Raw genomic sequence first — 288,358 nt, forward strand, 5'->3', positions numbered from 1 at the left:
TATATAGATTTTGGAAAGTATAGAGGAAAATAGCCCCAAAGTAGCTAAATTGAATAATTTGTACAGAAAGTGTAAAGTGCATGCTAAGATTTGTTTATATGGGTAGATCTTATTACTACTGCTCTTATTTTTTCACCTCAGTTATCAGTATTGTCAATATTACTTTTATGTTTAAAGTTATATATGAGAAGAATATGAAGAAATGTTTGTCGGTTTCTTATATTAGTTTCTTATGTGAAAGTATTGCATTATATAGGAGTGTTAAAGTGGACATGCGCAAAAAATGTTTTTGGCCCATTTCGTTCCCTGCCCATTCGGTTCCGCTGAAAATTCGAGGGCCTTTTTAATTCATGAATGAAGTTCGTTGCCCGGTGCCTACATTTACTCTTACAGTCTCATTCTTGTTCACTCTCTCACGCATGCTAAATGTTTCCCTACCTTCTTTGCTGACCACTTCCGCGTCTTCATCTTTTCTTTTTCTATCTTCGTATGCATCTCTGTGGACATAACAAGGCGGGAACTGGAAGTGACGGCGCTTCCGGTGACTTCCTCTCCCCGATCCTTTAGATTGGAGTATAGAGGAGAAGACGTCACTGGAAGCCCGTCATTTTGAGGAAGCTCCCACCGGTTTATGTGGCAATGCAGGTTGAAGATAGCTTAGAGAGGAGATGGGAGAAGATAAAAGATGAAGATGCAGAAGTGGTTGGCAGAGAAGGTAGGAAAACATTTAGAGAGTGTGAGAGAGAGAGAGAGAGAGCGAGATTGAACAAAAATGAGAGTGTGAGTGAGTGTAGGCCCACGTATTTCAGACAAAAATTTAGTTCTTTTTGCTTTGTTTTTGTCTGATTCCTGGCCTCATTTTTGTGGCTTTGTACGAATCCTGAATTTTCTAAAATTGGTAAATATGCAATTCATACAAATCCAAATGCATAAGTCTACTATTTTGTGAGTTTTTAAAACTCTCACAAGAAGACAGTTAATTATGCAACTGGAGGTCAAGAAGCTAAGTTTTGGCCTTCCAGAATTGTAAGTAATGTGTTTAATATCCTATTCAAACCTCTGGATTGTAGGTTCAGTTCCCAGCAGGGTCTACTCAGCCCTTCATCCTTCTGAGGTTGATAAATGGGTAATGTTACAGGGTCACCGTAGCCAGGTTTGAGGGCTGATGAATCACCAGTATGGTCACTCATATGGATAGCTCCTGTTATCCACGGATCAGTCAGACCACCACTCGTGCAGTAAAACCAAAACTACTTTTATTAAAACCACATAGAACATATATAGAACCTTAATTCTATTAACATTCTTGTTCTTAATCTACACAGAACCCAACCCCAAATCCCATCAGCTCGAGGAGTACACAGGCAATGGATAAAGTGAGGGGATTAAGTGATACAATGGGTTTCCCCCACCTGTGTAGTGAGTGAGGCTGCCGTCTGGGCAACCAGGGCTGTGCTGGCCAATTAAGAGCTCCAGCCAGGTTACCTGATTGTCCCTTCTGAAATGCCGGAGCTGCAGCCACAGTCAGTCTCTGGGGCCTTTTTATAATAAAACGCCTTATAAAATCTTACCGGGTCATAGTATTAGAAACTGGACACCAAAGTACTCCATGACCCGGCTAAAAGTTCCACGAAAATATTAGCTAGTTAGCCTGGCCCTGTGACACTGGCCCTGTCACAGGTAATAATAACAACTGTTATTCAGCTGCCAATTTGGCGCTTTGAGTCCCATTGGTGTTTATAAATACTAGTTACTGTTATGTGTCGAGCACTATAAAGAGCTATCTCCGTCTCTACTGTATAATCCTAATGATTATCTTAGTATGAAAGCTGGTGTGCTGTATCCTTTGAGCACAGCTGCTAACTATGTAGATGATCAATACCAGTTTGTGCTAAATCTGCAGGCTACGTAGATGACATTAAAATACTGGTCACCTGGTGATGTTGGAATGAGGGTTATTAATAAATAAGGTGTGAAATAAGAAAGGGAGGAAAAGAGGAAAAAAATGTTTATTCTTTTGCCCAGGACCATGTTGATCTTAATATTACTTTTTATTACTAAGGTGGTATACATAAGGTCAATACTTAAATTTCTTCAGTTTTCATAAATATTGATCATATTCATCCCTTAAACCTACAAAACACAACTTAATGGGCTATAACATTTTTTAAATAAAAAATAAAATGTGCAGGGTATAATGCCGAAATACAGCATATCCAAGCAAGAAAAATATTGTTTATATCATCTATAACAAGTATCTGTCATGTTTAAAGGCATCACAAAAATCCAGTAGGCGTTTGTATATACAAACAAAACCTCAAAAAATGAATCCCTCTTCTGCCATCATGTTTGTCGACCACAATAAACCTAAGGAAACTGTTTGCATCTTTCATTCACCTAAGAGAAAAGAGAAAAAAGCTTGGCTTGATGTGTTTTCAATCAGCTGTTTCTTTTCAAGGTAATTTACAATCTATTTTAGAAGATACCACAATAAAAATATAGTTTTTTCGTCTAAACATGTTCCAATAAACCTCATACAGATATATAGCCCTGGTATTTAAAAAATAATGGTGGCCACGCAAAATATTGACGCTTTGGGCCCAATTTGGACATTTGCACTTAGGGGTGTACTCACTTTTGTTGCCAAGGTTTAGACATTAATGGCTGTGTGTTGAGTTATTTTGAGGGGACAGCAAATATACACAAATAAACAGGCTGTACACTAATTTGTAGCAGAATGTCATTTCTTCAGTATTGTCACATGAAAAGATATAATAAAATATTTACAAAAATGTGAAGGGTGTACTCACTGTGTGTGTGTGTGTGTGTGTGTATATATATATTGTTATATATACAATATATAGTTAAACCAAGGCTGGTGAGAAGAGAGATAAGTATAAATAAGCCATAAAGTGTAATAACTCTTGACCAAGATTTCCCCATGTATAAGATGCACCTTTTTTCAAAAAAATTTGGCGTTTAAAAACTGGGTGTGTTTTATACAGTGGTTGTAGATTGTAGATTGCAGTTACTACTTCCCAGTACCTCCCTGCAGTCACACTGCCGATTGGCCACGCCCCTTTTCTTATAGCGTCCTCACTGCTCAGCAACTCATCTAACAGTAAGTATAAAATTAATAATTTGGGCTGCTGAAAGTTAGGGGAGGTGGGGGTTAATTTAGGGGCTGTTATGGTTAATGGGGTGTTTAGGGTTAATTTAGGGGCAGTTATGGTTAATGGGGTGTTTAGGGTTAATTTAGGGGCAGTTATGGTTGATGGGGTCTTTAGGGTTAATTTAGGGGCAGTTATGGTTGATGGTCTTTAGGGTTAATTTAGGGACAGTTAATGGATGGGAGTCATGAGGATGATGAGTATGAATTTTATAATGAATAAAACTTGAGTTCAATAACTTTATGTAATACACTTTTTTTCAAATTTTGGGCCCCAAAATTAAGGAGTGTCTTATACATGGGGAAATACGGTAAATTAAGAATATCAATGTATATTGAAATTGCACTGATTTTTATGCTGTTCACGTAGTTGAAACTAAGAAGAAACTAGAAAGCCAGTAATAAATTTTGCTCTGTCTGTGTTAATAAATTCCCCCCCCCCCGATATCACAGTCTGTCTTAATAAATGAACCGATGAGTACAAAATAGAGTTTTAGCATAAAGATGATTTAACAAGTTCTCATGAAACTGATTACCTTGTAACATTCTTTAAATTAACTTTTATGCTCCGGAAGCTTTTTGTTGGCAATGTTGTAAATAAACTGCTCCACTGTCCTGCTGTTGAGGTAATGGTATGTTATACAAACTAGAGAATGCTAATGTCTGCTTATGGTTTATGTTGCATTTAATTGGTGGAATGATCTGCATAATGTTGATTGGAAGTGATTTGGTATAAGATGCAAATTGCATTAAGCAATCATTCCATCAGTGTACACAAAGATGTTTTACTTCGTATAAAGCGTATGTGGGAGGTAAAAAGGCAGACTGGTTCAGGTATTTTAATGTCAAGGATGCTGTGCACAGTTTGTGACGTGTGAAGTGTTAGAGCTAGCCTGTCAGGGACATGTTCTCTTTATTGTATACACCATATTTTTCGGGAAAATGTTCTTAAGACTCTGTGTACAAAGTCCATTCAGTTATAAAATGACCACATTTGCACTGCATTTGTGAGGTGTTAGTACTTTGCATGTACTTGGAAGAGAGAACAACTGTGTATGACATCTGCAATTTTTGTTAAAGCTTTGTTGTGCATGTTTTTGTTCACTGTCACTTTTGACAATGGGAACTAACTAGATACTTTAAGTCCAATTCTTCTGATAATTTAGCTCTTTTTATACCCCTTTTTTGAAGGGCAAGCGATGGTACTGTGGTAAACAAACATTTCAATGTGTCAAAAGAACGTTGTGCTTCTGGAGTCAATGTGAAGAGACTGCATGTGGAGGATTTAACTCTCCTGTCCTCTGTTTTCCTCCATTGCCTGGCTACCCTCTCTGTTGTCCTTGGTCTGTCTGTTGCCTAGTGTTCCCTCAGTAGCACTCTGCTTTATTCTACCCCTCTGCTCCACGCCGCACCTCCCTCCACTCCAAGTCTGTGCAGCTGATGGGGGGGGGGGAGACGAGAGGAAGATAAAAAAAGGGAGAGAGGGAAAGGAGAAAAAGATGAATTTAAAAAAAAAATGGAGAAAGAAAGAAAAAGAAAAGGCGAGGTGTGAAATAAGAAAGGGAGGAAAAGAGGAAAAAAAGAGAAAGCTATAAACAAAAAAAGTGAGAGGAAAAGATGTAAGGGATAGAAAAAGACAGGATGGGATAGAAAGACAAAGAATGTAAAAGAGCTGCGCTCAAATGAACAACAAATATAAAAGATGAAACATATATTACAGCATTTTATTAATAATAAATATATAATGCACTTGATCAAAAAGAGCAAAAATCTGAGACTGTCTGACAATAAATGTAATGGATAGTATGAGAAAATGGAAGGGATCCAAAAAGAGAGAGCGAGGAAAGGATAAAAAGAAAGTAGAAGTGATACCAAGAGTAAAACAGCAACGGACAAGAGAGGAGAAAAAATGGAATTGGAAAAGAAAGAGGCTAAAAAAAGGGGGATAAATTAGGCAGACTGGGAGAGGAAGGGAAGGGGAAAAATGGCTAGATTAAAAGATTAAAAAGTAAGGAGAGAAGGCAGAAAATGCATTAGTGTGTACGTGTGTGTGTATGTATGTATATGTGTGTGTGTGTGTGTGTATGTATATATATATGTGTGTATGTATATATATATGTGTGTATGTATATATATATATGTGTGTGTATATATATATATATATATATACAGGCCCGGACTGGCCATCGGGCACGCCGGGCCGCGGCAGGGCCGGATTGATTTAGGGGCTGATGGAGCTGCAGCTCCAAGCCCCTACCTTAAAATAGGCCCAGTCAGGACCGGACTGACTGGGCCTCTACGGCCGTCTATAACGCAGGGCAAAAGGGGCACCTGCCCCTTAACCCTGCAGCAGCTGCGACCGGGCCCGCCACTCTAGGGGGCCCGTGCAACCCCCACGATTAATTCCGCGGGAGCCCGCTACTTACTGGCTAGCCGAGGATGCCGGGGACGCAGGAATCCAAAAGAATCACGTGACGTACGTCACATGACCCTGCTGCGCATCTGCTTCCTCCTGTGCAGAAGAACAGGTTGGTCTGCGAGCGCCGAGCGGCACGTACTCTTTAAATCTTCAGTTGTTCAGGTAAGGGGAGGCTGCATGAAGGAGTGTTTGAGATTGAGTGAGTGAATTAATGAGTATCTGTGAAGGAGTGAGTGAATGAATGTTTGTGAATGAGTATATGTACATGAGTGTCTGAATGAGGGAATTAATGAGTATCAATGTATGAATATCTGAATGAGTGAATGGATTATCTGTGAATTAGTGAGTAAATATTTGTGAATTAATATGTGTGTGTGTGATAGCATGGATGTGTAAGGAGGGCAAAGATATCACAGGCAGGCTGTTTTGGTGGCAAAGATGCCACAGGCAGGCTGTTTTGGGGCCAAAGATGCCGCAGGCAGGCTGTTTTTGGGCCAAAGATGCCACAGGCGGGCTGTTTTGGGGCCAAAGATGCCACAGGCGGGCTGTTTTGGGGCCAAAGATGCCACAGGCGGGCTGTTATGGGGCCAAAGATGCCACAGGCGGGCTGTTATGGGGCCAAAGATGCCACAGGCGGGCTGTTTTGGGGCCAAAGACGCCACAGGCGGGCTGTTTTGGGGCCAAAGACGCCACAGGCGGGCTGTTTTTGGGCCAAAGATGCCACAGGCGGGCTGTTTTGGGGCCAAAGATGCCACAGGCGGGCTGTTATGGGGCCAAAGATGCCACAGGCGGGCTGTTTTGGGGCCAAAGACGCCACAGGCGGGCTGTTTTGGGGCCAAAGACGCCACAGGCGGGCTGTTTTGGGGCCAAAGACGCCACAGGCGGGCTGTTTTGGGGCCAAAGATGCCACAGGCGGGCTGTTTTGGGGCCAAAGATGCCACAGGCGGGCTGTTTTGGGGTCAAAGATGGCAAGTCCTATTCTTCCAATCTGGGTCCTAGGCAGGTCTGGGTGCCAGGTCTGATTTGATACTAAGGGGGGTGGCTGGCATAAATACACAATGTAGGGCTGGCTGACGGGGCAATACGCAAGGGTGTGGGGGCATTAATTCACAAGCGAGTGCTGGCTGGGGCATCAGTGCATCACATAAATCAATACTAAAGTGGGGCTGCTCTCTTGAGTGCATAAATACACGTGGGGGCTGGCAGCATCAATACACAAGAGAGCCAGCTGCGGCCATCACCTAAATCAAAGGGAAAGCGTCCGTGGAAACCCTCCGGATGCGGGTGTCAGTGTGGCAGAGCCTGTCCTGGTGTTTGTGTTTAGGTGTTGGTGTGGCAGAGCCTGTCCTTGTGTGTGTGTGTGTGTGACTGACTGGGTGGCAGAGCCTGTCCTGATGTGTATTTAGTCATCTGTTTTCTGGCTCTTTACTTTCTGTAGGATTAAATTGAACTATTTAATTTTTACTTATCCAGAGATAAAACGCCCTCCTGAATTTGTCACTTCAGAGGTCAAAACATTCTAGGCCCAGCAAAAGTAAAGGTATTGTGTTATTTACTCTTATTTCAACCTGCGTATCTTATTAAAAAGGATTTGTGGCACTAGATTGTGGCTTCAGGGGTCCCGTGTATGATGACTTTTTTTAGTCACATTGCTCAGCCTAGAGGATTGGCTGAGCGCCGCAATTCAGTTGGCGTGGTCTGAGTTTCTTAGTTTGTGACTGGCTGCGAGAGAGGATCCAGGTCCCCTGCAGTGCTGCGGGGAATTTGAAATTTTAGTGTGCAACTTCCACTACTTCACTTCCATCTGCCCCAACAGGGGTTAATATATCAACAGAAGAAAAACAGGGCAAATAAGCACCACTGGGTAAGCTTAGCCTGGAGTATTATCTTTCTTCTGTTGATATATTAACCCCTGGTGGGCAGATATAATTTTTTCGGGATCTATTAATTATGTGCATTCTTGAATTTTTTTTTATTTTTTTTTGATTGCTGTAATATTTGATTTATTGCTTGTATTGTCCATATATTTTGATATTGTATTATGTATTATCTATTTTTTTTGTCTATTTATTAAAGCATATATTTTCATACCTATTTTAGCGCTGTCAGTTTTTCTATCACGGGACAGAGTGTCATATAGGAGGTATAAGGGATATCAGGGGGCTTTTAAATAAATAAAAATGGGCTGCTCAGTCTCAAATGCCCGGGCCTATTTTTTGTCCCAGTCCGGGCCTGTATGTATATGTGTGTATATATATATATATATATATATATATATATATATTGAGAAGTAGTCTAGCTGCAGTGTTTTGGGTGGATTTAGAGTAGTAAAACATGGTAGTAAAAAGGCTATAGTAAACCATTGCAATGCCAGAGATTTCTATACTGAAAAATCCCACCTCGGATTACTCCAAAACTAAATGTATTAATAATATCTTAAAAAATTTCAACCAAAACACCAATTTATAATAGAGAGGTGCAAGGATGAGCATTAGGAAAAAATCTCAGGGGTTCTGTGAACCTCAAGCTACTTCTGCTTGGAGACTGTTTCGCATATCAGCCACCATGTAAATCTTCGTTACATTTAGTAAGACTTTATTATATTAAAAGTATGAAGCTTAGGGGTTCTGTGACCTCAAGCTTCTTCTGCTTAGAGGCTTTTCCAGATATCCACCACCACTTCAGTAAGAATTGGATAAATCAGCAACTTAAGTCTCCTTGTTTGCCTTATCAAAGGACTCAAATTTGGGAATAAATTGTCTGGAAGGTGATTTATTAGGAGATTCCAACTAACATAACTAGGGCTGCAACTAACGATTATTTTAATAATCGATTAGTTGGCCGATTATTTTTTCGATTAATTGATTAATCGGATAAAAAAAACCAATATGCAAATTTTTTGTTTATTTAAAATAATTTAATGAACTGGATGTTAAAAAACAACTTAAAATTTACATTAACATTCTTATTTTGTTATGATGTAATAAAAAAACAATATTTTCAAAGTACAAAAACCCAAACACAATATTTATGAAACAAAATAACCCCAAACATTCTGAAAAGAGGTGGACTATTACTATTCAAGAAACTTTGCCCCAGCCCTGGTACTTTGCACCCAGCACTTTGCACCCAGCACTTTGCACCCAGCCCTGGCACTTTGCACCCAGCACTTTGCCCCACCCCTGGCACTTTGCACCCAGCACTTTGCACCCGGCACTTTGCACCCAGCACTCAGCACTTTGCACCCAGCCCTGGCACTTTGCACCCAGAACTTTGCACCCAGCCCTGGCACTTTGCACCCAGCCCTGGCACTTTGCACCCAGCCCTGGCACTTTGCACCCAGCCCTGGCACTTTGCACCCAGCCCTGGCACTTTACACCCAGCACTTTGCACTGTGCCCCTGCACCCAGTCTCCAACTCTGCCCTGCACCCAGCCCTGCCCCCACACTCACACCCTGCCCCCACACTCACACCCTGCACCCACACTCACACCCTGCACCCACTCTGCCCTGCACCCACACTCACACCCTGCCCTGCATCCCCACCCCCACTCTGCCCTGCACCCAGTCTCCCACTCTGCCCTGCACCCAGTCTCCTGCCCTGCCCCCACACTCACACCCTGCCCTGCACCCCCACCCCCACTCTGCCCTGCATCCACACCCCCACTCTGCCCTGCACCCAGTCTCCTACCCTGGCCTGCCCCCCCACCCCCACTCTGCCCTGCATCCCCTGAAACCCCACCCCCACCCCCGCGAACCGCTCTGTGCGAACGGAGCCACTCGCACAGAGCGAACCGCTCTGTGCGAACGGAGCCACTCGCACAGAGCGAACCGCTCTGTGCGAACGGAGCCACTCGCACAGAGCGATTCGCACAGACATGAAGAATACTTACCTCCGGAACGCGTCACATCCGTCACGCAGTGCAGAGCGTGTAGCGGAAGCAGGGAACGCTTGCGGAGGTAAGTAAAAGGAGCCAACAACGAATCGATCACTCGATTAATCAATAACGGAAATGGTCGACAACGATTTCCGTTATCGATTATTATCGATTTTATCGATTCGTTGTTTCAGCCCTAAACATAACGTGCTTTTTGCACCGCTGTATGGACAAAAGTATTTTGAAATAATTATTTAAATCGGGGTTTGGGCTAGGCCCCTTCCTTCCAGTGAAAAACAATCCTTAATGCTTCAGCATGCCAAGACAATTTGGACAATGCTGTGCTTCCAACTTCGTGGGAACAGTTTTGGGAAGGCCCTTTTCTATTCCAGCATAATTGTGCCACAGTGCACAAAGCAAGGTCCGCAAAGATATGGTTGGATGGCCCATACAGTGCCCTAACCTCAACCCCATCGAAGACCTTTGGGATGAACTGGAACGAAGATGGCAAGCCAGGCCTTCTCATCTAACATTTTACAAATGTTCTCCTTAATGAGTGGGCAAAATTTCCCACAGAAAATCTTGTGGAAAGCCTTCCCAGAAGAGTTGAAGCTGTTATTGCTGCAAAGGGGTACCAGCTTTATATTAATGTCTGTATATCTAGCGTTCAATGTTATCAAAGTCCCTGTTGGTGTAATGGTCATGCATGTAATGTATTTTGGCAACCACTTGTTCTTCTTTATGCTATCTCAAGGTAGCCATATTTAGTCATCTGAAACATCTTGGTACAAAGGCGCACTCCTTATTAGCACATTAGAACAACAGCTCTAGAACAACCACTGTGTAATTTTGCATCTCCCCGATGCTGAATTCTCATACAGTCTACTTCTAAGTACCTTAGAAGATAAGATTGCTGATTTCAATGTCAATACTTCCTTTGTTCACTGCACTCTGCTCACTGATATTCATGTATTTACAATTATTCCTAATGTTTGAGTGTTTACAGTGTATAATACTGTTCATCCTACCTTGAGTTTGAAACACAATTGTGAATAGTTGATTTGTCCAGAGGCTTTTAATTGTATTCAGCGTTCAGTATTCTGTCCTTGAAGAATTGTGTCCAACTTCATTTGAAGAGGCTGTGTTTTTGCATGATACACTGCACACTGAACAGGCAAACTGAATATATTAAACTTTTTTATAGTTTCATAAATATGGAGCATCTAATGAAAATGTGTGCTCACATTTCCCTACCTCTTATTATGGGAACAAGTGCTTTCTCGCTGATATAACTTTAATGTATATTTTATCTTAGTTTTTTAAAGTTTGTAAGTGATATTAAGTAATGAATTGAATATCTATTTAATAAAATATGGATTCTAATCTTAGATCTGGAAAAGAATTTAAGAATGTTTTAAACTAGTGTATTTTAGAATATATTATAATACTAGTAATGCTAATTACAGTTTCAAGGATCACGACTCTCTACAGCCGATAAGTCTTCATCTTCAGGGATTTCATCCAGGAATGCAGTCTGGGATTCTGCAAAACATATCCCTGATGCAACATGGTGGCAAGGTCTCTGCACAACACAACCTCTGACACATCTTGCATCCGCTTACTGCAGATTCCTGCATCTTCTGCTGCATCTGAAAGAATCTGGTCTATGGTTGGTAATGCTAATACCACATGAAGAAACAAACTGACCAGTGAAAGAATAGAAAAGCTTGTTTCAATCGGTGCAAACCTTAGGCTTTTTAGAAGTCCCTGAGAAAAATGACAAATATGAAGATGAAGAATAAACTGAAAATGATAGTAGAAGTTCAGAAAATGAGACACATTAAATTCCATGTATATTTTGTGTCTTTGTTTCCTTTTCTCAATGTATTTTTTTCTTAAGGATCACTCCAATGTTAACCTTGCTATGAAGCATAAATATTGAGTTGGTCCATACACCCAATGCAATGTGTCCACATCCAACTGGCAGAAACAATTTCAGTTACTTAACTTTTTTTATTTGCAATTGGTGCTAAGGTGCAAAACTGATTGGGAGTGTGATCGCTCTCAGTCCAATTCATGTTGGAGGATTAGAGTAGATCTTTTGTGTTTTTGTTCCCAAAAATAGTTTGAAAAAGAAAATTTTGTTTATTTACTGAATAAGCTCTGTTTTTATTTTAAGCATGATATTTCTAAATACACTACATTTCATGTTCCCAGTGTAACTACTCCACTCCTTTTTTTCCCAGATAATTTATTTATTTATTTTTTAATGGCTTCAACATTTCCAGAGATGTTAATATATAATATACACACATGTATTTAAACCATGCATCTATTTCCTGACTGACGTTTGAGAATGTAGAAATTGTTAAATGTATGAACAGAGGGCTAACAGAACATGCATTAAACTACAACCTGTAACATGAGGGAATGTCAACTTTGGTATAAAGTTTTCTTTAACACATAAAGGACCACTCTACTTTCTACTATAGAGAAGTTTTATCCTCAATGAAGAAAGATGCTTGACCTTGATTTTGCAGTATTTTCCATCTATATTAATGTTATGTAACATTTCAGCACATAACAATGCTTCTATTATCCCATAAACAGATTAGCAACAATTGAAACTTTTCTAGTGAAGCATAGGCATAGCTATGACGCTCTTTGGTTTTCTCCTGTTCATTGATTTTTTATTGTCTTATTTTGTCTTCTCACTTTATTTTCATTTCCTGTTTGCACAACTGGTATCCAGTGGAGGATTAGACTTAAGTACTATCCGTTTAATTAAAAATATTTATTTTTATACTTAGGAGATTTTATGATAAATGAGAAAATGCCAAGATCTCCCTGATTCTCTTAAAAGTCTCTAATCTATTTTCCAATGTTTGTTTTTCTCAATATGTTTTTGTTCTATAATCCATCCCCTACTAGCTTTGTCGCATGCTAAAAAGCATTATTTTTACGTTTAAATGTGAAATTCCTAAATGCACTTAGTAAAAGCTAGGTATGTAAACTAGTAATACATTTTAAATGGCATCTAACTTATAACATGTTTAAAAGTCAGAGGGCTATCTCCAACTTTTACGCTTTTATGACAAGCTTTTTTTTAATGCATAGACTCAAAGAATAACATAGGAACTGATATCCTAGTGCATATTGTGGGGTTTGCTAAAGTGGGAGTGTGGGGTAGAGTTTTGGTTTCACCTCTCTCACATCATTATTCATAAATTAGGGCTAATACTAGTAAATGTCTCTAGCAAAAAAGACTAGGCTGCCCATATATAATCATATCTTCAAACTCTCTGGATGTGACCCAGAGTCTCTGTGAAACACCCTGCTTTCACATCTCTCCCGGTCAGTATCCTATTCCATCAGACAGGGCAGTGGTGTTTGACCCTGCCTACTTTCCTGCCAGTCCTTTCCCACATAAGGCTTTCTGTGTTAGCTCAGCTCCTATGTGTGCCTGCCCATGCCACCATTCACAGTTAGCCATGTGCCCTCACAAAGACGCTCCCCCAGAAGTGGAAGAGCTCCAGGTAGCCTACACAAAGAAGTTTCTCATCTGTGTCACCTTGTTACATAGTTATATAGGCTGAAAAAAGACATGCGTCCATCAAGTTCAGGCTTTCCCATATATGTTAATTGCTGTTGATCCAAAGGTAGTTGATCCAATTTTGCAACAAACTAGGGAAATAAATCATTCTTGACCCCAGAATGGCAGTCAGATCTCTCCTTGGATCAAGAAGCTGTTTCTCCATAATTTAAAAAATACCGTATTTTCGATTATAAGACGACCCCCCAAAATCTAAATATTAATTTAGGAAAAAAAGAAAAAGCCTGAATATAAGACGACCCTATAGGAAAAAAGTTTTACCAGTAAATGTTAATTCATGTAAACTATGTGCAGGAAGTTGTCTACGCGAATCGCGTAGAGCTCTAGACGCTGCCCGGACTACGCACCGGGGACTCAGAAGCACCGGTAAGTTGGGGGGGGGCATAACACAGGAGGATCCAGGTCCCCTGCATCGCTGCAGGGGATCTGGATCTTAGTCTCATAGTCAGACCTATTTGAGGTCTGATTATAAGATGACCCCGATTATAAGACGAGGGGTATTTTTCAGCATTTGCTCTGGAAAAAATAATCGAGCAAATAAGGTAGTTAACTTTTCTTCATAAGTAAAGTGTTCCTTTTATTAATTTTGTAGCTCGCCTCTGCACCATTTCCAGTGCTATAATATCCTTCTTTAGAATAGGTGCCCAAAATTGCACATTGATTTATAAATGAGCAAAATTATATTTTTATCCTGCGAATTGATGCCCCTTTTTATACATGACAATACCTTACTGGCTGACTGACATTGCAAATTGTTGCCTAGTTTGTTGTCTATAACAATACCCAAATCCTTCTCATTTGTTGTTATCCCTAATTCACTACCATTTAGGATGTAAGTTGCTTGTGCATTCCTTACCCCAATTCCTCACCTCTGCATATATCCACAGTCAATTTCATCTGCCATTTGTGTGCCCAGTCCCCCAGTCTAAATCCCTCTGTAGCAAAATAATATCCTGCTCACATTGTATTACTTTACATCTGCAAACATGGAAACATGATTTTTTAATGCCTATTGTAAGATCATTTATAAATATGTTGAATAAAATTGGTCCCAGAACAGAACCCTGAGGGACACTACTTACCACTTTTGTCCAGCTTGAAAAATTACCGTTTATGACAACTCTCTGTCGTTATGGTCTAGCTGCCTTTTTGCTGCATTGCTGGAAGCTATTACAGCCTGGCTGGGTTGCCATGGCTACACTCCTGTCGTTCCTGTGACTCAGCCCATTGTCCAGCCCACAGCCAGCCCCTTTTGGCTATTTAAGCAGCTACACTTCACTTCCTCCTTGTCCTTGTGTTGTTTCTGGCTGCAAGTGCTATCTCTGTGTTCCTGAATTCCTGTGCATGACCTGGCTTTCTCTGACGTCCCTCCCGGCTCCTGATTCCTGGCTTGATCCTGACTTCACTGATCTCCATATTCCTGACCCCGGCTTGTCTGAGTACCCGTCTTGGTTCCTGACCCCGGCTTGTCTTTTGGTATATGCTCTTGGATCACGATTTGGCTTTGTTCGCTATTGTTATTACAATAAAGGTAATTGCATTTTACGTTTCGTGTCTGTCTGGTTCCTGGTCCCTAACATTACACAAGGGCCATGAACCCAGAGGGCGCAGGCAATCCACCAAATGTTTTTACCAGGCTGGACCAGGTAGACCAGCGCATGGACCAATTTGCGTTAGCTCTCCAGACCTTGTTGCTCCGTACTGCGCATTTGGCTCCTCCATCTCAGGTCACTACGGCACAGGCTGCCTCTATACATGCTGCTGCTTCAGCTTTGTCTGCCACTGGTGATTTTAATGCTTCTAGAGGCTTGACAGGGTCCGCCCCGCTATCAGTATCTATCTGGAGATGGTACCTCAGGCTTTTCAGTCTGACAGGAGTAAGGTAGGCTTTGTGATTTCTTTACTCTCAGACAGGGCCTTGGCATGGGCGAATCCCCTTTGGGAGTCACAGAAACCTGTAGTACGCAATTACCCTGAGTTTGTTGCGTCTCTTAAAAGGGTATTTGCACCGGCCCGCTCCACTTCGGCTGCCAAACGACTAATGTCCACAAGGACAGTTTCAGACTATGCTATTGAGTTTCGTACCCTGGCCGCTGAGGTTGGTTGGAATATCGAGGCTCTCGTGGCTGCTTTCTCTAATGGGCTCTCTGATATACTTAAGGATGAGATCGCGGCCCTGGACCTTCCCATTGATTTGGAGGAATTGGTCTCTTTTTGCATCCTTATTGACTGACGAATACATGAGACCATCCTTCCAGGAGCGCCTGCGGAGGCCTCCTATACGTTTAGCCCCAAGCTTTTCATCCCCACCCGTGCCTCCCTCTTCTCCCATGCCTCCTGGTCTCGACTCTTCGGGCGATGTGGAACCCATGCAGCTTGGATTTACCCGTGTTTTAGTTGAGGAGAGAGCCTTTATGAGGAGGGAGGGTCTCTGTCTTTATTGTGGTAAAGCAGGGCACCTGTTGCGAACTTGCCCTACACGTCCGGCGTCCCCAGATATCCAGAAGGATAAACCTCTAGTCTCGGTGGGTCTCACTTGAGGCAAGATTTCCGTCATTTCAGAGGCACTCATTGACTCGGGGGCAGCAGGTCTTTTTATTGACAGTACCTTTGCCCAGAAGCACTCTATCCCATTGCAGCTTCGGACTGCTCCACTTGCCATTGAGGCGATCGATGGCAGACCGTTACAGCCACCACAGGTCACCCATAAAACCGCTCATTTATCTATGGCTGTTGGGGCTCTCCATCATGAAATTATACAATTCCAGGTGATACACTCTCCTCATTATCCTGTAGTCTTAGGATATCCGTGGTTGTGCAAACATAATCCCGTGTTTGATTGGGTAAGGGCTGAAGTCTTGGCATGGTCACCTAATTGTTCCAAGACCACTTCTCCAGTCTCTTTGTTGCCTGAGGAGTATCAAGAGTTTCAAGATGTATTCGATAAGGGCCGGGCTGGTGACCTTCCACCTCCTGTGACTCAGCCCATTGTCCAGCCCACAGCCAGCCCCTTTTGGCTATTTAACAGCTACACTTCACTTCCTCCTTGCCCTTGTGTTGTTTCCGGCTGGAAATGCTATCTCTGTGTTCCTGAATTCCTGTGCATGACCTGGCTTTCTCTGACGTCCATCCCGGCTCCAGATTCCTGGCTTGATCCTGACTTCGCTGATCTCCATATTCCTGACCCCGGCTTGTCTGAGTACCCGTCTTGGTTCCTGACCCCGGCTTGTCTTTTGGTATATGCTCTTGGATCACGATTTGGCTTTGTTCGCTATTGTTATTACAATAAAGGTGATTGCATTTTACGTTTCGTGTCTGTGTGGTTCCTGGTCCCTAACATCTGTACTCTATCTCTAAGCCAATGTTCTACCAAGAACAAGAATGTGCATCTAGACCAATTTATTTCAGTTTGAATACTAACCTATTGTGTGGAACCGTGTCAAATGCCTTGGCAAAATCCAAGTAGATTACATCCACTGCAACACCTTGATCTACACTTCTACTTATTCATAGAATGCAATTAAATTAGTTTGACAGGACCTGTGTTTCATAAAACCATGCTGATTTTTGCTAATAACACTGTTCTTCCCAATTCCTGAATATTATCCCTTAATAACCTTTCAAATACTTTCCCAGCCACAGAAGTTAAGCTCACAGGTCTATAATTTCCAGGCAGAGTTTGAACCCTTTTTGAATATAGGAACCACATCTGCCTTCCTCCAATCCTCTGGTACAATTCCTGAAAGAAAAGAATCCCAGAAGATTAAAAATAGAGGTTCACTCATTTCCAGACTCAGCTCCTTAAGTACTCGTGGGTGAATACCGTCAGGCCCATGAGCTTTCTTGACATTAACTTTATTTAGCTGCTGCAGCACCTTGTCCTGAGTCATCCAATCACAATTTGTCTGCAAGTTTTTTGCAGTAGTTATGTGTTTAAAATTAGTTTAAAAAGTGGTAGGGCACTGGGCCTGGGCAGGCAGGCACTGGCAGATTATAGCCAGTCACAGGCAGCCCCCTGGAGCAAGACTGAGTTAACAAAAAAAAAATATTCCTCAGAGTAAGGAAGGAGACAGGGCAGCAGCACTAGATCTCACTAGTTTCAATATTGAGTGCTGAGTAGCCTAATTTGGAAAGATTATCTTTCAAGAAAGACATCTGCTCCACCAGTCCTGGGAATAGCTGTGCTCTCCGTGGGCTGAGTATGTTGCATGTTACAAAGAAAACAGTTTCGCTTTGAACACTGGAGGGTAGACATTAAAACATCTGCTGGGCCAGTAAAAAGAGGCCTGGCCAGAAAACTGACCCAGGAGGGTCAGTACCAAAAGGTAGTGGCAGTTCCTCAAGATAGGCTTTCACCATTTCAGAGGTATTACTCTTACTTTGGGGAGTTTGGGTGGTTCTAGTACCCACCATAGTATCAAGGGCTGATGCCCAAATGGATGATGCTCTGATGGTTCTAGTGCAGCTGCTCTGCATGCGTGCAAGGGATTGGGAATTGGACATGTGGCTGGCGCTACAGCCACTGCTGCTGGAAATTTCTATTTCCAACTTCTGCATCTCTCCTTCGCTTAGCATGCCTCTTTTGTCCTGCATCTCGTGCACCCTACGGACAAGCATGTCTCTGTGACTTCAAATTATTTTTAAGAGCCAACTTTCCCCTAACCCTTGGTTCACAGAGGATGGCACGCATGTATTCTGTGGCATCCATGATGGCTTGCATGCAAGCCTTCAGCCTACTGGTTAGCTTTACCACCCACGCTTGTAATTTTATGCCTGGAAAGACCTCATTTTGTTCCAGCAAAAATTCCCCTAGAAGGATGGAAGTTGTTATAACTGCAAAGGGGGAAGCAACTACATATTAATGCCTATGTATTTAGAATGCAATATCATAAAAGTCTCTGTTGGTGCGATGGTCAGGTTTCCCAATACTGTTGTACATATGTATTTACTATTATTACTTCATTTTTACCTCATCTTTTTGATGATTGTCATTTACAGCTAATCATAAGGCATCACTCTCAACAAAAATATATATTTAGACAATTCTACTTATTCAGCGATGATGGTCCTTTTTTGTTCACTGCAGGTTTTTCTTGATGTAAAGCAGAAACAGATGTTCAGTTCTGATATTTAAAAGCATTAAGTATACTCCAGTTTGAAGATGCTAAATGGAGTTTTTATAAAATTGCAGCCAAGTAACTTTTAAAACATAAAACCACCAAAGACAACCTTAAGTACCATAATAAACCAGAATATATAATCAAAATTATTTCACGACAAGAGCTGTTTGGTGTGTGAAAAGTTATATGACCACTTGTAGACCTTGGTTTTATATCAAAAGCCCAAATTAAGCTTCAGTGAGAGATATTGGTTCTTTAAAAAGAAATGTTTGCTGAAACACCCGAGTTACTTTTGCCAAATGTAGATTTATAGTGCTGAAATACTTATTCACTATAATTCTTAATTAAGCCTGACAGTTTTAGTGGAAAGACAGTGTGAATGCAAGACCAATTCCTTATAGTCCTATAGCTTGTCTTTATTTACAGGCTCTGCCGTATTTCTTGGGGATAAGGGAGCAGTAGCAGACACTGTATTAATTAACGCATCATGTAATGCATTTTTCTTCTCAGCTTATAAATAGAGATATATGATGCACACGCATTGTATGTACTTTTTCTAACTCAATTGTTGAAACATCCCAGGCACTAAGGTATGAGAAAAATGAATAACTTATAAAGGTGTATATACCCAAAAATGCATTAGATGTATTTTGAAAAATAATCATAGTTTGTAACATTTTACATGTAACAAAACAAAATAGATTGCCACATTGCGAAAATAACCATATAAATTGTTGCAGTCCATTAAAAAAATACATTTATGCTTAGCTGGAAGAGGTGTTCAGTTGAGTATACATAGAAACCTAAGATGGTTTTTAATGTTTATTAAATAACATTAATATATTATTATGAATTTATTAATATATTAATATAGCCCAATGATTAGGCAGGAACCCTGTCTTTAAACTGGACTACCATTTATGTTGTACACATCTTAGAAACTACTTACTATGGGTGAATTAATGGAAGGTGTTAAAGAGCCTGAGTGGTCACTTTATTGGTCAAATACATAACCCGATGTATGAATTTGGCTTGGGCTCAAATAAATCATATTTGAGCAATAAAGTAACTTTTATGTTAAAAGTATAGTGGTTAAACTAATGCAATACCATGAATGCATAGTATGGCATCAGCTAGTAATTCTAGTTGTGTGTGTTGGATCATAAAAATAAGCAATCTTTTTGTATCCAAAGAAATATTTATTGAAGAGTCTTCGATGAAACATGCCTTAAATAATTCAGTATGTGGGATTATAAATATAAACAGTCATTTAATACATAAGGTAGGCAAGTCGCTTAAAAGCAGCCATTGCAGAAAAGCCCTTTTAAAGGTAAAAAACCTCATGTAATAAGTTGTTCAGTATTGGCCTAAATACGTAATGCATATATTATGATATAAGGACTGGATGGTAAAATGTGTTGATTTAGTAAGTGTGATCATATTAATCTATAAATGTATACATAATACTGAAGTGGCACTTAAAACATACCGTATTAGCTTGATTATGAGATAAGGTTTTTTCAGCGCAAATAATCAAGGTCATCTTATAATCAGACCTCAAATAGAGGTCTGACTGTGAGGCTAAGATCCAGATCCCTCGCAGCGCTGCAGGGGACATGGATCCTCCTGTCTGGTAAACAAATATGGCCCTGACACTCCAGGGATCCAGGCATTATTGGAGTGCCATGGTCATGTTTGTTTGTGGATGTTTTTCATGACCTTTTGAGTAGATACAATACATCTTTAAAGTAGTATCCTTCTTGTGGAGACCTGCTGTTGTATATACCCTTTTTTGACGATTACATATTATTTTGTAAAGGGATTTCCAGAAATCTAACGATATTATCTACATACAGATCCAGGGACACATGTGAATATGCTCCATTTGAGTGGAGAGAATAATTAAATAGTCTGAACAGTTCAGACTTGTCTTGGATAGGCGGTGTTCAAAATGTTATTTCATCACCGATTTATTTTTTTTATTATTATTATTTATTTTTTTATTTTTTTATTTTTTTTATTAATACCCACAGGCATATCACTTTTAACATTTTCAAACATTGTTAAATCATGGCATCATAGTTTGCAAATTAGCATTACAGTGTATTGTACCATTTCAGTTTAGGGCCTTTATAAAGGGTTTATAGTGGGTTTATAGTATACACTGTGTGCACAATTATTAGGCAAATGAGTATTTTGACCGTATCATCATTTGTTTTGGATTTAAGCATATCAGGTGATGTGTATTTGTATAACAAGGGAGGGTGTGGCCTAAGGCGATGAACACCCTATGTCAAGGTGTGCAAAATTATTAGGCAGCGTCATTTTGTCAGGCAAAATGGGCAGAAAAATTGATTTAGCTAACTCTGAAAGGTTGAAAATTGTAAAAAGTCTTTCAGAGGGATGCAGCACTCTTGAAATTGCTAAGATATTGGGGCGTGATCATATGACCATCAAATGGTCGTAGAAACAGTTTTTCTACCTGTGAAATGTTAACTCTTCTGGATGTTAGCGGTTAAATTATTGTCCAGAGTTTCTTTCAGCTTTACCTTCCTTTAACCCCTTCGTGACAAAGGCTGATTTTACTTTTTGTACCCTTCGTGACAATGGCCGTTTTAACATTTCTGCGCTGCTCGTGTTTAGTTGTAATTTTCTTCTTTCCCGTTAACTGAACCCACACACACATTCGATATTGTTTTTTTCAGGACAAGAAGGGCTTTCTTTAGATGACATTGTTTTGATTGTATCATATTATTTACTATTAAAAAAAGTATAAAATATGGTGACAAATTTTGAAAAAAATGACTGTTTCTAACTTTTAGTTGAAAAATCTTTTACTCATCTATAAAAGGTAATGAAAAAACCTGCTAAATAGATTCTACTATTTGTCCTGAATTTAGAAATACCCAATGTTTTTATGTTTTTTTGCTTTTTTCTACACATTATGGGGCAAAAAGTACAGGTAGCGTTTTGCTATTTCAAAGCCATTTTTTCCAAATCTGGTAATTCTTCCCCCCCATGTGCCATTTCGGGTATCTTTGAAGCCGGCCAGTACAATTTACCCCATCAAGTCATATATTTTTTGAAAACTAGACAGCCCAGGGTATTCCAAATGCTAGTATTTTTTTTTTTTTTTGCAGTTTCTATATTATTTATTATTGTTTTTTAAAACACACAACAAAAAACTTTAAACAATATTACATTAATTGGCACGTATATTACCATATAAAAGAAAAAGACAAAAAAAGGACTTTACATATACAAAACAAGACATATATTGGATCCGGAACTTATGTATCTAGATAATTGAGATATAATACTAGAATAAATAGAATAAATATCATTACATATATTGAGACAATTATGTAGCAATTGAGATATTACAAAGTATTTCTGGCTAAAAACTATACTATATCAAGGACTGAACATATTGTCAATCTAATTTTCCCTCTTGGAGTATTTTGATCCATTTTTCCCAATGTTTTTGGTATACATAAGTTCTTCTTTCTTGGGAAAGGATCAGTTTCTCCATGTGGCATTGATATAAAAGCTGGGTTTTAATTTTTTCCCAAAGAATTGGTTCTGACGTTCTCCAATTTCTGGCTATTGTTATTTTAATAGCAGTCAGCAGGTGTAATAGAAATTTCCTTTCTTGAGTGGACACTTTAGGAAGATTTAGGTGCAATAAAGCTCTGTCTGGAGTCAGATTCCAATGGGTGCCAAATAAATCTATAAGTTTGGATGAAACTTTCATCCAAACTTTCTTTAATGGAAAGCAATTCCACCATATATGAAAAAAATCACCTTTAGTACATCCACATCTCCAACAGTTAGATATATTCTTAGAAGAAATTTTCATTAATATTGTCGGCACAAGGTACCAACGGTTCATTACTTTGTATTGCAACTCGTTCAGGTTTAAACAATGGATATCTTTATAAGTTAAATTCAGTGCTTTATTCCATTCCTCTTCAATTATTAGTCTTCCTAAATCATTCTCCCATTTTTTTAATGCCGGAGGACCATAATCTTTTTTAAGTAGGGTAATCAGTTTTAATGCTTTTGCAAGTAATTTTTTTTGAGAGTTTCCTGTAATTATATAAAAAAATAATTCTTGTGTTTTTGGGATCTGATTCCAATTTACTGAATCCATTAAGAAGCTTTTAACTCTTAGATAGTTAAAAAGTTCCTTAGTTGGAAGGTTAAACTCAATTTGAATTTGCGAAAAAGATTTGATGGTAGTTCCCACCAGCAGATGTTCTATCCTGAGTATACCTTTTTGTCTCCAAAGATTTAAGTTCAAATTTCCAATAGTTCTTTCTATAAGACAGAGAGGAAGCGTATTTATAATTTTATCCTTTAACCCTGCACGCTTTTTAATTCGATTCCAAAAAATAAGAAGATGTCTTAATGTTAAACTGATTAAAATTTTTTTAGTCGGGATCCAGAAGAGAGTTAGTAAGTCTTTATGTGGATATCCCATTGGAATCTCCCCTTTATACCAGGCTTCTGAGGATGCTTCCTGTCTCTGAGTTAAACAAGCATGAAGTAATAAGGCTGCTTGAGAATAATCCTGTATCAGTGGGACACTAAGGCCCCCTTGCAGTTTATTCTTAGATATCAGATGGAGATTTATTCTTGGTTTTTTAGGACCCCATATAAATTTATTAAAGGAGCATTGAATTAGCTCTAACCAACTAGAAGGAACACTCAAAGGGATCATCCTAAATAAATATAAGAACTTAGGTAAAATATATGCTTTGATTATATTTATCCTCCCCCACCAGGAGATAAATAAACCTCGCCATTTTTTAAGGGAGAGGTTTATTTCTTTTATCAAAGGCATAAGATTGATTTCCATCCAATTTCTTGGAGTATTTGAGATTTTAACTCCCAGGAAACAAAGAGATTCATTGGCCCAGCTCAGACCCATTTTCTCTATTTCATGCTTTTGTTCTGCGTCTAAATGTAGTGGGAGTGCAATAGATTTATTTATGTTTAGTTTATAATTAGAAACAAAACTATATTTATGTATTAAATCCAAAACATATTTTAATGAATTTAGAGGGTCTTTAATTGTGATTAATATATCATCAGCATAAAGTTTTATTTTCTGGAGATCTCCCACTCCACAGCCGACTATATTCGGACAGGCTCTAATATCTCTCGCCAGAGGTTCTAGTGAGAGAATATAGAGCAAAGGGGAGAGGGGACAACCCTGCCTTGTTCCATTGGTAAGGGGAAACCAGTTGGAATTTATACCCGAGCCAAACACTCTGCCTTTGGGGTTACTATACATGGCCATAACCGCCTGATGAAACTTCCCTTGTATTCCAAAGGCATTCAGAGTTTCAGCCATAAATTTCCAGCTGACCCTGTCGAAAGCCTTCTCGGCATCCAATGACAGGGTCAGCTGGGGAACTGCTTCTTGTAAAGTATGTTCCATTTGGCCCACTAGTGCCCTTATATGATTTGTCGCTAGCCTACCTTTTATAAACCCAACCTGATCACTGTATATCAACTGAGGCAGTACGGGATTAAGTCTCTGGGCCAGAACTCCTGCATATATTTTTATATCAGTGTTTAATAGAGAGATGGGTCTATAGCTAGTTATATTTTCTGGGTTTTTACCTTCTTTTAATATCGGAATAATATTTCCTCGCAGAAGTTCTTCTGGAATAAACCCTTTGTCCATAATCTCATTAAAAACAAAAACTAGTTGTGGAGCCAGATCTTCTATAAAAACCTTATAAAATGTGGCATCAAAGCCATCTGGTCCAGGGGATTTCCTCTCCTTAAGTCTACGAATTTCTCTTTGTACTTCTTCTAGAGAAATTTCCCCATTTAATCTATCTGTAGACTGATTGGAAAGTTTTATAAACGTTCTTTCCAGAAAATACTGCTTTATGTCTGTTTCAGTAGCTTTGGTAGATAAATTATATAACTCTTCATAAAAATGATTGAAGGCCTGACCTATATCTTTAGGCGCTAGCAAGGTTTTATCTTCATATATAATTTTAGAAATAATCCTATCTTCTCTTCTCTTATTGAGTTGATTAGATAGCATTTTATCAGCTTTATTTCCTTTATAGTAGCGTTTGGAGTTTAAAGTCATTAAAGCTTTATTAGTATTTTCTAGGAGTTGAAGATTTATTTTATCTTTTAATTCTGTAATTCTATCAGAGTTGTATTTTGTAGGATTATTTTTATTAAGCTTAGTTATTTGTGAAAGTTTTATATATAAATCAGACAATTTAGCTTCTGTCTTTTTTTTTGCATTAGCACCTAATTTGATAAAATGACCTCTGATTACGGCCTTATAGGCACACCATAAATTTAAAGGGGATATACCCTCTTTATCATTTTCGATGAAGAAATACTTTGTTATCATCTTTATATGCTCAATGTCTGTCTCTTTTTTCATCAAATTTGGGTTTAATCTCCATTCAAATCTGCATCTCCCTACACTTTCATCAATATTCATTGAGAGCAGATTATGGTCCGACCAGGTTACTTCGTGTATACTTATATCTTTAACCTTAGAAATCAAATTACTGTCTCCCACTATTAAGTCAATACGCGAGTATGCACAATGCGTTTTTGAAAAACAAGTATAGTCTCTATCCGTCGGATGGAAAGTCCGCCATATATCATAAAGTACATGCCTTTTAAGTAATAATTGAAATCTATGGGCCTGTAATATTAGGCCTCGTCCTTTTATAGTACCTTTAGAGGATAGTTTATCTAGTTGAGGATCTAAGACGCAATTAAAGTCACCCATCCACACTAAAAGACCTTGTTTGATTTTTAGTACTTTATCTAATAACTTAGTCAGATATTTGACTGGTGCATGGTTGGGTGCATACACGTTAACTAATGTAAAAAGCATGTTATTGATAGTTACTATGGCTACTATATATCTACCTTCCGGATCAGTTTCTACATGTTTAAAATTAAAATTTAAACCTTTAGAAAAAAGAATGGCCACACCTCGTTTTTTGTTTGTTTTTAAAGATGCTGTAATAGTAAAAGGAAATCTATAATTACTAATATCTAATTTATCTACAGACCGCCAATGTGTTTCCTGCAAGAAACATATGTTTAATCTTTCTTGCCATAATCTTTGTAACACTATGGCCTTTTTTTTTTTCGAGTTCAAACCTTGAGTATTTATCGTGCCGAATTTTATCATATCTGTTTCTTTAGGAAATTATTAGTACTCCGCTTAGTTGCCAGACCAAAAATATTTTGTAATACGAAAGTATAGGATCCACATAAAAAAACAATTGACATATAACATAAAACAGACATTAAGTGGGGCATACCCTGAACACACCACTTACATCCGCAGAACATCCCTTCATTATTACTACGAATAAATATTGCCATCTTTACGATGGCATTTGAGTCTAGGCCTATATTACGATTTAATCTTGTTAATTAATGAGTCTAAGACGAAGAAAGAAAAAAAAAATAAAAAAATAAAAATATATAAACGGATATGCGAATATGTAAGTATACGTATAATATATGTGAATATATAGTGTCTTGTCATATCTTTCCCTTCTCCTTCTCCTCCCTACTCTTTTCTTTTTCTACCTTCTAACGTATTAGTAAAAACTAACTCCTATCATGTGAAATCAATATGTCAACAATTAAAAATTAAATATGTGATCACGTGATAATTGCATAAATTATATAAGGTAAATATTTATATAGAAAATATCTATTATTGGTAGCCCCTCGTGTAAAAGAGAAGAAAAAAAAAAAAATAAATTAAAAAAAAAATAAATAAATAAAAAATTAAAAGATATATATGTGTAGTGTGAATATATAATGTCTTATCATGTCCAGACAATCGTGTCTATCCCTACTCCTTCTTCTCTCTCCTCTTATTCTTTGCCTCTCGTTCCTTCTTACGTGTTTGTAGTGAGTAAATCCTGTGAAATCAGTGTATCACCATTAAAGGTAAAATGTGTGACCAAGTAAGTGAATCTGAACTTAAATAATGTAAATATATATATGTGAAGAATAACCCCTCATGGGAGTGAGAAGAAAAAAAAAAAAAAAAAAAGTCCAAGATCCATAAATGTTCTTTCTTGATGTTTCCTGGTATTCTTGAGATTACTGAATTTTTTTCTGTTGGAGCCACTTCTCAAGATCTTCTACATTGTCAAAAGTCCGCACTTTGTGCTCATAGGTTAGAGTAATTTTAACAGGATATAACCATTTATAGCGGATTTGGTTTCTCCTCAAGATCTCCGTAAGATGAGCATATTGCCGTCTTCTTGATCTTGTGAAGTATGACAGGTCTGGAAATATATTTATTTTTTGATATGGTTCTCCCAGAGAGCCTTCTCTAGATGCTTTTATGATCTTCTCCCGAATTTGTAAATTGGCGCAGCGTAATAAAATATCTCGAGGTATGTCTACTGGAATTCCAGAACCTTTTATAAGCCTGTAATGACGTTCCCATAGTGGAATATGTCCATCTTGTACAACTCCCAATTTTTGGAAAAAATCCTTTAGAAAAGAATCTAGGTTTTCATTTATGAGGTTTTCTGGTACTCCTCTTATCCTTAAGTTCTCACGTCGGGCGCGGTCTTCATAATCCGCTAGCTTTTGTTCCAGAGCCTCTATTTTAGTGTTATTATGTTTAATGTTATCCTGCTGTATCAAATCCTGTGAGAATAAGGACTCAATTTTTTCCTCATTTGATTTCACTCGGGTTGCCACTGATAAGAGATCATTTCTCAGGTCTTGTATCTGGATTTGAATCTCGTGTTTTATTCTCTCGAATTGGAAATCTAATGCAGATCTTAGCTGATCCTGAATTAAAGGTGTTATATCTGATATAGATGTTATAGTTTTATGTTGTTCTTCCTCTCCGGAGCTTGATCTGTTCATCGTATGTTCCAACTCTGATCTTTCACTGTCCAGTTTTGAAATTTGTGGAGAAAAGAAAGACAGCCTTTTCTCTGGTTTATCTTTTTTATCATCTCTTTTTTCTCTTCTAGAGGATTTATCAGTAGGTTTTTTTTGCCGCCATATTAAATTTTAGGGGGGGATATTTCTTCAGGAATCAATTTGAAACCTAAATTATAGTTCCCCTTTATAATATTTAATAAAGTTAATGGAGGAGAAAAGAGAAAAAAAAAAAAAAAAAAAAAAAAGTGCAATTCAAAGACGAGAAAATAGTAAAATTATGAGAAGATCTACTTATCTAAGTGGCAATTGAGGAAAAATCGCTCCAATTCAAGTCATCAAGGGAGTTCCTCAGAAATAACGATCCTCAGGAAGTAACATTAAGCTTGCCGAAATTGGGTGGAATAGGAATAGATTATATTGCCGGTAGGTAATTAAGGCTTTTCCCCTCGGCACAAAAAAACATCCATCCACATTCTTCCTGTGGTAAAAACTTTAAACACGCGGCGGAAAGAAGCATACTACTTCATCCGCCGCAAGCCCCGAACTCAAAGCACTCCACACCAAACGCCGAGCACTTCACACCTTCCCTCCTCCAGCCAACCTCAGCAATCGCGTCGCATCAGCAGCGTCCGTGTCCGTGTTCGGATCAGCAGCGTATCGAAGCAGCACCATATATGCATCCGTGCCCATCCGTGTGTGCTCGCATCGGCAGCGTTCACATTCGCAACGACGAAGCTCCACAGCGGGTCCGGTCTACCGGCTCTCCAGGAATCTCGGACGGGATCTCGGACAGTAAGTCGTCAGAGACCATTAGACATGCCGCGGCCTAGGCTCAGTTCGCCACGCACGGCGCGTATTCGCGTCTTACGTCATGGCTCCACCCCCCCCAAATGCTAGTATTTTAACCCTTTCCAAGCACTAATTCTACCATCAGCCTTTGTCAAACTTTATGGTAGTCATTTTTTTTGCATTTGTTTTTTCACACACATTTTACTTTAGGTATGAATAAACAGGTTCTGGTATATGTCACTATCACAAAACACCCCAATATGTGTTCAGCAACATCTCATGAGCGCAGTGATACCCCACATGAATGATTTTGCCTGGCTGTTTGGGGGCAAAAGGGCCATATTTGGAGCATGCACATTTTTCAATGTTGAACTTTGGCATTTGGGGATCCACTGCCCATGCCGTATTTGGTACATCTTTGAGCCGGGCCATTTCAGTATGCCCAATAAAGCCATATATTTTTGAAAACTAGACACCATAGGGTATTTTAAATGCTGGTATTTTAACTCTTTGCATGCACACATTTTACCACCAGCATTTTTTCAAAGTTTGCAGTAGTATTTTTGTGTGTGTATTTTTCCCACACACACCTACTTTATGTATGAATTTACAGCTCCTGGTATATGCCGCTGTCACACGACACCCCAATATGTGTTCAGCAACATCTCCTGAGTACAGTGATACCCCACATGCATGGGTTTGTCATTTTTGGGGGGAACTAAAAGGCCACATTTGGTACGTGTGCATTTTTTAAATTGGAAATTAGATGTGTGGCCATCCTTCCCCCCCCCCCCCCCCGTGTTAATTGGGACATTGTTGAATCCGGCCAATTCAATTTACCCCATCAAATCATACATTTTTTAAAAGTAGACACCCCATGGGCATTTAATATGCCAGTATTTTAACTCTTTCCATGCGAGAATTGTTTTAAGCTAATGTGCTAATTTTAGGACTTGCTCACAAAAATATATTTTTTATATATATATATATTTTAATATTTTTTTGCCTTTTTTAAAACATTTTTAACATTTTTTTTCAACTTGAAGGTTCCCCTGATAGTGACATCAGAGGGAAATTATTTTTACATTTTACTGGTTTTTTACTATTTTTTTTTCTAATTGTTGTTAATTTTATTTTATTTTTCGTTTATTTTTTCTAATCACACTGTGATTAGAAAGCTGGGCTCCATTGACTTGCATGGTTGAATGCAGTACCTGTATTCAACCTGCAAGTGGAGCCAGAGTTCTCTAGAGGGTCTGGAGACCGTCTAGCGAACCTTTTCATCTTTATTATTTTTTCCGGAGCGGTCACAGTCCATCAAGAGGTAAGTGTTTGGTGTCGCTGGATGCCTCCTGATCGAGGCATTCCAGCGACACCATTTAAGTTTAGGAGGTGATCGTTGATCGCCTCCTAAACGCTTTTAAAACGGGTGTTGACACCCCGGGGAGGGGCCAGACATGGCCCCTGATTCCGATAATGGCGTTGCTGAATGCCTCCGAATTAATTATTCGGAAATAATAACCTGAGTTTTATGACCCTGTATGGCCTGTTATTGCTTTTCTGCTAAAGGGGAAATAGCAAGACGCTTTGGACAATGCAATGCTTCCAACTTTGTGGGAACAGTTTTGGGAAAGCCCTTTTCTATTCCAGCATGACTGTTCCCCAATGCACAAAGCAAAGTCCCGAAAGACATGGTTGGATGATGTTATAAATAAGAAAAACGTGTCTGTATTTTATGAATCTTACTGTAATTATTGAATAACATTTACTGAATTAATTTATATATTTACACTGTTATGCTATCAATAACCACTAACTATCGAGTGTAAAGTCAGAGTCCACACTCCTTGTTTTCTGCAATTAACAATATTTATTAAGAGAGGCTAAACAAACTAACAATACATATACAAATTTCTATAAGTTAGTATATGCTGTTACCAAACTATCTATTCATTGATTGAATGGAAATAACAAAGAAACAGCAGGATAAGCCTGTAAACATGTGATACAATTAGCACTCCCTTGTGATCATCTCCACGCAGACTCAGAGAGAGAGAGAGAGAGAGAGAGAGAGTGTAATGCACCTACCTTAATCAGCTCCCGGCCATCTTCTTCTCTTCCCCGGCTGAAACGCCGGCACCGCACGCTGGAACTTGAAGCAGCCGCTCGCGCACGCATGAATATTTATGAAGCTGACCGCCGGCTGGATTCCGCTGCGTCTCTATGGCGACGCAGGACGCGATCATGTCCCGGACGTCGGGGAACGCCCCCCCGGGCTATTTAAACCTCGAGCACAGTATCCTCAGTGCTCAGTTATACTGGTCCTGTCCGTATTTCGTGAGCTCCTCCCGTATTCCATATATATTTACCTTTTCTTGTTCTCCCGGTATCCGACCCTGGTCTGCTAAACGGCTTCCTGTGTTTCTCTGGTTTCCTGACCCTGGCTCTCCCTGCTACTACGTGTACCTCTGGCATCCTGACCCCGGCTATCCATACCGACTACGTGTACCTCTGGCTTCCTGACCCCGGCTATATTAACGGTTCCCGTGTACCTCTGGCGTCCCGACCCTGGTCTGCTAAACGGCTTCCCTCTGACCACTCGTGCTTACAGTTACACTACCAAGTGCCCTGTTACCCTCACCAGGCCCCTTGCGTGTGTTCTGTTTCTGAGCAAGTGTGTTCCAGTCCTGCACATCGGATTCCTTCTGGTAAGACGAACCTCACAGAGAGTTTGCAGGACTTTATAAACACAATAAGTCCTCCTTCTGCTGGACACTCCCGAGTGACCCTTAGAGACCAAGGTGATAGAAAAGGGAAAGGACATTGCACTGGGGGAGGGAGTGGAAGGTGACCTGCTCTGCAGAGAAGAATCTCCATTAATGTTTGAGACCATTTTAAGGTCTTGTATAGAGAGGCTTTGCCCATTGGATCTCCACATCATAACACCATTTCACTTAATTGGCATACAGTTGGTTGTCAATCATGCCTTCCTTTTTACAGATGAGTTGTGAGGTGTGGAAGAATGTGACTCGCCTGCACAGAGCCCTGACCTCAGTCCAATTGAACACCATTTGGATAACCTTTAATGGATATTGAGAGCCAGTCCTTTTTGTCCAACTTCAGTGCCTGGCCTCACTAATGCTGTACTGGATGAATGGGCAGATATTCTCACAGAACTTGAAAATTGAAGGCCGTTTTCAATGTGGGCACGAAATTTGTTGTCCGATGCCCACATTTACTCTCACACACACTCGATTCTGTTCACACTTTCTATCGCTACCTTCTCTGCAGAACACTTCTGTGTCTTACATCTTCTTGTTCTCCATTCTCCTTGCTTCAATCTTTACTTTTCTCTCTTCTCTCTTCTTTCGTCGTTCACATCTCCACGAACATAACCTCCTGGTGAACTTCCGCCAATCTCCAATGAAGGAGAGGATGTCACCAGCAGCGGAGGTTGTCTACGCTCATCGCACAAACGTTTACTGGCTGCCAGAGAGGAGGATCCCCCTGCAGGGCTGCAGGAGACCTGGATCCTCCTCTCTAGCAGCCGGTGGACGTCTGCGCAATGCGCGCAGACAACCTCCGCTGCTACCCGCCACTTTCGCAGCAGGGCTTCTATTACGGAGCACCGGCGTGATGTGACCTTCCAGTGCTCGGTCATTGAAGCCCCGGCAAAAGTCCTGGGTAGCAGCGGAGGTTGTCTCTGCGCATCGCACAGACATCCACTGGCTGCCCCAATTGACACCAGGGAGTCTGAAGCACAGGGGACAAGTCTAGGGATGCATCTGTAAGTCGGGGGGCATATAGGGGGTATAAGGTATATCAGAGGGGCCAATTGGCAAATAAGGAGGAATAAGGCATATTGGGGGGGCAGAGTGGCATATAGGGGGTATAAGGCATATCAGGGGGCAGAGTAGCAAGCCATGGAGCAGATGTGCATAACTGGGGGGCAGGTTGGCAAATAAAAGAAAATGAAAAACAAAAAATACATTTTTCCTCTCCTCCTTTTTTATTAAATATGAAAAAAATGTTTACATGTGAATTAATGTTTAATGGTAAAACTTTTTTCTTAAAGGGTAGTCTCATATTCAGGCTTTTTCTTTTTTTTCTAAATTAATATTCAAATTTTGGGGAGTAGTCTTATAATCAGGGTCATCTTATAATCAAGCAAATACGGTAATACATTTCAGATTTATTTACGAATCATTTGCATTTTTTTATACTATACTGCAGCCTATTTATCTACTTTCCTCAAAATAACCTCTGTAAAAATATAGTGGCGGGGGGGCAAAATTTTCTGTTCTTGCCTTGGAGGCAAAAGGATCATGTGTGAAACACACTGCGGAATACCTTGATTGACATCCTGTTAAGGATAGGTGGCACCTAGATTCAATAAATACATTGGGGGCTCACTGGATGGTGCCCAGATGTCAGTTTCATTTTTATCACAGGAGAAAATAAAATATGCATTTGACATGTGCATTGTGAATTTCAAATGTAACAAAATTTGCTGATTTTGTCAATTCATACGATTCTTCAAAAACAAAGCCAGACACCCCCAAAATAGACGAAATGAAGCAAAAACACTGCGCATTTGCATTCGAAATCTGCGGGCTCCTTCACTCCCACTCTCTCACACTCTTTGAATGTCCCCCTACTTGACACGGCAGCAGAGCTGCAAGACACGGAAGTGGTTGGTAGAGAAAGTAGGGAGACATTCAGAGAGTATTCGAGTAAACGAAAATGACAGAGTGAGAATATATGTGGTCGTCAGACAACAAAGTTAATTCTCAAAAATGAAAATGGGCCCCGATTTTTGGACAAAATGAACTGGCAGGAAACTGCATTTAATGTCAGATAATGAATGGGTCAAAAACTAACTCAAAAATTTATCCAAATCGTTTTTGACTCATTTGAACATGTCTAATAAATAATAGACTGCTGATGTCCAGTGTAATATTGGTGGTCTGTGGATTAATCTAGTAAGCATGTTATAGAAGTGTGACCTACTAGAGGGAACAATAAACACAATCTAACTTGGCACTTGTCAAAGTCATCATCTAATGTTTATAGCTGGTATTAAATCATTTAAATCATAGAAACAAGTCACTGTTTAGCTGCAGCAAAAGTGTTGGAATATGAAACTGCTTGACTAGCGTAAGAAAACAAATTACTTGAAAATGCTGATTAATGGTTACGAATTACAATAAAACAACAAATAAATATGTTTACACGTTGAGAAATAAATATATTTCCTTGAACATATTTTACTTTGATAAAGTATCTGGTGAGCCTCTTGCGCGAAAAAATGTACTTCAGTAATTTGTTACAACCAGAAACCTTTTTCCCCCGCTTGGAACAGTTCCATTTTCCTGGAATATAATAAGACAACAAGAGTTTTAATGTAATTGTCTGCATTATTAATGCACCAATTAAAATACTTCACTGTAGCAAAAAGTATGTATGTTGAATGAGGTAAAATAGTTCCAATTAATCATTAAACAGAGCTTTTATAAATGTATATGTTGTGTGTGTGTGTGTGTGTGTATATATATATATGTGTGTGTATATATATATATATATATATATATATATATAATATATATTTATCTGATTTTGCGTGACTTGATGGCATTGAGAAAGGTCAGCTATCCTTTAATTACGTTTTGTTTTTTTAGGTTTCCCAAAGTGATATAATGATAGAATTTTGTGTTATTAGAAGGATCAAGGTAGCCAGAGCTCTTAAAATGGTACCTAGTAGATAACCATTTTTTTGTCTTTTGGCAACTAGAAATATGGTCTTATTTTGGCCTCCAAAGTCGAATAGCTCTTGAATTCTATGTGTGACAAATAGACAAAAGGTGGTTGAAAATAAGACATCAAGGTTTATTCACTAAAGGTAGATCACAGGAGAGTTGCAGTTTCAACTTGCTCACATCACTATTTATTACAAAGGGACAACATGGGCAAATAATTTAGTAGGTGAGGAGACCTTGACGAAATCTTCTATCTGATATAACTATATATTTTAGGGGGTTCAGTCAAACTCTTTCTGCAGCAGAAGCTTTCTGGGCTGGCCCTACAGAATATGTAGCTGTCGCTTCAGGAATTAGACCCCTTAGTCAGTATAACATAACATCTTCCATATTTTGGAGGAAGATAAAACTCACACTAAAGAGTTGAATAACTGTCTCAAATGAGCATCAGCGAGATCATTTGAGTACTTGGAACTTAGACTAGATTGGTTATCTACTGCATTGTGTGGTTATGATTACGTATCGTTTCTTATGGATTTGTAATATGATTTTAATAACTATCTTTTTGCTCAAAGTATCATAAATATTTTTTTTCTTCAAATATTAATTTATCTGGGCAGTAGTTAAATGTTTAATATGTTTCTTTTCTCCAGGAAAATTGAAGTGTGGTCTAATAATTTTGAATCAACCACTGGACAGATATTGGTTAGACCAACTGTGGAGTAAAGGTAATTCATTCTTTATTTTCTCTATTAGGTTCAGTTTCATCATATGGGTTGAAGACAATCTTTCTGTCTGCATAACACAAAAAGCTTCTACAAATGAAAAATCACATACTCACACTTACATGCATACACATGCACGCATGCATGCACACACTTCCAAACATGACACAGTTGGGAGATACATTTTGGCAAGATATATATTGGGGAATAAATTTGATTGATCCTTCTTTCCTCATATCTTATAGAAGAAAAGGTCAGTCACAGCAGCCACATGGGTTCCATCTAGGAAGCCACCAAACACCTTGCACCTCTACTGTTTACATGCATATATATATACATTCACTGGCCACTTTATTAGGTACACCTGTTCAATTGCTTGTTAACATAAATAGCTAATCAGCTGATTGCATGGTAGCAATGCAATGCATTGCATTTAGGCATGTAGACGTTCTCAAGACGATTTGCTGAAGTTCAAATCAAGCATCAGAATGGGGAAGAAAGGGGATTTAAGTGACTTTGGCATGGTTGTTGGTTCCAGACGGGTTGGTCTGAGTATTTCAGAAACTGCTGATCTACTAGGATTTTCACGCACAACCATCTCTAAAGTTTAAAGAAAATGGCCCGAGAACATATCTGTAAGGACTTATCTGCCTCTCCGGTCCCGCGCCGTGGCCGGTCCCGTGACGCTTCCTCCTCAGACGGCTTCCCGGGCAGCGAGTACCACCGCTACCCGGTCGGCATCTTCACTGCGTGGCCGGCGCGGCCACGTGTGGTCAAAACATAATATTACACGTTACATCTGTAACGTGTTCTTATAACCTCGGGTGACCTCCTTAATGCAGGACACACCTCCACCTTTCCTTATTTAAACCTGGACTTCCTCTTCTGGGTCACCCTTGGTTGATGTATTTTGCTGTTTCCCTGTGCGAGTTGCTGTGACTATTTCTTTGTTTGACCCGGCTTGCTGACTTCGCTCCTGTTTTCTGATTTGGCTCCTGTTCTCTGATCGTTGGTATTGACTCAGCTTGTTTGACTACTCTTCTGGATTTGATTCGGCTTCCTACTTTACTGGTTACCAGCTCCTGGCTACTCCTGGTTCCTGTTTGCCTGGCTCACTCCGCCATCCGGGGTCCTCGTCATCCAATCGTTACAATATCCAGTTGTGTGGATGAAATGACCAATGTATGCAGAATACCATTTCTGAATGCACAACACGTCGAACCTTAAAGCAGATGGGTTACAGCAGAAGAAGACCACACCGGGTGCCACTCCTGTTAGCTAAGAACAGGAAGCTGAGGCTACAATTCACACAGGCTCACCTCAATCCAATAGAGTACCTGTGGGATGTGGTGAAACTGGACATTAGCATCATGGATGTGCAGTTGACAAATCTGCAGCAACTGTGTGATGCCATCATGTCCATATGGACCAAAATCTCTGAAGAATGTTTCCAGCACCTTGTAGAAAATATGCCACGAAGAATGAAGGCAGTTCTGGCAAAGGGGAGTCCAATCCAGTACTAGTGAGTGTGTGGGGGGCTCACAATAACCTGGTTGCATAGGTGTGCATACCCTCTTATAACTGGGGCTGTGTTCAGAATTAACCAATCACATTCAAACTCATGTTAAATAGAAGTCATTACTCATCTGCCATCATTTAACCCCTTAATGACAATTGCCGGTCCTGGCACGGCACGGAAAAGCATGTGCTTTACGACAATTGACGTGCCAGGACCGGCACGTCTTTAAACGGGTGCAGAAAGCGATCTACTATCGCTTTCTGCACCCAAAAAGCGTTGCTGAATGCCTCGACCTCGAAGGGGCCATCTCTGGCCCCTCCACGGGGCGTCAACATCCGCCATACTTTGTATGGCGGCGGACGCCCGTTTTAAAAGCGTTTAGGAGGCGATCGACGATCGCCTCCTAAACTTAAATGGTGTCGCTGGAATGCCTCGATCAGGAGGCATCCAGCGACACCAAACACTAACCTTTTGATGGGCTGTGACCGCTCCGGAGAGCGGTCACAGCCGCAGCTGCCGGCAATCTTCGCCATCAAGGAAGATGGCCGCCGTCCTGTAACAGGAACCACAAATTTTAAAAGTTCGCTAGATGGTCCAGACCATCTAGAGAACTTTGGCTCCACTTGCAGGTTGAATACAGGTACTGCATTCACCATGCAAGTCAATGGAGCCCAGCTTTCTAATCACAGTGTGATTAGTAAAAATAAATTAAAAAATAAAATAAAATTAATAATAATTAGAAAAAAATAGTAAAAAAACAGTAAAATGTAAAAATCATTTCCCACTGATGTCACTATCAGGGGAACCTCCAAGTTGAAAAAAAATGTAAAATTTTTTTTTAAAAAAAATAATAAAAAAAAAAAATATATATATATAAAAAATATATTTTTGTGAGCAAGTCCTAAAATTAGCATATTAGCTTAAAACAATTCTCGCATGGAAAGAGTTAAAATACTGGCATATTAAATGCCCGTGGGGTGTCTACTTTTAAAAAATGTATGATTTGATGGGGTAAATTGAATGGGCCAGGTTCAACAACGTCCCAATTAACACGGGGGGAAGGATGGCCACACATCTAATTTCCAATTAGAAAAATGCACACGTACCAAATGTGGCCTTTTAGTTCCCCCCAAAAATGACACACCCATGCATGTGGGGTATCACTGCACTCAGGAGATGTTGCTGAACACATTATGGGGTGTCGTGTGACAGCGGCATATACCAGGAGCTGTAAATTCATACATAAAGTAGGTGTGTGTGGGAAAAATACACACACAAAAATATTACTGCAAACTTTGAAAAAATGCTGGTGGTAAAATATGTGCATGCAAAGAGTTAAAATACCAGCATTTAAAATACCCTGTGGTGTCTAGTTTTGAAAAATATATGGTTTTGTTGGGCACACTGAAATGGCCTGGCTCAAAGATGTACCAAATAGGGCATGGGCAGTGGATCCCAAATGCCAAAGTTCAACATTGAAAAAAGCGCATGCCCCAAATGTGGCCCTTTTGCCCCAAAACAGCCAGGCAAAATCATTCATGTGAGGTATCGCTGTACTCAGGAGATGTTGCTGAACACATATTGGGGTGTTTTGTGATAGTGACATATACGAGAACATTTTAATTCATACCTGAATTAAAATGTGTGTGGAAAACCAAATGCAAAAAAATGACTACCACAAAGTTTGACAAAGACTGGTGGTAGATATGGTGCATGGAAAGAGTTAAAATACTAGCATTTGAAATACCCTGGGGTGTCTAGTTTTCAAAAATATATGGGTTTATTGGGCACACTGAAATGGCCCGGCTCAAAGATGTACCAAATAGGGCATGGGCAGTGGATCCCCAAATGCCAAAGTTCAACATTGAAAAATGCGCATGCCCCAAATGTGGCCCTTTTGCCCCCAAACAGCCAGGCAAAATCATTCATGTGGGGTATCGCTGCGCTCAGGAGATGTTGCTGAACACATATTGGGGTGTTTTGTGATAGTGACATAAACTAGAACATTTTAATTCATACCTGAAGTAAAATGTGTATGACAAAACAAATGCAAAAAAATGACTACCATAAAGTTTGACAAAGACTGGTGGTAGATATGGTGCATGGAAAGAGTTAAAATACTAGCATTTGGAATACCCTGGGCTGTCTAGTTTTCAAAAATATATGACTTGATGGGGTAAATTGCATTGGCCGGGTTCAAAGATACCCGAAATGGCACATGGGGGGAAGAATTACCAGATTTGGAAAAAATGGCTTTGAAATAGCAAAACGCTACCTGTACTTATTGCCCCATAATGGGTAGAAAAAAGCAAAAAAACATAAAAACATTGGGTATTTCTAAACTCAGGACAAATAGTAGAATCTATTTAGCAGGTTTTTTCATTACCTTTTATAGATGAGTAAAAGATTTTTCAACTAAAAGTTAGAAACAGTCATTTTTTTCTAAATTTTTCACCATATTTTATAATTTTTTTAATAGTAAATAATATGATACAATCAAAACAATGTCATCTAAAGAAAGCCCTTCTTGTCCTGAAAAAAACAATATCTAATGTGTGTGGGTTCAGTAAACGGGAAAGAAGAAAATTACAGCTAAACACAAGCAGCGCAGAAATGTTAAAAAGGCCATTGTCACAAAGGGTACAAAAAGTAAAATCAGCCTTTGTCTCGAAGGGGTTAAAGTGACTCTGATTAATCACAAATAAAGGTCAGCTGTTCTAGTAGGATATACTTAACATTTGCTAAGTTGCATATCAGAGCAAAGGCCATGGTCCGCAAGAGGCCTACTGCAACATTAAAGGAACTGAAGGAATGTCTGGCAAGTACTGGCTGTTAACTACATGTAACAACAACCTCCCATATTCTTCATATGAATGGGCTATGGGGTGGGGTGGCAAGAAGCCTGAATCCAATTGAACATCTGTGGGGTGATCTGAAGAGGACTGTGCACAGGAGATGTCCTCACAATCTGACAGATTTGGAGTGCTTTTGCAAAGAAGAGTGAGCATCAAGATGTCCCATGCTAATAGACTCCTACCCAAAAAGACTGATTGCTGTAATAAAATGCTTCAACAAACTAATAGTTTCAGGGTCTGCACACTTATGCAACCAGGTTATTGTTTTTTTGTTTTTTCCCCCTCAAAGATTTCAGTTTGTTTTGCAAGTGAATTGTTCACGTTATAGGTCACATTAAAGGTGGAAAAAGTTCTTGTTTGGCATTTCAGATAGAACCCATGTGCTGCTGCTGCCGCCATTATCTTCCCTTTCTCCCTATCTCTCCCTTTTCTCATTATATCCCTCTTTTCTCTATCTCTCCCCTTGCTCTCTCTTCATTGACTCTCCTCTTTCTTTCTCTTCATTATCTCTCCTCTATATCTTAATATCTTTCAATTTTCTTACTATCTCTTTCCTTTCTCCCCATCTATTACCTTTCTTACTTCCTGTGGTGGGAGTGCAAGGTCTGTTCTTACAGACCTCTGTTTCAGTGCTGAGTGCGTGAATATGTCATCATGTCCCAGCTGTCAGCATCAATGAAAGAGCAGTGAAACAGAGGTCTGTATGAACAGGCTTGTCTGGTATCTGTAGATCAGTGTTTAATAATGCTTTTACTACTCCCTTATATATATTTGGGTTTGTGGATACCAATGCTAGAGCCGAAAGATTATTATTTTAATAACAAAAAGACAAATGTTACACAGTGCCACAATTACAAAAAATAAGCCATACAAAATAAAAATAAAATGGGCAAACAGTTCTTAAAAACAATGGGACTTAAACACAGGATCCTCACTCACAAGTTTCATCAATGAGCATGCCTGTGGAAACTCCTTAAGTCCAAATCGTTCCTTTCAATGTTGTTCCAATGAGAGTTAATCTTGGAGTTCTCTTTTGAGGTGGCTGCATTGCCGCTAAATCTGAGTCTTTTGCAAAGAAAACACTCCCCTGTCCACATGATCATGTTTTATCTAGGAATGGAATTCCTATAGCTCAGAATTCTTATCAGTTAGGCCATGTATCACCATAGGGGTCCTAGTACTTAGTACTTAGACCTTGAATCTGCAGAAAGGGTCTGTCACGGAGCTGGCTAGTCCGACCGACTACCTCCGCTGTCTTGTGCTCCCTTAGCCTGGGACAACACACTTTCCCCGGTTCCCCAGTCACTCACCGAGACTCAGTGTAGGGTAAAACCAAACCAAGACTGATTTATTTTGGACACACAGGGCTGGATATATCCAGCAAAACACACATTAACATAAAACAAGATATTGGGACACAAACCGCCCCCTTAATCTGCCTCTCAGAGACAACAGGGGCAGTAACGGGATTAACAATACAATAGGGGGAGACTGATTTATACAACATTAAACATCAAAGAATGGTGGTCACTCCCTGGTGGCAGATCCTGGCTGTCTGCCGGAGATAATCCCCTCAGCCAGTGATGAGATGATACTGCTGGGGGTAGCCACAGAAGTCTTTACAAACCCAGGGCCCATAGTCAATAGGGAGGAGGCTGGCAGTCAGGCTTCTCCAGTGGCCCCAGTGATGGAGGCTTCCGTCACAGGGTCAATAATACATCTTAAAGGTGATTAGAAGTCGAAATGTGTCACCTCAAGATAATGGCATTGTGTACACAGAAAATGTTCCTTATAAAGTAATAAACATAATTTTTGATTTTCCAGTACACCAATTTCACCGTTTCCTACAGTGAAGGCCTGGTCTTGCCTACACTTTAAGAACGAACAAGGAATAATGCATGGGTATTCTTAAAAAGTTGCAAGTAAGGCAGAAATAGACTAGGTTTCCTCATTCCAGCCCTGAGGACAGTGAGACATCTAATCAATGGTTACTGGAACATATATTACATAGATTATAATTGGTAACGGGTAGAAATACAAACAGCATAAGAGCTACGGTAACCAATATGCTCTCTAGAGAAAGGAGGAAACAAGCTTATGAAAAATATTTAGAGATGAACATCTGATTTAATTGCCATGACAGAGTTGTAATTTACAGTAGTCGGAGTATTTGTAATTTCTCTTTTGTGATAATACATATGAATTGCTACATCTGATTTTCTAGGACTGTGATTACAGACAAAATGTTTTATTTTTTAACTTCTTTGTAGAAACTTTTCAAAGCAAAATACTTTGAAACAAAAAGTATTTCTGCATATACAAAGAAACATATCTCTGTCCCCTGTTGAACATTGCAAAACACCATCAGGAGACTAATGATAAAGTGCTGACTTTTTCTTGGTCATTTATGTACATTCTTTAAATCTAAAACTTCATTCCTTAATCCCATTTCTCCATGGTCACATATTCACCAGAACGTCGAAATAATGTAATTTTTCAGGTGAAAGATTAATTTGCATCTATTTAACAAACTAAATTAGAGTTGGGATTATTTTGTCTTCCTTCCAGATATCTTAAAAACCCATCCCAAGAGAAATGAAAATGTGTCTTAAGAAAAACCCATTCTATGAAAGAGTAACAAATTAATTTCACTTAATTAACTGGAATGGAAATAGCCATTTTATTTTGCGGCAGCCACAAGCTATTAACTTTGTGGACCAATATGCGTTATTGGGTTTATAGGATTTTAAAGTGATGTCTTTCTCCAATGTACACTGTATCTACTTTTAATTATGTTTATTTGGCATCTTACTTTAGGCATAGATTTTGTTTACAGCCTACACATTCATTGACTTTTGGTGTTTTACCCAATTGGAATTTGTTTGCAACACCAAGCAAAAACATTTAAATCCTCAAGATTGTAAGCTTGGGAGCAGGGCTCTCTCCACCTAATATATCGGTTTGTCTTAGTCTGTCAATTCTCGTGTTGTCATACCCCTTAAACATATGTATTGTATTAAGTGCTGCGTAAATTGTGGGCGCTATATAAATAATAGCTAATAATAATACGTACTGTATAATTTGTACAGTTAATATATGAAATGTCTAACTATCTAGACATATCAGGTTGTCAGTATTATACTATACCAGTATGATAATGGGGGAAAAATACGCCTTTTGGTTGTAGAGTTCTCAGTTTGGTTGATATGTGTTCTGGAACCAGACCCTGACAGGCAAACGGTCTTGGTTTGTAAAACCAGAAGTTTGATGGAATAAAGTTAAGAGCGAAAAGATGTGAAATATTTTTTTTAAAAATGTTTGATTTTAAATGCATTTTGTAGGGGGAGGTCACTGAAGTCAGTTGTTATTAATAATGGAAATATAATGGCATGGCAAAATGTCATTTTTGTCAAAACAATCACAATTCTCTGTGCTTTTACAGACATTACCTGACCTTTTTCTTCCCTTTAAATCCCATTGTTCTTTCAAACAATAATTTAATTGTGAACATTTAAACAGGTTATAAGCCATGTCTGGTATACTGCAAAGCACAATGAACTATTTAGATAAAATAAGTAATATTTCGTTTTGAACTCCTCTGTCTTTTGGCTTGCTATCCCGTACTGCTGCAAGTTATGTTCTCTGTTATAAGCATACCTGGGAACTTCCAGGCTGTGGCTCCCTGGACTATGATGTCAATGTCATCAGCAAGTGACCATGCCAAAAACCGCTCTCACAACTGGGGACATTTCAGCCTGTGACCTGGAGAAGCAGCGCTTGAACAGGAGTCTCCTAGGTATGGTTATAAGGAACATTTGGTCTTTAACATTTTATCAAAGTGAAAAATATATTTATTGGTTCTAATCACTAGATTTTATTGCCAACTGGACAATTTAGGGGATCTCCTACCCAGAAACCCAATTAAACAATATTGTGACATTTTCACTGATGGTTTCCATAGTGTCAAATAACTATTTATATCACTTAATATATTGTTATAAGAAATTACTTAGAGTTTTCCTATCATATTTTCTCTTGATAATACACTGTACAGTGGGAACATAACTGATATAAAAGTGCACATTTACTACAATTTCCCATTTTAATTAATCAACCACAATGTATTTTTAGTTGGTAGGTTGAATATGCAGGTGCCCCGTTTATGGTACTCTAGGTTTTTGTTAGAAATTCTCTATTTGTAGGCATATTCACTAAACCCATGAGTTTATCACTGTTATTTAGCATGCATTAAATATTCAGTTTCAGTTAAATATCTAGAAGGAAGAGTAATCTGGAGACTCGGATCACTCTGTTTGCAGAGCTGCCCTCTGGATTTGCGAAGCTAATTTGCCCACAGGATTGAGCAAGTAGGGCTCCTGATAGAGACCAAAGGCTTGAACCAGAGTCTTGAGCAGTGTCAGTATACAGGGCCCTCTTAGGAGCTTGGCTCAAGGAGGGATCCCCATTTGCTCCAGCCAGAGAGGTATAAGTGTGGTGTGTGCATGTTTGAGCCTCATTTGTTTGAGAATACTATGTGCATTAGTTTGGTAAACTAATGCACATATTAGTAGTATGTGTGTTTGAGCCTGGCGGTGTGTTTAGTCCACCAGAAAAAAAAGTGTCAGGATCCAAAGTGCCCTAGGTTTTTTAGGGTGTGCAACAATCAGCTAGCAAACACCCCTCTGAAGTAAGATGCGGTGGTTGCCGCAAAAGGCAAAACAATGCTTTGTCACAATATGATAAATAACAAAAAATGAAAACAAATCATATGGCTTTGTTTTTGTTGAATGTATTACTGTAATATGTCATCTGAGGTTGTATTTACCTATTTTTTAGACCTGCTGAGGAACAGATGATTGTTATTATGCCCTGATATATAAAGCCATAGACTTCAAGTAGGGTGTACATGACTATATCACACACACACACACACACACACACACACACACACACACACACACACACACAGACATATATTCCAAGTTGATACCACTGTTTTAGAAATAGAAGATTTCAGTGTTTTTACACATTGTAATAAAATAAACTGTGAAACCTTTTGTCATGCTCTATCACAAACCAAGTATATGATAAAAAAATAGTGGAGCTGAGCAGCACGGGGACACAGAAGCAGTAGGTACGCATTCCGAGAAAGCATGAGAGAGAGTGAAAAATAGTGTGGTGTGACTAACAGAGTGGGTAGAGTGAAAGAACCAACAACATTTAACCAAAATTTGGAGCTCTTCGCGTTCATTTGTTTTTTGGGGGATCCCTACTCATTTTTGGGGATTTGTACAAATTTCTGAAATTGGCAAAATATATTATTATTTATTGTTTTGTATAGCGCCATCAAATTCCGTAGCGCTGTACAATAGGTAGACAGGGTGTGACAAGTAGTATTTAACATGACAATTTGACTCACAGAAACAAATCTGAATGCACGAGTCTAATATAAATAAATAATAATAAAAAAAAAAAATAATAAAAAAAAAATATATATATATATATATATACACACACACACACTCTGGAAGTCACTTTTAGTCTGATTTTGTCTTACTTGAGAGACCAGCAAGTTCTGCTGAAAATTAGCATATACCACATTTTCATGCCAGGATAAATCTCTACTTTTAATATTAAATACCAATTAACCTAGAAAGCTGCCTTAACTCTCTGAAAATATTATTGTGGTTTGTGATGATTGCATTTTGATCATAAAATCAGTTAACAGTATAAAACTTCCTACAATAAAATAATATTAGTGCAGGTCATTAAGTTTTGAAAGTTGTATGTATGTACTGGCGCCTGTGCACACATATTGATATAGTTAACCCATTTTACATAATGTCAGGATGAATGGGCAGTTTCTTAGTGTCCCACAGTTACGATTTCTTGACAGCATTTAAGCAACAAAGGACCATGGTCCTTCAAAAGTTTTGGGTTCAATAAATATAACTTTGCATCTGTGCTGGTCCTTCTGTATCTGTAGCCAATCAAGCTCGACCTGTATGGATTTTGCAACCCAAATCAGGGGATCTGACTTGGCTTCTGCTCAGGTGGTGGAAAATCAAGCTACTTTTTCTTTTAACTATAGAAATTCAGAAGTGACTGGAAAAGAAGATATGTTATACATCATATTCATTGATTCACGTATCCTACATTACCTTGCCAGACTTTAAAGATAGCATTGTATTTAAGCTTCTAAAAATTTAAATAAGATGTCTGAACAAGTAACAGTGCACTTGTTGTTTAAGTGGATATGAAAAAATAATACTCAAGAAATTTTTGCAAAAAAAAGGATAAAACTGAATTAATGATAAATAAATAAGAAAAAACACTAGTAAAAGGTCTTTAACAACCAGTTTTGTAATTTTGTTAAAATTCTTCATCAAGTAAATAATCGGTTATACATGTACTAAGCTTATACCATTTTCTAAATACATCCCAACAGTAGGTCTTGCTCTACTTGAGATAGAAAATTACTAATACTTTTTTTTTAAATAATGTAAATTATTTGACTGTAACTGACAAAGGCTTATTTAGAGAAGGTTTTAATGTATCAGGAACGTGATGTATTTGTGGCAAATTTGAGCATGCCCATACCACTTCCACTTCCAAAAGCTTAACCCCTTCAGTCGCAAAATGGTGGTGCCCATTAAAAAATAAAAAAAGTTTCAACCATGCAAGTCACAATTTGATTAGTAAAATATAAAATAAAAAATTAGACATAGTTAAAAAAAAAAAAAGGTATAACATTTTTTAAATTATGCAGTCAAAAAAAAAAAGTGTATTTTTATGAGCAAGTGCTAACATTAGTGCTGTATCTATCCCAAAAACCTGATATGGAAAGAGTTAAAATACCTTGTGTCTAGTTTTAACAAATATGTAGTTTGATGGAGGTACAGTATCTCACAAAACTGAGTACACCCATCATATTTTTGTAAAGAGTTTATCATATCTTTTCATGTGACAACACTGAAGAAATGACACTCTGCTACAAGGTAAAGTAGTAAGTGTACAGCCTGTATAACAGTGTAAATTTGCTGTCCCCTCTGAATAACTCAACACACAGCCATTAATGTCTAAACCTTGGCAACAAAAGTGAGTACACCCTTAAGTGGAAGTTGTTACAGCGTCACCGTACCCAAGGCTGGGTACCCCTGTTTGAGGGCTGAGGAATCACCAGTCAGTCCCTCATGCGGATCGCACTCAGCTATCCACGGATCATCCAGACCACCATTCGTAGTAAACCAAGAAGAACTCTCTTTATTACAAACACACAGAATTTATATACAATCTCAATGCAATGTGTACCGAACCCAACCCCCAATCCCATCAGCCACATCCCATCACAAATCCCATCAGTATACAGGGGATGTATCAGGTGAGGGGATTACAGAATACAATGGGTTCCCCCACGTGTGTTATCCCCCCTGTAGTGCGGGTGCCGTCTGGGCAGACAGGGCTGTGTTGGCTGATTAAGAGCCCCAGCCAGATTATAGGATCGTCTCTTTGAAGGCTGGGGCTGAATCCACATCAGTCTCTGGGCCGGTTACACAATAAACACAATATAATATATTACCGGGTCACAGTATACAGAACCGGACACAAAAGTGCTCCGTGACCCGGCTAAACTTCATATGACATATGAGCCAGCTAGCCTGGCTCTGTCACAGATCTCCCCCTTGACCAACGGTCCGGCAGACCAGGCAGATCCACACGGGTCTGCTGCAGGCTGTCCGAGTGGACAAAGTTCACAGGTGCAGGCCTTAGTTCATGGCCCCCTTTGTCAGAATCATCCATTGAAGGTGGGCCAGGGCCCTGGTTGCCCAAAAGGATAGTCAGTAGTCCTCTGTGAATTGGAGGGCGGTCCAAGCTCAGCCGGGGGCACATGGCTATCCCCCTTCACCGGGGTAACAGGGGCACGTGGAGACTCTTGCTCCCTAGTCTTCGGAACTGAGTCTGGGGCAGCTGCCAGGCCAGGGTGGTTGCATGGAAGGAAAACCCTGCTGATCGGGCCGGGGGCACTCGGGGAACCAGGGAAACACGTAGAGGTAGTAAGAGGAGCCTCTACCGGGACACTGGAGTGACCTAGGGGACACTCTGGGACAGGAACAGGTGCCCTTACAGGGTTATTGGGCGAGCTAAGCAGCTCTGCGGGGTACTCAGGGGACCCAGGGGAATACTCCGGGGCAGGGACAGGTGCCAATACTGGACCACCGGGAGGGTTAAGCAGACCCTCGATCTTCCTCTCTGGGACAGGTGCCTCTGCCTGGGCACGGGGAGAGTCAGAGGAACACTCTGGGACAGTGACTTGGGCTTCTACCAGGACACTTGGGGAACCAGGGATCACTTCGGAGAACACAGGGACAGGAACCAGGGCCTGCGCCAGGCTACTGAGAGGACCCAGGGAACTCGGCAGCCCCTCTGGCGTCCTCACTAGGTCGGGGAACGGTGCCTCTACCGGGTCACCGGGGACTTCAGTGGGAACCTCTGGGGCAGTGACCCGGACTTCTCCCAGGACACTCGGGAAATCAGGGGGACAATCTGGGGCCCTGGCTTCTACGAGCATAGATAAGGGTTTGGTGAGGGGGATTGTGCCACTTACTCGGGCGGTGGGGACAGTCATCTCTTCTGCCGGGGTAGAGCAGCCCGGGTTGTTGGTGAGGACTTGGGTCGGAGCTTTTGGCTTCCTCCTCCGCTTCTTTTTGCTGGCGAGGACCTCGGTTCTTCTCGCCAGGGCAGGGGCTGCGGAGTAGGTGAAGAGGACCTCGGTCCCACTCCCGCAAGTTGTAGTACCATGCTCCCAGTCTCCTTGTAACTCCTGGAGCTCCACTCTCCGCAGCAATTCTTTATAGTCCCTCTCGAGCTGCCATTCCTCTTGGACCAGGCAATCCATAACAGCCTCCAGCTCGGTGGGAATAGCATAAACCAGGACTCCTGCACGGTTGTCCCAGATTGTATCCCTGCGGTACTGGCAGGGGCTTCCGAAGGACGAGTCAAATTGGAAGGCATCGTATATCAGTCCTGGGTCGACGGGGCTATACAGCATCAGAGGGTCGCTGTGGTCTTCACCTGCTAACTGCTGGGAGAATCCCTGGTAGCGGCTCTGGAGGTCGAGCTCTGCATATATGAGACCCCTCAATTCTTCTTCCCACTCCGGCAACGGGTTCTCCCCCAGGAGTGGAACTCGTATATCCCACATTGTCCAGTATTGTGCCCAGTATGATTCGAAGTGGGGATGGGAGAAATCATCCCTCCAGTCTGCAGGCGCAGACTCTAACTGCCATTGCTGGTGTTCCAGCTCACATACCTCGGCTGTAACCTGGTCTGTCTCAGCCTCTGGTTCTCGGAAGGGTTGGATATCCTGGTATGATATTTTGGTGGTCTGTTCCCCTAGTCTGGGAGATACAGACCCACTCTGGCTCAGTTCCTGGTGACACATTTTAATCACCGCCGTCGCTTGCTCCGATGTAGCCCCTCCTGGGTACAGGGATAGGTGCCATAGAATGTTCTTTTGTAGAGCACTCAGTCCGAGGCTCTCCTCTGGGGCATCCTGGTGCCGGTCCATCTCTCTGCAGTCCGCAATCAGAGTAGCCTTTCCTTTGCTACAAGCCTCCAGGAGCTCTCTCGGTGTCTCTCGTCTGCAATCCCAGTTGGTGGTTTGGATTTCACCCAAGTCGTGGGATTCTTCCCACCGCTGCCAACCAATGTTACAGGGTCACCGTACCCAAGGCTGGGTACCCCTGTTTGAGGGCTGAGGAATCACCAGTCAGTCCCTCATACGGATCGCACTCAGCTATCCACGGATCATCCAGACCACCATTCGTAGTAAACCAAGAAGAACTCTCTTTATTACAAACACGCAGAACTTATATACAATCTCAATGCAATGTGTACCGAACCCAACCCCCAATCCCATCAGCCACATCCCATCACAAATCCCATCAGTATACAGGGGATGTATCAGGTGAGGGGATTATAGAATACAATGGGTTCCCCCACCTGTGTTATCCCCCCTGTAGTGCGGGTGCCGTCTGGGCAGACAGGGCTGTGTTGGCTGATTAAGAGCCCCAGCCAGATTATAGGATCGTCTCTTTGAAGGCTGGGGCTGAATCCACATCAGTCTCTGGGCCGGTTACACAATAAACACAACATAATATATTACCGGGTCACAGTATACAGAACCGGACACAAAAGTGCTCCGTGACCCGGCTAAACTTCATATGACATATGAGCCAGCTAGCCTGGCCCTGTCACAGAAGTGTCCAAATTGGGCCCAAAGTGTCAATATTTTGTGTGGCCACCATTATTTTCCAGCACTGCCTTAACCCTCTTGGGCATGGAGTTCACCAGAGCGTCACAGGTTACCACTGGAGTCCTCTTACACTACTCCATGACAACATCACGGAGCTGGTGGATGTTAGAGACCTTGCGCTCCCCCACCTTCCGTTTGAGGATGCCCCACAGATGCTCAACAGGGTTTAGGTCTGGAGAAATGCTTGGCCAGTCCATCCCCTGTACCCTCACTAAATGGGGGGGTAGTGTTTTTGTTTTATTTTTTATTTATTCAATTTCTGTTAAATTTTTCACCCTCTCCTAGATCTGTTTGTGCTGATCTCAATATGATCAGCAAGCGGGTCTTCTTAGCCCTGTATTGCAGATTACAATATTTGTAAGCAGCCAGCAGGGAAGCAAAGGGAAAGTCCAGCCGGGTCTGGAAACACCTTGCTGAAGCTCTCCTGTCCTAAAGTGAACTTCTGGTGGGTGTACCGGTGCTTGTGTTGAGAGCCGATGGGAAATCTCCCATGTACACATATATGTGTGTGTAAGTGTATAGATAGTATACACCAATCGGCCATAACATTATGACTACCTGCCTAATATTGTGTAGGTCCCCACTAGACCTCTGAAGGTGTGCTGTGATATCTGGCACCAAGACGTTGGCAGAAGATTCTTTTAGTGCTGTAATTTGCGAGGCAACGCACATGCACCTAGCCATCCATGTGATATAAAAGAAAACATGATTCCATTGATCCATGGTCCAGTTATGCTCACACGCCCATTGTAGGAGCTTTTGGCTGTGGACGAGGGTCAGCATGTGCACCCTGACTGATCTGTGGCTACACAGCCCCATACATAATAAACTGCACTGTGTGTCCTGACACCTTTCTATCAGAACCACCATTAACGTTTAAAGCAATTTGAGCTACAGTTGCTTGTCTGTTGGATTTGACCACAAGGGCCAGCCTTCGCCCCCCCAACTCGCATCAAAGAGCCTTGTCCGCCCATGACCCTGTCGCTGCTTCATCTCTTTTTCCTTATTTGGACCTCTTTGGATAGATACTGAGCCCTGCAGACCGGGAACACCCCACAAGAGCTGCTATTTTGGAGATGCCCTGACCCAGTCTTCTAGTCATCACAATTTGGCCCTTGTTAAAGTCGCTCGAATCCTGCTTCTAACACATCACCTTGAAGATGAAATGTTCACTTGCTGCCTAAAATATCCCACAGACGGACATGATAGATTAGATTGATGAAAGATTATCAGTGTTATTCACTTCACCTGTAAGTGCAATGTTATATCTATGTGTGTATATATATATATATATATATATATATATATATATATATATATATATATATATATATCAATGTTATATATCTGTATATATTTATAGTAGTGCAGAGGTGGCTACAACTTTAAAGCTACAGGACCATGAAGTACCAGAAATAGTAATAACATGTACAATAAAATAGCCATTTACTTATGCAAGAAAAAAGAAAATACACTGTTCTGTCTTAAAGAAAGAAAAAAAAAAAAATTGTATTTTGTTTATGCAGCCTCACACCACCTACATAATTACCAAAGAACCATCTGTCTGCATTATGTTCATAATATTTCGATTTTTCTTTCCATAATGCCAAAATCAATTGTGATATTGTCTGTATTTCCCAAGGGTTCTTTTACCTCATTTACTTCTTAACAGTATTTCTTAAAATGTGATCTAAAGTAGCCTTATACAAAATAGATTCTGAAATCTGACTATTATTAAAATCCCATATCTTAAAATGTTTAGGAATAATTTGAATGCCTCAAAATTATTTCAATACTTTCCATAATAACTCCAAACAATATCACACAAAACATATTTAAAGTTTTGTTATAAAATTGTAGAGCCAATTATCTGTCAAAGTTTATGCAATGTTTCAAGCTGTTGTAAGACTTCATAGTAATGTGTTTTTGCACAGATGCCAATAGGTTGGAATTTACCTGGGCAGTTTTCATAAGTGTATTAATGTTCTGCCATCCGCTGTCCCAACAAACCGCCCATTTAATGGTACTTGCAGCATGGTAGCATGAACAGTGCCAAAATTGAGACAATATGGGGGTTACATGGTTGGAACACCTTTTGATATCACTACTCTGCTTGTCTCAGCTTGTTGTGATGCCCATGTATTACATGTGACATTATGTGCGATCCTAGAAAGTGATTTTTTTGTCTTCAATTCTCATAGCCTTCTTTGTCGTGTTCTCTGAATTTTGTATAACTCATTTTTTCAAAGCACACTTTAAAACACTTGTGTATGTCAGCATTATTTGTGTAGTGATACAATAAAAATAGCGCAGCACACTAGGACATGGGCCCAACATCACATCGGGGCAGTCGTATCTGGAATGTTTGGACCGTATGCTCCATGAGACTAGCGTAGATAACGTACCCTCCAGGAAGGGCATTCCCAGCCTTTACTAACATTATTTATATATCTTATATAGGATGGGTTATAAATAAATCAGTGAGTATAAGTTTAGAAAACCTCAATGGGTATCGGTACTTTTAATGGTTGTGATGTTACCTCTAGATTGTAAGCCCATTTTGGCAGGGCCCTCCGTACCTGTTAATTCGATAACTTTAATTGTTATGTTATATAATACTAGCTGTGTCCTGTTTATCCATTTTACAATATGGTGGAGGCTATATAAAAAAAAAATAACTGATGTGACATAAATCAAGATTGAGAATGAATTATATTTAGGAAGTGCAGGAGCATCATTGTTTTTTTTATAGTATAATACATGCAGTATCGTAAGGTTGTTTTTCAGCTTTCTACAGTGGGTAGAACATTATTTTTAGTTATATTTTGACATTTGTAGACAAAGGTTCTGATGGTTTGAAATGTATGTGCAAAGATGTAACCTTTTAAGTCTTTCTAAAAGCCTATATATAAGAGGGAGGGAGAAAGATCATCATGGTTGAAGACATCTATGTCTTCAGGCTTTAGGGTAGAGTACATTTTATTCATGAAGGGTTTGAAATATAAAGTATTTTATACAAAATACAACAATAAGATCAGAACTTCGTTATTCATAGAGAAATGTGTTTGTAGCAAATGGTGTTTACAATTTATTGGAAAGTTAAATGTGAAAAATGAAAGTATTTACATGTGTTTTTCCGTTATTGGTTAAGATATTATCTTGCAAGGAAACAGAGATAATGTCTTAATTTTCTGAGATGTAGGGATTGCACTTGGAATGATAAAGATCTTGTCTCTGGCTGAATAATTGTACTGTATGCAGAAATTTCATAAGTCCTATAAAAAAAACAATGTACTGTGCATCCTGTCAGAGATCAATTGATTAGTCTCCACATTTCGGAGCAGATTAAAATAAGAAAAGGAATGTGTCACAACCTTTTCTGTGACAAGTTTTGTTTATTTTGACAGATTTATTAAAGTTGCATTTCAGATATACTTGAATGAGGAAACACTTTAGATCTAACTGCAAAATCAAATGCAAAAAACTCATGGCAGTGTTATCAATGTTCTTTCACTTGAAGTTTAATATATAAATCACAGCGTGTGATTCATAAATTGAAGACATCAGGCAAAACCTTAGACCGACAAATAGATAAAAGTTTTTCTTCGTGTGTATATAGTTTGAAGCAAATCAATGAAAGCTCGCTAAGCCATCAAAAGGTCCCTACTGGAAAAGCATTTTACACTTGCACTATATAACAAACAAAACAAAATGTAGGCTTACAAGAAAATAGATGCGTCTTCCATATTCCTTGTATCTGAAGTCTACCACACCCAACTTTAATTCTTCTTGCCTCTTGCTAAAGCCTTTGCCCCTTTTTCATTGTCTTCTTTTATCGTAACCCCCTGAAATGTTTATTTTCTTTTAGTTTTTGTAAATTATTTCTTCATATATTCTCCTTAGCAATGGTATTTCCCGGCTTCTTTAACCCTCTGCTTCCCTGTGATAGGATAGACATATTAATACCTGGGAACTTCTGGGCTCTGGCTACCTGGAGCCTTCCCTTGTGGGACGCGGCCAGGACTGCGCACTGACGTCGGTGGGCAGTCCCGCTTACGTCGGCGGCACTCCCACTGACATCGGGGAAGTTCTCGCTGACTGCAGCGGGAAACACCTCCATAAAATGGTCGGGGAGCGGGCACCCGGAGAGTTCCCAGGTATGGACATAATACATGGCCAAGGTTTAAGGGTATATGACAGCTGGACTGCTTGGAAATGTAGCTGCAATGGCCTCATGCCAAGTGGACTCTTCATAAGTAGACAGATAGGCATTACACTGTGTTATCCATTCATCCACCCTTCCCTGGTCTTCATGCTTTCCTCAAATTACTCATCTAGTAATACTTAATTTCAGCCGTATCTTCCTCACTTGCAGGTATGCTTATTTGAACACTTCATCTGGTACACCATGAACCCCTCCTTTCTTAACCCTTTGTTTTCCCCTGGTATACTTATTTGAATACTTCATCTGGTACAGTTTGAACCCCTCATCTCCTGCTTAATCCTTTGTTTTCCTCTGGTACGTCTCTATCCTGCCTGTCTCCATACCCTGCGGATTTCAAAAGGATAACTCGGGTGCCCTCTTGTCTAGCTTAATTACAATTGTTAAGATAAGGTGTGAATGAAACACTTGCATTCTATATGCAATCACCTTATTTCACCCCGACACAGCTTTTTCCTGGCTCAAATCCTACCTCTCTCTGACTGCACCTTTAGTGTCTCCTTAACTGGTACTTGTTCCTCTCCCCTACTGCTATCTGTTGGGGTTCCTCAGGGCTGTTGGACCTCAACTATTCTCCGTCTGTACCTCTCTACTTGGGCAACTCATATCTTCCTTTTCCTTCCAATATATACGCAGATGACACCCTGATCTATATCTCCTCTTCCCCCTACATTTCTTCTAACCCGCTTCACTTACTGTCTTTCTGGAATTGCATCATGGATGGCATTTTATTACCTAAAGTTTAACATCTCAAACAGTGAGCTTATGGTTATCCCGCATTCCCCTCCGTCCACAACTACTGACATCTCTATTACTGTTGACAACGGCACCATCCAACCAACTGACCAAGTTCACTGCCTTGGTGTCACACTTGACTCTGCCCTCTCCTTTATCCCGAACATCTTCTACCGCCACTACCTCATCCTACGCCTCCATCTAGGATTTCACGTGTGCTGTTCTCTAGAATTCCCTTCCTTGTTCTATCAAGACTTTTCTCCCTCATAATCTCCCAAAACCCTATTTTTTTCGAGAAGCGTACAACCTTTCTGTCTAACGCTCTCAGCCAACCTCCTAATCAAGCCATCTGAATGACCGACAACCTCTACAGGCCATCCTAACTCGATCAACTCATTCCCATCCAAGCCTTCCGTTCCTACTGTTTCACCTGCTTTTAACCACAGACTAGATTGTAAGCTCGCAAGAGCAGGGTCCTCTTCTCTTTTTTTACCAATTTGTTAATGTGTGTGATTATTAGTTATTTTACTGACTCTATTGTAACAGCCCTACAGAATCTAATGGCACCATATGAATAAATATAATCTATTTGGAGACCAAATGTACCAATTAGCTGTTTGCTAAGAAATTCATAGATATATTTATCCTATTATACCTCATGCATCTCTTCTGTTTTGTGGAGATCTTCCAAAATCTACCTGTCCATTCTGTTTCCCCTGGAATGTCTCTCAGCTCCACCATTCATTCTTTTTCAATATTAATGTTTCACTATTTTCTAATGAGCCTTGTCTTTATCACTACTCAGTATTTTCCATTGTTCAGCCCAACTGTAAATACCATACTCATCCTATACCATTTACCATCTAATGTTTTATTATTTTATTTTCCCTTTAGCTGTCTTAAAAGCCTGTGCAGATGGAGGTGCAAATCGCCTGTTTGTGAGCACAGTAGGAGAGCAAGACAAGTAAGTATAAACATGTATTTCCCTAGTATTTTTAATTGCAGTGCGTTATAATTTTATTATTTATTCATGTCATATTAATGCTATAAAATGATCTGTATCCTTATACAAAACCTTAATGGTATGCTGCAGCCATCATATGCACTTGATAGCTGAGTTGACTCGTTGACTCGTTGACATAATTGACAGTTATTTTTCTATGCAAATGTCGAAGAGATGCCATAAAATGGGGTGGTTTAGAAACATAAGCTAGAACCAGAAATTGCCAACCACAAAAGACTGTTGGACACAGGTACAGTGATTTACTGATCAATCCAAAATTAACAAGATAATATAAAATTGAAATGTGTGCATGAAATCAAAATAAATAAAAAAAAACATTTATTTCGCAAAAATTTAAGTCAGCCAGTAAATTAGTCCCAATATTTTAAATATATAACACATAAACATATTTCTCCTTTTCTAGATTAATGATTGTGATTTGTATAGTTGTAGAGTACTTTTATATGCTCATAAAATCTAAGATCCTAGAAAACAGAGAGATTGGGGGAGCAGAAATGGACAGAGGCATTTGGTGAGCAGAAGTGATAACTTGCAATAAAAACTTAGCCTTTATTAACTTTTTTTTAATTGGAAATAATAATAATTTTTTGTTTTGTAGATGGAACATATTAAAATTGTTTTAGGGCAAATAATTAATATTACAAAGACAGATACCTATGAATGTTGAAAATTAGCCTTTATGCATAACATTTTATAAGGAAAAAATTATTATAACAAAAATAGAGTCCCTGAGGACAAAAGCTTATTTTAATCATCCTCCTACTATCAGTCTACATTGAGTTCACTTGTGCTTTGAGCAACGCTTAATTAAAATGGCCCCATGCTGCCCAGCTTTTATGTATTATCACACTTTTGTAGCAGCCTGAAAAAGTTTGTCGACGACCATTATGCAATTGTCCATAGCCAGCTACCACAAGGCCATGCAAGGCCAGTTGTTAGATACTTACGTACAATTACTCAGAATCAAAAAGAATAACAAATTTTTATTACTAGCCTCCAACATTTCAACCCATAAGTACATTATTTAAATAATAACAATAATATGTAATAGAGGACTCTTCACAACTCTTTGGTAATTAATTATGTTCTGGGTATTGAATAAACAGAATGAAAAGTAAGGACAGGATTAACCAGAAAATGAAGCTGAAATTGGATAATCATATTTTGTTATTTTAAATAATGTATTTTTTCACTTCTTGTATACTATTGTCACAAAAAATAATTTGTGCGACTGTGAAAATAACAGCTAATTTGTGCTATCCTAAAAATAGGTAGTACATGAACTAAACATATTATTCACAAGCCACTCCTGACTCTTTCTATTATTCCATTATGAACATTAAAAACAAATTGATTCATATGCTTATGTTTGCTGTCGTACAGATGATGTCAACTTCAAAATCTCTTTCAAAAGTATTGACACTTTTTATATTCTGAAAATAACAAACAGATCCTTATTGCTATTTTTTAATAAATATCTCTCATATCTGGTCGCCTGGAAGGGGAGGTATGGCCATTATTTCATTTAGAAGCGTCTACTTAGTTAACATAATGTAGAAACATTGTTGTGCTAGACGAATAGAGGGACAAGAAAATTTATTTTTTAGATATTAAAAATACAGACAAAGCACACTCACAAAAAAGCACACTAAAATCACACACATGTTCGGAAGCAAGAATACTCATACAAGTTTACCACTCAATCATTACAGACAAATTAATGCATTTATGCTGTTGACCTAACAAATGTAGCAGCTTTTTCTAATTTATGTGTAGACCCATATGATGCACGAATCATGACACCAGCACATGCATTCAACATAAGAGCAGAGGGGATGTTGCTCTTGCAGTCTATAGTGGAAAGATGGTCACAACATGCCCAACAATCTGCCCAGTTCCCGCAGTGGTGTGTGGTGCTACATAGGTTGTGCACCCCAAGGGTTCCCCAGACATCATTAATTAAATGCTTGCCTGAACAAAAGGATGTCATGAGCTTTTAGAAATGCATGTTTAGTCCTAGACAATGTAGGTTCATTTGACATTTGACCCAAATAGTTTTAGTGTCTCTGATAGATAATAGTCTAAGGGCAGTGGAGGGGGTCATACACAGATTGGTGGAACATTTAAATAATTAAAATTAGAAATCATTTTTGAAATATAAAACATAAAAACATTCTTCACATTTCAAAGTCGTTACATTAACACACTGGCCATTAGTACTATGTCTTCCTGCCATTCTAGCCTTTAAAGCCATCAACTAATACAACAATGCTGTCACTTAACGGTATGTATGGACTACATCTGTGTTTTTTTAATCTAGTCACTTCCATTTGAAGTGATGAGGCTGGATTTTCCATGAGTAAATGGTTATGAATAATTATATTTGTTAGAAAATTGCAAAATCTAGATTCCTCCTATGTATTTGCAAGGGGGGCACGATTCACATTTAAAGGGATCTCGGCTATAAAATGCATTGAAGTGTCTGGGGTGTCGCTTTAATTTTCTTTTTTTATTTTTCACTTATTGACACATAATTTACTACCAGAGTCTTTGTCAGATAGTGGATTTTATTCAATTTATCATTTATTAATTTGTATAGGAATTTTCTATTTTAATAGGCTTTGAAAAGCATGGTGAAATATTGTATCATAATGTGTGGACTTTATTGATAACAATTTTTAGGCTTTCTACGTTCTTTGTATTTATTTGACATGTGCTAAAAAAGATTTGTTTCCAATTTGAAATGGAACTTCCTGTCCTACTTATAGCTTAAAATGTAAAATATATATAATTTCCTCTACGAGAGGTTTTAGCTGCTAACATTAGGAATTTCTCTGACACTGTATGTATTTTACATTACAAATGGGGAAAAGTAAACCATAATGCATTTTCTGTGTTCAAAGACTCGAGGAAAAACGGTGTGAAAAATGGTTTAGAGTAATTATGCCATTTAAAAGAATGTAAAGAACATTTGCTATGTCAACCTTAACAAACTATACTAGCAAATCAGATAATGTCACTTCGAAAGTGGGTGAGAATGTTTTTAGAAAATGCAGATTTTGTTTTCTGAGATAGATGCACGTGTAAGACTTCTGTGTTAAAGGGATACCATTGCCTTTATCTAAACTGCCTATACATTGTGCTTTTTGCTTTTTAAATTGGGCTTGTTTGGGGGATATACAGTTTTCTCAGGGAGGCTAAGATTCATGGCAAAAAGTGGCAAAATCAACAGCAATCAATTTCTGGTTCTGAGGTTCTCTTCTTGTAGAGACTGCAAATTAACAATATATGAAGCATACCTTAAAGGGGATGAATAATCATGCAGATCATGAGATCAGGAAGTTAAGACGGGAATGACACAACTTATGCCACACACTTATTCCACACTTTTAATCCTTTTTAACACTTTACTGATTGTTCTGACTCTTCAGCATAGTGATAGCTAACCTTATGACTAGATGAGTATAACAATAATTGTAGTCCACATTAGCTGGAGCACCAAGGAATAGCCATCACCACCTTGTATTAAAACTTTTTTACTTTTTTTGACCAATTACAGTATTTACAGAGTTAATAAATTAAAATGGATCATGCCTTCCATTTCAGTACCTGAATACCTTTTTTGACTTCATTAAATATCTATACAAGATGAAGTTTCCTGACAGGCTAATATCATTAGCTCCATCATTGGCGCCCAAGGTCACTAACTTCCTCTGAAAGGTTAATTAAAACAGAAGGAAATGTATTATGATGTAATTAAATAATAATGAATGGGAAGACATGAAGGATATGGCATATGATACAGTACTGTTCAGAAAATCTGGAGCCTTGTGGTTTTTTTTTTCATTTCATCAGCTCTTATAAATTTGACCAGATGGACTTGTAATGAAATGCCTTAACTTGTAATATTACTTCTTACTCAGTGGGTAGCTATATAAAATGGCTGGATGATCCTAAGAAATATTGGGTTTGTGTTTTTTTAGCATTTGATTTGCCACCTCTGTCCTAAGTGAAAGCTTAAACCCACCCCAGGATACACTGTGGCTGCTCCAGAAAGTGCTCACAAGCTCCATTGCGAGAGATTTTGTAAACAAATGGAACAAAATAGTTAAAAAAATAAAAATTTGGCAACATTCAAAAACAATTATGCAGTGGTGTCACAATCAGAGGAACCAACAAAATGTAAAAATTTAATTTAAAAAAAGTAGTTTGTTGGTTTTTTTTTTTTTGCAAGTGCTAAAATTAGCACTGTATATTTCCAAAAATCTATGGAAAGAGTTAAATACCGTATTTGCTCGATTATAAGACGAGGTTTTTTTCAGAGTAAATGCTCTGAAAAATACCCCTCGTCTTCTAATCGGGGTCGTCTTCTAATCAGACCTCAAATACAGGTCTGATTATGAGACTAAGATCCAGATCCCCCGCACCGCTGCAGGGGACCTGGATCCTCCTGTCTCCCCCCCCCCACACACACACACACTTACCGGTGCTTCCTGCTGTATTGCCAGGGCGGCGGGTTGACGTCTACGCGATCCGCGTAGACAACGTCCGCTGCAGCCGGAAGGAGGTGTGGCTAGCAGTGGGGGTTGTCTGAGTCCGTCGCGGATACCTTCCCCGACTGTCAGAGATCAGAGTTCCCCGCACCGGTAAAATTGGAAGCACCGGTAAGTGTGTGTGTGTGTGTGTGTGTGTGTGTGCGCGTGCGTGTGTTAAATGGGGGCATAGGGCATTTCTGGAATGCCTTATACCCCTATATGCCACTCTGGCACTTAGGGGGTTAAAAGGCATATTATGGGGCAGAGTGGCATATAGGGAGGTATAAGGCATTTCAGGAGGCAGAGTGGCGTTAAGGGGGCATTTAATAGAGCACTCTGCCTCCTGAAATGCCTTATACCTCCCTATATGCCACTCTGCCCCATAATATGCCTTTTAACCCCCTAAATGCCAGAGTGGCATATAGGGGTAAAAGGCATTTCTGGAGGCAGAGTGCTCTATACAATCCCTTTTAACTCCCTTTAATGCCACTCTGCCTCCTGGAATGCCTTATATCTCCCTATATGCCACTCTGCCCCATAATATGCATTTTAACCCCTAAATGCCAGAATGGGATATAGGGGTATAAGGCATTTCTGGAGGCAGAGTGGCACATAGGGGGTCAAAAGGCATACCATGGGGCACAGTGGCATATAGAGGGTTGAAAGGCATATCATGGGCCACAGTGCCATATTGGTGTGGCAAGCCTGGGGGCAGATGTGCGTAACTGGGGGACAGGTTGGAAAATACAAGGAAATAAAAACAAAAAAAATATTTTTCTCAATCATAGCTTTTATTTAAAAAAAATAGTTTACATGAATTAACATTTACTGGTAAAACTTTTTTCCTTTAGGGTCGTCTTATATTCAGGCTTTTTTTTTTTCCTAAGTTAATATTCAGATTTTGGGGGGTCGTCTTATAATCAGGGTCATCTTATAATCGAGCAAATACGGTACTAGCATTGCGAATATCCAATGTGTTAGTTTAAAAATATATGGTTTGATGGGGCAAATTGCATTTGCCAGGTTCAAAGATGTCCCTAATAGGGCATAGGTGCAGATTGACCAGATGTCAAAATGAAGTACAAAAAAAGCGCACCTCCCAAATCTGGCCTTTTAGCCCACAAACAACCCAACAAACCTATGCATGGGTGGTATCAGTGTACTCAAGGGATGTTGCTGAATGCATATTAGGTTGTTGTTTTACAGTGACATATACCAAGGGCTGTGAAATACAATGTGTCTGAAAAACACACAAAAATGACTACCACAAACTTTGACAAAGGCCAGCATTTGAAATACCTCGGGGTGTGTAGTTTTTATAAATATAAGGTTTGATGGGATAAATTGAATTGGCTGTCTTCAAGGATGGTCCAATTACGACATGTGGGCAGAATTAACAAATGTCTAAGTTCCAACTTGAAAAATGGACACTTCCCAAATGTGGCGTTTTCCCTCCTAAACAACCAGAAAAACCCATGAATTGGTGCTACCATTGTACTCAAGAGATGTTGCTGAACACATATTGGGGTGCCGTTTGTCAGTAACTTATACCAGGAACTATAAATTCATACCTGTGTGAAAAAAATATAAAAAATATTACCACCTCAAACTTTAGCAAAAGCTAGTGGTAGAATTTGTGCATGGATAGTGTTAAAATGCCAGCATTTGAAATACCTTGGGGTGTCTATTATTCAAAAGTATATGGTTTGACGGGGTAAATTGAAGTGGCCAGCTTCAAACATGTACCAAATAACCAGATTTGGAAATACATGGTTTTGTAAACTCACGACAAATAGTAGAATCTATTTAGCAGTTTTTTCATTAGCTTTTGTAGATGAGTGAAAGGTTTTTCAAATTAAAATGAAAACAAAGTGCTTTTATTTCAAGTTTTCATCATATTTTATTTTTTTATCGTAAATTAGATGGTATAATCGAAAAAATGGAATTTGAAGAAAGCCCTTCTTGTACGGAAAAAAACCCCCAATATATACTTTGTGTGGGTACACTATATGAGAAAGAAGAAACTTTTTTTATTCAGTTTGCATTCAATACATAAACTGACTAAATGTAAAAAAAAAATGCCTGGCCATTCTTAAACTAAAGATTTTCTTCACCATTAAGTATCTACATTGGCACTGACTTGTTTTACATGTCCTTCTCCCACACATGTCATGGGTAATGTGAACATCAATCTTCTACAAACAGTTTTTATGTTTGTTCTCAGATGATTCTATTAACAGTAGTACAAGCAGCTGGATGCAGTGATTAAGTTTATGTCCATTTAAAGTGCTGGGTACTTGTCGGCGTAAATAAACTAGCCAATGTGTAGCTTTTCAACATCTTAACATTTGTCTTCAGTTTAATTAAATGGGGCAATGGTTTGTTTATACACTTAAATACAAGGCTACAAGTGTAAAAATAAGCGCTTACTGCGATTGTCCCTCTTTTCACGCTCTGCATATGGAAGCATTTCATTAAAGTTAACTCATGAAGAGACAAGAGGAGAATAAATATAGGTTCCATAGAAATGTGAAAGGGCGGCAAAATAAATCTAATCCTCAATTTCCAAGTGTAAAACAGAAAATGGTACTCATATAAGTTTTTCCTTCCTGTTTATGTATCATATAAAAAATAAAGCCTTTTCAATTGTTACCTCAAGATTTCAGAAGACTTTTAAAAGAGTACTGAACCTACTCTCATACTGTCTACTGCCCCATATAGCCTCACCAACAATTGGCATAAGAGCCTTCCCATTGACTCCTTGGCAGTCTCCTAAAAGACAGCATTTAACGTTCATGGCCATTATATACCAGTGTTCCTCCCAGCTTCCGTTGCTGGTTCCCTTGATGTACTGTGTTCCTGTACTTTGCAAAGTGAATCCTGAACCTTGTTTTGCATCCCTTGGTACCTTATTTTGGTCTGATTTGGGATATTGACCCAGCTCAGACCTTAACTCTTCTCCTGTTTACCAAGCCAGCACTTGGAATATCCCTTGCCTTATCCTTCTGTACCACGCTCTGGTCTCCACCATGTATGATCTTGTTTACTTCAGCCAGTTGACAATCTCCTGTCTGTCTGCCAGTTTCAGTCACAGTCCTGTGTCTGTAAATGGTGCCCCCAAAAACAAAACTAAAACAGACAACTGTTTACAATCAGGTACCCCTGAATTTCCCATCCCGATGCAAGGACACATGTCTCTACATCTAGTCTCCCTTCTGACACAGTACCTGCAGTCATGCCAATAGTATTTCTTGAGAAACTGTTAAGGACCTGAATTCCCTCTGTACATAGATGGTGGTAGACTGGATGAACAGAGAATGGGGTGACTCTAGGATGGCCAGCTGGTGGACAGCCTATACAATTGAGAGATTTGTTTTTATTTTAGAAATATTGCATTTTTGAAAAATATTTTCATACTGTGTATTAAAAATATGCAGTTTTTGCCTACATCTATTGCCTTGCAATATCGAAAACACTATAATTCTCCGTTACACCAAGGTAACATAAACGGTGTATGTTGATATTTTCATTTCTGTGTATATTGAACTGAGTGGGTTAAAATAGGAATCCTATTTTGCTCCATGGTGTTTAGTATGTATACACATTACTGTTAATAGCTCCCAACTGGAAATGTGAAGAGAGAAAATGAATGCATTCTACAGAATGTTGGTGGTTTGCCATCATGTTCTCTGCAGGTTAATAAGGATTACGTTTTATTTATGTAAACGCTGTAGATTTTGAAATGTTCCACTTTCTAATTAAACGTATGGCTTGTTGTCATTTAATTGAAGCTCCCCAGACAGTATTTTTCCATCCATAGCAATTACCAGTTTCTTCTTAATCCTCCCAGCTTTTGCCTTAATTCTAAAATTATCCCCAATGGTACTTGTGTAGATGTGTTTATTTTTTAAATTTTGTTTATTTGTTTAATTAGTTTTATGGTTATTGTGGCTGATATTATATGCACCAAGGTCTTTTTGCAGTGGTATGTGCATAAGCTTTGTTCATCTATTATAGCGCAATAGAAGACCTTAATTGTAAAACACAAAATGTCATCCAGTAATATTAATAATATGAATGATTTTAAATCCTGTGTTGATAACGCTCTTTGCCGATACTTTAAACTTGATTTTGAAATAATTAACTAGACTCTATTCTTGAAAAGATTACACTTGCCTATTTTATAGAGTTAGAAACTATTTCTAAGAGGCACCTGGAATTTTTCTCTGGCAAGGCCTTGAAAGGCAAAAAACGAATCTTTCTTAAAATGTTAATGGACGTGCAAAAATTATCTCCTGTAAACTAAGCAAAGGTCACTTTTGGAATCCTGTTAAAAGGGTAGGTAAGATTATCACACACTTAAATGGTATATTCTGTATTTATCAAGTTAGCTTTAATTAGTAGGTAGATGTTTTTGAAGTACGCATGGTAAAAATGGTTGAAACTTAAAATTAAACATTTTTATTTTTTTTGCAAGAGTGTACTTTTCCAACACAATATGTGTGATAACAGTTGTGGACCAAAATGATAGAGAGCCTTGGGACCTGCTTCGGAGAAACTCTAGTGCTAGAATATTAGTGGACAATATTATTCAGTTGCAGGGCCGGACTGAGGGTGAGAAGGTGGTCCTGGCACTTTAAAGCCAGCTGCTACCTATTGACATAAGCACAGCCAGTGAATGAATATGACAGATATTATGGCCGGTGGTTGCACCCTCCAGCACCTGATCTGCCGCAAACAGACTGATATTGCTCTGTGCCAGATGGTCAGTATGGTCCTCTTCAGTTGTCTTCCTTCTTTGCTTATTACATGAAATACATGTAAACATCCTCAGTTCCATCTACAACCTGCTGTCAGAAAAGTACAGAAAATTAGATGTATCTTAACAGATAAACCTTGTTTTCAAAAAATGTAAACGAGGATATAAAGACTTTACTGGCTCTCTAATGTAGGCTTTTTAAAGTTTTACTTTTCAACTTGTTTGTTAGAAAATGACGTTTATAAAGTGGTGATGAAATGAAATAGAAGTACACCATTCTCTCCAGACAATATTGATTGTTGCCTAGTTTCCGTGAGTCATTCACGTTTAATTTTTCATATGATGTATAAGAATTTGTCCGGCACAGCATTTCCCAGATTCCGCATCGTCCATACTTTTTTGTACGTTTCTTGATTGCTGTGGTCTTTATGTTATATAAAAGATATCACAATAAGATAAAATTAAGACATTGTTCATTGGATAGAGTAATCAGAGCATTTGGTTTATCTAACAATTCATCCTAATTAGTTAGTGATCATAGTCTATAATTTTCTGCCACTGAAATCAGAGGCTAGTTTAGCACTTCAGTCAGCTGTTTGTGACCAGCAACATATTCCTTTTGAGAAATAATGCTCAGAGCAGCTTGCGCTTTTTGAGAAAAAAAAATAATAATGTCAGCAATTTTAAGTGATTAGTATGTTGAATGCAATGATGATAACCTGGCTTGAGTATTGATTTACTTGGGTAATTGAAGAAAAGGAATCTGCTGTAAGAAAAATATCGAAATAACAGATTAATTGTATTATTATTATTAAATATCATATTGTGTGTCTGCAGCATATGTTAGGAAGAAAACTATCATAAAAGACTTTAACTGAAAATAAATACTAGACTGGTACATTCGGATTTCCCCATGAATCTGCCGATTACAAATGGCAGAATTGAAAATTACATATTCGACTGTGCTGGCACACAGTATGTTCTAGTTGCTTATTAAATACTGCTGCCTATTTATGCTAATATCCAAACCTCTAATTAGGTGACGATCATATATTATTTATCTTCACTGATAGATATTGGTGACAAAACTAGGCATTTTACTGCTTGCGCATAGTGTGACAGTCCGTTTATGCTACCAGCCAAACTTCTAATTTGTAAACAAGTTAATATTTTAAATTATATTTCTATCATATCACATATTCTTTTTTGATAAATACCGATGACAAAACCAAGCATTATAATATATATTTTACTGGGGAAAAGCAGTCCTGCTCCAAGGGGCTGCATGTGCCTATCATCTGCCAGTGTCTGCCTGTCCAGGACCAAGCCCTATTACTACTGCTACTGCAGCTCCTCTCTCACCTTCCTTACTCTGATGTATCAATTCTATTTTTTTCCCCAAATATAGGGGGTCGGTCTTGTGGCTTGATGTGTCCGTCTGCTGGTGCCCTGCCCCTGAGGCTCAATGCCCTTCCTTTCCCAATTCTTGGTTGTTTTGTAATATGGAGGGGGGTCTGGGGCTGTATGTGACTGTCTGCTTGTGGCCTGCCGTGTGCCTCAATCCCCTTCCTTACTCTGGTGGATCAGTTCTTATTTCTAATATGAGGGGCGATTCAGTCTGTTATAGGGATAGTAAGTATAGTGCTGCTGTTGCTTGTTGCTGTCCTGCAGTGCAAAACCAAGTGTGGATCTCTTGCTTAACCTTGAGATGGTGCTGCTGTAGGTGAAAGGTAAGTTCAGAAGGTATCCGGGACCTCCACCTTTGGGAACGCCCCCCCCCCAAACGTAATTTCTGTATCAAAAAATGCCCCTGAATTTTGACCGAGCTGAACGGCCAGGAAACTAAATTTGTTACCCGAAAACAAATTAAAATTGTGTTCAAACTGATTTTGCTTGCTGTGCACAAGTCTACTAAATAATAATTGGGAAGGTGTGCCTTTCTTTTCTCACTGGATGTTTTTCTATTTTGTTTGTCATTTTTATGAGTATATTACTTTTGGCATTTACTTTAGTTTTGGCTTAGTTTTTTCCAAAATTAGTAAGATTTTTGTGGAAGCTGTTCCATGAAGGTTTGTAAAACTTTGGATTATTACAACTAGATTGTCTTCCCCATTTCCATCAGCTATCATGCGAAGCTGAAGGCTTTCAGGGACCACAAACCTTTAAAAACCCAAACAGCAGCTACTGTTCTGTACTTTTTAATGAAATTTTTCCATCTTTTTTTGTTGTTGTTTTTTTTTGTTTTTTTTTTATGCATACTTTTTTTTTTTTTTGCCAATACAAATTGAAATGTCCCTGTGGAATTGATAAAGGGACATTCGAAACGGGTAACTAAAGTTCAATTAATTATCAATTTAAGAAATTTAAAATCCAAAGACTGGAAAAGCATGTAGGAGCAACTGTTTCTGAGGATGCTAGGACAATGTAGCAAGACACCAGGAAGTGCAAACAAGTTGTTGAGTTATAGAGCAGGAGGTATTAGTATCCGAAAGTGTGGGAAACCTTTACTTTTTACATATATATCGTCACCTAGAGTAGTGTGTACAGTTCTGGAGAGCATGTTTCTAGAAGTTTTTATATATATTCTGGTGAGAAGGGCTACTCAAATGGTGAATGCTTTAAAGGATAACAGATGTGTTTTACATTCAACAGCTCATCCTCTTAAGCCACACAGACTGACCAACACCTTGTACATACCAAAGCTCTGCCATAAATTCATTCAGGTTCGGCCTCAGTGAACATTAGTGGTAACTCCCCCATAATATGGAACTTCAAAGCTGGGTTTGGGTCATCTTGAGGACACCTTGGGATATGTTCATCTTAACAGATGCAGTTTGATATGTGGGGCATCTCTCTGTGGACCAAGGGATAAAATTTACTGTTTTTTGGAAAATCCGAGAACCTCTCCTGGAACTTTCTATGGATTTAGAACATCACTGAAACCCCTCAAGCACAACAAGGACATTGAGGTTCCTGCAGATGACCTATAAAAGCTCTGTATAATTAGGTTTTTCTGTGTTTCTGCTTATTTTATTTTTACAAACTGTATACGCTATCTAAGTTGTTTTCACCTTTGTTCATATTATTTTTTTGTACATAAGCACTGTGACATTCGTCAGCTGAAACTATATATTAATCGAGTTTCTGTCTCTGTGCTCTAACCGAACTCTACCTTCCGAGAAAGCCAGAATGAATCACATTACTGAATTGTTTTCACTTAAAGTGGGTTTCATACATCGTTTATTTGTTCAATGTAGTACTGGGCGTTACCGAAGCGTCCATAAACTGTAGTCAGCTTAAAACATAACTTGGTGGTGGCAGCGTATTACTAGTCTGGTGTGTTTGGGGTTAGGTGATTGACCAAAAGGCTGGTATTGTTAACCCTTGTACACCCATACCCTATGTTATGAAATAAGGAATAACTTCTGTCTTTACATCTTAAGTTTACATTTTGACAAAAGCTTTTGTATTTTTTAATTTTAAAGGAATTGTCATATATCATAATTTTTTGTATGTGTACAATGAACCCCATAAATAAATAACAGATCATCAGAGGCAATTATGACAATTTATGCGTAACCATAAGAAAATGAATCTTTTTATTTCTAGATATATTCCTGATTACATCAGCGGAGATTTTGACTCAATACAGCCAATGGTTAAAGAATTTTACAAAGATCAGGTAAAACTTTGTTTTTCTTCTTCTTTTTTTATAGTAAATATGAACATTTGAGAAAAACACTTCCTCTGTGGGCAATATACATTTGCGCACTTTATTTTGTAAATCATATTTCATGTACATAAATATTGAAAAGGAGAGGAACTGTGTATAAATTTATTGAAAACAATTTATGAATCTCGAGACTTGTCAGCACTTTTGCAATGTGGTAGTTAAACTATGTGGATAATTCCAACACCATCATAGCCTGAAGAGATCAAGGAGCAGGAAAAAAACAAAGAGCACGGTGGATTGGAAAAGAAAATAATAAAAATAGAAGACATATATTTTCACTTGGATGACAGCTGTAAATGATTATCTCAGCAGCAATAGTCTCTAGGTACAAGGTATCTGATGTGTATCTGTGCTGATGATTTGAGGTCATTAAACATAAATTTGATTCCTGTATCTCATATGCCGAATGTCCCCTAGAAGGGGTCGTAGACAACATCTAAATTTACGGTTCCATGTTAAACAGAAATTTTCAAATGTCTGTATTACATGAGTTTTGTGTATTACATAAATTATTCACTAAATAATTGAAAGCTTAAGGCACGTACAAAGTATATGTTATTCAAAGTATTATTTATTCTTGCTGTACATTGTTTCTGATTTTAGTTTTGTGACCAAAATTCACTAGCCATGCAGTGTTACTATATAGAACACATACCACATTTAGCACAAGATCCACAACACAGATTTGCTGAACTGAATTAAATATGTAGGTTTCCTTTTATTCAGTTTTATTTGATGATAGTGGAGGTTATTAAATAAGGCCCGATTAATCTGCATTGATGAGTCACTTTTCAAGGGTTCGAATGTGGTTGGGGTATAGGGTAAAGTTCTATAAACTGTGTAAGAGCAGTCCCGGATATGCAGTGTCCTTAGTACTAGTGGCAAAGTAGTATATGACCTCTTTTCTTCCTTTGAGAATAAACGCTCCCACCTATGGGTAGATTATTATACCAGCTCAGAGTTATTTATGTTTTTATATTTATTTGACACCCCAGACTGTGGCATGGGCAAGAAAAAAATGAAAAGGTTTTCTATAGCAATTGGTATAGTCTAAACAAAAGCACAGCACAGCAAGTGCTTTCAAGAAATTCTGACCCCTAGGTATATCGATAAAAAGGACATGTATGATCTGTCCACCATATACAATGAAGGAGTCATTTGCTCTGTGCAAAACCAATAGATGGTATAAAAAAGCCCTGGTTCCTGGAGTGCCCTCCAGTAAAATTGGCACCCTTGGTAAATATGAGCAACACAGGCTGTGAAAAAATTTCTTTATTGTTTAACCTTTTGATCTTTTCTTCAAAAATTACACACAGATACTCACACTAGACAAAGATTCCTAAGTGCTTACTACACTATTTACTGTCTGATTTTAGACCCGAGTCTGCTTTGAGAGTGACTCTTTGTTTACAAAGAATCAGACATATTCTTAGATGGTATTTTCCTATTTTGTTCAACAATCCAAGTTTACAAGAAGCTTTCAGATATAGCTGCATCACTGCAGCATTGAAAGCTCACATCCTAGGTGACTCTATTGACTTGTAAGTTGTTTTTTTATGTTTATTTTAACAGTACATAATTGATTATAGTCCACTTATATGTGGAGGAGACTTCCAGACCAGTCCCATGGCAGCTAGCTTGCTGGGAAAGCACAGCCCTGTGCTAGAGTGATAAGCAGACTGAATAGAAATGCATGCAAGGTGTGTGTGTGGGACATTTATTAAGGGGACAGAACAATAATAACTTTATGGGCTAATACCCTCATATATATACTGTACAATATTAGCTTTATCTTTCATGGGGTATTTTTATTCCGTATCTGGCTGTGAAAGCTATGCTTCCCTGCTATACTGAGACAGGTCAGGCTATGGAATCTCCTTGTCCCTAAGCACAAAGAATCTTCCTTTTCAATAATTCTGTGCCTTCAGGGAGAGGAACGCGTATTTCTGGCATATGTTGCTTTCTGTACAACAGGGACTGCCAGTGGTCATTCCACACTGAAGTGGCTTGACATATCATATTCTTTAAATGCTCAATTCCTCCAAATCATAACCAAACTCCAGTTCATGTTTATTATGTATGCATTATTACATAAAGATCCAAATGTCATGATTCTATTATTTCCAGTGATATGTACTCTTTCCAACCACCCTTGTTTTTATTTTATGTAAATATGGAGTACATTATTGCGTAAACTGCTAATTTCGTCACTTTCTAGCCAAGAGAATGTCATTTTACTGTAGATAATCTTCAATGCAGAAAATAATCTTTGAATTATCCCCTGGTAAACGCATTTTATATAAGACTACTCCTAGATGTAGAGAGTTCACATCTGATGTGGTCTCTCTAAAGGAAAGTGAACTCTGGTTTCTGAAGTCTCCATGATGTATCTTATATGTTCAGATCACTAAAAATTAGTAGAATAAGGGACACCTGCTCTGCCCTGTGGACATTAGCAGTAATATCCTTTTGTTATATAGTTATTTTAGACTGCCACCCTTAATCTAATTCTGGCATTCCCATAGGTTATAACAATTGAGATGTTTACCTGATAGTTGTTGTGGAAGATAGCCCATATCTTGACTGTCACATCCTGTTTTGATTAAGTATGAAACTAGATTTTGTAATCCCCAAAAGGGAGTCCTTTTGTTCCATACATATGATCAGATGTTATTGCAGCTCATATTGTCTCTTTTAGGTACATACCGTATTTGCTCGATTATAAGACGACCCTGATTATAAGACGACCCCCCAAAATCTGAATATTAACTTAGGAAAAAAAGAAAAAGCCTGAATATAAGACGACCCTAAAGGAAAAAAGTTTTACCAGTAAATGTTAATTCATGTAAACTATTTTTTTAAATAAAAGCTATGATTGAGAAAAATATTTTTTTTGTTTTTATTTCCTTGTATTTTCCAACCTGTCCCCCAGTTACGCACATCTGCCCCCAGGCTTGCCACACCAATATGGCACTGTGGCCCATGATATGCCTTTTAACCCTCTATATGCCACTGTGCCCCATGGTATGCCTTTTGACCCCCTATGTGCCACTCTGCCTCCAGAAATGCCTTATACCCCTATATCCCATTCTGGCATTTAGGGGGTTAAAATGCATATTATGGGGCAGAGTGGCATATAGGGAGGTATAAGGCATTCCAGGAGGCAGTGGCATTAAGGGAGTTAAAAGGCATTGTATAGAGCACTCTATAAGGCATTTCAGGAGGCAGAGTGCTCTATTAAATGCCCCCTTAACGCCACTCTGCTTCCTGAAATGCCTTATAACTCCCTATATGCCACTCTGCCCCATAATATGCCTTTTAACCCCCTAAGTGCCAGAGTGGCATATAGGGGTATAAGGCATTCCAGAAATGCCCTATGTCCCCCATTTAACACACACACGCACACACACTTACCGGTGCTTCCAAATTCCTGCTGTATTGCCGGGGCAGCGGGTTGACGTCTCCTTCCGCTGCAGCCGGAAGGAGGTGGAGTTGGCAGCGGGGGGTTGTCTGCGTCCGTCGCGGATACCTTTCCCGGCTGTCAGAGATCAGAGTTCCGGCACCTGTGCGGGGAACTCTGATTTCTGACAGTCGGGGAAGGTATCCGCGACGGACGCAGACAACCCCCGCTGCTAGCCACACCTCCTTCCGGCTGCAGCGGACGTTGTCTACGCGGATCGCGTAGACGTCAACCCGCTGCCCCGGCAATACAGCAGGAAGCACCGGTAAGTAAGTGTGGGGGGGGGGAGACAGGAGGATCCAGGTCCCCTGCAGCGGTGCGGGGGATCTGGATCTTAGTCTCATAATCAGACCTCTATTTGAGGTCTGATTAGAAGACGACCCCGATTAGAAGACGAGGGGTATTTTTCAGAGCATTTGCTCTGAAAAAAACCTCGTCTTATAATCGAGCAAATACGGTATTTACACATGTATACAGAATGACCCTTGGTAAATATTAGATATTGGCTCCGTGATCATTTTTCATTTTTGCAACAAATTGGATTTTGTATATATCTACAATTGATTCTTACAGATTTTTTTAGATAGTATCCCAATTTTTCAAGGTCTTCAACTGTTTTTTTTAACATGTTTTCTCAAGGAAGGGTTTATTTAACTAAACACTAAATGGGCATATGCTAATCTTTAATGCAGGGGTACGCAAGGCTCCTGTCCGGTCCCCTCACTTAGATGGGTCCATAAGTGCTTTTGCTTATATCTCTTCATACTGCTTGTAGTCTCTCCAAGTCTGAGTGGAGTGCTAAGATGTGATGTTATATCCCAGTTCTTTAGAAAGTATTTAGAAATTAATCACAGTTCCAAGTGCTTCAGACCGACTCCAGACTGTATAGACAATGTGTACAGAAAACTGTAAATTAAAATTTGTAAATAAAATGCATTTTTCTTATTTTAAATTCATAAAATGTTGGGAGGTATGAAGCTACAGTATGGGATGTTTCCCTACATTAAGAACCTGAGCCCAGTCCCCATGGAAATCAGCTGGCGCTCGAGTTAGGGTCACTTGAGGCGAATAAAGCCATTCCAAACAATTAATTGACATAGAAGTTTTATGTGAGTGAGGTTGTAGAAAACCTGTAAGAGATTCGGTCATCAAACTTGGTAAAACATTTAATTTGCACTAGTATGACAATAATTGAACACATGATAATACATAAGAGGTCATTTAAGGCATCATTTAAGGAAAGTAATATAGTTTTCTAGATTACTTAAGCGTTTAAAATGTTTTAAACCTGCTTAGTTAAATCGATGTATCAATTGTGATTCAGAAGTTAATGATGTGGGAAAAACATGGCAGATTGAGTGATCTCTTTGGAGAAATTAGCGTTTCTAATGCAAACCGTGTGACCTACTAAGGGAACCACTTGTTGACTTGCCTCAAAGTAAGAACATTTTATATAGAAGTAAAACTGCTCAGTTTGCAAAGTAGAATAAAGCATGCTCTAATGATCTAGGTGGATGATTTGGTGAAGTGTATTTGGATGCTACAACTGCCCTCTTGTAAATAATCCAATAAAACAGTATAATATATGTTGTTGGGTGATCACATTTCACCTGGGACCCTTGTGCCTTCTTGTTTGCCCATATGGTGGGACCGGTCCTGCCTCTAGCGCTGTAGATCTGGATGTTGTAAGTACCTGAACTCCTTCTTGGCAGTGGCAAAGAAAGAGCCTAAGCCCTCCTCGCACACAGTGTGAATTACAATCCAACATTATGTATACACCATGAGAGTAGAAGATGTCTACTCTCATGGTGTATACATAATGTTGGATTGTAATTCACACTGTGTGCGAGGAGGGCTTAGGCATGCCGTTCTCAAGATTTGCTTGATTATTTCTTCTGTTATAGTGGGGTAAGAAGAAGGAAGATTACTCCAGAACATGAACCTACCTGTTATTACAGATTTCACAGTTTGTATCATCGATCTTTCCTTCTCTGTACTACTTTTGGCTCTCTGCTAGCCACAGATTAATTGGTTGTAAAATAAATATGTGTCATGGTACAGTAAATGTGTTCCACTTACAGAAAGCAGTAATTGCATTTGTGTAATTTGCATTTTTGATTGTTATTTTCATAGGGATGTGAATTTATAGAAACACCAGATCAAGATTTCACTGACTTCACAAAATGCCTTATGATTTTTCAAGAAAAAATACTCCAAAAAAACCTTCAGGTAAATCTATAAACAATAAGGCTTTACTTTTTTTTATTTAAAAAATCTGGGTGAGTATTTGTATTCACAGACAAAATATTTGTTAAAAATTGTGTAAATTCCAATATAATTTCAGTTAATATAATTCCAAGGTTGAAGGAATTAAAGGGTTTCTAACTGTGTCAATATAGGGCTTCCTGTGCATTCGTACCGTTAAATGTACAGTCGTTGTTTCCAGTTTACTCACGTCATTGAATTGCTTTACTGCGGTAATTTTACTACGATTGTTGCAAATTACACTTTTGTCAGGTCATTGAATCCAAACCCTTTTGTCCGAAGAAGAATTTTAAGTTAAAGAAGATGCTGTGAATATCACTACCTGAAATAATAGACAATAGTTGGTTGTGCACTTTTTAAGGTACTAGTGGTTCTGCTTTGAGGCTATTCTTAGGGTTCTTAGTATCACATTATGGGATATACAGCAACAACATCGCTTTAGAGACATTACCTTAAAACTGCATTTCAGGATAATGTATTATGTAGAGTCGCATCATGTATTCACTTCCTGTAGCAACATGTTAGGACCATCAATATCGTGGAGATTAATGAAGCGATTAGGAAGGCAGTTGTGATAAACCGACTACTCAGTCATAACAAATGGGAAGATATAAATTATTTGCATAATTTCTACATGAATGAACATATATGTTTTTAATGTAAACAGTTTAAAGCTAATTGCCCATGTTTTGGATTTTATGCATGCACTGGATTATTATGTTATATAAATATGACTACATCACATGCTGATATATGGCTGGGTTGAATGGGTTTCTTTTAAATAATTTTACAAAATATGAATTTATTCACCAAGGGAACAATGAGAGGAGAACCCCTTCTATGATAAATTGTCATTCTTTCGGTTATCATCTTACCCATAAGACTATTAACACTACAGATGCTCTAATTAATTAGCCTTTTTAGGAGTTGCAGAGGATGTATACATCATTAAATCAGATGACTGCTATAATCTCATGACTGATTCCCTAGCCAATTTCCAAATTAAAATAGATCTTCTTGCAGAAGACCTCATAAATCTAATTAAAGTGGACTTCATAACCTGACACGCTGTGGTGACATTATACTTCTGAAAAAGTGCATCTCCATACCTAGATCTAAAGGTTGTTGGAAGGAAAAAGATCCTCTATAAATCTTATCCAGGTGAATGGCATGGAAAATTAAATTCACCTACATCATTTTTGGTTAATATATTTTTAATTTAAACACTGAACTAATTTAGAGTGTTTAAATAATTAGCAAAAGAGAAATGTCTCATAAAGGGGATTGTTTAAACTGTTCCAAAAAGTATGACGCTCGGGCAAAGGTTTGCTAGGGTGTCGGAGAGCATTCTAAATTATGGTGGGGCCAGCATGTTGTCCTCCGTGCCATTCTATGTGCTCTCGCTGACTTCCAAGAGGGTGTTTTGGTGTTGGGCGGCGATTTTAACGTGGCCATGTACCCTGAGCTCGACACCTCGACTGGGACTACGCGGACTCCCCGCCACGTCCTGCAGAAGATCACCTCCCTTCTTGCGTCTCACAGGCTGGTTGACTGTTGGAGGGCCATGCACCCCACTGGTAGGGACTATACATTTTATTCCACAGCGCACGGTTCCTATTCCCGCTGTGATCCTGCACCCACACAGGGTACCCAACAGCACGGTCCTCTAGGGTATTAACGCCACATCTCAGTTAGGTAATCACCATCGATTTATTTGTAGTCCACGTATGCAGATATTTACAGGATTACATAGAACACAAATTCGCTACAAACAAAAGCCTAGCTCGTCTGAGCGCTTACTAACATATAACTCCCTCACTACTAAGGGTCTAAACTAACACAAAACATAATCCCACCAACCTCTTTGATGGTCTCTTTTGGGCATAGCAAACTCTGCTGCTTCCAAACAAACTCTCTCTCTCCCTCTGTCCAACAGGTCAGGTTATATTGCAGTCAGTGCAGCTAATTACCTGCAGCTGACCAGTGCATTGGAGTCAGCTTAAACTCCCGGCCTGGAACCCGTGTCAGTCCAGGTGCATGTAAACTGCGGGGTGGAGCACCAGCCTGCCCTATATGTCGTATAAAACCCTGCAAAATCCAGGGGGAATGTATACCCCTTCCACGACAACACCCCGCACCTTGTTACACCGCATAGATTATTTCTTTCTCCCTTGCCGTTTTGCCACGCTCCTGCGTGGTTCTGCCATTGGGTCGGCCACATGGTCGGACCACGCTCCTGTCTCTGTCTCCATGGCCTCCCCAGTGCCTCGCTCCTCGGGGGGATCCTGGCGACTCAATGAATCTTTGTTGTCTGACGAGCCGTCCTGTGCGGAGGCATCCCAGGTTCTCCGATGTTATTTTGAGGACAATCTCAACTCTGAGACACCGCTGTTGACAGTTTGGGAGGCCCACAAGTGTGTAGTTAGGGGCCACTTCATTAGCGTTTGTTCTCAACGTAAGCGGCTCGAGGCCGAACGGGTTGATCGGCTTTATTCTCAGATAGCATTGGCGGAACAGGCGCACAAGACTTCTTTATCGGGGGGTGACCTGCAGCTCCTCCTAGCTCTCCGTGGTGAATTGGCCTCAATTCTTAACAACAAACTACAACGCTCCTTTTTGAAAACCAAGGCCCTGTTTTATGAGCACGGTGACAAGCCCGGCAGGTACTTGGCCAGGGCTCTTCGCGCGGTTAGGAAGCCTACGTATGTCTCCAGGGTGCGCTCCTCCAGGGGCCGCATTCATTCTCACCCCCTTGATGTTTACCGTTGCTTTCAGGACTATTACGAAGCACTGTACAATCTCCATCCGAACCCACACGGCAGCTCCCCCTCCGGTAGGGCAGCTGCTGTCGAGGCATATCTGTCTAAGACAATTCGCCGGTCGCTCAAAGCGGATGAGGCAGCTCTCATTGATTCTCCGATCACTTTACCAGAATTCTTACTGGCCCTGAAGTCCTCCCCTTCTGGAAAATGTCCCGGCCCTGACGGGTTGCCGCTACGTTACTACTCTGCGTTCCGGGATATCTTGGCCCCTCGCTTCGTGGATGCCTTCAATTCTATCTTAGAGGGCGGTCGTATCCATTCCCATACCTTATCGGCCTCCATCACTCTGATCCCTAAGGAGGGCAAGGATCCCGAGCAATGCGGTAGCTACCGTCCTATATCCTTACTGAACTCTGATTTAAAACTATTTGCCAAGATACTTGCTAATAGAATAAAACCTTTCCTGCCCTTTTTGGTACACCCTGACCAGACGGGCTTCGTCCCGGGTCGTGAGGCCAGGGACAGCACTATTAGGGCTCTTTCCCTTATGCACTTTGCAAAACACACGTCTACCCCGACAGTGCTCCTCTCTACTGATGCCGAAAAGGCTTTTGACAGGGTGAATTGGTCTTTTATGCTTTCCACCCTGAATCACATGGGATTTGGTCCGGGTTTACTCACCTGGATCAGATCTTTATACTCTACTCCCACGGCACGAGTTCGGATCAATGGCTCCTTTTCTGACCCTTTCCCTATACGGAATGGGACTAGGCAGGGCTGTCCCTTATCTCCACTGCTCTTTGTGCTCTCCCTAGAGCCCCTCCTTCAGGCCGTCAGGATGAACCCTGATATCTGTGGACTCCAAGTGGGTTCCACGCACCATAAAATCCTGGGCCACGCCGACGACCTCTTATTCGCTGTCACCCGCCCGGGGATTTCCCTCCCTAATATTCTTAAAGAGCTTTCCCTGTACGGTGCCCTTACCAATTTTAAAATTAATTCATCTAAGTCGGAGATTCTCAATGTGAATTTGCCCCAGGCGGCTGCTCTCCCGCTTCAGACCTCCTTTCCCTTTGCTTGGAGTTGCCCCAAAATCCGATACCTTGGGATTTGGCTGTTTCCTGACTTTTCCCAACTTTTCCACTATAATTTTGCGCCCCTTCTGGCCGCTCTTCAGGCTGATTTGGCTACATGGAAGAAACTGGCGCTCTCCTGGGTTGGTCGCATTAATACGATTAAGATGAATATTATGCCCCGTGTTCTTTATTTGTTCCAGGCTCTCCCTATCTCCGTCCCTCCCTCCTTTTTTGACTCGCTCCGGTCCACCTTCTTGCGATTTGCGTGGGGCACTCGTGCACCTCGAATTCGCTTCACCACGTTGATACTCCCCAAGTCTAAAGGTGGTCTTGCTTTGCCCTGCCCCCGCTCTTATTATAGGGCGTGCCACCTGCTCCGTGTTCTGGAGTGGGCACATAGTCCGCTCCATAAGCAATGGGTGGGTGTCGAGGCGGCCTTGCTGGATCTACCCATGAAGGTCTTACCTTGGTTGTCGATTCCGACGGCTCGCGTGATCACTTCGCCTCACCCTTTTATCCGGGCCACTTATATGACTTGGCTTCAGATCCTTCGGAAGACGCAACTTTCTTCTATCCCCTCCCCATTGACCTCGGTCAGGGATAATCCTGACTTTCCTGCCGGGATGGGCCGCAACCTTTTCCCGGCTTCTCCTGCTGTGATGGGACAGGGGATTGGTTCCTTTCTGACCTCTGAAGGCCTTAAGCCCTTGGCCGTACTGTCCTCCCGCTCGCCCCCCTCTTTCTTCGATTCCTTCCGTTACGCACAATTGTGCAGTTTCTTCCGGTCCTTGCCTCGGAAACATGCTGTGTTGCAAGATCGCACACAGTTTGAGGAGCTCTGTGTGGCCTCCACGCTCCCGCCCCATGGCATCTCTAGGCTATACGGCCTTTTACTTGTGTCTTTTTACCCGATATCACTGCCGTTCATGGGGGGCTGGGAATCTGAGCTGCAGGTCATCTTCTCCGAGGCACAATGGGAGAAGATATGTGTCATCACCCACAGCTGCTCTAGGAGTAACAGAGACCGGGAAATGGCATACAAATTGTTGTCCCGCTGGTATCGACCCCCGGCCTTGACTTCCACTTACCGCCCAGATGTGCCTAACAGATGTTGGAGATGTGACGCCTCTCCTGGCTCCCTTCTCCACCTCTGGTGGCACTGCCCACGGCTCGCTCCTTTTTGGACCTCGGTCCATCAGCACTTGCAGCGCTTCACGGACAGGACCATCCCTTTTACGCCAGAATTCCTCCTCCTTCATCATCTGCCCTACCCTGTGCGCTGGTTCCGGAGATCGGTGATCTGTCACCTCTTGACGGCAGCTAAGGCGCTAATTCCTCAACGCTGGGGCAGCCCTGCCCCACCCACCCTTAAAGACTGGGTTCTACGGGTGGAACAGATACGCGTCTTTGATGAGTTGCAACTCCTGTCCGATGAGTCCATTGAGCGATATAGGTCCACTTGGTTCCACTGGCTGGAATTTGTGTCGGGGCCTGATATTCGTCCTTTATTGGACTAGCGGCATAGACATGTTCCCCCTGGGTTGGGCAGCTGGGCTTTCTTCCCTTCTTTCATTCTTCCTCTCTTTCATTCTCTCAGTTTTCTATTTCTTTCATTCTTCATTTTTTTTTTTTTCTCTTTGTTTTCTCCCATTAGTTTTCCTTCCCTCCTCCTCCTCCCACTGAGCTCGCAGCTCGTTTCCTTGAGACGGTTCTGTACTATGCCACGTCTCGCTGTGCTGCCCGCGTGTGCCTGCTCCAGTTCATCTGTGGTCATGATGTTTCTCATTTCGTTATCACACTACTGTCTGGGGCTTTTCGACTAGCGCCCGAGGCTGCTGTCATGACTTCCCCCCCCCCCTCCACTAATTTGGTTGCTTTGTTGTTCCCTGTTTGTTTACCTCCCTCGTCTCTCCGAGTGGGCTCACAGCGAATTTTTCTGAGAGTGATGTGTACTTTACCATGTCTCACTGTGTACCTTGCTCATGATTGCTCATGCTCTCCTGCTCAACTGTCATGATGTTTCTCATTTTGTTACCACAATGCTGTCTGGTGCCTCTTCGCTGGCACCTTGTGTTGCTGTTCTGACTCCCCCTCCCCCCTAATTTTTCCTTCTGTACCCTCCATCCACAAAAACTGATTTAAAATAAAGAAAAACTGATTTACCCTCTAAATTATGGGACATTTTAACTAGCTGGAGAGTTAGCAGGAGAGTTTAACATTTAAATATGAATTCAAAATTCTAGCTACCTCTTCCAGAAAGGGCTGAGTTGGCTGTGCATTATATGTAGTTGCCCCAAGTCAAATTTCCAGCATGGAAATTGGATGAAAGCATTAATTTACTCCTCTCATATACCATATGACCAAAAGTATGTGGACACCCCACCTAATTATCGAGATTAGGTGTATCAGACACATCCATTGCTAACAGGTGCATAAAATCAAGCACATAGGCATGCCATCTCCATAGACAAGTATTTACTGAAAAAAGGGTCATCCTGAAGAGCTCAGTGACTGTAAACATGGCACTGTATAGGAACCCACCTTTGCAAAGTCAGTTTGTGAAATGACTGCCCTGCTAGATCTGCCCTGGTCCATTGACTGTATCCCAGTGGCTGACCTCTCAAATGCTCTTTTGGCAAACAAATTCCCATAGACTCATTCCAAAATCTTGTTGAAATATGTCCCATACATGAAGGCTGTTATAGCTGCAAAGAGGGCCAACTCCATATTGACGCCTATGGTTTTGAAATGACATGTCTAGAATGTTCCCACTTTGTAAAGCACTACAGATGCATTTTCCCGCTCTCCTAATAAAAGGGTGCAGAAAAAAGCTGGTATTTAGTGGTCACAATAGACGAATACCGTATTTGTCCGAATATAGGCCGCACCCCCCCACACTTTAAAGTGGGGGGTGGCGTATATTTTCGGGGTTTAGCGCAGGGATGCGCAATTCGTATCGCCCGGGACACACAGTTTCGGGTGCCGGGCGGGTGTTTTTTTTCTTTCCTTCAGATCTGCTGCGGCAGGGTTAGGATCCAGATCCCCTGCAGCACTGCAGGATACCTGGACCCTTCTCTCTGGCAGCAGCGCTGACATATCGCTGGCTGCAGCGATTCACGTAGACAACCTCTGCTACCGCCACTTCCGCCAGAGCTTCTCCCTCATAGAAGCCCCGGTGCTAGACACGAGGGAGTCTGGGGGTGCATTGGTAAGTCTGGAGGTGGTGGCATTTCTAGGGGGCAGAGTGGCATTTCTAGGGTGCAAAAAGCATATCTAGGGGGCAGAGTGGCATATCAGGGGGCAGAGGGGAATATCTTTAAGTAAGGTGCATTATGAATTATGGGGGGACCTTAAAATGGCTATATATATAAGATATGCTGACTAACCGCATAATAGATACCAAAAATGTTACAATACAATACAATACAATACAATTAGGTAAAATACTGTTTCACCATTCCACTAATGTGTATTTTTTCTTTAAAAATAAATTTTTCTTTAAAATAGCACCAAACTTTGTGCGGCCTATAATTGAGTCAATACGATAATTTGAAGCAATTGATTATACCTTGAAACTGTTTCCTCCTATTTAGCATGCCGTATGTCAATCTCTGCTCTTTTAATTATCTATCATAGTTTTAGCAGGGGCCATTCATTTTTCTTGATATTTCTACACTTCTGACTCTTCCCTTTTTTTGGAGGGGGGGCTTTAGGCACATGTTTTGTCTATATGAACACCTATGTATGTGAAATATGCCTGTGCTTGAGAGGGGATGCTGCTGAACATAAATTCATGTTTTCTGCAGTGGTATCCATCCTATGAAAACTTTTTTTTAGATTTATTCCCAATTAAAATTTTATGTATAAATGTTTTAAAAGAAAAAACTAATTTTGTTGGTCCAGACACCTTTGTAGTCTATATATAACAGCAGAATTTGTTTATAGGTTTCTCAATATAATTAATAGCTCACAAAGATGAGTCTAGAGATGCAATGAGTAATTTCAAGATGTTTGTAGTAAGCAGTGTTTTATGTAGGCACCAGCCATGTGCTGAGCTACAAAAAAAGTTGAATAACTTGAAATAGCCTCTTCCGCCCTCTCTGTGACATTTACAAAATAACAAATTAAGTTTGTTATGTGGAAATTGCAAATGCTGAAATAACTGTTCACTGTATTCCTGTACATTGGATTGCAGCTAATGCTGCTTGGCTATACAAAAAAATATACCGGTATATAAAAGGTGTAACTCTTTTAACTCAAGTACAACCATGAATGGGATATTTGGCTGACCCTCTGGGCCCACTTTATAGGCCACCTTAAATTTTAAATAATAACCATAACTTCATAAATGCAGCCTGAATGGACAGTAAAATGACAGGCAGACATCCCATTAAAGAACTGTAGACAGATAGATTGGGGTGGTGTAGTGCATCTTGGCAGTGATGATGTTGAATATTAATGTTGTAAAACTGATGAAAACAATACACCAACTTGAGCCCTGTTTCCTCTTCTTTAATCTATTGTGTACATCTGCTCTCATCACTTGAGCTAACATTCTCTACAGTTAAGGATAGTGGAGAAACGTCCACTTTCCTCACTTTTTTGGATATGAGTAAAAGTTTTTGCCCTGCTTAATTTAAGGGATTAACATTTTGTAGGCCAGATAAACAATAGATTTTTATCCCTCGTTGACAGTGTAAAAATCCTTTGGCACAAACTTCACCTGCAGATACATAACTACATTAGTTCCTATTGTCAAAATAATGTTAAATTATAGACCCATAATGTCGGGATCAGAACTATCTGAATGATTAAGAAGAACGCTAAGAAATGCAAAGGTACATTTGAACTGTCATTTGGTTTGATCATTCAAAATAGCAGGACAACCTGTTCCTCATCTTTACCCTTTCAGAAATCACAGCCATTATTCCGTCTGTAGTAATGCTGGCTTCCATTTAGATATGATTCATTAGTCATGCATTGAAATTTAATGTGACTTAGCATAGGGAATCCCAACAGGATATTTTACACAGGCTGTCAAAATCCAAGCATACTCTTTGTTTTTTACGCTGCTTGTTATTGCAAGTACGGGATATAAAACTTCAGAGCTGAATTCTCCAATTGCTCGTTATACTTTTCTGCATTCACTGGGGTTATATTTTACAGGCTTATTAAAATGTACTTCTCTATTATTGCTTTTGTCAGATCATTTGTTTTTACTTAGATCTGATATTTTTTCCCTATCCAGCCTGCATGGGGGCCCCCTTTACTTTACATTAAATCATCAAACTGTTAGACCACAGAAATTCATTGTTCCGAGCCAGCCACAAACCTTTTTTTAATCAATCTCTTTATATTCTGTATACTTTCCTTCCCATTGAAGCAAACTGAATAAAACTTGAAATAATTGCTTCATTAATACATGTGAACATTGTGTAGACTTAAGAATTCCTGCTTGACTGGTTTTATAACCAAAAGACAGACAAACACATGGCACATCATTTCTCTAATACCTTTTACTTTGTGCATTGTACTTGCCCACATATGCAAATGTTAAATGAGGACAGAATAACCCTGTGCTTTATGCTAGGAATAATGCGCAACTGCAGCTGATTTTTTTTCTCCTTTATTTGTAATAGGAAAACTGGTGCGCATTTGTAGTGGACAGCGTTCTATTAAACTGGCACCACAAATGCACAATTTAAAGCTGCGTTGTTAAAAGGCATTGTTAAACATCAGGACAATGGTCAAGAGAGATTGGCAGTGGGTCTTAGCTGCCACCATACGATGCTGCTAATATTCTGTTCCCTGACAGCATGCGTTGACACCACTCTCTTGTGGTTCTTTAAGCCCAAACAAATCAATGGTCACTAGGAGAGAATAAAGTTTGTAAAACTCTGTTAACTATATATAAAACTCTGTTGACTATATATAGTTGTGTGAAAAAGAAAGTACACCCTCCTTGAATTCTGTGGTTTTACATATAAAGACATAACAATTATACGTTCCTTAGGTCTAAAAATCAGGTAAATACAAACTCAGATGAACAACAACATATGACATATTACACCGTGTCATGATTTATTCAACAAAAATAAAGCCAAAATGGAGAAGCATTGTGTGAAAAGCCACCCTTACTGCTTCCATAGTAATAAAGATGCTAAGTAGCAGACAGGTGCTGATTGATCATCAGTGAGTGTGTCCACCTCTATAAAAGCCAACATTTTAGCATTTTGCGTGTCTGGAGCATTGAGACGTGTGTTACCAAAATACCAAGGAGGAAAGACATCAGCAGTGATCCTAGAGAAGCAATTGTCGCTGCCCATTGATCTGGGAAGGATTAAAAGGAAATTTCTAAACAATTCCAGTCCATCATTCTACAAGGGGAAAGTTTCCTGTCCTTCCAGGAGTGGATGTCCCAGCAAATTCACCCCAAGGTCAGAATGTGCAATGCTCAGAGAAATTGCAAAAAACCCAAGAGTTATATCTCAGACTCTACAGGTCTCAGTTTGCATGTGAAATGTTAACGTTCATGACAGTACAATTAGAAAAAGAGTGAACAAGTATGGTTTGTGTGGAAGGGTTGCCAGAAGAAAGCTTCTTCTCTTTAAAAAGAAAATGGCAGCACCGCTTAGGTTTGCAAATCTGCATATGAACAAACCACAAGACTTCAGGAACAATGTTCTTTGGACAGACGAGACCAAAGTGGAGATGTTTGACCATAATGCGCAGTGCCCTGTTTGGTGAAAACCATACACGGCATATAAGCACAGACACCTCATACCAACTGTCAAGCATGGTGGTGGAGGGATATGGACTTGTTTTGTAGCCACAGGACCTGTGAACCTTGCAGTCATTGAGTCGACCATGAACTCCTCTGTATACCAAAGTACTCTAAAGTCAAGTGTGAGGTCATCTGTCTGACAGCTAAAGCTTGCCCGAAATTTGGTCATGCAACAGGACAATGGTCCCAAGTACACCAGCAAATCTACAACAGAATGTCTGAAAAAGAAAAGAATCAAGGTTTCAATGGCCCAGTCATTTCCTGCTTTTATGGATTGTGTGCAAAGGATGAAAATCCACTGTGTGTTTAGAGATTATATTCTTATAATTATTATTTTAACAGCTTCAGTTCACATTTAAATATGTTTGTTGTTAGTGAATGCATTTTTATATGCCCCCATAGGTACTCTCTTTTAAAGTCACTCAGTAGAATAATTCTTCTAATGGGGCAGGTTTTTTTTTCTGCTTAGCGGTAACAGAGTCCATTATCAAAATCACCTCCATGCACCTCAAATCCCAAATTGCCACAGTCGATTAACACAAAATCATGCAAATTAACATCCTAGAAATCCAAAAAATAAATGCTGCTTATTTTGAATGCCGAATAGTCATTTTTAGTCTTGGGAAACTTTGAAGAGGAACATATTTTTGAACTGCAGGGTACAGAATATGTTCAATCTGTAGTCTATTTCTTATCCATAATTTAAGATAAATCTAATAGCACTTCAAATCTAGATATGAAAACTTGATTCAGAACAGCATAATAATTTCCATGAAAATATCAATAACTACAGCTTTTCTTAAGGGCGTATTAAGGAGGTATAATTCCAAACAGGCATTGATCATTGCTTTGGTATAATAAACCTGTTCTTTCAAATTCTCAGATGCTCGCAACCTATAGGTAAGTTAAGAAAATCTAAAACTGTTCATTAAAAGTGCTATAACACAACACATATTGACACACATATAGTGCCTCGAAATCCCCACTTAAAGGGAAAGTTGAGTCAAATATGAGCTGTTGGGTGACCTGTGGAAATAACAACTTCAATGACTGCTGCAAGAATATAATTAAACCTGATATTTATGCAAAATAACACTACCTTTGTACTAAACTTTTTTTTTTCTGTTTACAATAGTACTGGCGACTGATAACCTATTTCCTATTTGTATTATAGGTGGACGTGATAGTAGCGTTGGGAGGACTTGGTGGCCGCTTCGACCAGACTATGGCTTCGGTAGAGACACTCTATCATGCTGTTGATATAGTCCCTAGTCCAGTAATCACTATACAGGATTCTTCCCTTATCTACCTCCTGCAGCCAGTAAGTGCAAAATAGTAATACATTTGCATAGTTCATAACTATGTTTCATCTTGTGTCATACAGAAAGTATATGATGTTAAAGGAGGCACCTACCATATTAGTAGTGCCACCATAGCAGTGGTTTAGATGTGTCCATTCTATCTATAAATGATCCCTTACTAAAAATGTGCTATGCCTTCTCCAGATTCCAACTAATGCTAATGTAATAGACTAACTCTAAATAATATTGGTCAGAAGTTATCAACGTAAACTACAGAAAAAAAGACAATGCTTTTTAAAAGTAAGAAAATCTACTAAAGCTTTGTTGTTGGGCACAGCCATAATGTGAACAAAAGTAGTTGTGTATGATAAAAAATGGCCAGTGCTTAGTCGAGAGTGAGCAAAGGGTGGGCGGGGCTACCATTAAGCCACACCCCTTTGACTAGAAAAAGGAAGCTCATGCCTTTTATTTTTTTTTTAATTGCATTTAGGAATTTCTGAATTTTCCCATGTGAGAACAAGTGTTCTAGTAATACATTTGGGGAGAAAATAGAGCTGCAGGTGTCTACTTTAAACAAAAGATGATAATGTGCTGCTTTATCCAATTGCTTACATGGATAGGTTCCAATATTATCTTTTCTCTAATACTCTGTATTGATTCTTTCCATTTATGAATTTCTTGTGTTTGGACCAGCCTTCTAAAATCTGAATCTTCCTTTTTGAAGCTCATCGTTATTTTAAACTCAATCCCTGATGCCCACTTAACATACTCCAGAAAAGTGATAATTAAGCTCTGACAACTAAAAAAGAATAATGTAGGGTTTTCTTTATGAAAAATAAGACGTCATTAGTACCTGCATATATGTATGTGATGATAAGGGAGGCAATTAACCAAGAACACCTGAAGGTTAATAAATAATGAAGCTAGTTAGGAAATGCACAAATTTGGTAAGCCGTATTTCAATTAATAGAATAGCTGCAAATTTTCACAAATGTGTTTATAGAATTTTCGAAAAAGTGAGTCTTAAAGTTGATACCTTTTACTTGACCAAAAGCTGTGTAACTGTCATGTCTCCATTAAACAAGGTTATTCATATAATTAATCTATGCGCCTGAACCGTGTTAGGATGTTAGACAACACTGTCTCACATATGGTTAGTCCACTGACTTGAAAGTCATTGCCATGCTTTGTTGTGAATGCAGACCTAGCACTATTATCTTAATCTGCTTCCAAGTATGATGATGAAAAGAGACTTAAAGAGCAAGCTGTAACTTTCACAAAGACAATTCTGATTGTAAAGGGTTTCCGAAACTTTTAATTGGTTTCGAAGCGACTTGGTAAACTGCCTCATTTTAAACATAGAATTCAATGTTTATATGAATGTAACTTGATTGAAACCTTGAGGGAAGTGTCTACTGGTGCCTGACGAAACCACACAGAGTAGAATTTCTGCGCATTTGGCAAATTTTGCATGACCTAAGTTGTGATGTGAGTCGCTAAGTAGTTTATCTACAATTAATTACATAAGTTTGTTGAAATGTGAAAACTGAATCAGATACTGGCTGCTATGACACTGTCCTAGTGCATGAAATACAAACTCATTGGTTTACGGTGAAAATATGGACATATTCATGTTTATTTCATTTATTTCATGGAAGCTTGGTTTTGTTACCCAACTTTGCAGATAATGTAGGAAATGCAAACATTTTTGTGCAGGCGTTCATCTAGAAGGTATGAAGTTTAAGCTACTGTAAAATGAATTCTGCATTTCCAGTCATACTGTTTGATTTAATTGCCCTCCCCTCTCCTGTCTAAATAGTTTTAAAACAGTGCACCTTGTGCATCATCCATTACAGCGAGGTGAAAATGTTCCAATGGATGTTGTATGTTAATGCATTTCAAATTATTTTGCCAGTGGGTTGTTTGTTTCCATGAATATTAATCTCTTTCCAGTTGTATGACAAGTATGTATTTCCGTTTCAAAATCCTTCACAAAATGCTAAAAAAAGTTCTCTGAAGATACATGGTTTAGATTTTTTTTGCTGCGTAACCAGATTGTATTTTTGGGGCGTTCAGGCAAGTGGAAAGTGGAAAGGCATTTTTGTAGCAGGCAATTTACTAGGTTTGGCTCAGAAGCACATTGAATCACCAATGGTTGCTAGGTCTCCAGGACTGCTTTGAGAAGTTCTGAAATAAGTTTTATGTTACATTTTGTGGAAATAGGATTCTATAATGGGCATCTTGCCCATGTAAAATATAAAATTTATAACTACTACTATCCATACATCAGCCTTGCAAAATGCGAACAATGTAATTTAGATCATGCCACTACTATAAATAATATTTAAGTGGAAGACTTAAGGGCAAGAAAAACAAACTTTACTGTGCCAGTGTGTACATATCCACAATTTCCATGTTCAACCAACTTTTTGTGTGAATTTCGCAATGTGAGAGAGAGAGAGCACCACAACTGAATTAAGCTTTTGTTCTGTACATTTCTTAGTAAATCTTAAGAAACCTAAATAGTTGGAAAATGAAATAAATAATTTATTTGTGAACATAAATATCACTACCATATTAACTCATAGGAAAACATTATCAAATCTGCATACTGATTATAATATGGTCTATAATAATATAGATATTTTCTTAACAGGAAAAAAAGAACTCTTTAAAGGCATGAACGAGTTTAAAACCTGGGACAAATTAGAATTAAGTAACAGAGAGATGGTAATTAAGGACTTTTCCTGAATATCCGTGCACGGTGGCAGGTACACATCTGTAGGATAAGTTAAGAAAATGGTTCGGTGCAACCACATAGCATCTTTAACCCCTTCGTGACAATTGCCGGTCCGGGCACGTCACTGAAAATCGTGACGATTATGACAATTGACGTGCCAGGACCGGCACGTCTTTAAACGGGTGAAAAAATCGATCCGTGATCGATTTTTTCACTCAAACGGTGTTGCTCTAATGCCTCGACATCGAGGCATTGAGCAACACCAAAAAAAACATTCCCGCCCCCCCCCGATCGCTCCTAGGAGCAAAAAAAAACATGTTTGAAAGACTGCACGTCTTTCAAACATGGCGGCGTCCGCCGCCGAAAAACGGGTTTAGGAAGCGATCGTGAGTCGCTTCCTTTGCTTAGCTGGTGTTGCTAAGATGCCTCAGTATCGAGGCATCTTTGCAACACCTGTTTAGCAAAGGAAGCGACTCGCGATCGCTTCCTAAATGCTCAACTTACCTTCCCGGTGCCGGTGTCTTCGAAACACACGCGGTGTTTCAAGATGGCGGCGCCCATCAAGCCGGGGGGCGGAGCCTGCTGACATCATCGGGGGGGTGTTGCTGGATGTCATGGACATCCAGTGAATAACACCCCTAGTGGTCAGATCACTCATAAGAGTGATCATGATTTGATAAATCAAAGGCAATGTTTTCTAAACATTGCCTTTGATCAGTATTGGATCTGCCCCCCTCCTTCACTTGCTTCTAGTGAGGGAGAGAGACAGATCGGTGTGTTCTGGTATTTCAGGTATTCCCTAATAAAAATATATATATATTGATCCAAAGGCTCTTATAAGAGCCACCCATATAATATTAACCCCTTCATTGCCATTGATCACTGCATAAACAGTGATCTTGCATAGTGGCAATTGTTTTTGGGTTTTTGGTTTTTTTTACATGTTTTTTTACTTTTTTTAGTTTTTTTTACTTTTTTTTAGTTTTTTTTTTATTATAGCCATTAACCCTTTCCTTCCCCACTATTTTTGCTGCAATTCTTACCATGCAGCGGTATACGGCTGAGGAGGCGTATGCCTTTTTGGCCACAGATTCTGAGGCCACTGATACAGCGTCAGATTTTGACGTTGGTCAGTTCACAGATACATCTAGTGATGTATCTGTGGCTGTTAGGATGCCTACCACACGTAGTCGTGGCAGTGCACCAGAGGCATGGGTAGCGCCTAATAGGTACAAGCCAGCTATCCTTCCTTTTTCTGGAATTCCTGGCATCAATATTGATGTTACAGGATTCACTCCACTGCAATTTGTGCAGGTTTTTTTGGGAGACGATGTCTTGGGAGACATTGTCACACAAACAAACATTTATGCCCAGCAGCACCGTGCTGCTAGCCCTAATTCTTTTTGGGCAAAACAGCCATGGACTCCCATTGACGTGCCAGAATTTCTTAAATTCTGGGCACTCACAATGTTAATGGGCATTATAAAAAAGCCCTCCATCCGCTCCTACTGGAGCACCAGCCCCATCTTTAGTACCCCCATTTTTGCCCAAACTATAACTAGGCAAAGGTATGAAATGATTCTTCGTTTCATGCATTTTAGCGACAACAGCCTGTGCCCCCCTAAGGAGGACCCCCAGTTTGATAGGCTGTACAAAATCCGCCCCCTGATTACCCATCTCGCTGCCAGGTTTCCAGAGGTTTATACACCTGGAAAGAATATCTGCGTGGATGAATCCCTAATGAAATATAAAGGAAGGTTGGGATTCAAGCAGTATATTCCTTCCAAGCGCTCCAGGTATGGAGTGAAGGTGTATAAGCTCTGCGAGAGCGAGACAGGATATACTCATGCCTTCCGGGTATACGAGGGTAAGGATAGCTACCTTGACCCTCCAGGTTGCCCAGATCATCTGGGCACCAGTGCCAAGATTGTTTGGGACCTAATATTCCCCCTTATGAACAAAGGCTACCACTTGTATGTAGATAACTTCTATACAAGCGTCCCTTTGTTCAAGCTGCTGTATTGTTTCGATACGGTAGCTTGCGGTTCTATAAAAAAGAACCGCTTGGGTTTCCCACAACGCCTGGTACGAACCCGGCTAGGAAAGGGGGAGACCTCAGCTCTACGCCAAGAGGAGCTTTTGGCATTGAAGTTCAAGGACAGAAAAGAGGTGTGCATGCTGAGCACCATCCACGATGAGAGAACCGTGGAGGTTTCTGTCCGTGGCAGAGCTGGGGTCACTACAAAGCCAGTGTGCATCAGGGCCTATAACAAGCACATGGGTGGAGTTGATCTGTCAGATCAACTCCTACAGCCCTACCTCATTATGAGGAAGACAAAGGCCTGGTACAAGAAGGTTGCAATTTATCTAATGCAAATTGCAACCTATAACGCTTTTTTGCTGCACAAAAAAGCAGACACTGGGCTGAAGCTGTCTTTTTTGCAGTTTCAGCTCGAAGTAATTTCAGGTATCTTGTACCGTGATGCACCTGGTCCCCAAGTAGTGATGGGAACCAACAGAATTGGGGCTACCCATTTTATTTTTAAAATGCCCCCTACAGCAAAGAAGCAGAATCCCCAAAAGAGATGCAGGGTATGCTACAGCAGGGGGCAAAGAAAGGACACCACATTTTACTGTCCAGATTGCCCTGGAAAATCTGCACTCTGTGTCGGTGACTGCTTCAAGCTGTATCACACAGTTTCCCATTTTTAATTTTTTTTTTGTTCCTGCTCCATTTTTGTATTTTTTTTTAATTTTTTGTTACATTTACTGTTTTTTAGCTTTTATTTGCTCCACCATTTTTAAGCGTTTTTATTTGCACTGTCAAGTGAACCCTGTGTCCATTCCGTGGCATGAGGGACCACTTAAGGTGCTAGATCAAATCCCTTCTTGGAGATAGGCCAGGCTTTCTTGTAACCTGTCCCTACTGATAGTTGGGTACAAGCATTTTTCTTTACCCAGATGTAAAATTCCTACTGAATTTGAATTGCTCATGTTCCAAATGTGGCCCTTTTGCCCCCAAACAATCTGACAAATCCATGCATGTGGGGTATCAATGTACTCAGGAGATGTTGCTGGACACATATCTGGGTGTTGTGTGACAGCAACATATACCAGGAGCTGTAATTTCACACCTGAAGTACAAAGTATGTGAAAAAAACACCAAAAACAATTACTATCCCAAACTTTGACAAGGGTTGGTGGTAGGATTAGTGCATGGAAAGGGTTAAACTATCAGCATCTAAAATACCCTGGGGTGTCTAGTTTTCAAAAATATATGGTTTGGTGGGGTAAATTTAATTTGCTGGCTTCAAAGATGCCCCAAATACCACATAGAGACAGAATTACCAGATTCAGAGAAAAATGGTTTTGAATTAGCAAAACGCTACTTGTACTTATTGCCCCATAACGTGTAGAAGAAAGCAAAAAAACATAAAAACATTGGGTATTTCTAAACTCGGGACAAATAGTAGAATCTATTTAGCAGGTTTTTTCAGTAGTTTTTTATGATGAATAAAAGATTTTTCAAATAAAAGTGAGAAAATGTGTTTTTTTTTTCAATTTTTCGTCATATTTTATTATTTTTATTATAGGAAATTACATCATATGAAAAAAATTTTGGTGTCTGAAGAAAGCCCTTCTTGTCCTGAAAAAAACAATATATAACTTGTGTGGGTTTAGTAAATGGGTTAAGAGAAAATTACAGCTAAACACAAACACCGCAGAAACGATAAAACAGCCATTGTCACGAAGGGTACAAAAAGTAAAATCAGCCTTTGTCACGATGGGGTTAAACTACAAGTTTCTTCCAAATATGTTTATCATGTTAAACATGGCCTCTATAAATAGCTCCAGGTCTCGCATACATACTTTCTCATTTTCTGGTACTCTGCTTCTCAGGAAGCAGAAACATTAGCTTCTGTACACTGAGCATAAATTATATTTTATCTGTGATTTTTATGGCAGTTTGTAATACAAGGTAATAGGATTTATGACCAAGAAATGAGAAGATGTCCAAGAGGTAATGAGGCATGGATTTTACATTATACAGAATTGAATTTAGCTTTCCCCACACAAGCTCCTAATACAGAGATGTGGGAGTTGACTTGACTCTAGTTGTACTTAAAAGTATAAGCTTTTATAAATTTTGGCTTATGAATGACAGCTACTTTAATTATTTCCCATGTCTGGGGTGTTATTAGGGGAAATATGAGTGGCAAAGAAGTGTATAAAACTGATCATAATATGATATAAAAAGCCATTAACTTTGAATACCACAATTTTTATAGCATGCACATTAAGAGAACAAAGCTGTGATCCAAAGTGATTTCATTGTTAGCCACATCTAACCATTATCATCTTAATAGATAATATAATGTCATGATTATAATATATAATACATACCGTATTTGCTCGATTATAAGACGAGGTTTTTTTCGGAGCAAATGCTCTGAAAAATACCCCTCGTCTTATAATCGAGGTCGTCTTATAATCAGACCTCAAATAGGTCTGACTATGAGACGACTAAGATCCAGATCCCCCGCAGCTGCAGGGGACCTGGATCCTCCTGTCTCCCCCCCCCCCACTTACCGGTACTTCTGAGTCCCCGCAACTCTGATCTCTGACAGTCAGGGAAGGTCTGCGCGATGGACGCAGACAACCCCCGCTGCTAGCCACATCGCCTTCCGGCTGCAGCAGAAGTGCGTGGGATCTACACGCTGCCCCGGCTACATGACAGGGAAGTCAGAAGAACCGGTAAGTTGGGGGGGGGCGGGGGAGTGTTAAATGGGGGGCATAAGGCATTTCTGGAGGCAGAGTGCTCTGTGAAATGCCTTTTAACCCCCTTAATGCATATCATGGGGCACAGTGGCAAATAGTGGGTTAAAAGGCATATCATGGGGCACAGTGGCATATAGGGGGTATAAGGAATTTCTGGGGCAGATGTGCATAACTGGGGAGCAGGTTGGAAAATAGAAGGAAATAAAACCAAAATATTTTACTCAATCACAGCTTTTATTTAAAAAAAAAATAGTTTAGATGAATTAACATTTACTGGTAAAACTTTTTTCCTATAGGGTCGTCTTATATTCAGGCTTTTTCTTTTTTTTCCTAAATTAATATTCAGATTTGGGGGGTCGTCTTATAATCAGGGTCGTCTTATAATCGAGCAAATACAGTATATAGTGCGCATTTTAATTGACTGCAAGATTCAGTTATGTACATAAATCACATTGTCAACAACTGAACAACAGTGATCTAGTTGGAGCCAGGGACATTGCTAGGTCTCCAAAGGATCTGGGGCTAGAGCCCTCGGCAGATTTGATAAAAGTGGAATAAAGAAGCTCACATGCTTGCATGGGCATATAAAGGATATAGTAAATTTGCTGTCCCCTCAAATTAACTCAACACATAGCCATTAACGTCTAATCCTTGGCAACAAAAGTGAGTACACCCCTCAGTGGAAATGTCCAAACTGGGCCCAATTAGCCATTTTCCCAGTGTCATGTGACTTGTTAGTGTTACAAGGTCTCAGGTGTGAATGGGGAGCAGGTGTGTTAAATTTGGTGTTATCACTCTCACACTCTCTCATATTGGTCACTGGAAGTTCAACGTCACCTCATGGTCCGATAGGATCAAGATAAACTTATTTGGTTCAGATGGTGTCAAGTGTGTGTGGCGTCAACCAGATGAGGAGTACAAAGACAAATGTGTCTTGCATACACTCAAGCATGGTGGTGAGAGTGTCATGGTCTGGGCCTGCATTAGTGCTGCCAGCACTGGGGAGCTACAGTTCATTGAGGGAACCATGAATGCCAACATGTACTGTGACGTACTGAAGCAGAGCATGATCCCCCTCCTTTGGAGACTGGGCCGCAGGGCAGTATTCCAACATGATAACTTCCCCAAACACACATCCAAGATGACCACTGCTTTGCCAAAGAAGCTGAGGGTAAAGGTGATGGACTGGCCAAGGATGTCTCCAGACCTAAACCCTATTGAGCATCTGTGGGGGATCCTCAAACAGAAGGTGGGGAGCCCAAGGTCTCTAACATCCACCAGCTCCGTGATGTCGTCATGGAGTGGAAGAGGACTCCAGTGGCAACCTGTGAAGCTCTGGTAAACTCCATGCCCAAGAGGGATAAGGCAGCCACACAAAATATTGACACTTTGGGACCAATTTGGGCTTTAGGGTTGTACTCACTTTTGCTGCCATGGTTTAGACATTAATGGCTGTGTGTTGAGTTATTTTGAGGAGACAGCAAATTTACACTGTTATACAGGCTGTACACTCACTACTTTACATTGTAGCAGAGTGTAATTTCTTCAGTGTTGTCACATGAAAAAATATAATAAAATATTTTCAAAAATGTGAGGGGTTACTCACTTTTGTGAGATACTGTATATAATATAATGAATGAGCAATAAATACATATTAAGGATTTATATGATGCCAAGTAAATGTATATGTTAGGCTTTATAGAAATATCTAAATTATGTAAATTATGCGAAAGAGTGAAATCCATAAATACACTTTGTATATGATCCACTGGGCAGTAAATACATAAGCTTTGTATATGATACCAATGAGCAGTGAACGCATAAACTTTGTATATGATGCCAACGAGCCATCTTTGCCCCCAAACAACATGTCTATGAGAACTTACCACATCTTTGAAGACTTAATAAGCAGCTCCTAAACGTGTGTGTGGGGGGGGTATAAAATATGCAACTTTTGAAGCTCAAGGCTAAATTCTTCTGACTTGGGGCTTTAGCCCAGTTAGTCCATCAATGACTGGAGACCTAATTGTATTATGTGAGTTATTAATATGAATAATATTAATCGAATGAATTCAGTTTACCCAGCAGCCTCGGAATTTACTGTCAAGCCTTCTGCTTATCCACTTTACAAAAGTGTAGTTGGCAGCTTGAATAGCTTTCCATTAAAAGTGATAAGGGCAAGAATGTTTATGGCAGGGGTGTCCAAGTTTTTTCTGCAGTAGGCCACTTCATCAGAATTGTATATGTGTGAGGGCCGCACTCATTTTTCACTGAGAGAAAATATGGCCTTTAATAAGATATCCAGATTAAAATAAAGTAAATGACACAAAACCTTTACTTTTCCTCTCACTGATTTCTGGGATTTCTGGGCCTACAAATTCAGGATTCTGGATAAGTAAAAATAAAATAGTTCTATTTATTTTAGGGATGCACTAAAATGAAAATTCTGGACCAAAACCAAAAATTCAGGGTTTACTTAGCCGAAACTGAAAGTGAACCCCCACACACCAAAATTGTACAAAAAAATTATATATTATGATTAACAGCAATCTCAGGCATACCCAGATTCCAGCATGTACTGGTTGGCTGGGCATTGTATTTTTTGTCCAATTTAAGTGTGTAACCACACTTTTATTAAAAGTAACACAACAATATGACTTGGCATGATAGGAGTGTGATTGCTAACAGCAAACACACTCTTTTTATACCCAGGCAACCAGTGAATGCTGGAACCTAGGCATGATGGGACTGTGATTGCTGTTAGCTGTTAGCAATCACACTCCTATCATCCCAAGTCAGCCAATACGTGCTGGTACAGGGTGGCTGTAAGTGCAGACCCCATACTGCTGGCAGCATCAATACACAAGGGGGGCAGCTAGCCAGGTTTCAGCATGTACTGGCTGACTTGGCATGATAGGAGTGTGATTGCTAACAGCAATCACGGTCCCATCATGCCTAGGTTCCAGCACTTACACATCCATGCTATCACACACACACAAATTAATTCATTCACAGATTCATTCCCTCAATCAGACATACTCATTCACACAACCTCCCCCACCCCCTTACCTGCTCTACAGCTCTCGACGCCGCTCACAGACTTCAGCAGGGGGCGCGGCCTCCCTCGTTCTCCCCACAGAGGAAGCAGGACTGAAGCAGAGAATGGACCCTCCCACAAGTAAGCAGCAGGGCCCTTGTGATCCTGGCTGCCGGTCTCACGCGGGCCGCACCTCAACCATGTTGAACGCCCCTGGTTTATGGTATACACAACTGGTTTAGCATACATCTATCCTGAAAATATGTCTCGGTGGGATAATAGAGAATACAAGTGTTGTAAAGGTGCCAAAATTTCACCAGTTTTCACAATTGGTGATGAGGGCAGGAATGTTCTCTGTAACTTTAACTCTGTATCAAAAGTTGCATAAAGAGATGCTCAAGTTTTTTTTTTTTTATTATAGCTATAACTTCAGTGCATTTGATTGCATTAGAAAATGATACTGTCTCAATTTCCTCCTTCCCAGTATGCGCCTACTTAAGCAGGCAGTGTCATTTAGTGTTCTACCCACACATGCACTGTTCAGTCGGCTTTATTCTCATATATATGAGAAACTGGTGGGAGTTTAAATTGCATACATCCAATAAAAATGAACACCTGCATTAATTTGCCTTTGGTAAAACATGCAAAAAGGACTAAAATGTGCATTATACATGACAGGAGCTAGAGTGTTTCTTTAAATTAAAACATATCAACTAAACTCCTATAAACTTTGGATCAGCTCCAAAGGAAGTGTATTCCAGCTCTATTTAAACTTTTTTTTTTTTTTTAACACTGTTACCTAGATGCTCTTCATAGCTAAGATCTTCCATTCTGTCATCTGAACCATGTTATATGTTACATTAAAGCTGGTTGTGTTGTTTTATTTATCCTTAACGTTATTCTCAATCCGGATCGACACATTTGTTTTTGTTCTTGGAGGCACACATTTTTTTCCATTTATTACCCTGGTCTGCAGATTTCATGACAATAAGCACTATTTTACACCTTGAACACCTGCTAACATCTTTTGCTTGCAAACTCCTTATATTAACACACTCTAACATTCTACACTCATGCTAATACCATACACTAACACACACATATTACACTCTCTGCTGACATACACACTCATGCCATACTCATACCATACTGTAACATACACAACACCATACACACTATCACCACACTCATACACCCGCATACACTATTTACTAACAACATTCACACAAACACACACACACTGGCTAATGCTATACATATATAAAGATACACACTTTAACACTATGCACAAACACTTACTCTGGCACTACAATACAGTAGACATACTGACCCTGGCATTTTCTATTTACACACACACACACATACCGACTCTAGCACTATACATAAACACACATGTACACTGATTGACACTACAGTATACACACAAAGTCACAGACTAGCTGCAGCACAATACATATACAGTACACGCATACACACTGTCGCTGACACTATAGTATACACATGAACTGAACTGGTCATGCATAATGCATAATTCAACCTCCCAGCAGTCCCACTGTCCTGGGTAGAAGCCCCACTGTCCCACTCTTGCTACCAGTGGGGTTCGAGAGCTGTTGGGAAGATCCTCTAATCTCCCAACAGGCCTAGGGAACTGTAAAACCAATTAAAGTCTGCCCTGTTGAAGCAAGACCTCCATTGTAATGACCACCTTGCGACCTTGGGTAAGGTGGGTATGTGGCCATGCCGCTAACCCTAACTACTTCTGGACCTAGACTAACCCCTCCCCATCTCTTGCCAAACACCCCAAAACATATGTTGTACACCCATGCGCTATTGGCTGACCAATAGTACCAGTACGTAAAGGAAAACGTGCATGGTTTTTAACTATTGTATATCAAAACCTATCATTGAAGCAACACCCCCTCAACCCATCCCTCCACACTCAGCCCACTCCTCCATATATTAAACATACAATCTCCTAAGCATCAGTTTTAAACAGACTTATTTTACCCATACCTGTAAGAGTTCAAGTTAAATAAGTTCTTGCCGTGATAGAGAAAAAATCTTTGTCATTTTAAAGTTGGAAAGAAACATAACTCTATTGTTGCTCGTATATTCAGAACACATTGCACATTGTTCCATATTAAAAAGACAGCTGTTCACTAAAGCTTTAAATTACTTTGTGTAAATAGGTAGAAATCTGCATGAAGATGCAAACGTCTGATTAACTTTAGAATAGCGTTACATCTTCACTGACAGGATCCCTCTTATGTTCTGTCATATTCTGTGACACAGAGCAATGCAAGATACAGCTAATGTAGCTTCATTTATAATTCCCTACTGTTCAGCAATTACATTCATTACAAAATGATATGGTGGGTGCCATTTTAATAAGAGCCCTCTCCATTCTCTCCAAACACATTAGCCCGACAGTAAGTCTTCGTGAAATACAAATTTCAAAGGAGAAATCGGAGTTCTGGCAGTGACTAGAACAGACGCATGTATTAAATATTTAACTCTTTATTTAAAAATATATATATATATATAAACTATGCTCTGTCAGAACTTGTTCTTTACTAGAAATATAATAACAGGATTCCCAATGTACCTCAACAAGGGATCAAATCTGTAATACTTTTTTTTTAGTTAGACTATGTTTCACATGCTACCCTCTTCATTTTCTTTTATTTTTAATGAATACTGGCACAGTATTTAAAACAGACTTCTTCTTTTGTATTTTTGCTTCTTTTCTTTTGTCGATTTTGACCAGTTGTACAATAGATGAGGTGAAGAATCCATAGCAACACAATAAACCTTGTAAACCAGCAATACATTTTTCTTCTGGAGCACAAAGTTTAATACCTATGTAACATAGAAGGCCAACACGCAACACAAAAATCTACTAAAATAGGAACATTTTATCAGATAAATGGCAAATATGGTTTCAGAAGTTACTAACAGAAGTTACTTGAAGAGAAACTATTATGTCATTAGTAAGCTTTTAGCATGCCTAAATTGAATTTGTTTAATGTTATTGTTTAGGCAATATATAGTTTAAGCAGTCCCCTCATGTAAGCCAAGGCAGCATTATTTAATGAATTTACTCTCACCCACCCTTACAAAGATTGTCTGAACAGGTCAACAACATCTGCATACTAGCAATATAGGAGAGAGAAAGTGCAATGGTAGGAATAATCATGCAGTATAGAGAAGTAATATGATAAGGGAGCGACAGGTCGCTTTTTAGTGAATAAATCATTGTTTTTTTGTTGCATATAAAGTTCGAAATAATGTTTTCATAAAAGATTTCCTTAAATGGAATATGAGTATCAATATATAGGAGGACATTTCAAACCTTCAGCAAGGGTGGGACATAAGGATAAAATTGGTTTGGGTCCAATGGTCTTTAACCTAAAGATATATTGGGACACCAAATATTTCTATCAACTAGGTTACATTTAGGTTACATTTTAAAGCATCACATGAAGCGTGTTAGCTTTATTCCTTATAAGATAGTCTTGACTGTAGTTTTTAAAATATTATAACAATATATGCAATGGTTAGTATGTTGGATTTCGGAGCGGAGTATGATTAATTTGTTGACTCAGTGAAGACATGATTCCACTTTAAACATAAAGTCTGAGGTGTTTAATGAGTTTAAAAAGACATGATTTGCAATCATTAACTTTAATCCTCTATCACCAGTATGTATTTATACTATATGACCAAAATATGTGGATACGGCTCATGATTATTGAGCTTAGGTTTTTTAGACACACTCATTGCTAAAAAGGTGACAGTAGGATGGACCGCGAAGAAGAGCTTAGTGACTTTAAAGCTGGCATAGAGTGACATCTTTGCCATAAGTCAGTGGACATTCTGCCCTGTTAGATCTGTTCCAGTGGAAGCATCAAAGAGCTCAGTCTTAAAAATGTAGACAACACCCACAAACATAGTACCATCACTCACTACAGAGTTCCAAATAGAACTAGCCCTGGCACTAGTTTATGGGAAAACCCTTTTCTGTTGCAGCATGACTGTCCTGCTGAGCACAAAGTACATGGTTGGTGTAGAGGGGCTCAAGTTGCCTGCGCCTTTACCTGACCTTTATCCCATTGGAGACGTTTGGGATGAATTGGAAAGCAGGTTGTGAGCCGGGCATTCTCGTTTCCTGTTTTTTAAATTATGAATTTTATTGATATACTTTTTTAATTGAGGATTCTTTTGGAGTCTTTAGAGATAACAGGGATCTTATAATCACATGGTCCCCATCATTGTCATCATTGGTGTTGATATAATTATTTACTTTTTATTTTATTATAATGTTTAATTTAAATGTTTTTCTCTCTTCGAGAGATCCCCTTTGTAGTTGATCCCACAGTGGTCAAAGAAGCAGAACTATGCAAGGCTAAGAGTTTAGGCATTCAAGCTGTATAAGTATATCTGGTTCTCGCACCAACCACTGTTACACTTGATCAATCAACTTGTGTAAAAGGGGTTGCTGCATGTGAAAAACACGTGTACAGTCAATATCTGCAGGCAGTTACTATAACATTTTGTGCAGATATGTACTTATTTACTAGGGCAGATGCATATCTATGTTTTAAAATGTATTGGTTGACAGATTTAACTTAGGGATAGCAAGGTCTTAGAGGTCAACCATTTGTCTTGATGCACAAATTGGCTATTTAAAGCTGACACTGGTAATATCAGCTGCTAATGACTTTATTTATTGCCAACAATAAGCAAATCATTGACACTTTTTGCAGACACAGCCTGCTCTTTAATATAACCAAACAGATGTAAATGTTCAAGACAAAAAATCTTTATACAATTAGAATGGATAGTTAACTTCTGATCATGGTTATAAAATGGCATCTCAATGTTGTCAACACCTAGTTCAAATCTGATTTGAAAAAACGTTATCAACTTATCTTTTTTATATCATTCTGTTATGCTGTGCCATGTATACTGTGAATTTATAGCTATGTTTGAGCTATATTTTGCTTTATATGGGCCCTGTCCTCCTTTTGAACAATTCAATATCCATTGATATACAATAAAGAAGTTTTCTAAAAACATTCTCAAATCATGCTGAGGTTTCACTCGTTTAGTGAAAAAGCTCTCGTGGGAACCATTACCTGAAGAGGTACAATGAGTCTTTATTTCTTTTGACCTTCACCAAACCTTGCTGATGTTAGTTGGAACGACAGCCTAAGGTGGTTTCTGCGTCATTCCTGTTCATAGATATGTGAAATATCAAATTCAATTTTAGAGGCTATAAAAATTATGCGTACAATGACCTTTTTTCTCGGTCATGTGTGAGGAAAAAGACTTTTTCTTTGAACACAATCTACTCATTGTCTGCACTGTAGGCAAAAACTATTCAGTTGAAATGAATGCACATTATCTGCGATGCCGTCTGTTGTAAGTGACTGTAATCAGTAAATAGACTGCAAATAGCTCTGCAAACTTTACAGTCTTTTGTGTGTGGACATTTTGGTGTACTTTATATGAATGATAGCTTACAACTGAGTGGTGCATAATGTCTTCTACAGTAAAAGTGTTGAGATATTTCAACTTCAATTGTTACTGTAGTGTTTTTGGAAAAATATATGTAAAAAGATATCATTTGGTCAGAGGCGTTTTTACAATTTAGACCAATGGTTTTTGACAGTTGTTGATGCTAGAGCTTTCGTGAGACAAAACTACCATATTTACCCAAGTATAAGACACTCCCTTGTCTAAGACGCACCTTAATTTTGGGAGCCGAAATTTGAAAAAAAAAATATTACCGTATTTGCTCGATTATAAGACAAGGTTTTTTTCAGAGCAAATGCTCTGAATAATACCCCTCGTCTTATAATCGGGGTCGTCCTATAATCAGACCTCAAATAGGTCTGACTATGAGACCAGGGGAGGGCTGGCAGCCCAAGGCCTGGGGGGCAAGTCTAGTCAACTGGCCCATTGCGCCACCAAAGCGGCTGCGAGCGACATTGAAAGCGGCTGTCGTGTGGCAGTCACTCCACCGGCGCCTAAGGAAATCAAAGCGGCCGGCGTGCACGCACCGAACCGCCCAATGGCTGTGCCTCAGCTCTTCATCCCACCCCTTTTAAGACGTGGGACAAAGAGCTGAGGCACAGCCATTGGGCCTGACTGCCGCATGATGCAGGGGCATACCAAGAGTATTTGGCACCTGTGGCATATACTGTATGTGGCACCCCCCCACACACACTTTAAAACTATTATATACTTATATATATATGCCTATCACTATACATTGAGCCAGACACTGACAATACTGCACTACAACCCCTATCACTATATACTAAGCCAAACATTGATGTGGTGTAGGCCTTCCACGTCAGTGACTGGCTTTGTATATAGTAGCAATTATTAAAAGTAACTCACCAAAATTAGACTAAAAAAAATCAACAACAATATTAATTTATATATATATATATATATATATATATAATTTAACAGCAATCACAATCCTATCATGCCCAGGTTCTAGCATGTGCTGGCTGACTTAGCATGATAGGAGTGTGATTGCTGTTTGCAATATATATATATATATATTAATTATTCTGTCCAATAAAAGTGTTGTTAACACACCAAAGTTGGACCAAAAAAAAAATTTGATAACAGCAATCACACTCCTATCATGCCTAGGCAGCCAGTCTATGCTGGAATCTGGGCATGAAAGGAATGTGATTACAGCCTCCCTATGCCATGCTATCACCCAACACTTACACATCCATGCTATCTGAAACCCTCATTCACAAACATTCAGCATAACACCCATCACTCTCACACACTATCCACTCTCCCTGAATCTTGTCCTACCTTTCTTCTGTCACTGTCACTTTTCCTCCTCTTCGTTCTTCCTCTTCTGTGTCCTGTCCTTCCGGTGCGGAAGACGGTGGGCGTGGCTTCAGTGTTTTTCTCAAATCCCAGCACACAAGTCCTGACACACAACCACAGTTGCCGCGCCGGCTGCCAGGGGCGGCCGGTACGCTACTGGCACGACGGCCGCATTCAATCCAGCCGCAAACTAAGCGGCTGCGTTGAATATCCGTCTGCCGGTAATCCGGCCGGCCCACCGGCCTGGATTCAGGGAGGCCTGGGGGGCAATTGCCCCCCGGCCCAGCCTGCCCCTGTATGAGATGACTAAGATCCGGGCATACATTGGCAGGTGATGCCAGACATATCACTAGCCAGCCTGATCTTGGAGGCACAGGAGAGGAATGACAGACTAAAGTTAGAAACAATATGCAGGTGGTGATTAGAGGGTGCGGGCACTCGTTAACCCCTTTAGTTCTGACCCGGCACTTGAGGGGTCAATGTGCGATTCTCAATAAATGATGTATCTCATTTTTTGTGTGCTGCTGTGTTTGAATTTAGGTGTATTGCTGTGTTTGTGATGAAGTGTGCACAAATCTATTTTATCTCCTTACATAAAATATGTATGTAATGTGCTTGCGATGAGTAATTTTTTACTTTCTTAAAATATGGTTCTATAGCTCCATCCGGGTAACTGCGTTCTGTTTTACATGCACAAGGATGTCGGTGTCGCTGTAGGTGGTCAGCCCGCTGTGAAATAATAACACAGGGGGGAGCTTTGGAGGAGTAGCAGGACTGATAATAGGCAGTAGTAGTGTCAGGGAGCATAGAGGGGAAAAATAAAATGCCAGACAGGCTTCTTTTACGTCTCTTTATATAATGCAGCACTTATCTGGGGGCTATTTTAAGAAACCCCCTAAGCTAGATAGAGGAATCAGGTACTTATCATGGACAAATATCACCTTACAAACAGACCACATGCAATCGCAAGGGATTTTATGAAGGGACTGGCCATTACTGATCAATACAATTAATTATCAATGCCATGTCTCCCTAAATTACATTACAGGTGTACTGTATGAGAGAATATGTATTTATGAAGGGTTTTCTAAAAAAAACTATGGCCTGAAGGATGGACTTAGAATTTTCATATTGACATCTCTTAAAATTACCTACACATTCTATTTTCTGACTTTATTTGTGTTTATTTGATTGTATTATGTTGTTTTTATAGTATAAAGTTTTCCTCATCTGACCTCTGTTATCTCGGGCACAATGCTAAATGTAGTTGTGCCTTGCATGGGCTTATGGTATATGAAAAACATAATATATTTGCTGTTTAAAAGAATATAGCCTGATGCAAGAAAAAGTGCAGTATAGAATAACTCTCATTTTGAGGTGTTGATGATTGGCACATTGAAAACTGTAGTTTCTTTTGTAACAACTTTTTTGCATCAACTATAACACAAAACATCAGCCCTGCCTACCACCTTCCTTTTTCTTTACATGAGTATTCATTAGTAGATTTTAAAGCAAGCACTTACAGAGCTAGTGTGGCCTTCATTTAAGTTCATGTACACTAGCAATAATGTTTCATTTATTCCTATTGAATATTATTCTGTGCTTTAAGTATATTCTGTCAAAATCCAAATGCTATTTGATGGACTAAGTAAATGTGTATTAATTACTGCGCTATATAAATTGTATCAGTTTAAAAAAAATCAGACCCTTTATACACCAAATGCATATCTAAGGAAGAATATTTTAGCTTTCCATGGACAGAATCCATGGAAAAAATATAATCAGTAATCTAGATGAGTGCATGCAGTACTGTCATTAATGAACATCATTCGGTATACATCATAAAAATGTATAGCAATGCCAGTTATTATACGCGTCTAAGGTATTAACATGGGGGAAAGGCGTCCAAAACTATTGTGCAAATATATAAATATTTGACCAGTGTGGCAGTAATGCCAAAAAGTAGATCTGTGAAGAACAAAGTCCATAAAAACCATAATTACTTAGGGTTTTTCTTCCAGCGGACAAGCTCCCAATGACTGCACACATGTTCCTTTAGGATGCGACCTTCTGCTAGGGAGTACCACGCAGAAGCCTGTAACCAGGAAGCAAATGCAGCTACTTGTTTTCTTTGTAGAGATTCTTCTCTGCGACAATGGACACTGCTGTCCAAATGTCCCCAGCTTGGTTTGTCTACTGCAGAGTATATAAAAAAAGCTAAAGATCAGGGTGAAATCTATATAGGCTTTTCATGAAACAGCTGCCAGCTTGATATTATTACACAGATAGATACAATCAACTTCCAAAATGAAATGTAAACCTTTAACGTGTAATGAATTCTGTAGGTAGGAACGCAGGTGCAGAGATGAGGCTAACCAAGGCCAAGGAGAAACTAGGCACTGGGTGCTAGGTGAGTCAGTATCTACAATCAGGTGAAGAAACCTGTGAGGGTCAGGAACAGGAGCCGAACGTCATGTAATCCAAATTGATAGGAGTAGTGAGGTCACAGGACAAGCAGAGTCAAGCCAGAAATCAGTGTAGTCAAGCTGAATCAAATAAGAGACTGGGTAAGGACAAGCCAGGTCAGAACACAAATGCACCAAAGTCACTTGAACACTGCAACAGCAACAAAGGGAATGGTGAGACTGAAGGCCCAACATTTAAGTAGAATAATCCAGGCTGAAATCACATGATCGCCTTCTACAGAGTAGTCCTAGGTGTGGCCTACCATGATGCCGGCTATCCAAATGAGGTAGCTGGTATGTTACACAGCGACCTGCTTCCTCAGAAGATCCATGCAATGGGGGTCGGCACAGTATGCCTCCGGCATTGCAGAAAGAAGCGGCCAGATGGTGGGAAACCCAGTCACCGTGAAGGTAAGTCCCTACAATATGTATTAAAATTAGCTTACAACTACATCCACCTAGATCTAACCAGTCCACAAAAAAAGGTTATAAATAAAAATCATTCTGAGGCAATAAATCTAAATATGAAGCAATTATTGTGCCATTTTGTGCCACAACTCTCCAGAGCGCAGTGTACTTGGGTGTGGAATTAATCTGCATGTCTTAGTGGTACATGCTTTTCACTTTACTTTTAATTAAATTGAAAATGTAGCAGAAGTCATGTAATATATTTGACGTTATGGTGCAATGCTATGAGAAGGGCTCAAATACACTAACATCCAGAAGTCAAATCTAACTATGTGAATTTGATTTACAAGCTGTTAATTTACCCAGTGACCAAGCAAAAAGCATTTTATTCCATCTCCACTCTGGGATGCACAGTTCGAAATTGACAAACGTTCAATTTACAAATGCAGAAAATTACCCAGTCAAAATGCATGCTTTTTGTCATAAAGCTATTCCGCACACTGCGCATATATTGTTTCATAGGTTTACACGTTTTGATAAACTGGTAAATTTATTCAATTTATAGCATATTCAGAAAAATGATATTGCTAACGTCACATCTTCTGTGATGTTATCATTTACATTCTAAGTGTGGCACTGTTCCTAAATCTTAAATAGGACCCTACGGACAGAGGTGGATAAAAGAGACTTTTGTCGCTGTGTGTGTCAAGATCTTTCAGAAATGAATGAGAACATGTCCACAGAAAGTCCTGCTTTCTTTTAAGAAACAAAAAAGCATCCTTTCTTCAAAATTGTTTCCAGTGTTTTTGTAAAAAACCACACAAAGAGCTCTATGTGGATGGACATTTTAAGTTCATAATATGAAAGGCCATCATACTACAGAAAGGCAGTAGCAAGTGGATGTATTTCTGAATGTGTTTTATAGAACAGTGTGTATGGGTTCCATTTTCAATATCTTTTTTTTTTTTCTTTTCTTTTTTTTGTTACATTTTATTCATTAAACCCAAACAAGTTCATTTGACTTAACTGAGTGAAATTTTGGAATGTTCATAAGAACGTTATTCTGTTATCTAATTATAGAAAATATATTTTAGAGCAAATAACCTCTAAAAGAGTACAAATTCCCCAGTATTCAAAAAGTGTCCGTTTATAATCCTTAACTGTTACAAATGTGTATTACCGTGACCGTCTTTACTATTAACTGTAGAAGTTAGGTTTTAGGTGCATACTTACCCATGAATCTCTGCAATTTTAAAACTAGCTCTCACAACCTTTTGGAGATGTCTTGGAAGGCAACTTGGAAGAAATTGCTACAAACAATTTCAATACTTGCTGGACAATTGATGGATATTTCATGAGATAACATCTATAAAAATGTGGACTTACTGTTGATGTTCCACATATATTATATTTTTATTTGACATTATATGAATGGGTTTTGTTTTCTTTTTTTGTTTTTTATGGTTATCATATTTTCTTCTGTTTGCCCTTAGAATTGTGGTCTCCATTAATTCACTATTCATTTTGAAGGACTGTCCCTCGTTGACATGAAGGGCTGAGGTGGCCCTGTATACTGTATAATTCAACGATTAAGGAAACTTTGAGAAAATCACTGATTTAACTCCACATTACAGAGCCATCAAGCCAAAAGTTGACTTGAGTTGTAACATATAGTGAAGTCAAGAAGATTAAACTATGGTTTTCTTGCAAACTCTTTTGATAACTCTCTCTCTTTAGTGAGTAGACCTCACTTGGATCTATCATAGAGCATTAGGATATGCAAGTATATATTCTACATTTGTGCCACACATATTGGAGTGTGCCTTTACCAAATGGCAGAAATCTAATGCCAAAAACAATGGGGAGCTCTCACTGACACCCAGGATTTGTCTCAACTGCCAATACGCTATATAATTATTTAATATAGTGTTTCATATATGTTTTTGCATATGTAAATAAGGTGTGCTGGATTGTTTATTTTGTTTTCATGACCTGTATTATCTTCTGTATTTCATTATATCACCGGTCAAATGGTGACTGGGCATTTCCACAGAAACGTTTCAAAGGAAGCACCAGGATCAACATATCTGTAAAATAGTCTATACATTCCCTAATCGATTTAAACCCTTGATCCCCATGCACTCCCCACTGCTTTCAGGGTGGTAGGCTGGGGTGTCTCTAAATGCTTATGGTGTTTCTGGACCTATGTAACCAATGATCTTACAGCTGTAGCTCTGTAATGCCATAATTTGATTTTTTGTTGTCATAAAGCCTAAAGCATAAACTTTAAATCTAGGTTTTTCTGTTCTGAATTATTTTTAAACAAGTATAAGCATTTGTCTTGAAAAGTTAGTACTTTACATCCTTTTTTTTTTTTTACTGAAGAATTTCAGCTTTTAGAAAAGCTGCACAATGGAATCGTGGCACTAACTTATCTATTAATTACATGTGCTTGCTTGAGTAATTTTGTGACAATTCTCATTCCACCTTGACCTTCATTCATTATTGTATGTACTGTACTACGTGGCACAAGGAAAGCAATTCATACTGAAAGAGTTTACAAAAAAAGCTAAATTAAAAGTTACTGAATATGTATTTTGTAAATCACATTCATGGAAGATGCTCAGTTGTACTAGCTCTTCTCTGTAATGGCATTATATTACAGTGCAGTTACTCGATGTCCATTTGGTGTAAGTTTAGTTGTTATCCTGTTTGAAGGGACAGTCCAGCACCCCATGCATATTAAAGTACTTCCTAAATACTTCAATGTACATGCCTTTAGAAGAAACTGCAACCCCAGAGCTGCAGAGTAACATCCACTCTGTGGTCTGTTTTTTGCACCACTGATTGGCTGCTTGAATAGAAGGAAAGCACTCCCTTGTTTTCTGTGCATGCACATGAAACTCCCCCAGAACCCTTGCTAAGCAAAGAGCGGAGCTGACTGATGGCGACTTTGGTGACATTTCTCCTGAAGTAGCTCGGGGTGGGTAAAGTAAAATATGAATATGAATTCTGTTTGTAAGGGGGACCAAAATTTGAAGTAGTAACTCAAATATCATATGCATTAAAGCTGATGTGGTGCTGGAGCATTCCTTGAATTAGCCTTGAAATACATATTGGGTGTAGCAATTTCTGTTTTAAGTAAACTCAAAATAATATAAATTGTATTGAACAAATAATTGACTTTTAACCCCTTCGCGACCTTTGCCGGTTCAGGACCGTCATAACAAGAAGGTCACTAAATGACCTTTGACGGTCCTGAACCGTCAAAAAATTAAATAAGCTTAGAAAGTGATCAAGGATCACTTTCTTCGCTTAAACGGCCTTGCTGCAATGCCTCGATGTCGAGGCATTCAGCAAGGCCGAGATCGCCCTCCCCGGGGCGTCAACAGCCGCCATACATTGTATGGCGGCGGACGCCCGTTTTAAAAGCGTTTAGGAGGCGATCAACGATCGCCTCCTAAACTTAAATGGTGTCGCTGGAATGCCTCGATCAGGAGGCATCCAGCGACACCAAACACTTACCTCTGGGTGGGCTGTGACCGCTCCGGAGAGCGGTCACAGCCGCCGCTGCCGGTGATCTTCGCCATCAAGCAAGATGGCGGCGGCCCGGGAAATAAAACAATAAAGACGAAAAAGTTCGCTAGAGGGTCTCCAGACCCTCTAGAGAACTGGCTCCACTTGCTGGTTGAATACAGGTACTGCATTCAACCATGCAAGTCAATGGAGCCCAGCTTTCTAATCACTATGTGATTAGTAAAATATTCAAAAAAAATAAAAATAAATAAAAAATGGAAAAAAAAATTAAAAAAAAATGTGCTAACATTTAAAAATAATTATGCAGTGATGTCACTAGATGAACCATCCAGTACCAGCAAAATGTGTAAAAAAAAATATTAAAAAAGTATTAAAAAAATAAAATTAAATTAAAAAATAAAGTTTATTATTTTGAGCAAGTGCTAAAAATTCTCAAAAATCTCAACAAAGAGTTAAAATAAAAGCACTTCAAATACCCAAGGGGTGTCTAATATATAAAAAAAATGGCTGATGGGGTAAATTGGAGTGGCCTAGCTCAAATATAGGGCATAGGTACAGACTGACCAAAATGGAGAAAATAAGCGCACTTCCCAAATGTGGCATTTTAAATCTGAAACAACCCGACAAACCCATGCATGTCGGGTATCACTGCACTCAGGAGATGTTCCTGAACACACATTGGCGTGTTGTTTGACAGTGGCATATACCAGGACCTGTATATCTATAACTAAAGTACAATTTGTGTGAAAAAAAAAATAAAAAAATTACTATTACAAAGTTTGACAAAGTGTAGTTCTATAATTGGTGCATGGAAAGGGTTAAAATAACAGCATTTGGAATACCCTGGGGTGTCTAGTTTTCAAAAATATATGGTTTGAATGGGTTAAATTGAGTTAACCGGCTTCAAAGATATTCCAAAGAGGAGAGGGAGGCACAATGACCAAATGACCACCTGAATTACGCATGCCCCAAAAGTAGCCTTTTACCAGCCAAACAATCTGACAAACCCATGCATGTGGGGTATCGCTGTACTCAGGAGATGTTCCTGAACACATATTGGGGTGTTGTTTGACAGTGACATATACCAGCACCTGTATATCTATAACTAAAGTACAATTTGTGTGGAAAAAAAATTAAAAAAAATTACTATTACAAAGTTTGACAAAGTGTAGTTGTATAATTGGTGCATGGAAAGGGTTAAAATAACAGCATTTGGAATACCCTGGGGTGTCTAGTTTTCAAAAATATATGGTTTGAATGGGTTAAATTGAGTTAACCGGCTTCAAAGATGTTCCAAAGAGGAGATGGAGGCAGACTGACCAGATTTGTTAAAAAAGATTTGGAAATCATAAAACGCTGCTTGTACTTATTGCCCTATAACTTACAAAAAACAGCAAAAAAACATAAAAACATTGGGTATTTCTAAACTCAGGACAAGTAGTAGAATCTATTTAGCTAGTTTTTTTACTTGCTTTTTTAGGTGAGTAAAAGATTTTTCAAATAAAAGTCATAAAATGTTTTTTTTTCAATTTTTCACCATGTTTTTTTTATTTTTTTTATAGTAAATAAGATGATACGATCAAAATAATGGTATCTGAAGAAAGCCCATCTTGTCCTGAAAAAAACAATATATAACTTATGTGGGTACACTAAATGGGTGAGGAGAAAATTACAGCTGAACACAAGCACCACAAAAGTGTCAAAACAGCCTCGGTCCCACAGGGTACAAAACGAAAAATGAGCCCGGTCCTTAAGGGGTTAAACATCCTTCCTCCTTGATGGCACAATCTTATTTCATAAACAAGAAACAGCTATAATGCAGATTTAATATGGTTCTGATTTAACAGTCTGTGATATTGCAATTCAAGGAATGCCATATTAGAGACAGTTGAACAAAAGAACTGTGCTCCTCTACTACTCTTGTATATCATCTGACTGCATTTACTGTAGTTCTAAACTACAGTTATTTCTAAAAAATGTAAAGAAAGTCCTGTCTTCCAAACAGAAACAAGGACACAACTTGCTTAAACATTGCAAATTGTATGTGCAGCTTAAAAATAGCAATATAGATTGCCATCTCTATATATGTATTTCACATTTCTTAGCTTTCTTTGACACATATACGAAAAGCTACAAGCTAAAATCATATGTGATGGGAAACTACTCAGGGAAGAGATAGCTTTGCTATAGAAGGAATTCCTTATCCTATTAAAGTAAAGATATCATTTTGCTATTGTATTTAAAAAGAACACGCACTTCGGCATGAAACGATCAGAAAATAGAAAAAAGAGCCTCATGATTGCATTTGTTTAGCATCCGTCACCTCTTAGTGCCCTATAGGCAAGGTAATAATTTCTAGAATATGTTCTAGGTCAGAGCTTAGATAACTGCTAACAAGGACATTGGAATATGAATACAATTAGCGACCTTAAATATTTATAGTTATTCAAATTGCGGTGTATATAATATTAAATCTGTAGGAATTTTGTGAAAGCATTTCTTGGGTCCATCTTACTGTCTCACGGAACTAACATCCAGTTTAGAGGAGCTGGTGTTCTGATTGGGTCATCTTTGTGAGACCAAAGTAAACTGCCCTGCCCCATAGACAGTAGATCTCGCTTTCATTTCCTCTGCTTTGAACGTCCACCTCCCTTTTACTCCTGAAGTTGCCCTTCTTCACGTTTCCGGACTATGTAATACCCTCATCAGGAAATGTAGCCTACACTTTTTCCTCACGCTGAAATCGTTGATAGCCCGTCACTGGAAGTCGTCCTCTTTACCTTGCATGTTGGGGGTGTTCCGAATTGTAGAACGCGTCCACACTCTCGAGAAGCTCTCTTTTCAAAATGACCAGTGGATGCCTCAATATGAAAAAGTTTGGTCCCATTGGCTTCAACATCGCTCAGATCCTTGTTGGTCCGTTGCTACATGATTTTTCTAACGTTTTTCACGAGAAAGAGAGCCGCGTCCTTCCTTTACTGTATTACCTGATATACCCGTTACTATGTGTATTGATTTTTTGTACCGATACATTGTTGCCAAAAATTTGCTGCGCGAAAGCCCCCCTCGTCAGCTAAATCTAATGTTTTGAAATGTTATCCTTCTGCCAGGACTCGTTCTGGATTACATGCTTAATGCTTCTTTTTTATTTTATTTCATTTTCATACATTGTGTTCCTGGCAACACGCTCTGTGGTTGTCTTTACCCTTACTTGTACTGCTCTACGCGTGTGCAATGTTGTAAATATAAAAAATAAAACAATTTTGAATTTCAAAAAAGGTTTAGATTGGATGTGCCAAATCTCTACATGTGTTATTTGCTCATGTTTTTGTAATTACTACTACTTTTTTTCCTGTAAAAGTGAAGTTCCATGGAAACAATGTTCTCCTTGATCATAAAATATAGTGCTGTACACAGTAATATAGGATAGTATGGACATCAAATATGGTTCTCATTTTGTTCCAATAAACTTCCTTTATTGCAGACCTGGGGGCTTTCATTGTCAGTTGTGATATTTTGAGTGACTTTCCCTGCTCAGACACTACACTCAGCTGATTCTTTGTGGCAATGCGAACTATGCATTTTTTTCTGGCGTTTGCAAGCCATTGTTTAGAAAAAGGGTAACGTCTATGTTTTGGTGTTTTTTATGTTTGGAACATATTGTTTTGTAAACTTCTAACGAGGAAAACAGTGCGGTCACAGAAAAATATGGAAAATAACGATACTACTGTATGTTTCCTAAGAGGCCTCAAAGGAGTCTATTCACTAAAAAAATGAGTGGTTAGTCGATAAAAAAGTTAATTTAACTGCGGCATCACAATTTCCCTCCTCTTTCTCCACCTCCTGCATAGTGATGGGGGGATAATAAAATAAAGCCCAGCATTTGCTTAGGAAAGTTGTGATGTGATTTTTTTTTTTCTAATTGGAACTAAGAACGTGCAAGTTGGCTTTATTCAGTTTAGGAGTCCAAGTCTCGTAAGCTTGTTGTTGCTTGTTTTGGGAGAGTTTTATTATTTCTCTACTATTTTATAACACAAAAGAACCTATGGGTTTTGTGTACAGGTTTTAATTGGATGTGTTGGCTGCTTTTCATGTCTGTATATTTTGCATTTTGTATCACAGGGAAAGCACAAACTACACGTGTCAACGGGAAAAGAGGGGAAATGGTGTGGCCTGATACCAGTGGGATCAGCGTGCAATTCTGTAACTACCACTGGGCTGAAATGGAACCTCAGTAAGTAAGAACGATTGTATATTCCAATGACTGGTCCTTAAGTGAATAATGTTGAAACACATAAAATGAAAATAATGAAAAATTAAATATATATATATATATATATATATATATATGCATAATGACTAGTGCAACGCATGTGTACGCATTGTGACTAATACACATTTGATTATTAGAGGTTTGTTGAATCCACTTTTATGTTATATATTTTAGCAAATATACTGCCTTAAAGGGACAGTTTACTGTTTAATGCTTGAAGCATCCAGTCAGTGGAAGGAAATGAAATGAGAGCACTTTTCAGATATGTGCACATGGGTCTGAGGTTCACCGAGCCAGCACTGGAGCTGACTGCAGGGGGGTTTATCGTATGCAGGGAGTTGTGTTTGGCCAAATTCATCTCCTGCATAGCATTTAGCTGGTAGGTGGGGAAAGGGGCAAATCAATATTTTCTGCTGCATTTGTAAAAGGCACAACATGAAAATTTAAAGGGACCACACAGCTATCATATGCATCAGTGTGCATGTGAGGGGTGGAATGTTCCTTTAATTCCTGTTGCTTTATGTTGGTGTGATAACATAGCTAATTGAGTTGATGATATTTTAGTATGCTTGTCCATCTTATGACCTTTATTAATCTTAAAGATATTACCAAGAATAATTCAGGGGCATAAAATCATATCTATTGGTAATTCGGGTCACGAATCAGAAGTAATGTACTTAGTGTTTTTTATTAACATTAAGACTATGCCATTTATATGGGTGTATTTTATTTCCACTAAGAAAAGTTCCACATGTGTCTTGAGCCGAGTTAATATGCTTCTTTTAACATTTTGTAAATGCTGGTACTAGTGCTAACGATCAGTTAGCTTAGTGGATGGTACGAAGCCATTACATCATACTTCTTTTGTGTCCTGGAACAGTATCAATCAAACCATGTTAAATTATATGATGGTTTGTAAATGTTTTACATAGTAATAGTATATAACAGTATCCCGTTAAGAACAATGGGCGGTCCCTAAACCCATTGAAAACAATGCATTTTGAGCCCGTACATGTATGGGCTTTGTCATTAAGGGGTTAAAAAATAGTTTATTTTGTATGATTAAAAAGTACATACTGGATTACCTTTGAAATAAAACATCGATGTGGCACATAAATGTGAAAGAGGTGCTTGCCAGCCAGTCTTATAACATTAAACATACACTTGTTTAAGCATATACCATTTAAATATTATAATAGAAATATATTTTTTTTAAATGGAAATATTTATTTTAAATGTGATCTTGGATTCTTTTTTACACACATATTGCATATTTCCACCTGTAGAAGCATGTGGGTTATAAAGGCATCTAGACATTTGCCAGCAATGGTCACTCAGCACTCTCTTGGACCTGTTTGGAGGGTGGCGCTATCTATTCACAGAGCAATCTGCTCTGATTTCCAGATATTCTGGATTAAACCCGTAGCGTTCCAAATTTTTATTATATTGGATAATTATATGAGATGACTGAGATGTTACATTTTAGCATAGCAACTCCATTCTGGCAGTTTACTTTAGAAGGTTAATTTGTCGTTAAGAAAACAGAACCACACCAACAGATATCACCTTTTTTTTTCAGTTTTTAATTGCAAATAGGGTGACTAAACTGTGGCAACAGTGCTATACTGTATAGATGTTTACTATACTATAGTACTCAAAGAAAACTTTTCTATCTTTATGGGATTTTGACTTTAAAGACAAAGATTACACATTAAAAGTTAAAAAGGTGAACTTGATTCTTAAATCTGCTGTAGCACCAGAGTATGTGACACTTCATTACATTTTAGGTACGTAAAACTTTATTTCACAGTAAATTCACTTTAAAAACCAAAGCTGTTCTTGTCCTTAAATCACACAATTCCATATTCTCCGTTGCACTGGTAAGTAATGTTGCGAATGTCTGCTGAGTAAGGGAAAACCTCTTGTTAAAATAGAATAGGACGACTGAATAAATATCAGATTTTATGTAATTTCTCTCAATGGAGATAAACCAAGTATATGGTGATGGTGATATATGTCAGACATTCTTTAGGAAAATAGAAAAAATGGATTAAAAAGTTGCAAAAAAACAAATAGGAAATAACATTGTTTATTGACCTTTGAACGTATGGGTAAGTTTTCTCGGTCCTATTGGAGTTCTTGGAAGCTTTTCCTGGATAATAGACAATTATTGCCTGTAATAGGCAGTTGTGTCTAAAACTGCTGTTTTGGTTGAGTCGAAAAAAAAATGCCTTTTGTTCTGTGAAAGAGATATAAGCAAAAAGGTCTGTGTGATAACAAGATGTCAGAGTTGTTTAAAAGTAAAGAAAAAAATACAACGTCCCTATGTATTTTTCCGATGGTCATTCAAGACTTTTAAAGAGCCTTCACTTTAATGGTTTTCTACCTATATTTATTATTACAACAACGTTCCTAGCCCCACATTACCCAGAAATATCTCTGGATATTTCCCCATATCTTTGTTTCAGAGAATGCGAAATGGCACTGATAGATCATAAGTGTTGCCCTATCAACAGAATAGCTTTTTTTCTACATTTACTGTAGGTGTTCTTTTGATTTAACCTTGTGCAGAAAGAAAAAAAAGACATGTTATAAAACAACTGCTTACGTTTTTTTTTTTAATTTGCCATGGTTTGTTTGTAAGAAAAAGCACCTTTGACAGACTAAGCAGAATCATTAAATTTAGTGCCTTATAAATTAAGGTCCCTGAGGATGAATACACTCTGAAAGCCCAACTAACCTCTTGACATTCTCTAAAATGTAGTACCCGTTAGTATAGCTTAAAACAGGTGTCTTTGCCTTTGTAAATCTATTTCCTCACCCTTTTTGTGGTAAACAATTGCCAGTTTCATAAAACAATTAATCGGTTTCTTAATTGTTGGCAGATCGAAGCAAAGATATCTCTGCTCCTCTGCTAGACCACCATAGGACAACTTCTGTTCAGTATAGATTTTCTGTGAATCAAATACAGAATTACTACCTCTTTCATATTTCACCACCTGCCCATATTTTTCACATTAATAGTACTGACCTATTCAAAAAAAGACACCATATTTGTACTCCCAAGCAGCCCCTCACAGTTTTACTCTAGTTTTCAGTAAGACGAATATTAAAGCATGGAATCTCGCATGCATGTGACAGGAAAGATGAATTGGACTGAAATTACATTATGTTCCCAACTTTTTATTAATGGGAACAGATTTGATCATGAGACAGAAGTCCAAAAATATATTTGAGAAAAGTTTGAAGACATTAATCTTGCTTTCACATTTCTTTTGGTATTTTTAACCTCATTCAGACAAATAAAAATTGTGGATGTGTTAGTGAAAAATATATAAGTTACATAATCGCTAAACTCAATATTTGTGGTATTGTTCTTTAGTACTAAGAATGCATAGGGGTATTGACTAATCTGGGGTTTTGACGTTTGAACATTTTAACTCCTTGTCTTCACTGTGAATTATAAAAAAAAAACAGTCCTAGTCCTAATTCAGATGAGACTTGAGTTCAACCTGGATAATGTACAGGAGTTATGTAACAGACAAAGTAGACTCACACATAGCACCACTCTAATGTGTGTAGTGATTGATCACTAAAAGCCAACTACCAGCCTTCTTCTACTTTTGCCAATGGAAGTCTATCTTAAGAGTTGAAAGCAGTGGTCAGCTCCATGTAGCAGGCATGACTACTTGATGATAAGTTCAAGAGACAGTATCACCTCTGGTTAAAAAGGAGATCTCTGATCACCCCAAACATCCCATTGACACTATGGCAGACTGTGTCCAGCCAGCACAACCTTCACAGCACATTAGATTGTGGCGCCTAAAACAAAGCAACAGGATATGGGGTCACATCCCGGCACACAGCTGTAAGGACAATGGCCACGGACAGAGGTGGGTGGAGTGGGCGGTCCAGAACAGCACGCATAGTGAATATGTCACTGGCTATCATGGCAACCAAATGTAATGTTAAAGAGACAGCATGCTGCCAGCAGATCTATTGTGAGAAACCCCTGATCACATCACAGGCTTTTCTCCCACTTTAAAACCCTCCGAGTCTAAATGAAATCAAGGCTGGTGAGCTCCCATTACATGCAGCCACAACACTGATGAGTGATGAGAGTTGTAGCCCACTAAAGCAGGTACACCAGAGGTGGAAAAGGGTGCCATACTTGTGGACGTGGATTTACTAACTAGAGTGGGAACAACTGTGGTGACAGTGAATGGGTGCTCTAGGGCAGTAATTCCAAAAAAAGCATAATACAAAAGGATGAACCAAAAGGCATAGTCAAAATGAAAGCAGAGGTTGGAACTGGCAGCTAAGGTTCTTGGTCAAGGAAACAGGCTGGAGGTCAAAGCGTAAAAATAACGGCAAACAACACCTTCAGGAACAACAGGTACACTGAAGGGAGCTTAATAACTAAACAAGAAAGGAGGTGTGGCTATATGTATAGGCCTCAGGGTAAGTATCTCACAGCTGGAGATGGTCTCTTTAATTAATTTGTTGCTGTCATCTCCATAGCAACCCTAATACCAGGTCTGTATGCAGATAGGAGCCAGGCTATGCCCCTCTACTGAGAAAGCCCTGTGAAAATAGCACGGGGCTGCATGTGGTTGTTGGGGACCATAATTTGTGTAAAGGGTTAAATCACAGGGGTCAGGGAAAGGACAACAAGGATTTCTCCAGAATGCGCTCGCGCCGCTTAGTTTTGCCCGCCTTTTTGGGTTTTTGCGCTCGTGAGCAGCTCGCGCCGCTTAGTTGCCCGCCCCCTTTTGCATTCCAGTTGCGCTCGCGGACAGCTCGCGCTATGTTTTAGGCGGGATTCCAGGCTATATAAGGGATGTCTCTGAGGTGCTTATTTCACTACCCGGGCTAGCGTTAACTGACTGCACTGACCTTTTGAGTCTGGTGAGCGGCGGTTTTCAGCAAAGCTTCGGGGGCAGCATGGAAGAGCTGCTGAATTGTCTCCCGCCCTCCCTCCCTTGATTATTTTATGTTTTTTGTTTTGAAAAAAAAATTAATTAATTAATTAAAAAAAAAAAAGAAAAAAAGAAAATTATTTATGTTTAGTCATGTCGTGGCTTTTATTGGGGTCAAGTTGCTCTCTTAACAGGGAGTGAACATTGGGGGTTTTGTTCAGTGTCAGGCTGATAGGCTGTTGGGGCAGTTGGCCTTGATTAAAATTATTTTATAACTCTGTGGTTTGGACCAAGAGTTGTGGTTTATTCTAGTTTTGATACAAAGTTGTTTTGATTGTTTATGGTTGGAAATTTGTTATAAGCTAAATAAAAGACCACGGCCTTTGTTCATCCAAAATGTTTCGTTGTTTTATTATATATATCATTCATTTGGTTACAGACTTTGCACCATACAACCACAAGTAACCTGAGTAGGGCAACATAGGGGAATGCACTCCTACATACTGGGGGCTCATGTGTTCCTATGATGGCCATCACTCTCAGGAGGTGGGTAAGAGTGAGGTTATGCCCACCAGATGTTGGCGAGTTTGCCCCTTTTTAGGCTTAGGAACCCATCGGAACTTGCTTCTCCTCACCGTTGGTGAGGTAAGGCAGCTAAGGATTTTATATTTTTATGTATGCCTACCTACCTTTCGTATCTTGGGTACTGTGAAATAGCTTAAACAAGATATTTATGAATAGCTTAAAATTGCCATAACCTCCCATCACTCAAAGGGTTAAACAAGAAAAAGAAGGATGAAAATGAGGCAGAATCCTCTTTTTTTAAAAAAAATAAAAAATATATATAATGCGTGCACTGATTTGTATGCAGTAAGATGCATTGTAGTTCTTGCAATGGACCACAATATGGATTAAAAAAATTGGAGACCTTTTAAACATAATTACCCTATACCAAGATTATTTAACCTCACTCACAAATAAAAAATAACCAATTATTTAAAATCATTAACAGTAATTCCTAACTTACCGATGGTATGTTACATACAATAACACTTTCCCCCTATTCTTACCTTCAAGGGTATGGAATGTTCGCAGTAGATCTAAAACTTTCTGTTTTCTTTATTTTGTGGTTAAAGTCATTATACAGTGCTCTGGTTTTTCATCACACTCTGTAAGTAGCACACAGCATGGTGCCAGGAGAATGTCTTGTCACAGCGGGATGCTCAAGAGATGCTCTCTGAGCATCAGTGAGCCCTAATAATAAATAAATGCACTTCTATCTGAGAACTAGAACACACATTCACTTATATTTATTGGTGTTATTTTAATTATCTCTATTTTCATTTTTTGGCCTCAAAGGACATTCTTGCCTCTACGTTGCTTTATTGTCAATAAAGAGTCTGGTCACCTTGGAACATATTGCTCATATGTGACATTGTTTGCTCTACGGTCCATAAAGTCACAAGCAAAGCTGTCTATAGCTTCCTGCTGCACTGGTGTCAAGTCACATAAATACCTTTAACAACTATGTTCTTTAGAAATCATAAACTGTGGTCTTAAAATGCTTCAAATATTTTTGTTTAAATTGCAGATTTGGAGACACAATTTATGATGAACTGTTATTTCATGATTTTTAAAGTAGTACCCAAAGAACACATGTGAGAGCTGAAGATGTCAGAGTTTTTTTTAGATCTATGCTTTTTTAGATCTATGACATCATCTCCCGCATCCTCTAATAGATTATAAGCTTGCAAGAGCAGGGCTCTGTTCTCCTTCTGTACCAGTTTGCCTAAACATGTCTTAATCTTACTGCCAAATTATACATTGTCAATTTTAATGATATTGGTAATTTTCACTGTACCCTATTGTAATAGCTCTACAAAACTTGCTGCCCATGTTTCTGTGGGGTTACAGAGAAGTGTTCCAGTAGGTAGGTAGGCTTCCATGTGTCTTAATTAACAGCACTACATGGTTTTGTATGCAGTGCAACAGATGTAGTATAAAGGAGAAAGATTTAGGGCATTTTCAACAGGGATGCATCATACCTTATACAAGTCTTTTTATCCTTATGTAGCAAAAAAAACATACACTGCATCTCAACTCTGCTTAGCTCTACCAAAGATCTACCTTCATCCATCCTTGAGTCTACCATGTTACACATTGAGAGTAGCAGTTCCACCTAAGATGTTGCTAAAGCAGCTGTTGCTATGAAAATAACATTTTAAATTTGGGTGTAGACAGTGACAGCCAGGAGAACATGAGATAATCAAGTTATGTTATATATTTAGTACATCCTCTGGATTTGTATTTATTGTTCCTTTATAGAACAACTGCTATACATATTGTGTATAACTTTTAATATAATGTCTCTGGCATGCTAAGATTTTGTCTTGAGGATTTATTTCAACCTCCAGTGTTCTGCGTATGAAATCCAATTCTAATATATATAGACGCCACAAAACAGGTTGTGAGATTAAATTTCTGCCAGAAGACAATAAGAATCTCGCCAATTTTGGGATTAATCTTTCAGACAGACCATTCTAAAGTTCTCATTGTGACACATTTAACCATGAATTTTATATATAAATTAGCCGCTAGCCCCAGCATATTGCTAATGGGTTAGTTAAAATAAAATATGAAGCTAAATGTTTTAATGTCTATTACATGAAGCATTTTGCTTACAATTAAATTATATTTATATTATAATAAATGATTATTATTATACTTAGGACGTATATATTGGCTGAAAGCATCTCCTTGTTTAACTGTTTTAGAAGGATATAAGTTACGCCGTATTGTTCACTTCTGTGAAGCCCATAACCCAAGTATTCATGTTCCTTGAAAGATTTTAAATACCGGTACTTTTGCGGGAAAGATCTATTTTGTAATTATAGCTCCCCTAGGCATGGAAACTCTATTAGCATATCTCCTTAGTAATGGCAGCGAGACACAATCTTTGTGTGTATTTGGTAGAACTCTGCACCACCTCAATGTTAGCAGAGTCTGCTTTACAACTTGAGACCTATAAATGAAAGCGGAATTGGGTCCACCTCATCTTCGTGTGCTAGAATATGCAATATTGTATATGGAAGATTTCCAGTATGGCAACTGAATTCCAAGCTTTAGGGGCAACTGATTTCCATTTACGGGGCTCAGAATGGCATTAAGATCTGCTAGCATATACAGTCAACTTTCTGTGCTGAAGTTATATTTGTTTCTCCTCACCCATCCTTTACAAACTTTGCAACATAAGAATAGGGAAGAGGTAACTTAATGGGAGGAGTAGCCATGCAGGAAGTTAAAATGGCTGCTCATGTGGTATACACAAAAGGCAGGGTTCTCAAATATATACCGTATTTGCTCGATTATAAGACGACCCTGATTATAAGACGACCCCCCAAAATCTAAATATTAATTTAGGAAAAAAACAAAAAGCCTGAATATAAGACTACCCTATAGAAAAAAACGTTTTACTAGTAAATATTAATGCATGTAAACTATTTTTTCATATCTAATAAAAGCTATGATTGAGAAAAATATATATTTTTTACATTTCCTTTTATTTGCCAACCTGCCCCCCCAGTTATGCACATCTGCCCCCAGGGTTGCCACTCTGCCCCCAGAAATGCCTTATACCCCCTATTTGACACTCTGCCCCATGATGTGCCTTTTAACCCTCTATATGCCAGAGTGGCATATAGGGGGTTAAAAGGCATATCATGGGGCAGAGTGGCATATAGGGGGTTAAAAGGCATTTCTGGAGGTATATATATAACTGCTAACAGCAATCACACTCCTATCAAGCCAAGGCAGCCAGTACATGCTGGAACCTGGGGATGATATGAGTGTGTGTACAGCCTCCCTATGCCATGCTACCACCACCACCCACCTTACACATCCATGCTATCACACACACACTCATTCACAAACATTTAATTACTCATTCATTCCATTAATCACACATACTTCACACATTAATCACAAAAACCCTCCCCCACCCCCTTACCTGAACTGCAGATCTCTCACTCGAAGACTTCCGCAGGGGCCCGGGTGTGCGAGCAACTTCTCTGGCCCCGCCCCCAGAGGAAGGAGGGGGAGGCAGAGTTATGTGACACTCTACTAGCTTCCTGTTCTCCTGCTGCTAGAAGAAGAGACGCTGCTCGCGACCAAAGCACCGGTAAGCAGCCTGGCAACCTAATCGAGGTCTGATTAGAAGACGACCTCGATTATAAGACGGGGGGGTATTTTTCAGAGCATTTGCTCTGAAAAAAACCTCGTCTTATAATCGAGCAAATACGGTACATTATTTTATATATTTTAGAGTAAACGACATATGTTTAGTTAGTGAACTGTAAAATGTAGGATTTGGGGAAATGATTGATCTGCAGTGACATCGTTTGTACCCAGGGTGTAAGATGATGTAACAAGATACCATCATACAATGCAAAACATAAGCCATTTGTTATGTATCAAATGTAGATTTGCATACAGTACTGCATGGGTATATCACAAAAAATGTCATGGCAATCCATTTAAAATATTTTACAGATTACACAGTTTTTTATAATGGCTGCCCTTGAATGAACGTTCTAACATTTCACTAAAAGAACCTCACATATTAGCTTTCTTTCCAAAGTTTGTCAATGCAAAATTTTTAAATATTCTCAAACTACAATAACTTTATTTTTTTTATTTACAGAATAACAAAAGTAGAATATTTGTTTTTTTTCAAGCTTCTTAAAGCTCTTGCATAAAGTGTGATGCATTAGATGCTTAAGTTTCCTTGACGTTTCTTTATTGGATTCTTCAAAAACATTGGCTTTTTATACCAAGTACTTTTACAAACTTTGATGGGTCTAAGGCAATTAAAATGGCACCATTGTATAGCAAAGCCTCTTGAGTATTTCTTTTTAGCTTTGTTGGCATGAGGAAAAAAAGACAGTGACATCTGTATAGCTGGACAAATAGTCCCTGCTTTACTTGCAATTACAGGAGTAATAACTTTGGAAGATACTGTCCCCTAGGCATAGCATGCAAGTTGAACCTTGATTGACAGTACCAGTAATGTGGTTGTGGACCATAAACTAAATTGCTGCCAGTCACGCTTTAATTTATTTTTAAAGGAATGCAATGTTTTCTTCTTGAGTGGTGATCTAGGGATGTTTTTTTTTATTATTTAAAAAAATTGAGTTCTAGCATGTAGAAAACCCATATTGGAATAATGTTTTTTTTCAATTTCTGTTAGAATTAATTCTACACAGTATATGCCACTGATGAACAATTACCCAGTTTATGTTTGGCAACATCCTCTGATTGCCCCACATACTCCCATGCACTGATCACACTGTGATCAGCAAGAAAAGCTCTATATCCAAAAATCGGAGATCCCAGCAAGGTCTACACAAACCGTGCTGTGTCTCTCCTATCTTCCAGGGGTGTCAGCAGTGATGCCTACTGGAAGGGAATGCCCAATCATGTGATTGGACACTCCTTATATAATGCTATACCAACGATCGTGTTGTTAGGCAAGATTGGTCACACAATGCTGGCTTCTGCTGACAGAAAGAGTCCAATATATAGCCTGATCTCCTGTGCAGTGGCATAGCTATGTCCCTACTGTTGAGAAAAATGCAGGACATACAGATATGTCCTAAAGGTAATGTCCATAGGGTAACAAAAGGGTTAAGTAACCTTATAGACTTTTACTTTTGAGAACTCCAAGGGATAAAAGGTGGGATGGCACAATTCATTATTTTCTGCAAACTGCTTTTGAATTGCCCCCATTATACTCTGATACCTGGAAATACCATCACTTTTCAATTCTTGTCATCTTGAATGAATCAAATCAACCTATAAGCAACTTTCTAGGAGGGACGGAACCCCCAAGTCTACTCTACCACAACTTAGACCTGGCTGTTGCTTAGAGTCCCTTATATATAAGTGTGTGTATATATATATATATATATATATATATATATATATATATATATATATATATATAATATATAGAAAACTGGCATGGATGGTCCTTGCAGAGTTTAATTTTGTACCTTGCAGCTATGGGAGAAACCATGAGAATCACTCACAGCAGAAATTGTGTTTGTGGTAATCTGACATCGCTGGCTGCCAGGTGGTATAGGAGTCTTTCCAATTGTGTTTTATAAATTAAAATCAGATTTATCATATACAACCTGCCCTATTGGGTGTTAGTGATCATACTGCCCATTTTGTTTCGGCCTTTTATAGCAGCTGGTTTTCTCAGGCAGACTTGGTAAGGGTGAGAGGAAGTGGGGAAGTAACACAAGGAGAGTAAATTGGTCACAGAATTCACCTTCCATTCGATAAAATAGTATTTTACACTTAAATGAGATTAAACACCTACACTGATTACTAGACTTGTGCATTAGGTCCAAAATCATTTTGGACACATTTTTCGTTTCATTTTTTTCCTAATTCGTTTTCGGGTAACACATTTTGTTTCAGATGAAATTGGGGGGGCTTTTTTAAATTCAGAAATGAAATTCCAGGCCAAAAACCTCTTTGTCCCCCTGTCTTGTCTGTGCCCCTGCAGAGACCATGCTGACAGGGAGTGGGAGTAAGTATGTGAGACAGTGTCCTGATACATGGAAAAAAACACAGGAGAAAGGGAGGAGCGTGTAGTGCAAACACACAGTGCTTGCATCTCTGGCATTGCAGTGGTTAACTATAGACTTTTTTTTCCCTTTTGCTGTAGGTAACCTTTTGCACCCTGTGCTTGATTGTTTCCTATGGAGTGTGAATTTGCTAATACTTCAGCAGCACCTATTAGGTGTATTGGTCTCTGAATGCTTAACACATGTACCCACTTTGAACATTGTCCAGATGCTAACCATAGCTTTTTTAAGCCTTTATGACCCCATATAAAGCAACCTCTTGTAATTACTTGCAACTGTAGAGAGGGAGAGATAACTGATCTATAGCAGGCAAACGAAAGAACGAGTTTAACAAAATTTTGACGATTTCCCAATTAGTTTCCGTTAGTTCGGTCGGGATTACCCTTGTTTTTCAGAGATTACACATAAAAAGGCCCAAGTTGTTCATAACTTTTAATAAATGAATTAATAGTCTGTATTTTTTAAGGACCGGCAAATTCCACAACACTGTAGTTTTTATTAAATATGTGGGGGTTGACAAATACATAACAAACATACACTTACACATACAGATAGGAGTTGAGGACCCTGCCCGTGAGCTTGCCATCTCTCCATATGACAATTTTATACCAAGTTATTGGCAAGACTGATGGCTTTTATGACGGCCTGGTTCGTGAACTTACATTCTAAAAGAGCATACTCATTGTATCACATTACTTAGAATTGTAGTCATATATCAAACACTAACACACTCTGCCATGCTGCTCCATTTGTCATGCATATATTTCACGACAGTGTGAGTAAAAAAAAAAAAGACCCCATAAGTCAAGAAGGTTAACTTAAGTTCCGTTTCTAATTTAATCTTGAAAAAACCCTCTTACTTCCTGCAAGTTATTTCTTAGCATATGACACCATATATAGAGCTTATAGCAGGCTGGAATTTAGTTGCCCTTGGTGGTTTGTGTTAATTCTAACTGTTCTGTGGGGACTATGAATTTATAGATCTACAAATAACAGAAATGGTGGCCAAAAGCTCTTGAGAAACATAAGCTGAGAACAGATTCAAAGCAGCCCAAGTGCCTCTAAATCTTAAGAACCTGGTGTTGCAATACTTCACTTTTAGAGTTTGTATTACAACACAGCTGAGGGAATGCTGTGAAGTTTCATAGCTACCTTTAGTGGTGTCGTATGTGCTTTCAGACAATTAGAAAATGTAGAATTGCGCAGTAGGGTTCTTTTGCCACTTGAGGGTAATGATTTTTTTTTTCTTCAAAAAGTCTTTTGTTGGTTATAATAACAGTTTTACAGAAGTTAAAATGAGTACCATTATTCACAACATGAAAAAAGCACAATGCATTTGCGATTGATTTATGGATATAAAAGCTAGCTCTTATTACTTAATTCATGAACATCTGTTCTTCACTCATTTCCAGAACGCCACATGCTAAACCACCTTCTTTTCTTGCTATGAAATAAAACTGAGTTCTAGATGTCAGTGGTAGAAGTTTACATGACTCATTTAAATACTCTGCTTTGTGGCCATAGGCCATTCAAGTAAATTTAGTTAGATTTTAGTAGTAATATGTATTTTTACTAGTTGAAGGGACAAATAACTGATTAGTCATCAAATATCTAACTACTGCATATAGATGTTGTGTTGAACTCTTTTGATATACAAAAAGCAAATGTTTTGCCGTGTGAAAAAGAAATATGCCGAGAGCCTATGTAGCTTTATATCTTTTTTTTCTGGTAAAAGGTATCAAATCCAACTAAATTCCATTGAAGATATGAACCTACCTGCCTTATAACTTAATTTCCACATTTTACATAATTGCCTTTTCGGCACCATTTCTAAAACACATTTCAAAGCTGCTAACCTCTTAAAACCTTCATGATGTTCAATGTGTCATGAAAAATTCTGCCCAAAAACCTATATTGACTGCATTCACCCTTCCAGGTCGGAAGTCTTGTGCGATGACCTGATCACACGAGTATTTTTGGTGCAAGGTTATAATCTGGTGGCAAACCCTTTACAAGAAAATAGATACAAGAGTAGTGGATTTTTTTTTTTACATAAAATAGCATATTTGCATACAAATAGGCTGTCCCTATTGCTCTCCAGGCTTCAGGAGCTGCAGACAGATGAGGATATGTAGGTATTTCTAATTGAACATACCAGTATATGTTCTTCATACAAAATAGGTTCTAAAATGTTATTGATTAAATAAAGGGATACTTACAGTGGGGCAAAAATGTAGTTAGTCAGCCACCAATTGTGCACGTTCTCCCACTTAAAAAGATAAGAGAGGCCTGTAATTTTTACCATAGGTACACTTCAACTATGAGAGACAGAATGGGGGGAAAGAATACAGGAAATCACATTGTAGGATTTCTAATGAATTCATTGGTAAATTCCTCGGTAAAATAAGTATTTGGTCACCTACAAACAAGCAAGATATCTGGCTCACACAGACCTGTAACACTGGCTCTCACAGACCTGTAACATCTTCTTTAGGAGTCTCCTCTGTCCTCCACTCATTACCTGTATTAATGGCACCTGTTTGAACTTGTTATCAGTATAAAAGACACCTGTCCACAACCTCAAACACTCACACTCCAAACCCCACTATGGCCAAGACTAAAGAGCTGTCAAAGGACACCAGAAACAAAATTGTAGACCTGCACCAGGCTGGGAAGACTGAATCTGCAATAGGCAAGCAGCTTGGTGTGAAGAAATCAACTGTGGGAACAATTATTCGAAAATGGAAGACATACAGGACCACTGATAATCTCCCTCGATCTGGAGCTCCACGCAAGATCTCACCCCGTAGTGTCAAAATGATCACAAGAATGGTGAGCAAAAATCCCAGAACCACACGCAGGGACCTAGTGAATGACCTGCAGAGAGCTGGGACCAAAGTAACAAAGGCTACCATCAGTAACACACTACGCCGCCAGGTACTCAAATCATGCAGTGCCAGACGTGTCCCCCTGCTTAAGCCAGTACATGTCCGTCTGAAGTTTGCTAGAGAGCATTTGGATGATCCAGAAGAGGATTGGGCGAATGTTGTATGGTCAGATGAAACCAAGGTAGAACTTTTTGGTAGAAACTCAACTCGTGTTTGGAGGAGAAAGAATGCTGAGTTGCATCCAAAGAACACCATACCTACGGTGAAGCATGGGGGTGGAAACATCATGCTTTGGGGCTGTTTTTCTGCAAAGTAACCAGGACGACTGATCCGTGTAAAGGAAAGAATGAATGGGGCCATGTATCGTGAGATTTTGAGTGAAAACCTCCTTCCATCAGCAAGGGCATTGAAGATGAAACGTGGCTGGGTCTTTCAGCATGACAATGATCCCAAACACACCGTCCGGGCAACGAAGAAGTGGCTTCGTAAGAAGCATTTCAAGGTCCTGGAGTGGCCTAGCTAGTCTCCAGATCTCAACCCTATAGAAAACCTTTGGAGAGAGTTGAAAGTCCGTGTTGCCCAGCGACAGCCCCAAAACATCAGTGCTCTAGAGGAGATCTGCATGGAGGAATGGTCCAAAATACCAGCAACAGTGTGTGAAAACCTTGTGAATACTTACAGAAAACATTTGACCGCTGTCATTGCCAACAAAGGGTATATATAACAAACTATTGATATGAACTTTTGTTATTGACCAAATACTTATTTTCCACCATAATTTCCAAATAAATTCTTTAAAAATCAGACAATGTGATTTATGGACTTTGTTGTCTCATTCTGTCTCTCATAGTTGAAGTGTACCTATGGTGAAAATTACAGGCCTCTCTCATCTTTGTAAGTGGGAGAACTTGCACAATTGGTGGCTGACTAAATACTTTTTTGCCCCACTGTAACTCTATAAGAGGCCCAGCTTGCTAAATCTATAGGGTAGACATATTAATGCTAACACTTGTGGAACAGCTCATGCTTGGTCTGCAAACATATTTTGAAAAGGGTGTCTATTGCTTGCGCTCTTTGGAACATCAATACATTTCCAGATTATACTTTGCTCCCACTAAGGAATTTGGTAGAGTTTCTTATGTTACCATAATTGCAAATGGGTTAATTGAGGCTTCAAATCTAAGCCTATTTGTTAGTTGCTTTATGCAAGATAGTTTGACACAGCATAATCCCCTACTTAAAAAAAAAAACACTTCCCAGAATACTTGAAGATTATGCATTTATGATTATTACAGTGTATCAGGATCAGAAATGTAATGCTGGTTTAACCCTTTAGTTTACATCATGTTGATATTGCTGGTTGAAATTCCCTGTGGTCTTAGGTTTCAGTCTCTCGTAAATATAGTCATTAAATGGCTCAGTTTATCTGTGACTGTCAGTAAATATTCCATGGTAGAGTGGTATCTGTCCTTTAGCAGTAATTACTCAATGTACCAGGCCATTAGAGGGTTTGTACACTTAGTCTAAAGACAATGTAGTCGATGACTAGTGATAAAGAGATTAACTTTTTGTACTTGCAGTTATTTTTATTTTATAGTGCTGTCTAAATAAAATGTAATTTAGCCAGTAAGTGTTTGCGATTTACCAGGGTTCTTACCTGAAACTTGCTATTGTACCTGGATTGTTCCTGTTGTAAAATATTTGGTTTGGAACAAGCTCCCAAGATCCATAACATTCAAGTCTGACATAGATATACAGAACCTTTGTTGTTGTCAAATCGGGATTTTCTCCCTCCTCGTTCCTGTCTCTGGTCAGTAGTCACACTTTAATCTTCTTCACACAAACTGGCAACATACATGTGTCAAAACTAGGCCTGGATTGGCCATCTGGCACACTGAGCAAATGGTCACTTAACTTTTTACTGCCACTCGGGCTGCCATCAATTACATGTGTATAAAACCAAAGTAGTGCAGGTGGCATCAGTGCTGTTGAAGACCCTGCACTGATGTCACCAGCATGGCTCTACAAACTGTGTCCACGTCAAGCAAGAAAGGTGGGCACGGAGGGGTAGGGCCTGTGCGCTCCAATGGCAGGTCTGTTATAGCCGTATCGGCTGTATGCAACTGCCAGCTGGATACACATGACCCCACACTGTAAGAGTATAAGAGGTGGCCTGCATCTACTGTACATTGTTTATCAGCCGGTTTTAATCTCCGGTCTGGCCCTGTCAAGAACTTTTTGGAGCAATAGGAGAATTCTGAAAGTAGGAAAGTCAGCTTTCTTTCAATCATAAATGAGTCAGCCCTTACATATGATTTAAAAGATGTAACGTGTGGTATAGAGCAAGACATTTAGTAGGAAAACCTTGATGTACATGTAAAAGTTGTAAAATATGTTTGATTAATCTAAACTGAGATCTTTTCCATGTAGAACCATATGCAAATGCACTACTATGATTTTTAAACTGGCAATCAATGATGAGTCTCGAACCATGGAGTGAAGGAAAAAAATATTTGATCCCCTGCTTTTGGTAGGTTTATTTCAACAGTGAGAGACAGAATAACAACAAAAAAAATCCAGAATAACACATTTCAAATAAGTTATAAATGGATTTGCATTTTACTGTTAAAGAACAGATGATTGTTATTATGTCCTGATATGTAAACCATAGAACTCAAAGAGGGTGCAATTTCTTTTTCACATGACTATATGTGTTTCTATTACAATTCTTTTTTTAAAAAAAACTATTCACAATGAAAAAACAGCATGGCCCATCTTATAGAGGAATTATATATGTGTTTTTACGTGCTTTATCCTTCAAGTTATTTAGATCCATCCTGTAAACTAAAGTGTTTATCAAGTTTTTCTTAATTTTTTTTTTTTACTAATGCTTATTATTTCAACTCTTTAACCTGTTGGTCATGGCGTTCCCTGAAAGAAAAAAATGTTTCTTGTCCGCATTAAAAATGAACCCATTTTACAGACTACAATTAGCAAAAAGTATTGATTCTCAAAGCTACAAAGTTGTTTGTTCCATAGGCATTTTTCACATTAAAAGATTTTTAAAAAATCAAGTATTATATGTGGGATATACAGTTTTAACACATAACTGTTCCCATAGTTTAATATGTTGCTTTCATTTATTATCATAATGAATATTTATGCTGAATGTATCTCTAAATCCATGGCTACTTAACCAGAGTGTAGGCTAAGTCATAGACAGCTGAGGATGCTGCAGTGCAATCTAGGACATCTTTGTTTTTTAAGCTTAAACCAACATTGAGTCTATAGATTCTATCCAGTGAATGCACCATTTGTGTCAGGCATTATGAGGAAAGTGTAAACTTGCTATTTTGCTTAATATGGTTTTAAATTCTGAGATCCATTTAAGTACCTGAATGTTACCAGCAAGGAGCTCATAAAAAAGAGAGTATAATAAATAGACGTGTAGCATTTGTGCAAGGCATAGAGAATGGCGTAATTAAATTGCAAATTAAATGTACTCTCCAGTGCGGTGTTAAAAGATTAGTACTGCAGGGTAAACTCTAATTTAAAAGAAAGCAGATTACTTTAAGTGTGGTGGACACATGTATTTTTACGCATTTCATTGTGAACATCAATTAACTGGAATGTAGCGCCACCTACTGTATTGAATGTAAAACACAGCAAGGTGTATAGATTTCTACTGTTAGTCATAAAAAGAAAAAATGAGCAAACTAAGTAAAGATGATACCTTTATTGGTTATATGAAGTATAATAAATGTAAAACTTCCAAGACTAGCTCTTTTCAGGCATATTAATAATAATAATATCAAAAGCTAGCCAATAAAGTTATTGCTTTTACCAAATTTGCCTTTTTTCTTACACCCAGTCTGTCACTTTCTGCAAATCCTGCGTTTCACTATTTGTGATTTGGCATACAAACCATTTACCCTAACAATCCCTGAAAGAGTTAACTCAGCAGTGCAGGGACTGTAGTACTCACTAAGGCCGCATGTGCTGTTTATGTAGGATATTGGTTGGGTTTACCAACCATGCTGCCTAGCCTAAGATTAAGAAATCGGTGAGGATTTACCAATCACACTATCAGTCAGTCACTCAGTTTGGGAAAAGAAACCAAGCCTACACGAGTGGCCCTTGAGTACTATCTGAACAATGTTATAACTGCTGAAAACTGCAGCAGTAAAAGCAGTGACTGCTTCCATTGGGTCTTAGTACAGTATATACATAGCTTGTTTGACTCTAATATCATGTCATGTGTTTATAGTGTGCTGAAGTAGAAGATGTAGGATACAGTAGAAGTAACAGGTCAGCTTTAAGAACGAACCCTGATTCAAGAAATAACATCATTAAAAGCAAAGCTTAAATGAATCCATGTACTCTTTGATGCATGGAACATGCAGAAAATAAGATTTCAATTGGGAGAAATCCATGAGCAGACAAGCTGTAAAATCCATACTCTAATAAAGCAATAAATGAGCAATGAGATGGAAAATTCAATTAAGTAGGTAATGTCTTCATGCCAACTTCACACAAAATAGCTGCCTCTGTTCAGATAATAAGTGCAGATTAGCCTCTCCACAGGTGCTCAGCCGGCAATAAGAGGTAAACCTCAGCTCCTTCTGAAAACAAACGGCAAACAATACCATTGGTATTCTGAGTATAGGCGTATAACCATTTAACACAGAGATGCATTTGTGATTCGCAACTATATGATTAAGGCTGTCATTATGGCGGTCCACACACTAGCGAGAATCCAAGTTCTGTTTATTACGGTAATTTTTCATTATTTAAAAAAAAAGTGTGTACTTTTCATCATTTTCATATCAATTAGTAATTATATATATATATATAGTATAGTATAAACCATGAAAGCCAATGCCATATTACTATAGTGGAACTTTAATAAATATACTTAGCATGATCCACAGAATGAGGAAGGCATTTAAAGGTTTTAATTGAAATATAATGTCACAGCAGAGACTCTACCAAATAAAAAGATATATCTCAAGTTCCCAAGTTCTTTTCATTTTACATTTTATTACTGATCTAATGCTTTATGTTAGACTCATTTATCCTTTATTAGCTTTTGATGTTTTCCAAAGTGTTTGTTAACCAGGGTACATTTTGCTAGGTTTTCTGGATTATCTTCTTTGCAATCTCATTTCAACCTTTAAGTGTTTTTTTTTAAGAACATTTTATGACAGCTCAAATATGCATGAGACAAATGGATGCTAATTGTGATTGGAACTGATGAACTACTGATGACAGAATCCAGGAGTTTATCATTAAGTACCATCATATAAAGGATTACCCCAACAAGAAATCCATCTTTAGGACAGGTATTACTCCGTAATCTTAGAGGGATACAAATGATGAGAGTGTTTGCTCCTGTTAGCTGACAAATATGTCACATTGTTTATCTTGTTAGTGGAATACAACTTTGACATTGATGTTTATCATGTGCTTTGGAAAGCATACTAAAAGGGAGCAGTTATATAAGAAAGATACATATATATAAACATACTTACATCTAAGGCATTTATAATTTGTCAACCTTTATGAATTATGTGGTTTTTACACACTGTGATAATTTCTAATTGTTTATTCTCTATAGTTTTCTGAAAAGTCAGAATTATTTTTGTGGAGTGAATCTATCTAGTTAAGCATAACTGGTAACAGATTTTGGGGACAGTCCAGTCATTATAGGCATTTTACCCCAAATGGATAACAAATTATTATTATTATTATCCTTTATTTATATAGCGCCAACAGTTTACGCAGCGCTTAATACAATACATAAATTCAAGGGATATGACAAGACAAGAATTGACAGACTAAGACAAACCGATACATTTGGTGGAGAGAGCCCTGCTCGCAAGCTTACAATCTAGAGGGAAATGGGGTGACAAACATAAGGCATAGAGAAAGGGTGAGAGGTATTGTGGGGGTTGTATCGATGACAAGGAAGTTCTAGCAGCTAAGATGGTATGCTTCTCTGAAGAAGTGGGTTTTTAGATGTTTCTTGAAAGTTGGGAGGGAGGGACAATGCTGAAGGTTCCTTGGGAGTAGATTCCAGAGATATGGGGCAGCTCGAGTGAAATCTTGTAGACGGGAAAAGGAAGAGGTGATGAGTGAGGAGGAGAGCCTTAGCCCATGGGAGGAACGTAGGGATCGAGTAGGAGAGTATTTGCTAATGAGGTCAGAAATGTACGGAGGAGCAGTATTATGGATGGCTTTATATGTCAGTACCAGGATCTTAAATTTAATTCTAAAGGTAATTGGGAGCCAGTGGAGGGTTTCACAGAGGGGGGAAGCAGAAGAGGAGCGACGTGCAAGGAAGATGAGCCTAGCAGCGGCATTTAGGATAGACTGTAAAGGAGAGAGTCGAGACAGTGGAGTGCCAACCAGAAGAGTGTTGCAGTAGTCAAGACGGGAAATGATAAGGGAATGAACGAGTGTTTTTGTGGATTCTTGGGTGAGGAATGGGCGGATACGAGAGATGTTTTTTAGGTGCAAGCGGCAGGATTTGGCGAGGGACTGAATGTGAGGGATGAAGGAGAGGTTTGAGTCAAGGATGACCCCAAGGCATCGGGCCTGGTTAGTAGGAGAGATAGTCGTGTTGTTAATGGTGATAGAGAATTCAGGTAGTGGAGTGGAGATGGAGGGAGGGAAGATAATGAGTTCAGTTTTAGAAAGATTAAGTTTCAGGTAGTGTTGTGACATCCATGAAGAAATAACATCCATGAAGAAATAAATAAAATTCATCAGAATCCACCCAATACATCTGCAATGTTTCCCTGTCCCCAGCTTTGTGGTTGCAGGAGATTTGTGTGCATGTGCCCTATACTTTTTACTATATGTTATTATGCATTCTACATTAATGGGACTGTATGGGAATCCAGACTGCGCCATTAAGAAATGCTTTTCTCGAGTATGGTGCATCCCCCAATCGTCAGCTATTCAGGGTATCTGGACATGGCAAAGCCAAATTTTGTACTATATCATTGATTACAATTGGTATTTAATTACTTGTGATATCACAAGCATTTAATCAAGCCCAAAGTGTGTGCACAAGATGTTGCCGTTGTATGGGTCGTTAGAGGCTTTAAAGTTAGACCTGGGTTATAGGTCACAGAGATCTTTAACTTAATTTGAATATAAGATTTTTGTGCTGTAACAATTCTCTCATGTATTCTACTCCTCTATATATCTGTTGCATACATTTTATGACCTCTGTCTGGTTCTAATGATAGCAATCTAGAATAAAAATAAACCAGTCTCGTTATAAAGAAGGAAAATAAATGTGTTGGTGATGTTTATTTGTGAGTGATGACACGGTGCTTGAAGACAATACTTTGTCATTTAACCAGTATGTCGGTAAACATCTGTGTAACTATTCTATTACTTTAATTCCAATACTTTAATGCCATTTACATGGATCCACTCTTATTACCCTTGGCAAATAAACATTTAAAGCAACAACTGGAAACCAGGGTTGTTCAGAGGTTGTTTTTTTTTCTATAAATATATTTACCACCTGAATAACAGATTAAGACATTACTTCATTATTTTTCTAATGATATTAGCAACAGCATGCAAACAGGGAATTTGATGGCAGATAAGAGCCGTTCCGCCCATTACTCAGTCCTTAATCAGTCATTGGACTGAATCTTAGATTCAGGATAGCTTTATGCCTGACCCATGCATCTTTAACCCTTTCAGTCCCAGGGGTTTTTGGTACCTCAAAGCCCGGAGCAATTTTGCCATTTTTGCGGTATGTCAGTTTGTCAGCGACTTTTCTCCTTTCCTGCGAATAGTGTACCCATGTAAACTATATATTGTTTTTTCAAGGAGAGCTAGAGCTTTCTTTTGATACCATAGTTAGATGATTAGCTGAAAATTTAGGACGAGATTTTTGCGGTATGTCAGTTAAGCGACTTTTCTCCTTTCCTGCGAATAGTGTACCCATGTAAACTATATATTGTTTTTTCAAGGAGAGCTAGAGCTTTCTTTTGATACCATAGTTAGATGATTAGCTGAAAATTTAGGACGAGAAATTTAGTAAAAACTAGCGAAAATTAGAAAAAAAACCACATTTATATATTTTCCCTATGAATCCTCACAAAATTAGGTAAAGTGATGGTAAAGCATGTATGAGCAAGTATGTGTGATTAAGGTAATGAGTATATGAATGCTTGTAAATGAGTGTGTGTGTGATAGCATGAATGTGTAAGTGTGGGGGGATATCATGGCATGGGGATCCTGTAATCATACTGCTATCATACCCAGGTTCTAGCATGTACTGGCTGCCTGGGCATTATAGAAGTGTGATTGCTGTTATATACATGATTTTTTTGGTCCAATTTTCGTGTGTTACGTACTTTTAATAAAAGTGTGGTTAACACACCATAATTGGACAGAAAAACCAATAACAATATTAATATATATATGATTAACAGCAATCACAGTCCTATCATGCCAAGTCAGCCAGTACATGCTGGAATCTGGGTATGCCTGGGCATGATAGGAGTGTGATTGCTGTTAATTATATATATATATATATATATATATATATATATATATGTTATGTTATGGATTTTTTGTCTAATTTTGGTGTGTTGCTTACTTTTAATAAAAGTGTGGCTATTTTTTTTTTTTAATATTATATTACCGACATACTGGTTAAATGACAAAGTATTGTCTTCAATACTTAAAAAATACTAAAATTTCGGGTTACATGGTTGAATATACACTAATTAGGAATTATTTGCTGAAGCAGCTATATTCATAAAAGATTCTTTGTTCTCAATTATAGAGAGAAAAAGATATAAAACAAATCATTATATGATTAAGGAAACAAAAATGGTTCTGACTCCATTTTATGTTCATATAAAATACAGAAATATGAAATACTTGTTTTCCAGCCTAAAATATCTGACAGCACGATTGGGCATTTAAAAATGTAACAGTTTTCGCCGGTAGCTGTTACATGAGATCTGGGAGCAGAAAGCCAGTGATGTGTCCACTGTGTCCCTGCCGCTGCAAGAAGGTCAGGACGTAACCAGTACGTCCATAGGGGTTTCTTTCACTACGTCTCTGAGAGTCCTGCGCACACAGTTGCACACAAAGAAAGCCCTCAGCATGTTAGGGATGTCAGGCACGCCTTTGCCTCCCTTGCAAGGTTCCTTGTACATCCCTTCGCGCTTTACTCTGTCCATTTTGGAGCCCCGGATGAAGTGGAAAACTGCTCTGTTGATGGGTGTATGGTGACCAGCAAGTGCCAGGCCTGAGCCATGTACTGCAGCATGGGAAGGATCTTGTTGCGTCTCTGCCGAACCCAGATCTTTAGGAAGTCGGTTTTGATGGGAAAAGGGATCGAGTGGATTCTGTCTGATGCACTCGGTGAAGTGCTCTGTACAACAGACAAAAAGAAGAGGTGACAGAGGGCAGCCTTGTCTGACCCCAGAGAGAACTGGGAAGGGGTCAGTCTTCCAGCCATTCACCAGCACCGAGCTGCAAATATCAAGGTACATCAGGTTAGCATAGGAACAGAACATCTCCCCCAGCCCAAACCTCCGCAGTACCTGACCCATAGAAGCAGCAGAAGATCAATTATTAAAGCAAATAAACAAGGCAGCAAATCACAATGAGGTGGTTATTATGGGGGACTTTAACTATCCCGACATAAACTGGGAAACCGAGACCTGTGAATCACATAAAGGAAACCGGTTTCTGACTATAAGTAAAGATAATTATTTGTCCCAAATGGTACAGGACCCGACCAGAGGGGGCGCCCTATTGGACTTAATATTAACCAACAGACCTGACAGAGTAACTAATGTCCTTCAATAAGGGAACTCTTAGAGGAGCCACAAGAACTATGAACTTTAGGAAGGCAAAGTTTGATCAACTAAGAGAAGCCCTTAACACTGTAAATTGGGAAAATGTCCTCAAAAACAAGAGTACAGACACTAAATGGGAGATTTTTTAAAATATCTTAAATTCTCACTGTGAAAGGTACTTACCATATGGGAATAAAAGAGTCAGGAACAAGAGAAAACCAATGTGGATAAATAAAAATGTAAAGGGGGCAATAAATGGCAAAAAAAGGCATTTAAGCTACTAAAACAGGAAGGCAGTGAGGAAGCACTAAAAAGCTATCGGGGAAAAAATAAAATATGTAAAAATCAGATAAGATTCATTGCCAAAGAGAGTAAAACAAACCCCAAAATGTTCTTTAACTATATAAATAGAAAAAAGGTTAAAAATGAAAGCGTTGGCCCCTTAAAAAGCAATGAGGGAGAAGTTATAGACGGGGATCAGAAAAAAGCTAATCTATTAAATATATTCTTCTCTGCTGTATTCACAGAGGAAAATGAAATGCCAGGTAATATACAGCAGGATGAGATAAATGCCCCAGTACATGTCGCCTGTCTAACCCAGGAAAAAGTGCAGTGCCACCTAAAAAAATCAAAATAGACAAATCACCAGGTCCGGATGGCATTCACCCCCGCGTTCTAAGGGAGTTAAGTAATGTAATAGACAGACCCCTATTTCTAATATTCAAGGACTCTATAGTGACGGGTTCTGTTTCCCAGGACTGGCGCATAGCAAATGTTGTGCCAATATTCAAAAAGGGGACAAAAAGTGACTTGGGGAATTATAGGCCTGTTAGTTTAACTTCTGTTGTATGTAAACTGTTTGAGGGTTTCCTGAGAGATGCTATTTTGGAGTATCTCAATGAAAATAAATGTATGACTCCATATCAGCATGGGTTTACAAGGGATCGGTCCTGTCAAACTAACCTGATCAGCTTTTATGAGGAGGTGAGCTCAAGACTGGATCAGGGTGAATCGCTGGATGTCGTATATCTTGATTTTTCCAAAGCATTTGATACGGTGCCACATAAAAGGCTGGTACATAAAATGAGAATGCTTGGGCTGGGGGAGAATGTGTGTATGTGGGTAAGTAACTGGCTCAGTGATAGGAAACAGAGGGTGGTTATTAATGGTACATACTCTGAGTGGGTGACTGTTACTAGTGGGGTACCACAGGGGTCAGTTTTGGGTCTTATTCTTTTTAATATGTTTATTAATGACCTTGTAGAGTGATTGTATAGTAAAGTATCAATCTTTGCAGACGATACTAAGCTCTGTAACGTAGTTAACACAATAGAGGACAGTGCACAATTACAAATGGATCTGCATAGGTTGGAGGCTTGGGCTGGGATGTGGCAGATGAGGTTCAACACAGATAAATGTAAGGTTATGCACATGGGGAAGAAAAATCCAGGCTGGGAATATGTATTAAATGGGAAAACACTGGGGACGACTGACATGGAAAAGGACTTAGGAGTTTTAGTTAAATTTACCTGTAGCGACCAGTGTCAGGCAGCTGCTGCTAAGGCAAATAAAATCATGGGGTGCATCAAAAGGGGCATAGATGCCCACGAAAAGGAAATAATTCTACCACTGTACAAGTCACTAGTCAGACCATACATGGAATACTGTGTACAGTACTGGGCACCAGTGTACAAGAAAGATATAGTGGAGCTGGAGAGGGTTCAAAGACGGGCAACCAGAGTAATAAGGGGAATGGGAGGACTACAGTACCCAGAAAGATTATCAGAATTAGGGTTATTTAGTTTGGAAAAAGATGGCTTAGGGGGGACTTAATAACTATGTATAAATATATAAGGGGGCAGTACAGAGATCACTCCCAGGACCTATTTATACCCAGGACTGTATCTATAACAAGGGGACATCCTCTACGGTTGGAGGAAAGAAGGTTTCTACACCAGCACAGACGGGGGTTCTTTACAGTAAGAGCGGTGAGATTATGGAACTCTCTGCCAGAGGAAGTGGTAATGGTAAACTCAATTAAAGAGTTCAAAAGGAACCTGGACGTGAAAGCAATAATATTACAAGTTATGGATATTAGATTAATAGGGACAGAACGTTGATCCAGGGATTTATTCTGATTGCCATATTTGGAGTCGGGAAGGAATTTTCCCCCTGGTATGGGGCAATTGGCATCTGCTTCATAAGGGTTTTTTGCCTTCCTCTGGATCAACACAGTAGGGACACAATATGTATATAGGTTGAACTTGATGGACTTTGTTTTTTTTTTTAACCTTATGAACTATGTTACTATGAGACACGTCGGGATTCTGCCTTTGTGGAGGTCTGTGATGCTGGAGCTAAGAGCTGCATTGCAATGTTAAAATTTTTCTGTTTCCAGTGTATGGCAATTCCCCCTCCCCTCGTAAAGTGTCTATATACACTATGCCCCCCCAATAATCTTTTTAAAACAGTTGTCCACCATTATAACTATAACCAACCAAATGAATACACAGTAACCTTCCTACATTATCGGAACAGAATGCGGAAGTGATGTGGTAGGTGGGTTGGGGTTTGCATGCAATGGACAACCAGAGTGTCGGGACATTTGTTGATACAGATTAGAAGTGTAAGTGTTTACATGGGGACTTGATGATTCCCCTATTTTGATCACAACCTTTCTCATGAATGAATAAACCAATTTACTCTATATATTTATATGAAATGAAGTAAATATTTGGACTGTAAAACTACAGAGAAAACAAATTAATATGCAAACGTCCAACAGGTAACCGTGAGATATTTATATCTGAAGTTCAACATTACCTTCTAAAAAATAAATTTTAACAGTAACTGGATGCTATATATTTCGATTTATAGTAAGTGGTACAACTACCTTACGACAAAAATGCAAGATATTGTTAATATGCTTTGCTTCCTAAATGCGATCAATTAGTCGGCTTACAGATAGTTAAAGAAACAGTTAAGTTATATTCCTTGTGTGTTCCTAGCAAGCAAATGAAGTGACAATATTTTTTCTGTCTCTGTATATGCTGAAAATGTGAATTAGAGCACCATAGTAGATGTTACCATTTGGTGTCATTATTATGACATTGTCATAAACGGTCAGATAATTCTGTTGTTCCCCAGACATGGGTGAGAAAAACAAAGTTATAGAAGTAACAAACAAAAATACATTTTGGGGGGTTGGCACATATTAGTGTAACAGCCAAAAGGGCTCTTTACATATTTACTTTAAAAATGTTGGTCTCCAGCATTTTTTAAAACTAGGTAGTTGCCACTAACCTGCTAATTCTTATAGGTTTTATTGCTTTAACTTGTCTCTAGTGTCACTTTGACAGGCAGTTGGCCTTGTGACGCTAATATAATTCACCTCCAAAGAATGGGAGAGTCAGTTTTCTATGGACCTGGTACCTGGACATTGCTGGTGTCATACACAGAGCTGATGAACCACATTCTTCTGAACTTTATATATTATTTTATTAAGCTTCATCTTTAATCATTTGATATAACAAAGCATATTAATCGCTGTCACTGTTCAGAGATGCATATCACTTAGTAAAAGTTTTCCTTCTTATTACTGCTAAAGTATAATTACATAGTTTTGTTACACTTGGTAAATGAGTGACTCAATCCTCTGGTAGACTGTGCCCTGCGAAAACAATCTAACCTCATAATTGTATTCCCATTAGGGTTGATTTAAATGAAGTTTACATCAAATAAACAGTGACAATGTTGATGTATGTTTGGCATTAATATGCTAATGAAAAGCATGATTTTGTATATTACAGGCAAACAAGGAATATTTTTAGCACTTTGTCCATTTAATGAATTGCCAATTTCAATATGCAAAGAACTTTAACTGAATCCTACTACTTACTAATCTTATGTTTAAACATTTCATGACATTTATTGTTAAAAAACCTAATTACTTGGTAATGACTTGCATAATTCTACACCAGTTGCTCTGCAGATGCATATGTTTTAATTGCATTGTTTTGATTTTGATCAAAGCTAAGCTTTGAACTCTATGCTATATCTATGTTCTATGTATGTATATATATATATATATATCTATATATATATATATATATAAAACACTTTCAAAAAGAAGGTCAGCACTCCAGGTCTTTAAATAGACAATTTCATTTTATTCAAAGTCAAGTCGACGTTTCAGTCATTACTATATATATAGTAATACTATATATATATATATATATATATATATATATATATATATATATATATATATATATATATATATAACAAAATTCTTTCAAAAATACTTTTCTGCAGGGACAAATTGTATTCCCAGTGGCACAACCCGGACGTGTGTATTTACTAAAGGGAGAGTTGCTCCTAAACATGACTAAGGGCCAACTCCAGTGAGCTTCTGGTGCAGAAAGGATAAGGATGGCCCTGTATGATGCATAGTTAAAGGAGTAAGATTTCTCCTTACTCATTAAGTTATGCATTATGTAGAGACTGGTCTGCCGCTCATAATGAATAGTGAAGTGAGTTAAAACCACAACTCTCATGACAACTCTCTCTTTATTGAATAAAACACAAAATGCTAGGGGTCCTGCAGGCTGTCTTAAAGGTCCCAACTCTCTGTGTATGTGTCCTGATCCAAATGGCTGTGTCTAAGAAAATCACTGCACGTGTATGATATTGACATACCTGTGTGTGCAGTTATATTATGGAATAAATAAATCAAAGGTGTTCATTTTGCACAAAAGTAACCCCTTAAAGATAATTGGCATGCCAGGCACATCAAGGAAAAACATACAGTTAATGACAAGCGATATGCCTGACACGTCATGGGGATAAAGCAACACCAACCAAATTAGCAGGGGCGCCATGTGATCATTGTCTGGAGCGATCATATTGAAAAAGCAGTACTCCCTCGCTCAGCCGGTGTTGCTGAAACTCCTTCATATTGAGACATTCATCAACACCCCAAAACAGAGGGTGCTGCGCTATCAAAAGTGCGGTATTGGAAGGTTCCTAGAGGTCCTGTCCTTACCTTCCTGAGGTTTCTGGGCTCCCCCTGCTGGCAATCTGCAATGCAGCGCACTGGAGTGCGGTAAATATAAAAAATAAAATGTACAAATAGTTAAAAAATAAACATAATAAATATTCCAGTGATGGGACCAAGAAATATATTTGAAAAAAACTTTCTTGCCCTGAAGTACAAAAATAAGGAAAAATCGTTTAGTGTAGCGTAGGCAGATAGGAGTTTCTGTTGTTTTGAAGTATCACAAAGAATGTTGAGGACAGTAGATGCAGTGGTCGGCCAATGAAACTTCGTGCAGCAGATGAAGGACACATCATGCTTACTTCACTTCGCAAGCAGTGCCATCAGCTCAGCATTGGCACAAAAAAGTGGGACCCTGGTAGACCCATCTACTCTCTGTAGAAGTCTAGTGAGAAGTGGTCTTCATGGAAGACTTTCAGCCAAAAAGCCATATTTCTGATGTGGAAACATGGTCAAGCGACTCAACTATTTAAGGAAATACAGAAACTTGGGTGCAGAGAAATGGCAGCAGATGCTCTGGACTGACTCAATTTTTTATGTATTTGGCTGTACCTGAAGGCAGTTTGTTTCCCGAATGACTGGAAAGTGGTGCAAGTATGTTAAAAGGGTGGTCACCAAATATTGCTTTTTAGATTTTTCTTCTGTTTACTTACCATATATTTTGTTAAATAATACAAATAAACTATTAACATTCTATTTTGTAAGCATTGCTACTTTCACACAGTACTGTACGTGCACAAGAGGAAAGACGCACTAATCTACTCCTAGAAATATTTCCCAACTATATCTCTTTGTTAATATAGACAATAATCCAATTGATAAGGCTGAAAATACGGCAGCCATAGGAAATAAATGCATCATTTGCCTTTGTCACTAATCTATGTATGAGTAATTCACTGTACACATCCTTTATCGTTCAGAGGCTTTACATATGGACATGCATTAATAAATATTCTTGTAGTTGTAGTATAGATATTGTAAGTTAATTCATTTTTTTTTGCTAAGTACAACATTTTCTTTATTATCTGAAAAAGAGGGCTAGTTTTTTGTTCCTCTGGTGCCAAAAGCATCAGCCAAGTTCTGTAGTAGTTCTCTGCAGGTAAATTTGGTATAAATCCATCATCTGTTTTTAGACAGATGGGATAATCAGTAGGTTTTAAGGCAGAAATGTGTTCACTACTGCAGCTTTTCTGAATTCCATAACTTCTCTATAATAATCCTGTTTAGGTATGCATTTTAAAATCTTTATGGCAAACATCAAGCAAGAAAAATGTACTTATACGAGATGTTTAATTATTTAATTATTTCTATTTTAAAGATTTGCCACTTTAAGGACTGTGTCTTTTCTTCTGTTAAAGACCAAAGTGACCACTTAGTTTAATGTAATTTATTTGCACTGGCTTTATAGTTGTGCTACATATAAAGTATTGAATTATTTTATTTTTTCATCTTTGCTTTCCTAAGACTAATTGGCTGTGTCATTTCATATTGCATCTGGCTCTGTAACTCATCCTTCTAGTAATAACCATGTGTTGTATAGTTTTGTAGCCCAGAGGGATAAAAGATATGTGCTTCATCTCCGTTGAAGGTCTATTCCATGGTCTCCTAACACAATCCTCCTTGACATTTTCAATATTGTTGTTGTTTTTTTCTTTACCGGAGAACAAGATTTTCTGAAATGGGTTTATCTGCCGCCTTTACATGTTCAGTACTGTAATGTTACTTCTTGCCCTAGCTGGTGTGTTTTTCAATACAGAAAGTCCAACTGGTTTCTTATAAAACCCAAAAAGGGGTATGCACTGGAACACAACATTATTTGAACAGGTGTCCTTTTGAATACTTACAACTTTATTTAATCCTCATCAAACTGTGAGGGAACTATAAATCAACAATGTTTCATTGTAGTAAAGACTTACTGATACTGGTACAATTTGCTTAAGTGACAGTTGGTATGAGAGTTTGCAGGAGAGTTGTGGTTTACGTTTTTGACTTTACTACAAGTTATGGAGGTCCAACCTTAAATGTTTCTGGTTCAGGAGAGCTTGGATGGCCCTTTATAACGTATAAATGAGTCTTAATTTTTAATGTCTCCTCATTAGCTAAATTATGGATGATACAGACCCAGCTCAGCCCTTCTTGCTGAATAAGCCTGCCAATCGGGAGAGTTGGCCCTTCATAATGAATAGTGAAGTTGGAGAGTTGAAATTCTCCTTCCAATTCCCTCATTAGTGAATAGACCCCACAGAGTTTTAAGTAAGATAATCAGTATGATAAAACAGCAATTTCCCTAATTTTAGGGATTATGTAAAACAGAAAATGCATGTTATTAAAACCACCAAAATGGGATTAGAGATAAACAAGTAAGCGGAGATACGTAACCCCTTGGAAAGCTTATCACAATTACATATATTTTTTATTATGGGCTTTAGAAATATCAGATGATGAATTTGATTATCTCAGAGGGTGTCTGTTACCTCAAGACAGATCATTTTTTAATTCATGTTTGCCGATTTCTCTCCAGTCTTATTGCAATTATTCAGAGATATTTTTTTACCAAGCAGATATTTCAAATGAACTGTATAAGTTCGCAAAAAAAAATTAAAACATATTGTGTAGTTTTGCAAACTTTTCACTTTGGGTAAAAGTAATCAATATATTTTTAAGATGCTGTTTACAACAAAATTGTATTTTTCTTACTATTGTCCCAATGTCACCAGTAAGGAAAAGAGAGAAATTGGCTGTTTTGTAAAGAGAAACAAAATGTCATTCATCAAAATTAGGTTTTTTTCCCATGAAAGACGAAACATATAATACACTTTTTTTTATGGCATTAAATCAGTTTTCTCAATGTTTTACAGTTATTCTGTATTGCAATGCTTTATCTTGCTAAAATATACAGATGGAGGATATGCATGCAATTACAAAAATGTATTATATTATAGTATTATATGTATTTTTGTATCATAAATTCATTAAATCAAATAAAAAACATATAGTAGATGTCACCAAAAATATCATAGGTTTTATTTACTGGTAGACTCACCATGTAAATTAATATTTATCTGTACTGAGAACATTATTGACTTTTTGTAAGCAAATTATTATTAGTAAAAAAGGAGATGATTATCTCCCAGCGCCTCACTAAAAACCCACAATACACACAATAGTGATTGACCGGGCAAATTGTCAGGATGTGAGATGCCACTTGAAATTAATATTCAGCAGTATGGAATAAAATAAAAGCAAATACAACAGTGTAATATTATCACAGATCTTATTATGCACTCATATATTCACCAAGGGTTGCAGTCATATCTGGATTCAATCATATCTGATATTGGTTCCCTTGTGCAAGGTCAGACTGATATGCTGATGGAGAGTTTACTTCTGTTATAGGACAAGTAAGTTAACCCCTTAGAGACCAAGACTGCGTTAACAGTCTTGTGGTGCTCGTGTTTAGGGGTAATTTTCTCCTCTCTCATTTAGTGTACCCACACAAGCTATATTTTTTTTTCAAGACAAGAAGGGCCTTCTTCAGATACCATTTTTGATCATATCCAATTTCCCATAAAAAAATATGATGAAAAATTGAGAAAAGCCCACTTGTTCTCACTTTTATTTGAAAAATATTTTACTGTTAAATAGATTCTACTATTTGTCCTGAGTTTAGAAATACCCAATGTTTTTATGTTTTTTTTTTGCTATTGTGCTATTTCAGGTTTCTTTAAAGCCGGCCTTTGCAATTTACCCCATGAAACCATATACCTTTTTTAACACTAGACACCCCTGGGTATTTCAAATGGTGGTATTTTAACCCTTTCAATGCACTCATTTTACTACCAGTCAAAATTTGCGGTAGCAATTCTTCAGGTGTGAATTTGCAGCTCCTGGCATATGTCAGATAACACTCCACTGACTTGCATGGTTGATCCTCTTGGAAACTTTGGCAATTTGGTAATTTTTTTTTAAAAGATGCGCTGCCATCTCGCAAGTGGCAAAATCTCTCGCAGTGGTGGTCGTGACCGCTCTCTGGAGCGGTGAAAGCGCGTCCTGGGGTGGGTGTTCAGTGTTGCTGAATGCCTTGCTATCGAGGCATTTCAGCTACACCATTGAAGTTGGTCGCCTCCTAAACTCTTTTTAAAACGGGCGTCCACCTCCTTACAGTGTATGGCGGATGTTGATGCCCCGGGGGAGGGGCCAGACATGTTGCTGAATGCCTCAACATTGTGGCATTGCAGCAACACTGTTTAAACAAAGAAAGTGATTCTAAGTTTGTTTTATGCCATGATGTGCTAGGGACCTATGACAGGCCAGGCACGTCATGCAAAAATGGTCATTTAACGACCAATGGCCTGCCTGGCCCGTCATAGGTCAGCTTTGAGAGGTTAAAGCTCACGAATGCAGATGCACCGTAGGGCAGGCTAATAAGTGGCTGTCTTTTCTTAGTAGATTTGTTGTTAAACCCCTTTTTGTGGGTTTAATTAGTGTGCTGAGCGGGAACATTAATATTTGCAAAAAGTGGCGGATCTGCTATAGTAACAGATGCTTATAACTTAACTTAGTTTGCATTTTTGCATTTTTGCACTTTTTGTTCTGTTTTTCTTAATCCATTTTCACTTTGACTTATTGATGTTAAAACAAAGAAATCTGCTTTGCAGACACTTTATTATAGTTCCATTTGTATCCTTATATCACAGTGGTTTTTTTTTCAAAAAAATCAATAAACTAAGATTCACATGAAGCAGCTAGGCTTGTACTTGCTAAAATTGAGCATTAATGTGTTGTTAGCTTTCTGTTATGCTGGTTCTCTTTGTGGAGATAATTCAATATTCTGTCAAGCCCCCACTGACTTTTGCTCTGACTTCACCATAGTAAATTGGCTCCTGCATTGATAAAGTATAATAGACAAAGACATCTGACTTTGGAGAGGTGTTTTGTTATGCAGATCAGATTTTTTCTTTTAATTTAAATGTTTATGAAACGTGACTCCGTATTTAAAAATGTAAAAGTTATAAAATGTATAAGTAGCTATAGAATTCAACATCTTGTATCGGTTTTTGAATATATTTTAGATTATGTTACAATATTTAACCTGTTTGCGAACACCAACATTCTATGCTGTTGGACCAGTGCAACATGCAGCATGGAGTTCACCCTTTCTTCACAATTGTTGCTGCTGGCGCTGGGTCCCGGTGTAGAGGTCCCAATTTGTGGGTGTCAGAGTCATTTGAGTTATTTGATTCCCTAAAACATAACAGTTCTGTAAGCCATAAAATACATTATTTTTTTTGCCTCAAACTTTAGAGGGGATTAGTGGTGAAATGACTTCATAAGACGTGGCAAAATAAGCACAAAATTATATAGGTTGGTTTTAGTTTCTGTGGCTTCTATAGTTAAATTGCTTACATACTAAATGTGACGCATTATCATTTGGAAAAGGTGACACACATATCCAAATCAGGGAAAACAAATGAATATACTTTGGAACAATTGTCTTCAGCTGCTTCAGTTATAAAGAAATTTTAATGTGAAAAACATATTTTCACATTAAAATATTTTTATGCATAACTCCGATGGCACTATTTGTCCTGAACAAAACAATGTGCAATATTTGTGGGTACAATGAATTAGAGGCAAATTATGGTTGAAAAAATACATGGTAAAATGTTAAAAAAGGTCTCTGGGTCCAAAATAGCCCTGGGTACCCCTAGTCATGAGGTGGTTAAATGTGTTTCATTACAACACACATGATCACCTGGTCTTCTGAACTAGGTCTGGAAACAAGCATTGCTTAGTCTAAACGGTAATTTTTACCTTGTTGTCCCATGTTTACTAAGGTCTAGTACATTCTAATGAACACACATACTATGTACTGTATATCTAGCTGGCTTATAGCAAAAGGCACTCAAACTGCCACCCTTGCCATATTGTACCTAAAAAGAACCAGGTCGTTATCATTATCTTTTAGATACCATGGTTGAAAACAACATCTTGTTTTGTGGTTTACAATGTGTTATGAGGAGACAGTTGATTGAATGCCAGTTTTAGTGCATTGGTGCTATTCGATAACAAATATTTCTACGAACTATAGCATAAATCCAGATGATTATATAGGAAAAAAACATCAGCACTGGAATGAGTGGTACTAATGCCATTTAGGCCTTCTCATTTAGAAAATGAGCTGTTACAAGACTTAAAGGCTCAGAGCTTGATCTCTTTCCCAAAAAACCCAAGAGAAAAGGAGGGGTTAATTAACATTTGATTGTATTTTTAATAACAAGTTGTCTGCTAATACCATATAGGATAATTAGCAAGAATTATCCAGCATATACTTGCAGTTTGTGGAAGAGTACAATTTTACAGTTAGTTTGGAAGATGTTTGACTCCTATTGGAAGTTGTAAAGGTTAACATATTCCCAACATTTCAGGTGTGCCAATCCTGGACACTTGTTTAGGGGGTGGATGTAAAGGGGTGGATGTAAAGGGGTGGGGAGGGACAGGGTTAGCACTGAATTTGATAATAGTTGGTGCATACAGCTGTGTTGAAGAACAATTGTTGTTTTTGAGATGGTCAGACTATAACAAGTTTTTTCTGCAGTGGGCCACTTCATCAGAATTGTATACGTGTGAGAAAATATGGCCTTTAATAAAATATGCAGATTAAAATAAAGTAAATGACACAAAACCTTTACTTTTCCTCTCACTGATTTCTGGGCCTAGAAAGTTTTGTGACTACAAATTCAGGATTCTGGATAAGTAAAAATGAAATAGTTCTATTTATTTTAGGGATGCACTAAAATGAAAATTCTGGACCAAAACCGAAAATTCAGGGTTTACTTAGCCGAAACCGAAAATGACCCCCCCCCTCACCTTTAAAAATAATTTTAAAAATCCCACACTTTTAATAAAAGTAAGTTACACACCAAAATTGTACAAAAAAATTATATATTATGATTGTTAACAGCAATCTCAGGCATACCCAGATTCCAGCATGTACTGGTTGGCTGGGCATGATAGGAGTGTGATTGCTGTCAACAATCATATATAAATTAATAGTTATTGTATTTTTTGTCCAATTTTAGTGCGTTAACACATCACAATTGGACAAAAAAAATCAACAATATGACTTGGCATGATAGGAGTGTGATTGCTAACAGCAAACACACTCTTTTTATACCCAGGCAACCAGTAAATGCTGGAACCTAGGCATGATGGGACTGTGACTGCTGTTAGCAGATTGCTGTTAGCAATCACACTCCTATCATCCCAAGTCAGCCAGTACATGCTGGTACAAGGTGCCTGTAAGTGCAGACCCCATACTGCTGGCAGCATCAATACACAAGGGGGCAGCTAGCCAGGTTTCAGCATGTACTGGCTGACTTGGCATGATAGGAGTGTGATTGCTAACAGCAATCAAAGTCCCATCATGCCTAGGTTCCAGCACTTACACATCCATGCTATCACACACACACACACAAATTCATTCACAGATTCATTCCCTCAATCACGCATACTCATTCAAACCCCCTTACCTGCACTACAGCTTTCGATGCCCCTTACAGACTTCAGCAGGGGGCGTGGCCTCTCGCTTCCTCTGTGCAGTACAATAGACCCTCCCACAAGTAAGCAGCAGGGCTCTTTTGATCCTGGCTGCCGATCTCACGTGGGCCGCACCTCGAGGTCCCGTGGGCCGCATTTTGGACGCTCCTGGACTATAACCATGTATTGGTACTTTCAGTATAAGTCTCTATGATTGCAGAACATTATAAACATAAGGTTTTATTACCTTAAAACTTTTGCATATGCTTATCAACCACAAGTTTATTTTTCAGTAACAGTCCAGGTTAAATTAAAGAGCACATCACATTCAATATACACCACTATATTAACACTGAAAAGAACCCAGGAAAAAGACCCATCTGTACCCATTCAGAGGGTAGATGCAGTCAAACGGGGAGTTATACCTCTCAAGACTGTAAGTCAGTATGCCAAGCAAAAAGTGCTTCATGTCAATGTTTACATTCATAACTGTTATTATCTGAGCTAATCGTAAATGGGTATAGTCTGCCTCATATACAAGTTTAGTAGTTGTCTAAGACGAAGAGATATAGGTTTTTTACATAAGGTCCTTGTTAATCTGGAGAGTTTTTTGTAGTGGTACTTGAATTGCTCTGATTTTGTGATTACAATTAAAGGCTTGATGATATTAGGTTAGGTAACTGAATTTTATTACTTGCACTTTAAGATGTGTTGTAAAGTTTAAATTAGTGAATATGGAACTAAATACACTATATGGACAAAGGTATTGGGACACCTGACCATTATGCCAAGATGGACTTTTATGACATTGCATTCTAAATACATTAACCCCTTGAGGACAAGGCTGTGTTTTTTTTCTTTTTTGTGCCCTTCGTGACCGAGGCTGTTTTAACTTTTGTGCTGCTCGTGTTTAGCTGTCATTTTCTTCTCTCTCGTTTAACTTACCCACACAAGTTATATATTTTATTTTTTCACAACAAGAAAGGCTTTATTTAGATACAATTATCTTGATCATATCATTTAATTTCCAATAAAAAAAATTATATATATACATATATATATGGTGAAAATGTAAAAAAGCACTTTTTGTTATACCTACTGTGCCCGCCCGGGTCCCGCGGAGTGCATAGCATTGTCCAAAATGTCTTGGTATGCTGAAGGGGACATGCCAAGAAATTTTGGACAATGCTATGCTTTCAACTTTGTGGAAACAATTTGAAGCTTGACCTCATAACGAGATACCCTTATAGATCTTATAGGAAAGTTATTTTATGCAATTTATTTTAGAGTCTAGCTGCAAGGGCCCTGCAGCTGACCCTATTTTTTGTATTTATTTTTTGTATTTGTTTTAATAAATGTATCTATGTTTCTAAACCACTACACACAGTTTTACTGATTGGATACTTTTAAACATTCTATATCATCACACACACAACACCAGCTGAATTCTAACATACCATTCAGGGACCTTATTAGAGAACAGTAATAGTTTTTATACTCATTTGCTTTAGGTTGTAAAGGGTACACAACCTTATCTCAATACCAGTTCTCATTTGGTCCTACCCTCTATATTGTTGAGCTACCTATTCTATTTACACTTGTGGGGATAGTAACCTTACCTTCAGCATTTTAATCAATTGTCCTCCCTGTTGTTCATTGTTGCTTTGATTTTTATAGTTAACGCTGCAGAAAAATGGAAATCAGTGTCAAACATTCTTTTCCATTTGTCCACTTTCTATTTTTCTCTAAACATTTAGCTGGTAATTTCTCATATTCCAGAGCTAAAACCCACACATTGCAATAGTACAAGGGTCCTACACAATATTCCTTTAGGCTTGATATATTACCTCTTATTACATTTTTATTAGCATGATGAATCATCTTAGATTTGCTTTTACGTATCATTAATTTTATGAAGTAAGCCAACACTGGAGGAACATACAGAAAATGCATTAAATCTCTGTAGTTTCTATGAGTGGCATTTTTGTTCTTCAATTCACCAGGAAATGGTATCCAAAATCTTCTGCAGGTAATGCTAACACTATAATTGGCTGAAGACATAAAGATAATGATATACAAGGCCTCCAACCAGAAGTGTTAGAGACACACTGGCAGGTTATTTTGTGTAGGCATGCAGTTGTTGTAATGTGGCAGAGAGGCCTCAGCTCTGAAGGTCCCTTTGAGATTTTCTAGAGTGAGCCCTATGTAGAAGAGTGTATTACAGTACACAGGGTTGTTTTTAATATTGATTGTACCCTGGGCAAGCATTTGCTTGACACCTGGCATCCTCTCCTTCCGCACTCCCAATCAGTCAATCACTCCCCCTACTCCTCCCAAAAAAACACAAAAAAACCCAAAAGTGCTTGCTACACTGACTCTGCAGATTAGGAGGAGACTGTCAGAGTCAGTGCAGCCTTCCCTTCTCCTGACCGTACCGTGACTATAAATGAGATGTCCTCGCTCCACAGGTGCAGGACCTGGGCTAGCACAATACTATGTCACTTGTATAGCAAATGAATGGTGCGGGTCTGGCAAGTGACACACCCCAAAGGCTAGCCTTGGCACCCAGATTGCACACATAGGACTTGCTTAGCACCGAGATTGTATCCACAGAACCTGCCCAGCATGACATCTTTTCCTCAAACTGCCTGTATGTGCCACCTTTGTCCCCAAAGACCTTGCCTGTGTCATATTTCCCCCAGACATATACCAGGCCTTGACCAACTCCACTACTGTGCTATACTCCTGTATCCCTGGAGAACCCTGACAGGCAGCTACCTCTTATACCCCACTTTAAAGAAAGCCCCAGCAGTACACTTGTACATGGTAGAAGAAAACAGGATTATGTGTGAACACCGGCTACCTTTTGTACGGTCATGAACTTTAACATTTAACATGCTAACTGAAGCCTGTAGAGAATGAGATTTAACTGTTGGGTTTTAGGTCATTTCTCTGAGCATTACACGGTCTGGCCTTGAGGTGAATTTGCTGGGATGTCCACTCCTGGGAAGATTGGCAACTATCTTGAATGTTATCCTAATTCCAGTAAGAGTATTTCAAGTGTGGCTTCTCCATTTTGGCTTTATTTTTGTTGAATAAATCATTACATGGTGTAATATGTCATGTGTTGTTGGTCATTTGAGGTTGTATTTACCAAATTTTTAGACCTGCTAAGGAACAGGTGATTGTTATGTCCTGATATGTAAACCATAGAATTCAAAGAGGGTGTTTATATAGTAAATGAACTCTTTAGAATAACTTGCTTTTCTGCATTAATTGTTCATACAATGTAATATGATATATCTAAGTCACAAGTATAGACAAACACAATATGCCTATATTATTATAATAATAACATGCAAACAATGATAATCCTTCATGTCTTTATTGAACACATACATTAAACATTCACAGTGCTGGTGGGAAAAAATAAGTGAACCCTTAGACATAACAGCTGGGGGTGAATCTCCTTTGGCTGCAGTAACCTCAAACAAGTGCATCCAGTAGCTGCAGACCTGCACAGTGTTCTGGAGGAATGTTGTGGTGCTATTTGTTAGCAACAGAACTGCTTAAGCTCAACCATAGTCTTAAAATGTCTGATGTGAAAGGCTCTCTGAAGGTCATTCCGCAGCATCTGTAATAGTTTAAATTCTGGGCTCTGACTAGGCCACTCCAAAAGCAGATTTTTTTTTTTAAGCCATTCTGTAATAGATTTACTTCAATGTTTAGGGTGATTGTCCTGCTAAGCTTCAGCTGGCAGACAGACATCCTGATATTATCTGGTATGATGCCCGGATTAACCTGGGAATTCATTGTCCCTTTTATGACAAGCTGTCCAGGCCCCAAGGCAACAAAATCAGCCCCAAATCACGAATGACATTGTTATGTTGGTATGCAGTGCCCTTGTTACGCCATATGTATTGCTGCTTGTTCTTCCCCAACAATTCAACCTTAGTTTCATCTGTCTACAAAGCATTTTCCCTGTAGCGTCGTGGAGTCAAGTCGGCTTCCTCCATGGTGTTGTGCCATGAACTTCATGCCTGTTCCAATGTTTTGCGTATGGTAGACTCATGAACAGAGATGTTAACCAGTTCCAATGATTCATGTACGCCTTTAGCTGTGTTCTTTTACCTCTTTGAGCATTCTACCGTGTGCCCTTGGCGTCATCCTGACTAGGCACCCACATTTAGGGAGGAACTACAGCTCTAGATTGTCTCCATTTAGAAACAGCTGTGGACTGATTAATATGTAAACTCTTTGAGATTACTTTATAACCCTTCCCAGTTTTATGCAAATCAACAATTCTTGATTGTAGGTCTTCTGAGATTTCTTTTTTGTGAGGCATGGTACACATCAGCAGATGCTTCTTGAGAATAGCAAACTCAAAATGGTTCAGTGTTTTTTTTTTTATTTCATTGATTGGACTCCAGATTTGCTAACTCCTGACTCTAGTTAGCTTTTGTTGAAATGATTAGCCTATGGGTTCACATACACTTTCCACCCTAAACTCTGAATGTTTGAATAATGTATTCAATATGGACAAGAACAATACAAAAATGTGTGTGTTATTAGTTAAAACAGATTGTGTTTGTTGTAATTATTTTACTAGATGAATATCAAATTTTAATACAAACTTATACATAAATGCTGGTTACTCCAAAGGGTTCGAATGTTCTTGTTTTTGAAATGTTGTACATTAAAATAACATCAAATGTACAATGTTCTAAGTGACAATTGTATCTGGAAACTGATGTTTTTAATGGAATACCTTCATAGGCCTACAGTGGCCCTTTGTCAGCGACTATCATTTCTGTGTTCCAATGGCACATCATGTTCGCTAATTCAAGTTTAAATTTAAAAGCCTAATTGATCTTTAGCAAACCCTTTTGCAAATATGTTACACAGCTAGAAATGTCTTTGTTTTCCATCCGCTAAATGACCATACACTTTTGAACAGAAGTGTATATGTGCTGTATATACTTACAATGAGTGCTAAACTGAATATCAAATCCACATGGTAAATATATAGAATGTCAACTGTCATTATAAAAAATTATAAAAAGGAAAAACAAATGTTGATTGGCAAGTGACAGAAATAAAGATGATGCCTGGTGAACTAGAGGGCAGCATATGACATATGAGATTGGATCTCATTGTGACCAGCAATAAAGTTGTCACAAATTACTCTTCCATCATTACAACAGTATTTATGAAGTTCAGTCTTAGAAAGCCATTCATGTATTTCAACACTCTCAAAACGAGAAGATTTAAAACCGCAGTTCACATTCTGTTTATGGCATCTAGGCCAAGGTCTATAATATTGTTTTTTCTAAGCACATCTGTGTGTTCCATAGGTACAATACAAAATAAGGCAAGCGCTGTTAGATAATATCAGTAAAATCTTAAATCCAGACCTTGTACAGGTTAACCATTCGTCCTCTTTGGCATTGTGAAAAAAAATTCAGCTATTCAGACATATCCAAACAAAACCACAAACTTTTTTTTAAAAAAACTGGCTATTTTTATTTACTTTGAATTAAAAAATAAAGGCCTTGCTGCAGTATTACAATAGAATTTTTTTTTCCCAAAATAACCTTTTTATGCTTGTATGTCAATGTAGAACCTACTGACATATTAAAACATGATATCAGATATATAAAATTCTTTGTAGACTCTTCTCTCTTGGTGTTTTGTAGCTTATTACTTAGCATTAGTAAGCAATTACAGCACATATTCTACAATTACACCATCTATTTTGAGCATGTAAATTCATTGCTTAATTATTAGGTTCAGATTCTTTCGTCAGCATATATGTCGCCTCATGTGCTTAAAGGCACTCTTCTCGTTCTGGCTGAATCATTAAACCTTAACGCCTACATATATACTTTATGACTAGTGAGATCATATAAGATTTTTGGGATTCAGGAACATTTCTTTCTGTGAGAACCATAGCAAACTATGGCTGTCACGCCTTACAACTTCAATTTTAAGTCAAGACACGGAGGCTCATATTGTGCATTAACCCTTTCTTTACTCCCACACAGCAGCAAAGAAAATACAACAGTAAATAAGAAAAAACAGTAGGAGTGTACACATAACAACCCCTCCCACATAACATGCATCCCATAAAAGGGACACACATCCCAAAATCCTCCTCTTTCTTTGCTGCTCCCAGACAGCAGATAAGTATTACCTATATTGCCTTTTGGTATATCATTGTGTTTGTCTGGTGGGGTTTTTCCTGTGGTACCAGAGTTTTCCTGTTATACTTATATATATTCCTGTATTTTATTTCTGTATTTTATTATATATTTTATTCTGTTTTTTTTTGGTTTTTCCTTACCTGGTCTTGGTGTTCCCGTGCTCCCTGTCGGGCCGGGCGCACGGAGGACCTTTATCCCTTTGCCGATCCTTCCCCATACCCCCCCCTTTTTTGTTTCTTGCAGGCTTTTGGTTGCGGCGGTCCGCCGGCGTTTCTTCACTCGGCGGTCCGCCGGCGTTTTGCTTCGGCGGTTCGCCGGCGGTTGGTGGCGGCGGTCCGCCGGCGTGGTTTCTTCGGCGGTCCGCCGGCGTGGTTTCTTCGGCGGTCCGCCGGCGTGGTTTCTTCGGCGGTCCGCCGGCGTGGTTTCTTCGGCGGTCCGCCGGCGTGGTTTCTTCGGCGGTCCGCCGGCGTGGTTTCTTTGGCGGTCCGCCGGCGTTTGTGTTCCGGAGGTCCGCCGGCTTCGGTTGTTTGTGCAGATCCCTTTCGGCGGTCGCGTGTGCTTCCGTCGGTAGGGTTTCTGCCGGGCATTTTTGTTGAGAGTCTGTGTCGTCCAGCGCTCCTATCCCTGGCTCCTCCCTCGTTCTTCACGGGCTTTTCTCACTTTAGTCCTGCGACGTGCGGTGAATAGAGCCTCGGGTCGAACGTTGTGTCCTTCTGGCATCTCTTGTTCCTGCCTTGGCCGTTTTTTCGCTGCAGGTGGTTTTTTCTTTCTGTTCTCTTTGCCATATTTTCTTAAAGGGGCATATCCCTGTTACTTTGTTTTCAACAGTACTTATATACCTTTTATACAGATATGGCTGGTCGCCAATCCCCTTCTAGGGATATCTCTGATGTTGAATCCTCTCCCAGAGAGGATCTTCCAGTTGATTTGCCTTCTAGTGACCCTTTGCAGGAATTAAATAATTCGGTTTCAATGGCTATTGCTTCTGCAATGTCATCTATGACTACGGCCTTGTCAGCTTCTCTGACTCAGGCCATTAAGAAATCCCTGCCTGGGCCTGTGCACAGCACAGATCCCCCCTCTGATTCTTCCCATAAGCCCTCTGGGGGAAAGAAGGTGTCCTTTAAGTCTCACCATATTAATGTGTCTGCCTCCAGAACCTCTAAGAATGATGATGATTTTGCCATCCAAGATAGCGTTCCACCAAAACGCAAAAGAGCCCTTACCCGCCGGGCAGAACAGGCGAGGAAGTGGAAGAGTGCCAGAGCACTTTCCTCTAGCTCTTCTGATTCTGAGCTAGAATCCGTTGAGGAGGCTTGGAATTCATCTGACTCCAGTTTGGGGGATCAGTTCACTAATGATTCGGCTCCACCTTCTGAGGTTGCTGCGCAGGCTAGTTCCTCGCAGTCTGGTTGCCGTTCTAAGTCCCCGGACGCTGCTGTCCTTGATCAATTTGGTGAGCCATATTTTGATCCTGAGGATCTTCACCATCCCCGTTCTGCTGAGTGGGTTCCTTCTGACCATGTGGCCCGCTATTTACAGGCCAGGGTGCGTAAACCCCTAAGCAAAAGCTCGCGCAGCAAGCTTCGCGCGGAATGCCCACGGCCTATTGTCCCAGGCAAGGTCTGTGAAACTCCCATTGTTGACCCTAAGATGGTCCAATACTTGGCAAAGTCTGGTTGGAACCCCCGTAAAGGCCTGGAATCAGCCCTCAGGGCCACGCAGGATAAGCTCCTGGATATCTTTGGTCCCTTGACCAAGATGTTCCAAATGATTGAGGAATGGGTGGCTTCCGGTTCCCCTCCAGACCCTGTAGTTCTCCGTGGCTGGATGCAACGGGCCATATGCATTGCCGGCAACACAAATACCTCCCTCTCTATTGAGCGGCGTAAGGCCATTTTGTTTAAGATCGAGCCGAAGTTGTCAAACCTGGCTCTCACGGAGATGGGCAGTGAGGCACAGGGCCTCTTGTTTGGGGATTCCTTTATTAAGGATCTCGGCCGCTATGTGGGGGCCTTCACGGCTCTGGATAAAGCTCAGTCCTCTATGAGGAAAGTCTTTAACCCTCGGGTTTCTCCCAGGGCCGGCAGAGGTAGGAGCCGTCTGTCCGGCCGTTCCTTCACGGGCTCAGTTCGCTCGAGCCGAGGCTCCTATTCTCCCTTCCTTGCTCAGCGACCTCAGTTCCAGGGCAGCTATTCCGGCAGACAGCCATTCTTCCCGCAGCGCGGACGCCCATGGCGGGCCAGAGGTCATCGTGGATCCCAGTTCACCCGCCGTCCCTCCGGTAAGTCTCTCTCCGTTTCACCCTTTTTTCCGTTATCCTGTCGGGGGCAGACTCACCCATTTTTTACAGGTTTGGCAAACGGTCACTTCCGACGTTTGGGTGCTGCAGACGGTCAGGGGTTATGTTATCGAACTGGTTGGTTCTCCCCAGATGTTTTCTCCCCCGCGCCCGTTCCGTTTCTCCCAACAGGACGCAGGGCTGGTGGATGCCGAGATATCCTCCCTGGCCGAGAAGAACGCCATAGAACGGGTCCCCCCGGGCACCCCAGGTTTCCTCAGCAATATCTTCCTGGTCCACAAAAAAGGAGGTGGCCTCCGGCCGGTGATCAACCTGCGGCACCTCAACGGTTATGTCCGCTACCGCCACTTCAAGATGGAGGGCATCCATCTTCTTCGAGATCTCCTGCTGTCAAACGATTGGATGGTCAAAATCGATCTCAAAGACGCGTACCTCACGGTTCCGGTGGCGGAGGAGTCCAGGAATCTCCTTCATTTTCACTGGCGCAACGTCTCCTGGCGCTTCACTTGTCTCCCTTTTGGACTTTCTTCAGCTCCTTGGTGCTTCACCAAGCTTCTCAAGCCTGTGGTGGCGCTCCTGCGGTCTCGGGGTGTTCGGCTGATTATTTATCTGGACGATATGCTCCTCATGGCTCAGGACAAGGAGGTCTTGCGCATGCACACCCAGTGGACGCTGGACTTGGTCCAGCAGTTGGGTTTCCTCGTCAACGAAGACAAGTCCCACCTTATCCCGTCCAGGAGGCTGGAGTTCCTGGGTTTCATCGTGGATTCCGTGGACAGTGTTCTTCGCCTTCCGACCTCCAAGATCCACTCCATCAAAAAGGAAATCCGAAGGGTTCTACGTTTGCGGGCGGTCTCGATACGCCAGTTAGCCCGCATCATCGGCCTCCTAGCAGCCTCCATTCAGGCGATATTTCCGGCTCCTCTGCATTACAGGGCTCTTCAACGCCTCAAGATTCACCACCTCCGCGCGGGGGCGTCCTATGCGGATCGCATCACCTTGGATGCTGCCACCATAGCGGAGTTACGTTGGTGGTTGGCCAACATGTCCGCTTGGAACGGCAAGGCGATTTTCAGCACTGCACCGGATCTCTCAATAGATTCCGACGCCAGCCTCCACGGCTGGGGCGCGAGATGTGGCGAGATTTCCACGGGCGGTCCTTGGTCCCAGGCGGAGACGGGTTTGCACATCAATTGCCTGGAACTCCTGGCGGGCTCGTTTGCCATTCGGAGTTTCTCCAAGTATCGCATCAACTCTTGCATCCGTCTGCACATGGACAATGTCTCTGCAGTGCGCTATATCAATTGCCTGGGGGGCACCCAGTCAGCCGTTCTGGCAGACCTGGCCAAGGATCTGTGGTCCTTCTGCTTGGAGCGCAACATCACGGTGCAAGCGGAATATATTCCTGGGCTTTCCAACGTGGTGGCGGATTGGAATTCACGCTACCTCACGGACGCCAGCGATTGGACCCTGGAGTGGGGTGTGTTTTCGTCTATTATGGAACTCTGGGGTCCGCTCCGCATCGATCTCTTCGCTTCCCGGTTGAATTCCCGTCTCCCTCTCTTCTACAGCTGGAGGCCGGACCCGGACGCGTTGGCAGTGGACGCCTTCCTGCAAGAGTGGTCCAGAGGACGTCATTACGCTTTCCCTCCGTTCGCTATGATCCCCAGGACGCTCCTTCAAGTCCGCCGGCAGCGAGTCACAGTGGTGCTCGTGGTACCGTTCTGGCCCTCCCAGGCGTGGTTCCCCAGTCTTCTGGATCTTTTGGTGGAGGTTCCTCGGTTGCTCCGTTCTCCCAACCCTCTGCTTCTGGATCCAGCAGGGGCTCCTCATCCTTTGATTCAGGACGGCAGTCTTTCTCTCCTGGCTTGTTTGGTCTCCGGGAGTCCGGACAATCCGCCGGCCTTTCGGTCTCGGCTCAGCAGCTCCTGGCCGGAGCTTGGGCTCCAGGTACCCACAAGTCTTATGGTGCAGCCTGGCAAGCTTGGTCTTCTTGGTGCTTGGAACGGGATTTGGATCCCTTTTCAGCTCCTCTGACCTCTGTCATCCTTTTCCTTACCTCTTTGTTTGATTTAGGGCGTGCTTACAGAACCGTGAATCTGTATCGCTCTGCGATCTCTGCGGCTCATGTTGGTTTTGACAGGGTCCCTCTGGGCAAACACCCGCTGATTTGCCGTCTCCTTAAGGGTATCCGGCTTGCTCGACCGCCTCGTCCCAGGTACTCCTCTACTTGGAATGTCTCTCTGGTTCTGCGCCTTTTTCTCTCTTGGCCCCCTAATTCTGATTTGTCGTTGCGGCAGCTGTCGGCTAAGTTGGTTATGTTGTTCTGCCTCATTTCCTGTAAACGCGTCTCTGACGTTCGGGCTCTCGACTGGGGCGCTCGGTCTTTTATTCCTGAGGGGGTTCGTTTCGACATCTCGCGTCGCACTAAAACCGCCATCAGGTCGGTCACTTACCCGGCTTTCCCGGCTAATGCCGCTCTGTGTCCTGTGGCTTGCCTCCAGGAATATGAGGCTCGCACTTTGGGTTTCCGTTCTGCTCTTTCGCCTCAGTTGTTTCTTTCTTTTCGCTCTCCTTATGCTCCTGTGTCATCGGCGTCTTTATCTCGTTGGATCAAGTGGGTTATGTCCCTTGCTGGCGTGGATATCTCCAAGTTTGGGGCGCATTCTGCTAGGAGCGCTGCTGCGTCCAAATCCCTGGCATTGGGGGGCCGCCTGGAGGATATTCTGCGCGCGGCGGATTGGTCCAGGGAATCCACCTTTCGGGACTTCTATTTTAAACCTATTGATCATGTGTTTTCATCGGTGGTATCCTAGCTTTGAACTTGCACAATATGAGCCTCCGTGTCTTGACTTAAAATTGGTGGATTTTACCAAAATATGACGTAAAGTCATGATTTTATGAAAGACACGGAGGCGAATATTGTTCCCTGCCCATTTGTCTAGCCCCCCCTTGTTCTTGGCTTGGGGTGGTTTTTTTCTTGGCAGGTTGATGGTTCCCGTGGTCTGGTAGGTTTTTGTACCTGGTGATGTATATTTGTTATGTTTTTATCATGGGTTTTTTATACGTACTCTTCATGGCTGTAATATGTTTTGGTCTGCCTCTTTCGATGTTTGGGAACTGACTCACTAATTTGTACCCTCGATTTCTTCCCCCCTTCTGTTTTCTTAGGTTCCTCCTTTTAATCCTCGCCTACATGGTGGAGGTTGAAGTGTGATGCGGTCATCTCCTTGCCTTCAGTGTTCTGTTGGTCGTTTGTACGGCGGTGGCGATTCCTGTTTGGCTCAAGTTGCCGGTTGTTCCTGTTTGGAGAGTTCAGTCTTCGTCGCAGCCTGGAAAGAGGAGGATTTTGGGATGTGTGTCCCTTTTATGGGATGCATGTTATGTGGGAGGGGTTGTTATGTGTACACTCCTACTGTTTTTTCTTATTTACTGTTGTATTTTCTTTGCTGCTGTGTGGGAGTAAAGAAAGGGTTAATGCACAATATTCGCCTCCGTGTCTTTCATAAAATCATGACTTTACGTCATATTTTGGTAAAATCCACCAATTTATTTTGCTTCAAATTGCATGAAGATTTCTATTTTTTTTTTAATATCTATAAGATACTCAAATGCACAGAATAGTACAATATTTCAACAAAAAGAAATCACAAGCATGATATATATATATATATATATATATATATATATATTTATCCATAAGAAACCTATAAATATAAACATTTCCCCTCCACAATTGTGTTTCCGTTTAACCTCATGAGTGGCCAAAAGGTTTTCCAACTTCTTTTAGTGCTGTACCACCCACTTTCTTACACAAAATTGTCCTGCATGGTGGGTTCTCGGTGGTGAATGGAGGAAGCAGGCGATGCACACATGCAGCTGTCCACTCATATCCTACATAGCATGCTAAGTAAGCACTTTGAATGCTGGCTGTGACAATATGACAACATTGTTGTCTTCTGAATTTTGGTCCACACAGCAGCTTTTGTGCTTCCTCCAAAGTGGGTTTTGGTTAGTGGGGTGTCTAAGTATTACTTATTAACAACAGACATTCAGAATTACATAGTCAATGCATAACATAATTTTCAGAAGGTCCACCTTTTACAGTATTTCTCAAACATGCCTATACTGTATCTCCTGTTAACCATATGTTTATTATGTGTAACAATGTTCAACATAGTATTAATCAAGTTTTTTGTAGATACAAAAGCATGCCCTATGTACCGGTATATAAAAACCCTAATCCAATGTATATAAGTTTGTTTCTGCATAGATTGACATTTACCTTTTCGAGACACACTAAAAAAGGTAGACTACCTTTGATGAAGGAACTATCTTAAGTCATTGCCTCTGTACTGTTTCTCTGGTAATAGAAAGTGACAGTTTTCCTTGTACACATCTCCATTGGCTCTCCTGAGTGCTAATGTTTGCTTGTGATTTTGTTTCCTTCTCTACTAAGGAGCTCTTTTATTTTTAAATGATATGTGTTGAAAAACTGTACAAAAATGGGATAACACTATGGTGTCTCGAGCAAAATAGCTTTTACATAGTTATTTATATTCTGAGCACAATAAATATTTGAAAGGTATTTATATGTTCTGGATAAACAGTCCATAAATCAATCGCTCCTTTTAATGTGGTAAAGTGTATACATGAACACTGCAGTGTTATTACTTTGGATGTTGACACATACATGCCAAGCTAATGGAAAATACAGGCTGAAGTTATTGTATCTTATCTTGTTCTTTCCTTGCGCATTTCCAAAGACCTTATCAGCCAAGAATCTTCTTATAATCACACTTCTAAGTACTGTCATCAGCGAGTTAGGAGTTTTTTTTACCCCCCTAGAATAAGACATAATATCCTTCTGATCAACAAATTTTATATATTTAATTTATTTATATTTTAATTTTTTTACTGTGGTTTTATCACCACCCAGCGGCAATAGTATAAAATAGTCTCTAGATGTGAAGAAGAAAATAGAAGAACATTGACGTGTGTTATAATATTATTGATTCAACATTATGGTTTAAAGGTGAGCAACATTCTATGAGCATCCCTTGTAGTGTAGTTGTAAGGTTATCATCAAGTTAAGACAGGATAAGATCAGAGTTTCTGGTTCGACAATCCTATGTTACCTGATACAGCAAGACAATTGTCATTAACCCTAAAAATCATGATTTGCTAAGCATTGTTTCAAAGACAAATGTTGCAAAGTTACTTAACTAGTGATGACCTCCTTTCAGTGAATGAAGACTTTTAGGTGATTTTGGTTACTGTGCATACAAGGGCACTTGCTGAAATGTGAATAGTCCTATGACAGCTAGGGTTAGCACTGCCAAGATCAAAAAGAGGACTTTATGGTATATCAATAAATTTGTGTAGAAACATAATGTTTTCATTACCAATAAAATGTTAAAGAATGACTTGCCCATTAATTTGTATTGTTCTAGTTGGTTTTCCCCCCATTGTGCAAACAATGAAGTCTACTTGAGCAACCGCCCCACAACAAGATTTTGTTTTTATTGGGGTTAAATATTGTCCTTGGCATTCAAGCAAGGTGGGACAGTAATAAATAAAAGTAATTAAAATAGTAATAAAAAGAAAATGAAATACAAAATAAAACAATTATACTGATTCTCCAATGATGGACCTTAGAGATCCATGAGATCTATAATCATTACAAAGGAATCTAAAAAAAATAAAAATGCTAGTAACAGTAATAGCAAAAAATAAATATAGAAAAATAGATGTAAAATACTGCCCAAAAGTGATCGTTTTCCAAAACATTAAAAAGTGACGTTGTTAAACAACTGTTTTTTTTCCTGCCTTATTGAAGTCCTAAGAAAAATTGCATTTGTCTAAATTGTGTGAGTAGTCACACTTCTGTTTCAACATACATATGTTTAAAATTTCAAAAATGATATATTCTAGTTACATGGTTGTTAATTATTGGTTCGGGTACTCTTTGTAAGATAAAGACGTCAGGGCAGGAAACTGATTACCTAATGTCAGCCCTGTCGTATGTAGCCACAGATCTTAGGTAAAGTTTTAAACTTAAATTTCCAAAACAGTTACACTGATAATTTGACAAAGAAAAAATAGCATCAGTATTTTGAATAACTTAAGGAAATCGTCTAGTCTTTCTCTGTTCGTTATGTTTGTCCTCACCCCATTGTAAGCTTGCGAGCAGGGCTCTCTCCACCTAATGTATCGGATGTCTTAGTCTGTCAATTCTAGTCGTGTCATACCCCTTGAATATATGTATTTTAAGGAGCACTGCTTAAATTGTTGGCGCTATATAAATGAAAAATAAGTCTCTAAAATTGTATTTAAGTTTGTGTTCATATGTAAATTTGTTATACATGCTCAGTAGCACTCCCATTCAAGTCACTGAAGCAGCAGCCAGTTGAATGTATGCTAGGAAAACATTCAGTATTCAGACAGCATAAATATGATTGACTGCTGATACTTCCCCATTAACTAGAATGAAATTCTACTGAGTAAGTGTAAAAAGTGTACTGGCGAAAGCTTCCTGATTTCAGTAGAGGCATCCAGTGGAGGAGTTAAATGAGGCAATAGTCTCATTTTCTGACTACAATAACTAAAGAATACCGAACACCTGCACCAGTTAGTATGCTGTAAAATGTACTGGATCCATGCAAATGCACTTCAATATATTTAATGAGTCATTAAAACTTTTATTTCACCCTTAAGGTTTCATATAAGCAAGATTTGCTTAAACTTTATATTAGTATAATATGCATTACTTACCTTACGACGATCATTTTCTGCTGCCTTCTCCCTCCCAAAACGGTGCGGGATACCAGCAGTGTCCATGACGCAATGGTGGATTCTCACTGTCGGAAAGGGGTAAAAAGTGTGGGACCCCGGGGGGGCGTGGTCTGGATGGCGAACTGAACGGACGCAGGGTGCGGGAGCTCCGCGATTAACCAGCCTTACCAGCATTTTATCCGCATCCATCGGTGGCTGTTTTCGCCGTTTTGCCTCATCCCGTCTGCTTTCTGTCTATGTCGGGTCCTCGCACGAAGAAATCTGCGAAAATGCCAAACTTTTTTGAGCCGAAGGGCCGGAAAAAGCATTCATCTCGCACGTCGGGCCTACCACGTGACCAGGAGGAAAACTCTGATGCCTCTACAGGCCCTGCCTTGTCTTCCCGCTCTAGGCCTCCCTCCCCAGCCGACATTCAACGAGATGACCCGGGTCAAGACACGCACGCACTCACCTCACACACTATGAAGTCTCTGTTACGCGAAATGCGGGAACAGCTCCGCCAAGACTTTCAAGATATCGCTAATTCTATCCGTCGCGACCTGGATGGCCTGGGGGACCGCACAGATCATCTCGAGAGGCGCATGGAGGAGTTCGCTGACGCACACAACACCCTCGCGGATGACCATACTGCACTCAAATCTGAGGTGATGCATCTCAGGGAGAAGGTGATGGACCTGGAGGATCGCTCCCGGCGCAACAACATACGTCTGCGGGGCATTCCAGAGGATATGGGCCAGGAGGCCCTGCAAGTTTTCGTGATTGACCTTTTCAAGCACCTCCTGGGAGACGGTCACAACGTTGACATACATCTCGACAGATTGCATCGCACCGCGCGGCCCAAGGCGCTATCCTTAAAATCCCCTAGGGACGTTCTGACTAGGGTGCATTTTTACGACGTCAAAGAAAAAATCATGCAAGCGGCCAGGCGCAAGCCTGATCTCCCTCCTCGTTTCCAGAACATCATGCTTTTAACCGACCTCTCTCAACTTACCCTCCAGCGTCGTCGTTCCTTCGCTCCGGTGACGAGCCTCCTGAGATCGCACAATATCCCCTATAGATGGGGCTACCCCATAAGGCTCATTGTTATCAGGGATGGCTCCGCATCTTCCATCCTCACCCCGGAGGACGGCATGGCTCTCCTGCATAAATGGGGTCTCAACTCGGCTGCTGCTCCTGCGCCGCTGCCTTCTTCCGCCGCGAAAGACAAGGTCTCCCCGCAGAAGAAATTGAAGAGGGACTGGTCCACGAAGACTTGACGGCCTTCATTTGTCTACAGGACGGTAACCAGTACATTATCGCCTGTTGGGCCTTTGGCTGTCGCCTACATTTTGCACGCTACACAGGGATTTTCTATAAAAAAAATTTTTTTTTCATTTTTCTACTTCTGTTTCGCCGCCTTTTTCCGTCGTTTTTATTTACGCATTATTTAAGTTTTATTAGCTTCACACCGAGAGCGCATTACATAATTGCACTCCATTTTCTCCCATGACTCCGGTTACGCCGGCTGCATTTGGGTTAGAGCCCCTCACAAGTTTTGGCTTAGCCCATTCGCGGGCTTCAGATATTTTCCCTCACTAGGGATACGTTGCACTGCACCATACACCTTATTTCATACATTACTTTTTTTATTTATTTTCTTACTTACACGTCGGTTTGTTCACTTATGGTACTTTTTTTATTTTCTTTCTTTACACACACATTTTTCTCAGGCCCTCATCTACGGCCATGTGATGCTGTCACGCAATTTTTTTAGGCTGCGCGGCCTCCCGCCGGATGAGTCCTTCTCACTCACTCTTTCCCGCCCCCCAAGTGCTATTTACATCTTTAGCACGCCCTTTGCGTAGTATGTTTGGGCATTCCGCCCTGGTTCTCCATTATTTGTGTTCCTTGTATGTTCTTTTCTTTTTGTTTGTAATCAGTGATGCTCCTCCGCTACATTTTATTAGGTCTTTTTATTATCATGACCTGCCGGGTCGGGTGTGGTCGTTCATGCGTTGTCTCCACTCACTCCACTTTGGGGACTGGCTCCCCTGCGGGTCCTTCTTACCCTTTTCTTTTCCCCTTTTTTTATTTATTGTTATATAAATGGCTGATCTAGTTCTCCTGTCCATTAATGCCAAGGGCCTTAATACTCCTCAGAAACGCACCTCCTTGTGGTCTGAGGTCAAGTCACACAAAGCCAATATTGTTTGTATTCAAGAAACCCACTTTAAAAAGTCTAGCAAGATTAATTTATTTTCCAAACGCTTTCCATGGCAGTATCACTCCACGGCCACCTCTAAAAGGGCGGGAGTCTCGCTCCTCTTGTCTAATGCCCTTTCATTTTCTTTGATACGTAAATGCCCTGACCCGCAGGGATGCTTCCTCATTTTGGTATGCGACGTTAATTCCGTTCGCTACACTATAGCCTCTTTTTATGCCCCCAACACCTCCCACACTCAATTTTTAGTTTGTTTTTATCTAAATTGGATACTCTACGGCAGGGTCAGGTTATCTTATGTGGTGATTTGAACGCGACTTTATTCCCCGAGCTGGACAGCTCCACTCATAGGCCCTCCACACACACTTCTCGCATACGCACGCTTGGCTCCACGTTGTCCTCTTTGCTACACTCCAATCAATTGTTTGACGCTTGGAGGGTCCTACACCCTTCCGAGCGAGATTACACGTATTTTTCTGCACCACACACTTCATACTCCCGTATAGACTACTTTTTTCTGGACAAATTTACTTTGCAATCGGCCAAATCGTGTTCCATAGGGTCCATCTCTTGGTCCGACCATGCCCCGGTTATACTTACCCTTGCACTCTCCTATCCGGTCTCGGGCAGAGGCAGTTGGCGCCTTAACGATAGTTTGTTATTAACTCCCGCACATAAAGAACAAATTCAAGCGCATCTCACTGATTATTTTCACGACAACTCTTCCCCTGATCTCTCTGCAGAGACAGTGTGGAACGCTCATAAGGCGGTTATACGTGGCAGGCTTATCAGTTTGGCTTCTCACCTTAAGAAGCAACACTTGGCGGATAAATCCTCCCTGCTTCTGCAACTTTACGACTCGGAAACTCTCCACAAGCGCCATCCATCTGACTCCCTGTTGCGCAAAATCAAACACATTAAATCCCAATTAGCGGAAATCAATGCCCGTTCCACAGCATACATGCTGTTGAAGTTAAAACAAAAGTTCTACGCGAAAGGCAACAAAGCCGACTCCCTTCTGGCCAGAAAACTTAAACAAATTGTGTCTCTATCCCGTCCCTCCCACATTATTGATAGTGGGGGTCGTGAGATTCGTAATCCTTCGCAGATGGTAGAGGCTTTCGCTGCTTATTACTCCAAATTATACAACTTGCATCGCGACACCACCGTTTCTCAACCCTCACTCACAGACATTACCACCTATCTGGAGTCTACACACTTACCCACCCTTGCGCCTGAACTTTCTGAATCGCTTGCCGCGCCAATAGAGTTGAGGGAGATTGAGAGGGCCATCTGTCATCTTAAAAAGGGTTCGGCCCCGGGTCCGGATGGATTCACTGCAGCATATTATCGTTCTTTCTTACCTACTTTAGGACCTCATCTGCTTTTTCTTTTCCGCTCCTTTATGTCATCTGGCGTCGTCCCCTCTGAGAATCTTAGAGCGCATGTAGTCACTTTGCCCAAACCCGGTAAGCCGCCCACGGTATGTCCTAACTTTCGTCCCATTTCTCTTCTCAATGTCGACCTGAAAATTTATGCGAAAATATTGGCGAATAGACTTGCCCCGCTCCTACCCTCCCTTCTCCACCCTGATCAGGTAGGCTTTGTTTTGGGCCGTCAGCCCTCCGACAATACCCGCAAGTTTTTGAATTCCCTTTGGGACGCAGCTAAGCGTAAATGCCCCAGCCTTTTTATTTCTTTCGACGCCGAAAAGGCGTTCGACAGGCTTCACTGGGTGTTTTTGTCGAGAGTTCTTCATAAATTTAATTCCCCCCCCTTCATACAGGCGGTCCTGGCGCTCTACACGTCTCCCACCGCTTGCATTTCCATGATGGGTTTTCTTTCCTCCCCGTTTTCCATCACGAATGGTACCCGTCAGGGTTGCCCCCTTTCCCCCTTACTCTATACGCTCGCACTTGAACCCTTAGCGGCTAACATACGCGCGGATCCTATGATTTCTGGGTTTCCCTTACCCAACGGAAATGAGAGCAAGCTTGGGTTATTCGCGGATGACATTCTGGCGTCGGTTACCTCCCCGGAGCGCTCCCTCCCTGCTCTTTTCGCTCAATTCTCTCGCTATTCTGCTGTCTCTTATCATTCTATTAACATCTCTAAAACGCAGGCGATGTGTCTCCATCTGGACCCGGGTTGTAGGGCTCGTCTCTCCTCTATCTATAGATTTGAGTGGAGGACGTCCCATCTCTCCTACTTGGGTATTCGATTGCCCAAGTCACTTCACGATATAAACACCTTAAACATTGTGAGGGTATGGGACTCGGTGAGGCGAGACATCGTTAGGTGGCGGGGCTATGAGCTCTCTTGGTTGGGAAGGGTTAACGCCTTAAAAATGACAGCCCTCCCGAAACTGTTATATGTGCTTCGGACGGTCCCGGTTAAACCCCCGCGGGGGCTCTTAGGTTCTATTCAGAAATTTTTTGTTTCCTTCACGTGCATCAGAAGCAGGTCCAGAGTGGCAAATCGTACCCGGTTTGTGCCTCGGCTGCAGGGGGGTTTGGGTGTTCCCCATATAGAATCTTATCATGAGGCTTGCGTTCTGGCGCAAACTCTCCCTTTTCTTTCGCCCATTCGCCCTCCTATTTGGACGGCTCAAGAAAATAGCGTTATTTCTCCTCTTACTGTTGACCAGCTCCTGTGGCTGCCCCGCTCTACACGCCCGCGCCTTCTGCCTCTGCCCCCGACTACTAGGCACACTATTGACATATGGGATAAGGTGGCCAAACGCTTTCCTGCTCTCCATCGCCTTACCCGTATTGCTCCCTTACGGGTTTTGGAGTTGCTCATTCCTGATTTTTCTATTTCCCATTGGGTTCGCCCAGGTCTCTCCTCACTGGGGGATCTCTTCGAAGACGGGACTTTGCGCCCTTTTTCACACTTCACATCTACACACAATATTCCACGACACGACTTTTTTCGCTACCTCCAGCTCCGTCATCTCCTGGGCTCCCTGCCCTCGTCGGTGTGTCTCTCGACCCCGCTCCTCCGCCAGGTGGCCGCCTTACGCGACTCAGCTCCCAGGTTTCCAGGGGGTATTTCTATTTGGTACTCGGTGTTGCTGGCCCGTTTCTCTGCCCATAAGCTGCCTCATATGCTTGCCTGGGAGAGGGAGCTGGGAAAGGAATTCCCACTAGATACATGGCTGGAGGCGGAGGAGGCGATGCGGGGGGTTACTCATTGCACCAATCACATAGAGCTCCAAAAGAAGCTCAGTTGTCGCTGGTATCTCACCCCGGCTCGTCTTTCTCGTATGTGGCCAACCCAATCCAAACTTTGCTGGAGGGGCTGCGGCCAATCTGGTTCTATGCTTCATATATGGTGGAGCTGTCCAGTTCTGAAGCCGCTTTGGTTGGAGATATTTGCCCTGCTCCGCCGCGTTTTTCACTGCCCTTTTGATTTTCTTCCGGAATTTGCTTTACTACATGTGTTCCCCGATCCTATCCCCTCCTCGACACGCAAGCTTCTCATACACATTCTCCTAGCCACTAAATTATGTATTGCCAGACACTGGAAAGCGCCTCTCCCTCCTACCGTCGATGAAATAGTTTCCATCACTGAGAGGCATAGGGTCTTGGAGAAAATGTCCCATGACTCGTCTTGCACGTCACATATCTACTTGAAAGTCTGGACTCCCTGGCTTGCTAGCCAGGTCCTCTCTGATTATTGTTAATCGCTTGCCCTCGACCACGCCCGGCCGGCACTCTGCTGTTTTGGTAGGATGCCGCGTGTTCGTATTGCGCCCGCTGTTCTGCGGCCTCGGCCGTCTGATGTATCACTGATTCGCTTTTGTTTTGGTTCGTTTATGTTGCATTTATTTTGTTTTCGTGATCACTTGCGCTATACATCTCCACTCATCATACGCCATTTATAACACAATGTATAGCAGGTGGTCTTGTTGCTTCCACGTCATGGTTATTGTATGTTTTGAGTAAAACTGAAAAATTTTCATCGGTATCGTTTTCTGTTACGAGTCCGACTGCTGCGAACTGTTGTTCCTCTGGGCATTCTTTTACTTGCTATTTTATGATCTGTCTTTTTGATTGCCGTGCGGTTAGTCGGACCGTTACTAGTTCCGTCCTACGTGTCGGATGTTATTTGTCTTGGGTCCTGCGCGACTCTATTTGTAACCCGTTTTCCGATGAATAATAAAAACTTTTAATTTCAAAAAAAAAAAAGTGTGGGACCCCAGAGGAACCATTACTAAATCCCATTTCGCCTGTATTATAGTGCCAGCCTGCATTGGGTTTACTCTCATCTATCATAGTTCTTGCGACAAGAAAATAACACACAGATTCTCATGGATGCCGGCAATGTCTGGTGCTGCCTGGGAACAGCACAGCGTGCCATCCTGCTTGCTGGTAGCTGACTGTAAATGCAGTTACATACAATTTTATCTAATAAATGAAGCCTTAATACAGTTTTCAATATAACAAAACCTTGTCCCCACCTGTTTTGAATGGATAGTTAAATATACTTAGACAAGAGCTCATATAATGGACAGTGACATGTATATACACACACACTCATAGGTCTTGTAAATCCAAAAAACGCACTTGATAAAAGTTCCAGTACAGAACAAACGTTAATCTTCTGAATGTGAACCTCGTATTAAGGTATGTTTTTGGATCTGCAAGATCTGTGAGTGCCTATGTTTTTAAGGCTTTATCTGTTTAATCGAGTGGATTGCACTAGGAAGGTGCAAGTGTTTTACATAAGTGCCTAAGGGCGGAAATATATATATTCAAGACCATTTATCTTCATTGCAATAAGTGCTAACCTTAATAATGTTTTAAACATAATTATTAAATACATTCCATTAACAAGAGATCAAACCTGTAAGAAGCCATACAAATTCTTGGCTCAGCTATAACTTTATAAGCTAAGGGGTGAAAAACATTTCATCATTTTCTTAACTTCAAAAGTAATGTTTTCCACTTAATTGAGCTATCAAATTTTAGCTTGACGTTGCGAGAAGAATTCTTAAAAGCTTCAATACCTTTGGCTAAGATTAAAGGCCCTTTGTAATACAATGAAAAGAAACTGTCTAATTCACACTGGCATTATATCCCAAAACCCTACTGCAGATCAATTACGAATTTGAAAAAATATGTCAAATGCATGGAGTACGATTAATGGCTGGGATTTATGTCGTTCATAAAGTACAGGTTTCAGCTCATTCGCTCTGAAGGCATCACACGCAGCTTAGAGATTTAATTAAAAATAAAATGAGAGAGGAAAGAATCTTGAGAAACAGATTTCCAGTGATATGCCTTGCTTTCTCATGGAAAAGAGAAAAAATATTTTTCTGTCTGTCACCTGAAGGGAAATGAAGATATTTGCTCTCAAGACAGTTACAAAGTCATCACTAATGGAGGAAAATATAATACTCTTTTATGAAAACCTACTTTTTTTTCTTTCACTCATTTTTTGTAACAATAATCTTGGTACTTTGGTGAGGGCTAGGCTATCCGTTGTGCACCAGAGTACCAGAGTACCAGATCATGAGCATCACAAAATTTTGGAAACTGCGCAGGTGTACTGTTGCGGAGGTCTATCTGTCTCTATATAGGAGATGGATGTAAATATGGTCAGCCTGGTGGTAGTGGGTGAGACTGACAGGTAGTGAGACTAGCAGGTAAAAGCGGGTAGAGTTTAATCCCACTTCCTCACCTGAGGTTCGATAGGTGGCCCCAGTGGATTGCACTACACTGAGCAACGGCCCAAACTGATGTAATCTTAGAAAGTCCATGTAACATATACACAATGCCTAGCTTCTCATTACATTGTTGGGTGGTGTTGTTTACCACCGCCACTGTTTGCATTTTTTTCATGTATGTATGTACAAAGTAATCAAAATAGAAGTTGCATACTTTATTTTTCTCTCAGAAACAGTCTGAATGCCACTTTCAGTAGCTACGAGTAATGTTGTTTGTGTTAAATATACCACCAAAAGAAATGCATGGAAGCCAATGCAGTATTGTTATTATTATTTCTGGAAGTAATAGCAATTACTCATAATAATTGCTGACATAGCGACTAAAACAAATATAAAGGAACATGATGATCAGGCCTGAAGCCTCATATAACCATATACCATGGATGGATACGGTTAGAACTGTGTAACACTCCGACGAGAGACGGGTCCCGTTTGCAGAATGGTGAGCAATCAGGATGAGTAGTTGTAGGAGGAATAGTGGGACAACAGCAAGAAAAGTTCAAATAGCATAAACAGGTCACAGTCCAAAGTCGAGGCAGGCAGCAAACAGGCAAAGTCCAAAAAGCAATCCAAAGTCAATCCAGGCGGCGAGAGAGTAGTCAGGAACAAAGCAGGAGTCAGGAAACCAGTAAATCAGAATATAACACACTGAGACAGTGATAACGTTTGTACCACACAAGGGCTCAGATTAGAGTGAGCAGGGGGTTTAAATTTGATGCCAAACAGCTGCAGCAAATAATCATCCAATAAGATAAATAGCTAGAGGACCCGCCCCCTAGCGTGACGTATGCTGTTGCCGGGTATGGGATTCCCGGCCGCCATGACAGTGTGCACGTGTGCGCACTTCCAGCTCACCGAGGACGAGCGAAGAACCCCTCCAGGACCCCCGCCGCAGACCCCCGGCAGGAGAGAGCGACGCCACGACGGCCGAGGATGGCGAAGATGGTGATCCCCGGCGGAGAGCAGCGCTGGAGGACCCGACGGAGGACGCCCCCACCCGAGGGAGCGGGACGCGGGACGGACGCGCGGCAGCAGCGGGGCCCCCCAGACAGACTCGCCGGCGAAAGGTGACAAGCTGGATATAACGTATGTTGGTTTGCCTCATGGTTTATGGTTATGGGACTTTTTTGGCGGTACTAATACCAAGACACTTGTATACATAACAAATTAGGCTGATATCCTGGAGCTTTTTTTAAACTTTCCTTCTAGAGAAAATAGGCTATAATAATTTATTCACCAACAACTAATAAATGCAATATTTCTAATGACAAACAACACAAACCTACAGTTCTGTTTTTTATAGCTGTATAACCTTGTTTATACATTAAAGTAAAGAGTTGTGTTCCTCATCTTATTCATGGGGTATAAGCATAAATGACCCTATGTTACTCTCAAACACTCTCAGGATTCCACACCCAGGGATAGGTGCGTTAAGGTCTGCAATCACATAATGATCTTTGAAAGTGAACGCTGCTCTTTAAATAAAATTGCTGTTATTAATTAAAAGTCCTTTTTCACCTAAGTCATTTAATAATAATGATTCCAGGTTTTTCTTTCTTCCCATTAGCAATTAGCGTTTCATAAGTCAGTTGCTAGCAGCTGAGATGATAATCACCAGCAGGCCTTCATCAATTTTCTTTTAATTTCTCCTCAACCTTTCCATCAGTTTTTTAATGACTTTTTCTCTGATGCAGATTTATTTGAAATGAGTATTATAGGCAATATTATGCTAGAAGCTTTGGTATTAAAGTGTGTGATTGTTTGCCTGTGGTTCTGTACAAACTTTAAAAATAGTGCAATAAATCAAATTATTCCATCTTAACTCCTAACAAAAAAAGATTAATTATGATTCTGGGGGGATGAAGGTAATAACAATGTAATAAATACTAGGTATGATTTGAAATTTAAAAAAAAATGCTCCCTGTACACATGTACACATTTTTTGCTTTAATCAAGGGTGATTTTTATGTGTATTCCCTGTTTCTTTTCAATGCTGGACTTTCCGTGCTGGAGTCCAAACTTTTTTTAGTGTGATGGCAAAATATAAACAATATGGTAAATTGATGGGTAGATGTGATGCCCCACTGCTGCGATTCGGGATGTTTGGATGCTGTCACTAAGAGGAAGTCCACTTTTTTCCATTTTGAATTTGTGCAACCATAGGAGTGTATGTTGTGTGTTTTTATTCATTTCCCAGGTTAGAGGAATTATTTGGTCACCATAAATAGAGTTTTGATCCTCACAAATGCCGGCGTTGCTCTTGATCCTTGATTGACACAGAGTTACAGACAAAACTGAGGAAATACTGAAAACCAGAACTGTTGGAGACATTGACATTTGGGAACTGTTGCCATCTATGAGTATGTTTTCCATTTCTACTGAAAACTTAGAAGATTTATAGCAGGGTTTCTCTTCCTGTGTAAGAAATCCAACATAGATACTGCAATAAAGTGGACTCATTATTAAATACAGTATATAGACTGTAGGACACCATTCAGCACCTTTTTGCCCTGCGAATGGTGTGGGGGGGGTTAGCACAAAAGTGACTTGTTAAGAGAATACATTGTCAAAATGCAGACATTTCGTGCAGCTAAAGTTTGGTTTAAAACCTGTTTAATGTAACTGTTTAATAGTGGGTGTTCTTTTTGAAAAATAATTATAGACCTTTTTTCATTACAATATATGGAATCATTAATTAAAAACAATTCTCAAATAAATGAAATAAAATACATAGGAAAAATAAAATTCAAGGTCTATCCATATGAGCAAACAATGACTTTATATAGGGCAAGTAGCAAAATTTCACAAAGGATTTCAATTTATAGACAGATTTGACTTTTTTTCAACTAGAACACCAACAGCCTTCAAGCCAGCATGGTACAACTACTAAAATGGAGTTTGTGACTTGAGTCAGAAGGTCTCTATAAGCATCAGGACTGTGATGTACATTTGAGGTCTATAAAATCATGTAACTTAATTCTGTGTAGTGTTTTACCCATCCTTCTGGTTATTAAAGGGTTACAGCCAAGCTGAAGCTTAACATTTTTGTAAGTTTAAATAACCCTGGGCTTTTAACAGCTCTGCAAATAAGGACTGTAATTTTCTAGAGCACTTTTGCTAAATCATCCAGTGTCACATTATTAAGATGCTGATAACGAGAGCCTTGCAATGTTACTTATAGTAAAGCATTTAAAAAACAAAATGCTTAAGAGGCTCTTCTGCTCAAGACCATTTCTGTACTTGTCACTCAAGTAGTTAGAAGGTAACATTTGGCTGTGGATGGTTTACTTGATTAAACTTAAGAAATGAAGACTTTCAGAGTTATACAGTGTTGGGAATAAGTATTTGTCCCCTTCCTGATTTCTTGTGTTTTTTCTTGTCGCATTTAAATGTTTCAGATCATCCATTTAATTTTAATATAAGACAAAGACAATGTGAGTAACTGTCATGCCCCTCTCACCCTTACCTGCTCTCCCCAGCTGTCCTCCGTCACTGCAGACCTTCCAAAAGCTCTGCGATCGCGCTAGCATGGTAGGCCAAAACTGCAGGCTAAAGTTCCTGCAGGGAGGACTTCCAGGTGTTGCGCAGCATAATGTTGCACACCTGTGGAGGGGAGGTGAAGCCTGTCTCCACCATCAACTATCCAACAATAATGTTCACACGCGTAAACAGTGAACCATGTGCTGTGGAATCACTCCTCTCTGGCGACCAATCCAGTGAGGAGCTTGTTCAACACAAGGGAGGAGTAGATACCTGCAGCACTATAAAACCCCCTCAGACTGTGCCCACTTTACTTCAGTGTTCCAGAACTTTGGTTCATGTATGTCCTTGGACTCCAGATTCCTGTTCTTCTCTGCTCGCCTTGCTACAGACCCTCTGTTATTTGACCTTTGCCTTTCCTATTGGACTACCCCGCTTGTCTGTTTCCTGACCCTAGCTTGGACTGCTGTTTTCTCTGATCTGATCAGTCTCCTGCTGCATAACCTAACTGCACTTGAGCTTTAGGACACAAACTGATGCTGGACATTCTCCTTCAGGAATTTCTAGGGCAGAGCAGACTTCATAGAAAGTGATGGCAGATCTAAAACACTTAAATGTGAAAAATATGTAAAAATAGAAGAAATCGGGAAGGGGCAAATACGTTTTTACAGCACTGGTATTATCCTACCAATACTTTAAAATAGGTCTGTAAATTTTTTCTGTTCGTAACTAGGCATAAAAATGACCGAACCCCTGAGAAGTATAGAATACTATGTGCCAGTTTGATTATTTTCTTCACTAGATTTGAACTGAGTTGCCTTTCAACTGTGGACATCTTGATGTTTTGTTTTTTTTAAATGGATAATCATTGAAGAGGGCAGCAGCCAATTTCAAGAGTTCACTGTTGTCAGATGACAAGGACTCTTCAGCTAAGCACAGTAATTTATGTTGATAAATTACAGCTGTCACTATGTCCAAGTCACTTTATGAAATGAGTTTCCAGGAGCACATGCATGCTGTATTCTGAGACAGACATCATTTCCTGTTTAAAAGTGAATGTTATATAAAATGTAAAATTATACACATGTGGTGCAATGCAATAGCGAAAAAACTTTGATTTATTGTTCATAAAAGTAATTACACTGTGGGATATATATGATCGAAATTCTAAGAAACTTTAGTTCAAGACACTTTTAAATGCAGAAAGAGGCACGTTTATTTAAAGCGAAAATATTTATTGCACTGTCTAATATGTAAGCAGCGTACCTAGAATATTTGGCACCCAGAGCAGATCCTTATGTGGCACCCCTACAACAAAAAATGTATGTTTGCAAGGATATTTATTTCACAAATTTGTCTCTGTCCTGTTGGCTGTCCACAGAGAAGTGGGTGAAGACTTTTTGGAGCAGCAGACAAAGACAGAAGAGAGAAGACAGAAGAACAAGAAGATGCAAGATAAGAAGCAGAGTTGCGCAGCACACAGGCAGGGATGTGGTGGAGAAGGCATGGAGACATTCTCAGGGAGCGTGAAAACAAATTAGGTAGAGAATGTGGGGTGTGAGAGAGTGTGAAAATGTTATTTCTAAATGTAAACAGCCCCCATTTTTAAATGTAAACAGCCCCCAGTCTATGATACACTATTTCTTGTAACATGCAAGTCGGGATGCTGGTGGGAAGTCCTGCTGACATCGGCGAGTTTTCCCACTGAAGCCAGTGGGCGGTCCCGCTGAGTCCCACATGCAGGAAAAGTGGTGTGGCTGGAGGGGAGGCTTCCACAAACCAGAGATGACCCAGAAAAGCAGGGCTTCAGCAGAGTTCCCAGGTATGGCCACAGGTCAGGCTATACTATAAATACTGCTTAATATATTTTATTTAAGACTGGTTTTATCTTTTCATGTTGCAGGATGATGGTTTATACATATTAAAATACTGTATACCTATTTTTTTTCAATTTCAGAAATTCTAGCAAGTCAGTGATTGAACAGAATAGTTATTTCCACTGTACTTTGTCACTAGGGTCAGTGGTTAACTTACCGAGATATTACAAATGAAATGAAGGTCTGTGTGAAGCTATTTATTAACATACCACACCGTTTTTCATTTTGAATTGGTATTCTATAATTTAAGACATTTTCAAGAGTTTTGTAAATGCAGGTCTGAAAATTTATCTTTCAAGAGTGCAGGCACAACTACTGTACCATAAAAGCTATAATGCAATTGGAATATTTTATTGAGGTTTTTTAATAGATTTATACTTGCCTTATGTGAGAAATATTCTGCTCATAATCTTTCGGTCATAGGGAGTTGAATTGCTGTGCATTATGTTGTGGTATAGCATAGACAGATAGTGAGAGGAAGAGAAAGTTGGGCAAATCTGTTAACCTCGGAATACATTTTGGAATAAGAATAGACAGGCATACCCCACATTAACATACACAATGGGGTCCAGAGCATGTATGTGAATGAAAATGGACTTAAAGTGAAACACTACCTTTTTTCACTTATTAATGAATGTACAGCACTGCAATCATCAAATCATTTCCACCACAAAATGCTCAAAAGACGATCAGAAGATGAACTGACGTGCTGGCGACATGGTGTTATGTGTTCGTTCTTGCAAGGCAAATGAACATAAACAGGGGAATGGTTGTGCTGCAACTATGTCCTTACTCGTGAGTGTCCTTAAAGTGAATGATCCATAAAGCTGAGTATGCCTGTAATTTAATAATTACATGATGCCGATTAAGTTGTTCCTATAAATTGTCATACTGATAACTCCCTGCCAAATGGTTGAGCTATGTGTAGATCTCTAGATATATCGCTAACTAACTGGTCATTTCTTGTAGCTGTTGCTTTAGGGTTACTGCCTTGAATGATTAACGGGTTTGTCTCTCAGTTTTTGTGTAAAATTGTATACCTGTACGGGGGTATATGGCATACCAGGGGGCAGATGTGCATAATTGGGGGGGGGGGGGGGGGTTGGCAAATAAAAGGAAATAAAAACAAATATTTTTCTAAATCATAGCTTTTATTAAATATGAAAAAATACTTTACGTGAATTAATATTTACTGGCAAAACTTTTTTCCTATAGGGTCGTCTTATATTCAGGCTTTTTCTTTTTTCCCAAAATTAATATTCAGATTTTGGGGGGTCGTCTTATAATCAGAGTCGTCTTATAATCAAGCATGTACGGTATATAGGCTATGCCATGATATAAGTGATTATCATCTACAGTAAAAGAAATCAATAATTTTATAGATATTTTTAAAAATTTAGATAAACAGAGATGGAAGCTATATAATTTTAAACTAGTGTTAAAACCCTTTATTATAGTAGACTATTTTTAATGTTTCTTAAACGGAAAAGGATTGAAGCAACTTGGCCCTGGAATTATGAACTATATGAGGAAGACTATTGCAACCCCCCAGCATGCCTGTATGAAGCTCATTGGAGTTGTAATGTTTTAGAGGTTGCAACTCTGTATATATTTTTTTCTTTTAGTGAAGAATTTTCTATCTTTGATTTTACCTCTATAAATTGAGTTAATCCTACGGAAGATTCAAGACCTAAATGTTAGATTATACATTCATTCTTTTGTGCATTCTATATTGTTTGCTTTTAAATCTTGAGCCTGTTGGAAATTTTGAAAGTGTCTCATGGCGGATATTTGGAATTGAATTGAAATATCAAATATATAAACGGCTGGAAAAATATTATTCAGTCACTCAAGTGAACTGCATTACTTTCTTTTTTCTGCTACTGTAGTTTTATATTATTATGATGTGTTTATTTAAATTATGTTAAAATAGGATCCTACCCAGTCTACAATGTATCGCAGTGAATCTTGAAATCAGGTAACTTTAAAGCACTGAGTGGGTTAACTGCATTAGATATTGATTGAGATTTTTTTTCCAGCTGAGCTGCAAGGCCCCAAATGATGGTAATTTAGACTTCATTCCCTTTCAGCTGTTGACTTTTCTGAGTGAGAATGACTTGACATTAATAACCTGAGCTGTAGCAGATGATGACCACAAGCTTACATGTCAAGCCAGCAGCTAACAACAGTCATTTTTGGACACAACTTAATTCAAAATGGATTTCTACCAAATACTTTAGAATCTGACCCAAGAACTATTTATAGAGGCAATCCATGCTCCAAAAAAAAAAAAAAGCAACGAGATATTATTTAAGGTTTGTGTTATTTACAGTGCTTATTTGAACGATGGAAGAAATAAATCACATAAAAATCTGTAGATAATTCTTTTTCCACTTGATGTGGCCCAAGGCAAGCTAAGGCAGAACCAGAATCCCAACTCAACTAGGGTACAAATATTGAATGGGAGCTGGTGTGCTTGACTTGCGCTCCTCCCTTTTGAGTTATCAAACTACTAATTGCTTAGTGTTTACTAGCCTTAAAAAAGTTATGTTTTGTGCATGTGTACAAGGAAATGTAAGCTGTCTTGTCTGCTTTGGTATTATCAAAGAGTTGAAATGTTTTTGTGAGCTCAATAGCACTGTTACAAAAGAGAGGGGAGATACAAAATCCCCCAAAACAGTATACATAATTTATCAGTAATATGAACACACAGTAACACACCGGTACAGAAGGAGATGATGGCCTGTCTGTACTGGAACCAGCAAGCATGATAGATTGTGCGCCTTCTGGTTTCGCCACCAGGGGGCTATGTGCTTGCTGAAATTCAGGTCTTGCTTATGTCCAGTTTGTCACTGGTTACTGACACATATGAGGTCCATAAGGCAATTTACCTGTACCTGCACAGAGACACCTACCAGACTTAGTACCCACAGCCCTGACATGGTGCTTCTTACAACCTAATAGGAGGTTGACAGACAGTGAGGCAGAAAGTGAGGGAGTACTTAGATGACGGTAATTGAAGCAAATATCATGAGGTCTGGAGAATTTGAAGGTGGGTTTTTTTAGTTATAATATATAGGGAAATGGTTAATACAATGAAGCAGTTAATTCAAGAAAACAGCTAAGGCACAGATGAAATCTTGGAGCTGTGAGTGGGAAGAAGTGGTGAAGGGTCAGAAGAGTAGAGTGAAAAGGTATTTATAGATAAGAATAGATATCTATTTTATCTTGTTTAAGTCTAAGTAGGCAAGAAGGTATTCTGGAGGGTACTGGGAGCCATTGGGACTTAATAATTTACCAGTGGGTATTTGATGCAGTAAGGTTGTTTTGTGAATATTGTATTTCCACTACAAAATGTATATCATTTGCATACTCTTACTCTCAACATGGCAACAGTATCACAAGACTATAGTGTGCTAGGCTAAAATAAGTCCTGGAAAGTTCTCAAATACAAAATCCCCAAAATAGCACAAAAGGTAAAACAAAGTACAGGTACAATGTTAGTCAAGCACCCTAGCCCCACACAGCCAAACTGTACATATAACAAAGATATTGTAAGCTGCACGCCAAATAATAAGTAAATGATCAAACAAAAAATTTTAATAGTATAGAAGCCCTAAGAAAGATATTAATAGACTATTCCAGCATTGCTGCCTTTGAATCTCAGAGAAATGTGCCACAGAGCGACAGCTCAGTTGAAAGAGCTTCTTTTGCATATTTTGTCCTGAGATTTCTTCTGCATCTTATCTTACAATTGCATTATAAATATAATACTTATTTGCAAAAGTACAAACATTTGCTTTTATAAAACTATGAAATGGATAGCTGCTTGAATCTCAATAAAAATACTCATCAAATCAGATACCTAAAGCTGATTTTACAAATGTTTTGTGACTATGTTTGATAAAAATGATTATCTGTGAAATATAATATAACACAAACTTGAATATTAATTTAGGAAAAAAAGAAAGCCTGAATATAAGACGACCCTATAGGAAAAAAGTTTACCCGGTAAATGTTAATTCATCTAAACAATTTTTTTTTAATAAAAGCTATGATTGAGAAAAATATTTTGGTTTTATTTCCTTCTATTTTTCAACCTGCCCCCCAGTTATGCACATCTGCCCCAGAAATGCCTTATACCCCCTATATGCCACTGTGCCCCATGATATGCCTTTTAACCCTCTAAATGCCACTGTGCCCCATGATATGCCTTTTAACCCTATATGCCACTCTGGCATTTAGAGGGTTAAAAGGCATATTATGGGGAAGAGTGGCATATAGGGAGGTTTAAGGCATTCAGGAGGCAGAAGGCAGAGTGGCGTATAGAGGGTTAAAGGCATTTCTGGAGGCAGAGTGGCATTACGGGGGTTAAAAGGCATTTCACAGAGCACTCTGCCTCAGAAATGCCTTATGCCCCCCATTTAACACTCCCCCGCCCCCCCCCCCCCCCCAAACTTACCAGTGCTTCTGACTTCCCTGTCATGTAGCCGGGGCAGCGTGTAGATCCCACGCACTTACGCTGCAGCCGGAAGGAGGCGTGGCTAGCAGCGGAGGTTGTCTGCGTCCATCGCGCAGACCTTCCCCGACTGTCAGAGATCAGAGTTCCCCGCACCGGTACAGGAGGATCCAGGTCCCCTGCAGCTGCGGGGGATCTGGATCTTAGTCGTCTCATAGTCAGACCTATTTGAGGTCTGATTATAAAACGACCCCGATTATAAGACGAGGGGTATTTTTCAGAGCATTTGCTCTGAAAAAAACCTCGTCTTATAATCGAGCAAATACGGTAACTCAACCTACAAACATCTCCTCAACTCTGCGTTTTTGGATTTAAAATGTAAACGTGCTTTAGCTACATCAGTCCTTGGCGGGTGATTGTACGTGGTGGGTAATTGGGTTCTGTTTGAGTGACACTTTGATTCTATGCAGCAATGAAACACCATTACTGTTCTGTCACTTACATTTCTCCACAGCTTGCCATTCAAAAAACTCTGCTGTTTCTCCTTTGAGCCGTCTGTGATATACTACATGCATAATATTTTCAGAGGCAACGGTGTGATGCAATAGTACAAAGTTATTGTAATTAGGAAGAGTAACAATAGGACAGGAATCACACACACTTTTCATATCATTGAAAATGGTAATGCTACAGCTGCAAAAGTTTAACCCATTGCTTGGCTAACATATCAGGCATTAGTGCAGGATAGGTTAAGAGCTAGATTTTTTAAGTAAATGTTTTTTAAGAAGAAATTCTATGTATGTGTATGTATAAGTGTGTGTGTGCGTGTGTGCGTGCGTGCGTGTTAACAGCAGGGCATAATATGCTCCCTTCTTTCTCTGTTACTTAACCTAGTCAAAACAATAGTCAGCTGAGCTTAAATATGAAAGTTTCCTGAAATTCTCTGCCATTACTTCAGATGTCTCTGCACCTGTAGGAGCCAGAGTAGAACCCACTTTCTGCCATAGACACCATTGTGTGCAGACTTGGACCGGGCACTAATTGTGCAGACTTTGACACACCTGGGTGTAAATACAAGCCTACAAGCATTGTAGTGACATGCCTATGTACAATATATTTATTCATATCATTAAATGTGCCAAAAAAGGTGTTATATGAGTTTTCAGCCAATCACAAAGCACAGTGCAAGGGCTTGAATATGATAATGTGAACACACATTAGTAAGAATTTAGTAGCATAGAGGTTTTAGTGCACTGGCAATTTTTTATGAACACTCTTCCTGAGTTAAAAATGACAGATACTATGCTTAACATTAACATAATAAACATAATATTACAGAATTAGCACATTCGTTTTCACTAGTCACATCTTTTGCACTCTTTTGCACATTTATTGTAATTGCAATTTTGAGAAACTACCAAAGGGGTCCTGTGTTGTCTATGAAGTAAAGTCTCGTACTTTCCTGGCAGATTGTGTCTGAAGTAGAAATATGTCAAGCTCCTACCAGAGAGGAGACAGCAGCACCTGTCACTGTCTACAAATCATTACTGCTGAAAAATGTCTCACACTTAATCATCACTGTTCAATCAAAAAGTTTAACAGAGCCACACTACTGTATGTAGCTGAGTTATTCAGCTTTACTTGAATCATATGGGGCTATGTTGTGCATGGTTTCTTATTTTTTGTGTCTGTACACGCATTGGTTCTTAGGATTGTATGGGGGTCATCCTGAAAAAATACCCTTTCCCCAACCACAAGAGAATTTTTAAAACAAATCTATAATCCAACCATTTTTGTCAAGGTCTCTGGAGATGTCATGCTTACCAAGTCAGACTGGTGGATAGAAAAATATCTCAGGGCAAGTGGGGGTCACTGGCAACAGTTTGAATACTAACCTATTATGTGGAACCGTGTCAAACGCCTTGGCAAAATCCAAATAGATTACATCCACTGCAACACCTTAAGATACTTGAACAACACTGCTATAGAATATTTAAATAAAAGTTCCAAAGACCTTCCATTTTTAAGAATATTTCTTAAATGTTTTTTTGTTGTAGTGTGGAGCCAAAACAAAAAATCAGTTGGACAAATAAAGTATCTTGTTGATTGTATTCATCCTAAATTTAGTCTCTTGTGTGTCCTCTATTAGGACCTTTGTCTATGTGATTCAAAGTTGCTGAAAGCCATAATTACTTTTCTGAAAAGAATGATTGGCATAAGTAAAGATATTCAGGGATGAATCTGATATAAATTAACCTACAGCTGAGCATTGATTCATGGAAAGTTTATTGATTATCTTTTCATCCAAAATAAATTATGTTTGTTTTCAGGCACACAATCATCGATTGTAAAGCTTTTTAAAATATTTCCTTATTAGAATTCATTTCATTAGATTGACTTTCCTTTTGCCTTTTAAAAACAAATCTTGGCAATTGTTCCAGTAAAGAAAGAGCAAAGTATGTAATGTTGTTATTATTGTGATCAAATACAGAAATCACTACATTTTTAACAGTACATTTATTTGGTAGTTCAGCAGGAGTTTACTTCCCCAATACTGTCACATGTACTAAAATCTGGAATCTTCTACCCTATTACATATTACATGGAAGCCAAATCTAAACTTTGGGGAAGACATTACAGTATTTCACTAATCTCAAGATATTGCATATTTCCTTCATCTCTAGTTGTGGTAGATACTTCATCTTCCCATTTGCCTTCATAGGATTTGGAGGGGCAAAATCCGGCAGCCAGACTAAATTCCAAGATTAATTTAATTTAACCTTGGGTAAGGCTGGCACCTTATGACTTGGGGGGGGGCAGGAACAACTGAGTTGCCCCACACACGTCCAAAAATTGTGTGCACAACAGTTTTTCCCAAGAAAAGAAAAAAATAATCATTTTTTTTTAAACTTTATGCGGCGTGGATATTATGCGCACAAAATTTTTGCTCTGTGAACATTTTTGCACAAGAGAAATTTTCTGCGCACGCCAACTAAGAAAAAATAGATGGAACATTGCTTCCAATGTTTTACTATTAAGTTAAATTCACCAAAAAATTTGCTTTTCACCCCTCTTTATAACCCATTTATGAAACACATATCCCTGTCTCCCTCAGTGTATCACAATGTTTGACAGCTTTAAAATAATATTTGCAGAAACAGAAAAACATTTTACATCTTAATTTACCTAAATACAAAATTAGGTTCTTTTTTATATCTAAGTGACACTAATAAAAAATAAATTTTAAATAAGTATCTATAAAACTTCATTTTAAAAAGTGGTTAAAAGTGCTCAAAGTTAGTTAACAGGTCATATTCAGTTTACTAGGCTTGTTTTTGGCTTTATTTTTGTCGAAAAATTAATGACACAGTGTAATATGTAATATGTTGTTCATCTGAGGTTGTATTTACCTAATAGAATTTAAAGAGGGTTTACTTCCTTTTTCTATATATACTCAACGGTTCTAAATTTCTGGAATTTAAGATCCCTCAGCCTCTCAGCGCTGTCAATTGTATAGCAAGCTTGTTACCTATAAACCACATGAAAGATAAAGGTATTGTATTTTCTTCCACTGGAACTCCAACATGGCCTGCAAGAAATACTGCAGTTCCCGTTATCTTATTCAGGAAATAATTTTGAGAGTGCGGTGAAAAATGACTTTTACTTTCAAGACTCACATAATAGAGCTGTTTGTTATGGTGTTGTGTCACCCTTATGTTGTAACGGGTTAACCAAGGGAGCTGTAGTAACTCCCAGAGATCACCAAGATGTATCCTCCTGTTTTCCCCGGAATCACATCCAGCACCTGTCAGCATGCAGACCTTGGAACCCTGCTATGTGTTCCCAATAAGCAGACACAACTACCTTGAATTGAGTACAGCAGGAATGAACAGTTTATTGTTGTAAAACATAGACTCGTATATCCACAGAACTTCATTAACATAAATTAACATTGATAAACAGGTACATGTAGACAACCCAACCTTTAATCCTTTTAAATTGCTGAATCTCACCCTGGCAGTAATCCTGTTAATGGGATTAGTTTACACAATGGAGTTCCTGCCTGTGCAATCTTTATTTGGCAGCCAGGCTGGAGCCATCTCTGACTACCTAGGGGCCTTGTATGACAGGTCATTCTGTCACATATGTAACTTCATGGATTATGCTGCATCCCATATTGGTCAAATTCCCTTAATCCCATTGCAGAGAATGTGGAAATAAGGACCTTTCTTCAATAAATCACATTCCAGTATCGCATGTTCTTCAGAAACACAAAATGTTACATTTAAAAGTTCAGAACAGATCATATGAATATAATTTCTAGCAACATTATTGAGACTTTTTTGATCAAGACTGCATCCCTGGACCCTCACAGTTTGATTATCATGGATTTCAGACTGATCTGTTTGGGGAGGACTTTAAATATACCGTATTGGCTCGAATATAGGCCGCACTTTTTCCCCCCACTTTAAGTCTTTAAAGTGGGGGTGCGGCCTATATTCGGGGTCTAGCGCCCGACAGGGTTAGGATACAGATCCCCCGCAGCGGACCTGCATCCTACTCCCCGATACGCTTAAACAGCCTCCCCTGCCAGCACTTTCCACGGGGGGGATGCCGGCATGGGAGGTTGTCTAAGCGCATCGTGCGGATGGTCACCGGCTGCGGAGGTTATTTACCCGCATCGCCGCAGCCGGTGACCGTCCGCACGATGCGTTTTACCTCTGCCCCAAGACTTACCAGAGGAGACTCCCGGGTGTCTTGCGCGGCCGGCGGAGGACATCTACGCAATACGTATTGCGTAGATGTCCCCCGCCGGTCCCGCAAGACACCCGGGAGTCTCCTCTGGTAAGTCGGGGGGGGCAGAGTGGCAGCATATCTCGGGGGGGGGGAGGAGGAGGACAGTGGCAGCATATCTCGAGGGGGGAGGAGGACAGTGGCAGCATATCTCGGAGGGGGGAGAGACAGAGTGGCAGCATATCTCGGGGGGGGAGACAGAGTGGCAGCATATCTCGGGGGGGGAGACAGAGTGGCAGCATGTTTTTTTGGTGCTTTTTTAAAGAAAAATATTTTTCTTTAAAAAAGCACCAAACTTTTAGGGTGCGGCCTATATACGGGGGCGGCCTATATCCGAGCCAATACGATATTTATCCAGTTAATGTTTCCTAAATGTCCCACTGCCATTAATCATATTTTTGTTCTCTGCCTTCTCAGTGTCATGAACACTGACCTTAGCTGAGGCAAGAGAAACCTGTAAATCCCTAGGTGGCCTCCTAGGGTTGTTTATTACTTTTTGGATGATTTTATGCCTTCTATAATAGATCTTGGCAGGACGACCACCTGTGCTCAGATTCACTGCTGTTACAAACTGTCTCCTTTAATCTAATGATAGATTTTTATTTGGAAACACATTTATTTGACACATCTTGTATGTTTGATTAGCTAACATCTACCATAGCACATCAAACAAATAAAAAAAGCAACAAACTGGTTTTATTGGTGCTTCCACACTAATATCTCACAAGATTTGTCATAGCTTACTCATATTTAGATTGCACAAATTCTGTATTTACATGAAATAAAACTATATCGCCTGAACATTCTTTCTTCTTTCTCCACTCTTCCCTCTAGCTCTCTTCTCTTTCTTGATCCCCTCTGTTTGCTATTATGTTATTGCCCCCCATACACAAAAGAATCCTCAACAAATCCCAAACAAAATCTTTACAGACGTCAAGAGGTAAAATAATGGAAATCAGGAGTAACTGAATTCAAGCTGATACATTGAGTATTTTTATTATTTTATAAACTACAACTTTCCTCGGTGTTTAAGACAAAAGCAAGCCGCCCGAACAGGGACTTGAACCCTGGACCCTCAGATTAAAAGTCTGATGCTCTACCGACTGAGCTATCCGGGCTCTTTGCAAACTACTTCAGATCATGTGACTCGGCTCTACGTAATTGCATAGGAATTCAACTCTGAGAGAAGAATGATTTTATTAGTGTTCAACATACTTGTATATAACTCCTGGGGTATGGACTATAAAGTGTATTAATTGGTTTTCCAAATTTCGGTTTGTATATAATCTATGCTGACTAACTGTGTAATAGATAACAAAAATGTTAAAATACATGTATTCCTGTTTATTAGATAAAATACTGCTTTACCATTCCACTAATGTGTATTTTTTTTATATATATTTTTTTCTTTAAAATAGCACCAAACTTTAAAGGTGCCGCCTATAATCGAGCCAATATCGTTATATTTTATTTATATTTTATAATATATATCTTTTTTCAAATCACATGATTCAACTCCATGGCAAGTCTAAATACCAGACATCCCAGGCTATTCAGTGGGGAGATGGGGAGAACTGATACCCTGGAATAAAGAGATGGTACTCTTACTTTAATCGTGCATGGGACTTGGTTCTTATTAGTCAGCCAATTTACATTGAAGCTAGACTTGGAGGCAACACGTCTGTAACATTTCACACTTTGCAGAGGGCCGTAGTTGGAGTCCCAACTTCAAATGAGGAATTCAAGTTGAAAAACTCTTTGGCACCACATTTCTATACAATCAAGTTAACCCCTCTCATGCTCTATCAGGTAGAAAATGAATGTATGTATTACACAAATAGACGTGACAGATGGGTCCTAGAATTGTGTATTTACTACTCAATACTACTCAAAATCCCAACAGTGAGTGAGGAGTACCAGAGGCATCTGACAGACATTGCTATAAAAATCTAAAAATTACATTGGTGGTGAACCAGTGAGTTATTGTCCCCACACAAAATCCTCAAAAAAATCCTAAACAATATCTTTAGAGGCGTCAAGAGGTAAAATAATTGAAATCAGACTATGTCAGGAGTAACTGAATTCAAGCTGATACATTGAGAGTATTTTTATAATTTTTTTATAAATTACAACTTTGTGTTTGAGACAAAAGCAAGCTGCCCAAAGAGGGACTTGAACCCTGGACCCTCAAATTAAAAGTCTGATGCTCTACTGACTGAGCTATCCAGGCTCTTTACAGGCTGTTCCAGATCATGTGACCCAGCTTTACGTAATTGCAGAGGAATTCAACTCTGAGAGAAGAATGATTGTGTTAGCCTTAAACATATATCACTCCTGGGGAATGGACTACAAAGTGTATTAAGCATTGTTAGTAATTATGTGGTTACATTCAATGTGGTATATAGTTGCACTGAAACTTTTTTTTAACCCCTTAAGGACCAGGCTGTGTTTTACTTTTTGTACCCTTTGGGACCGAGGCTGTTTTAACACGTTTGCGGTGCTCGTGTTTAGATGTAATTTTCTCCTCACTCATTTAGTGTACCCACACAAGTTATATGTTGTTTTTTTGAAGAAAAGAAAGGCTTTCTACAGATACCATTTGTTTGATCATATTATCTAATTTCCCATAAAAACAAAATATGATGAAAAATTGGAAAAAAACAAATTTTCTGACATTTACCCGAAAAATCTTTTTGCCTCCTAAACTTTTAAGTTGTATTAAAGATTGTTAATAATTAGGAGATAATGTTGAATGCAGTGTGGACTTGTGTTTGGTTCAAAAGAGAGCCGCCCGAACAGGGACTTGAACCCTGGACCCTCAGATTAAAAGTCTGATGCTCTACCGACTGAGCTATCCGGGCTCTGTTGCATGTGTTGACACCATCTTTGAACCATGAGTTTGAGTATCTGCCATTGTATAGACATATTGGTGTATTATTACCATTTCTAAATTTGTAGCACTGATGTATGCCTTTAAGTGCTAACCTTCATGAGCATTTTGTTAAATGTAGCTTTGCCCTGCCGTTTTTGCAGCATAAAGAGTGCACCTGGATAATTCTTGACAAAACATCCACAAAGATTGCACCTGCTGACTTTGCAGACCTTAAAATAATAAATTTAACCGTGAGGTGGATTTATCCAAATAGGAAATATGCATCTCTGCTGATTCGGCATATTTAAGCCATTAATCCACTTTGCAGGATTTTAATGAGGCTACTGATTCGGCATTATCTTTTATTACACAGTATGTGTTGAATGCTAGAGGTTATGTCTGTTGTTCTGTACTTCTTATCATTAATAATTATGTTATAGGCTTTGCCTATAATCAACAGTCTAGAGGAAGATCAAACCAAATACAACACTGAAGAAGGATATTATGTCTAATGGGGGATATAGGTTCCTAGGTATTAAATAGATTATCGAAATATATTCTATTGTTTAAATCACAGCATTGCCTAAAGTGTAAATATTTGTTAGATTAATGTAGAAACAGACACATATCTTTTGTTTTGTTCAAGATGCTTATTATTTGAGTGTCTGTATTAGTATTCCCTTACGTCCTAACTGGCAGCACAAGAGGGGTATTACTGCCCCTGTGAACAATTAGGACAGGTGGAAAATTAATGATTTACACAATTAAATAAACAATTAACTCTCTTTACCCCCCCCCCTTATAAAGGGAACTCCACCCCTAACCACAGTGTGCTTTTTTTCTGTCCTTTGGACATATTGGGACAGGTGGTGGTGGTCTCTGTGTGAGACCTTGTGTTAGCTTGCTAACCTTTATTTTACTTTTTTCAGGTGCCCTCCTGTTTGGATTGTGTATCCTAGTTTTATCTGCTGCCCTGCTGTGCTGCAGGACGGCCTCATTTCACCCAGCATTATCTGTGTGTTTGTGCTGGATCTATACCTGACTGGTTTGGATATCTCCTCCCAGCTGCTTATCTTCATGTCTGCTGATCTAGTCTGTGATGTTCTGGAGTTTCTCTATGCCTCCCTGTACTCGTTTTAGCTGCTGAGGGGGAGGAATCCATTTCTTTTCCCTCAGTAGCAGTAGTAATCCCATAGAAAGTTTGTTCTTACTTGGATTCCTGATTTTCTTTTGTAGCGTCTGATGTCACTTCCAGGGGGGGAGCCTTCCTAGAGTCTCCTGTCTATCTTTGGCTTTGTGTGTTATCCTTCACTTGCATTTTCAGGTGGATAGAGGAAGCCATCAGAGAATCCTTCTTAGCTCAAGGCTTGCCTCCTCCCGCCTTTGTCCGCGCTCACTCTACCAGAGCGGTACCTACCTCGGCTGCTGAGAGGGGCCTCATCCCTCTTCAACATATTTGTGCTGCAGCCTCCTGGAGTTCTAATTCCACTTTTATAAGCCATTATAGGCTAAATTTAAGACGTTCGGAAGACCCTGCCTTTGGGCGGTCTGTTCTGAACGTCGTTCAGCCGGAAGACCCTCCCTCATAGGTAATCTAGCTACTTCCCCTCTTGTGCTGCAAGTTAGGACGTAAGGGAATCGTTAATTTCTAACGATAATTTGTTTTCCCTTAGTCCTAATGGCATCACACTAATATCCCTCCCTCTTATATTTTTTTTATTATTCTTGTTATAGCACACTGTGGTTAGGGGTGGAGTTCCCTTTATAGGGGGTAAAGGGGGTTATTTGCTTATTTAATTGTGTAATCATTAATTGTTCACAGGGGCAATAATACCCCTCTTGTGCTGCCGTTAGGACTAAGGGAAAACAAATTATCGTTAGAAATTAATGATTTTTTGTCTGAGTACTTTTTCTGATGCCGGCACCAGAAACTTACAGATTGTTAGTTTGTCCTGTTTACTTGTTACTTTTCTTCTGTTCCATGTATCTCCAACTTGATAGCCTTTATTACTTTAGTGGGCAAAAAACCCATCCTGAGTTGGCTACTCAACAGGGAATTGTGAATTTTGGGGGGTCTCTGCCATAGTATGTCTTGACAGACTAGAAGTAGCCATGCGTTACTTATTTTAAGAAGAACTATATTCCCATTTGGATTTTAGGGATTTGTGTTTACACATGAACATTTAGGTACCCTTAAGTACTTTACAGATAAAAGTTTGGTGCTAGGTATTAACATTTTGTATGTCCTATATGGATATATAGTTTTGAATAAGTATTGTTATGTAACCACAGGAGGAGTATCCTCAGTGCAGGGCTTCAGGTACGGACAACCAGCAAGGAACCAAAAATGAAGAGCCAGGGTCAGACAGGCCAAGTTCAAAAACGGGGGAGTAGTAAAAGCGGAGTCCAAAACAAGCCGAGGTCAATGTAAGGATCAGGCAGAGTAATCAGAGGCAAGCCAGGAGTCAAAATACAGGAGTATGCTAAATAATTACAAAAGCCCATAGAAGCTACAGGGAGACTCTATAAGAAGCAAAAATGAAACCTACTGAACGATTTAAATAGCCTTCATACCAAGATAAAAATGGCGTCTGGAGGTGCTACTAGGATTTCCTCTGTTGAAAGCTGCAGCTCCCCGTGAAGGTAAGTCAAAGGTGACATGTTAAGAAGGATAAACATACTGACATATTTTTAATTATCTTTGAATAAGAATAACCCTAATTTGAGAGTTCAAATAATGTTCATATCCAGAAGCAAACTAATTTTCTTCTTTTACAATTTCTTTTTCATATTGTGTTTTGTTCAGCATTACAGAACTAAGACTTTTATCGTTTTAATGGTTTGATCTGTTGAGTTTTGTCTCTAGAAACTAAATTGAGAATTGTGCACCAGAAGGCAGAATTGGTTTCCTAACGAGAATGCACCTGCCCATTAAATTGGCAACTGTATCTTCACATTTTGTAAATTGCCATCATTTTCCAAAATTGGCAGACATTCTTTTTTTTCTCTCCTTCACATAAATAACAACTTGTGTGAAAAAAACCCATCTCTGAATAAAACATAAGTGCGTTTAATTGTCAGAATGTAGAAAGTCTTACTTTTGGGTTCTGTTTGGTGGTTTTGAATTGTATATTTTTACAGAACACCCTAGTTGAAAAAATGACACATTACCTTTTATTCACATGCTCTGATGGCACCAGATGACACAGGAGGAAAGTGGTGTGGTCTTTCTGGTTTTCGGCATGATCTCAAAAACTAAGATCTGTGCTAAGATGTGACTTAAGTTTAGTTAGAAATCATGGCTTTATTTAAATCATGCTTATTTTATTGTGCTTATTATTTTAAAACACATAACTAAGGTAGGTATGATCACGGTGGAGGACACTGATGTCATAGACAAGAACTAGGAAGGTATTAGCCAATGTAAATTGATTACAGTTGTTTACTAATGTGGATTCAAAAGGTTTTAGGGTAGTTTTTTTTACTGTAATTAGATTTTACAGCCCACTAAATGTAGGTGAAGTCTAGAACACAGAGGCAAAGTAATATTAAGCAAGTATCTGCTTCTGAATGTTGTTTCAGACAGACCGAAGTTACGGTAATCATTATTTCCAATCCATGGTATTTCGAAGGGAGCCCTTCCCCCAAATATGATACATGGCCTCCTTGTGTGACCCCCTAGCCAACTATAAGCTACCACATAGTACTTGCAGTCTTCTGCTTGAATTGGCCTTTCGCCCACCTGCTTACATTCTGCTGCCCAGACATACTAAGAGAGAGGGAGGCTGTATGAAAGTTTCTGATATACTATATATAGCCCATATTGAGCAAAGTGCCGCCCCTTCAAAAGTGCCGCCTGGGGCCACTCGGCTCCATTGTAGGGCCGGCCCTGATATACAGACACGTTACAATGTTCACAATATTGATAAAACATAGTCTGTTATAGAATATTTAACATATTTAACAAGGGACACAATTGATATATTATTAAATATATAGTTGTATTCAAAACTAATATCAGTATGGAAAAAACTGATACATTCAGATAATCTCACTTCTAACAGGAAAAAGGAGACTCTGGTCTGGGATTACTCATCACAGTTTTCTTAGCATAAGGATAAGCCGAGCTACCTTTAAGGTCAGTGTCAGGAAATGTGAGTTCCCATGAGGTACAGTGACTTAGAGTTTCTTTGATAAATCCCCATCATAGTCTTTGTTCTTTTCTATATATCACAGTCTATTTATGTTCATTTTGTTCAGAATGAAGCAATTTTAAAAGATTAACAGTTCCACCTAGTGGTAGAATAAGAAAATACATAGCAGGTAACTGGTGAGACAAAAGGTGAAATAAGCTTTACCGTTTATTGCCAGTTCGTATTTTTATGTAATACCAAAGGTGTTGCCAAGCCTTCTTCTATCACAGTGGACTACACAGAGAGATTTCATATACTGTCTTGTTTAAACGTAGATTCAGTCTGCCCATTCTCCTCTGACCTCTGACATCAACAAGGCATTTTCATCCACACAACTGCCGCTCACTGGATATTTTCTCTTTTACGGACCATTCTCTGTAAACCCTAGAGATGGTTGTGCATGAACATCCCAGTAGATCAGCAGTTTCTGAAATACAACCATGCCATGTTCAAAGTCACTTAAATCCCCCATTCTGATGCTCGGTTTGTCTTGACCACCTCTACATGCCTAAATGCATTGAGTTGCTGCGTTGTGATTGGCAGACTAACTTTTTGTGTTAACAAGCAATTGAACAGGTGTACCTAATAAAGTGGCCAGTGAGTGTATACCTTTAAATTAATTCTTAGCAGAATTGAAAATGGTGTCGAAAAATGCCAAAACAATGTCCCTTGTGAAATAGCTTAGGCCTTCTGCTTTTTAGAAGTATATGATTCTGAACCCATTTGTTATAGCTTCAAAATAAAGCTGCATGTGTCTAGTAAAATAACAGTATAGCTGAAGTGCTGAAAACATTCCCAACCTTAAGCATCAAAAAATCAGCTCCTATCATTTGAAGGAAAGCGCCTCAGAAGCTTGTTTTTAGATTATATTGTTTTTTCCTTGCCATTCCAGGTGGCACATGAGAAGAGAAGGCTCCACCTAGCAGGTAGGACAGGAAATACTATAAAAAAAGGAGACCTCCCCCTTCCTCCCCAGTGTTGTTTCCTGCCCTACCCAGGTAGTGGTTAGGCTGAAGCTTACCTCTACTTCCTTTTTTTTATTTTCTCGGAGCCCCGGGGGGGGCGTCCTTGTTGATACCCGGCAGAGGTCCCGTGTGGATCCAGGGTTCGTGCAGCAGCCTCAGAGGCTGCAACTCCGCGTTTATCGCGGCAACGCACACGAGGCTCATCCCTCGTTCGGCTCTGCCCACAGCCCAGGGGGCTCACTGGGATGTGTATCCTCGGGCTCCGGTTCACTCCGTCCCGGGGAATCCTCAGAGTGTGGCACGGCAGGAGGAGACCTCTAACCGGCTGTGCCGGTTTCTCGGCACTCGTTCATACTCCACTTCCGGTGCAGCGACCCGGGGTCATGAGAGGTCAATTGGCTGGGAATTTCCGGATGTGAGGTTTCCGGTCCTGGGCACCTAAATGCCTCTGTATAAAACGCCAGAATGGGAAAGATCTTTCCTTGCTCTTCGTTTCTGTGCTGTAGTATTGTATCTACTTCTCTGCTATTGTGCCTGCCTGTGCCTGAGGATTATTTACTGCCATTTCAAGTAGGTGTTGCCCTCTTGGCTTGGAAGAAGTTTTACGTTGCCTATGCCATTGTTTTCTGCGGTTACAGCTTATGTTTTTTCTCCTCAGTCATGTCAGATAAAAATCAGGATATCCCTCCTGAAGCCTCCCCACATAGGAAATCTGTGGGAAAGACGAAACACAAAGCCTGCTCATCCTGCAAAAAGACCCTGCATGACCCTTCGGCCAAAACGTGCAACTCCTGCTAAAGAAGTTTCCACGACGGAATTTACCTCCTGGTTGAAGGGGGAACTTCAGTCTACCTTTGACTGTTTTCGAGCCATGGCAAGCTCCTCTCAGGCACCTGTACCCCAGCAACAATCTTACCAGCAGTGTCCACCAAATTATCTCCCAGATAACCCGGAAGATTATTCGGCCCCTTTTTCTGAATATGACTACCAGTCGAATGACCCACAGTCTTCTGATGAGGACGGCGAGATTAAGGAAGAAACCTTTTTCTTTCCAGTCGAAGAAACAGGGAAACTCATCTCTGCAGTCAGATCTACTCTGAATCTACAGGATGACAGACCAGTTGCAAAACCAGATCCTTTTCAGGGTCACTCTAGGAAACCGCAGACCTTTCCAGTCCACGATTCACTTTCTGCCATTATCACGGAGCAGTGGAAATATTCTGACAGGAGATTCTTCACATCCTCCAGAACCAAGAAGCTTTTTCCTTTCGATAATAAGAATTCTGAGGCCTGGGAAGTCCCGAAAGTCGACACCGCAGTAGCAAAGGCCACGAAAAAAACAGCCATTCCGTTGGCGGACGTGTCCCATTTCAAAGACCCCACGAACCGGAGGGCGGAGAATGCCGCCAAAAGGTCTTTTGAAGCAGCAGCGGCGAACTTTCGTCCGGCTATCGCTATGGCGTCAACTTCTAGAGCCATTAAAATCTGGCTCCAACAGGCGGTGGAAGACCTTGCAGCTATTCCAGGGACTGAGCAGGTCGCAAGAAACCTGTCCGACACCTGCTTAGCAGTTGATTTAGTCTCCGATGCCTCCATTGAATCAGTCCGTACGTCTGCTAAAGCCACTGCGCTTTCAGCGGTTTCTAGGCGAGCTCTCTGGCTTAAGTCGTGGTCTGCAGATAATGCCTCTAAACACAAGCTGTGCAGCATTCCGTTCCAGAGCCACCTCTTCGGCAGCGATCTCGACACGATCCTAGAATCCACCACGGGGGACAAGCACTGGTTACCTCAGAGGAAAGGACCACCTCGTTTCAGGTCGAATTATTACAGAGCTCCAAGAGACAGAGAGTCCTACAGGCCCTCAACCTCCAATCAAGACTACCAGTCCTTTCAGGGTAAACCCTACGCAAGAGGAAGATTCCAGAGAGGAAGAGGAAGAGGCAGGGACGGTAAAGCAGGATGGCTAGTAAACAGACTCAAGTCACAGTTGCTTCCAAACAGACGCCGTACCTTTCTGGGAATGATCCTCGATTCACACGTACAGAAGAGGTTTCTCCCTCAGGACAAGATCCTAAGATTGAGGGAATTCACACACGCGGTCCTAACGAACAAGTCAGTGTCCATCAGAGCCATCATGTCTTTGCTCGGTCTAATGACCTCCTCCATCTCGGCAGTTCCCTGGGCACTTGCTCACTCAAGACCTCTTCAACAGTTTCTGCTGGATCACTGAGATCGCTCCAGGATGTCCTTTCGCAAGAAGGTCCGACTTTCTCCGGAGTCACTCCGATGGTGGCTGACTGCCAAGAGAGCCCCTGTGAAAGATTCTTGGCTGACGAGAGACTGGGTGGTAATTTCCACCGATGCCAGTTTGAGAGGCTGGGGTGCTGTTATGGGAAGCAATATTACCCAGGGAACTTGGTCTCCTCGGGAATCAGACCTGCACATCAATTTTCTAGAACTGCTAGCGGTCTGGAGGGCTCTAAGGTTCTGGTCTCCAATCCTGCGGCACAAGTCCATCAGCGGTTCATCTCAAGGGTTCACTGAATCAGGAGGCGGATTATCTCAGCAGGAACTCAGTACTTCCGGGAGAATGGTCCTTAAACAAAAGGGTCTTCGCCTTCATCACAAAGAAATGGGGTACTCCTCAGATAGACCTGATGGCCACACACCTAAACAAACAGGTAAAGGAGTTTTTTTCTCTCTCTCCAGTCGGTCGTCCCCGAGCCCTAGAATCACTCTCACAGACCTGGGACTTCGATCTCGTGTATGTTTTTCCTCCGCTTCCCCTTATCTCCAGAGTGCTCTGGAAGATTTGGGAAAACCCTCAAAGTGTCATCCTGGTTGTTCCTTTCTGGCCTCGAAGAATCTGGTTTTCGGACTTTACCAACCTGGTCGTAGACGAGCCCATTCTTCTTCCTCAGGTAAAGGATATTCTCGTTCAAGGCCCTGTTCTCCACCCAGATCCCTTCCGGCTCAACCTCTCAGCATGGCTTCTGAAAGGGAGATCCTGACCTCAAGGGGATTAACTTCGTCAGTAGTGGAAATGATTCTCTCCAGCCGCAAGAAAACTACGGCTGCTAAATATCAGAAGGTTTGGGAAACGTTCATCACCTGGTGCAATGGGCACGAAGTATCCTCTCCATCCATCCGGTTCTGTGCTTTTTACAAGACGGCTTTGATAAGGGGTTACAACCTGCTACTATCAAGGTCCAGATCTCAGCTCTCAGCAACTTCTTGGATTCCAATCTGGCTTCCCATCCCTGGATCTCCAGATTTTCTAAGGGGATGTGCAGACTTCGCCCTAGGCTCCGTCTGTCGGTTCCACCTTGGGACCTTAACCTCGTGTTGCACCAACTCACCACGTCTCCTTTTGAGCCTCTAGAGGATACCTCTCTAAAGCTGCTCACCTACAAGGTTGTCCTTCTAGTAGCCCTCACTTCCGCTAGGAGGGTGAGTGAGCGCCAGGCTCTCTCCAGAGTGGAACCTTTTTCTCAGGATTCTGCCGGACTGCATTATCCTCCGTTTACCACCAGAGTTTCTCCCTAAAGTTGTCTCACCTTTCCATTCGGATCAGGAGATCATCTTACCTACTTTATGTCCGGATCCCAAGAATCCCATGGAGCTGGAACTCCACTCGCTAGACCTGCGGAGGTGTATCCTGTCTTATCTCTCGCGTATGTCTGCCTGGAAGAAATCCAATGCTCTCTTCCTGTCCTTTGCGGGGACCTGCAAGGGCAGAGCAGTGTCCAGGGCTTCCATAAACTGCTGGCTTAAGGACGCAATCACATTATGTTACATCTCCGCGGGTAGAGTACCTCCCTCCGGCCTGAAGGCACACTCAACCAGATCCGTCTCGACTTCCTGGGCTGAATCCATCTCTCATTTGCAAGGCAGCGACCTGGAGGTCGATTCATACGTTCGTAAGGCACTACAAGCTGAATCTTCATCTCTCTGACGGGTCTCAATTTGGTCGTCGTGTCCTGCAGACTGGAATCCTTCCCTCCCTATCTCGCTAATTCTTCTCATGTGCCACCTGGAATGGCAAGGAAAGTGAGAATTCTTACCTGAGAATTCCTTTTCCTTGTCCATTTCCAAGGTGGCACACTTTTACTCCCACCCATTAAATTTACTTTTGCTTGTCTATTGTCCTTTTTAACCACACTGGGGAGGAAGGGGGAGGTCTCTTTTTTTTTTTTATAGTATTTCCTGCCCTACCTGGTAGGCGGAGCCTTCTCTTCTCATGTGCCACCTTGGAAATGGACAAGGAAAAGGAATTCCCAGGTGAGAATTCTCTCACACATGCTTTTACACTCTGTCTCCCTTCCTTTTCAGCCAACCACTTCCATGTCCCTGTCTTCTTTTCCACAGCTCCTCTTCTTGTTCTTCTGTCTCCTTTCTTCATGCACTTGTCCTCGCTACCTGCTCTGTTAACATGGCCTCCTGGAGTGATTGTGCAAAAAGGGTGAAGCTGCCATCCACACCCTCTACCGGTGCTTTTGGTCCACGTGCCCAAGTCTAATGGGTATGAGGGTTTCAAGCAAGAACGGCGTTTACAAATACTTTAGAGGGATGCATTCTGCTTGTCTCCAGTTGGATATTGATGGTGGATGTATTTTAGTACGGCGAAGGAAATGGTATTTACAATAGTTCTAGAACACAATAGTCCAGTGCTTATGTTTGCTTCTTTTGTATTAACCTAAAAACTGCTTAAATTTAATGTACTCCTATAGGGCCAGAAGAACAGATTTTCAGGATTGCATTAAAACACTTGGCAATGCCATCAAAGACCAATTTAAAAGTTATGAAACATTTTATTACTATTGAACACATGTCCTGTATGCCTAGTCGAAGGTTTAAATCTAGTTCAGTAGGTTGTAGTACAAAAGGCATTCACAAAACAATAACCTGAAGCTGAAAGGTAACCTATTTGTATCCGTCTTTTTTTTTTTTTTTTTAGCTGCCGGTGTGTTGAGGTTTGGAAGTCTGGTCAGCACATCAAATGCATATGATGGTTCAGGCATTGTGACAGTGGAAACAGACAATCCTTTGATTTGGACTATGGGTATTACGACTGAGAAGGAATAAAAAGTGAAAGAAAAAAAATGGACAAACATTTCATGAGTAACTGCATCTAATACCTTTATAGAATAAAAAGGTAATTTAATGTGCCTGTGCCGTTTTGTAGGAAAAACAAAAAAAATGCAGTAATAAACTAGATTATGGCTTCAACATTATGGTACAAATGCATTAAATAATCAGCCTAGTTATGAGTGACTTCTACTGTTGGTGGCCGTCGGGAATGGTAGCACCTACCAATAATAGTCGTATATATGGTGCTCTGGTCCTGTACTACACAAAAATAGAAAAGCAGCTAGCACCAACTATTCCACTTTGTGCCCAATACACTTTCAGCACCCAGAAAGGCATACATTCCAAATGTATTCAATGTAAATAGGTAATACAGATGCAATATATGTCTAACACACACATCTGCTAATAAGGTCCCCATTCAGAGATGGCTTACCAGGCCTTTTATCACCCATTCTTGTTTTGGTAAGTAGAAAAGCAGCAAGGGTAAAAAGTATTTTAAAACTACATAGCACATGAGGTCTGAGAAAACCATGAGTGTTTTCTACCAGTCAGGAGGCTGCCTGTGCCCATTTGCTAGTCATTATTACTGATTCCATAACCTCAAAGCAATACAAAGGCACAGAAAAATATAATTGTTCTATTTGTTAGGTAACCAAACAAGGAAAGTAACCATGATTAAAAAAAAAAATTAGTTGGGGTTAATTGGTCAAACTGCATTATACAGTATCTGGATAACATGTTTAAATGTGAACATGCAAAGTAATGAAAGTCTTGAAATGTCCATAAAGCTATCTAAAGAATAAGTGTGTGTGTGGTGCAATATGCCAACACCATGACCAGTTTGTGACAAAAGCATTTATATAGTCATTGGGGTGCCAATTAAATCTCCCAGATCTAACTATGCATTACACATTTAAGAGTTGGCCCTTGATTTGAACAGTGAAGCTGGTGAATTGAAGCTCTACCTACTCCACAAACCTTACCAAATGAACACTCCTGAAGCTAGGATTTTTGCTCAAGTCTAGCACCCCCTGTATAAATGTGTACATGAACAAATGCAATAGGCACATTTTTTTTATTTTTTTGTTAATATAAATGTGGTCTTTGTAATCTCGGTTTCATTGTTATACCAACACTTCCCTAGAGGCAGAAATGCAGTGTTTTATGTGAACCTGCCCTTGCTTCATGCAATGATTTATTGTAAGAGCATGTACTAAGCTCATACTGCTATACAGTGTGACATTCTAACAGTGCAGGGTAGAATGTGTTAACCAGTTCACACTGTGACCACACAAAACATTTTCAATAACTCACAAAGAGTGTCTTATACCAAGTAGTAACAAAACTACCCAAAGGCAAATCACCATGACCACTAGATAAACTTTTGAGTTTTATTACATGAACCAGGCCAAATAAAAAATATACATTAAACAAAAACTCTTGTCCGTTAACACATTTCCATTGCTTTGCAGTCAAGACCACGGGAACCAAGGTAATTAGCTTCCACTGTAAATAAAACAAAAAAATTGAATTTCTTCAACAGCCAAACTTACAATGATTTAAAGAGATGTGCATGGCTTTGAGCAAATATTAGATTACAATTAACAAAATTTAATAATCTTTGCTGCTAATTTTCTATAGCAATACTTCAATATCACTTGCCTACTTTGCATTTTATTAATTATACAAACTCATGGAATATCTGAGGACACTGCCAGATTCTAAGTATAATGCAAGATGTTGCCTCCATCATCAAGTAAACCATTTCAAAATCTGGTCTTTACTTCAGGACCAGTACCTGTTAACAGCACCAAGTACCTCAATGGTATGAAATGAAAAAATACACGATACAAATCCTCTTGGTGGGATGGAAAGAACTTGTGGTAACTACATTCATGTGTTTCTAGGTTTACTAATAATCGTGCTGGCAAAAGACGTACAAGATTTACCCTTTGGTAATCAGTGCAAAACATTCCATAAATACATTTTGTTGCATCAAAGATATACTATATAGCTTTTTCTTTATAGAGTTAAGGAAGATTGCCTTACACAATGATGTTGTTGATTGGGATATGGATTAACTTTACGAAAAAGCCAATGAATCCCATAATTGCGAACCCAATCGCAGTTGCCATTGCAATCTTCTGAAATTCTGAAAAAAAATAGACACGTTAGAAAATAATGTAAGGGAAGTTTTACTGTACTAAGGGAGTGAAATCCTCCCAGCTGAATTTGCCTTAACAAAAAATTCAAATGGTCATCTACAACGAATAAAAATAGTAAGATTTCCCATTGTGTTTTACTTTACTGTGATATAAGGAGTGAAAAACAAATATTAAAAAGAAATACAAAGTAAAAGCTGAGAGAGGTTCTAGCTAAACTGGACACAGTATATGACAACTCACATCTGGAGGAGACATAGCACCAAAAGGTGGGTGAACAGCCACCGTCCCTGCAGGTAACTGGTCTATCTGGGTAGATTTAGGCCTAAAAGCTATCAAATCCCAGTAGGCTGTAGTACAGCAATAATACATTCTTCTATAGACCATTGTGGGATATTTACAGTTTGTTTCTTATAACCTCAAAGCGAACATACCTTTTCTGTCTGGCTTTGTACACCTCTTTACTAGCCTTATAGAATCCTTCACAAACTGGCGGCTGGGCTCAACAAATTGCATTACTTGGTCCATGATGTCTGGAAGAAATAAAACATGCATAAGGAATTACCCTTACAGGCAATTTTCTTAACACATATTATTTAGAAAAACAAACACATTTAAACATTGTTTTTAAAAAAAACTCTATAAATTTGGTTCTAGAATATAGCCATAATAAACATATACTACAGCAAACGGCCACATTTAGTGACCCGTAACAACTACTGATGCATCATTTACAAAATAAGCACCATAAAAAATGGGATACATGTATAAAAGCTAAAGAAAAACTAAATCCAGGTTAACATATATATATATATGATATATAATTCTAAACCGATTATTGGCAACAAGAACCATACAAACTGTTAATGAAGCAATTACATCAAAATACAGTGTTCCTAATCACAGGGCCTCCCTAATTTACATAATATATAAAAACTAAATTTGATAAGCATTAAAATTATATTCATACAGGGGTAAAAAAAAAACATATTACAGAAATACAGGGCCGCTTATAAAATACACAAAAATACACTTCTAAATAAATGAATAAAGTAGCACAAACGGTGAGCTCTCCTCGTATATATTAATACGCGCTATGAAGTACAACCGGTGAATCCCAGCAGTGTGAAGATATACTCACTCGATGGAGATGGCACAACCGACTGCTGCAAGACTACCCACCACTTCGCACTAGGACACGTAGCACTAACGAGAGCAGCTTTTGCTTCCCGTAAGACTGACGTCAGCGGAAGGCGACGTAGATTTAAAGCCGGAACTCGTAATGTTCCCAAAACAGGAAACCAGCTTTACTTCCGCCTCTCCGCTACAGGCGCCATTTTAGCGAAGCCTAAAGAGCCTGTTGTACCGAAACATGGTCTCCAGAAAAATGGGTCCTCGCGCAATCACTGCAGATATAAAGTTTTGTCAGTTTGAATTGGAACTATAGAATTGTTAAAGAAAAGCCGGATGTAAGCAGACCGCTGGAATGTAGGGAGTGCGTGTTAGGCGACCTAGTGGTAGTTTCTTTTTACTGCATAGGGAGGTTTTAGCTTGTGCTGAGCTGGCGATGCTAAAGATAATGAATAAGTGTGTCATCATAGTAATTCTCGTCAATATTATTAATATATGTATTACTTATTAGGATTTGCGGTATTTATCTAGTTTACAGTGGCAGTCACCACACTTGGAAGGGTTAAACAATACTTGGATGACAACATTTTAATTCTGCCATTCTGGGACACACCATGTATATATATAGATATATATAGATATATATATATATATATATACAGCAACTAAAGTTGATGCACTCAGCGGGCCTTCTTTTTATAAAATGTATTAACTTGGTGAAGGTCCAACGTTTCGGCTCTCAATGAGCCTTTCTCAAGAAGATTTCTCAAGTTAATACATTTTAAAGAAGACATGCTGAGTGCATCAACTTTATTTGCTGTATATATTTTTTGGATTGGTAGCACCCGGCCATATTACAACCGCTTCCAGTCATATATACACATGCATACATACACCGGTATATGCGTTAGACGCTACCGTGTTTGCTCTATTATAAGATGACCCCCCAAAATCTGGATATTAATTTAGGAAACAAAGCCTGAATATAAGACGACCCTATAGGAAAAAAAGTTTTACTAGTAAATGTAAATTTATGTAAACTATTTTTTTAATAAAAGCTATGATTGAGAAAAATATATATATTTTTTTGTTTCCTTTTATTTTCCAACCTGCCCCACAGTTATGCACATCTGCCCCCAGGCTTGCCACTCTGCCCCAGAAATGCTTTATACCCTCTAAATGCCACTGTGCCCCATGGTATGCCTTTTAACCCTCTATATGCCACTGTGCCCCATGATATGCCTTTTGACCCCCTATGTGCCACTCTGCCTCCAGAAATGCCTTATTCCCTCCCTATTTCAGGAGGCAGAATGGCATATAGAGGGTTAAAAGGCATTTCTGGAGGCAGAGTGGCATTAAAGGGGTTAAAACACATTTCATTGAGCACTCTGCCTTCAGAAATGCCTTATGCCCCCCATTTAACACTCCCCCCCCAAGGACTCCGAGTCCTTAGTGTGTAGTCGGAACAGCAGGTAGATGTCTACGCGATTCGCGTAGGCAACTTTCGCTGCAGCCAGAAGGAGGTGCGGTTAGCAGTGGGGGTCGTCTGCGTCCATCGAGCATACATCTTCCGGCTGTCAGAGAGAATTCCCCTCTATTGGCAAATAGCTAATCAGCCAATAACATGTCAGCAACTCAATGCATTTTGGTATGTAGATGTGGTCAAGAAAACTTGCTGAAGTTCAAACCGAGCATCAGAATGTGGGGAAGAAAGGGGATTTAAGTGACTTTGAATGTGGCATGATTGTTTGTGCTGGTCTGAATATTTCATAAACTGCTGATCTACTGGGATTTTCACGCACAACCATCTCTAGGGTTTACACAGAATGGTCCGAAAAAGAGAAAATATCCAGTGAGCGGGAGTTGTGAGGACGAAAATGCCTTGTTGATGTCAGAGGTCAGAGGAGAATGGGCAGACTCGTTTGAGATGACAGAAAAGCTACAGTAGCTCAAAAAAAACACTCCTTACAACCAAGGTATGCAGAATACAAACTCTGAAACACATAGAACCTTGAAGCAGATGGGTTACAGCAGCAGAAGACCACACTGGGTGCCGCTCCTGTCAGCTAAGAACAGGGAACTGAGGCTACAATTCGCACAGGTTCACCAAAATTGGACACTAGAAGACTGGAAGAATGTTGCCTGGTCTGATGAGTCTCAATTGCAGGTGTGACGTTCAGATGGCAGGGCCGGACTTTGGCGTAAACAACATAAAAGCATGGTTCCATACTGCCTTGTATCAGCGGTTCAGGCTGGTTGTGTAATGGTGCAGCGGGCATTTTCTTGGGACACTTTGGGCCCAAATGAGCATCGTTTAAATGCTGACCATGTCCATCCCTTTATGACCACCATGTACCCATCTTCTGATGGCTACTTCCAGCAGGATAATGCACCATATCACAAAGCTACATCATCTCGAATTGGTTTCTTGAACATGACAATGAGTTCGCTGTACTCAAATGGCCAGATTTCAATCCCATAGAGCATGTGCTGGATGTGCTGGAATGAGAAATTTGCATCATGGATGAGCAGTCGACATATCTGCAGCAACTGTGTGATGTCCACTCTTGAGGAATTTTTCCAGAACCTTGTAGAAAGTATGCCAAGAAAAATGAAGGCAAAAGGGGGTCCAACCTCTATTACTTTTCACAAATCCTAAATTTTTCAGGAAACAAAGCAACAAAAACAGGTGTAAAAAAATCAATTTGTATCATATTTTAACTTCCTTTCTGTTAAGTTGACTGGTTTAAGTAGGGTAAGGAAGAGAACTTCAAGACACAAAATTAGTTATACATGATAGCAGGGGTGCACAAAGTCTGGTACGTGGCACATGCCCAGGGAACAGAGGCACCCAGGGGGGCACGCAATGTGTGTTACGTGACCCTGTAGTAGTAGTGGCAGCTCACAGAGAGAGTGCAAACTGCGCTAAACATGGGGGCTCCATGCATAAAGTAAAATGGAGGTGGGGGCAGCTTTGTAAGCTGCACTGTTGATGGGAGAGGAGGTGAGAGGAAGTAGATGAAGGTGTGGAAGAGGAGGAGTGAGAAAGATTATGAGTATGCGCTGTTACGCTGTTAGAGTGTATATGTGTGGGTGTAGGGCAGGGCCGGATTAAAAGCATCATGGGCCTGGTGCTGATGATTTTGGTGTGCCTTTTTATGTAAATAAATAAAATAAAATAGGCATCCATGTGTGCTGGAAAAAGAGAACATCAGTGCTAGGCAGATAATATAAAATAGAATCTTATGTGATGGGATTGGGAGTACATCAGTACACAAAAAAGTCATCATACACAGGACACCTGAAGCCACAATTTAGTGCGATTTATCCTCTTTAATAAAATATGCAGATTGAAATACGGTAAATAACACAAAACCTTTACGTTTCCTCTCACTGATTTCTGGGCCTAGAAAGTTTTGTCGTCTTTTGAAGTCTCTGGATAAGTAAAAACTAGATAGTTCAATTTATTCCTATACTAAGTAAAGTGCCAGAAAACATGACCACACACCAGGACATGCTCTGCAACACCGACACCCAAACACACACACCAGGACAGGCTCTACCACACTTACACCTGCATCTGGACAGGCTAAGCTAACAATATATATTTTTTAAATGTTCCACGCTGCTTATGTCTTTTGTGTTTTTGCCCCCTTATTTATCTCCCTCAGCCAGCCCTATGTGTATTTATGTCCCCAGCCTGCCCCTCCCTTTGGTATTGATTTATGTGATGGCCTCAGCTGCCCCCTTGTGTTTTGATGCTGCCAACCCCCACGTGTATTTGTGCACTCCAGGGAGCACACTCCATTGTGTATTTATGCCCCCAACCAGCCCCACATTGTATATTTATCCCACCAGATAGTCTCACATTGTGTATTTATCTCACCAGACAACCCCCTATAGTTTTGTTTTATGTGATGCCCCACCCACATCCTTGTGTAGTTTGAATGCATAGGACTCCCTGTGGCATCTTTGTCCCCAAAACAGCCTCGCTATGGCATCTTCCCCCCCCAAAACAGCTTGCCTGTGTCATCTTTCCCCCAAAGCAGCCTGCCTCATTCACAAATATGAATTCACTAATTCACAGATACTCATGAATTCACTCATTCCGATATTAATTTGTTCGCTCATTCACAGATATGAATTCCCTCATTCAGATACTCATTTACATATACTCATTGACAAATACTCATTCACTGCTCCACAGATACTCATTCATTCCCCCATTCAGATACTCATTCATTCACTTAATCTTACATACTCATTCATACAAACTCCCCCACCCCTTACCTGAACTGCATATGTCTCTGTGCCCCTCGCAGACTACTGGGGGGGGCGCTACTTCCTTTTGTGTGGCACAGCAGGGTCATGTGACGTACGTGACTTACGTGATGCGACTCCGCTGGGTTCCTGCGTCCTCTTGGCTGTACAAGAGACGTTGCTTGCAGCTGCCCCTTTTCCCTATGTTAAAGACGGCCCTGGCTGGGCCTTGGTCACGTACAGGCCCAGTCAATCCAGCCCTGACTGGGCCTTTTTCAGGTAGGGACCTAGAGCTGCAGCTCCATCAGCCCCTATGTTAATCTGGCCCTGGTGTATGGTATTAGGGTGTGTGTTAGAGTGTGGTGTCAGTGTTGAGCCTAGAACAGCTGGCCCCTGGGAGAGAGTGCATGATATTATGTGTGTGTGTTAGTATATAGTGTTAAGGTCATAATTTTACCAGAGGTAAGCTTTAAACCTAAAATTCTCCTAAAACAATTGCACTACAGAAAAAAGTTTATAAAATAGTTTTGATGAATTAATTTAGTTAAGCTTACATATGTACCACATATACCTAGTGGACAGGGACATTTTCTACATGTGCAGATGTGCAATCAAGCATCCTCAATAGGGGCTGTATTCACCTCTCCCAGACTTTTAGGGGAAGAAAATTATACTTATTAGTTTCTACTATAAAACCATGTTTAGAAAAAAGTACCCTAAAATAATAATGTCATTGTTATTAAAATGATGAAAACCATACAGATAAATCGGTTATATATTTCAGAATTTTTTTGTCTAACTTGATTTTTTTTATTATTTAACCTCACTGTTGTTATTTCTATTTTAATTCCTCTGTGAATGCATACATTCTATTTAAAAAATTTGAAGGAATTTAAAATCTATTTCTGACTTATTGAACTTAAGATGGCCTGGGGTATTCAGATTGTCATGACATCATTACACACGGTTACAATGATTATGCCCTAAGAATGTATTAAAAAACACAAAACTATTTTTCATTTTCCTCAATCATTTAACACATTTAAGTACATTATTTTAAGATGAAACAGAATTTAAGTCATCCCAGAAATGATATCCGTAAATGAAGCTCCATAAAATTTGCACACCTTGTGGATAAATATTTATCAGGTATTTGGTGACCAAAAAAGATGACAAAATTTACAGCTACATTCACAAGTAATATTATTGTACCCACAACATAAGAATGTATAAAGACTGGAAATATTGGCTACATGTAAATTTTTGTTACAAGCATGATTTTATTAAATCATCGAGCACCTGGGATACCTTTATAAATCACCCTTTATGTTTGTACAGTCAAAACTCAACTGCCAAACCACTGGTGAGGAAGTATGTTTTTAAGATTTCATTGTTTAATAAAATTGACATGTATCATATTGGTTAAATGTAGCAAAGTTCTTGTTTTAACAAGGGTTTATGATACATAATGTGATTACGGTTAATATGCAAAATGTTTGTCCATATAAAACATATAACTTTATTGCGCACAGCTTGATTTTTTAGTAGAGTAGCAGAACTTGGAGCCACTTCTTTGAGTGGTGACTGATGTAGGGGCTTTTCACTTCCAGTCGTCCTCAGAAGATTTAGGCCATTAAGTTTTGTTCTCATTTGTAAGAACAGCCTGCTGGCTCAACAACTGATTTTGCTGTACAAGTAGCGTAAGAGCTGCCACTATATTGACTGTTGTAAAATTCTGCTGGTAAGTAATAACCCGCAAATTACTTGACAGAAAATGTATGTTGCTGATCAGTACATCTAGTTTTCTGACAACTTGGTGAAAGGTCACTTCTTCATTCTTAAAACATGTCACATTTGCTTGGGGAGACAATGGCTTTCTGAATTTCATAGCGCTCTTTTCTTTTTGCCTTTGTTAACAAAGCAGAAGGATATACATTTTTAGTTAAGTAATGCTGTAACTTTAGGGTTCATTTATTAAGGGTTAAGCACATTCAGTTTGGTCATAAGAGTCAAGTTTGCGGGGGGGGGGGGACTTTTGATGTAGAATGGTCCAGCTCCTATATATACTGTCTAATCAACTGCTTATTTCTTTATGTCTCATTGGTATGTGTTAAAAAAATGAGCAGCTTGATGATTTAGTTTTTGTCAAAATGGAGTTGAGTTGTATGAGTTGGAATACGTGTTTTAAATGTGTTCCACTCACACAAAACATTAATTGCATTCTGTATTAGCAAACAATTAGCTGTTCTGTCATTTTATTATTTTCATCACATAAACTCAACACAGAAACTATTAGGAAGCCTTTTTAGTTTAAATGATAACAACAGTGCATGGTTAAACGATTCAATAATTATTTCTGAAAAGGACTTGGGCACTCAACAGTAAAAAGGTAACCATGCTGCTCAGTTTCAGTCCACACAAGAAAAAACAATTGAGTAGAGTTAAATGCTACAGGAAGCTTATAGCTCTGAGCATCACTAGTAGTAACATATAATTATTATGGTTCTTAGCAGCCAGGGTGGCACCCAGTTGGATAATAAAAATATTGAAATGGAAACTGGAAGACCCATGCAGGGTTTAGCTCATTTTAATAAGGGCACAATCTATCAGGGAAGAACCCCATGTAAGACCAAATTTCATAGAAGGAGACAGAAGGGTCATATATTAAAGTTGTCCATCAGCAGAGTTCCATTGATTTTGGCCTGAATTGAAGGCCAAGGTGGAACTATCAGTTGTAAGCATACTTTTGCCATAGCTCTGCATGATGCTAGAGCCACTTTCTAAAGTAATTTCTTCTCCAACCAAGTTGCTGAAGTATTTGGCTATAAAAAGTAGCCAGGTGTTATGTTACTACCACATCCCTTGGATCCCTGGGAAGTACCGCCACATATGAATGTAGGTACCTCTTTCCTCAAAACCCTTCCAACAAAATAATTTCCTCATATGGTGCAATTGTACAGGGGTTGAATATAATCACAGAAGTATTTTGAACCTTTGCTGCTTCTGTCACACAAATAAATGACCTACCCGGGGCCGCCAATACGTCCTTGCGGTCCAAAAAAACACCAAGGCTAGCTTTCCACTTAGGGCTATATGTCATCAAAACATAGACAGTCCCCTGCTCACCACACTCCCTTTCAAATTGGGAAATTGATCTAAATGTTACCCCTTGAAGGAAGGATCGTAAGCGAAATTACGCAACTGCATAAAACAAAACAGCAGTGAGGTGAACTACTGGGGGAATGGCTTCTATTCACGTACATTCCCTGAACCTAGCTATGCCCACCTCCTCTAAATTCTTTGCTCAGGTTAATTCTTGGTGAGAAGTTCCTGTTGTATAGCAAAAGGGTCAGTGTAGAGCGAAATGCTACAAATCTGCCTGTTAATGTAAGCTTATCCCATATCTGTATGGATTTGTGGATAGAGGGTCACTCAACCCTTAGGGGCAGTCTTGACATATAGGGACATATTGGGAAATCAGTTGCCATCAGGTCACTTTCTACCCAGCTCTTTTGGCTAACAGGGCAGTGCCACATCTGGACTCGAGCCAACTAGACCGCATCGTTATGGATCTCAAAGCTGTGGAGCCCTAATCCATCACTGGTGGTAGTCCTGTCTCTTGGTGCCTCCGTGTCTTTTCCCACTCCATACAAATGTGTCTAACTGCCTCTACAAGAGTTTGACATCTTTCTAAATCAAAGGGATCTGGGTTGTTTGGTAAATATGGATCATTTTAAGAAGAATGCCAAGTTTTCCCCAAGCTCGTAAACTCAGAGCTATAATATAGAATTGTCTGAAGTTTATAAGCTTGTTGACTTGGTATACACAGTTTTTAGTCAAAGGCCTAAGGGTATGCTCTTATTATGCTAGCCTCTTCTAGGGTACCATCAACTGCTCCATAGAAGAACTGGAAGGACAATATTTATAAATGCAAGCAGTCTTTCTGCATTTGTTGGCACATGGCAAGCTTGGCCACATGTATATTTTTCGTGTAGTCAAATAGTTTTTGTGTAGTTTTTCCAGAACATTCCACCCAGCTAAAGCATTGTTCCGGGGGGTTCTTTATGCTACTTACGGCTTACCGATAACAGAAGCATCTGTTATTAAACTGAAAGCATACTGTTAAGATTTGGCCCTTATTTGTGGACAGTGCCAGGTTAACAAAAGGTTAGCATTTTATTAAGCATACTTTACAATCCGTACCCAAGAAACCTGCAGTTTTCAAATCTTGGTCCTTCACAACTGTAGAAACATAACACAAATTACTTTCCCTTTTGTTGTTGTTATACAAAACAAGTAATGAGAGATTAACAAAGAAGAGGAGGAAATTAAAGCTGGGGTATGCAGCAGTTTTTACTGTTCAAACATAAAATGGAGCAGTATCACTATTGTAGCACTAACTGTTACACTCAATCTATATTCAAGCACTTTTATTAAGATGACTGTTTTTCACTGATTGATAGTGTGTCTTTAATATCTGCCACATTTACCCTAGTAGGCTAGCTATCATAGTAGTGAACACAATAAAATCAACAACCAATAAACATGTAGTGTGCAGATTGCAACTCAATTATTGGAGCGTTGAAGATGTGGGCAGGGGAACTATTCAACAATGGCTTCGGTCTTATATATTAGTACGTGGCTTGGTTTACTTGACAAAGTGTAGCTTGTACAAATTGAAAATGTACATTTAATAGCAGAAATGTTACATTGGTAACTACAGGTTCTATTTATGTACCCCATGGTGCAATCAGGATGGCATAGCTGGCAAACCCCAAATTCATCTGGGTATTTCCAAATTATAGTATCATTTACTCCCGGGAGTCCGTCTGGACATGATTTGACACAGTATGGACCATCTTTGTAGTGAGCACATCTGAAACATTTGTCTGTACCCTAAAAAAACAGAGTAATTAAGAAAAATACTGACTAAAATAATCAATAAAGTTATTGTTTTAATATAATAATTTAAAATAAAATTATTCATCTTGTATAGCATTTTGCTCTCAAAATATTTGCCTGATCCATCTAACTAGAAATTTTTGGTCAGATTCAACAATGGGTCTAGTTTCCATACTAGACCCATTCCATAAAAATTCTTACTTGTTAGAAAGGCGTGATCTAATTTTCAGAGCACACAGTCAAGTAATGTGTGCTTATTCTACAACTACATGTACCATGTTACTTTGTATATTCTCACAACAAACATTCATTTTAATTAACCCCTTCGCGACCTTTGCCGGTTCAGGACCGTCATAACAAGAAGGTCACTAAATGACCTTTGACGGTCCTGAACCGTCAAAAAATTAAATAAGCTTAGAAAGTGATCAAGGATCACTTTCTTCGCTTAAACGGCCTTGCTGCAATGCCTCGATGTCGAGGCATTCAGCAAGGCCGAGATCGGCATCGGGGGCCATGTCTGGCCCCTCCCCGGGGCGTCATCAGCCGCCATACATTGTATGGCGGCGGACGCCCGTTTTAAAAGCGTTTAGGAGGCGATCAACGATCGCCTCCTAAACTTAAATGGTGTCGCTGGAATGCCTCGATCAGGAGGCATCCAGCGACACCAAACACTTACCTCTGGGTGGGCTGTGACCGCTCCGGAGAGCGGTCACAGCCGCCGCTGCCGGTGATCTTCGCCATCAAGCAAGATGGCGGTGGCCTGGGAAATAAAACAATAAAGACGAAAAAGTTCGCTAGAGGGTCTCCAGACCCTCTAGAGAACTGGCTCCACTTGCTGGTTGAATACAGGTACTGCATTCAACCATGCAAGTCAATGGAGCCCAGCTTTCTAATCACTATGTGATTAGTAAAATATTCAAAAAAAATAAAAATAAATAAAAAATGGAAAAAAAATTAAAAAAAAATGTGCTAACATTTAAAAATAATTATGCAGTGATGTCACTAGATGAACCATCCAGTACCAGCAAAATGTGTAAAAAAATATATAAAAAAAGTATTAAAAAAATAAAATAAAATTAAAAAATAAAGTTTATTATTTTGAGCAAGTGCTAAAAATTCTCAAAAATCTCAACAAAGAGTTAAAATAAAAGCACTTCAAATACCCAAGGGGTGTCTAATATATAAAAAAAATGGCTGATGGGGTAAATTGGAGTGGCCTAGCTCAAATATAGGGCATAGGTACAGACTGACCAAAATGGAGAAAAAAAGCGCACTTCCCAAATGTGGCATTTTAAATCTGAAACAACCCGACAAACCCATGCATGTCGGGTATCACTGCACTCAGGAGATGTTCCTGAACACACATTGGCGTGTTGTTTGACAGTGGCATATACCAGGACCTGTATATCTATAACTAAAGTACAATTTGTGTGAAAAAAAAAAATAAAAAATTACTATTACAAAGTTTGACAAAGTGTAGTTCTATAATTGGTGCATGGAAAGGGTTAAAATAACAGCATTTGGAATACCCTGGGGTGTCTAGTTTTCAAAAATATATGGTTTGAATGGGTTAAATTGAGTTAACCGGCTTCAAAGATATTCCAAAGAGGAGAGGGAGGCACAATGACCAAATGACCACCTGAATTACGCATGCCCCAAAAGTAGCCTTTTACCAGCCAAACAATCTGACAAACCCATGCATGTGGGGTATCGCTGTACTCAGAAGATGTTGCTGAACACATATTGGGGTGTTGTTTGACAGTGACATATACCAGCACCTGTATATCTATAACTAAAGTACAATTTGTGTGGAAAAAAAAATAAAAAAAATTACTATTACAAAGTTTGACAAAGTGTAGTTGTATAATTGGTGCATGGAAAGGGTTAAAATAACAGCATTTGGAATACCCTGGGGTGTCTAGTTTTCAAAAATATATGGTTTGAATGGGTTAAATTGAGTTAACCGTCTTCAAAGATGTTCCAAAGAGGAGATGGAGGCAGACTGACCAGATTTGTTAAAAAAGATTTGGAAATCATAAAACGCTGCTTGTACTTATTGCCCTATAACTTACAAAAAACAGCAAAAAAACATAAAAACATTGGGTATTTCTAAACTCAGGACAAGTAGTAGAATCTATTTAGCTAGTTTTTTTACTTGCTTTTTTAGGTGAGTAAAAGATTTTTCAAATAAAAGTCATAAAATGTGTATTTTTTTCAATTTTTCACCATGTTTTTTTTATTTTTTTTATAGTAAATAAGATGATACGATCAAAATAATGGTATCTGAAGAAAGCCCATCTTGTCCTGAAAAAAACAATATATAACTTATGTGGGTACACTAAATGGGTGAGGAGAAAATTACAGCTGAACACAAGCACCACAAAAGTGTCAAAACAGCCTCGGTCCCACAGGGTACAAAACGAAAAATGAGCCCGGTCCTTAAGGGGTTAAGAATCGTTGCTTCTCTAAGCAGACCAAGCTAAATTAGGTAGTCAATAACATGTGTCTAGATATAAAATGAACTACAGCATTAACGTATATATACAGTATCTCACAAACGTGAGTACACCCACACATTTTTGTAAATATTTTATTATTGCTTTTCATGTGACAACACTGAAGTGAGTGTACAGCCTGTATAACAGTGTAAATTTGCTGTCCCCTCAAAATAACTCAACACACAGCCATTAATGTCTAAAACTTGGCAACAAAAGTGAGTACAACCCTAAGTGGAAATGTGTCACGCGCGCCGCCGCGGCACGTACCTCCGGCGCTCGCGTTGCTTCGCCTGCTCCCGGCACCTCCGTCACGCACGCCGCCGCAGCACGTACCTCTGGCGCTCGCGTTGCCTCTCCTGCTCCCGGCACCTCCGTCACGGCGGCCGCCGCCGTGCGCACGCGTCAGTGTCACTTCCGCCACGATCCGATGCTGGCAGGGCAGCCCTGCCTCCTCCACCTCGGCAGGGATCGCGCCTACACGCCGTGGACGCGCGGGCGCGTCTCCTACACTTACCGCCGGGAACGCAGGTATGACGCGGCGAAGGTCTGCGTCGGCCGCTACGACGTCACGCACGCAACGTACGCAACGCACGCCACGTACGCAATGCACGCAACGCCGCGGCCTGTAAGTAGATCTCCTATTTAAGCCCCATTGTTCTCTCCAGTCTTCATCCGTTCATAGTGTTATGCTTTTTGGGTGTGCTGTTTTCCTGTATTATCTCTATTGCCTTGTGTACCGACCTTGCCTGTTTTTTGACCACGATTCTTTGCTGCCTGCCTACGACCTCGGACCTGTCTACTCGTTATTGCTTCTGTTCTGCCTGCCTTGACCTCGGAAACGTTTGACCTCGCTGCCTGCCTTTGCCCTTTGATCGCGGACTGTTTACTGGACTTCTCTAACAGTGTTTATCTGCATAGTTGCATCCTCTTTCGCTGCCCGATCCCGTGACAAAATGTCCAAATTGGGCCCAAAGTGTCAATATTCTGTGTGGCCAATTATTATTTTCCAGCACTGCCTTAACCCTCTTGGGCATAGAGTTCACATCAGGGATGTTCCTGGTCTGCAGTGGTCAATACCTATCAAAAGGAAAAGCGGTGAACCAGCGACAGGGTTCATTAATGCACGTGGGGGGTGAAGGCTGGCCCGTGTGGTCAAATCCAACAGACAACCTACTGTAGCTCAAATTGGTGAGAAAGTTAATGCTGGCTCTCATAGAAAGGTGTCAGAACACACAGTGCAGTTTGTTGCGTATGGGGCTGCGTAACTTCTGACCAGTCAGGGTTCCCACACTGACCCCTGTCCACATGCTAAAAAGGCATGTGAGGATAAGAACTGGACCATGGAGCAATGGAAGAAGGTGACCTGGTCTGATGAATCATGTTTTACTTTTACATCATGTGGATGGTCGGGTGCGACCTGGAGAACACATGGCACCAGGATGCATCCATGGAGACCCCACCTCGCAACTTATAGGACTTAAAGGATCTGCTACTAATGTCTTGGTGCCAGACACCACAGCACACTTGACTGTTTTGGGGGCAAAAGGGGCATCTACACAATATATATATATTTTTTTTTGATAATGAGTGCTATTAGTAATAATCATTATCAATAATAATCATAATAATAATTCCAGCAGTGGGGAAGGTTATTTTAAAACCCATTTTTACTGTTTTATTAATATTTTTAATTATTCCCCTTTTTTACTGTTACCACAGTCTGTGAATCTTGGCTGTTGAGAGCCCTCTTGTAATTTACATAGATATCTTTGTAGGCAAAATAAAGTCTGTAATATGGTTATTATGGAAGGTGGAAATCTAAAAAAAAAAAATAACCTGATACAATAAAGAAAATATGCAATCCTGAGACCTTTTATTTTTTTAAAGAAATTAAATCCAGGCAGTTAATTTAATAATATTGATCATTATTTTCAATATTATCAATAATTAGTAAATTATATTCATATAACCTTGATAACCTACCATATTCTGCACTGCATTCCAATACTGGCACATATTTCATTTCAAGTCCTCCTTACCTTTTGTTTCTGTAAGTAAAAATTCTTACCTTATGTGCTATATTTGACTAACATGTATTATTTAATCACCCAATTTCTTAATATTACTAATTATCTCCATTAAAACCAAATATGTTTCAGGTGGGTCATTCTATCGAGCCCCTAGTGTCTAGACCTAGGCTAGATGACAAGCTCAGGGGCAGGGTTCTCATCAACTTGGTTTGCCTCAGGGGCGTACCTAGAGTATTTGGCACCTGGGGCGTATCCTGTATGTGGCACCCCCCCCCACACACACACTTTAAAACTGCATAGCTTCTACCGTTATATACCGGCGCAGACACTGAAGGTGGTACAGCATAACACTTACTGTTATCATTATATACTGAGGCAGACATTGACAGTGGTACAGCATAACACTTATCACTATATACTGAGGCAGAAATTGACGGTGGTACAGCATAACACCTATCACTATATACTGAGGCAGACATTGACGGTTGTACAGCATAACACCTACCACTATATACTGAGGCAGACCCCTTCTCACTCCCTTCTCCCTATCTACCCCCTATCCCCCCGTCTCACTCCCTTCTCCCTATCTACCCCCTCCTAACTATCTACCCTCTCCCCCTTTAAAGTTCAATTACCTTTCAGGAGTCCTGCGGTGGGGGTGCAAGGCCTCTGTCTCCCAGCTCTGCCACTGTATGGAACAGTATAGAGTGATGGGAGTTATGATGTACTAGAGCATAATTATATAATGAAAAATACATTGGAAATGGTACAGCATAACACCCATCACTCTCACACACTTACCAATCCGCACATATACCAATCCACACACATACCAATCCACACATATACCAATCCACACACACACCAATCCACACACATACCAATCCACACACACACCAATCCACACACACACCAATCCACACACACACCAATCCACACACACACCAATCCACACACACACCAATCCACACACACACACCAATCCACACATATACTAATCCACACATACCAATCCACACATATACTAATCCACACATATACTAATCCACACATACCAATCCACACATATACCAATCCACACATATACCAATCCACACATACTAATCCACACATACCAATCCACACATATACCAATCCACACATATACCAATCAACACATATACCAATCCACACATACTCACTGAATGCTTTCCTACCTTTCCTCTTTTCTCCTTACAGCTTCTTTTCCTCCTCTTCGCTCCTCTTCTTCAGTTCTTCTGTCTTCTTCCGGGTCAGAGGGCACGGACAGCGGTGGGCGCGGCTTCAGTGTTGTGCGCCGGGATCTGACAACAAATCCCGGCGCACAGCAGCTGTTGCCGCGCGGATCGCAAGGGAGCGATATCGGAGGTCTTTAACAGACCTCCGGCTCCCTTGAGTGATTTTAAGCCGGGTTCAAGGGCTGAACCCGGCTTAAAATCACTCAAGGGAGCCGGAGGTCTTTAACAGCTTGTGCTTGTGCTGCTCCGATACCGCTCCCTTGCGAGCCTGCTCCTCCAGCGGCGGACATTACTGTCCGTCTCTGGAGGGGTGCCGGCAGGGCCGGCCGAAGACTTAACGCCGCCTGGGGCGAAGTTTAAAATGCCGACGCCGGGGGGGGGGGCGGCATTATCTACCCCCCCCACCGGTACTTACCCTTAAACAGCCCTGCGGCGAGTCTCCCTGTGCTGCCACGGTGCCGGCTTGTAATGCTGAGCGCCGGAAATTCACGTCACTTCCGGCGCTCTGCATTACAAGCCGGCACCGAGACCGAACAGGGAAACTCGCCGCAGAGGAGAGAGAGAGGGGCGCCGAGCGGGTAAGCGAAAACCACTCGGTGCCCCTCTCTCTCTCCTCCGCTTCAAAAAAAACAAAAAAAAAACCGCTTGGGGCGGCAAAGTGCCGCCCCTTCTGAAGTGCCGCCTGGGGCAATTGCCCCAGTCGGCTCCATTGTAGGGCCGGCCCTGGGTGCCGGGTGCCGGCAAGTTGGCACCCCCCTGATGAGCGGCACCCGGTGCGGACCGCCCCCCCGCCCCCCGCTAGGTACGCTACTGGTTTGCCTGTATGTGTTGTTTAATTGCCCCATTTAAATTGTACACGCTACATAACTTCTTGGCGCTTAATAAATAAATCATAATAATAATATTGATAAAGTTCAATACTGGTAGCTAAATGAATGTATAGGTGAAAAAGAAAGAAAAAAATCTGCATGGTGTCCGAGTATGCAATGGTCCAGAATGCACACCAATCCTATAACATAACATATAAATTACCACTATTACCGTATTTGCTCGATTATAAGACGACCCTGATTATAAGACGACCCCCCAAATCTTAATATTAATTTAGGAAAAAAAGAAAAAGCCTGAATATAAGACGACCCTATAGGAAAAAAGTTTTACCAGTAAATGTTAATTCATTTAAACACTTTTTTTAATAAAAGCTATGCTTGAGAAAAATATTTTGGTTTTATTTCCTTCTATTTTCCAACCTGTCCCCCAGTTATGCACATCTGCCCCAGAAGTGCCTTATACCCCCTATATGCCACTGTGCCCCATGATATGCCTTTTAACCCTCTAAATGCCACAGTGCCCCATAATATGCCTTTTAACCCTATATGCCACTGTGCCCCATGATATGCCTTTTAACCCTATATGCCACTCTGGCACTTAGAGGGTTAAAAGGCATATTATGGGGAAGAGTGGCATATAGGGAGGTTTAAGGCATTTCAGGAGGCAGAGTGGCATTAAAGGGGTTAAAAGGCATTTCACAGAGCACTCTGCCTCCAGAAATGCCTCAAACCCACATTTAACACTCCCCCTCCCTCCTCCAAACTTACCGGTGCTTCTGAGTTGGGGGGGGCGCATAACACAGGAGGGTCCAGGTCCCCTGCATCTGAGCCCCAGGTGCTTAGTCCGGGCAGCATGTAGAGCTCCACGCGAATCGCGTAGAGCTCTAAGCACCGGGGACTCAGAAGCACCGGTACGTTGGAGGGGGCATAACACAGGAGGATGCAGGTCCCCTGCATCCTCCTGTGTTATGCCCCCCCCCTCCAACTTACCGGTGCTTCTGAGTCCCCGGTGCTTAGTCCGGGCAGCGTTTAGAGCTCTACGCGATTGTATCGTGTAGAGCGTAGAGCTCTACACGATACAATCGCGTAGAGCTCTACACGCAGCCCGGACTAAGCACCGGGGACTCAGATGCACCGGTAAGTTGGGTCGGGGGTTAACACAGGAGGATCCAGGTCCCCTGCATCTGGGTCCCCAGTGCTTAGTCCGGGAAGCGTGTAGAGCTCTACGCGATTGTATCGCGTAGAGCTCTACACGCAGCCCGGACTAAGCACCGGGGACTCAGAAGCACCGGTAAGTTGGGGGGGGGGGGGGGGATTAACACAGGAGGATCCAGGTCCTCTGCATCGCTGCGGGGGATCTGGATCTTAGTCTCATAATCAGACCTATTTGAGGTCTGATTATAAGACGACCCTGATTATAAGACGAGGGGTATTTTTCAGAGCATTTGCTCTGGAAAAAACCTCGTCTTATAATCGAGCAAATACGGTACTTCTATTGTAGCTAAATATAGTTCTGAAACTATAACTAGTCATTGTGTGATACATTACATTGTTCCTAATACAAAATAAGAAACAATTAATAAAATGTTAAATAAATAAATATAAGTAGTATTTAAAACCCTCTTAGGTGAAGGTGCTGTTTATGGTATATAAACACCAGAATAAAAAGTAATTTTGTTAAGGTAAATCTTTAAATGGTTAAGAGGTACATACCGGCCCAGTGCAGGTGAGCCAAGTGGGCTGTATCATGCATTCTGGATGGCACGTATAACACTCACCATGGCTTTCTTCTCCATGTGGATATCTGCAAGCAAACATTATATACTGAATTCATGAATGCATTATCTAGTAGTATACACTTGCTGGTCCTAATATTAACAATATATTTAATATTGCAACACTGTTAAGAAATGAACATTGTCATTATACTAACCCTTATGCAGCCTAACAACGAAGATTGCATATTAAAACTTAAGTAGCATTGGCAGAAAAGCACTTTAATTGAAAATTCTATGAGTCCTGGGGCAGATTAAGGTCAGGTGGGGCCCTGGGGCAACCATGACTCCATATTTATACATACACAGTGCATTAGCGTATTACTATATTTCCTACAATTCAGGTACCTTTTTATTTACACAAAGACATTCACAATGGAATGTATTCTGAAATTGGAACATCCAAACAGTTTCATGCCCAGGAATCACTTTTAAGGTGACATGGAGGAACCACTGACAAAGCAAAGCAAGTTTTTTGTTCCCACAAGACTGCATGGAAGTAAGACTACTAAGTAAATGTCAAAACATAACCAAGTACCCATCAGATAACTCAGTGTAAAATATATCTTTACATTTGTCATGGGAGCCGAGATAATTGCCTCTGTCCTTATATTGCTTCACTGATATACACAGACACACATTGTGACTACAAACATAGCTTCTTACTGCTTGATAATGTAACATGATAAGAAGTCGGAAGCTCACTTGGCCTTCACTGCTGCCCATGTGGGCCTCTATCTGGGCTCTTCCATCAGCCAGCACAACAACTAATGTAGTCATGCTGTGCCGTACAAACACATGAACTGCAGCCAAATTGTCAATTCGTCCATCAGTGAGCCAGTGCTGGGGCTTATTGGTGGGGAGTACACCAAATCACCAGGAGACTTGCTTGGCCAAAAACATGCATGCAAGCCAAGAAGCTGGGTGAGGTAAATGCACATGGGATGATTCTGCAGAATCTCTCTATGCATTTGTGAGGGGAGTTACACAACAAAATGAAAGGGACCACACAGCTATCATATGTATTAAGTTGCATTTTATGGTTGGACTATACTTTCAAAGATATGCTTATACACGTTATTTGCACTGCTTTTTTACTATGGTTATTTTATTAGGAAAACTAATTGAATGTTTGTCAATACATATTGAATGTTATTCTCTGTTGTCATTTTAGTGTAACCTTTATACAGTATAATTGGTGTTTGCATCTATCCTTTAGGAATATTAAACTGAATGTTAATAATTCTATGAGCAGTTTAACATAATCTTAAAATCAATCTCCCACTCCATTTTTTGGTGCTAGAGCTAGGTTAAATTGTAGTTCTAAAGCTTGTGCTGTTTTCCTTTTTTTAATAGTTGTACATGGATTATATAATGTTTTCAGATAGCTGCACATTAGCCATTTGTATGTTTTAGCTCTATTAGCCCAATCTACTAGACAAACACTATGAGTCATTATCAAACTCCCTCTGACAGAAGTCTAGGCAGAAATGGAGTTCATAGCATTATCATAAAGAATCAGTGTGGAATCAGGGAAAGTCACCCAAAACCACAAGACTGACAACAATATCAGCCTCCAGATTTGGAGACAAAGTAAGTTTATTGGAACAAAAAGAAGATAAAGCACAGTTATTATAGTGCTACCCTATATTATACACCGTCTGCTAAGCTCATATTGACAAGTATGGCTTTCATGGGAGTTCCCCTTAAATGCTTTATACGCTCTTGTGCATTCATTCAATCGCGACTAACAATCGCCTCCTAAGCTTAAATGGCGTCGCTGAAATGCCTCAATAGCAGCCCTGAGTGCTACAAGTTTCTAAGAGGGTCGTGGTTAGCATGCCCCAAATAACCTGATAAACCCATGTATGGGTGGTATCACTGTACTCAGGAGCTGTTGCTGAACACATATTGGTGTTGTCTGGCAGTGATATATCCCAGGAGCTGTAAAGTAGAATTTGTGTAAACAAATTACTACCACAAAGTTTGACAAAGGCTGGTAGTAGAATTAGTGCATGGAAAGGGTTAACATACCAACATTTAAAATACCCTGGGGTGTCTAGTTTTTAAAAATATATAGGAAATTTAATTGGCTGGCCTCAAAGATGTCCCAAATAGGACATGGGGACATGATTCCCAGAAAAAAATGGTTTTGCAATAGCAAAACACTACTTGTACCTATTGCTCTATAACTTAAAAATTGGGTATTTTTAAGCTCAGGACACATAGTATAATCTATTTAGTAGGTGTTTTCATTAGCTGTTGTAGGTGAGAAAAAGTTTTTTCCAGTTTTTATTTTTTTTCAAGTTTATATAGTTTTTATAGGAAATTAGATCATATGATAAAAAAATGGTATCTGAAGAAAGCCCTTCTCATTCTGAAATAAAACATGTATAATCTGTGTGTGTACACTAAATGAGAGAGAAGAAAATTACAGCTAAACAGAAGCACCACAAAAATGTTAAAACAACCTTGGTCATGAAAGGTAAAAAAATAGCATGGGCCTTAAAATAGGTGGTAAAGTAAATCTCTTATATGTTGTCATGACAAATACCACCTTTAGCCTTCAGGATGTCTAAGGAACCTTTTTTTTACAATCGTGAGGGCTTGAAACATCATGTCATAGCGCCATCATGTTCCATGATTACGTTAGGTTTTTTTTAACATGTTGTATTATAAGAACATGTTAGCCCACTGAAAGGTATTATAACACAACAGCCCCTGTCCTCTTTGGAACCAATTTAGCAGTATCTATTTATTGGGAAATCTCAAGCAAAACATTTGAAAGGAGAGCAGTGCCTGTTTGTCTTTTTCTAAGAACATCTGAAAATATAATAATACGCAGACCCCCAAAAAACTGAAATCTGTATGTTAAAAAAAAAAAGAAACATTAAAAACCCGCCAGAAAATAAATTACCTTTCCAAAATGCTACAGGGCTGCAAACATTCCCCATCAAGACTAAATGTATGACAAGAAAAGCACTGGAAGGGTCCTCGGCCCCAGCAGCCTCCGACAGAGCATAAGGGATCGCACACATCTTATCTGCAGCAGCTAGAAAATTTCAACAAACGTATATATAAATATATTTATATAAATATATATAAATATCAAAATATTTTTTCAAAGATTTCAGAATTCCAACAAATTACTGCTTTTCTTTTTAATATGTGCTTTTGCAAAAACTCAAATGGAATACACCTTTATTCTGGTGGACATAAGGAACCATTTTTTGTGTTGGGCTGTATGTAACCTACAAAATTCATTGTTGTGTTGATTTGAGTTGTCACGTTGCCTCATATATATGGGCACTACAATTTGTGTATGTGTTGAACAATTGGTAGCAATAATTAACATGTACAATTGCTTTCTGTGGCAAAACTGAGAAATTGCATAGGTGATCTTACCACACTCCTCATGACTCTGGTTATTATCGATTTCTTTTTGCTGGTTTGTTTTCAAAATGGTTCTCCAATTGATAGAGTCAACATAACAAAGATTCTTGTTTGCCTTAATCAGTACATTACCATTTTTAATTTCTTTTAGGGAACTTAATCCCAGTGAATGTATGGACAGCCTTGTTATAATCATAGAGTAGCCCTCACTTCAACAGAAGAAAGATATAAGATCATCAATGTTAGATATTTATGAAACTTAATTTGTGGTTGTCAATATTTGTCTTCTGAAGTTACATATTTATTAAGTGCAACATACAGGTATTATTGAATATAATGTACAGGCCTATACTATAATGTCAGTGAATACTTAACACCTACTAGGTTGTCAGTTTGGTTAATCTGTTGATTAATGTAGACTTTGGAGAAGAAGCTAAAATGATTAAACTGGACCATTCTTTGTTGATTTGCCATGAATGAATCAGCACAACGTGACAGCTTCTTGTACAACTGTGCGACTGCAATATTACAGACTATCCAGTCCAAAACACATTGCCATATAATAAAAGCATTAGTAAAGGTGGTCAAAATGTATGCTCCTAACATTGTACAAAAACAAATAAGTGAATCGTGTCCACTGTGTGCAAACACCACCACTCATAACTTATGAAACAGGCTGAGGCATTCTTTGTGGGGTATCTGGTTCTTTCACAGTGGGCCTAAAATGTAGATTGGGAGAATCTACATTTTAGGCCCACTGTGAAAGAACCAGATACCCCACAAAGAATGCCTCAGCCTGTTTCATAAGTTATGAGTGGTGGTGTTTGCACACAGTGGACACGATTCACTTATTGCGCAAATTAAGTTCTTTCTTCTGAACGTGAGTAAAAATGTTTTTGATGTTTTTGAGTGGAGACCAACCCATTCTTACAGTTAGTAGATTACAAAGGAGTGCTAAGGATTGCCGGTTTGCGGCAATGGTAATTTGTATGACTGATCTTGGGTGATTTTCTCGCAATGTTTTTTTTTGATCTAACTAGATGCATGTATTTGACATAATTAGAATTAACATGGCTAACTTTATTTCTAAAAGAATCATACTTACAATTTTGTTGTGCCATGGATTATTTCAAGATTTTCAAAAGGATTCAGATCAGAGTATTGTTTGGGCCACCACATAATTTGTAGGAAACCTGTCATACAGAATACATTTATTAACAAAATAAGATTAATAAACACAGAATTATCATACAAGTGTACATTAACTAAGAAAATATGCACTTACTTGGGGTCTAGTCACTAAATGGAGAGTCGACACAAGGTGTAAGGCACCTACCTTAAGTGGCTCCCGGACATCCTCTCCTCCCTCACGGCAGAAACGCCGGCACCTTTCCCTAGAACATGAAGCAGCCGCTCGCGCGCGCAGCCGCTTCATGAATATTTATGAGGCTGACCGCCGGCTGGATTCCGCCGCGTCGCTATGGCGACGCAGGACGCGATCACGTCCCAGACGTCAGGGAACGCCCCCCCGGGCTATTTAAACCTCACTTACCGTTTCCTCAGTGCTCAGTTATACTGATTCCCTCCGTATATCGTGAGCTCCTCCTGTACCTGAATTATTTCTCTCGTTATCCCGGTATCCGACCCTGGTATGCTAAACGGCTCTCGTGTTTTTCTGGCATCCTGACCCTGGCTATACTCTGACTCCGTGTATCTCTGGCATCCTGACTCTGGCTCTCCCTGCAACGTTGTGTACCTCTGGCATCCTGACCTTGGCTATCCATACCGACTACGTGTACCTCTGGCTTCCCGACCCTGGTCTACTAAACGGCTACCTCTGACCACTCGTGCTTACAGTTACACTGCCAAGTGCCCTGTTATCCTCTCCAGGCCCCTTGTGTGTGTTCTGTTTTTGAGCAAGTGTGTTCCAGTCCTGCATATCGGATTCCTCCTGGTAAGACGAACCTCACACAAGGAGAGGTATCGTTTCCACGCCGTCAATTCACTGTCCATTATGAAGGGCTAAACACACTGAGCTTCTGTTGCAGAAAGAGCTTGTCTGGTCCTGTATAATGCATTATTAAATCTTTGACAATTATGCTTTATGCAGGGCCAGCTAATCCATCCTTGGAAGGAAAATTTGCACGTGGTGGCCCCTCTACTGAACTAAGGTGTTGAAACCACAACTCTCCTGCAACTCCAATTCCAACCTATCTTTAACAGAGATCGTTTTTGCATTGCTGAAGGCACGCCGTCTCCAATAATCATTTATGGTCAAGTGGTAACTACTAGATTTCCTCCTTGTGTTAGGGTGGGAAAAAAAATTTCATACACATCATTATATTAATTCAGTGTCAAATCCAGATTGGTTATATTACTTCAGAGTATTTTGTTAGGTTCAGCTTAACTGAACCTATGAAAAATACAAAAAATAACCTACCAGATTGTATAGAAAAAATACAGATGTAGCCTTGGAAGTTAGTATTGTCCAGCAAAAGTTGTAGAAGGAATATTTGCTAATACAAATATCAACAAAGTTTGATAATAAAATGTTTCTTACGCAGGGTCATACTTGTGCTGATGACCAGCATGGGCACATTTGAACACTTCTTTCTCTTTATACTGCATTAACAGCTACCAATATAAATTTAATCATTTAGCAATTTAACTACATTTGGACCTATTCACCAAGCACTAACTAGTTATTTGTTCTTTTACCCAGGAAATTCAGCAGTCTTTACAATAACCTGTAGTTTAATTCACAATACATTTATCATTAAGTGAATTACATTGAAGAAAGCGGACGATGAAAATGATCCCTATACAATATATTTCACTAACCTGTTATTTCTCGAATAGTTTTAAAGACCCTTAGCTTTTCATAGTCTGATTTGTGAATGTTGAATGAGTCACTAGAAATCAAGGAAAAAGATTTAGTAAGTATGTTCTGAAAATTCCAAATGCAAAAATAATTGGTATTAATTATTAACTGGTATTAATTGGTATTAGCAAACATTAAAGTTTTACCCAGTGAGTCCTCCAAGTAAATTGGGGAAATCAATCAAGAAAATACAAATTGGACATGTGCCACAAGGATAGCAACAACTGTATCACAGAATGTGTACCACCAAACACTTGTAAAAAAAAAGAAAAAGATAGAAATAATATCACTCAATAGCTGTAGCAATAAGAATTGCAAAAATACAGAGCAAATACAAATATAAAGTAAACTAAGTGAATTAGGTTTGTGGAGGAAGATCAAACAAGACTGCCTTATATGTGATTTGATTAAATATGAATAATTGATTTAATATAATTTACTTTGTATGATTATTGATTTAATTAATGTAATTCAATTTATTGGTATTAGCGCCTAACCATTTTCCAACTGGAACATTCGGAACAATTATCTCTAATTTGTAAAATATATGAGGTCCCTGCTAACTCTCCCTGTGCCATATACGCTTGCCAAGTAGGAACCTATCATGTACAGACTATTTTTCTTAAAATCTGCACAAAATGTATAATGTAAGTAAACATGGAAGTTTTAAAGAGTTTTTAAAGTTTTTTGGTTTTTTTTCATATTTGATAGACGTGAAAACAAGTACCAAAGTAACAGATGAACTTTAACTGACAAGAAAAAATACAACAAACAGAGTTTGCCCTCGCATACTGCTCTCACAGAACGAAAATCCCACAATGGAGCTTGGTCCCCCAAGACTCTGCTTTTTGGTTGGAGGGAGTTGGCTGTGCCTTTTGGCTGCCACCCTACCTTACAGACTTCAGTGGGTCCTCTTTTCATGGGTCCCTAGAAGATCCAGCCCTCTTTTGACTTTGGTCTGGGAATGGAAGAGGCTGCATATCCCTCTAATTTTTTAAGGCATATTAATTGTGGTCCGCATATCTTTTCAAATTCAATGTAGAAACATATACATTACTCCAGTAAAAAGTAAATTTTAGTATTATAAGTAGCCTGCCAATTTTTAGAGACAATAGGTATTGGTCATTCAGGATTATGGCAGCTCCAGAAAATAACTGTCACCGGCTATGAGCTATAGCACCAACCATATATCCAGTGATTCCCTATATATTAAAGCTTACTTCTCTATGATAGTATGGATCTGACCATCAGGGCAACTTACATTTCTGTCTCCTCTGCCTCGTGCATATCTCTGCATTGCTTGAGCGTCTCATTTGGTTTAAAATGCAGTTAAATCCCATTGATTCAGCTCCCTGATAAGCAATATAGCCATGTAAAATAATATAGGCCTCTCAGAACTTGGGGAACTTTGACGTTTTGGGGGAATAAGCAATATATGGCCTTATAGTGTCACAGAATCCTCAATATGTATGCCTTAGATGGATGTTTGTTGAATGCCATGCTCTGAATTCTTGGTTTCTTTTGTGATAAAGGTTATAGATCATAGAGACTTAGTAAAAAATGTAAATTATATACTCATACCTTGCAGATGGCAGAATCACCAAATTCCCAAGTACTTTGTTACAATCCTTAAATGAATCAATATTTAAAGAATTAACTGACACAACATCTTTTAAAACTCCAGTACCAATTCCACTGTATACTTTGCCTGTAGAGAAAACAATCTATATGTTATATAAAATACAGAACGTTTGTGTTCGCAATGATTGTATGAAGGTTTTCTATGGTAACATATGTCCTTGCAGACATTTGTATCTGATAATGATTTTGTTGAGAGGAGACCACTAAATAACTAAATATTTCTGTATTTGATTTTTAGTGCAGAGTGTGATACAGGCTTCAAAAAAAAAAGTATGATTTCACCGGTTAATGTATTATGGAAAAACTACTTATTTAACCCCTTACTGACAAAGCCCTTACATGTACGGGCTCAAAATGCATTGTTTTCAATGGGTTTAGGGACCGCCCATTGTCCTTAAGGGGATAATATGGACATTTTCACCTTATAGATCATGCATCAGTAGCCTGCACAAGATCTCCCTTACAGCCAACATTTTGTTGGCTTAGATATCAGTAAAGCTCACAACATCCACATGGGAAAATACAATACAAAGCTGAAGTCAAAAATCATTAAATACATTGACTCTATACTGTAAACTATAAAGTCTTTTCCCATGGATATACGTTTCAAATGAATCAGTTTCAGATGAATATCCAGGGCAGGGTTAGTATTGGTCATTGTGGTCCAAATCATAGCTTGTGTTTGACAGCTTTAATTCTTTTACTAGGTAGGACATAATTTTACTTCATTTGTAACAATTTAGAAAGTTAAAGAAGATATAATCTCACTGTGTGGCTCTTACAGTAGAGTAATACTGTTAATCAATGCCAGTTACAAGTAAGGTCAACGAAGGCATAGTACATTGACATACTGCATTGTAGTGCCTTCACTGAACAGGGATAATTCTGCTATGGAGGTACCAGAAACTGGAATAGGAACAAATATTAAGTCAATGTAAATGAAAAACAAATGAAAATGTAGGGCACTTGCTGCCAGATTAAATCATAATGTTTGAGAAAAGAGCATACCTAAAATAATTACTGTTTATAAAGCAGCAGCAAATTCTGTAGCAAGTTACAATAGGGGACAGTGAAAATATTTAACAAATACAATTTAAAATGGCCATCACAGTTTAAAATATATTGGTGCAGAAAGAAAAGTGTTACAAGTAATTATAAATTGTAATTATAAATTAAATGCATAGGTTGTGAACATTTATTATAAGGGATAAGATATATTTTTTTATGAATGTCTGTAATACCTTTGTGCTTTCTACAAAAAATGACACCATGCTCCTCTACTTCTTCTGAATCAGGGCTGCATGTAAGAACACACCGACCATCTTCTGTATGCTTAAAATGATCTGCAATATAAAAAACATACTGTTTTTGTCAATATTTTACCCACATGTCTTATTGATTTGGTATTGATGTTGCTAGCATATCAAATTTGATCTCTAAACAATAAATAACAAGCAGATGAGTGTGTGAATGAGTAAATAAATGAGTATTTGTGAATGAGTATGTGAATGAATGAGTATGTGTGCGATAGCATGGATGTGTAAGCAGGGGGCATAGATGTCACAGACAGGCTGTTTGGGCCAAGCATGGCACAGGCAGGCTTTTGGGGGCAGAGATGGCACAGTGAGGCTGTTTGGGGGTAAATAGGGGCACAGGCAGGCTGTTTGAGGCAAATATGGCACAGTAAGGCTGTTTGGAGAAAAAGAGTGCACAGGCAAGCTGTTTGGGGCAAAGATGACAAAGGGAGGGTATTTAGGGACAAAAATGGCAAGTCCTATGCGTCCAATATAGGAACTAGGCAGGTATTGTGGATGCAATCTGGGTGCCAGGGCTGGCCTTTGGGGTGCGTGACCTCTGATCTATACCTGCAATTTAGGGTTTTCATGCATTATTTATTAAATGTAAACCTTTGAAGATGAGTTTGCTTGTGATTTTTCAGTAGATTTATACTTGCAAGGCAGGGTTTGTGTGCTATTAGCTGTACCTGCAACGTCATACTCACCATTCCTTCCATGATCCTAGGGCAAAGGGGGTGAGGCCATTCACTCTGCGTGACCCTGCAGCATTGAGGTTTAGGCTACCCCGTAAAGATACTAGGTAGTTTGGGCTCATTTACAAGCATTCAGGTTGTGTGTGTCTTAGACATACATGAATTCATTAATTGTCATACGCATTCACACAATTCATCCACACATTTATTCATTCATTCATTCATTCTCATACGCATTCACACTACCCCCTCTCCCCATCTTATCTGCCCCTTTTCACTATGTACCCCTTTTCACTATGTACCCCCTCTCACTATCTATCCCCTCTCCCCATTTCTCACTATCTAACCCCCCCTCTGCCCCTTCTCACTGCACCCCCCTCCCTCACCCTACTTACCTTGTTGCCGGAGCAAGCAGCAACTGCGGCCAGGCCCGCGGCAGGACCGGACTGACTGGGCCCTATGCGGCCTCTACGGCCGCATTAACGCAGGGCATAAGGGGCACCTGCCCCTTAAGCCCGCCGCAACTGCGACCGGGTCCGCCACTCTAAGGGGCCGGGAAGCCCCCACCAGGGCCGGCCTTAGTGGTCTGCGGCCGCACAAGGCTTACATTAAAACATCGGGTTTTGTTTTTTTTTACTTTATTTAACATCCTCCATGTTAAATAAAGTTAACAAAAACTTTATTTAACATGGGGGATGTTAAATAAAGTAAAAAAAAAAAACCCCGATTTTTTTATTTAAACCCTGTGCGGCCGCACACCCGTAAGGCCGGCCCTGGTGGGGGCTTCCCGACCCATTAGAGTGGCGGACACGGTCGCCTTTTTTTAATTTTTTATTTTTTATTTATTTTTAAACACTACACTACACTACACACACAACACAAAATTTGAAATGGATCCTCCTTTTGGGACTAAGGAGGGACAAGCTCCATCTACCACCACCACCACCACCACCACCAGCACCACCACCAGTTCTAAGATGCAGCCTTTGCGTCAGTCTAGTCGGCCAAGTAGGCCAAGCTCTCGCTTATCATTTGGGGAAGCATTGCTTGAAGGATCATCAAGTAAAGGAAAGGCACCAAAAGCAGACAGTAGTAGTGCGGCTAGGCCCACAAGCTCTATGGTTTTTTACGGAAAGCCTAAAGCACCAGAAGCACGTTCAAAGTTAAAGGGTAGCACAAGTAGTACCAGCCCAGTGACTAAAAAGAAGTGCCTTTTGCCCCAAGCAGCATCTTCCCCACCCACAAGCAGCATGCAAGGTACCAAGCAGAGCCAAATTAGCAGCAAGACTCAGAGGGGTCCCAAACAAAAGCGATCTCATTCCTTTGTAGGGAAAACCACCACCACCACCACCCCCACCGCCTCTACCACCACTAGTGCTGCGCCTACTGTTCCCACTGGTACCGCCACGCCATGTCCTCCTAGTACCTCTAGCAAGCCACCAAGTCCTTACAAAATTTTTGTCTAGACAGTTAGAGAGAGGGCTACACATAGTGGGACTCCACCTAGCGAGGTATCAGAGGAACCTGAGACTGAGAGGCCAAGTGCAGAGTCTATTCTTCCTGCTCGCACTACTACTAGTCACGAGTCTCACGACGATATCAGTCTTAGCTCCAGCCTAGCAGGAATTCCATTCGATCTGGCTAATGAAGAGCTAGACTATGAGCCAGAGGAAGTAGAGGAGATGAGTGGTCAGGAATCAGATTCCTCAGGGAGCAGTGTCCAAATGACTAGTGCACAATTTTCCCCTGAGCCTCCACCTTCTCCACTACGATCATCACCATCACCACCACCACCAGCAGCAGCAGCTGCAAAACCTAGCAAATCTAAAGCATTTAGCAGTCCCACTATGGCCAGTACTGTTACCACCAGTCCCACCACCACTAGTTCTGCCTCTGTTCATCCACCCCGAGCAGTAGGAGCAGCACCCAAGGCACACTCCAAGGCTATGCGCGCCCCAATTTGGGAGCACTTTGAAAATGTTGAAGAAGGGCGCTATGGAAAGTGCAAACATTGTGGGAAGCTAATAAGCAGAGGGAAAGTGTCTGGCCATTTTACCAGTGCTAGCATGAAGCATCACCTCAGCTGTGCTATTGGGGAAAGATGCAGAAGTAAAACTTAGTGCAGGCAGCATAGCTGGTGGCCGTGGAAAAACCCCAACAGCTTCTTCTTCTGAGCCAATAGCAGAAGCAGCAGCAGCAGCAGCTAGTGCTGGCAGCCAGAGACCAAGGCAGGTTGGAGCACTGCATGTCCAGCCCACCCTGGAACAATTTGTGGCATTCCAATCCAAAAGGTCAATGCCCAAACAGCAGGCCAATAAAGTAACGCGACTGATTGGTCAGTTCATTGCTGTTGGAGGGGCATCCTTCTCTATGATCGAAGGGGAGCCTTTCAAACAATTGATGGCGGCTGTGGCTCCACAATATACAGTTCCGTCACGTTCCACTTTCAGCAGGAACATTGTCCCCTCATTGTATCGGTCCTGTGTTGCAGCAGTGAAAGAGGAGCTTTCCAAGGCTGCTGGTCAGTGTGTTCATTTCACTACAGATTTGTGGAGTGCACCTAGCGGCCAGCATGCCTTTCTTTCTTTGACAGCACACTGGTGGCAGCCCGGTGTGTCTAAGGAAGCTGCTGCAGCAGGCTACCGATCTTTCCTTCTCCATGCAGAAGTGATGGAGGAAAATGTTTAGCCTTTGGGTGGGAGCAGAGGCGGGCACCAATGTTGAAGTTGGTTTTGTGGTAACTGACGGAGGTGCCAATATGGTGAAAGCGCTGCGAGATGGTCATATTGTTGGTGTGCGCTGTGCAGCCCACATCATCCATCTTGTAGAGAAGGCAGCAATGTCAGAAGGAACTAATGTGGCAGCAGTAGTTCTGTCCCGCTGCAGAAAGATCGCTGGGCACTTTCACCATAGTGTTAAGGCTAGCCAACTTTTGAGGGAAGAGCAAGAGAGGTCAGGTCTTCCCGTACACTGCTTACGCCAGGATGTCAGTACACGGTGGAACGCCACGTTAGACATGCTGGAGAGGATTTTGGAGCAGCAGAGGGCAATCCATAATCTTGCCTCAGAGCACAATATTGGGATTACCTCTCCATTGAATAGGGAGGATTGGACAGTGATCGCCCAGCTAGTGGCAGTCCTTAAACCATTCAGGGATGCCACAGAAAATTTAAGCTCAAACACTGCCAGTCTGGCCCAGGTTATCCCAGTGTTCTCCCATCTAGGCAGCAAGATGGATGTGTTCCTTGGAAACCGTGAGGCTGTTCAAGGTGGCACTCTACATCCTGACGTAGCAGCCATAGCCAGGAAGCTGAAGGATCTGCTAAAAGTACACCTTCGCAAACGAATGGAAGAGAGTCCCGAAATGATGCTAGCGTGCCTTTGCGATCCAAGAATTAAGGGAAAGCTAGCTTTGAAATTTAATGTTCTCAGTAGCTACCGGGAGCAATTGGTCAACAAGGTGCGTGACTGGCAGCGTAAAATGGGAATGCTGTCCGAGGAGGGAGAGGTGCAGGAGGAGGAAGAGATGATGTGGTCTGCTACTCCTAGCAGCAGCATCAGCAGCAGTGCCACAAGCAGCACAACACAGCTGAGTGGAGCAGCTGCGTTTTGGGAAGAGGCACTTGGGAGTATAGTTGGACCATCTGACAGAGCTAGCAGCAGAAAGGAGAGTAGTGCTGCTGAACTGGTCAAACTTTACCTCTGTGAAGTTCCTTCTCCGCCTAATGTTGATCCTCTTAGCTACTGGGATGAAAAGAAGAGTGTGTGGCCTGCACTCTCATGGGTTGCGCAGCAGCTACTATCATGTCCGCCAACCACTGTTCAAAGTGAGCGCGTGTTTTCTATGACTGGAAACATACTGAGTCCACAGCGTTCACGCATGGCACCTCATCTGATGGAGCAGATTGCCTTTCTTAAATTCAATCTGCCCAAGTTGGGTTACCCAGCTCTTAGCTTGGAAAGTTAATTTTTTTTCTCTGTAATGTTTAAGGTAGTTTCTCCCTCTGGTTGCACGTGTTTGTGGTGTGGCAACGTCTGCTACCTCCGCCGGTGTAGCCAATTTACGCTAGGGCCTAGTGTCTGAGTTCTGGAAGTCCGCTCCCAAACGCCATGGACTGACAGACTTTCATGCTTTGCCCTGGGGTGAAACAGGTGAGCGGGTCGTCAATTGCCCACTCATTCACCTTTTTCCGTTTCCAACGCTGCTGCTGGTGGTGGTGCCAGTATCTTTTTCCAGTTCGCTTCCTGGCTGAAATCATGCCTCAAATGTCCCTAATGGAGAGGGTAGTTTCTCCCCCTGGTTGCACTTGCTGCGGTGTGGCAATGCCTGCTACCTCCGCCGGTGTAGCCAATTTACGCTAGGGCCTAGTGTCTGAGTTCTGGAAGTCTGCTCCTAAACGCCAAGGACTGACAGTCTTTGGATGCTTTGCCCTGGGGTGAAACAGGTGAGCGGGTCGCCAATTGCCCACTCATTCGCCTTTCCCAATGCTGCTGCTGCTGGTGGTGGTGGTGCCAGCGTCTCTTCTCTGCCAGTTCGCTTCCTGGCTGAAATCATGCCTCAAATGTCCCTAATGGAGAGGGTAGTTTCTCCCCCTGGTTGCACTTGCTGCGGTGTGGCAATGCCTGCTACCTCCGCCAGTGTAGCCAGCTTACACTAGGGCCTTGTGTCTGAGTTCTGGAAGTCCGCTCCCAAACGCCAGGGACTAACAGTCTTTGGATGCTTTGCCCTGGGGTGAAACAGGTGAGCGGGTCGCCAATTGCCCACTCATTCGCCTTTCCCAATGCTGCTGCTGCTGGTGGTGGTGGTGCCAGCGTCTCTTCTCTGCCAGTTTGCTTCCTGGCTAGTGTCATGCCTTAAATGTCCCTAATGGAGAGGGTAGTTTCTCCCCCCTGGCTGCGTCTGTTTGCGGTGTGGCAACGCCTGCTACCTCCGCCGGTGTAGCCAGCTTACGCTAGGGCCTTGTGTCTGAGTTCTGGAAGTCCGCTCCCAAACGCCAAGGACTGACAGTCTTTGGATGCTTTGCCCTGGGGTGAAACAGGTGAGCGGGTCGCCAATTGCCCACTCATTCGCCTTTTCCAATACTGCTGATGCTGCTGGTGGTGGTGGTGCCAGCGTCTCTTCTCTGCCAGTTCGCTTCCTGGCTAGTGTCATTCCTTAAATGTCCCTAATGGAGAGGGTAGTTTCTCCCCCCTGGCTGCGTCTGTTTGCGGTGTGGCAACGCCTGCTACCTCCGCCGGTGTAGCCAGCTTACGCTAGGGCCTTGTGTCTGAGTTCTGGAAGTCCGCTCCCAAACGCCAAGGACTGACAGTCTTTGGATGCTTTGCCCTGGGGTGAAACAGGTGAGCGGGTCGCCAATTGCTCACTCATTCGCCTTTTCCAATGCTGCTGATGCTGCTGGTGGTGCCAGCGTCTCTTCTCTGCCAGTTCGCTTCCTGGCTAGTGTCATGCCTTAAATGTCCCTAATGGAGAGGGTAGTTTCTCCCCACTGGCTGCGTCTGTTTGCGGTGTGGCAACGCCTGCTACCTCCGCCGGTGTAGCCAGCTTACGCTAGGGCCTTGTGTCTGAGTTCTGGAAGTCCGCTCCCAAACGCCAAGGACTGACAGTCTTTGGATGCTTTGCCCTGGGGTGAAACAGGTGAGCGGGTCGCCAATTGCCCACTCATTCGCCTTTTCCAATGCTGCTGATGCTGCTGGTGGTGGTGGTGCCAGCGTCTCTTCTCTGCCAGTTCGCTTCCTGGCTAGTGTCATGCCTTAAATGTCCCTAATGGAGAGGGTAGTTTCTCCCCACTGGCTGCGTCTGTTTGCGGTGTGGCAACGCCTGCTACCTCCGCCGGTGTAGCCAGCTTACGCTAGGGCCTTGTGTCTGAGTTCTGGAAGTCCGCTCCCAAACGCCAAGGACTGACAGTGTTTGGATGCTTTGCCCTGGGGTGAAACAGGTGAGTGGGTCGCCAATTGCCCACTCATTCGCCTTTCCCAATTCTGCTGCTGCTGCTGGTGGTGCCAGCGTCTCTTCAATGCCAGTTCGCTTCCTGGCTGGTGTCATGCCTCAAATGTCCCTAATGGTAAGGGCAGTTTCTCACCCCTGGTTGCACTTGCTGCGGTGTGGCAACGCCTGCTACCTCCGCCAGTGTAGCCAGCTTACGCTAGGGCCTAGTGTCTGAGCTCTGGAAGTCTGCTGCCAAACGTCTAGGACTGACAGTGTTTGGGTGCTTTGCCCTGGGGTGAAACAGGTGAGTGGGTCGCCAATTGCCCACTCATTCGCCTTTCCCATTTTTCAATGCTGCTGCTGGTGGTGGTTGTGGTGGTGGTTGTGGTGGTGCCAGCATCTCTTCTGTGCCAGTTCGCTTCCTGGCTAGAGTCATGCCCAAAATGTCCCTAATGGTAAGGGCAGTTTCTCCCCCCTGGCTGCGTCTGTTTGCGGTGTGGCAACGCCTGCTACCTCCGCCGGAGTGGCCAGCTTACGCTAGGGCCTAGTGTCTGAGCTCTGGAAGTCTGCTGCCAAACGTCTAAGACTGACAGTGTTTGGGTGCTTTGCCCTGGGGTGAAACAGGTGAGTGGGTCGCCAATTGCCCACTCATTCGCCTTTCCCATTTTTCAATGCTGCTGCTGGTGGTGGTGGTTGTGGTGGTGCCAGCATCTCTTCTGTGCCAGTTCGCTTCCTGGCTAGAGTCATGCCCAAAATGTCCCTAATGGTAAGGGCAGTTTCTCCCCCCTGGCTGCGTCTGTTTGCGGTGTGGCAACGCCTGCTACCTCCGCCGGAGTGGCCAGCTTACGCTAGGGCCTTGTGTCTGAGCTCTGGAAGTCCGCTGCCAAACGTCTAGGACTGACAGTGTTTGGATGCTTTGCTCTGGGGTGAAACAGGTGAGTGGGTCGCCAATTGCCCACTCATTCGCCTTTTCCATTTCCATTTCATTATTTTCCTTCTGATACACAACCAACCAACCAAACATAACACACAGAATAACACAAATAACACAGTGACATAATACATAACACATATAACACACAGTGACAACACACATAACACACATAACACATACACGTACAATGCACAAATCACAAGGACCTTTCCTCTTGTTATTTGTCCTGGCCTTCACTTCTACACTCACTAGCATTAACGCTATAACTCACACTTCATACTATAACATTTTTCCATCCACATACCTGCCAACAGACCCAACTTTTTCAGGGACAGTCCTGAATCAATTTAAAAATGTAAAATAATCCCTATTCTTTTATTAAACATCTATGGATGTGTGACTGTGTATGATAAACGGAGGCCAAGTTCCTTGGAGCATTTGTCTCTAGGTCATTTTGTGTACAGTACACCTCAGTACGTGTGTGCAACTCTATTGGTCGTTTCGGCAGGGGGCTGGCCTGCCATCAACGAATGAAGTGCGTTCTGCAATTCACTTGTTGATGCCAGACCAGCCCCCTGCCGAAACGACCAATAGAGTTGCACACACGTTCCTTCACGGCAGCTGCTGCTGCTGCTCCGATGTGTTGTTAACCCCGTATTAACCCCTGCTAGGCAACCGGGAAGGAAACGAAGATTAAACGAGCACGAAGAATGTCCGCGAATATTCGCCCGAAGAGAAGACAGGAACGGGCGAATATTCGCGGAATACGAAGGTTTTTTTCCCCCCGAAGACGAGCACGAAGACGAACACGAAGAGCCCCCTGGTGCCCAAGTCTACTTGAGACCCACCTCGATAAATTTAAATCTTGTATATAAAAATTCAATACTTTTACAGGAGTACAAGGAGTGAATTCTGTTGTCCTACCCATTAGTGCCCTGATCTTAAAGCTCGTCTTTATTGCATCAATTATGATCGGATTTGTAATTTTTTGTTGTTTTAAAGTCCGCGAGTTTAACCAGAAAAAATTAAATAACTCATATTGGTTTGATTGAGCGCGTTCACAGTAAAGCCAACCTAGATTTGTATCTTTTTTGATATCCCAATTTAGTACATGCATAAACATTGAAGCTTCATGTACCAATCTCAAGTCTGGAAAACCTAGGCCCATCTTTCTATAGCTCCTATTGATCATCTTTTGGCTCACTCTTGGCTTCCCATTTTTCCAGACAAATGAGAATAACAGTTTTGAGAATCTATCCAAGACCCGACCTGATACACGTAAAGGAATAATTCTAAATAAATATAAAATTTTGGGGATCGTATAGGATTTTATCAGATTGATTCTACCTAGCCAAGAGGCCTCCAAGAGTTTCATCCTTTCTAATTGAGAGGTAAGATCATTTAGTACATTTTCATAATTACTCGAAATTAATTTTTTTAGATCAAACATTAGTCTGACCCCAAGGTAATCTATCCATCCTTTGGAACAGTCGAATCGGTAGCCATTAGTAAGTAACATATTCTGAGTTGATGAAAGGTAAGCAGCCATTACCTGAGTTTTGGGTAGGTTCAACTTATAATTAAAATATAGACTATATTCCTGGATAGCTGATAGAGCTGCAGGAATAGAAAACTCTGGTTCAGTCAAAGTAAGAAGGATATCATCTGCATATAGAGTTATTTTGAAGGACTGTTTGTTTACCTTTACGCCTTCAATTTGGTGTGATGATCTAATCAGGGTAGCAAGTGGCTCAATCGATAAAGTATAAAGAAGGGGGGCTAGAGGGCAGCCCTGTCGAGTACTATTTGCGATGTCAAAAAAAGTAGAATTCAATGCGGGGCCTGTCACTTTAGCGCTGGGATTACTGTACACAGCCACTGTGCTCTTTTTAAAAGACGAATTAATCCCAAGTGCTAGGAAGGCTGAGGGAATAGAAAGTGAGTGTACTTGGGAAATGAAATCAAATAGTTTACGGGTGTTATCTTCGCCGGTTCTACCGCTTATAAATCCAGATTGATCTGAGTGTATCACATCTCCGGTCACCTTGTTTAATCTGTCTGCCAATATTTTGGAGTATATTTTGGCATGTAGGATCTTTCCCAGGCTTTGGGATCGAACAAATTGAAGGCTGCAACATCTCCTTCGGTATAACGCCCTTATCTCTTATGTTATTAACCCCTTCGTGACAAAGGCTGATTTTACTTTTTGTACCCTTCGTGACAATGGCTGTTTTAACATTTCTGCGCTGCTCGTGTTTAGTTGTAATTTTCTTCTTTCCCGTTTACTGAACCCACACACATTAGATATTGTTTTTTTCAGGAAGGGCTTTCTTTAGATGACATTGTTTTGATTGTATCATATTATTTACTATTAAAAAAAAGTATAAAATATGGTGAAAAATTTAGAAAAAAATGACTGTTTCTAACTTTTAGTTGAAAAGTCTTTTACTCATCTATAAAAGGTAATGAAAAAACCTGCTAAATAGATTCTACTATTTGTCCTGAATTTAGAAATACCCAATGTTTTTATGTTTTTTTGCTTTTTTCTACACATTATGGGGCAAAAAGTACAGGTAGCGTTTTGCTATTTCAAAGCCATTTTTTCCAAATCTGGTAATTCTTCCCCCCATGTACCATTTCAGGTATCTTTGAAGCCGGCCAATGCAATTTACCCCATCAAGTCATATATTTTTGAAAACTAGACAGCCCAGGGTATTCCAAATGCTAGTATTTTAACCCTTTCCAAGCACTAATTCTACCATCAGCCTTTGTCAAACTTTATGGTAGTCATTTTTTTTGCATTTGTTTTTTCACACACATTTTACTTTAGGTATGAATAAACAGGTTCTGGTACACCCCAATATGTGTTCGGCAACATCTCCTGAGTACAGCGATACCTCACATGAATGATTTTGGCTGGCTGTTTGGGGGCAAAAGGGCCACATTTGGGGCATGCGCATTTTCAATGTTGAACTTTGGCATTTGGGGATCCACTGCCCATGCCCTATTTGGTACATCTTTGAGCTGGGCCATTTCAGTATGCCCAATAAAGCCATATATTTTTGAAAACTAGACACCCCAGGGTATTTCAAATGCTAGTATTTTAACTCTTTCCATGCACCATATCTACCACCAGTCTTTGTCAAACTTTGTCGTAGTCACTTTTTTGCATTTGTTTTGTCACACACATTTTACTTCAGGTATGAATTAAAAAGTTCTCGTATATGTCACTATCACAAAACACCCCAATATGTGTTCAGCAACATCTCCTGAGCGCGGTGATACCTCACATTAATGATATTGCCTGGCTGTTTGGGGGCAAAAGGGCCACATTTGGGGCATGCGCATTTTCAATGTTGAACTTTGGCATTTGGGGATCCACTGCCCATGCCCTATTTGGTACATCTTTGAGCCGGGCCATTTCAGTATGCCCAATAAAGCCATATATTTTTGAAAACTAGACACCCCAGGGTATTTCAAATGCTAGTATTTTAACTCTTTCTATGCACCATATCTACCACCAGTCTTTGTCAAACTTTGTGGTAGTCATTTTTTTGCATTTGTTTTTTCACACACATTTTACTTCAGGTATGAATTAAAAAGTTCTCATATATGTCACTATCACAAAACACCCCAATATGTGTTCAGCAACATCTCATGAGCGCAGTGATACCCCACATGAATGATTTTGCCTGGCTGTTTGGGGGCAAAAGGGCCACATTTGGGGCATGCACATTTTTCAATGTTGAACTTTGGCATTTGGGGATCCACTGCCCATGCCCTATTTGGTACATCTTTGAGCCGGGCCATTTCAGTGTGCCCAACAAAACCATATATTTTTGAAAACTAGACACCCCAGGGTATTTTAAATGCTGGTATTTTAACTCTTTGCATGCACACATTTTACCACCAGCATTTTTTCAAAGTTTGCAGTAGTATTTTTGTGTGTGTATTTTTCCCATACACTATTTTATGTATGAATTTACAGCTCCTGGTATATGCCGCTGTCACACGACACCCCAATATGTGTTCAGCAACATCTCCTGAGTACAGTGATACCCCACATGCATGGGTTTGTCATTTTTGGGGGGAACTAAAAGGCCACATTTGGTACGTGTGCATTTTTCTAATTGGAAATTAGATGTGTGGCCATCCTTCCCCCCCGTGTTAATTGGGACATTGTTGAATCCAGCCAATTCAATTTACCCCATCAAATCATACATTTTTTAAAAGTAGACACCCCATGGGCATTTAATATGCCAGTATTTTAACTCTTTCCATGCGAGAATTGTTTTAAGCTAATGTGCTAATTTTAGGACTTGCTCACAAAAATATATTTTTTATATATATATTTAAATTTTTTTTTGCCTTTTTTAAAACATTTTTAAGATTTTTTTTCAACTTGAAGGTTCCCCTGATAGTGACATCAGAGGGAAATTATTTTTACATTTTACTGGTTTTGTACTATTTTTTTTCTAATTATTATTAATTTTATTATATTTTTAATTTATTTTTTCTAATCACACTGTGATTAGAAAGCTGGGCTCCATTGACTTGCATGGTTGAATGCAGTACCTGTAATCAACATGCAAGTGGAGCCAGAGTTCTCTAGAGGGTCAGTAGACCGTCTAGCGAACCTTTTCATCTTTATTATTTTTTTTCCCGGGCCGCCGCCATCTTGCTGATGGCGAAGATCACCGGCAGCTGCGGCTGTGACCGCTCTCCAGAGCGGTCACAGTCCATCAAGAGGTAAGTGTTTGGTGTCGCTGGATGCCTCCTGATCGAGGCATTCCAGCGACACCATTTAAGTTTAGGAAGTGATCGTTGATAGCCTCCTAAACGCTTTTAAAACGGGCGTCCGCCGCCATACATTGTATGGCGGATGTTGACGCCCCGGGGAGGGGCCAGACATGGCCCCTGATTCCGATCATGGCGTTTGGGTAAAAAAAAATCGATCACGGATCAGTTTTTTTACCCGTTTTAACAAATGACGGTCCTGGCACGTCATTTGTCGTTAACGACATGTTTTTCCGTGACGTGCCCGGACCGGCAATTGTCATCAAGGGGTTAAACACCCTTAACAGTAATGGAGAAATCAGTGGGTCTAGTACCTAATTTCGCGACAGAATCTTTAACTTCACTCAAGAGTAGGGCTGCAACTAACGATTATTTTAATAATCGATTAGTTGGGCGATTATTTTTTTTATTAATCGGATTAAAAAAATGCAATTTTTTATTTATTTAAAATAATGTAATAAAAAACGTACAATTTACACTTTCATCTCTTTATTGCAATGGCCTCTCTCTCTCTATTTACCTTCTTATTTTACTGACATAATAATAAAAGCTACAAGAACCCAAACACAGTGTTTCTTAAACTAGGTTTTAATACAAAGTTATTAGTAAATATTAATTCATATGTTAACTATTTTTCATATTTAATAAAAACTATGAGAAAAAAGCCTTGTTTATATTTTCTTTTATTTACCAAACTGCCCCCAGTTATGCACATCTGACCCCCACCTTGCCACTCTTCCCCCATATATGCCTTATACCTCCTATATGCCAGAGATTCCACTGTGCCCCCTGATATGCCACTGTGCCCCCGATATGCCTTATACTCCTTATATGCCAGTGATATGCAACTGAGCCTCCTGATATACCTTTTACCCCCAGATATGTCTTATGCCCCCCTGATATGCCCCTACCTCTGACTCCCCCCCCCCCATACACCGTTCTGCCTCTCTCCCGACTCCCTGGTGTCTTGTGAACCTCCGTTGCTGACAGGCACTTACACTGCAGCTTCATAGAAGCCCCAGCGTAAGTGAAGGGCAGTAACGGAGGCTGTCTGTGTGATGCAGACCCCCACTGGCTGACAGAGAGGATGATCCTCTGCAGGAGACCTCGATTCTCTGTCAGCCGGTGGGGGTCTGCACGATGCGCACACGATGCGCACAGACAGCCTCCATTACTGTCCTTCACTTACGCTGAGGCTTCTATGAAGCTGCAGTGAAAGTGCCTGTCAGCAACGGAGGTTCACAAAATACCAGGGAGTCGGGAGAGAGGCAGAGTGGTGTATGGGAGGGGGGAGGAGTCGGAGGGGTGTATGGAAGTGGAGGGGAGAGACGGAAGTTGTCTGTGCGCATCGCACGGACACCCGCCGGCCAACAGTGAGGGGAATCCAGGTCCCCTGCAGCGTTGCGAAGGATCTGGATTCTAGTGTTATAATCCGATCACTGTTTGAGGTCGGATTATATAAGGAGAGGAGTTTTTCAGAGCATTTGCTCTGAAAAAAACTCTTTTTATAATCTTTTTATAATCGATAAAAATCGATTCGACTAATCGTTTTATCGATTAGTTGTTTCAGCGCTACTCAAGAGAAAGGGTTTGTTAAGGAAATCCTGTTTCTCTTTTGTTAATTTGGGAAGGGAGAGGCCCTGTAAAAAATGCTCTATGTGCGATTTCGGAATATCACTCTGTCTCAGGTTATATAATGACATATAGTAGTCTCTGAAAGCTTTAGCAATTTCGGATGGATCCAACAGTACTTTATTACTAAGTATCAGTTTCTTAATTCTATGTCTACTGTTTGTTGCCTTAAGTTTATTAGGAGTAATTTTGTGAGCCCGATTGGTACCATTTTTGCTTTACAAAAAATAAGGTTTGTTCCAGTTTCTCATCTAATTTATTCCTAATCACCTGTTGGATATGCGATAATTCTTTAGTAAAAAATGGATTTGGGTCTAATTTGTTATCATGTTCCAATTTTGCTAATGCAATATATAGGTCAGAAATAGACAGGCCCTTTTGCTTTCTAAGGCTAGGTTTCCACTTGGGTTTTTGTCCTGCGTTTTTTTTCTTGATGGAGTTTTTTCTGGCGTTTTAGCCTTTCTGTGGAAATTGCTTTTTTTGACCTTAGGCAGTTTTTCCAGCCTTTACAAGTTAGAAGTTTCACCCAGCTAAAAGGGATTAGGATAAATGGCAAGTATCTGCCCCCTGATGTCATTTACTTGGTAGAGTTCTACTTAAACGCCCCGGCGGACCCTTTTGTCTCTTTTCTGTGGTTTGTAAGGCATGCTTTATTCCGAATGTCTGCTCCTCTAGGAAGATTGGCCCCAAATGATGGTGCAAATAGTTTGCTGTTGCTTTTGGCACGCAGGATCCAGTTGATGCGTCGCGTATGTTTGTTTGTAATGGCATGTTTGTTCCAAATGGTGTAGAATTCAATATGAACTTTGTTTTGTGTGAAACTGTTTGTTTCCAGCCTATTTCTCGTAGGACACACAGATACTGGGTCCATCCTCTGCATTGTAACTGTGGAAAAAACGCCATAAAAAACGCCAAGGCAATAAACCCACATGGCTTTTTCATGGCGTTTTTTCTCTCCCATAGACTTCTATTGGAGAAAAACGCCAAGATTTCCTTGCAAAAAACGCCAGAGTGTCAACATGCTGCGATTTAGAAAAACTGCCACAGAGCCCAAAAAAGCAGAAAAACGCCAAAGAGGACTGAAAAAACGCCAAACAGAAAAACGCCAAGTGGATATGGCATTCTGCGATTTCCTATTGAAGAACAGCTAACATCTGGCTGCTGCGTTTTTTCACAAAAAAAACGCCAGGTGGCGCTATTGGCGTTTTTATGGGCGTTTTTAGCTAAAAAAAACCAAGTGGAAACCTAGCCTAAGAAAGACATCTTTTTTAATCAGATACCCTCTTAGGGTGCATTTTAATGCACACCACAGAGTCGAATCCTGAACTGAGCCATTATCATTTAACTGAAAAAATTGTTGTGTTTCTTTATATAAACTATGTTTGGCAGAATCAGATTTTAGATTAAATTCATTAAGTTTCCAATCTGGTCTAACATTATAGTTGGAATGGTCACGTAGTGTAAAAAAAAACTGGAGCATGGTCAGACTAAGTTATATTACCTATACCTAAATATATTCTTTTAGAGAAAATATATTGGTATATATAGCATCTATCCTTGAGTAGGAAAAATGTCTATTTGAAAAAAATGTAAAATCCTTTTCAGTAGGATGTTGAATCCTCCAAATATCAAATAAATTGAATTTATCAATGAATCTAGACATTTTTAAAGCTGTATTCTTGGCAGCTGCATCAACTACTCTACCCTTTCTTAGTCTCTTATCGAGATCGATATTGGGGACACAATTCATATCTCCGCCAAATATTAAAGTACCTTTATTAATAAGCTCTATCCTAGCCATGAGTGAATTAAGAAATTTCACAGGGTAATCGTTAGGAGCATATAGATTGACCAAAGTAAAAGTTACATCATTTAATTTGCATATTAAGATAATATATCTTCCAGCTAGATCATATTCATGGTGAACATATTCGAACTTTATTTCTTTAGAGATTATTATCGCAACCCCTCTCTTCTTTTTAATCGGTAAATTTGCCCAATACACAATGGGGTATTTTTTAAATTTCCAAAAGGATGGGCCTTGGCTATTCCAGTGGGTCTCCTGAGCAAAGCAAATAGTTATCTTCTCTTTAGTTAACATTTCATAGAGGTAGGACCTCTTCTGTGGAGTATTTAAGCCCTGGGTATTTATAGTAACAAAATTAATTTTTTTCATTTCCACTTAAAGAACACCCCCATAGCGCTTACCAGAAAACATGCCTGTGGAGCTGAAGGTTCAAGTTGCCAAAATTCATCCTCGAAACCTCAATGACTTTGAGAGGATCTGCAAAGAGGAGTGGGACAAAATCCGTTCCTGACATAAGTGCAAACCTGGTGGCCGGCTACTAGAAGCGTCTAACCCCTGTGATTGCCAACAAGGGTTTTGCCACCAAGTACTAAGTCATGTTTTGCAAAGGGGTCAAAAATGTATTTCACTCCGGGGGCCATCTCGGTTTGTTATACTGCTCTATTGGGTCACGGGTCTGATGACAAACTTCCATTTATGCTACAGTGGGAGAGGGAACTTGGCAGGGAATATGATGTTCAAACTTGGTATCATGCCCTCTCCTCGTTTCAGGGGGTCTCAAAGAATGCTACTCACTTCGAAACCAATAGGAAGGTTCTCTTTCGGTGGTATTATGTTCCTTCCAGGCTAGCTAAAATGTTCCCCTCCTCCTCCCCATTGTGCTGGAGACAGTGCGGGGAAGTGGGCTCCATGCTCCATGTATGGTGGGGCTGTCCTGTGCTTAAACCCTACTGGACGGCTGTTTTTCATCTCATAGTGGAATTGTTGCATATTCCCATAGCGGCCGAGGTGGAGATTGCGTTGTTAGATATGTTTCCCCCGTCATTAGCCTCCCCATTGCGAAAACTACTGGGTCATGTCTTGATCGCAGCCAAGGTTTGCATTGCGCGTAAGTGGAAGGACCCACTCCCCCCCACAATTCAGGACGTCTTGTATGCGCTTACTACAACCCGTACTTATGAACAGATGGCGCATTCCGCCTCTAACACTCCACACATTTTCCATGACACTTGGGCGGCCTGGGATGAGTATTATACTGCTACATTCTGCCCTATGCCTAGTGGTTATATCCTGAAAGATTTGCGGACTGTTTGGTATCGGAAGGCGACTCTGGCATCTTGATTACCTTTGGGCTTCTTCTCTTTCTTCTACTGCTTTCTTCTTCTCGCTCTTTCCTCATTCCTTTTTTTTTTTTTTTTTCTTTTTCTCTTTTTCTCTCCTTCCTCCCCCATCCCCTCCCCATCCCTTCCCCTTCCCTCCCCCGTCCCTTCCCCTTCCCTCCCCCGTCCCTTCCCCTTCCCTGTTCCTAAAAATGTAAAATCCGAGATCTGTGTGACATATTGTATACATGTTATACCCATATGATATTTCTACATTGTTTTTCCGCATTGTATAGCGGTATACTTGTAGTAATGTCCAATTGTAATGCGCATTTTTTTTTCTGTTGTTTTTCTTTATGTATTTACTCCTATGCATTACATGGAGGATACTTGTGTTATTTTTATGTCTGATCTCAATAAAAATTCAGTTTAAAAAAAAAAAAAATGTATTTCACAGAGGCAAATGCAACTTATTTGAAATGCGTTATGCTGGATTTTTTGTTGTTATTCTGTCTCTCACTGTTCAAAAAAACCTACCATTTAAATTATAGACTGATCATGTCTTTGTCAGTGGACAAACATACAAAATCAGCAGGGGATCGAATCATTTTTTCCTTCACTGTATATAACATTTAATATAAATAAAAAAAGAAACTATATAGTGAGTTCAGTGATGTAAATAACATCACTGGCATCAATAAGATATAATAGAGATTCCCCCCAAAGTGCAAAATATAATAAAAAGAAATGTTGAAAATGAAAAAATATATATATATATTTTTTTTTTTACAAAAACAGCTCTGACATTGCCCTAGCACTAACCTAGCACAGTAAAAAAATATGAAAAATATTGTAATGTGGCCCTCTAGAACATAAAAAGTATGTATGTGGGATGTTGCTGTAATCATAAATAAATCATATGCCTATGCATATATTGGGTCATTGTTCAACAGTGGCACCTTCTGTGTGGAAGAACTATTATGCAAAATTGCTAAAAATTGGGAAAATAGGCTTCAGGGAGATTGGTAGGACTATAGGACCTAGAGAGACTTCATAAATGTAATGCTGAAGTCACAGATGTGACAACATTTACAAACATGACAAATTTTATGTTTATAACAAATACTAAGCATGTTCTAATGTGGTTATGTGTATGTTTTGTTTTGCCTGATTATATGTATTTTTAAAATGTGTTCATTAATTCACAGAAGAATATTCACCTTCTTTCAAATTGTTACAAATATATGTGGCATTTTTTGCCACATTTTGTGTGTGTGTATGATTTCAAAAGAAATGCTAATATTTCTTTTGTTTCCGTGGTTTCCAAAGAAAGTTCTACTTGTCCTGCAGGGGAATCTTAATTAAACTAACACATGGTAAAAATGGCAAAAAATATGGCATTTTGGGTACTAAAACCCCTCGGTACTGAAAGGGTTTTAAATCCTCTCTAGTTACTCCCATAGATAATATTCATGTTATATATATTGTATATACTGTAGTTCACGGTACATAATTGTGTAAAGGTATATTAATTTCTATTAAGTGCTTTGTAACATTATGTTCTGTGAAAACAATGTAAAAGGTAAGTTCTGTTATACATGTACTGTATACTGGTTTATTTCAGAAATCTAGTTCAAAGTACTGAATTTCCTTTAATTCATTGGAGACTTGTTAAAACTAATTTCACAGCTACTCTGAAATTGAATTACTAAAATTTTAATTACGCACGGTAGAATAATTAAATATAATAACCTAGCACAGAATCAGGCAAATCTTTTCTCTACTTTATTTGTGTATAGTAAGTAGGCTCACATTTCTGGCAGTTTTCTGGGCCAGGTCCCAGCATTTTCCGCCACATTGGGAATCACAAGGAGGACCTGAAATGTAAAACTGGGTTCATTTCTGTCACTTCTGCTGAATGATTACACTAATACTCCTATATATATTTATATATATTTCATAGTGCTAGATATTACATATAATTTATTATATTTCCTATAATTTATAATGGCAGATAAGTATTTGGACCATCTGCATACTATTTAAAGGCACTGTTCTACATATGGGCATCTTAAAATATCCCCAGATACGTTCTGCATCATGTAGAGAGAAGTAAAAGCTATCTCTCTTTTATTTTCTTTAATGCTCCCTGTCACTTAAAAAAACTGTGTTTAAAAGTTTATTGAAAAACCACTGTTGCTCTGAAGTCCTCTCTTATGTAATACAGGGCAGCGGGTAGACCACCAGCAACCCATTCAGTCTGCCTTTTCATGCTCATGGATGTGAAAGTCGTTTTTCAGATCCACATTTTCACAGTAATGCCCAGTGAGTGTGATTGAGTAAGCTTTTCTGTTTTATAGGTGCAGGGCCGGCCTTAGGGGTGTGCGACCTGCGCGGCCGGGACTTAAATTAAAGCATCGTTTTTTGTTTTTTTTTTAAACTTTATTTAACATCCTCCATATTAAATATTACAAGGTAAGTAAGGATAGGGAGAAGGGGCAGAGGAGGGGAAGAGGGGGTGGCAGTGAGAAGTGGCAGGGGGGGCAGTGAGAAGGGGCAGGGGGGGGCAGTGAGAAGGGGCAGAGGAGGGGGCAGTGAGAAGGGGCAGAGGAGGGGGGCAGTGAGAAGGGGCAGAGTGGGGGGGTGCCAGAGGAGTAGTCCGCACAGGGCGCCAGAACACTTAAGGCCGGCTCTGTATAGGTGTGATGAAAATTATTAGAAGCGCTAAAGGTAATGCCTCTTCTGTGATGTCAGAGACAGGCAGGCTGAGCACTTAAGACAGACAGGATTCAGAAGCCCTGCTGAAATGTTTTCAACAAGAAAGTACAGCAAAATGGCATGTTATTTTAAAAAAGGAATACGCTTAGATAAAAATCTAGAAATGTTAGGAAAAAAATATGTGGAAGTAGTTAACTCTACCTATGTAAAACAATATTTCATGGTGCAATGCATGGCCTCTGATGTAAGTTATGAGTAAGATACTTCTACATGAATGCTCGTTGCAGTACCAATGGAGATTTATTATTATTATTATATTTTATTTATATAGCGCCAACAGTTTATGCAGCGCTTAATACAATACATATATTCAAGGGGTGTGACAAGACAAGAATTGACAGACTAAGATAAACCGATACATTAGTGTCACGCTACCGGCAGAGAGATCCTCCGGGTCCCCCGGCCGGCAACGGCAACCGCCGTGAGGTAGGGGGAGACCCCCCGCTTCGGTCCGGCAGCCACAGCTGCCGCAAAGAAGAGGGAGACCCCCCGCTTCTGAACGGCAGCAGCAGCCGCCGCGAGGTAGGGGAAGACCCCCTGCCCCAGCACGGCAACCTCAGCCACCGTGCAGAATGGGGAGACCCCTGCTTCTGCACAGCAGACGCGGCCGCCGCGGAGAAGGGGGAGACCCCCCGCTTCTGCACAGCAGACGCAGCCGCCGCGGAGAAGGGGGAGACCCCCCGCTTCTGCACAGCAGACGCAGCCGCCGCGGAGAAGGGGGAGACCCCCCGCTTCTGCACAGCGGAGGCAGCCGCTGCAGCTTGAAGGAGGACTTACCTCATCCACGCCGCGTTCCCAGCAGCTTCAGCCGGAGCACAGGTCCAGCTCTGGTGTCCGGACACGTTCTTCTTCACGCCACCTAGTGGCGCCAGCGGAAACTACATCGACTTATATTGGGAGATTACGTGAACGCCATTCACAAGATGGCCGCGCAGGAAGTGACATATCGGCAGTTTGAATATTTGGCGGGAAATCCCTAATTAGTACCATAACTCCTGGGACTATTTAAGAGACGCTCTAACACTCTGACCTTGCCTTCTGATGGTCGTGCCTATCTCGGTAGTGCCTTCCCAGTACGCGTTATTTCCTGCTTGTTCCTGTTATTGTCCTCGGCTTGCTCCTCGACTATCCTGATCTCTGGTATCCTGACCTCGGCTTGCTCCTCGATTATCCTGCTCTCCGGTATCCTGACCTCGGCTCTCTGGACCATCCTTTGCCAGTCCTACCTGACTACGGTGTCTCCTCTGTACGCTGTGTCGTGACAATTAGGTGGAGAAAGCCCGGCTCGCAAGCTTACAATCTTGAGGGATTTATTAGAGTCATACATTGTCGCTTAGCATTTCATGGAAGGGCAGTTTTATGTAAAGTTGTCAGCCTTTGTGATAAACCCATTTATGACTCTTGAGAGGGTGTAATGACCATAGACCTTCAAGTAAAACTGTACCATGAATGCATACATTTGGAAAAGGATATGGCAAAATCAATGGTATTGTTTGCATCATTTGTGTTGACAATTTCATTCCACTTGATGGATTCTAAGAAACAAAGATTTGGTTGCCTTCCAATGTAAACACCTCCCCTAAGAATTTCTGTAGGGGAAAAAAGGACAAATATATTAAAATTAAAGTATTTTGTGGTGCATTATCAAGGTTTGTGTTATAAGTGCTAGTGAGTAACCTCAGAAAAAATAGCTAAAATATCAGGGAAATACTGGATGTATTAGTCAGATAAGTTGGCGCCCATCAATAGTTTATAACTACCATATTTTTATAGGATCTATACTAGACAAAGGAACCACCCACATGTCTGTTGCTGCTCTTGATAAAAGTCTCCTGTAGGAGACTGAAACATTTTTTGTTGTGAATAAACCACACTGAATTTTCTTTATCAAATCTTGATTTGAGTGTTTACTGTTTCGACTGATTATATATATATATATATATATATATATATATATATATATATAGTTAGAGTGACTGTATAGATAGTGTTGGCATATGTTGTGTTAGGGAGTGTGCGTGTATGGTGTGTGGTGTATGTGTGTGTTACTTTATGGGATTAGCGTGAGTGTATGTTGTGTATAGTGTTAGAGTATGTGTGTTCTGTATGGTGTTTACATACATGTGAATGAACATATGGTGTTAGCATGTATGTTACTGTAAGGCGTTAGTGTTTGTAATCATATTGTATGTGTGTTTCTGTTGTAAAGTGTTAGATTGTGTTTGTGTTAGTTTATGTTGTTGGCATGGGTGTTTGTCCCTATAAGTATTTGTTGTTAGCATGAGGGTGGGTGTCAGCATATTGTGTTTTTGTGAGTGTGTGTCAGAGTATGGTGTTGGAGTGTCAAGGGTGAGCATAGGGTGTAGTGGTGCCTGAGAGATGGAGAGGAGAAAGAATGTATGTACATGTATGTCTGTGTACTGTTTTAGTATGTGTGTTAGTCACGGAGCAAAATGAAGCAAAAATGACAAAGATTGTGATAAAACTTTAAGAGGTTGGTTAGGGAATGGCTGCATGAAAAGTGGTTGCCTGGGAAATTTGTATATTCACCTGTTAAATTCCTCATAGGCATCTCCTGATAATTATGATAGGTTCCACTTCCGGTTGAAATATAAAGTGTATAACGACCTTGATATAAAGTGTTTCCCCGAATAACACGAAGATTTTCTAGCGGTATGGAATTTACTTTGTTGCTAAACAAGCTAATATAACCTCCTACTTCTATGCTCTGAAATTAAGAAAACAAAAAAAAATAAGAAATGATAAAGAAGCACTTAGGCAAAGATGCCGATGTAAACCCTTACATCTTCTATGCTCTAAAATGAAAAGGATAGCATGAGAGAGAATAAAGGAGAGAGGAATACAGTGCATATCATTTTTGTGACGCTTGTACACTAGTGTATGTACATAGTATACATATACATCAGTATAGCTATAAGTATTACATATTTGTTTAATTAATTTTAGCAATGCATTAAAATATGTCTGTCATAATTTGAAATATATTATGTAGATTCTGGTTATTGTATGATTCTGCACTCATGGTTGCTATTCCGCTCCCAAGGCATACTGAAACATAATAATCAAAGATTAAAATTCTATACATTTGTACCAGAGCATAGATAATTTTTTCTTGATTCTGTATAATAAATATTAGTTGTCACAAAAATGTTACTTATTTTAACCTTTTTAAGATTGTAAATAGTAAAAGTAAAAGAAAAGCATTCCACTTCAGTGGCGATACTTAATGTGATGAACATTAAAGACAAAGGTAAATAAATACTTACAAAGTGGGTTCCTAATACATGAATGTTATTTTAAACTATACACAATATAAAATTAATACATTTAGTGTACTTAGCTGTAAAATATTGGATATAAGGAAAATGAAAAGACCTGTATTAAAACACACATCGAGGAAAAGAAACTCTTGCTAACTAGGAAGACGTGTTCCCTTTTTAGTAACATTTTAGAATGGCAGATCCAGAAGAGATTAGTTAAAATATATAAAAACACTAACGAATGCGGGAGTGGGAAAAATAAACATTTGGAAATTATACTGTTAACCCCTTGATGACAATTGCCGGTCCGGGCACGTCACGGAAATTCATGTCGATAACGACAAATGACGTGCCAGGACCGGCACGTCATTAAACGGGTGCAGAAAGCGATCTATTTTCGCTTTCTGCACCGAAACGGCTTTGCTGTAATGCCTCGACCTCGAGGCATTCAGCAACGCCATTATCGGCACAAAGGGGCCATCTCTGGCCCCTCCCCGGGGCGTCAACATCCGCCATACTTTGTATGGCGGCGGACGCCCGTTTTAAAAGCGTTTAGGAGGCGATCAACGATCGCCTCCTAAACTTAAATGGTGTCGCTGGAATGCCTCGATCAGGAGGCATCCAGCGACACCAAACACTTACCTTTGGATGGGCTGTGACCGCTCCGGAGAGCGGTCACAGCCGCAGCTGCCGGTGATCTTCGCCATCTGCAAGATGGCGGCGGTCCGGGAAAATTCAATAAAGAAACAATAAAGTCTAAAGAGTTCGCTAGACGGTCTCCAGACCCTCTAGAGAACTCTGGCTCCACTTGCAGGTTGAATATAGGTACTGCATTCAACCATGCAAGTCAATGGAGCTCAGCTTTCTAATCACAGTGTGATTAGAAAAAATAAATTAAAAATAAAATAAAATTAATAATAATTAGAAAAAAAATAGTAAAAAAACAGTAAAATGTAAAAATAATTTCCCACTGATGTCACTATCAGGGGAACCTTCAAGTTGAAAAAAAATGTTAAAAAAATAAAAAAAAAGGCAAAAAAAAAAATATATATATAAAAAAAATATTTTTGTGAGCAAGTCCTAAAATTAGCATATTAGCTTAAAACAATTCTCGCATGGAAAGAGTTAAAATACTGGCATATTAAATGCCCATGGGGTGTCTACTTTTAAAAAATGTATGATTTGATGGGGTAAATTGAATTGGCCGGGTTCAACAAGGTCCCAATTAACACGGGGGGAAGGATGGCCACACATCTAATTTCCAATTAGAAAAATGCACACGTACCAAATGTGGCCTTTTAGTTCCCCCCAAAAATGACAAACCCATGCATGTGGGGTATCACTGTACTCAGGAGATGTTGCTGAACACATATTGGGGTGTCGTGTGACAGCGGCATATACCAGGAGCTGTAAATTCATACATAAAGTAGGTGTGTGTGGGAAAAATACACACACAAAAATACTACTGCAAACTTTAAAAAAATGCTGGTGGTAAAATGTGTGCATGCAAAGAGTTAAAATACCAGCATTTAAAATACCCTGGGGTGTCTAGTTTTCAAAAATATATGGTTTTGTTGGGCATACTGAAATGGCCCGGCTCAAAGATGTACCAAATAGGGCACGGGCAGTGGATCCCCAAATGCCAAAGTTCAACATTGAAAAATGTGCATGCCCCAAATGTGGCTCCGAACAGCCAGGCAAAATCATTCATGTGGGGTATCACTGCGCTCAGGAGATGTTGCTGAACACATATTGGGGTGTTTTGTGATAGTGACATATACGAGAACTTTTTAATTCATACCTGAAGTAAAATGTGTGTGACAAAACAAATGGAAAAAAATGACTATCACAAAGTTTGACAAAGACTGGTGGTAGATATGGTGCATGGAAAGAGTTAAAATACTAGCATTTGAAATACCCTGGGGTGTCTAGTTTTCAAAAATATATAGCTTTATTGGGCACACTGAAATGGCCCGGCTCAAAGATGTACCAAATAGGGCATGGGCAGTGGATCCCCAAATGCCAAAGTGCAACATTGAAAAATGTGCATGCCCCAAATGTGGCCCTTTTGCCCCCAAACAGCCAGGCAAAATCATTCATGTGAGGTATCGCTGTACTCAGGAGATGTTGCTAAACACATATTGGGGTGTTTTTTGATAGTGACATATACCAGAACCTGTTTATTTATACCTAAAGTAAAATGTGTGTGAAAAAACAAATGCAAAAAAATTACTACCATAAAGTTTGACAAAGGCTGATGGTAGAATAAGTGCTTGGAAAGGGTTAAAATACCAGCATTTGGAATACCCTGGGCTGTCTAGTTTTCAAAAATATATGACTTGATGGGGTAAATTGCATTGGCCGGCTTCAAAGATACCCGAAATGGCACATGGGGGGAAGAATTACCAGATTTGGAAAAAATGGCTTTGAAATAGCAAAACGGTACCTGTACTTATTGCTCCATAACGTGCAGAAAAAAGCAAAAAAACATAAAAACATTGGGTATTTCTAAACTCAGGACAAATAGTAGAATCTATTTAGCAGGTTTTTTTATTACCTTTTATAGATGAGTAAAAGATTTTTCAACTAAAAGTTAGAAACAGTCATTTTTTTCTAAATTTTTCACCATATTTTATACTTTTTTTAATAGTAAATAATACGATACAATCAAAACAATGTCATCTAAAGAAAGCCCTTCTTGTCCTGAAAAAAACAATATCTAATGTGTGTGGGTTCAGTAAACGGGAAAGAAGAAAATTACAGCTAAACACGAGCAGCGCAGAAATGTTAAAACGGCCATTGTCACGAAGGGTACAAAAAGTAAAATCAGCCTTTGTCACTAAGGGGTTAAATGAATTAGGAACGAGAAACTTATCACAAACCCGGTCTTCCAAAATTCAGATGCTTATATGTCTATGATATGGATGTTTTAAAAATACCTTTAGAGAAAAACATGACCCTCTTCAGGTCCGAATGAAAGAAACACCTATTGTGTAGGGAATATTGAAGCCCATTGGTATTGGAACCCCATAACTGTCAGAATGCATATGAAATTATATCAGCCTCTGACTTAAAGTAATACTCTCTAATTGGGTGCCAGACCCAATTTTTTTTACCAAGAATATGTTGGAGTTAATCTACCTGGCAAGTGCTCAGCAAGACTACATGGTAAAACACCATGGTAATATGTGATCCTGAGGTCCTGGGTCTCCAGCTCCTTCAAGATGTTCTGCTGCAAAAGTGGACCCTAATAATACCTGATCTTTGTTACTCACCTGTCTTCGGCTCCCACGTTGCCCTCCAACGCACGGCCACCGCCGCAGCAGCCACCACGCAGGAGAGGGAGACCCCCCTCCAACGCACGGCCACCTCCGCAGCAGCTGCCACGCAGGAGAGGGAGACCCCCCTCCAACGCACGGCCACCGCCGCAGCAGCCGCCACGCAGGAGAGCGAGACCCCCCTCCAACGCACGACCACCGCCGCAGCAGCTGCCACGCAGGAGAGGGAGACCCCCCTCCAACGCACGGCCACCGCCGCAGCAGCCGCCACGCAGGAGAGCGAGACCCCCCTCCAACGCACGGCCACCGCCGCAGCAGCCGCCACGCAGGAGAGGGAGACCCCCCTCCAACGCACGGCCACCTCCACAGCAGCCGCCACGAAGAAGAGGGAGACCCCCCTCCAACGCACAGCCACCTCCGCAGCAGCCGCCACGAAGGAGAGGGAGACCCCCCTCCAACGCACTGCCGCTTCCGCCGCCGTCCTCTGAGCTGGCGCGCAGGAGAGGCAGACCTCCTGGGACACGACGTCTTGCTTCGGCGCTCGCGCGCCCTCTAGTGGCGAACTCCCAACCTGCAGGTCTATATGAAGGGAGATTACGTCACACTCATGATGGCCGCGATTCCCGGACACCGGAGGTGACGTCATGACGGTTTGGCGGGAGATTCGAACTTCCCCTGCGGTTTCCTATTTAAACCTCCTCAGTTCTGCCAGACATTGCCTTCTGTTGGTTGTCTATGCCCTGAGCTAGTACCCAGATAGCGTTTCCTATTCTGTTTTCTCGTGTTTGACCCCGGCTTACCTGACTTCGTTGTTTTCCTGAATCCTGACCTTGGCTACGTTATTCGACTATCCTGCTCTCTGGAATCCTGACCTCGGCAACGTTATACGACTATCCTGCTCTCCGGAATCCTGACCTCGGCTTGTTTGACCTTGTTCTGTCCTGGAGTCCTACCAGACTACGGTGTCTCCAAACTACTTGTACGTGACAATCTTAATGACATTTGTAGTTATTTATTACAAGCATAGCCATTAATATGTGTTTTTGGCGTTTTTTTTGTTTGTTTATAACTTTAGCACTTATTTGTTTTGTAATAAAAACACAAATATTATTTACATGTGAACAATTACCTGCTTTGAGACTTAGCAATTTAGCACTGATGGACATTCAAAAAACTTTCAGCCATGTGAAATATTTGGTTTATTAATACTTTATTATTTGCATTGCTCTAAGTACACAATTCTTATTACAGTTAATTTCGGAGCGATAAAGCCGAGGTGGTGCAGATTTTGGACAGATTTTGGAGAGCTATTTCATATCTCCAAGGGCCCTGGAGATGTACCTGAAGATGATGTTATTGATAAAATTTGTGCATATTGTAGGGAGTAATAATTAATGTGAATGCTGGTCTATATCATGCATAGGTATGAAGATCTCATCCCTGTACCATTCCAATATATACACTGCTGTATTTCTGTTTTTTTTGTGATGATTTCATACTGCAAAGGAAAATGCACCAATGAACATTCTTGTAATTAAATAAAACTAATTAAAAAAAACTTTTTGCGGTTAGATATTCCTACTAAATATCTGTAATGGAAAGCAGGTGGATTTATTGTATTTATAGAATTTAAGATGCCCCAAGTTAAAAGGCACATGCATATTATAAAAACCATGCTATGCACTTAATTTACACAGCTGCATATTATACTTGAGGTTTCACTACATATTCAAATTATCTGTACACACATACATTTTAACTAAAAATTTAAGATTCCATCAGAAAAACAGACCTCTGGTATATCAAGAGCTGATGTGATTCTTAAACCACAAATGTCACCTCCAAAAGTATCACTTTTTAAATTCTAAGCATTTTAATTAAGTGTGAAATGGAAATGCTTAGTCTGATCCAGTAGCATTATCACCCCACTGATATAATTAAAAGGTTTGTGTGATCACAACCTTTTTATCTTACCTTTTTTACCCTCTTGAGCAATGCAGCACTGTCTAATGATGAAGATTAATAAGGGTGTTCCGTAAAAAAACAGTTTGAAACTTTTTGCTTTCATCCTGCTTGTCTCTCTGTCACCCTAAAGAATGACAGATGGCTCACAATGTCTTTTTCTTATGGCCTCTATATTTTTCTTATACTCAGCACCGACTGCTTTTATGCAATGGAAAAAGCCAAAGGATTGTACTAACTGCTGATTTAACATTTATATTTTTTTAATATCTATTATCACAGAGTTAGGAAATGGTGATAAGCTCCTACCTCTAGAAATGAAAAGTCAGACGAGTTGATGGGAAAACACTTAACTGTCATCATATTTTTTTAACTAGAGATGCCTTCTTTATTTTTTTTTCATTGTCACTGTGTTCCTGATACTGATTTAAGAGTAATCAGATTAACATTCATTCAAATATTGGTAAACGTTATTTTCATAAGAACGCCAACATAAGATACATTTTTAGTGTGAAATACACCAGCTGCTATAGGGACTAGTCTGCAAATCCCCACAAAACACTTACAAAATACAAATAAATACAAAGATACAATTGTCCAAAAAATTATAGTGTATACTGTGTTAAAAATCAGCGTTAATAATGTGGGGGAAATAAGCTAATCATATAATCATTGGGATCTAAACAGTGTTATAGCATTATAAGGAGCTATTTTTTAACTTGAATGTGTGAGTGCAATCATTAAATATAGCTCAAGCAGTAGCGAACCTAAACGGGGCCGTCTGCCCTGCGTGCCACTCATTAAGTGGGTGCCCAGTGGCCGGTTAATACAGACCCGCTGTGTTTGCCTCCCTGCGCAGGAAAAGAGCTTCCTCACAGAGTGTGCAGGCGTTAGGCGGCAGGCGTTAGATGTCTGCGTAGCCCCAGTGCGCTCGACCGTCCCCGGGACCAGTGAAATCTGCAAGAAAGGTAAGGGAGTGTGAGTAAATGAATTAATGAATTAGTGTTTAAGGGCAAAAATGGGGCAGGCAGGCTGACTAGGGGGGCAGAGTGGGCTGTTTCAGGGACAGAGGTGGCATAAGCAGGCTGTTTCAGGGGCAGCATTGTCTCAGGCAGGCTCCTTCTGAGGCAGCGTTGTATCAGGCAGGCTGATTCAAGGGCAATGGTAGCAGAGGCAGGCTGCCTTTGGGGCATAGGTGGCACAGGCAGGTTGCTTCAGGGGCAGAGGTGGCACAGGCAGGCTGCTTCAGGGGCAGCAGTGGCACAGGCAGGCTGCTTCAGGGGCAGCAGTGGCACAGGCAGGCTGCTTCAGGGGCAGCAGTGGCACAGGCAGGCTGCTTCAGGGGCAGCAGTGGCACAGGCAGGCTGGTCCGGGGGCAGCAGTGACACATGCAGGCTGTTTTAGGGGCAGCAGTGGCACAGGCAGGCTGTTTTAAGGGCAGCGGTGGCACAAGCAAGTTGTTTCAGGGGCTGCTGTGGCACAGACAGGCTGTTTTAGGGGCAGCGGTAACACAGGCAGACTGTTTTAGGGGCAGCGGTGGCACAGGCAGGCTGCTTCAGGGGCAGCAGTGGCACAGGCAGGCTGCTTCAGGGGCAGTAGTGGCACAGGCAGGCTGTTTTAGGGGCAGCAGTGACACAGGCAGACTGTTTTAGGGGCAGCGGTGGCACAGGCAGGCTGCTTCAGGGGCAGCAGTGGCACAGGCAAGTTGTTTCAGGGGCTGCTGTGGCACAGGCAGGCTGTTTTAGATTTTTTTAGATTCTTAGTTTTTTCCAGTTGACATATAATTTACAATTTTGTTAAATATTTTGTGTGGGGGGGGGGGGGGGCTGCCACATGCAGGATCCGCCCTGGGTGCCAAATACTCTAGTTATACCCCTGCCAAAATTGTAACACAACCGCTTATAGACAATCATATAAAAGTATTGGAGTGGCCATCACAAAGCCCTGACCGGAATCTCGTAGAAAATCTGTGGACTGAACTAAAAAAGCATGTCTGACAAGGAGGCCCACAAACCTGACTGAGTTACTCCAGTTCTTTTAGGAGGGATGGGCAAGTATTGTGAGAATGTTGTGGTACTTTTAGGCTCAATTGTATCAAAAAGGTAACACATATGTTTGAAAACGGACATAAACGTTTTGCTGTCGTTTTGGACGGTTAAGATGTGTGTGTTTGGTAAAACTCCTGAACTAAATAAACTCTCTTGGAAAAGGCTTATCAATCTGTTTTTAATAACATTTTTGTAATTTTGCAGCTGCAGTGAATGTTTCCTTATTTAAAATTTCATGACAGCTGCTGAGGAATCCAAACTTATTCATAATTGTTTTGTGGGCAGTAAACCTCATATTTAACTGTTTTGTATCCTTAGGACGTAAGACCTAATATTGCATCATATAGTTTTTGCACAGGAGATCAGATTGCTGTTAAGACAGCCTGGTATCTCCCCTGGCAGCAGGAGCTACCATCCCGATTGGAAGAACGGGGAGTGGACCTCACAGGAAGCTCTGCCATTTTTCCCAAACGTGAACTTCCACCAAAATGGTGTTTTTTTCTGTGATATCACCAGATGTTCCGCCATTTTGAATGAAAATTCAGTGCCTTTTGCTTAGTTTTTGTGAGGGTCTGACCTTGTTGTTGTGGCTTTATACCAAATCACCACATTTGCCAAAATTCTATAAATTTGCAATTCTTCCAAATCCTAATGTATATATGTCTAATTTAAATTCCAGGTGCCCTTAGTTGGCATAAAAGTTGAAAAAACCAATGCAAATGTTTTAAGTGTCACGACATGAACAGTTATTCAGTAGTCTGCTAATTTTTAATGAAAGAAATAACCCCAAACTGAAATCAGCATTTTGAAAAAAAAAAGGATGTATTTTTATCTTAAGACAGACTCAGCATTCTCAAAAAGTAGAATGATAAAAACAACATGTTTACTGCTATAAACCAGAAAGGAAAAGTACTTACATTACATTTATTTATAAAGCGCCGGCAGATTCCGCAGTCCTGTTACAATCAGTAGAACACATTTCACATACAAAAACACATACAGTAACAAGCTGGTACAAAAGGAGAAGAGGGCCCTGCTCTTGCAAGGTTACAATCTAGTCGGTGGTTGAGGGGGAAGTGAGACAATAGGAGAGGACTGCTTGGATGAAGATGTGTTGATCTGGTTCCGATGGTGTTGTAGCCGCTTTCTGCTGTGGTACCTGGTATGTTGTTTCCCTCCTGTTTATCTCCAGTGTAACTCTTAAATAGCCACTTATGAGGAGGCCACTTGGGGAGAGGCCACAGCAGCTACATTTCCAAGTGTTTACTTAAATATTAAATATTAAACTTAAATCTTTCTCTCAGCAGGTTACCCAGAGTGTACCCTGAGAAAATAAGGGTAAATTATTTGTGAATTGTGTGCTACATTAGAGAATAAAATCTGTAAAATGAATGTGGAAAATTTAAATCTATTACAGCACCATAAATTGCCATGGTAAGATGTTCATCTTTGGCATATCAGCCTAGAATTCAGCATGCAAGCATTATAAAGCAGGAGACAGCATCCAAATTTTACAAAAACAACACTCGTACAGTTCCACTAGTTGCTCTTCACACCTGCAGTAGGTTATATTGCCAAAGTGAAACAACAGAAACCAAAACAGCAAGCTTGACAACTGGATAAATATTAAAACGTAATGTTAAATTGCACATTTAAAAAAAAAAAATCATATAACAAGAAGGTGCTCCAATACAATAATGAGTCTAACATGCTTTGGCTATACATAACAAATCATTGGCTTTCCAAAGACACAGTAGATTAATACGCCGGAGATTTAGGATTTTATTAATGACACGGAGGCGACTATTATGCAATCTCTTTCTTTATTACTCCCTCAGCAGCAAAGAATGAGGGCAAAAAACTTTTGACTGAAAGAGTTAACCAAAACCAACCAACAAACATGAATCTGCCTAGAGATAGGCCAACCAATGAACAGGTCTCTTCAGCATCAAAGGGAGTGCAATCCTGCAGAACTTCCTCTTTCTTTGCTGCTCCCTCATCGGACAGTTAAGTATATTTTTTCTCCTTATTATTGGCCTACTCGGTATATATATATATATTTAATATTCTGCTTTGTATGTTATTTCGATTATTTTTTCTGTCGGTTGTTACCTGTTCCTTTGTGTTGAGCTGTTCCTTTAGTCCGTTTTATCGGCATTTACTTTTCATTTTATTTTTTGCTCTCGGATTCTTTCTGTGTTCCCTGCTGCCTTTTCCCGTACCATTCGCGTGTTCTCCGTGCCGCCTTCTTATCCTTATTGCGGTTCCTTTCGGCTGATAGCCGCATTATCGGCTATTTAAGCCGGCAGCTCCGGCCGCCGCGCATGCGCACTTACGCACGCGGCGGCCATCTTGTGTCAGCTACGTTTATTCCGCTCGTGTTCGCGGGCTTTTGGCTATATCCTCGGTCGGTGCGGTGTCTTACTGGTCTTCCTGCCCTCCTCCCTGCGTTCCTTGGCTTAATCAACCCTCGTTTTTGTCTGTCTTTTGTTTTTTCTTTCAGTTTTCTTGTTGTTCCTTGCTGGCCTTATGTCACTATCCGGAAGTGAGCTGGTAAGTGAAAGGTTCCTAATAGCAAAAAACTCCAATACACACAGGACACAAATCCAGGCGAGGTACAATAGGGCACGAGCGGAGGCAGAGTCAAAAAACAAGCAGGGGGTCAGAGGCAGGCAGCAAATAGATAATGGTCAGTAAGCGAGAATAGGGTCTGGTACACAAAGGGTCAAAACACAGAGAACGCTTCGGTATAGGAATCCAACTTCAACTGATACTTCAGCAAAGGATACTGGGACTGAAGCGTCTAAATACGTTCGAATTTGGCGCCAAAATGACGTCAGTATTTGAAACGTGTTGCTATGGCAACGGTGGAGCGTGTCCTGCGTCTCACTGGATTCTGCCGGCAGCTAGAGAGAGACGCGTCTCCCTGGCAACGGAGCGAGCGCCCCCTCCCTCCTGTTAACCTCCGGCTGCAGCTGCGTGGGAGTGTAGCTGGAGAGGCCCTGCTTGCTGCTGTGTCAGTAAGCCGGGAAGGAGCAGAGATGTCAGCGTGGGAACGATGGCTGGGGTAAGTACTTGCTTTATGACAGTACCCCCTCCCGAACGGTAACCTCCGGGAACCGATAGGACCAGGTTTAGAGGGGTAACTCCTGTGAAACCGACGAACCAAGACAGGTGAGTGAACTAAAGAGGCCGGTTCCCAGGAACGGTCAGCAGGTCCGTAACCCTCCCAATCCACTAAATAATACAAACGGCCTCCCCTAAGACGGGAATCCAAAATGTCTTGAACGATATATTCAGGATAACCTTCAACAATGACAGGAGGAGGAGGTAAGGAAGACCGTGTGGCCAGTCTATTGGCAATAACTGGTTTGAGCAGAGAGGTGTGGAAAACCGGATGGATTTTGACAGATGGCGGTAACGCAAGTCGATAAGTGACTGGGTTAATACGGTGAGTGATGGTATATGGACCAATAAATCGGGGTCCCAACTTTAAAGAGGGTATGGCTAGTTTCATATTTCGAGTAGATAACCATACTTTATCCCCGGGTTGATAGTCAGGGCCAGTACGTCTATGTTTATCCGCTTGACCCTTATATCGTTGTTGAGCAATCGTCAGATTTTGTTTTGCCATACGTAATGCTTTATGTATTATTCGCAGTCTTTTCGCCGCCTCTGGCACCATTACTGGGGTTATAGATATAGGTAGGTCAGGAGGATGATAACCGTATAGCAGAAAGAACGGGGTTTCTTGTGTTGATGAGTTCTTAATGTTATTGTGTGCAAATTCTGCCATAGGTAGCAAAGAGGACCAGTCCGATTGGAGGTAAGATGTGAAACAACGAATATATTGTTCTAGACTTTGATTTATTCGCTCCGTCTGACCATTAGTTTGAGGGTGATAACCAGAAGATAGGGCTGGTTCAATCTTCAACCCTTTACAAAATGACCTCCAGAATTTTGAAGTGAACTGAGAACCCCGGTCAGTCAGTATTTGGAGAGGAACTCCATGTAAGCGAACAATCTCTCTTATGAACATGTCAGCTGTCTCAGTTGCTGATGGGAGGTGTTTCAGTGGTATGAAATGCGCCATTTTGGTCAGTCTGTCTACAACAACCATGATGGTATTATATCCGTTAGATAAAGGTAATTCCACTATAAAGTCCATTGATACGGAGGACCATGGCGATTGGGGAGTGGGAATAATTTGTAACAATCCCGGAGGGCATTGGTGTGAGGTCTTGTTCCTTGCACAAACTTGGCATGAGTTCACATAGTCTTTTGCATTCATTGCCATGTTAGGCCACCAGAAGCGACGGCGAAGCAAACTGAGCGTTCCTGAGATCCCTGGATGCCCTGCCAACGGGGCGTCATGGCAGATGCGGAGAGCGTCGGTCACAAAAGGTGGAGGTATTATCAATTTATTTTGATGGTAAAAGAGTCCTCCTTTCCTCTGCAACGGTTGAACTGTAGGACGATGAACTCTGAATTTGAAGTAGTCCCTCAGGGAGCTAATAAAATCTTTCTTGGTGACCAAAAAATGTCTCGGGGGAATTATTGGTTGGGTGGTGTTGGGGTCATCCTGTTCATTGACGTATTGGCGAGATAAAGCGTCAGCCTTGCCATTTTTACTTCCTGGTCTGTAAGTTATGTGAAAATTGAATCTTGTAAAAAAAAGAGACCAGCGCGCCTGACGAGGTCGTAGTCTCTTGGCTCGTTGAAGATATTCCAGATTGCGGTGGTCGGTAAAGATAACAAACGGATGTCGAGACCCCTCGAGATGATGTCTCCATTCCTCTAGTGCACACTTTATTGATAGCAACTCACGATCGCCTATGTCGTAATTCTTCTCAGCCGGTGAGAGTTTGCGAGAGAAAAATGCTATAGGGTGAAGTAGATTTTTAGGTCCTTGTCTTTGAGAAAGGATAGCCCCCACCGCTACTGTAGAGGCGTCTACCTCCAAAATAAAAGGCAGATCAGAATTGGGATGTACCAGTATAGGAGCAGAGGTAAATCTTTGTTTAAGCGTGGCGAAAGCCTCCTCGGCCTTTGTGCTCCATAAAAACTTGGTATTTTTGGATGTTAGGGTTGTGAGAGGAAGGACGACTCTGGAAAAGTTATGAATGAAACGCCTATAGAAATTAGCAAATCCAAGGAATCGTTGCACATCTTTACGTGATTGAGGCTGTGGCCACTGTTCAATGGCCTTCACTTTAGTTTTGTCCATTTCGATGCCTTTGGATGAAATGTGAAATCCCAAGAAGTCTATATTATTAGTTTCAAACTTGCATTTTTCTATTTTGGCGAACAAACGGTGGGCACGAAGACGTGAAAGAACCTGGTGTACATGGCTGCGGTGCTCTTGGAGGGTAGCGGAAAAGATCAATATATCATCAAGATAGACAACCATGAAAGTATCTAATAAATCCCGGAAAATATCGTTGACAAAGTTTTGAAAGGTAGCTGGAGCATTACATAGTCCATAGGGCATCACTAAGTATTCGAAGTGTCCATAACGAGTACGAAATGCAGTCTTCCACTCATGACCGTCTTTAATACGCACAAGGTTATATGCTCCTCGTAGATCTAGTTTAGTGAAAATAGCGGCTTGCTTTAAACGTTCGAATAGTTCCGGGATGAGAGGAAGAGGGTATCGATTTTTTATGGTTATAGCGTTTAGTTCTCTGTAGTCCACGCAGGGCCGTAAACCCCCATCCTTCTTTCCTACAAAGAATATTCCTGCCCCGGCCGGAGAGGTGGATGGACGAATAAAACCCTTGGCTAGGTGTTCGTCGAGGTAATCTCGTAGTACTTTCAGTTCTGATTCCGACAAGGGATATATACGGCCGTAAGGAATTTTAGATCCAGGTATGAGGTCTATAGGACAGTCGTATGAACGGTGTGGCGGAAGACATTCAACTCCCTTCTCATCAAACACGTCCTGGAATTCCATATAGCATGAAGGCAAACCCGGTATGGAGGTTCTGGATACAGTAGGGGACGTTTGAAGAGAAATATGTGCAGTACTGAGACAATGGCGGATGCAGAACGGAGAGGAAAATGTTACTTGTCCTGTAGTCCAATGAATGACGGGATCATGTTGCTTGAGCCAGGGCAGGCCCAAGATTAATGGAAATAAAGGGGAATTGATGACATCAAAGGTTATTCTCTCTGTATGCCTATTCCCTATAGAACAGGTGAGTGGGACAGTTTCTAAATGCACTGGTCCGGAAGACACGGGTGAGCCATCAATGGTCTGGATAAATACCTCATGTTTCTTAGAAGAGGTAGGGATCTTCTGTTTGGCGAGGTATTCTTTATCAATTATATTGCTGCTTGCCCCGGAATCGATGATGGCTTGGAGATGAAGTTGATGAGATCCCCACTGTAAACGCAGAGGAACAGATAGGTGAGTAGCGGTCTCCAGAAGTATGGACGAAATACAATAGGATCTGTTTCTGGACTCACCTCTAGGTGATTTAGGACAGATAGGGCAGGCCGACAGGAGATGGGAATCCGCTCCACAATATAAACATAAATTATTGTCCCTACGTCTGTTCTTTTCCTGAACGGACAGAGAAGATCTGGCTAGCCCGATCTGCATAGGTTCCACCTCCGATAGAGGTGAGGGTGTAGGAGTAGGATCCTGTGAACGAGGCATAGATGTTCTCCATGAGGGAGTCCAGGGACGTTGTTTCTCGGCCCTACGTTCTCGCAATCTCCGATCAATAGAAAGAGCCAAAGCCATCAGAGGTTCAAGTGAATCGGGAACTTGGCCATGAGCCAATTCGTCACGAACAGCATCCGAAAGACCCAGGCGAAATTGGTCAGCAAGGGCGTAATCGTTCCATTTAGTATCTGCAACGAGGCATCGGAACTCGGTAATGTACTCCTCCACTGGACGGCGGCCTTGCGATAAGGTACGGATAGCTGAACATGCCGAGGAGTGGAGGTGTGGGTCATCGTATAATGAGGACAAAGTAGCAATAAAGGAGGTGTAATTATGAATAACAGGATCATTTGAAGATAATAAACGATGTGCCCAACTTGCAGGTTCACCCTCCATTAACAAAATCATTGAACGAATCTTCACGGAGTCAGAATTATAAGTACGTGGTTTAACAGAAAAAATGAGTTCGCAATTAGTAATAAATGCACGGAAAGTCTTTCGGTCTCCGGAGAATTTGGTTGGTAAAGGAACTTGGGGTTCAAACGACGGTCCTAACTCTGGAGCTGCAACGGAGGGAGCAGGTGGTGGAGAAGGGTTAATAGGAGCAGCAACTTGGTTTTTGAGGTCAGCTACTTCATTATGAAGATTTCCATATTGAGCTTGCATGTCCATCATCATTTGGGCCAGCTTCTCCATCTTGTCGTTCATATCTGAAAGTGTGGCTTGGAGTCCTGCAGGAACCATAGTAATGGCTGAAGTATACTGTCACTATCCGGAAGTGAGCTGGTAAGTGAAAGGTTCCTAATAGCAAAAAACTCCAATACACACAGGACACAAATCCAGGCGAGGTACAATAGGGCACGAGCGGAGGCAGAGTCAAAAAACAAGCAGGGGGTCAGAGGCAGGCAGCAAATAGATAATGGTCAGTAAGCGAGAATAGGGTCTGGTACACAAAGGGTCAAAACACAGAGAACGCTTCGGTATAGGAATCCAACTTCAACTGATACTTCAGCAAAGGATACTGGGACTGAAGCGTCTAAATACGTTCGAATTTGGCGCCAAAATGACGTCAGTATTTGAAACGTGTTGCTATGGCAACGGTGGAGCGTGTCCTGCGTCTCACTGGATTCTGCCGGCAGCTAGAGAGAGACGCGTCTCCCTGGCAACGGAGCGAGCGCCCCCTCCCTCCTGTTAACCTCCGGCTGCAGCTGCGTGGGAGTGTAGCTGGAGAGGCCCTGCTTGCTGCTGTGTCAGTAAGCCGGGAAGGAGCAGAGATGTCAGCGTGGGAACGATGGCTGGGGTAAGTACTTGCTTTATGACACCTTACCTGTTTGGCTCAGCATGGATCCTCATAGGGAACATGTGGCTCCTTCAGTGGAGTCTGGTGCAGCCATTATCAATCAGCCTGAGGATTCTCATCCTCTGTCATCTGAGGATTTTCAGTGTATGTTAGATGCCACTATGTCACATTCTATTTCCAAGGCTTTATCTTCAGCTATGGGTGTTATGTCCCATTCCATAAGCCATTCTATACAGCAGGCTTTGCTGCAGGCTCCTTTAGCTGCACCCGCTGTTTCTACTGTGTCAGCTCCAGTGCCTTCAGGCAAGAAGGCCCTGCGTAAATCTAAACATATAACATCACTCCCTAGTGACAGTCATACATCTGTCAAGATGGACAAGGGTTATACTCCTGTCTCAGAGAGCGCTGGTGCACTGCGCAAAAGAGTCACTGGCCGGACAAAAGCGGCCAGAAATTGGAAACGTGCTAAAGCTCAGTTGGATTCGTCAGCATCTGACGAGAGTGATGGAGATTTAGATTCCTATAGAGAATCGGAATCGGATATGTCTGATGGTGAGGACTCTCCTGGGCCCTCTTTTTCCTCTCCTGGGGATGAAGCAGACTCGGCCCCTATGGCCGTTGGGGAGGATTTTGGTGTCAAGGACCCTCAGGGTACTCCCCTCTTTGACCTTGATGATTTACGCCATCCACGGTCAGCTGAATGGGACCCTCCTGCCCATATTGCACGGTACTTGGCACTTCGAGTGCGCAAACCCCTCTCTAAGGAGACTAGGCGCAAACTTAGGGCCAAATGCCCTCGTCCGCTGGTGCCGGATGGAGTCTGCAAAACTCCTGAGGTTGACCCTCAGATTATTCAGTTCCTATCTAAGTCCGGCTGGAAGCCCAGGAAGGGTCTGGAATTTTCCCTGCGTAACTGTCAGGACAAGCTTTTAGATACTCTTGGTCCTGTTACGAAGTTGTTTGAATTATTGGAAGCTGGCAAGGCTTCCCCGGCTGCTTTCAATTTTGACGAGGCCCTGGGTTGGCTTCAGCGCCTGGTCTGCTTGACGGGCAATGCTAATTCGGCTCTCTGTGCCGAACGGCGCAAATCCATCTTAATCAAAATTGAGCCCAAACTGGTGAACATGGCTACTAAAGAACCTGGCCAGGCAGCTAACGGCCTCTTATTTGGTGATTCCTTTGTTAAGGATGTTGGCTCATTTGTTAAAACCTTTACAGCCTTAGACAAGGCTCAATCCTCCATGAAACGGGTTTTTGCCCCTAAGGTTTTCGCAGGGGCTGGACGAAGCAGGGGCCGTTCGTCCGGCCGTGGTACCAGGTTTCACGGAACTTACAGAGGCTCCTTCACACAGCGCCAAGCCTTTGCCGAGCAGCGTCCCACTCCCTTCTTCCCGTCACGGGGGAGACCTGCTTCCTCTCGAGGTTCCCGAGGATTCACCGCTTCTAGACGTCCTTACGGTAAGTACCTTGTTTCCTTCCTATCCTCCTCAAGTGGGTGGTCGTCTAGCTCATTTCTATCAGGCCTGGGCTTATATTACTTCCGACGCATGGGTCTTAAACACTATCAGGGGTTACCAGATAGAACTTACGGCTTTGCCTCTCCAGACTCGCATTCCTCTCACTGCTCCATTTCAATTTCCTCACACTCTCCTGATTTCTCAAGAGATTCAGTCTCTTTCGGAAAAAGGTGCCATTCTCAGCATCCCCAGGGACACTCCAGGTTTTGTCAGTACTCTCTTCCTCGTTCCAAAGAAGGGAGGAGGCGTCCGTCCGGTCATCAATCTGCGACCTCTCAACGCTTTTGTCGTATACCGTCATTTCAAAATGGAGGGTATTCATTGCCTCAGGGACTTGCTGTTGCCGGAGGACTGGATCGTGAAGCTGGACCTTCAGGACGCCTATTTCACCGTTCCTATCGCTCTGGAACATCAGGACCTTTTGCAGTTCCTTTGGGAGGATCGGAAATGGAGATTTACGTGCCTGCCATTCGGCCTCTCGTCAGCCCCGTGGTGCTTCACCAAGGTCATGAAACCGGTGGTGGCGTTTCTTCGTTCCCGAGGTGTTCGTCTGATCATTTACCTGGACGACATGCTCCTCATGGCTCAGTCTCCTCTGGTCCTGCAAACTCACCTCGACTGGACGCTACACCTCCTTCAGTCGCTCGGTTTCTTGATCAATTGGGACAAATCCTGTCTTACTCCTTCTCAATCCATCGAATTTCTGGGTTTCCAGGTGGACTCCATTCATCAGTCTCTTTGCCTTCCTCAGCCGAAGATAGTGGCGATCAAGAAGGAAATCAGGAAATTGCTACGTCTCGAGGTCATAACCATTCGTCAGGTTGCACGGATGATAGGTCTATTATCCTCCTTCATCCAGGCCATATTCCCGGGCCCCCTTCACTACAGAGCTCTTCAAAGGCTAAGAAATTCCGCGCTCTCTTCTACTCGTTCGTACGAAACTTGCATATCTCTCGACGAAGAATCCAGAGACGAACTGACCTGGTGGTTGTCCCACATGGAGGCATGGAACGGCAGGGCCATTTTTGGCACCGTTCCGGAGGTGTCCATAGAATCGGATGCCAGCTTACACGGTTGGGGAGCGCATTGCGGAACCGTATCTACAGGTGGCAGATGGTCCACAGAGGAGTCTTTCCTTCATATCAACTGCCTAGAACTCTTGGCAGGATCTTTTGCCATCCGCAGTCTTGCTCCCACTGGAGCCTCTTGCTCCATTCTACTCAAGATGGACAACATAGCAGCAGTACGTTATATCAATCACCTGGGTGGCACGAAATCCAAGGCGCTAGCTTGTCTTGCCAGGGATTTTTGGAAATACTGCCTTCTTCACGGGATTTCAGTCACTGCTGTTCATATTCCCGGCCTATCCAATTACACAGCGGATTGGAACTCGCGCTTCCTCAGGGACTCCGGGGACTGGCGTCTTCATCCATCCATCTTCCTCAAGCGCCAACGTCTGTGGGGACCGATGGTTCTGGATTTATTCGCGTCTCGTCTCAACACCCAACTGCCGAGGTTTTTCAGCTGGAGGCCGGATCCCGACGCGTTGGCCACAGACGCTTTTCTTCAGCAATGGCCTCAGGCTCTGCTTTATGCGTTCCCTCCTTTCAACATGATCGCCAGGACGATTTTGCAGATGCTTCGTTTTCAGACGTCATTAGTGCTGGTGACGCCACTGTGGAAGTCCCAGCCTTGGTTTCCCAGACTTCTAGAAACGTCGGTGGACTTCCCCAGGATCCTTCCTCTCTTTCAGGATCTCTTGCTCGACCCAGATCTTCGTCCTCACGACCTGATTCTTCAGGGCAAGCTCCAGCTGATAGCATGGCACATTTCAGGGGTCCCTGGTCTGTCGAGGGAGTTTCACAACAGACTCTCCTCCTCCTGGCCGATGCTTGGGCCCCAGGGACTAGACGAGCCTATTCTTCAGCCTGGCGTTCCTGGTCTCGCTGGTGCCTGGACAGATCATTGGATCCCGTTTCTGCCCCTTTAAATTTGGTTTTATCGTTTATCGTACGGTTAATCTATACCGTTCTGCTATTTCGGCGGGGCATGTTCACCTAGACGGGGTTCCGATTGGTCAGCATCCGTTGATCTGTCGTCTCCTTCGGGGTATCCGGTTGTCCAGACCCCCTTTACCCCGCTATTCTTCCACATGGGATGTTGATGTCGTCCTACGTTTCTTGGAGAACTGGTCTCCCAATCGGGCCCTTTCGCTCAAAGAATTGTCCGCTAAGCTCTTGCTCCTGTTCTGTGTTTTATCCTGTAAGCGAGTTTCGGATGTCAGGGCTTTAGACTTCTTTGCTAAAGTTTATAGACCTGATGGAGTCTTATTCGATATTTCTAGGAGAATGAAGACCAACATTAAATCTGTCTTTTACCCTGCTTTTCCTCATAGACCTCTTTTATGCACCCAGTCCTTACGGGATCCCTTATCTCCTCCTTTGTTCATCTCCTTCAAACTTCCGCATCGCCCAGTTTCCACGTCTACTCTTTCCAGATGGCTTAAGTGGATACTTCAGCTGGCAGGCATTGATATGTCCATTTTCTCCCCTCACTCGGTTCGTGGTGCCTCGGCGTCCAAGGCATCTTCTATTGGTTGCCGTATGGAAGATATTCTCAAGGCGGCTGATTGGTCCTCAGATTCCACCTTTAAAGAATTCTATCTTCATCCTGTTCAACATTTCTCTGCACGTCTGGTGGATCAGCTTTGAAATTGCATAATAGGAGCCTCCGGGTCATTAATAAAATTCAAAGATTTTACTATTATCATGACGTAAAGTCATGATTTTATTAATGACACGGAGGCGAGTATTATTCCCTCCCTTTGTTTTTTCCCTCCCATGGGACGTGAGAAATGTTTCCTTTTTGGTTTACGGTAAGGATGGTGAAGTTTGTATTAATTTTGTTATATTTCATGATGTCCCTATCTATATGCGATTTATGCGGTATCTGTGATTTATGACCTCATTTGGCATGCTGCATTACATGGTCGCTACCGTTACCTTTTTTCTTCTTTTCTAGTTTGATCTTCTCTGCATGGTTGGGTTGCCAGTGCTTTCAAATGGATTGGAGTTTGGTGTCCTGTTCTTCTGTTCCTTGATTCGGTTCGCCTGGTTCTGCAAAGAAAGAGGAAGTTCTGCAGGATTGCACTCCCTTTGATGCTGAAGAGACCTGTTCATTGGTTGGCCTATCTCTAGGCAGATTCATGTTTGTTGGTTGGTTTTGGTTAACTCTTTCAGTCAAAAGTTTTTTGCCCTCATTCTTTGCTGCTGAGGGAGTAATAAAGAAAGAGATTGCATAATACTCGCCTCCGTGTCATTAATAAAATCATGACTTTACGTCATGATAATAGTAAAATCTTTGAATTAATACATGCATGCTTAAAGGACAAATAAATGTAAAGGTGCAACAAGTAAACTTTTATAAAATGTGGGGAAGATACCATACTTTTTTGCACCTTAATGTAGAAAAAATAATCTCCTACTGAAGCATTCAAAGTGGAGAAAGTGTACAGGGACACTTAAGATATTGTAAGAAAACTACAGAACAAAAACAGTTAAAAATCACTGAAAACATTAAAACGCTCAAAGAGGTAACAGTATGTAAAGTTACTCCTAAAGGAATACGCTTTATGTAATGCAAGCACCACCATTACAATGAAACAATTTCCTGTTAAAAATATTTGGTAAAGATTGCCAATAATGATAAGTGGCATTAACCTTTCATTGTGTCAATATAGATCCTTGAATACATAGAATCTGCCTACACAGTGCTGACTATTGATTTGAACCAGGGCTGGTGCAAGGATTTTTGTCTGCCCCTTTATAACATAGTCATATGAAAACATCATACACATAACCACTCCCCCTGGGTTCAAGGCACCTACATTGTGTAACAATCCGACAAGGGACGGGTCCCGTATGCAGAGTGGTGAGCTATCCGGACAAGTAGTTGTAGGAGGAATAGTGGGACAGCAGCGGAACAGTACAAATAGCAAAAACAGGTCACAGTCCAAGGTCAAGGCAGGCAGCAAACAGGCAAAGTTCAAAAAGCAATCCGAAGTCAATCCAGGCGGCGATCAAAGAGTAGTCAGGAATAAAGCAGGAGTCAGAAAATCAGAATATCAGATATATAGCACACTGAGACAGTGATAACGAATGTACCACACAAGGGCTCAGATTAGAGTGAGCAGTGGGCTTAAATTTGGTGCCAAACAGCTGCAGGCAATAATCAGCCAATCAGATAAAAAGCAGGAGGACCCGCCCCCTAGCGTGACGTACGCAGTTGCTGGGTAAGGATTCCTGGCCGCCATGACAGCGTGCACGTGTGTGCACTTCCATAGCACCGAGGACGGCAGCAGAGGAGCTCCCTGGACAGACCCGCCGGCGAAAGGTAACACATTGCAGGCATAGATCACAGATTGCACACCCCAAAGGCCAGGCCTGGCACCCATATTGCACACATAGGACTTGCCCGGCACCCCAGATGGCACACAGAGGACTTACCCCAGCAGCCAAGTAGCATGCACATAACTGCCCAGCACCCAGATTATACACATAGGACTGGTCCCAGCACCCAGATCTCCTCCGATCTCTCGTTAGCACTCCATTTTCTCCCTCTCTCTTTCACTTTATTTTGCCTCCTCTTTCTCTTTATCACACCCTTATCCCTATCTCTTACAGTTTATCTCTTCTCTTTTTGTTTATTTCTCCTGCTCATTCTCTTTCTCTCTGCTCCTCTTTCTCTCTCTTGTCCCTTAACCACTCCCTTTCTCTTTTATCTCTCTCTTTTTTCTTTGATCACCTCTCTCTCATTAGCGTGCCTTTTTTATCTGATCTCTCTTATTTCTCTTTATCTCTCTTTTCTGATTCCCCTTCTCCCCATCTCTCATTATCTCATCTTTCCTGTTTCTCTCCTTTTACTTTATCTCTCCCCACATCTCTCCTCCTTCTAATTATCTCTCCACTTATTCATTATCTCTCCCCTTTCTTGTTTTCTCTGTGACATTTCCCATCTCTAATTCTCTTTCTCTCCCTTTCTTCCCAACACTCTTCTTTCTCATTATCCTCCCTTGTCTCCATTTCACACTTTTCTTTCTCCTCGTTATCTCTCCCCTATATCTTTCTCTTCATCTCTCCATTTTCTTACTATCTCTCCCCTTTCTCGCTATATCTCTCCCCTTTTCTCACCATCACTTGCTGAGGTCCTGTGGTGAAAGCTTGAGGATCTTACTGCTCTGTCCCAGTGCGCATGGCTTCACTGCTGAGCCAGGGGCCGATCCAGAGCCTGACCTCGGGAGGGTCACTCATACTAACTCATAACCAGACACACATATCCAGACACTCACACAAACGCACCTACACAGATACTCACACCAACACAACTAGACTCTCAGCACTAACACACACAGACACTAGACACTAACACACATGCAAACAAACTAACATACATACACAGACACCCACACAACTATACCCATATACTCAAACTAAGGCAACCAATCACATATACTAACACACCCAACCAAATACACATGTTCACACACACTAACATCACCAAAGACAAATGTTCACTCACTAATATACCCAAACAGACGCTTTCACTACTATACCCAAAGACACATGTTTAAACACTAACATACCAAGACACCCATTCTAACATACCCAAAGACACACAGCAACATACCAAGGAAGACACTAACATACATATCAAGGCCAACACTAACATACAGCCACACACATACTGTACACTAACATACACACATTAATATACCCAAACACACACATACATACCAAGGCACAAAATGTGCACAAAATGTAACATGGCAAACATTTTTACTTAACTTAAAATTTTAATTGATTCCTATACTACTTGTATGTTTTAATAAGCACAAGCACACTGTGTCCAGGCCTTGTGTGTATCAGCCACTTGCACATAATTCTACATATGCAAAGAAATAATTGCTCATACAGAGGATATTCGTATTCCAACTTTTTCAGGAAGGGAAAACAAAGAGGAAACTGGGGGAGTAAGTGATTGAAACCAGATGCGTGTAATTCAATGAGTTTCAGAGCAGACATTCTGAAAGGAGTTTGTGTTATAGTCTGAGACAGCAGAAGGTGAACTATCAGAAATGCTGACCAGCTAAATGATTTGCTTAATGACAAGTATGTGGGCAGCTTAAAAAAATACATGCACCAAGGATGAGAGAAAAGTGTCAAATTGTGTGCATATACTGTAAATTGTAGACAGATTTGACCAAATGCAAGACAGATGTTATCCATATAAAGATATTAGAAAAGGCACTTTTTGAAACAGCATGTTTCTCTTTCATTTCAATGAAACAGCTAGATAAGGGCTGCACAAATGTAGTCCTTGAGGGCCACACACAATCCTTAGATTCTGTGTATTCCAGCCTGAAAACAATGAGGTTAATGAATATTTTTATCCTGTAAACCATTTACCAGTTTTGTAGCTCTCCTCTGAAATATCTCTAGTATGTCAATATTCTTTTGGATTAGGGTCTCCAGAACGGCACACAATACTCTAGGAGTGGTCTTACCACAGAGCCACCTCTTTCTTTCTGCTACTAATGCCTCTAGCCATACAATCCAGCAAAAAGGAACAAATGAGAGAGGCTACAATCCCATATAAATCCAAATAATAAATCCAAGCGTAGCTGTGTGCTGCAACGCCAGAAGGACCCGGTCCAAGTTCCAAACTGCGACACAAAAACCAATAGTTGTGCCAGCCGACACCAGTATCACACACGGATGAGGCAGCTTATGACTAAACACAGTTTGTGCGAAAAGCGTCAAGCAGTTTAGCCTTTTTTTGTTCGTGTTCATGTACTGTTGTTCCTTTCGATTTTATTGTCCACGGACACTCAATAAATTAATTTTTTTATACATGCATGGCCATCCTTGTGTGATACAGGTGTCGGCTGGCGCAACTATCAGTTTTTGCATACAATCCAGCACCCTGCTTATTTTTCTCATCGCTTACATTGCCTGCATGCCTTTAATTCCTCAGAAATAATTGCTACCAATTCCCTCTCTTCTGTTTTTTCTCCCTATTTAAAGCCCTCAAGGACAGCGGTTGTGCTCCCATGTGACATATATAGGCATTTTATATTCACAGAGCCAAATCATCCCAATACCCATACTGGTCACAAGATGGCAGTATGGCAAACCAAATCAGAAAAGCAACGTTCTATCTTCCTCTGAAATGTTACCATAAGAAAGTTTGCTATCTTACCAAAAGAACATTGGATGCATCTTCAATTAGTAAATTATTCTTTTTAACCCTTAGAGTGTCAGAGGTTATATCAGAAAAGTTACTTTTTTTAGTCTTTTTTTCAAGTTGCCATCATGATTATTAGACTGTAATAGAACAGCTGTGTGACATAGTAACACTAATATACTACTGTACAGTTAAAAAATGATCTTCCTACACAACTAAACTTATTTCTGTTGCAATCAAATTGTTCGCACTGGATAAGCCGTCTGAAGGTAGATTTTGGTTTTATGCCAACAACTAGTATTGTTTAATAACATTGATGTTTTTTACAGGATGAAATTTTCTGGAAAGTCGTATGTTTAAAAGACAACATTAAGGATTATGAAATGTATACTGGTATTTAAATTATACAGAGGGGCCTGTTATTCCTGACAACAGATTTCTAAGACTATTAGGTGAACATTGGAGAATTAGTGATGTCAGTGCTTGTAGTGGAAAAAAAGAGTAACACACAGTTTGTGTGTTTTACATTGGGGTTGTCACCAGCAACCGTGTTTGTACATCATTAAATTTATTAAGACTAGCTATGGATTCTAATCTGTGCTTTTCAAACAGTAATTTTTTGGAGTTATATGTGTTCATAAACACATTAGTGACCCATCTGTGTCAATGGCAAGCTAGTCATGATATATCACTTAGAACTTGGAGTTTTGGTATTCTTTAAAGTGTTTCTCATTAGAAAGCTGGGGAGGGGTAATATTTATATATTAGGAACAGCCACATGAAATAAGAAATTCCATGATCGTCCCTTTAACTCTGACCTCCTTGTTTTAGTTATTTGTTGGCTTATGTACTGTTAAGGGAGCTCCATGTCCATGTTAAAATAGTGTTCTAATCATATTATACTACATCACACATTGTCCACCTTGCCTATTTATCTGAATACTTATAATGAAAAACAGATCTAGCTAAATGTGCTCATATTATGACATGATGATATATAAATTATCTCTGCTTTTGCATTGTATGCCAAATGTCATGTTGAATTTGAATCAACGTGTTACAACTGTACCACAATGGAAACAGACAATAGTGTACAGCGGCAACTTCATCACAGAGTTAAGGGTATTCAATATAAAGTTTATTTCTCGTTCTGCTTCCGCTCGTCAATTAGTAGGACAGGTTCTGCATGACCAGATAACAAGGCAAATGTTAGCTTTTTTTGAATGCCTCCTGGTGTTTTGTACAGCTGCAGTTATATAATCTCGCACATCGGGAATTACAAGGCCCACACAGAAAGTGGAGAGGCTATAGTTGTACATTTGCAACAATATAAACAAACCTTTTTTTAGAAGGAGAGCTTACTCTAGAATCACTAAACTGTGTTTTCTACTCTCTTTTTAATCCATGTGGTGAAGACTAAAATAAAACGTGCCACGTTGAGGTTAGCACTGGTTAAAGGTCTACTGCCACATTTTGTACACATGTACGAAACATACTGAAAGTTGAAAATAATACGTAGTAGTAGGAAGTAGTTTAATACCCTGCTATGACAGAATTATTTTTAAAAATGTTGTTTTTCTGTTATCAGCCACTAATTTCAAAGAAGCCTTCTTTTTTTTTTTTGCTTACAGTATATCTGTATATCCTGGCTCTTTATAAATCGATTTGCTCCCAGGATGGATTGAGACCACCTTCTTTCCTGGTCTTACATATTAGATGTCTAAATCACCAGTTTTGTTAATTTGTGTATATTGCCTATAACCTCATTTGAGCAGAGCCTGACGGAAGAGCCCTTTCCAAACTATTTTGAACCGGCACGGGGAGACAGGAGTGTATCGAGGGTCACACAACATCACATGACCCTGTGGTGAAACCGAGGCTGCCCGCAGTGTGTGAGCAGCCAGAGGGAAAGCTGCAGAAGCAGTGAGAGGTAAGCAGGGGAGGGAGGGAGGTGGGATGTATGTATATGTGTATATAGACAACTTGCTGAAGTTGAAACCAAGCATCAGAATGGAGAAGAAACGGCATTTAAGTGACTTTGAATGTGGCATGGTTGCTGGTGCCAGACGGGCTGGTCTGAGTACCGTATTTGCTCGATTATAAGACGACCCTGATTATAAGACGACCCCCCAAAATCTGAATATTAATTGATGAAAAAAGAAAAATCCTGAATATAAGACGACCCTATAGGAAAAAAAGTTTTACAAGTAATTGTTAATTCATGTAAACTATCTGAACAATTGTTTGGTAATAAAAGCTATGATTGAGAAAAATATTTTGGTTTTATTTCCTTTTTTTCAACCTGCCCCCTCAGTTATGCACATCTGCCCCCAGGCTTGCTACTCTGCCCCAGAAATGCCTTATACCCCTATATGCCACTCTGGCGGAAGTTTTCTACGTGAATCACGTAGAGCTCTACATGCTGCCCGGACTAAGCACCGGGGACTCAGAAGCACCGGTAAGTTGGGGGGGCATAACACAGGAGGATCCGGGTCCCCTGCATCTGAGTCGCCGGTGCTTAGTCCGGGCAGCGTGTAGAGCCCTACGCGATTCTCGTAGAGCTCTAAACGCTGGCCGGACTAAGCACCGGGGACTCAGAAGCACCGGTAAGTTGGGGGGGGCATAACACAGGAGGATCCAGGTCCCCTGCATCGCTGTAGGGGATCTGGATCTTAGTCTCCTATTTGAGGTCTGATTATAAGACGACCCCAATTATAAGACGAGGGGTATTTTTCAGAGCTCTGGAGTTTGCTCTGGAAAAAAAACTTGTCTTATAATCGGGCAAATACGGTATTTTAAAACTGCTAATCAACTGGGATTTTCATACACAACCATCTTTAGGGTTTATAGAGAATGGTCTGAAAAAGAGAAAATATCCAGTGAGCGGCAGTTCTGTGGACGAAAATGCCTTATTGATAGGTAAGGTCAGAGGAGAATGAGCAGACTGGCTCGAGATGACGGAAAGACAACAGTAACTCAAATAACCACTCATTACAACCAAGGTATACAGAATACCATCACAGAATGCACAACACATCGAACGTTGAAGCAGATGGGCTACAACAGCAGAAGACCACACCGGGTGCAACTTCTGTCAGCTAGGAACAGGAAATTGAGGCTACAATTTGCACAGGCTCACCAAAATTGGACAATGGAAGACTGGAAGAACCACATGGCCTCCACGTCACCAGATTTCAATCTAAAAGAGCACCTTTGGGATGTGGTAGATTGGGACATTCACATCATGGATGTGCAACCAACAAATCTGCCGTAACTGCTTGATGCCATGATGTGACCAAAATCTCTGAGGAATGTTTCCAGCACCTTGTAGAAAGTATGCCACGAAGAATTAAGGCAGTTCTGAAGCCAAAAGGGGGTCCAACCCAGTACTAGCAAGGTGTACCTAATAAAGTGGCCAGTAAGTGTATATATTGTTTATTAGAATACAAGGAAGTATCAAAATAATTAATAGCTTATTTAAACACAACAATGACCATAATTGCTTCAACATGCTGATTTTGAACATCAACATATATGCTATAGGTATGTCCTACAAAAAGGGTCACATGTATAAGCCTGTAACATGTACAATTGCAAGAGAGCAATTTAAGAAATCTCCCAATGCACTACACAGGGTAACTCAAACCTTCCCATGGAAGACACACACTAAATGTCACCGCTCCCTGAAGGCCACTTGCCAACTCGCAGTTTAGTGAATACCCTCTGCGTCAAGTGTATATGTGTTGTACATATTTTGTATTTTCTTTACTTATAGGCAAAGTCAAACACAGTTACTGGCTATGGGACATAAACTGAGCAGATATCTTACAAACTGAAATAAATATCAACATCTGGAGATAAACAAAATAGTATTAAATGCATTGCTGACTCGGCAACTCTGTTACTAGATGCTCTGGTTGAGTTGGATAGAAAAGTTTGTTTATAGAAAGAAGACCACCCAGAAATTACAGAGGACTCTATTCTAGTATGTACTTTATTTAAGCCTGTGTAGTGAAGTTACAGTGCCAAATGTTAGGTCTCTGGACAGTAACAGAACCAAGGGGAAACCTCATTTAATGAAAACAGATTTTACCACTACAGATGTTAATGCAACAGTGTTCCACTAAGGTTACTGACTACAGTTTTGCCAGAGATTCCTTTTCCAAAGATATTTTTGGGCCAATAAAACAAAGAGTATTATTAACACATGAGTAACTATTCTGTATATGCGCGTTGCTAGACCTTTTATTACCCTCTGAATATATCTCATTGGCCTCAATCGACATTCTCTGCAAGAACATTAGAATTTGTTTAATTAAAGGGAAAATTGTTTTTGTCTTCAAGTATCTGCTTTGACAAATTTTTACAAAATAAATTTTTTAACAACTATATAGTGGCTTCTTACATGTGTTTATGTCTGTTATATTGCCTCATTGTACTAGAATAACATACCAAGATATGACTTTTTACCATTGGCAGGGGCGTAACTAGAAGACTAGAAGCCTCAGGGCCCCAGTGCGAGAATCTGTTAAGGCCCCCCCCAAAAAACATGATTTTTTTCTCACACTATCTACCCCCTCTCCCCCTTCTCACACTATCTACCCCCTCTCACCCTTCTCACACTATCTACCCCCTCTCACCCCTTCTCACACTATCTACCCTCTCCCTACCCCCTCTCTTCTCACACAGGCAAGGGGGCAAATGTATTGACTGTTAAATGATTAAAATGCTACAGTTGTTGCAATTGACTCAGATATTACAAGTTTTCTTCTATGCATGTTATTTAAGCCTGACACCTTATTATTAGGCTTTGGGGTAAATACTAAAATGTCTCAGTCTTTATCATCCAGCCGGACACTCTAACTAATAAAAATCTATAGACTTCTTTAGCATTCATTAGCCGAGTATTTTGTTTCAGCAGAGCCACCCAAATTATTCTCTACATCTGCAAATAAAGCAAATTTACTGGGAAAAAAACTGATTTTACTATGGTCAGCACTGTATTTTATTGTCAACAAGAAAAATATTTTTTCTTCAATTGAACTTCCCATTTCACTTGACTTACAATAAGACTTCTTAGTTGTGAAGCCTAAATGTTTAAACTTATTGGAGATATTATATTCTCCCTTGTTATCCCTGTTATACTGTCCTTGTTCTAGTTAAATGCCACGGTTTATTTTTCACTGTAACATTAACTTTCTGGCTTAGCATTCTAGGCAAAGAGCCAGAAATGTAGCTCAAATTCACTGTTACTAATTATAGTTAACTTTAAAAGAAAACATATATTTCCTGAATGATACAGGTGTAATTATTTTAACAGAACATCACGTCATGGCATGAAGTTGGGTTATATTTCATGGGTTAAGGTTAATATTTTACCATTTATTTTGAAAAGACAGAAAAAAATCATACTTAAGTGAACCTTTTCAAATAATCAACATAAAATCTAGACTAAATGATAATAGACTGGCCTAGAACAGGCAAGAAAAAGCAAGTGTAGCCAATACACATAATAAACTGTCTGGCTGTTTTACCATGCAAAAATGTAAATATAAGGATCTATTTCTTGAGTCCTCTGAGCTTTAGGTATTATGTAAATTTACTGAAAAATGGCGTAAACTCGAAGCAAGTATCTTAAATAGTATTGATTTTTTTTACGTAAAATGGTAGCCACCAATTATGACATTTTTTGGAGGAGACTGTTGAAAGCATGTATTGGGTAACTAGGTTATTAGTATTAGTGTAGAAAAGCAACTGGATGTTTTGTTCTCCTTGATAGAAATTCAGATAAAATTTAGAGATAGATAAAAATAAGTGCATAACCAATACTAAGTATAGGATGTGTGATATATGCAAAGACAAATTTATTATAGCTCTATATTCTAAAAAATTATGTTGGGTCTAGTTGGTTAGCTACAAAAGATCATTCGTAAACAGTGTTGATCATTTCGTTATCAGACAAATACAAAGACATTTAGTGCAATAATTGTAAGATTGCAATCAACTCAGTTTATAAACCACATAATGGCCTCTCTGTATAAAGCATTATTACTAATTATTCTCATTAAATACCTTAATTATCTTTAGAGTTCCATTGCATTCTAAAATGGCTAAATCATTAAAATAGGGGAATGCATCTGACTTCCTCATAGAATACACTGTATAAAATCAAGCTCACAATCATACACTCTCCATAGGCAAACATTGGCAGTCTAATGGGTCCTACTGAAGAGCTCAGTGACGTTAAGCGTGGCACTGTTATAGGATGCGACCTTTGCCACAAGTCAGTTTGTGAAATGTTTGCTATGCTGGTCTACTGTAAGTGCTATTATTGTGAAAACGTTTTGGAGTAACAACAGCTCAACCGTAAAGCTGTAGACAGGGCCGGCCCGACAATGGAGCCGAGTGGGGCAACCGCTCCAGGCGGCACTTTTGAAGGGGCACTTTGCCGCCCCAAGCCCTTTTTTTTTTTTTTTTTAAAGCGAAAGAGAGAGAAAGGGGCGCCGAGTGGTTTTCGCTTACCAAGCTGTCAGTACCCGCTCGGCGCCCCTCTCTCTCTCCTCTGCGGCGAGTCTTCCTGTTCGGTCTCGGTGCCGGCTTGTAATGCTGAGTGCCGGAAGATTTCCGGCGCTCAGCATTACAAGCCGGCACCGAGACCGAACAGGGAGACTCGCCGCAGGACTGCTGAAAGGTAAGTACAAGGGGGGGCGGCAGGGACGGAGGAAGGGTAGATAAGGGGGGGGGCGGCAGGGACGGAGGGAGAGGAAGGGTAGATAAGGGGGGGCGGCATTTTAAAATTCACCCCAGGCGGCATTTTGCCTTGGGCCGGCCCTGGCTGTAGACCACGCACACTTGCAGAGTGAGACTGCTGAAAGCTTAAGAACATAGCTCATAAAGATCTGTCTTCTGTAGCATTACTCACTATAAAGTTCTCAAATTGTCTCTGGAAGGAACATCAGCACAAGAACTGTACATCATGGATGAGCAGCTACACACAAACCTAAGATCCCAATGCACAAAGCCAAGCGGTAGCTGGAGTGGTGTAAAGCACAACACAACTGGACTCCGGAGCACTGCAAACATGTTCTCTTGAGTGATGAATCACCCTATGGGAAAGTCGGGTGGATGAATCAGGGTTTGAAGAATTCCACCAGAATGCTACCTACAAGAATACATAGTGTCCACTGTAAAGTTTGATGGGAGGACTAATTGCCTGGAGCAAGTTAATGCTATAGCATACAAATACATTTTAGACAATTGTAGGCTTCCAACTTTGTGGCATCAGTTTGGGGAAAGGACCTCTCCTGTTCCAGCATGACTGTGCCCCAGTGCGCAAAGCAAGGCCCATGAAGACATGGTTTGACCAGTTTGTTTTGGAGGACTGATGTAGCTGTGATGGTTAGATATTTTTTTGTCATGCAGTGCATATGCAGATATGGTAAGCAGTAAAACTGGTTGCTCAAACTGCAAAATGTTTTTAGGATCGTTAAATAAAGTTTAATTCATATATACAAGTTTACTCTGGTCTGTTTACCACTTGGTTAGGTTACTTACAAGAATGCAAAGTGATGACCACCTCTGCCATGTTGTTGCCTTTCTTTTGAGAGAAAGCTCAAAGGCTCAGGATTACCATAGGGGCTCACACAGGACATTGGATGGGGGATGAGGGATTATTGCCTTTGACCCCAGCTTTAGTTACAGAGCAGTTATAATAAATTACCTTGTGTAGGGATTTTGTTCCCTCCACCCATTAATGTTACAACAACGTTTTTGTTTTATTGGTTTAAAAGGTCTTTTGCCAGGCAATGTTAAACAATAATAAAGCCTACATTCACCAATCTGTTATTTATAATACATACAAAACATATGTGATATGTCCAGTTCAATAAAATAATAAGATCCCTTATCTGGTAATCATAGCTTGTGGTATTTATCAATAAAATTGCATAAGTTGCTTTCACAATTCACCAAAAGGTGGCACTAAATGACATCATTAAGCTAGACACAAATAACAACTCTTTTTTCAAAGTCCATTATTATGCCTTCTAAACTATTACCACAAATTTGGAACCGTAGCTTTGCTTCCAACTTTGTGGACAGTTTATGGAAAGGTACTTTTTCTTTTCCCGCTCTACTGGATGAATGGGCAAAAAATCCCACAGACACACAAGAATCTTGTGGAAAGCCTTCCCATTACAGTGGAAACTGTTATCAAGCTATCAAAGGAGGATCAACTACATATCAATGTCTAAGTATTTAGAATGCGAGTCATAAAAGTCCCTGTTGGTGTAATTGTCATACCTACCTGTCCGGCCGGGGTCCCACGGCGTTCCTCGCGCACGTCCCCCTCGTGTACTGACGTGCGCTCTACACGCACACGAGGGGGCGTGCGTATCGAGCAGGCACGCCTCCCAGCCACTGACAGCCCTGATCGGGCTGCCGCAGCATATCAGCGGCGATCGGGGAAACGATCCGCCGCTACATGCTCGCGGCACCCGACCAGTGCCTCTTCTGCCTGTGTGGCGCTTCCGCGTCGCTTGCGGCGGCAACACAAGCAGAGAGGACTTTGTGGTTGAGCCGCCGCAGGCATGCCGACGGCGATCGAGTGTTCGATCGCCGCTGCATGTCCACGGAGGCTGTTTACTTTACCTCCCCTGCCTGTGTGGCTCTTCCGCGTCATTCGCGGAGGTAACACAGGCAGGAAGTTTTGTTAGGTTGCCATCGCGACGACGCTATTATTGCGCCGGTCGCGATGACGTCATCCTACCTGCTCTCCCGTCATTGGCTCTATTTAAACTTCCTGGTCCTATGTTTCCTTGCACGTTCAACGAGTCCATGTTATTGTTCTCAGGGTGTTTGTGTTGCTCTTGCTTTCTGATTGATATCCACGTGTACCAGACCTCGGCTTTCGTTCTTCTGACTTCGTTCCTGTGCTGCCTGCCCCGACCCCGGCTATTGTTCTTTGACTACGCTCCTGTGCTGCCTGCCTCGATCCCGGCTTGTTTATCGGATATTCTGCCCATTCCTGCATCGTGGGTCCATCACCTGTGGTGCCTGATCCGACGTAACACATTGAACGGGCAAGGAAACATAGGACCAGGAAGTTTAAATAGAGCCAATGGCAGGAGAGCATGTAGGATGATGTCATCGCGACCGGCGCAATAATAGCGTCGTCGCGATGGCAACCTAACAAAACTTCCTGCCTGTGTTACCTCCGCGAATGACGCAGAAGAGCCACACAAGCAGGGGAGGTAATGTAAACAGCCTCCGTGGACATGCCTGCGGCGGCTCAACCACAAAGTCCTCTCTGCTTGTGTTGCCGCCGCGAGCGACGCGGAAGCGCCACACAGGCAGAAGAGGCACTGGTCGGGTGCCGCGAGCATGTAGCGGCGGATCGTTTCTCCGATCACCG

The 288,358-nt window shown here is 40.4% G+C and overlaps 2 protein-coding genes and 4 non-coding genes across 6 annotated transcripts; 2 read left to right on the forward strand and 4 right to left on the reverse strand.

Annotated features, from left to right (window-relative positions):
• The first annotated feature begins 27,800 nt into the window (after nt 1-27,800).
• On the forward strand, nt 27,801-201,700 carry LOC149300658 (thiamine pyrophosphokinase 1-like). Its single transcript, XM_089484739.1, has 9 exons — nt 27,801-27,918; nt 54,937-55,006; nt 55,470-55,577; nt 66,032-66,079; nt 67,970-68,042; nt 73,687-73,782; nt 85,615-85,761; nt 113,694-113,805; nt 201,573-201,700. Exons 1-9 carry the CDS (start codon nt 27,801-27,803, stop codon nt 201,698-201,700), a joined length of 900 nt encoding a protein of 299 aa, XP_089340865.1.
• LOC149300659 (small nucleolar RNA SNORA35) lies at nt 91,297-91,426 on the forward strand. The gene has a single exon (XR_016272295.1). It is a non-coding gene; the product is annotated as a small nucleolar RNA SNORA35 (small nucleolar RNA).
• TRNAK-UUU (transfer RNA lysine (anticodon UUU)) lies at nt 189,631-189,703 on the reverse strand. The gene has a single exon. It is a non-coding gene; the product is annotated as a tRNA-Lys (tRNA).
• TRNAK-UUU (transfer RNA lysine (anticodon UUU)) lies at nt 190,743-190,815 on the reverse strand. The gene has a single exon. It is a non-coding gene; the product is annotated as a tRNA-Lys (tRNA).
• On the reverse strand, nt 191,374-191,446 carry TRNAK-UUU (transfer RNA lysine (anticodon UUU)). The gene has a single exon. It is a non-coding gene; the product is annotated as a tRNA-Lys (tRNA).
• A 2,051-nt stretch (nt 201,701-203,751) lies between the features above and the next one.
• On the reverse strand, nt 203,752-205,044 carry LOC149300663 (protein transport protein Sec61 subunit gamma). The gene is made up of 3 exons (XM_089484910.1): nt 205,010-205,044; nt 204,303-204,401; nt 203,752-203,858 (listed from the first exon to the last, which is right to left on the reverse strand). The coding sequence occupies exons 2-3, from the start codon at nt 204,394-204,396 to the stop codon at nt 203,752-203,754; spliced, it is 201 nt and encodes a 66-aa protein (XP_089341036.1). The 5' UTR covers nt 204,397-204,401; nt 205,010-205,044.
• Between the last annotated feature and the right edge of the window lie 83,314 nt (nt 205,045-288,358).

This window comes from Sceloporus occidentalis, unplaced genomic scaffold (genome assembly GCF_023333645.1).
Source record: "Sceloporus occidentalis isolate IW3139 unplaced genomic scaffold, rSceOcc1.0.p SCAF_23, whole genome shotgun sequence".
NCBI classification, from domain to species: domain Eukaryota; kingdom Metazoa; phylum Chordata; class Lepidosauria; order Squamata; family Phrynosomatidae; genus Sceloporus; species Sceloporus occidentalis.

Coding starts and splice junctions, on each gene's coding strand:
- LOC149300663 (XM_089484910.1), bottom strand. CDS start 204,396: ATGGACCAAGTAATGCAATTTGTTGAGCCCAGCCGCCAGTTTGTGAAG. Junction 203,859..204,302: donor TACAAAGCCAGACAGAAAAG/GTATGTTCGCTT, acceptor ATTTTTTTTCAG/AATTTCAGAAGATTGCAATG.
- LOC149300658 (XM_089484739.1), top strand. CDS start 27,801: ATGCATCCGTGCCCATCCGTGTGTGCTCGCATCGGCAGCGTTCACATT. Junction 27,919..54,936: donor CTCGGACGGGATCTCGGACA/GTAAGTCGTCAG, acceptor TTTTCCCTTTAG/CTGTCTTAAAAGCCTGTGCA. Junction 85,762..113,693: donor TTATCTACCTCCTGCAGCCA/GTAAGTGCAAAA, acceptor TTTGTATCACAG/GGAAAGCACAAACTACACGT.